Genomic DNA, 276,165 nt, shown 5'->3' with positions numbered 1-276,165 from the left:
ACTCATGGAAAGCTAACGACCCAGAATGAGCCAGAATGAGCCTGCTCCGTCATACCGCCGCCTCCCAGGAACACTCCAGCGGCCCACAGTGCTCATTTGCCCTGTTTTATGACACGAAGGTGCACGGCTAGAGTTCAGAATTTGGTGTGAAATACGTGAGTGAGGGAGAAGGAACTAGCTTTTTAAGTGTATGGAGCCGGAAGCTGGTCTGAGGAAAAGTCTTTCAGTTATCAGGTGTGTGAATCCGTATACAGATGATTTGGTTATCATCGATGCCTAGTAAAAATGGAAGTGCTTGCCTGTCAGGAATTTGCTTGATTATTAACGCAGTGCAAACAATTAGAAGTGCCTCACATATTTAAAAGGAGATTTTGAGGGTGTATCAGTTACCTAGTGCTGTGTAACAAATAACTCTTAAATTTAGCAGTTATAAACACAAACATTTATTATTTCACAGTGTCGGTGGGTCCAGAGTCTTCTGGCTCAGGGTCTCTCACAGGCTGCAGTCATGGTGTCCGACAGGGCTGTGATTGGCTTGGTAAGTGGGCTTGCCTCTTTTCCAAGCTCCTTCACGGGGTTGTTATCTGGATACAGTTCCTCATCAGTGGTCGTGGGCCTGAGTGCCTTAGTGCCTCCTGGCGTATCCAACTGTGGGAGTAAATTTCTAGTGCTCAGAGATTTTAAAGTAGCTTGTCCTTTTCTATCAAAAGCTATGAGCGACCCTCGGCCCTCACCGTGTGGCCTCAGAGCAGTGCATTATATTCCCAGGGAGCTGGTGGGAACTGGAGCACCTCAGTGCTTGCCTCAAGCCTGCTGAATTGGCGGCATCTACATTCTCGCATGATCCCCAGGGGATGCAAGCATGGATTTGTTTCAGAAGCACTGTGCTCTACTGCATGTCAGGGCTTTCTCTCTCGCCGTCTTGCTCAGAAGAAAAACCAAAGCTATTCAAAGAGCCAGTGAAGCCTGTGTGATCTGCCCCCACCCCCTTATGTCCCTCACACCGTCCCCTACAACACCTCCTTTTGCTTTCGGCACTCCAGCCACTCCTGCCTCCTTGCTGTTCCTAGAACTTCCTGGGTACACTTCTGCCTCAGGGCCTTTGCACTGGCTGTTCGCTCCCGAACACGTTCCCCCAGGTATCCACATGCGCACTCCTTCATCACTTTCACGACTTTAGTCAGTTGCTCAGTGAGACAAAACCTGGCCACACCATTGAAGACTGCAACACCTCACCCACCTGGGCCAACCATCCCTTGATCTTTCCCTAATTTAAGTTTCTCTAGAACTTACTGACTAGGATGTCAGCTTCCTACACTAGGATGCCCGGTTCCATAAGAACAAGTTTTGGTTTTACTTTACTTTTTAGAGTTCACTGCCACACCCCCAATTCTTAGAAGAGAGTCTGGGACTTGGTAATTATGAGTTCTCTTAATCTGCCAGTCTAGTAACTAGGAAATCAAGAAAAAGAAAGGTCAAGTTTATCAAGATACTGGCTTCTACTGGTCCCTGTCTCTCTCATTTCCTTTCTTGCTCAACTGATTCTTAGTTATAGACAATTTTTATGGTGGCAATCATAGAACCCAGATAATTTTGCTTATACCTCTGTTTCCTGACTTATCGATGGTAGGAGAATAAAGAATTTATTACATCTATAATGCTGCCTACTTTTCCTAACCAGCTTTTATTAGCTATATTTTTATTAGATATGTTAGTTTGGATCCTCCGTGGTAGAGTTTGTAACTTCAAGTACGACAGTGAAACCTGCGTTTCTGGATTTGTCAAATTCGGGCAGATCCCATTGACTCTCTCTGCTCTGACAGACAGGAAAATCGGCCCACTCTCATTTCTCTATTAGACTTTTTTTTTACATTATCACGGTTTACAATATTTACCTTCTGCTCCTTCTGTAGTTGAAATAATGGCATTTCAACTACAGATTGATTCTAAGAATAAAAAGTTCATTTAAAAATCCATTACAGTCTGTTAATTATTTAAATATTATTCACCTTTGAACCAACAGTGATTGGCTCTATAGAGAAGGAATATAATCCAATGTCATTAAATCTTTCAAGCTTAAAGAAAACTCACTTAAGCATCAATATCTAATGCATCTCATATTTTCTTTTTAATCTTCCTTTTCTTTAGGTTGTTCCCAGCTAACACTGTTTCTGGCATTTCAGGTCACTTTATTTCTTGGAGTCCTTGTTCATTTTCCTGGAAGCTGTTTTTTTGTTTTATTTTGAAATCTACTCAGAGCCCCAACATGTCTCTACTTGCCCTCCTACTTAATGGACAGTTTGGCTGATTGAGGTTCAAAGTCCCTGTTTTTCAGAACGTGAAGCAAGGCTCTTCCTTCACTGGCATGAGACCTCTGCCCTCCAAGAAAGGAAGTGGCACGAGAGTGACCTGGAAAGAAAGGAAATGGCAGCAAATAGAGGCTCCATGCTTAGAAGGACCCTGTTTAAGGCTCTGCTGTCACCATCTCAAAAGTCTTAATAATTTTTCATCATGAACTCCCACATTTTCATTTTTCATGGAGCCCTGCAAATTGTGAAGCTGCCCTGCCTAGCAGACATCCAAGCATCTAGCTATGTTGACAAGTCTGAAGTCACACTGATTCTTATTCGTTGGTAGGTAACCTGCTGTCTTTCTGGAAACTTTCAATATACATATAGATTATGTTTTTATCTGAATTGTATTCCAGATTTTCACCAAGGCCCACCTAGCTGTGGGTCTCATTACATTGCCCTGGTTTGACATTCAGTGGGCCTTTTTACTCTGAAATCATTCATTGCATTCTCTATTAGAAAAAAATTATTTAGTTTCAGAGAGAGGGGAAAGGAGGGAGGAGAGGGAGAGAAACATCAATGTGTGGTTGACTCTCGTGTGCCTCCTACTGGAGACCTGTCCCACAACCCAGGTATGTGCCCTGACTGGAAATTGAACTGGTGGCCCTTTGGTTCACAGGTCGGCACTCAGTCCACTGGGCCACAGCAGCCAGGGCTGATCTTTATACTTTTTAAGAACATACTACGGTTTTGTTTTTTCTTTTTTAAATTTTTATTGTCGACACTATTACAGATGTCCTCACTTCCCCTCTTTGCCCACCTCCACCCAGCCTCCACCTCCACACTGTCGTCTGTCTATGGGTTATGCATATATGTTCTGATTGTGGGTTTAGGAAAGTGGGTGAGCCGTGTTTACCAGCATTCTCTGGGTCAGGCGTGTGGGCAGCAGGCGGGCAGGTTGGGAAGCTTCTCAATGATTAAAGTAAGAGGGCTTTATTCTGGGAGAATAGCACCTTAGTGTGTATTTCTGTCCTTGTCCTTTACTCCTTCTTCTCTTCCTTCCTCTGCCTGGCATCTGTTGTGTAGGCCTGAGCTACCTTAAGCTCTGCTGCGTTTGTTTCTCTCTCAGCCTTCAGCACCCTCATTAGGAGCTTTCCGGAAGCACGCTGCCTATTTTCTTCTGAGAGCAGTTCTAGCTTCAGCTTGGATCAGTGGTTCTCAGGGCGTCCGGGGCCAGCAGCCTCAGCATCACCTGGGAACGTGATAGAAATGCAGATTCTCTGCCCCACCCCAGACCTACTGAAACTCCGGGGTGGGGCTCAGCAATGTGAGTTTTAACAAGCCCAAAACCAAGCCCAGTAGTTGAACAACCACTGGCCTAGGGCGAAGCCACTGCAGCCGGCAGCTCTGTTTCTGAAGGGCAGCAGGGAGGGCCCCCACCCATTCCACATGGTTCGAAAGCTCTTTAATGAGTTACCCTGGTGATTGCCCCATGGCTCACTCCTTTTCTTTAGATGTATGACTGGAGCTTGAAGCTTCTTGGAAGCTTTCTTGGGAAGACCCATGATGTCTTTTGGTTCAGTTTTCCACTCTTTTTTAATCAGGCAAATCCCGTCTGCTTAAAAAAAAATGAGTAATTTTGTCATCATAATACAAGGATATAAGTAATAACTCAAATAGTACGATATGACTTAAAACGAAAAAAGAAGTCTTCTGTTAACCTCACTACACCCTTGCTCGACCCTCCCCCAGGCCACCAGACCCATTCTGTTCTCTGCCGGCAACCACTCTGAAGTCTTCTAGCCACTTTTGTTATTTAACTCCTTATTTCTAAATAAAATGCTTCTGTGACTGCTTCTCAAGTTATCAGTTTTGGACATCACCTATTGACCTCCTGTTACGGTTATTGAGGATTGATTTCTTTCTCCCTATCTGCCCCCTGTCCTTCCCTTTCTATCTTCTATCACAGCTATAGCACAATTTTAAAAAAATAGCCTGAGTGTACATAGGGTTTGCTACAGAACCCCATAGAAATACTCTGATTTTTTCCTTTCTCTTACAACTTTAGCTTGTCCTAAAGTTAAAATCAACTTATTTTAATTTGCTTATTTTTCTAAGCACTATTTATTCATTTTTCTCCCCCCAGAGCTCCGATGGGTCTATCACACTTGTTACTTTTCCCACCAAATGTTAAAAAGACCATTTTCAAGCAATTTATCAGTTTCATTATTTCTTAATCCCTGGAGACCTTCCTGTTGTCCTCCTGTCCTTCTGTCCCCCTTTCCTATCTGACAAGTTGCTCTCCAGGCCTCTTCTCATCTATAAAGCCGAGGTTTTCCCCTTACCATTCTCCCATGTTGCCTGAATCTTGGCAGGAAGTACTTAAGCAGCTCAGCATCAAGTCATCCTTCCTTGAATTGTACTTGGAATTCCTGGCCTCTGTCCTAGTCCCTGTGATTAGGTCATTCTTCTTCTACATGCGAGACAACTTAGACCAAGTACCTGACCTTGTTCTTGCCAGTCTTCTTGCCCAGGGAAGGTCCCCCTACCCAGCGCTGGCTTCCAGTCTGTGACAGGGCCCTTATAGCTGTTCATGGACTTCCTTGATGCCAACGGGGGCCTCTCATTCTTGAGTTTATTGTCCCCTGGATCCCACATGATTGTGCTGCCTTCAGTATCTGAAGGAAAGACGTGCACTGTGAAGCCATGCGGAGCTGGGGTCGGTTCTTACCTGTTCCTTGTGCTAGCTGCATAACCGTATGCAAGTCTTATGTTCCACAGTAGAGAAGTCCAAGGATCATAATACTACTCTTATGGAGATCACTGCAGGCACTACATGAAAGAATGTACACGAAGTATCCACAATAATTCCTGCACGTAAATACTCACTTTATTCCTCATTCTCCATTACCTTGTCCCTGGTCCCACTGCCAGCAGCTTTTTTGACTCTGTCATCTTATTTATTGTTTCCTTTGGACAAACTGACCCTTGGTGCATCTGCCTTGGTCTCACTAGTACCGGTTGCTTCTGCCTCTCCCGAACTTGGCCCACTCAAGAAGCTAAGACTAGTTTCAAATAGGGAACCTTTCTAGTCTTCCCAATCCTGCTCCAGATAAGTGGGTCAAATCAATACTTAGTCCTACATGGCATCTTTTTTGGCAGAGAGTATTTTCCAGCTCAAAGACATCTTCTGATAAGAGAGATAAAAACTAAATGGCTGTTGAGCAATTTTGCTTTATCATCTGTCAATATTACACCATCTGCCCCAAGCTTCGTGCCTACACCTCCCTTGTCCTTTCTCTCCATCTAAATATAGATTAAAGAGTCCTTTTAGTTGTCCTTAACTTATTTTGGCAAGGCCTGGCTCATCCCAAGCTTTCATCTCCCTCACACCTTTTATATACGTCTGTGCTACAGTTGTGTTTGTTCTGGATCGCGTGTCCCTTTCCCCAAGCCCTCGGAAAATCTTGGCTGTTCGGGGCACCCTGTGCATCTCATGGTTAACCCTCTGCTCACTGTTCTTACTCCTGTAAATTATAAGTTTCCGAAAAGCAGGAATCATTTGTATGTTTCTTTTATTTTTCTCCATACCATTTAGCATTGTGTCTTATATGAAATAGACCTCAGTAAATCCTTTTTTAAAGATTTGCTGATTTTTTTTTTTTTTTAAGAGAGAGAGGAAGGAGGGAAGACCAGGGGCCTATGGGGAGAGAGTGAGGGGGGAGATTCATTGTTCCACTTATTTATGTATTTGTTAGTTGATTCTTTTTTTTTTTTTTTAAAGATTTTATTTATTTTTAGGCAGAGGGGAAGGGAGGGAGAAAGAGAGGCAGAGAAACATCAGTGTGTGGTTGCCTCTCATGCACCCCCTACTGGGGACCTGGCCTGCAACCCAGGCATGTGCTCTGATCTGGGAATCAAACCTGCGACTCTTTGGTTCACGAGCTGGTGCTCAATCCACTGAGCCGCACCAGCCAGGGCTGTTGGTTGATTCTTATATGTGCCCCGGCAAGGGATCAAACCCGCAATCTTGGCATATCGGGATGACGCTCTTACCAACTGAGCTACCTGGCCAGGGCAGTAAAATTTTGTTAACCCAACTCATTTTTGTTACTACATGCAAATGAATATTTTTAAGTGTGTTTGTTAAAAGCAACTTCAAAGCTGTTTTTTCTCAAACATATGGGGATACAAATTTCTTTCCCATAACTGGCCCTGAATATTAAGGGTAACTCTACATTAATTCCTATCATTAAGTACTTAAGCAAAAGAGGTGGGAATTCGAAACTCTATCTCCTATACTATGAAGGAAGACACTTGGTGGTATTTCACAGCTTTTTTTTTTTCTCTTGCACTTATAAAACAAAATGAAAACTTCAACCCCTCTTTGGTTTTAATGTTAATTTCTTAATTAGGACCTATAAAGGAATAAATCTGTGAGGCAATAAAATTAAGAGGCAGGACTCACAATTTAATTAAATCTACAGGCTTAATAGGATCTAAATTAGTTGCCCATAGGCAAAAAAGGTTTGTAAGTCAAATATCAGGAATTTAAAGACAATGAGCAATATTTGAACTTGTTACAGATATATCCAATGCTGTCACTCTCAGGTCACAAAAAACTACTTGTCATTTGGGTTCAATTTGAAAGAGATTCTTTGTGTTTTAAAAATATTTGTTTATTGATCACTAGGAGCGACCTCTGATTGCTATTAATCAGGAAGAATGATGAACTACCCCTGAAATAAGAATGAAAACAAAATCTATTAAGAACTTCTCCATACTTTTCTATTACAGCATTTATCAATTGTTTTCTTTACACCTGCATATTATTGAACACCCTGAACTGAGTGCTTAGTAAATGTTTGTGGTTGTTGATACACTATAAAAGACAGGTGGCAAATGCAAGGCCCACGGGCCAACACCGGCCCTCCACCTTGTTTTATCCGGCCCGGCACCTTGTTTCTACCCAGCGGCAGCGCCGAACTCTCGCTTAACTGTTAAGGAGTAGTTACATTTATACAGTCCTAAAATTACATTCGGCCCTTTGAAGGCAACTGTGAGGCTGATGTCCCCCCCCCCCCCCCCGCCCGTGAAAATGAGTTTGACACCCCTGGCCTAGAGGTTTGGCCGCTGTCACTCAGTCTCCTTTACAGACACACACACCGCAACCTCATTTGCGAAGCAACTGCTACCTTGATTATTTTGGTTTGCTTCTTATAACCTAAAAAGCCAAAAACCTAATGTCTATATCTCTACATATCCCACCTCTACTTGAGATGGGAGTGGAAGTTCCCTATGTTGCTTGAAAAGTAAAGTTTTAAATGTTTCATATAGAGGGAGGGTGAAAGACACAGGGTTTCTTTCCAAGTTTGTCTCTCCTTTAGGAGTGACCTGTCCCCAGTCAAGCCCAGTCTGGATTAGATGTTCCTGCCACATCTCTCTGTGTGTTTTTCTCCACCACCACTTAGCATATTGTGTGACAATTTTATGTTTACTTGTTTTTCTCTTTTACAGTAAGAGCTCACTGAGGAGAGGGAATGTGTCTTTTATTCCTGCAGTCTGAGCAACTACTAAACATGTATAGTAGACACTCAGCAAAGATAAATGGATGGATGGATGGATGACTACATTACGTCACTTTAAAATTAAATAATTAATGAATTTTTACTCTTAGCCGAGGTTATATTTTCATTGTTTTTAGGGAGAGACAAAGGGGGAGAGAAACGTCGAAGCGAGAGAGAAGCACTGACTGGTTGCCTCCGGGACGTACCTGGACCGGGGATTGAACCTACTGTGCCCTGACTGGGAACTGAACCCTCAACCTTTTGGTTATAGGATGATGCTCCAACCAACCGAGCCATGCCGGCCTAAAGCTGTTACTATACTTTTAAATTTAGCCAACGCCTCAGGCTAATCACGAGCATGCACGCACACATACACAGACATGCATCATTTTCTAGACTTAATCACCATTAATCGTATGTTGCACTCCACACCACGAATACCTTCCCAAACTGCATCTGGGTACCACAGAACTCAGAATGGGAAACCGTGATCGAGTGCTGTGCATAACTATTTTCAGTAACTGAGTTTACGGCTGAAACATGGAGACTTTGTAGTCAATGCACACAACGATGTTTCGATAGACCAAAATAATATACAAATGTAAAGCGTTTATGATTATGCCATACCTCAAGCTCTAGGTCCTTGAAAGATAATTTTTTTTGTTTAATTTTAAATACTTTATTTTTACAAACAGATTAAAATTTACAGAAAAATTGAGAAGACGGTACAGGGTTTCCTTATGCCTGTAACAAATTTCCCCTATTAGCACCCTACCTTTGTCTGATACATTTGTTAAAATGAATGGATTGCTATTGATACCCTATGATGAACTAAAGTCCATGGTTCACTCAGACTTCCTTAGTTTTAACCTAATGTCCGTTTTCTGTCTTAGGATCTCATCCAGGACACCAGATTACAATTGGTCGTCAGGTCTCCTTAGGTTCCTCTTGGCTGTGGCAGTTGCTCAGGCCTTCCTTATTTGACATGACCTTGAGAGTTTTAAGGAGTACTGGTCAGGTACTTTGTAGAATTCCCCTCTATTGGAAGTTGTCTGCTGTTTTTCTCAGTGGCCATCAACTTTTTTCTGCTTCCACACTGCCGGTGAGGAACACCCATGTGGCACACGCCCCTGAGCCACATCTCTCATTAGATAAGGGAGGGAGGGGTGCAGGCACAGTGCTGGGAGCATCTAGGAGACTCTCTCTTCGTGTATCAGACACATGCATGCACACAGAGTTCTGAAGAAAAAGGAAGGAGAGGGAATACTGAGGAAGAAACTAGCAGACATGGTCATGGAGATAGATAAAGATTGGTAGCAGCAGGAAACAGTTTTTCGGTTGGAGCAAACATTCCATTTCAGAGAATGAATGGGTTTAAGGACCAGTGGAATGGTAAAAAACAAACAGTGGCAGCAGCTTAGATCTGAGAGGAAAATTAAGAAAAATCTTCAGGTACTGGATTCCCTGCAAAGAAAGAAGGCAGAGGGAGTCCCATATTCACACTGGCATGGAACTGGGTGTATTTCTTTGAGAAATTTTCTCTCTGAAATGCCTTCCCTTTCTTTTTTTCCAGATAAGACTCTCCTAGTCTTTTCTCCTAACTCTCTAGGGGCTCTTCAGGCCTTTGTATTATTATTAAACAAAAAGACAATTACTCGTGATTATAGCTAACAGCTATATGGGCCATTGAGAATTGCGGCCAGCACCTTGTTGTCTCATTTAATGCACCCAACCCCTGCGAGTTATGATTATCATCCCCAGTGAAGTGGGAAAACTAAAACTCAACAGTTAGTTAGTTGTCACAGAGATAGATTATGGAATCCAAGTATCTGCTTTGAATGACTATGCATGAAGCTTGTCACCGGGATTTTGGTGTTATTCGGAGTCCTAGCCTTCATCCCTTTCTTCTCACGGTCAAATCTTTGTGTTTGCAATATCTTTAATCTTCCCTTACAGATCTGTATTCCTTACACTGTTTTTCTTCTTAAAGTACCTTTAAAAATAGCTGCATTTCCAAACTGAAGATTCAACTAAGTAGAACAGGCATAAATACACAGAAGTGATGCTAGTATTTTTCTTATTGGATTCTACCAGGTGGTGCATGATTTCAATCGTCCCATTACCGATGGTACTTGATCAGTTGATTAAGATGGCATCTGCCAGACTTCACTACAAAATGACTCTAATTCTGTTAGTAATTAATAAGAATTTTGTGGGTGATGCTTAGAAACTACATCAATATTCCAGTCCTTTTCAAACTTTTAATTTTTGTGTACTTATATCTGTATGGTTTCCTGTGCTATTCTATGGGTATATCATTATCATTTTTTTTTTTTTACTTTGAAGCTCAATATGTCCCAGATTTGGTCGGTGGGACGCAAGTTGGCCTATGACCTTTTGACATGCTTCATTGTTCTTTGAGCATGCCCTTATTTTCTGGTGTAACTAGAGGCTCCAGGCTCATCCTGTGCTTCCTTTTCTCCAATCCTGGAATCAACCATTTGGCCAAGAAGAAAAACTGAAGAGGAGAATGGTATTCAGAAGCCACGATCTGGGCTAGATGTACTTACTGTTTCGTTGGGTCACTACTCTCGGACCCTCTCAGTGGACAGACTATGTGTGTACTTACAGACCTATAACTATTCTATAACTAGAAATATTGACGCCTCCATTACTGATCCACCACCAAAAGGTTCATTCCCGTTATCCTTCCATATTTGTAAGGCTCTTCCTCCACAGTGAGAAATCTGACTGCTGTTTTCCTTAGTACAGTAGTCCCCCCTTATCTGTGGGGGATATGTTCCAAGACCCCTAGTGGATGCCTGAAACCATGGACAGGATGGAACCCTGTGTATGCTATGTTTTCCTCCCCCTATACATACATATCTATGACAAAGTTTATGACTTCCCTTTAGCATATCCAAGTTTCCAGATCACTAGTCTTGAGCTTTAGGGACGTTATTTAGGGAAGTAGGGGTGACTTGAACACAAGCACTATGGTATCAGGACAGTCTGTCTGACAACCAAGATGATACCAAGTGACTATGGGTGGGTTATATATAGTGTGAAGACGCTGGGCAAGGGATGCTTCATGACCTGGGTGGAATGGGGCAAATGGGTGAGATTTCATCACACTACTCAGAATGGTGCACAATTTAAAACTTATGAACTGTTTATTTCCGGAATTTTAAATTTAATATGTTCAGATCAAGGTTGACCACAGGTAACTGAAACCATAGCAAGTGAAACCACGGAACAAGGGTTGAGGGGGTGCTGCTGTATATTTACGTAATAGAGTAATTCTTTTGAATGTAACTAATCTCCTCTCAGCACTGCTGCCCCCTCCTCTGCCAGGCTGCACTACCCCCCCCCCCACCCCCCCCCCACCCCCCCCACCCCCCCCCACCCCCCCACCCCCCACCCCCCCCCCCCCCACCCCCGCACCATGCTGACATCCCAAGGCCAGGTGGCCCCCTCCAGGAAGGTGAGGGGAACACCCCACCCCAGGCGGCTTCCCTATTTGGATGCCTGCCTCACCAGTGTCCAACGTGGCAGCTTGGGATGCCTTCCCTTCCCTGACACACTGTTGTGCTGTTTCCTGCTAACACACATCTCCTACCATGTACTTTTAAAATTACATGATGATCTTTTTTGCTTGTTATAAAACCTCTGTGAAGTAGTTATGGAAGCTATTATTTTCCATATTTTTTTCTGAACAGATTGTCAATGATCCAGGCTCAAGACAAATGGAGTGACTTGCTCAAGGTCACACAGCTTATATAAAGCAAGCTCTTTCCACACACCACTCCACCATGCCTCTCATCAACAAATGCCAAAATTATACTTTTCTTTTTCTCCAGTAGAAATGTTTCAAACTCATTCACTTTGCAGTCAACTCTGATTTCCAGGTGTTTTTTTTTTTTTTTTCTTCTTTCCTATAACAGTGGTGTGGTATTGGATTGGATACAGAATTAAGGAAATGAAACTTTACCTTCATCTCAGATCTGAGGCTTTAAGCAACTTACTCACTCTCCTAAATTATAAAAAGGGTAGAGTAGGCTCTGGCTGGTGTAGCTCAGTGGACTGAGTGCCGGATGGCGAACCAAAGGGTTGCTGGTTTGATTCCCAGCCAGGGCACATGCCTGGACTGTGGGCCAGGTCCCTAGCACAGGGTGCATGAGAGGCAACCACACATTGATGTTCCCATCCCTGTCTTCTCCTTCCTCTCCCCTCTGTAAAAATAATTAATTAAGAAAAAAAAAGATCAGCGATCCTTTGCCTGGGTCTGGGTGAGATGGGAGATATAGGGTGTTTCCCAATGATAGAAATGCCTGTGAAAATCAGGTACAAATATCTGATTCAAAAATCCTTAACATTCCTTCCAATCTGTGTACTCATGCTTTCAAAGTAACCTCTCTCTGGTCAATATTTGTTACCTGTTTATATTTTTATAAATCCCATCCTTCATTCAAAAGTATTTATCAACGGCATAGTATATGCCAAGTCCCATATTATTCGATTTTTGCAGCATCCCTTTCTGAGATGTCGCCGTCATTTAGAATTTTATCCCTATCTTCTACACTTGGGACTCAAAACCATTAGCATCTAAGTCATATAATTTATAAACTCGCGGGGTTCCTCTCCAGTTGTTTCTCCACCAACCACATTTCAAGGCCGGTCCCTCTCCGCTCACACACATTAAAGAACTCCTTGGGAACAAGCTCCTTCACCTAACAAGCTCCATCCACACTTCGATTTCTGAGCTGGTCAGTGGGAATTCGGGTGGGCCGTTTTCAAAGTTTGTATGACCCTCACCCCCCCCCGCCCCCGCAGCACACTCCTGCACCCCAGCGGGGCATAACCAGCTCTGCGTGCTGTTAGCCCTCGGCTCGGTCCCACGGAGGTCTCGGGGCGGTTGCTGATTGACGTAAGACTCTCCCCCGTCGGGAGGTGGCCCTGGCCGGGGCTCTAACTTCCTCGGTTCCCCTCCTCCGAACACAGACGCAGCCTGTGCCGCTGTTCACTGCGCAGGAACTTCCCCGGCCTCGCTTCCATTCGGAAAGCGCCCAAGTCGGCTTCTCGCCCGCACCCACCGCCCCCCTGCGTCCACGCGCCCTGCGCTACCTTGGGTGTCCTCAGGGAGCCTCGGCCTCCCTCCGCCTCCCTCGGCCTCCCTCCGTCTCCCCCGCCCGCATGCCCTTCAGCCGGTCCCTCCGCCCGGCAGACGCGAGGCGAGCGGGGCGCGCGCGCAGGCGGCTGGACGACGTGCGCGAGACGCACGGCCCCGGCGCGGAGCGCCGGAAGGAGCCGGGCCGGGGCCTCGCGCGTCGGGTGCGCGCCGCTCCCCCCCCGCGCCGCTCCGGCCTGCGGCCGCGCGCGCGCGCGCACTTAAGCGCCGCCGCTGCCTCCTCGGCTGCTGCTCCGGCTGCTGCAGGAGGCGGCGCTGGCTGGCGGCTGCGCTCGCTCCAGTCGGCGAGCGGAGCAGCGAGCGAGCGTGTGTGTGTTTTTTAAAGATGGCCGGAGCGGTGGCGGCGGTGGCCGCGGGAGCAGCAGCGGGAGCCGCCGCGGCAGCCGTGTCGGTGGCGGCTCCGGGCCGGGCCTCGGCGCCCCCGCCACCCCCGCCAGTGTACTGTGTGTGCCGGCAGCCGTACGACGTGAACCGCTTCATGATCGAGTGCGATATCTGCAAGGACTGGTTCCACGGCAGGTAAATAAACCCCCTCTAGCCCCGCCGCCGTCGCCGCCGGCCCCCGGCTAACCGCCGTCGCCCGGCCGGCCGCCCGCATCCCCTTCCGCCCGGCCGCCGCGCCGCGCCGAGCGCCCAGCAGCCCGGGCACCGAGCCCCCGGCCCGGGCAGCGGGACGCGCGGGGCCCCGGGCTCGCCGGGCGCCGGGCGGGCTAAGGGGGGCTGGTGGGATCGCTCGGCCGGGCGAAGAGTCGCCACAACAAACGGGAACAAAGGGGGCCGGCCGAGAAGTTGGCAGGCGGAGACCGGGGCGAGGAGACGCGGCCGGGGCAGGCGCCGGCGCAGGTGGCGGGCGGAGCGCCGGCCGGGCCCGCCGCCCCTCGCGGCGCCCGCAGCCCGGCTGCCGCCCCGCCCGCCCGGGAGTCGCTGCCCGCCCGGCCGCCTTGCCCCGCCGGCCGCCGCGCCTTCCTTCCCGGCAGCGACCGGGTCGCCCAGCCCAGGGTCTTCTGAAATCACCCTAGTCCCCTCCCCCGGCAGATTCCCGTCGCGCCCCCTTCCCGGGGTCTTTATCAAACTTCCTCGGCCGGGGGCGTAGGGACGGGGGGCGTCGGCAGCGGCGGCCCGGCGGGGCTCCGCGGAGTAAACAGAGCAACAGATGAGGAACTATCGGGGACTTAAAAGATGCCAGTCGGAAGTTTGGGGCCGGGGGTCCTGTGCTGGGCGGCAGGTCGGCCCGGGGGTTGACCCCCACCCGGAGCGCCAGCACGCCCCGTCCTGGCGGGGGCAGAGCGGATGGAGTGGGCAGAGGGGCCCGAAGGGACAGCCTCTGGTCCCAAACCCTCCGCGTCGCCCCCGCGCCGCAGCTCAAACTTTACGAAGAGTGAAATTTCCCGTCGCCCAAGGGGCTGGCGACACTCAGACGGCGTAGGGCTGGCGCCCGGGGCCGGGTGCGGGCGAACTTTCACCGGCCGGTGGGTACTTTGGCTCGGGTGGCGGGGGCGGAGAGCGTCGCCCTGTGCCTCCGCCGCCGCCTGCGTTTCGGGTTTGACGTTTGTGAGAGCTCGGGCCGCCTCCGCCGCCAGGCCGCCGACTCGTGTGTTTTGTAATCAAAGTGTGAGGCTAATAAAGGGCGGCGCCACAGCCTCTTGACTCCGGCGTGGGAGGGATTCGCAGGCATTTAAACAAAGAAAGTAGTTGGGGTTGGGCTCCCAAAGTCCTTATTTGGGTGTTGTGGGAAAGCCTGCGGTCACCTTTAGATGAAGCAGGTTTCCCGAGCACCGTTTGGTGTTGAATCTTGGCGAGAGTACGCTCACGGGTAATAGCAGATATGGTGACTGTGATTGTAGGAAGTGTCCTTTGATTGACAGCAGGACATTTAAATACAGCCTCTGCTGCCCCCCTCCCCAATTTTACAGAAACACTACACGACCAGGCCAGATGTCTTAGTCTCCCTCTACTGGCCCTGGGAGAGAAAACCATTTAAATTACAGCGTTCTTTCGGTGTTTAGTGCTAGGTACAGTTAGTTTTACTTAAATTCCAAGTACCGTTAGTTTTCATCGGTTTTCAATTTGCACAGTTCTGACAGCAACAAGAGAGAAAAAAAAAATCAACATATTGTGACTGTAAAAAAAGAGTCCTTATTTTTATATCAGATAATCTTTAATCGTCTGATCTGTGGTTGGGGAATATTGCTACAACCTTGCCACATGTAATTAAACATAAATTATCCAGCCCTGGCCGGGTTGCTCAGTTGGTTGGAGCGTCGTCCCGTGCACCAAAGGGTTGCATTGGATTCCCTGTCAGAGCACATGCCTAGGTTGTGGGTTCATCCCTGGTTGGGAGGGATACTGGAGACAACCAATCGATGTTTTTCTCTCGTGTCTCTCTCGTGTGTCTGTCTGTCTCTCTCTCCCCCTCCCCCTCTTCCCCTTCCCCTTTTCCCCCCTTCTCCCCCTTACCCCTCAGTCCCTCTTCCTCTCGCTCAAAAAAAAAAAAAAATCAGTAAAAACATACCCTTGGATGAGAAAAAAAAAATCCCAATTTTTTTCATTGCTCCAAACTGATGTTTATCTATATTTCGATTATATGTAAAATTGAAATTTGAACATACCAGATCTTGCCAATTCTATTTCTACATCCCTCTGTTCCCGTAACATACCCTAGGCAACCAGAGTAGAGATTATCCAAAAGTTTAGGTTTCATATAAAATAAAGCCAGAATCCCTGGTGATTATGTAAATGCTTATATTTCAAAGAACTATTTTAGCTGCATAAGAAATCAGTTCAATTGAGCAATGTAGAGATTTGATAGGTTAATAAATCTTAGGTAGAATTTTGTTTATCTCCATTTGGGTCACTTAACACTGTAACCACAAAGAGCTACAGGTAGTTCATAGAGAATTTTGTGATGCATTTAGGTATGAATTTGAAAACAGGAGAATTTGAAGGGAAAATAAAGAGGGCATGTGCGAAGGAGGGAGAGTGAGGCCAAAACAAACATGCTCTGCTTTCTCACATAAATTTGTGCGACTTCCTATCTGTGGAAGTGACTGAAATATATTTTTCGAACCCAGGGTTTGTTTGTTTCTAGCACTCCTTGAGAATTTAATGCAGTGCAGGTGTCAGAAATTAGAAAATTTAGTGATACTGCTTTGCCATGCCAAAGCACTATCTTTGTGGAAAGTTTAATTCTTTTTGTTTTATTTTTTTAAAGATTTTATTTATTATTTTCAGGGGGGGAGAGAGGGAAGAAACGTCAGTGTATGATGGCCTCTCTGGCGCTCCCTATTGGGGACCTGGCCCGCAATCCAGGAATGTGCCCTTACTGGGAATCAAACCCATGATGCTTTGGTTCACCGGCCAGCCCTCAATCCACGGAGCCACACCAGCCAGGGCTAATCCTTAATGAAGTATTGGTAATTTGGGGTCTGTGTGTTTTTCCTGTGATCAATACTTACTTTAATGTTTGCTGTACCATGAAATGAGTGTGTTTTTTTTTAACACAGCAAAATGTTTCTTATGTATTAATTATTAAACAAATATCACTTGTTTATGTGAGAATTGGCCCCTAAAGTACTAAGATATAGCTTTCATTCCCTTGGTTTCCAGGGGTGGTCCATTTGCCCAGGAGGAAGAGAGAGGAGGTGGGTGGGCACAGAGGATTGCCTTTACCTGGATAATTTCTTGATAATTTTATGATTCAAGTAGAATTCTTTAAACTCAAGCAATCAGTGAGTTTTGATATAAATTCGGATTTACTCTGCCTGGAGTTCCTGACATCTGAAAACCTGAAAAGTTTTTGCCCTAATTTATTCTGACAGGGAAGGAGGGCCCTTCCTTGATGCTTTTCAGCGGGGTGGATGGAGCCAGACTCCTCCAGGTTTGAGGCTGTTGAACTTTGTATCCTTAGTATTCCAGAACCCCATCCTTCAGTCTGCCCAATGCTTTTTTATATGTGAAGGGGGAAAAGAACACTTGCTGTGTGCAGTGTGTAATTGATGCCCTGGCCTAGGGCTGTGAGCTGAGGAATTTACAGGATTTTCCTGGGAAGGTTCCTTTCCACTTAGAGATGAAGTTCTTCCTCTCTGAGTCCTAGGAAGTAAGACAACGGAGAGCTTTCCTGATAATGCCCCACCGCTAATGTCTAGGCAAGTTGTCTTTGCATAGTACACTAATATGCAAAACCGCATCATTGCCCTAATTAAATTGTATTTTAATGTCTTTTTCTCTTTATTTTACTGCAAACACCTTTGTTTGTTACACTTTTTAGGCACGTTCTTTTTGATTGACAAAAGGAATACACTAGCCCCAGCTGGTGTAGCTCAGTGGATTGGGCACAGGCCTGCGCACCAAAGGGTTGCCAGTCAGGTCCCCAGTGGGGGGCGCGAGAGGCAACCACACTTTGATGTTTCTCTCCCTGTCTTTCTCCTTCCCTTCCTCTCTAAAAATAAATAATAAAATCTTTTTAAAAAAAGTAAAACACTGTAGAAAAAATGGGAAATACAGAAAAATATTAGGCATATGAGAAAGTACCTGTATCTTCCAGAGATGAAACACAAACTGGATTTCATTTTATGCATTCCACTGTTACCTCACTTTTTTCATTAATATACACGTATACTTTTTTCCTGTATCTTTAAAGTTATTTGACAACATTTTCAGTGGCTGCATAATGTTTAATTTCTCAGGAGTACAAAACATTTTAAAACCATTCTCCTCTTGTTAGTTTTTCACCTTGTTTACTACTTTTTCTTGTATTTCCTACTGATGGATGGTTGGCATCATTTTAAACAAACCATTGTGAGTATCTCTAATTATTTCCTTAGAATAAATCAAGTGAGTTATTATATGTAAAACACTTAGAAGAAGATCCGGCATGTGTAAGTGCTCGATAAGAAATTTCCTTGAAGAAGAATTATTAGTCACAGGGCTCAGATATTTTTAGGCTTCTTTCTTGTGCCCTACAACCAGATTTCCCTCCAGAAAGGTTATCCCAATTTATACTCTCACCAGTAGTGCCCACTTCTAGTTCCCTGCATCCTCACCAGTCTAAGGTATTTATTATTAACCCTGTCCCCCCAAAACCCAGCCAAGCAACAATTTTGCCAATCTGCAGATGAGTATTTCCACCAAAAAGACATACCCAAGATTATTTATGGCAGTGCTGTTTTTATTACCTACAAATTATAATGATCAAAATGTCATTAACAGAAGATGGGATAAATTGTGGTATATTTATAAAATGGAATTCTCATCAGTGATTTGAAAAAAAGAATGCACTACGGATGGATGCGTGCAACAGTATGGGTGAATCTCACAGATCTGAAGTTGAATAAAAGAAGCCAGACAGTAAAGCGTGTACTGTCTGATTCCACTTAGGTGAAGTTTAAGTGTATCGGCATAATTGGGTGAGAGGAGCCAGGCTAGTGCTTACCTCTGGGGAGTAATTGACCGAGAGGAGGCTGGAGGGAGCCTCTGAGGCTCAGGGAATGTTCTGTGTCCTGATCTTGGGTGGTGGTTACATGACTACATACAGATGGAAAAATTCACCGAGCCGTGTGTGCACTGAAGGTTTTTTAAAACTTTATTTTAACGTTTGAAGTGTACTTTAATTATTTAAAAGTTAAACGGTTACAAATTTACCAATTTGGTAGCTGATATACAGTATTTTGTAATTTTATTTTGTTTCTTGTTCCTGACTTTTGTGGGATTGCTGGGAGTTGTTTTTGGTGCTAGGAGTATAGAGATGAACAAAACAAAGCCCTTGCTGTCTTGTAACTTAGTTGCTGTCTATGTAACTTACACAGTGGGGGCGCGTGTGTGCGTGTGTGTGTGTGTGTGTGTGTGTGTGTGTGTTGGGGAAGGAGATAGAGTAGGCTGGGGTTAGTATAAGGCTACTTTCATATAGTGTGATTATAGAGCGCCTTGAGAAGGAGACACTTAAACACAAGAATATTTGGGATTTTATGCAAATGGTATGCCTTGAGGAGTAAATAATTTGATTTAACCTTTAAAAGGTTCAGTTTGGCTGCTGCATGGAGAATGGACTGGAAGGAGGCCAAGGTTGACAGGTAGATCAGTAAGAAAGCTGTTGTAATTATCCAGGTGAGAGATGATGTTAAAAGTTTGAGTCAGCTTGGGTAATTTATAAATGTCATATATTAATTTTATTCCTGAAGCTTGAATAAATGAAGAGCTTAATTTATGAGGATTCTTATCTAAAAAAAATGCTGTTGGGTAGGACTTTCTCAGCTACTCTGGAGTCCTAGGACCTGAGTCAAACTTAGTAAATGCTTTCTACCAGGTGCTAATCATTGTTCTAATTGCATTAGGTGTGTTAACTCATCTGACTCTCATACTGGGTAAGTGTTACTGTAATCCCTGTTTTACCTGAGGGATCTGAGGGGGTTAGTGAGGTGGGTCACTTCTCAGGGTCACAAAGCTAGAAGAGGTCATAGAGCTAGCTTTCAAACTCAGGTGAGCCACCCTCTCAGATCTCAGGCGCTCAACCAGCAGGTGGTACGGGGTCTCTCTCCCTCCTTGTCTCTGTCGTGGGGGGGGGGTGTGGGTTGGTGCACAGGTGGAACAGATGCAGTGGGATTCCAGGGAGAGATCTATAAACATTTTTGGTTTTGTTCTTTATTAAAATTATTGTCTTTACCATAAATATTTTAATAATCATAATTGCTTTGGGAACAGTATTTATAAAATATTTATTTGAAAAGTTTTTAAATTTAACTCTGTTTTCATCCTTGTTGTTAGGGATTTCTTATTGGGGTATACTTTGATTGGCTAAAATTCGGGATGGGAATTATTTTTGAAATTTATTTTAGATACATTTCTCCATAATTGATGAAGTCTTTTAGTATTATAACATAGACTTACCAGGTGAACACATATCTCCCCATAAGAGAACAAAAAGCCCATTTGTTGAATTCTTCAATGTATTTTATTGTATTTTCTCATTAATATCTTCTTTTGATGTGACAGTCATAGGAGAATACATATGCTGAGTATTGGCTTCATGCATTTCACTTACAAGAGTGTTAAACATACATAACCAATTTCACTGTTGGAACAAAATGTGTTGTGATGTGGGATTCTTATCTCAGTCTGCTTAGAGGTACTGACATAGTTGTCTCACCAATCTTTTTTTTTTTAACCCTCAGTCTGGGGCAGATTTCTGCTTGGTATGCTCTCGTAGCCTGTGTTCTTAGATGTGAAATTGAGTTTACTGAGCATCTAAGGGGTAGAACGCCTTTATGTTGGATGACCCTTAGTGAGGGGCTCACGAAAAACAATAGAATAGGTGTGGAGGGATTTGAATATAAAGTGAGCTTTGTTAGGTTTGAGCAATTGAAACTCCACAATAATTTGCACAGCTTTTGAATTGATTTTTAGAGAAGGAGGAGGGGCAATGGAGGGGGTGGAAAGAGAGATTGAGATTGAGAGAAACATCAGTGTGAGAGAGAGAAAAACATCCCTCAGTTGCTTCCCACACGTGCTCTGACCTGGGGTCAAACCTGCGACCTATTTGTGCACATGACAATGCACCATCCAGCCGAGCCACCCAGCCAGGGCAAACTTTTTTATTTTTTAATTACAGTTGACATTCAATATTAGTTTCAGGTGTACAGCATAGTGGTTAGACATTTATATAACTTACAAAGTGATCCCCTCCAAAAATTTTTGCACAGCTTTTGAACAGTTGGCCAGTGCTGATCTTGCAGCTGCTGCCAAGTTTCTGATTCTTTTGGCAAGTTGTATTTTGTTACTTCGCGATTGTTTACTTACTTTTCCATTAATACTACTAGTATTCTTCTCCCATTAGTTATAGTTGAATCAGTGGTAACTTGTATGATTTTTGAATGTTTGTGTGAGCCCTTGTTCCTTTGATTGGAGAATGGCTTTTAGAAACCAAGGTCTGGTGCTAGGGAGGCTCATTGTTTTTGGGCCTCCTCAGTGGACAGAGCTAGGAAATATACTAGTCGCACACATGCACCCACATCTGTGTGTGTTTCTATTTTATTTGTCTGTGTACTTTAAAACCCGTAGGTTTTCATAATGACAACTGTGATTCTCATCCAATACTTCGGTGCTCATTTTTGCCTTCTTCCCTTCCTTCCTCGTAACTGCTGTACAGCGGTGAGAAACCCAGCTCTCGTTGTGTACCATGGACGGAGGTGTTCAGTCCTGGTGGGCATGTAAAGTAGTTCTAGCGTTGCCAGCCCTTACCTTGGCAGTGAACAAATTTGCTAACTAGATTACAGTGTTTGCTCGTAAATCTTTTTGTCTCTAGCCTTACAATACCTAGTCAAAGCATTATCTTCCAAAGTTAGGTTAGTTCTGTTCTCCCCCACTTCAGTGTGTTACATCATTTCCTTGTGTTACAGTAGGTTGATTTGCTCCAGTCCATGTTGTATTTTGGAGTCTTCCCATGGCGTGGTTGGTAGTAGTTGTTGGTTTGTGTTTTGAGTATTTGAAACATTACTGTCATTCTAAGAAGTCAGAGTTGTATGAAAAGGTATACTCAGAAACGGCATGCCCTCTTCTTCCCTCCTATGCCTTGCACCCCTTTCCCACCCACCTCCTGTAAGTAATCAGTCTCTGTAGTTTCTGGTTCATCCTTCCTGTGTGGTGTTTTTTGGTGTGCTTTCCCATAAATGAGCAGATGCATGTGTTTTTTTCCTTATATCTATTTTCTTTACACAAAGAGTAGCTTATAATAGATACTCTTCATTTTGCTTTTTCTCACTTAATAGTATATACTGGAAATCACTTCATGTTGGTTCATAGAGTTTTTCCTTAGTCTTTTTAACAGCTGTATAGTACTCCTTCGTGTGGCTGTACCTTGTTTTATTCATTTATTCTCTTGGGCACAGACATTTAGGTGGTTTGGAATATTTTGCAATTACAAACAACGTTATAGTGAATCATCTTGTACGTACGTATTTTCATATTGTTGGAGGTATATCTCCAGGTTAGAGTACTAGAGGTGGGATTACTTGGCCCAAAGATGAGTGTACATGTTGTTTTGTTAGGATTACCAGCTTTCCCTCTGAGTGGCTGGGCCGTTTGCATTCTCACCAGAAGCGTAGGAGAGCGCCTGTTTCACCACATTGTCAACATCAGGGCACGTTGTCCTCTTCATCGCTGCCAGCCTTACAGGTGGAAAATGGTGCCCATGTTCTAATGTGCATTTCTCCAGTTACTAACAAGGCAGAACAACATTGTATATGTTTGATGGTTATTTTCTGTCTCATTTTTCTTCTTTTTGAGAATCGCATATTTATATCTTTTTCTGATTCTACCAGGTTTTTGGTCCTTTGTTCTCAATTTTTAAGAGTTCTTTGTGTGTTAGGGATATTAGCCTTTCTTTAATCCTCAACTGGGATTAGAGGATATGTTTATTGATTTGAGAGAGACAGACAGACAGACAGACATTGGTTGCCTCCTGTACACTCCCCTACCTGGGGTTGAACCTGCGACCTGGGGTGTGTGCCCTGACCGCGGATGGAACCCACAACTTTTTGGTGCACGGGACAGCGCTCCAGCCAACTGAGCCGCACCTGCCAGGGGGCCCTAAAGCATCTTTCGACATGTTCTTCTTTTTCTCGTAAATTGGAATGTGACTCCAGAGAAGCTTGGTCAGATTCAGGTTTTCCTCCAAGAATACTCTAAGTGGGCGGTGTAGTCTTTCCTCAGGAAGCAGACAGTGTCTGGTCGTTTCCCTTCTGGGCATGCTTGCCGCCATGGAGCGATGCCAGCTCCATTCATTTATTCATTAGTGGTTGAGCATGATGATAATTTAATTATAAAATTCTTTATTTATAAGCTTTTATAAAGAACTGCCGTGGTGCCTCACCTGTCACACACTACGCTGTGGACATGTGGCCAGTCCTTTTCACGTGACTGCTTTCTGAAGGAATCTTGGGATATGTATAAACTATGTGCAGATGAGAGGATTTTTAGTCCTTGTACTTAATATAACTTTTCACAGGTCTGACTCATCTTCCTCTCTTACATTCTTCTTATTCCAGTACTTTCTTAAGGCTAGTTTTCTGTGTGCCTGGTTCTTTGAGGGGCTTTTCTTTTTTTGCTAGACTGTTCTGGATGTCATACGATCAACATTTCCTTAGATCCTGTGGTGACTGGAAGAGCAGAGGCCCTTGTGATTCGGGGACTTCTTTCCTCAACCATCCAGAGGCCGAGTCATCAGCGCTGGACTCGCTTCCCTAACTTTCCTGTTCCTGCCTCTGCCTCTGTGGGCTTCCAGCCCCTGGCAGGAGAGATCAGATCCCCTGATCAAACGACCGTGCTTTCTCAGTTTTCTCGTTTCTTAACCCCTCGTTGGAACTGAGCATCCTCTGGAAGCTCCAGCATCCTCACACAGCCCTTTCCGGCAGCCTCGCCAGGGCTGCCCTTCTTTTCGGGAGTGTTCCCAGGGAATCTCTCTGCTCACCTCCTGCCCCTCTCGGGGGGCTTGTTCTCAGCCCCCGCCTGGTCCCCGCTGGCTGCCTGGTTCATTCACCAGCTCCAGTCTCTGAGGGGTGCTTTCCTTTCTTGGATAGCACAGGGGAAGGCTGGTACAAACTTCTTAGGACTTTGAACTTCAGTGGTGTTTGGAGATGTGTGACTGTCCTTTCCTTTCTGTCCCCGCCTCTGTGGCTCTGCACCACGCCAGTGATTTTTATTTCACGTCCACGGTCATGTTTCAGGCCTTCCTCGCCCACCGCCGCAGCTCCTGCTGTAGCAGTGTAGCACTTGCAGTATTTTTTTGAAACAACTTTAAAAGGATTTTGGTTTTCTCAAATTTAGTTTTTTCCTAAACAGAAGTATCTGTTAAGTCACGTGTTTGTGATGCTCACTACATGTTTTAATATTTGAGAAAAGATATTTATTGAGTTAAAGAGTCTTTTATCATACAAAACGTGTGTGTGTAGGGCTGTCAGAGGGCGATAGTGGGCGATAAAAGGGCAATAACAGACTCGGGGGAAGCGCACAGGTTTCTTTGACGGAAGAAAGTGTCAAGGACCGAAGACCTTAACGGGAGGAGGGTGGATGGCTGTGCAAAGCACGAGGCCCAGCGGGGTTTGTCCCATTGGCAGGACAAGCTGCCCCGGCCTTCGGTTCTCGTAAACAGGCCCTGCTGCCTGTGGTAATCCTTCTGGGACCTGATCCTCTCAGGTCCAGCCGTTGTCATGGTGATGACGGTGCTGGGGTCCTCTGGATTCCTTGCTACTTTAGTGGTGACCTTGCCTGCCCGGCAGGTGTGAGTAACGGCTCACAACCTCAGCACATCCCTCAGTTTTTATGGCAAGATTGGGTGATTTGAAGATTGGCTTCTCAGATGTGCCATCTTCCCAGTGGGCTGCAAGCTTGCGTGGCAGCTCTTGCTCCAGGTGTGCACAGCTCTGCACTGTGGTCGGCCTTGAACTAGACCAGTACAGAGTAGCCAGGTGGTTTGCACACAAGTCAGCTGTGGGTTTCCTCATCAAGTTGGACAATTTTGTCTGTAATCTTTGTTTGGGAGTTAAGTATTAAATATTATTTACTAATGTTGCACCCACTGGAAAGAAGGGACCCTTAAATGAGTAAAGGAGCCAATCTGTTTTGTCAAAATTTAGTTTAGTCTTGAACTAAATAAAGTTTTTCCCTTTATAACTTTATTCTAGTCATTTCTTAAAAATTAATTTTAGAGAGGGAAGAAGTGAGGGGAGAGAAACATTGGTCTGTTGCCTCCCATACATACCCCAGCCGGGGATTGAACCTACAACATAGGCGTGTGCCCTGACTGGGAATCAAGCCTGCAACCTTTTGGTGTATGGAGCGATGCTCGAACCAACTGAGCCACCTGGCCAGGGTTAGTCGTTTTATTTGAAGTGTTAGTGCTACACATCTTGCATTCAGCCATTTACATGTGAGCCACAGTTGCTAAAGTTTGCTTACTAGTATGGAGAGGTCTGTTTTCAGGTTTAGGAAATTTCTGGAAGTGTTACTTCAGAAAGAAAAGGAAACTGCTAAGTCGTTGGAAATCATTTTTATGTGTATCAGATCTCATCCCCTTTCATCTATTCAAGGACATGCTTCCGCAGTTACCCCCACCCCTCCATACCAATTTTTTTACCTCATTAGTATGCAAATAGTATATAACCTTTTTTAAAACACACACACACACACACACACACACACACACAAACTCTCTTGATCTGATAGTCCCCCTTCAGGTGCAACCCTATTTCTTTGCTCTCTTTATAGCAAAATTTATTTTTAAAAGTGCCCGTAATTGCTAACTCCAGTTGTTTAGGGGTCCTCCCACCGCCTCTTTTTCTAACTGGGGCCCCGTTCTTTCTGAATGCACTGGGGTTGGGCTTTCATCATTACTCTCCATCGTCACCGGCTGGTCAGAGTTACCAGCGAGCTTCACCCTCTTCGGCTTCTAGGAAATCCCCATGCTGGCTTTCTCCACCGTCACTACTTCTCCTTCCGAGTCCTCATTGCCTGCTTGCCTCCCTGGTCTTTCAGCGCTGGAGTACCCCAGGGTTCAGACCTCAACAGGTCTCTTTTTCCAGCGTTTACCTATTTTTCCACAGCTTCCATCTGTATGTGGATGATTCCTAAATTTTTATCTCCTTTGTAGACCTGAGCTCTAGTGTTGGATGCGTAATTGTCAACCTTATGTCTCCACTTGCTAAGCTGTGAAACTAATATGGCCTGCTCTCCAGACCTGCTAATATTTCCTTTTCCTGTTTCCCACTGCCTTCTAGGTATCTCTTCTAGGCTTGATCTCTTCCACCTACTAGCTTCTTTTGTTCTCCTTGATCATTCTCAGACACCCCCTCTGTACTGCTTTCTCTACCCTCCCTCTACACCTTCCTGTGCCCACCCCCCACCCTGAGATACATACTTGTAATTTAGTGTAACACTTTCCTTTTAAGCAAGAGTCTCTGGAAATTCCCTGGTCATCACTGAGGTTTCTTCTTCCTTCATTTAAAAGTAGTTCCTGGAGTGCTGCTTTCTCTGTGGAAATTCTTTTAAGACAGCTAAAATATTTAAATCCCTTTTTGTCTAAAAGATTGCCCTCTTTCCACCTGCCCCACATTTTATTCTACAGAACTGTCCAGTCTTACAGGCAATTCCCAGTGGCTCGGCCACCACGGTTCAGCCGAGCCGAGGCTTCCTCGGTGGTGAGACAAATTTTGTCTTGAAAGCCCATCAATCTGATGTGTGTCTCTGGAACTGATACATAATACGTTGCTAGAAATTATTTTTCCCCTGGAGAATGGCTGAGGTCCAGCAATGCTTCTTCTCCTACACAAATCAGTTGTGGATTCCCTCATCAAGTTGGACAATTTTGTCTTTAGCCTTTGTTCAGGAGTAAAGTATTAAATATTAGTTATTAATATTACATAGTATTATTTACTTAATCTACCATAACTTTACTTATATAATAAATGTTTATGCTTGTTCACTGTCCTGGGGACGATGAGATATAATGGCGTGAAGGATGAGGGACACAGTGAATAGACAGTGAGCACCTGTGTGCAGAGAACGAACAAGTTAAGTGCGTGTGCACACAGGGTTGTGTCGACTGGACTTTTACAGGTGTAGCAGACTCTGTGCAAATCCCCTGGCTTTCTGTGTTTCCATTTCTATTTCCGTCTGTCTTTTATCTCCTGAAGACTTGCTGAAAGCACTTGGCCTGAGGGCTTTCGTAGGCTGCGGGAGCTCAGCAGCTTGCACTTACGGCAGGCTGGAAATTCTGGAAGTTACTGGCTCACCATTGTCTGTTGGGAGACAGTGGGTAAATACTAGCTTCCTCTTCCTCGGGTGGGATGGTGCTGAAGCCCTTTGTACACAGTCTTCCTGATGTTCCCAAAGGGGCCTGTGCCCCTTCACATACGCTTTGTGGCCCCTTCCCCTTCCCTGACTCACGTTTCCACTCCCAGTCAGTGCTTCCGGCCGCCTCCCCCACGAACACCTGCACTTGGATTTGTGTGTCAGGGCCTGCTTCTGGGAGAACTGGACCAGTGGGAAGTTATTGATGAGCAGAAAGGTCATAGCGAGAGACAATGGATTTGAAAGTAGAGTTTGGATTCCATTTATTAACAGCAGATAGCAGATTTTTTACACGATAGTCACATTTACGCATCGGTGCCAGTGTCTCGTAAGTGCGCTTCCATGTCCTTCTCTGTCTGCAGACGCACTGGGAACGAGGCTCTCAAAGCTGCTTCCTCACCTCGTACAGTAGTTTTCCAGTCCTGCTGCCTGTGAAAGGTGTTTTGCCTTGAAGTTTATATGTGATATGATTTTAATTTGAAACTGTTGCTGTTTTAACTTCTTCCCTCCTTTATTTCTTTTCAATGCTTCCCCCCCACCCCACAAACCACTAGAAATATTCCATAGTAAGTGACCTTTAGCATGGAAACAGTTGCGACATTTCCCAGATTAATTAGAATGTAAAAAACTAGCAACCACTTTGCCATCTTTGGGGACTGATATGGTCTACTTAAATAAGATTTGCCTGTAACGGAAGGTTCTACTTGTGAAATGTAGCTGAGTGTCCTTAGAAAAGTTACTCAGGAGATAAAATCCTTTATATGTCAACTATTTTTAGATGGGTTTTGGCAGACACATTATACTCTTCTTAATAGAACACCACACCGTTTAATTTTGATGCTGAAGTACCACGGACCTTAGCTCTCTGGGCCGCCTGGGTTACTGGCAAGCCTGACCAGTGGGGGTTTACGGACAGCGTTTCATCTTTTTCCTTGCTGTGCTTTCTGGCTGCCTCTGATCTCTACTTGGGCAGCCCCCACTGCAGTTTCTAATCTTTTGTGTTTTCTAAACTAGAGAAAAACTTAAGATTTCAATGGGGAATCAGACAACAAGTCTCCCTGAGTTGTCCACTCTGTCACCCTGACGCGTTGATGACAGCAGGGTGGGCCCAGCCAGGAACGAAGGCAAGCTGTGCAAAAGGGGTTTTGTAGTTACCACTCACGTGGGGCGGGCGGGCAGGTCAGAGTCTTTGAAGTCAGAGTGCTCGTGATGCTGGACCGGAGCTCTGAATTCTTGCCCGGGGATAGAAGCTTTGCCTGGTGAGTGAGGGTAGTCCTGGCTCGTAGGGAATTTCCCCAGCAGGCAATGATCAGGTGGTTGGCGTACAGGTGGGGTGTGTCTTGCTTCTTTTGGAGATTGTGTATTTTGACAGTGTCAGCTCTTTAATGTGAGAGTACTCGGTCTTTAGGTTTGAACCTAGACAGTGCCCTATAAATACTTCGTAAGTATTTTGTCATAAAGGAGATCTGAGACAAACATCGTTTATAGGTTTCTCTTGAGGTTAAAAGGATAGTTTAAAAAGTTTTAGCATGCTATCGATTATTGGCTTTTTTACTCATATGCGTTCCAACAACGTGTGCGGTAAATGCTTGGCAGTGCTGTCACTGACTTGGTGCCCTGTGTCGTTAGGGAGTGGTTTTACCATACCCTTGACTTACTGGTAATTTGTATCAATTACAAAATTGTAAAACATTCTTTTAGTTTTGTAAATTTACATTGTAACAATTGTAATTAAAAAAAACCATTAAATTTGTAATAAGCTTTTCACTGCTGGTGAGTCTGAAAATTAACTTCTGAAACATGTTTCCAAGGTGGACAGCTCCCCGGAGTGTTTCATGACAAGGGAAAGAGAAAGCTAAGGTCGATTTTAGTATTTATCACCTATGCTGGACCCCCCGCTTGAATATGCAAAGTGCACATCAACTTCGTGAATTCTCAGAGAAGTCCAGCTGGAAAATAAAGTCACTCGATCTCAGCCCAGCACCTCCGAGTCTCATTGGACTACGGACTCCGCAAATGATCTTAGCTCCTGTGGGGTAGTTTCAGGAAAGCTCTTTTAGAGAATGTCATAGGGCACTCCTCACTTATGTGGTTCTGACACGCACAGGTTTCAGTTACCACGTAAGGGGAACACTATTTCTCTGCCTGCCACACGCACTTCTGACACCAAACGTGCGGGTTTGCCCCGCCAAGCAGTCCTCCGGTTCTCTGTAGATGCCCACTGGGTGTCCTACAAGCTTAATTTTGTTTCCGGCACTTACTGCTTGGCGTTCGTGCAGACCCCACAGGTTAAGAGCTCAGTTCCACAGGACTGCCCCCTACTTCAGACACTAGTAGCAAATAGTGGGTTTCGAGGTTACCTACACTTTTGTCTGACTTGGCTACAAATTGGGGTTCCCGTGATTGCCCTTTAGTTTGATAATTTGCTATAATGGCTCACGGAACCCAAGGAAGCACTTTACTTACTGTTGCCAGTTTATTTTACAGGATATTATACAGGTTTCAAATGAACAGCCAGATAAAGAGGGAGGTACAAAGGTGAGGTTCAGAAGCGTCCCACGTGTAAGAGCTTCTGTCCCTTTGGAGAGGGGGATGTGCCAGCCTCCGGCCATGAGGATGTGTTACCAACCGCGAAGCACTCTGAACCCCTTCATTTAGTGTTTCTATGGAGGTTTTAATGCTAGGCATGATTGATCAGATCATTGGCTCTTGGTGATTAAATCAATCCCCAGCCCCACTCCCCACCTCATAGGTTAGGGGGCTGGGGCTGAAAGTTCTAACCCTGTAGGATCCCATTCAGAGTCACTCATCAACATACACTCAGGAGTGGTTGAAAGGGGCTGGCTGTGAATAACAGAGATGTGCCTTTCACCGTCACTCAGGAAATTAGGTTCAGGGGTTTTAGGCACTCTTTTGCCAGAAACTAGCGATGAAGGTCAAACATATATTCCTTACTACGTCACAATATTACAGGGTTTCATTAAATAACACTAGTCCCCCAATAACATGATTCAGATTTTCGTCACCGTGATATTTTAACTTCAAAAAGTGCAGGGTTGGCTGCTCGCTCTTCAGTATGCAGATCAGCAAATCAGTGTGTGAATGACAGGTGCACATCTGGTCTTCAGTTCCCACGCGGACAGGAAGTCGTGTCCTTATGCTGCCTCCTTCTCTCCCGGTGATGAACCCCGTGACAAGTGAACAGAGCTGGGTAATTGAGAGGGAAGTGACCGGTAAAAATGGAAGTGCAGCAAGGAAACAAAGAGTGGTGGTTCTGGAGGTTAGGTAGTCCCCCTTAGAGTGCTGCATTCGTTTCTCCACCGACAGAAAGGTTTCTAACACGAATACTTTCTCCTGGCTTAGCGGGCAGAGAGGTCTCTCCCCTGAGGTCCCAGCACTGAAGACTGTGTACAAGCAGAGAAAGGTTATTAGGGAACTAGACCTGCTTGAGTTGACTCCTGTCCTTTGTAGCTGGCTCATCACTCAGTGTCCTCAATGTAAAAGTTATGATTTGCTTTTATCTTGTATCCCCAGCGTATGAATATACCCTGAATATATTAAACTTTCTGTAGGTGTCTTAGACCCTAGAAAATATAGCTTTCCTTCCCATACTCACGATGGGAAGTAAGATTGTCAACTGGGTTGAAATGAGTCTGGTTCATCTTTTAAAAATGTAGTTATTTCTGTTTATAATCTATTTAATTTGTGTATTCTTTGAATAGATACCTTATTGGGAAAATCCAGTTATGATAGAGACACTTAGGAGCTACCTGGAAGGAAAATAGAATATGGGCGTAATATGTAAATCTGTAGTGAAGGGGGGGACGGGACACACGACCCTTTCTTTACAGCAGGGTTATACCCGTGACTGAACCTAAGTGGTCAAGAATACTGCATTGTTTTGCATTGACAGATGTATGGAGTTTCAAAATAATATTTTCAAACAATTATCAGTTATTTTCCCCTTCACATTCAATGTCTGCCCCCTTTTATTCACAAAATTCATATTTGAACAAGTTCCTGGACAGTAGCCCAAACTACTGCCTCCCCCCTGTGCTTAGCATTCCTGCTTTGTGTCAGTCAGTAAATAGTTTGTGAGCCCTACTCTGTAATCAGCTGTAGGCAGATCTGTGGGGAGTAGGAAATTCCGAATTACTAAGTATCACTGCCGTCTTTAAGGATCTGGAAGTCGAGTTAGAGAGCAAAGTTTCCGTAGAAGTTGCTGTGAATCAGGTACTGCGCCAGCCCCTGCGCTGGGGTTTGAGAGGAACCCTTCTTCAGATACCACTTCTCTGCCAAGCCGGCCGCAAAAAACCAAAAAAGATCATCTGGGGAACTTGTTAAAATAAAGGTTATCGGGCCCCACCTATTAACTTTTCCCTGTAGATCTAAGGTGGGATTCAAGATGTGTTTTTCTTTTCTTTTTTAAAATAAGCAATGCACAGTAAAAACGGTACACTAGAAAGGTATATGGGGAAAAGCAATCCTCCCTCTCCCATATTCTGCATCCATCCAGTTTTCTTTCCCGGGGCAGCCACTTTTTACCAATTTTTTACATACCATCCTAAACATATACTGTGCATTTACAAACATGTGTCTGTGGTTGGTTGCGGGGGGAGGGACATATTACACAAACTGTTCTGCATCTGGCTTTTGTTTCTTAACAGCATTATCTTGGAGATCTTTCTGTATCTCTTCCTGCAGAGCTGCCTCATTCTTTTGAAAGGCTGCCTCATAGCAGCTTGTAAAAGCTCTGCAGCAGATTCTAATGCACATCCAGGTTTGGGAGCCACAGAAGGACTGAGTTTTAAACTTTAGAAAGTTTTCTTGAAATGTTAATTCCTTAGGTCCTGCATTTCACAGCAAGGAAGTGGACTCATCAAGCATTTCATGGACTTCTCGATACAGGTTGCTTTAGCAAATTTTTGCATAATGTTTCTTCTTCCTTGTTACAGTTATTAGGTAGAATTTATGTCAAAAATACCTGAAGGCAGTAATGTACATACTGATATACATACTGATTACATACTTTTTAATTCCCTCCTTTATTAAGAACATTGCCAAGCAAACTTCTATGAAATTGCTCTGTTTATCTTTTATCATCCTGGCAAGCTTTTTCTCCTCCAACATGGTTTACAGAGTTCTTAAATTCTCACAGCACATTCACTTGGGATGGCCCTTCTCTGCTGTTTCACTGGTTATAAATAGAAGTTTAATCTGTCTCCATGAAATAGCACATTCACTGGGCGCTGTGTGCATCATAGCTTCCCTTGGTTTCGTGGACCTACCCTATACGTGGCTGCACAGGCGGAAGTACATTGCTGAAGAGGAGTAAGAAGAGTGTTAGCTTGAGCGGTGAATGGCCAGAACGACCACAGGATGGTGAAGAGCACGTAGGTTTAGCTTTTTCCATATTTCAGAAATTTCAAACACCTTTTCTTAGGACATTCTAATAGAAATTCGTACCTTCATGAGAGAATAGTTCATTTGTGCTTAATAATAAAGGTTTATTTAATCCATTTGTGCTTTACATTGCTGACTGTGGGTGATGCTCCGGTGTCGGATGGACGGCGACAAGCAGAACAAGCGTGTTTTCTGCACTCAAGAAACAAAGAATGTAATGTATCAGCATGTAAATTGTATCTATATCTGTATTTCACGTGTTCCTCTTGGAACAAAGTTCATTAGAAGCTTGTCAGCAGGATTTTCAGCTCTTTAAGGGGTGCATTTTGCACCAGTGAGCACACCTGTCGGGTCTCCCGCCCCTTTGTTTTATTCCCACGTTCCTTGTTCACTTCCTCGTGGTTGTGTCTCCCTCCGCCACCCTTACTGACATAAATGTGCGGAGTCAGCTGGTTGGAAATAACTTGGGAAGCCCTGGGACAGTTGGAAGCTTGTGAGCCAGCTGTTGGAGGCAGGAAAAGTATCTAATTTTCTAAGATTATTATGAATCAAAGGAATTTGGTTCAGAGTTTGTACTTTACTTAAAACCCTTGTTAAATATAGTTAAGCACATAATATGCCAATAAATTGCTTTAATGTGTCAAATATAAAATCTTCACAAATTGAACTATGCTATACTCGACTTATAAACACTTGATTTTATGAAAACAGTTATATGTCAGCAAGAAACTAATAGGAGTTGGGTTTTTCCTGAACCACAGACTTAATCATAAGTCACTAGTTTGATTTTCATTGGAGATATTTCCTGTACAAATTACAAGTTTTTACTTCAGCTGATACCTGGTGTAAAACATCTCAGGGCTAAAGCAGACTGCGCTTCCAAAGTGAAGATGCCTGCTGGCCTCCTGGTGCCTTTAGTAGGCATGTCAGCCTACCAAGCCAGCGCTGGTAGGGAAAACAAGGTTTTTCAACCAGTAAAACTGTTGTTTTACTGTTTCATTCTAAGCATTTTATGTGTACTAATTAATTTTCTTAATAATTCTTTGAGGGAAATACTGTTATTATCTCCATCTTTACAGATGAAGCAAAAAACAGGCAAAGTAAGTTACCCAAAGTCACACAGCTGCTGAGTGGAGTAGCCAGGATTCTAACTCAGGCAGCCTGACTCCAGAGAACTTCAACCATCAAAACTTAATTAAAAATTCAAAACAAATTTTCTCTTTTTCCTCCTTAAAGAATGACCATTAGAATATCTAATTAAGTGTTCTCTGAAGAAACATCAGTGAAGAAAAATACTGAATTAATCAGAAAGCCAAGTTTCCTGTTGAGGCTCAGATCTCTTATTATCTTACAGATGATAAGCCCAGAGCTCCATGAGCCGTAACTGGTACCTAATAGAAACACAGTGATATTAATGGCTGCCATTTATTGCTTAATATATTTACTGTGCCAAGCCTTGTGTTTTATATATTTACATTTACTGTCCTGGTTAATCCTAGGGGACTTGTGCTCAGAGAGATTAAGAAATTTGCTTAAAGTCAAAACTAGCAGAGCTAGAAATCAAACCAAGCCTTTCGAATGCCCAAAACTACGCACCTCACGGAAGCCAGCTGACACCTCTTCACCTGGTGGCCCGTCACTCTGCTGGGTAGGCCTTGCCCGACTCACAGCTGTCCCAAGACCTGGGCCTAGGCCGGAGTTCAGCGATGGGAGAGGAGATAGGACAACCAGCCCCTCAATGATATTAGTGTGGGGCATTAGGGGCCACACAAAGACTTTGTCTTCTCATTAGGATGACGTCGAGTAGCTTGGTGCTTTGGGTAAGAAGGCAAGCTTTTGATACATAAGTGAAAAGTTGTACTAGAGCAAAATTTGAAATGAATGAATCCCATTACCACAGCCTTCTACCATCTGAGGAAGAATGAAAAAAATATCTAATTTATATACTGAAAGATCTTTCCCTTCTTACCAACTGTTGCCATTAGTTTCTACTTCAAATTCTTACATAATTCAAGCTGAACGGAGTTTTTAAAAAGTTGCCGTAACTTTACCACGATGCATCTGTAGCAGATAAATGTTCAGCACAGTTAATCCACAGAGATTCCCTGGGGTCACTGGTGAGGGGCACTGTGTGCAGTCCCGAGAGGAGTCTTGAGCTCAGTTCAGGAAACGGTATATAAATTAGCTCAAGGTCAGACGTAAATGAGTGGAAACGTGTGTCAATAAAATGTTGGAGGACTTTCCGAGGGGTGATCCAGTGCAGCTTTACTGCGGAGGAGGACCCGGGGGTGGACAGGATTGGCTGGTGAAGAGTGGGGAGAGCGTTTGAAGCTAGAGGACTGACTGCCCAGCGGGGTCCACTGGCAGTAAGGTCTTCAAGAGTTCGACCGCCCTGCTCTGCTAGCACTGAGAGTAGAGAGTGTAAGTGGGAGCGCTCTCCGAGAGGAAAAAGAGAGTGTTTGGCTGATCCTAGGGGATTCTGGTTAGTCATTAATTCAATTGTGTTCTCATCAAGTGTCAAAAAATGCTGACTAAGCCACAATTTCCGAAGATAAAGACAATCGAAAGTGCTAAAGTCTTCACTGTCCCATTTACCAAATGGCATTGAGGCTGTTGATGGAAGCTATTCAGCAAAGGTCTGATTGGCACCCCTAGGGGGAACCCCCTCCTACACAGTGTTCTAATAAACATTAAACATTTTGCTGTTAGGAAAAAGTGGGACAATTTGTTTATGAAGGAGACTTTCATAAGAAATAAATGGAGTGGGAGAGACTAAAGAAAGATTGAAAATGATTCTTTCAGAGTTCTGCACTTATGTGTCCCACTGTATTTGTTCTTCTGTTAAAGGCCTAGTGATTCTAAAATTGTTTTAGTGGGGGGTCAGGGGTGGGGAAATTTACTCCACTCAGAGAGAGACATTGAAATGTACGTATCAGTTCCTTTTAGTGCCCTTCAAAGATCTGAAATAACCTTTTTGGTTTAGGAACATTTAATTTTTATGTTTAATTTGATCTTTTAAAGTGGTACTTTAATTTTTCAGAATTACTAATTTATCAGTTTTACTGTTTTTACTAACTTACCAAATGTACTGTTAACTTCTGAAATTTTTAATGAGTGTGAGCTGCACGTGTTTTGCCAGTTGGTCCGGGCTGGGCACAGCCGGCGGATTCTTAGCTAAGTTTTTCCCAGAGTGTCTTCAGTTGATTGAAATGTCCATATCTTCTCTTCCTTCCATAAGTCACCTTTACTTAACGTGTCTTAGATACTCATGGGTGAGTTTATGATACATGCTGGTTTAGGTTTTCTGGGACACATCTAACGATATTTTCTCACTGAATTCTTTCAGTGTGACCATCTCTTTTTGAGGATGAGGAATGTGGCCATAGTCAAGGTAGGACAAGACGGACCATGGTGTCTAGAAGAAGTGTCACGTTGGCCTCTGTGGCCTCGAGTGTCAGTTCTGGTCCGGGTTAAGCTCCGGGTCCCTGAATGTAGCCATGCCTCTCACACGTCTTCTCACTCATCTCCAGTGGACTTTTTCTTTGCTGCATCTTAGCCACCTGCCATTATGACACTTGTGCTTATCACAGTTTCAGGCTCCACTGCCTCTGAAATTTAAATTCTGAACATTCCGCCTTTGAGCGTAATCTCCGCTCCTTTCTGATCACGTGCTCCAGGCTCCCACTGAGTCAGTGCTTGGGACACGTCGAGACCCCTCAGACCGTCTCGCCATCTTCTCACTCCCTCTTCTGTCTTTGTGCCCCTTTGTCCAGCTTAGATTTCACGGTTTGTCATTATATTAACTCCCTTGTAAAGTATTCTCAACTCTCTTTCCAGTCCTTTGCCATGGATGGACCCTGTCTCCTCTGGGTCTGCACCACCTGGGTGACCTTTGCTGGAAAACAAAACAGTCGCCCAGCTGTGCAGAAATGGTTTCCCTTGGATTTCATTATCACCGACCTCAGGGGGACTCTCAGCGCTGCCTAGCTGAGCCACATTACTGTGTTTCTTGGTCTTTCCTTTCTTCAGATCAACCGTTTTATCCATTCTTTCCCCACACATTTCTGCCACTTTCCAAACTCAGCTGATTAGCTTACACCAAACTAAGCTGAGGAAACAGAAGTCTTCGGGACTGCAGTGCGATGCCCAGTTTATCTTTTTCTCTTTTGTCACTTCTGCTTTTGGTGTAGGATCTGAGAAACCATTTTCTGATTCAGGAATATGGGGGCTTACTCCGATGGCTTATTTGAGGAGTTTTATAGTTTTGGCTCTTACATTTAGATGTATGATCCATTTGAGTTAATTTTTGTATGTGGTGTGTTACAAGAGTCCGAATGCTTGGTGGGTATAATATTCTATAAAGTCCATCAGGTCATTTTTTAAAAAATTAAATTTATTGGGGCAACGTTGGTTCACAGAACGATACAGGTTTCAGGTGTACAGCTTAACAAAACACCCTCTGCACGCTGCATAGAGCGCCCATTCCCAGTGCAAAGCCCCCATTTATCTTCCCTTCGCCCCCCTCCATCTGCCTCACCCCCTTTCCCCTCTGGCTGTCGCCACGCTGCTGTCTATGTTATAGGCATAGATGGGGTTTTCATTTGGATTAATCTCTCACCTTCTTTCACCTGGCCCCCCAACTCCCCTCCCCTCTGACAGCTGTCAGTCTGTCCCACGTATCTGTGCCTCTGTTTTTGTTTTGTCTGTCAGTTTATTGTGTTCATTACATTCCACATATCAGTGAACTCATATGGTGTTCGTCTTTCTCTGACTGGCTTATTTCACTTAGCGTAATAATTTCCAGGTCCATCCATGCTGTCTCAAAGGGTAAGATTTCCTTCTTTTTTTACGGCCAAGTAACAGTCCATTGTGTAAATGTACCATAGCTTTTTTATCCACTCATCTACTGATGGACGCTTGGGCTGCCTCCATATCTTGGTTATTGTAAATAATGCTGCAGTTCACGTAGGGGTGGTTGTATTCTTTTGAATTAGTGTTTCGGGTTTCTTCTAATATATTCCCAGCAGTGGGATCGCTGGGTCAAAAGGCAATTGAGGAAAACTCATACTGTTTCCCCCAGTGGCTGCATGAGTCCGCATTCCACCAACAGTGCACTAGAGTTGCCTTTTCTCCACATCCTGGCCAGGACTTGTTTGTTGATTTATTGATGATAACCATTCTGACAGGTGTGAGGTGATATCTCGTTGTGATTTTAATTTGCTCTGTGTGATGGCTAGTGACATGGAGCATCTGTTTGTCCTTTTTGGAGAAGTGTCTACTCAGGTCCTTTGCCCATTTTTTAATTGGATTGTTTGTTCTCCTGCTGTTGAGTTGTGTGAGTTCTTTATATATTTTGGAAATTAACCCCTCATCAGATGTTTCGTTGGCAAATATGTTCTCCCCTTCAGTGTGTTCCCTTTCCATTTTGTTGATGGTTTCTTTTGCTATGCAAAAGCTTTTTAGTTTGATGTAGTTCCATTTATTTTTCCTTTGTTTTCCTTGCCCAAGGAGATATGTTGGGAAAAATATTGCTATAAAAAATGTCTGAAATTTTACTACCTATGTTTTATTCTAGGATTTTTATGACTTCATGACTTACATTTAAGTCTTTAATCCATTTTGAGTTTATTCCCGTGTGTGGTGTAAGTTGGTGGGCTGGTTTCACTTTTTTGCATCTCTCAGTCCAATTTTCTCAACATAAATCATGTTTTTTAATCCTGTAGTTGAAACTTGTATATTCCATAGAGTTTTGTTTGGTCCGTTTGTTCTGTTGGATACCAAGAGAGTTGTCAAATCTCCCAGTACAGGTGTTCCTGTTACATCCTCCTGATGAATTGAAACTTTTACCATTATCAGTGAACACATTTATTTCATTATATGTTTTGCTTTGGATTCTATGTGGCTTAGTATTAATATAGCTGTACTTTCTTTTGATTACAATTTTCATGGTATTTATTTGCCCATCCTTTTGCTTTTAATCTTTTAACCTTTTTGTACCCTCGTTTTATGCATCTCTTATAACTGGTAAATTATATTAAGTCAACTGGATAATGTCTTTTAACTGGAGCTTTCAGTATATCTGCATATAATGTAATTAAAGATATTTTAAATTTCTACCTGCCCTGACTGGTGCAGCTCAGTGGGCTGAGTGTCACCCCGCAGACCGAAGGGTCGAAGGGTGGCCAGTTTGATTCCCCGTCAGAGCACAGGCCTGAGTTGCGGGCCTGGTCCCCAGTTCTGGGTGTGCGAGGGGCAACTGATTGATGTTTCTTTGCACAAGGATGTTTCTCTCCCTCTCTCTCTCACTCCCTTTTGTTCTCTCTAAAAACAAATAAATCCTTCAAAAAATTCTACCTCCATTTTTTGGGGAGGTGTAAGTTTTTTCCTCTTCCCTTTCTTTTGAATTAACTTTTTTTCCTTTTTTTCTGCTACTAGTTTAGTAGTTACACTCTCTGTTTCTGTTCTTTTAGTTGTCTCCCAGGAAATTATAATAGGCATCCTTAACTTATTATTGAAATCCAATGTTAATCAGCCTTCCCTCTCCTGCCAGCACAGGTATCTTAGGACCCTGGGACTCTGTCCTCTTCTGACTCACGTGTTGCTGCTCTGTGTTTCAGTCCTGTACATACTGTCCCACATGACATTGTTTTGTTCATGTCGTTAGTGTTCGTGTCCATTTACCCACGTGTGTATTACTTTCCTCAGCGTTTTCTTTTCTTTTTTTCTTGCATTCCAGACCTCTTTGTTGTCATTTTCCTTCTGTAAGAAGTACATCTTTTGGTGTTTCCTTTACTGTGGGTTAGTACAAGTGAACTCTGTTTTGGGTTGTCTGTAAATACTTCCTCAATTCTGTGTTAGTTCCGCTTTGTTTCTTTTTCAAGTATAAGTTTTGGTTGAACTTTTGTTTTGTAACTTTTTGCAAGTATGAACACTTATAAAATTTTACCCTAGTAAATTACTTGGGTTGTAGCAAAACTGCTAGGGTCTTTTTTAAATAAATTACTCCTATTTTTCAGAGGTCACTGATAGAGTTATTTTAGCCCCTAGTTGGTTCCCTTGAGCTTTATTTTTATTTAAGTGTTACTGCCATATACTCCATGGGATGGAATATTCCAAGTACAGTGCCTCAAACTAATTGAACTGATTAATGAGGGCTCCGAGACCTAAAGCAGAACTGTTAGGACTCAATGACATTTTGCAGATTTACTAACTACCTCTAGCTGATGACTTTACTATACTTTAAAGTATAGTAAAGTATAGTAAATACCTCTAGCCACAGTTTAAAGTTAGTTTGTGTCTTAGTTGTTTCAGGATGCCATAACAAAATACCATTAAGACTAGGACACCTAAACAACTGAAATTTATTTTCTCACAGTTCTGGAGGCTGGATGTTCCAGATCAAGGCCTGCCAGCGTTGGTTTCTGGGGAGGGCTCTCTTCCTGGCTTGCGGACAGCTCCCTTCTTGCTGTGTACTCATGTGGCCTTTCCTCTGTGTGTGCATGCAGAGAGAGAGAGAGAGAGAGAGAGAGAGAGAGCAGACTCTGGTGTCTCCTCTTACAAGGACACTAATCCTGTGGGACCAGCCCCCCCCCCCATGACCTCCTTTAACCCTAATTACTTTCTTAGAGGTCTTAATCTCCAAATAAATGCAGCCACACTGGCGGTTTGCAGCTTCAGCGTGTGTATTTTGGGGGGACACAGCATTAACTTCATGACAGGTGGCATTTACGTGCTGGTTGAGGTTCCTATGGCTTATAATTGCATCACTCTTACGAGTGTGTCTCTACTGCTTCTAACAGTGACTCACCTCCCGTACGTTTGGATGTATTCTCCCTGACAGTTGTTTAGCAGGGGTGCAGGGAAGAGAATACAGTTTATCCTTGCGTACATTTCTGTACTCTGCAAAATCTGTTGGTGAGGTTGGTGTGCATTTCTCAGGTAAATGCCAACCGATCTAATGTAGTTAAGTAATGATTTTAAATTTATTTTCATATTGGCCTTATTTTTCTTTACCTTAGCTGTGTTGGAGTAGAAGAACATCATGCTGTCGACATTGACCTGTATCACTGTCCCAACTGTGCCGTCCTGCATGGTTCCTCCCTGAGTAAGTACTAGCCGATCAAAGAAAAACTGCAGTTCAGTACTTAATGTGTACGTGGTAATACTTTAAATGGTACTGTGATTAGTTATGTCATACCTACCCAGGGCTATAGGAAACATATTTCTGAAGATACTGAGAGTGTCATTTTTTTGTCTGAATTATTAACATTAAATATGTCAAAATATTAAGGGGAAGATACGATTATTCTTAATTCCCAGTGCAGAGTCCCCAAACTCAAGTACATATTTTCAAAGCTTTCAATTTGAGAAGTGTGGTAAAGTACAATTTTTCTGATTCTGGAAACTGATTTTAACTTTTTATTTTATGCATTTTTAAAAGATCTTTCAGTAATACTTTGTGATAGTGTACAGAGTAAAATTTTATTCCAATGCACACACACGCGTTGTATTTTTAGGAGAAAATTAGGGCATTGATATTCTAAAATAAAACATCTCTTTCCAAAATTCGGTTATCATGTTGAGTATGATCTGGAGTCCTGCCCCAGCGGTACTCTCTGCTTGAAGCCAGTCCCATCCAGAGGAAGACCAAGGAGGGTCCAGCCCAGGGCTCTCTGGTCTGTCCCTCCCGAGCTGGCGGAGCCCAGGCAGCGAGGCTCGCTCGTCCTCTGGAGGGAACCAGCAGCACATACAAGATGACATTTATTTTTAGATTCTTACCAATGCTTCAGAAGAGTAGCTTGAAATAATAATTATTGTTCACCTGTGAGAGTCAAGATTTTAAAAGCTTTGGAATATGTTATAACTACTTTTTTTTTCTTTAAAATTTAGACTGAAAACTAGAGTTTTTGTGTCTACTAAACTAAAGGGAAAAACTTTAGGCTTAATCATTTTAGAAGAGAAAGGAGCCTTTTCCTGAATATGCCTTGATAAACACTTGGGTCAGATATAAGTAACCCATACATGTAGCCTCTTTATTTTGAATGTAGCTTTTTTTGTGGTACTTCTTTCTTTTTTTTTAAATAGAAGTCTTGTTCTGAGGTCATGGGCAAGTAATTTTTTAAAAGAGACTTACCAGCAACTGACTGCTCATATGTTTTGTTAGCAATGTTAATTTACCAACTTTATAAGAGATTTAGATATTTAAACTATATGAATGCATTAAAATAGTTCATGTAAGATACAGAATATCTATTTTCCTGTTATAAAATTTGAGGTTAGCAATTGTTACATACATCACTGGTTAATTTCTTGTCATATTTTTATTTAAAGGTTTTTTATTTTGTGTAGCACTGAAGTAGTATATCTCTTGATGTAATTATTGACTGAGTATAATTCTTGAAGGAAGTAAATAATACTGGGTTGTTATCTGAAGAAGAAAAACAGAACTAAAATTGATAATTTTATTAGTTTAGAATTTAAGCATATAATCCCCAAATGAAATCATTTACATTTAATTTTCATGAAATATTAAGTGGGTTACTATGAGGCGGAATAATGTATATAAGACACTGCTACATGTGATGTACTCTATTTTTTCTTATATGATTTAATTTTTTAAAAAACTTGTCAATGTGGGGAGAAAAGGCATACAACTGTAATTGAATAACAATAAAAATTTTAAAAAACAAACAAACTTGTCAATGGTCACTAAATTGATTTCACAATCCATAATGGATCGCAGCCTGCACTTTGAATAATGATGCATCGGAGAGGAGACAGTATTACCTGGTCCTTCGTGTGCTTCTCGTCCTTGAATGACAGACGATCAGGCATTGACTATCTTCTGGGCAGAAGTCCACCTCTGAGCACCCACAGGGAAAACAGCTAAGCTCCAGTAATCTCTTTCATCTTGAGTTAAGGCTTGCCACCCGCACACCGTACCCTCTACCTCCAGCTTGGGCAATCCCCTTGGTCCCTTTCCCTCTGCTAGTAAGCCTGTCTTGCTTGCCGCCAGGGCTTTCTGCCCCTTTGGGAATTCCCCAGGAATCCTTATTGTTGTAGATACCATCTCAGTAGTAGAATGCACACTTACTGCAGTGCCTGTGGACTTGACCCCTATGGGAATTAAGAGCTCTGTTTGAGGACAGGTATCAGGACGCAGTTTACCACGTCAGCAGATATGCTCAGCGCTCTTCATGCATGTGCAGGTCACACTCCAAATTTGCCCTCTCTTCCCCGTGTACACTATTGAAGTGTTTCTTCATCGGCTTCCTTCCTTTAGAAATTAGGCTAGCTCTTCTAGTGGCTGATTGTTTTTGTGTCAAACATGTTGGCCCAGCAGGACAGTTGTAGCCCTCCCTCTGTTATCATCCTGCAGGTCAAAATGTTTAAAAGGAAACCTTAGTAATTGGCAGCTTATTGAGTGGCAGGCACTGTGCTAAGCAAGTACTTGACCTGTGTTTTCTCCTTTGATATTTATAGCAGCACAATATGAGAAAAATGGTCTAAGAGCTCTTTCATGTAGCTATTTGGCAGAGCTAGGGTTCAAACCCATAGCTGTTCAATCCCACTCTGCTCTAATTCTAATCTTTCAGCAAAAACGAATGTCATAGCATGATTACTTACCAAATGAGCAGCCTTTCCTTTTCTTTCCAATAATGATACTAACTGTTGACCCAGTGCTTTGAAATAGGCTGTTTATATAAGGGGGGGAGGAACCAAAAAAGCCCTGGAATTATCTTCCGGAGGGCAGGCCCCTTGTAGTACCAGCTTCCCCCACTAGGTGAGTGTTCTAGGAACCCATCTGTATCAGTGTACCAGCTGGTGTCGTTGTGAGAGGCTGCGTTCGGCTTCAGTGAATTTTTTTTTTTGGAAGACTCTTGGGTTTGCCCATTTCAAGATGGGTAATTTATGAGTGTACCTGCCCACACTACACTGAGTGTTCAGCAGTTTTTGATTTTCAGCAAAAACAGCATGACCCCCACCCCCCACCCTCCCTGTTCACCAGATCTCATCCCTAGTGACTTTCTTTTGTTTCCCTGGATGAAAACAAAAGGAAGCTTTTCCTCAAAAGGAAGCTTTTCTCCCATGTGGAAGAGGTGAAACAAAAAATGGCAGAAGCACTAAAAAGCATAGAAATTGATGAGTTCAAAAAGTGTTTAGAGCAGTGGGGGAAAAAAGTCTCAATAGGTGTATTGCATTAAATGGAGAGTACTTTGAAGGTGACTGAAGTTTAAACATGCAAGAATGAATACACAATTTTTTAATAAATAAATTCCAGATTTTTGAGGTCCCGCCTTGTACACTGGTAAGAATATGAGTTACCTACCACTTTTCTGAAGGCAGTTTTGTGATATGTAGCAAGTATCTTTAAAATTTAGTCTGTCTTCTAGCATTTCTAGGAATTTGTCCCTAGGAGTTAATGGTGGAAACAGATTTATATATATGAGTGTTAATCTCAACTTTGAAGAAAGATTCAGGATGAACTAAATGCTTAAGAATAAAAAAAATGATTATAATATGATGCATCTACATCCATACCTTAAAATAATTGTAAGCTGCCTTAAGTTGCCTTTGCATATGTGATAAGGAGAAAATGCTCATGATATAAGAAGAAGGGTAAGCAGAATAGACATCATGGTCCCAGCTGAAAATAAAGTGGAGGTCTGTCTCTCTATATGTATGTGTAAGGGAAAAAGGCTGGAGTTCAATACTCCTGAATTTTAGGAGTGACTTTAAATGAGGGAACACACACACACACACACAATGCCTTCATGGGATTTTCCACTAAGGTTGCTTTATGATTCTCTGTTTTTCAAAAATGGAATTTACTGTCAGCCATATTGAGGGTCTGACTGCTATAAACTACTTGGGAATCTTGTTTTAGACTCTGAGATATGAATTAAGTCTGATTTCCACCTCTGTTCATTACTTAGTGTGACTTCTCCTTATCCGTACGAGGAATCAGCATTATTATGTTATTATGATCTTTGTAAGGTGAAGGTTTGAAGACTTATGGAGTTGTGTCCTCCACCCAACATATTGTTAGGAGAATGTTCAAATGTACAGGAAAAGTTCATGTATTCATCTGATTTTTTGATGCATTCTAAGTAAAGTTGCAGACGTCAGTACATTACCCAGAATTGTGGAGGTTTGAGGCTTAAGAGTGCTTTCCAAACTTTAAAAATATATATGTATTAATAAAACTGAAACCTTACATTAGTGCTACACAGAAGATATGTAGGTGGTGACACCCTGGTGGAAAGAGGAATGTGGTCCAGAGCTCCTCCCTCGGCTTCTTCCCCATCGTCCTCTATATTAAGGGTCCCTCAGCCCAGCTGGAAAACCAGTGCTCATCTCCTTCACTTGCACATGGAGGAAACTGGAGCCAGGTGGGTTAAGTGGCCTGCCCAAGGTGGCAGAGTGAGTAGTGGCCGAACTAGGAGTCAGTCAAGTCTCCTGCTTGATTGCTGTGACCATTCAAGATTGCAGCCTCCTGGGGCTGTGCGTTAGAAGTCACGATAATGCTGTTCCGTGGTGCCACTCGTCTTTCTTAAATTGTGAGGCCGTCGCCTGCTCTTCTTTCTGTCACTGTAACCATGCTTATTAGGGGACTAAAGTTGACATGAAGAGAAAGGAACTGTCCTGTTGAAAATAGATTTCCGACATGGGATCAAAGGCCCTATTCTGAGAGAATGATTTGGATGATCCATAAAAATTATATGATGACCTAACGTTCTAGTGAAAATCATAATTTTAAATAATTGTGAAATTTTATAGTATGTGTAAATGTGGGTCTTATAAAAGGCTCCGTCTGCTAATTTGAATTCCTTGATTTAATTTTCAAATTACTGTGAAGTAAGAGTAGATAAAAAAAACACACCACAATTAATTGCCTATAGGAGCTGTGTTCTATAAAGTAAAATTTACTTCTTCGGCCTATAAATACATAAAAAATGTGAGTGTTTTTATTGTGCTGAATAATTGTTATTTCTGATTATATAACAGTTAGAAAGTACATAGCATCAGTGGGTACCAAAATGTTCCTTTTTTTATCTAAAAACGCAGTGAAGAAAAGGAGAAACTGGCACAGACACGACTACACAGAAGTCGATGACGGCTCCAAACCAGTGCAAGCTGGAACTAGAACTTTTGTGAAGGAATTACGTTCTCGAGTCTTCCCAAGGTATGGAAACCTGTTCTGGTCAAAGAAAATTTTAAGAACGTTAGCTGATAAACTGACATTGTCTAAATAAAGCAGTATTTTCAAATGTCAGGTTACAACCCATGACTATTCTCAATCAAGTTTTTACTTCTTAAAACAGAATGAAATAGAAAATACCGCAATGTACATTGCAAGTCAGAGGACTACCTGAGCATAGTCTCATGGAACTTTTGTTACATGTACGTGTGCTGGGCTGCCGTGTAAAAATACATTCTTAACTGTGCATCCCAGTTAAGCAAGTTTGAAATACAAAATTTCAGGCAGTTGGTCCAAGTGCTCGGTTCCTTATGATAGCAGCTGCTGCTTCTCTTTCACCTCACTTTTTCCCATTTTCAAACTCTGTTTTTCTTTTTTTCCATGTCTGCCTCTGCTCCAGGCCTACCAGCAGTACCCATACCCATTGCTTGGCCTCCCTGGGGGCAGCCTGATTGGGCTTTCTGATGTCGTATAGATAATAGAGAGTATTTGAGTCACCTGTGGCTCAAAGAGAGTCAAAAGCATTATACAGCAGGGGTGTCAAACTCATTTTCCCGGGCTCACGGTTGCCTTCAAAGGGCTGAATGTAATTTCAGCTCCTTAACAGTTAAGGAGTAGTTACATTTATACAGTCCTAAAATTATTGCAGCCTTTTGAAGGTAACTGTGAGGCTGATGTGGCCCCCGGTGAAAATGAGTTTGACACCCCTGTTATACAGCATTTAATCATGCTATGGATAATTTTCTACTCAGTGCCGGATGTCTGTTTAAAGTGATGATGCTTAATAAGCTTATACACGAGATCATATCCAGGCTTGTTAAAGAGAGGAAGCGCATTTTAAATTTAAATCATACACATGCAACCTATTATGGAACTATTTCAGATCCTATGAATCTTTGCTATTTCTTAACAGTCTCTAGGATTCCTATCTCCCTCCTCCTCCATTATTAAACAGAAACATATAGTATAAGTAGCTACTGTTGGCTCCCTCAGGTCTACAGAGAAAAAGAAAACATTGTGAATAGTGGTTTCCATATGATTTTTGTGATATTAAAGGCCCTATTCTCAAATAGTCTCTGTTACCGGTTTTGAAGTCATTGGAGAAATGTGTTTGTTTTCCTTGATTCGCTTGGAGCCAAGGGCTGGAGCTGTCAGTGTGGGGCTGTGTGCTGGCTTCAGAGAGGCTTGTGAGTCCCTTACAATTGTGTAAACAACTTAGTGTCAATGCGGGAATGTACTTTTTTTTTTTTTTTTCAGGGAGAGGAGCCATAGCTTTCATTTTTTTCAAAGAGGGTGTGACCCGCAGAGTAGTGTTAAAAATCCTGGCCCAGTGGTGCCGCCCGGGGCTTCTCTGCCACACAGGACACAAGTGAGAGCAGGTTGCAGAGAGGGTCACGAATGTCCAGACGGTGATTGCCATTAGGGAAGGGTCTTTGGTTTTATTTGTTTAACTCCATAAACCTCCACCTCATTTATTAACTAACTTACACATACTTGATGTGGTGGACACCGAAGTGTATGAAATAAAACGAACAGGCCATCTTCCTTCTCCCCTGTTTTAAGACTTAATGTCTTTTGAGACCCTTTTCTACATAAGTAATAACATTTAAAACATTTATATATATATATATAGAGAGAGAGAGAGAGAGAGATGTGTGGATATACACATGCATCTAAGTTTTAAAGGATAAAAGGGCTGTGTTATGCGTATGTCGTGTAACTTGATGCTCTATTATACTCCCAGGCGTTGGTCCCTGTGTATGCGAACATCTGTTCAGTCCTGCACTGCTGTGTGGTCTGCAGCGGTGCGAGCACAGTGATGCACTTAACCATCCCTCTGCGGTGTGTGTTTAGTTTGTCTCCAGTTCTGTTCTTCTTGAAAGTATTGAGTGGCTTCTTACGTTGTTAATTTTCTTACATCCAACTACTCATTACATCTAATTGTAAGCATCCTATTATTCTATTATCTCTTCCAGTGCAGTTTATGTGAACATTTACATATTGAAACACATCTTTTACTATAAACTGATTTGTTTCTCTTACTATAGTTAAAAGGCATTTTATACAATATATGTAATATATATTCAATGATATGTATTAGAGTAATTATGAAATTTACCTTCAAAGGGGCTTTATTAAAAAAAATTTGTTCTAAAAAGGAGAATTAGGTATGACAGGTTGAGAACCACTGTTATAGATAATAATGTAGTATATGAGATTAACCCATTACCAGAGATTTTTTAACTGAACTGAGCAGAGCTGACATCTTACTCTTCTGTTTCCCTTAGTGCCGATGAGATCATCGTGAAGATGCATGGCAGCCAGCTGACACAGAGGTATCTGGAGAAGCACGGATTTGAAGTCCCGATTATGGTCCCCAAGTTAGACGACCTAGGACTCAGGCTCCCTGCACCTACTTTCTCTGTTCTCGATGTGGAACGTCATGTAGGTACGAACTTTGGAAAACACGGCAAAAGTAAAAATGACGTTGCCCTAACAATATTAAAAGTCGAGTGAAAAGAGGTTAATTTAGTTCAGTTTCCTGCGTCAGGAAAGGTGAAACTGAATATCACCTGTATTGAAAACTACTTTTTTTCTCAGCAGACCTGCAATTGTGAGAAAAACAGAATGAAACATTTTGCCTATTCTTATATCCTCAGACTCACCCTGCTGCTTTTTTTTATTTTTTTTTTTTTGTCATCCTATTTTCTGGTGCTTGCTTAGGAAAAACTGTTACTGCGGGGTAGCTGCAGATCCTGGGGAAAGGCAGCGGGGAACCGGGTTGGGCCCAGGCCCTCGGAGATTCAGGTGCAAGATTTCTGGACCCTGCTTCAGTGACCTGCTGCCGAGAGAATGGCCGTGCAAAAGGAGACATATTTTTAAACCTCTTTTTGTTATTTATGGCTTGGCGATAGTGCCATTTAATGATGTCTGGACTGAATTTGTTATTTTGAGGCCCAGAAAGGCATAAAAACAAGGGGAGTGTTGTTCATCTATTGCAATACTGTTGACATTTTTAGTTATTTTATTTATTCTCTTCGTGGTATTTATAGAAAAAGCTGACTACATGTAGATGTCATTCCTTGTCAGCAATAGATAGAGATTATTTGAGGATTAGATCTCAAATCTACCTTGTTTCCAAACTGAGCACCCATTACCGTGTGTTTTCCCCTGAGCATGAACTCTGAGGATCTGTCCTTGTGTCCAGCCTTTGCTTTGACAGTTCTCACTGATAACTGTTCACAGAGGAAATTCATATAATTTTGAGTATTTGATACATTAGGGGGAGAGGCTGAGTTTTAACCTAAAACTGCCTCGATAGCACTGTAAAATAAATACAGTGTAATATAAGTATAGGGAAAAAATCTTCAAACTATTCGATGTTTAACTTTTTAGTACTGCGAAGCCCTTCCGTTAACAGAATTGTCTTGCCTCCTAAGTATAAAATAAAGTCTACTAGATAATATTTTTAACTTACATAAAATTACATTAAAATAAGAAAGTCATTTATTTGTTTTCTATTTCAGATTGGTTATTTCCGTATTTTGAATTCTGCCGTATCCTGTAGGGCATTGTAAAACTGGTTATGCCTCTTCCTGGGGTGACAGTGTAGCGGTGTGTAAGCAACACCTCATGGTCTTATAGGACATTTGTAAATTAATCCCAACAGACACGAATGTGAACTGATTTTTGCTTCCTAACCACCAATTTTTTTCTTGAAGCGGAATATTAGAAGAGAAGACACTAGCAGGCAAACAAATTGTCTGTCCTAGTTAACTTGTTCCCCAATGACTGATGGCGTTTTCAAAATGATAGCTTTAGAATCGTATGTGTTACGGAAGCGAAAGGGAAAAAGTCAGCCCCCTCACTTTATGCGTGAGGAAATGGAAACCCAGACCGGGTGGCAGTTTCCACAGAGCAGTGTAATGCATTTTTGTCATGAGCTGCATGCAAGAAATCATTGATATGTAAAAAGCTTGTAAACGCGTTAAGTTTTTACGGTCATTGTTAATTATGCAGCTTTGTCTTAATTGCTTTCTTTCCTTCAAAAACCATCCCCCTTTTCAAAAGTTCCATTTGGTCTAAAAAATTAAGGGCCTAGGAAAAACTTCGTCTAGGCTATGTATTTTTGTTTAGGGCATCAATTGATGTAACTTTTAAGCCCAATAATGAGACTGTAATTTTTCTCTGCAGGTGGTGACAAAGTGATAGATGTCATTGATGTGGCAAGGCAGGCAGACAGCAAAATGACACTTCACAATTATGTTAAATACTTCATGAATCCCAACAGACCAAAAGTGTTAAATGTGATCAGCCTTGAATTTTCAGATACAAAGTGAGTAGTTCTGGACATTTGGGGTTAGTCTTCTGAGTGTTAGCTATACGCAGTTAAATGATAAGTTTACTTCAGTAAGGAGAGGCATAATTGCGACCTCTTAAGTGGCCCAGTGATAGCAATGTTGTAAATTTTGTTGTGGCATGCTCAGAGGGTATTTAGAAATACAGTGAGTTTTAAACTTGAAGTATTGTTGTTAATCTTGAGTTCCATTTAATTTCTTGGTCTGGGTTGAGATGGAAGATGCCATTTTAAGAAGTTTTAATTTGCATGACGTGGGTGTGTGTGTGTATGTGTGTTTGTTTTTTTAAAGGATGTCTGAATTGGTGGAGGTCCCTGACATAGCCAGAAAACTGTCCTGGGTGGAAAATTATTGGCCAGATGACTCAGTCTTTCCCAAGCCATTTGTTCAGAAATACTGCTTAATGGGAGTGCAAGACAGCTACACAGATTTCCACATTGACTTTGGTGGAACTTCGGTTTGGTACCATGTCCTCTGGGTAAGATGGGGGTATTTCTTTGTTCTCCTATTGACAAAAACACATAGTCCTGTATTTGCAGGGGTGCATTCATGCAAATGACATTTGCAAAGAGGGAAGTTTTTGTACTTTTTAAGTAGGACCTATCATGTTACTGGTAAGCATTATGATTTTTTAACCCTGAGTAACAGAGGAGCTATTAGTTCTCAATCTATACTTAGATCCCGCCCCCCCCCCCCCCCCCCCCGCTTATTTTCTCCATGATTTTGTAAGTTGGTCTTGTAGCCTTTTGTCTCTTCCCCCTATTCAGTTATCTCTTAATCCCTGAATCAGTACCTGAGAAGGAGCAAAATTACAATAATAATCATTGCTTCTGACCTTAAAATTAGGCTAGGACAGCTAGTTGGATAGCTTATCAGTCAGGAAGGTCCATAAAAATACTAATTCTTCTTGACAGCTTGTATTCACCTTGCTTTGTCTAGAACTGTGCTATTGTAACAGTAGCCCCTAGCCACATGTGGCTAAATTTTAAATAATTAAAATTAAATATAATTTAAAATTCAGTTCATCATTTGCACTAACCACATTTCGACTGCTCAGTATCCACATGTGGCTTATGACTGCTGTATTGGATAGCACAGATACAAGACATTTCCATCATCACAGGGCCTTCTATTGGACATTGCTGTACCTAGAACCGAATCTCCGTCTGTGTTCAATGCCTGTTCGTCAGCAGTGCTCAATACTGTATATGGCACTGTGTCCTTGAGCTCCTGATTCTTTTCTGCATGAGAAAGCAAAGAGTTAGTTTATTTAAGGAGGTTGATTTGCAGGTCTTTAAAAAGAATCATTATAGTATAGCTCTTAGGAGAAAGGGCAACCTTTGCAGAGATGACTCTGTAACCTGGGGCCTGATAACATGTATTTACTTGAGACCTTGAAAATGAATCAGTAGGATGTTTGTGATTCCCCCTCCCCGCTCCTCTCTTGCAACTGTTTCTCCAATGCTACTTGATTGACGCCTTGTTGTATTTGGGAAGGGGATCCTTAGCTCCTATGAAGATAGATGCTTGTTAAGGGCAATAGTTATTGATTAGGTATCTGAAATATGTCTTTTTGAGCCTAAAAAATGTGATAATTATCGTACTTAGGTCATTTTATTGGGAAAATGTGTCAATATAGACCATCCTAAGAATGGCTTTTTCTTTTCAAAAACAGTGTGATTACTTTCTTTTAGGGTGAGAAGATTTTTTATTTGATAAAGCCGACGGATGAAAACTTGGCACTCTATGAATCTTGGAGTTCATCTGTGACCCAGAGCGAGGTGTTCTTTGGAGATAAGGTGGATAAGTGCTACAAATGTGTGGTAAAGCAGGGACACACCTTATTTGTTCCCACAGGTAAGGTTTAACGCGCCCCCGCTCCCCACTGTTGATCCTCAGTCCCGCAGCATCCGCTTTTAATTAGAAACTCCGGCTTTAACATGCTTGGAAAGTAGCTTTGCGCAGCCTGAGATCGCGGGCTTTTCACTTCTTTGTCCGTTAGAAGCTTTCCTTATAGTTAGGACTTGTTTTCTTTTGCTGTTTTATGTCATTTGCCTTCATTTTGATTTTTGTTCAGATAAAGTTTCACATACTATAATATTCACCCTTTTAAGGTGTACAGGTCTGTAGTTTTTAGTAGATTAACGAGGGTGTGCACCCTTACCACCATCTAACGCTGATTTCATTGCCTTAAAAAGAAGCCCCGTGTCAGCTGGCAGTCATGTCTCCATTCCCCCCTTTGAGCCCCTGGCAGCCGCTACTGTACTTCCAGGCCCTGTGACTTTGCCCACTCTGGACATTCCATGTGTGTGCATGTGTGTGTGTGTAATATGTGGCCTTTTTAATGTAGCCTGCAGCCAAAGTTAACATGTTTACCAGGCTCATCCTTACTGTAACACGTATCTGTACTTCATGACTTTTTATGGCCGATTAACATTTCGTTGTACAGATAGACCACATTTCATTGATCTGTTCATTAGTGGACGGGCATTTGGGTTGTGTCCACCTTTTGACTGTTCTTTGAACGTGTGTGTAAAAGTTCTTGTGTGGAAGCATTTCCTTTTCCTTGGTTGTATACCTGGTATGGAATTGTTGGACCGTGTGGTTGAATTGATGTTTAACTTTGAAGAACCGCCAAACTGTTCTCCAAAGGGCCGCGCCATTTCACAGCCCCGCCAGCCTGTACGGTGCTTTCTGTTTCTCCACGTCCTCACCAGCACTGTAATTACCTTTTTTATTTCTCCCATTCTAGTGGGTGTGAAGTAGTGGTATCTCACTGTGATTTTGCTTTGCATTTCCTTAGTGATTACAGCATTTTTCTTATGCTTATTGGCCATTTCAGTATCTCTTTGGAGAGATGTCTATTGAAATCCTTTGCCCATTTTTAAGTTGGGTTATTTGTCTTTTAATTGTTGAGTTGTAACCATTCTTTATATACTCTGTATACCATACCCTTATCAGATACATTTAAAATTTGCAAATATTTTCTCTCATCCTGTGGGTTGTCTTTACTTTCTTGATAATACCCTTTGCACAAAATTTTAAAATTTTGATGAAGTTCCTTCCCTTCAACTTTTACTTGCCGTGAAAGGCCAAGCCAGCAGCAAGAATCTGGGCTGTTGTCCTGTGACAGAGAGGAGTGTGTTTTGAGGGACCTGAGGAAGTACAGGTGTCAGGTGCGTCCCTCAGACGGGGTGGAACGCAGGGCTCTCCAGGCCGACGGGTGTGAGAGCTGTTCGTCTGGTTTGGGTGACCTTAAAGGCCGCAGAGTTCCCATAGGTGAACTTTTCTTTCTTGCTGCTTTCTTGCTGTGCCTCTAGTGCATGTAATAATAAAAAAATAGGTTTTTAATAAATGCCTGGAACCACCAGAATTTATGAATGTAGATAAATATCAGTATTTTTGTTGTGAATGGGCTAAGCTCCTTCCTTAAATCTTTTTCCCAGTGCTCCTTTTTATAACAAATAATTAGTTAAGCTCTCTGCAGTCTTGAATTCATGTTTACTGATGTTATAACCTCCTACACCAATACTTTAAAAAAATAGTATGATGACCTAACTAGCATATAAAGAAGATATTAAAAAGTAATTTATAATAAAACACTATTTGAAAATGTGTCTGCTCAGGCACAGCAGCCTTAGAAGACAAAATGAAATAGATGCATAAGCCAGAAAACCAATACAGGTATGTGACTGGCAACTAAAATTTTGTAGTGTTGGTGTAGATTAGTCATTCTCAAACTTCCTCGAGCATCCCAGTTTCCTGGAGGGCTTATTAAAAACACAGACTGCTGGTTCTCATCCCAGCAGTTACCATTCAGAGGGTCTGGGATGAGGCCTGAGAATTTGCATTTTAATACGTTCATGACCGATGCTGCTGCTGCTGCTGCTGCTGCTGCTGCTGCTGCTGCTGCTGGTCTGGAGACTTGGAGGACCACCGCTGTAGGCATTGCAGTTTTCCCCCAAGGTAGTTGGCCCCTGATAAAGTTCCAAACAAACTAAAGTACGGTTTCTTTCAATTTACAGAGTAGTTGTATTCCTGGAAAATTATGCCAAAACCATGCAAAAATTACTTTGCTTGAATATATAGTGAAGTTATAGTTCCTAGGCTCAGACAACTCTTGGCAGATTTTGTCCTCAGGGCAGACTGAATGAATGCCCTAGGGAAATTCCTAAGTCCTCAGTTGTGCAGGGCAATTTCTTACTGTGTGGCACTGCCCTGCATTTTGTACTCCTGGCTCCCGCTCATGAAATGGCAGTGGTGCCCCCTGACCATTGTGACAATTGAAGGAAGCCCCCCAAAGTTCCCAGTACAGGCAGTACGGCCTCCGTGAGAACCACTGACCTATAGGAGTTGTAGCCGACAGACTTCTCATCGGTGATTTCAGGGTCACGCTCGAGACTGTGTGCCCTTGGGCACACAAATGGGCACTGCTGGAAAGTCAGTCCTTTGATACTGTGATATAGCACAGTGAGGGATGAAAAGATGATAAAATATGAAGAAAGGGGGATCTTTTCAACAGCTAATTTTTACATGCAAATGTATTTGTTTATATTTATGCTTACATGAAGTCTATGTTTAGTCTGTGGACATTTCTTTCAAAAGCTAGGCATCATCTCACAAATGTTTTTTACTTTGAAAATATTTTTAAGGGAAAATAAGACATCATTTTGATTGCCAGCATTTGCATTTACAGAAACAAAACCCTCCATAATGAGCTGTGGGTGGTCCCCCTCCCCCTTGTTAGGGACGCGCATCTGGTTGAGTTCTGGGGGGTCCCCCTCTGCTTAGTCCCTGAAGGTGCTCATTTCAGAGACTAGGGGAGCGAAGTGCTCGGCCAATCTGTGTTCACCTCATGGAAATGTGCTTGCCTCATTCTAACCAGATTTGACTTGATTTGGAGTGAAATCTTTAAAGTTGGATTTTTTTTTTTAATTAAAAAACTAAAACAGCGACAATCACACCTTTGCAAAAACCTTCCCTGTCTTGTGCTGTCATTTTGAGCCCAATGCACTTATTTCCTCAAAGTCAGCATAGAACTGGCATATAATAAGCCTTCAATAAATAGTTGAGAGAATGAATGTTATAGACGTTAACTTTTCTACCACCGGAGTATGAAGTAAACTGATGTTGATATTTTTGGGTTTCTTATTTCACACGTAGATAGACATTTGTTTGGTTTAAATACTGAGAAATCACTGACTTATATACTTCTAACCATTTCAGGGTGGATTCATGCTGTGCTCACTTCTCAGGACTGTATGGCTTTTGGGGGGAACTTTCTGCATAACCTTAACATCGGCATGCAGCTCAGGTTAGTGTCCTCAGTGTCTAAAGGGTCTTTTGTCCTTTCTTGAATAGGACGTAGTTTCAAAGTTTCAAAAAGCTAGTCAACAACATATTTTGATTGAGATCTCATGGAGATAGGCCCTGAGAAATTTTAAGAATAGGAACTTTTAACAGAAGTAGTATTTTAAAATTTTGACAGGAGGACACCTTGATGCATTTCAAATCTGAAATTAAAAAAATAATACTTTTTGCAGTTTGAGACTAAATGTCTCCCTAGATTTCAGAACTTTATAAAAACACATGGGCTCCCCTTTGGTGGTTTTTACAGTGAGGGAAATGAACGCAATCCAGCCAGACTCAGGTGTGATGTGCGGTGCTGGGGAAAGCTGCCCTGGATTAGGATGGCGGTCAACCACCCCCTTTAATTTTACTGCGGGGAAAGGGTACACAGCTGTTTCCCTTTCTGTGTGAGGATCTGCCCTTTGGGTGACTCTGTGCCCCTGGTAGGCTGCTCCGTGGCACAGTGACTCCTGCTTGGTAGGACACGTCAGGACGGGGAGAACCAAAAGTACTTAGTAGGGAGCCATGCGCTGTAGTTGGGCTTTCCTGAGCGTGGTGAGTCTTGTAGCGTGGCTTGCCCATGGAGAACCTGAGATGCGATGCGTCTGTAGAGGTATCACAAGAAGCTTTAAGCCAGGCGAGCTCCCACACTGCTCAGTGTGAATCTTGTCTCTTTATACCTGAGCTATCCCCAGAGGAAAGGCGGCTCCTGGCGTGCAGGCTGCTGCGAGGACTCCCACAGAAGGCGAGCACTGTGGCAGCCCGTGGCTCCTGTGTCCTCCCCTTGACCAGTGCCGCGTGTGGTTTTGAGCTTGCATGCTTAGCAGAGACTAAAGAAGACCTGAGTGGGTGTTGCAGTGCTGTCCAGCACGTGGAGATAACTCGTAAACGTGTTGTCTTATTTTGTATAGCAGAACCCTTGTGAGATTCCGTCTGTTAAGACTAAGATAAAAATCCCAACCTGTGATGTTTTTGAAGGCCAGTGTAGTTCTTCAGCATACTGTCAGATTTGTTAAGGTCAGACCTGGATAAGATCACAACTTAGTCTCGTCCAAATGTCATCGTAAGAAATATACAGCACCTGATTGGTCTTACATGTTGCCTGCTTATTTTATTTTCCTTAAGTTGGTGGCTTTCATTTAACTTTGAAATGCTAATATTAATATTAAATTTCTTCAAATTATATTTTATAGGTGTTATGAGATGGAAAAAAGGCTAAAAACACCAGATCTTTTCAAATTCCCTTTCTTTGAAGCCATATGTTGGTTTGTAGCCAAAAACTTGCTGGAAACCTTGAAAGGTAATTAATAATCTGTCCATTTTATTGTGTGATAGGATACATGATGTTTGTAAATTCACTGAAAGCCACTGATAGGAAGAGAGACCCTTGCGTTGTGTGGCTGTTGCCTCTGTTTTATTTATTTGTTGATTGATTTGAGAGAGAGAGAGAGAGACCTTTACTTGTTGTTCCCCTTGTTCATGTGCTCATTGGTTAATTCTTGTGTGTGCTCTGCCTGGGGATCAAGCCCACAGCCTTGGTGTGTCAGGGTGACGCTCTTACCAGCTGAGCCACCCGTCTAGGGCTGTTTTGTTTTCTTTAAATGCATGATTTCCTCTGCTAAGAACCTTTTTAGCAAATTAGAGTCTCTGATCCATACTCTCAAAAAGCAGATACACAAAGAGCTGGATCAGAGCAACTCCCCAAAGAGTTGGGGAATGTTCGTTTCACCTGGCACTCCAGTAGCTCGCGTAGACTGTCAGGCACCTAAAAGTGCCTCAACTTGCAAAAGTGCAGCTTAAGCCAAGAGACTGTTATGTAACATGCATTCCCAAATATTTGCTCCTAGAGTCAAGGACATAGTTTTCACGTCCTGAGAGAATCAGGTGATGCCTGTGCCGTTACTGTTGTGCCCGTTACGCTGGCCAGCAAGAGGCGCCTGTTAGCACAGACCAGCCGAGTACCCGGCTCTGTGTCTGTGGGTGAGGAAAAATGTTTGGGCATTTGGGGGGAGTTGTTATCCCTTTATTTAAACTTGAAAGCTACCTTTTCTGTGTAGAATTTCAGGTTTTGTATTTTATCTTTGGGTTAATTACCTTTGAGCAGTTAAGTTGGAAACTGAGTATCACTTCTTTTATCCTTTTTTTGTTTGTTTTGGCTTCTCATGCATTCCTGCCTGCGAGAACACAGTTTATCTGGTTTTGTGTTGTCTAACTTGTCCAGTCCATTTGCAAATAGTGCTACTATTATAATTAACTTCCAGGAAAAACAGATAGAAACAGGTTAAACATAAAGTCTACTCCAAACATTTGTTTCTTTTTCCATGTAAAAGTTGCACAAGAAGCCCTGACCAGTGTGGCTCAGTTGGTTGGGTGTCGTCCCACAAAGCGAAATGTCACTGGTTTGCTTGCCGATCAGGGCACATGCTTGGGTTGTGGGATTGGTCCGCAGTCAGGGGCACTTAAACGATCAATGTTTCTCTCTCACATCGATGTATCTCTCCCTCTTTTTCTCACTTCCTTCCCGTCTCTCTAAAAATAAATGAATAAAATCTTTTTTAAAGTTATATTTTATTGATTATGCTATTACAGTTGTCCCAATGTTCCCCTTTTGCCCTCCGCTACCCAGCATTGTCCCACTCCCTCAATAAATGAAGAAAATCTTAAAAAGAAAAAAAAAAGTTGTACGAAAAGAAAAGGTAAAATGAAAAGAAACAATCAATAACTTACTTCCCAGAATACTCTGCACAGAATTAAATGATAAAACTTATGGTTTCTTTGCTCAAAAAAAGGGGGGTGCTCACTCTCTTTGGGAGGAAAGAATGATAACCCCACCCCACACCTGCACCACAGTGCAGCCGGAGATGTCTGGTCGGCACTGCGGGTGTCGGTGGTGCAGGTAGGAAACCGTGGATGAGGAAGAGCAGGGTCTCTCTGCACAAGAGCAGCGTCCACTCCAGAAATGTATCCTTACCCCTGTCCCTGACTCATTCAGTGTTTTCGGGAACTCTTCATGGCTGCAGGAATGTCACAGCAGACCTTAGAGTTGCCATCTATGGTTTCCAGTAAGATTCTGGACTTTAAAGTTCACAGTCTCCTATCCAACTGGAAGCCTAGAAAATAGGAACACTTTTAAATACTTACAGAAACACCTGTAAATGTTCTTGTTTCCTGGAAGTGAAACCCAATGACTGAACCCTCCAAATTAGAGACTGGCGATTCAGTACTCTGAGTTCAGAGCACTTTTACCGTCTTTCCTCAACAACACACACACACAGGCACCCCAGGGTGAGGCTTTCCCCCTGATGTCTAAGAGGGGCTCATCAATCAGCTTTTTAGAACAAATTAAGAATTTATCTGAAAGACAAAACCTTGCAGTTCTTGCAGTCACAGGCAGCAGATTGCTTAGTCTTATAGTGATTTAGTCTCTGTGTTAGGCCACTGAGACTTCAGAACCGTTGGGGTCTGATTGAAAACATAACCCTGTACATTAAAGTAAAAAATGAAAGATTACTGTAAAAGGATGTTTGCAGGTCAGTTTTAGAGTGTTTTTTATTTCATCAGCCAGATGAGTACAGGATACCTGGCAATACTAGTGTATCAACCCAATCCCACTGAGGATCGAGCTGAAGGACTGCCACGCCAGGGCCATCGTCCTAGGCATTCATCCTGGAATCGGGAGTGGTGGTCTTGTTACCCCACGTTAGGTTGCCCTTTCATCCCCGACCTTTTAACTTCTCCTGGTGGCCTGTTATTTGCCATCTCTCAGGCTGTTGCAGGCTTACTGGATAGATTAAATGAGGGCGGTTTGTATGAAATTCTTAACTGAATTTAGTGTCAGTAATAATAAAACAGTGAACCAGTCTGGGCTTTATGTAAGTAAAGTAGCCACAGGGCGAAAGCAGAATCTTTCACTTTTGCTTTAGCTGGCCTGAGTTGGAGACCACATCTAATATATTTTCAGTGAGCTTTAGATAATTAATTTGAAGAGAGACATTTGTGGGGGAGTGTGTGTGTTTACCTTTACGATAGTGAGATACTGGGTGCCCGTAGTCAGCTGTACAGATCACACGCACGTGCGCGTGTGCTCCTGTCCAGCCTAAGGGATTGGAAGGCTGTCTCAGGACACCTCTGCCCCAGGGGAGCAGAGCAGCCTTGCCAGTGCCCTAGTCGCGCCTCCCGTTTTTCCCACGGCCCCTCCTCCTCCCCTTTGAGAGGGGACGCCTGTCCAGACCGTCGCGGCAATCCTCTTCTGCTTTACCGCACGTCACAAACTGAAATAGTGCCGTTTTGTCCAGGTTTAGACGTCCTGTGAGGAGCTTCATCCTGCCGACATTTTGTGACCCGTCCTCACTCGGCATGGTGTTTGGGAGCTCTCTTTTAACTTGAGCTTCTAGGACAAGCACATTTAATGTAATTCGGGGGGGTATTTTCTTTCTTGCCTTTTCAGTCGTTTATTCACTTTTTTCCCTTTCTGTTATCTTGGAAGTGATGCAGTTTTGTATATGGTGGTTCTCAAATCTAAAGTTAATGCCTTTATCTTCCCAATGCTTAACTCCTTTCTGCGCCTCTTCCACACCCACAGAACTGAGAGAAGATGGTTTCCAGCCTCAAACTTACCTAGTACAGGGCGTGAAAGCACTGCACACTGCTTTAAAATTATGGATGAAAAAAGAAGTAAGTAGTTTGCTTCGGTGAAATAATTGTGTGGTTTTTTTTATATGGTAAGACCAGGAAAACAAGTCTTCAAGTGGCGTGAGGAGCTGCGGTAGAGGGAGTAGAAATTGCACTTTAAATACAACATGCACTTTACACAGTATATGCAAGTGTACTGGTTTATGTTTCTATGAGGGTAAAGTGCCTCGGTATTTCTTTAAGCTGGAAAAGGAACAAATTCAAGAATATCTAGGATATTCACTAAGAAATGAACATGTTGATGTAGAATAACTGAGCTCTCGTAGTGGCTAACGACTGTGCTTAGTCTACATCCACCAACTAAGTTCATCCTCACAGCACCTATATGAGGTCTGGGTGCTACTGTTATCCTCATTTCACATGCGGGGAAGCTGAGGTTCAAGGAATTTGAATACTTTCCCAAGATACCTGGCGGAGCCAGGACTCACACCTGGTCTCGCAATTGCAGCGCCTATGCCCTTATCCCTCTGCTAGACTTATGGAAAGATGAAAAAGAAGGAGGTCAGGGTTCAAGCAGAAGCTTTCCATTTCCACTAAAATGTGGCCCGATGGTTTGCATTTGAGTCCCACCTCCTCTAAGAGGTCACCCCAGATGTCCATTCGGAAGTAGTATTTCCTTCCCTTATGCTTCCGTCACACATTTCTGGTGCCCAGGGACTCGGATTGTATCAGTGCCTGTGTTGCTACCTACAAATCCTTGTATGTTAGGAATTAAGTGTTAGCATTATGAATTAAATGTTAGTCCTGATTAGTTACTTTACTAACTATAGTAGCACTGCTTTGAGGTCTAGAGTACTATTCAGTGTAAAGCAAAATTCACTGTGTGAGAAGTCCATCCTGAACTCAGTCTGAGGGGATTTTATAAGTTAATGGGGATCTGTCTCCTTAGAAGGTATCACATGAGCTACGTGACCTCTGAGACTTGGCTTATTAGTATTTAGCTGTGTCTATAAAATCTGGAGAACCCCAAAATTGGCTTAATAAATTAGTTTTTTACATATTAAGTGTAAGTAACTTTGGTTATTTTGTCTTTGTTAATCCACATACAGCTTGTATCAGAACATGCCTTTGAAATTCCAGACAATGTTAGACCTGGACATCTCATTAAAGAACTTTCTAAAGTAATTCGAGCAATAGAGGTAAGAGTAGAAACTATCATCTAAATTCTTGGTTACTATGTGCTTTGAGAAGCAAATAGATCTACCACCACACTACACACATCTGAAAGCCCTTATGCACTTAAAGAAAAAAAAGGCAGAATGACCGAAGTCTTAGAAACAATCTCAGGTTCCCAGGTTCTTAAAGTCCTAGAGAGAAATTTAGAGGGTTGTATCATAATGAAGTAATAAGGAAGTAAAGTTTTCAGGTTACTCTATTTTGCTCCAAAAATTAAAAATACAGAATAAACAAAACTTTGAGGTCAAGTTCGTTTCATCTATGCAGAGATGAGTATGTGCTTTTTAGTAATTAGAAAAAGAGAGGAAATGTACAGTGAGTAGAGCCAGGTGAAGCCGGGTTGGGAAAGAGGGAAGATATTAATGGGCTGGGGAAGATATGAACCTCTCAATTGTAAATATTAGAACAAGTGGGTTGGGCCTTTAGATACGAGCCCACAGAATTTTAAATTAGGTGTTTTAATTTATCAATTAGGAGCTATTTTAAATATTAAAGAAAGCAGGTTTTAATTAAAGTAATTATTCAAGAAGGTGGTTCTATTAGTGTCCAGCTTGAACTGAAAGGAAGTTAAGTGGAGGAATGGTGGCTAACTGGTAATTTAACAACTCAGATTAGGTCTGTTTTGGGTCACTGGAAAGTGGAATGCACCCAATAACTCCTAAAATGCTGGGTTTAACATCCTTTGATAGAATAGTATATGTTATTCTCAATATGTTCAGATATAGTAAAAAATTGTTTTTAATTTTAAAGAGTGATAGTAATTGCATATAGATTTTAAATCAAAAGTCACATATATAATCTTATATATCTAAATGTATACATACATAAATCTCATATTACATGATAACAACCCAGACTAAGAAGAAACTCAATGAGAAAGTTGTGGGTCTGTATGAAAAACTATAAATCTTTACTGTGGGAAGTAAAAATATTTGGATAAATGGGAGTGTCATTTCTGAAATATATCAACTTCAAATTAATATTATAAATTTAAATGGTGAAATGTTACCTGAAAGAATAAATGGACAAAAATAGTCAACATAGTATTTTGTTTTAATTGAAGGGTAGGCAGTACATGAGGCAGCAAATGGCCAGTAGAAAAATGTGCAAAGAAAACATACAAGTATTTCACTAAAGAAAAATAAAAATGGCTAATCCAATAAAAATAGTCTCAATATGTGAAAAAGTATTCAGCCACATTTTGCCAAATAATTTATGATTTCATATGATCATTTATCAAATTGGCAAAAATAAAATTCCATGTTCTCTTCCTCATGGTAGGAATAGATTAGTTTATGCTTTCTAAGTGGAATATACCTTGACTTAGCAGTTTTACTTTAATTAAATAAATAAAGAGTATTCCAATTAAACTTGGTAGATTAAACATGAATGCTTACCACTGTCACCTCTTGGGACCAAAATGATACAGTAAAAGAATTAAAGAAGACATCTTTGCCCTGGGTGGTATGGCTCAGTGGATTGAGTGCTGGCCTTTGAACCAAAGAGTCACCAGTTCGATTCCCAGTCAGGGCACATGCCTGGGTTGCGGGCCAGGTCCCCAGTAGGGGGCACTCAAGAGTCAATCACACATTGATGTTTCTCTCCCTCTCTTTCTCCCTCCCTTCCCCTCTCTCTAAAAATAAATAAATAAAGTTTTAATTAAAAAAAAAAGACATCTTCGAAGACAAAGAGTATAATAAAGATGAAGATTCCAACTGGATTTTGGAAGCTGGAAAAGAAATGTACAAGTGGTAACTGATTTAGCAGACCAGAGAGCTGAAACCTGTGTGGGCAGTGGGGGAAGACCAGGAGCAGGTCTTAATTTGTACAGAATCTTCAAAAAATTTACCAGAGTTTTTTTTGAAGGACCCTCTGAATATGAGAGTGGAGGTAGCACTGAAACAGGATTGATTAAAGGTCTATTTAAGAAATGAATTGATTTCCAAATCCCTGACCTAACACATGCAGAAGACTGAGGTTTAATTTTTTGAGAGGTTGAACTTGAGATCATGGACTTGGGAACACTCAGCCCAGTGAGGGAGGTGGGTATCATACTGAAAAGGATTAAGTAATAGTGTACATAGTGAATGCTGCTGCTTCTATTTGGCTTCTAGAACACCAGCAGTCTGTCCTGTACCTCCCAGGCCAAGAAGTAGATCCACTGATACAACTGGTGAACCCACCAGTTAACAAAGCCCCACTCACAGAGTTCCCAGTTAGCCTCTGCTCTTTTACACACAGTGAAATGTACAGACCGTAAGAACAATCTGAGAGTTGACAAAGGTGTACACCCGTATAACCAATATTCCAACTGGGATATAAATCATTTCTATTCCCTCAGAAGGCCACTCTTGCTTCCTTCTAGTCAGTCTTCCTGACCTCTGTTCTCTTCGGAGATTAGTTTTGCTTATTCTTGAATTTCAGATAAAGATAATCATACAGTTTGTACTATTTTGGTGTCTGGCTTCTTCCACTCACATTATGCTTTTGAGAATCATCCATGTTGCATGTGTCAGTTCTTTTCCATTGCCGAGTGGCACACCATTGAGTGAATATGCCACAATTTGTCTTCCGTTCTTTTGTTGATGGCTATTTGGGTTATATGCAGATTTGGCCATTATGAATAAAACTGTTATGAACATTCTTACATGTCTTTTGTGTTAAATACATGTTTTCATTTTTCTTGGATAAATACCTGAGAATAGAGTTGTTGAGCCATAGGGAAAGTGATTTAACTTTGTGAGAATTTGCCAGTTTTCCAAAGTGGTTACACCGTTTTACACTTCCATCAGTAATGTGTAGGCATTCTAGTTATTTTGTGTCCTCACCAAAATTTGGTGTCTTCAGTCTTTTTAGTTTTTGCTATTTTAGAGAGTATGAAATATTATTTCATTGTGGTGTTAATTTGCATTTTCCTAAAGATTAGTGATGGGCACATTTTCATGTCTGTGGCATTTGTATGTCTTCTCTTAAGAGGTATCTCTTTGTAGTTTTTCTTTAAAAAATTATGTTGTTTTATTGATTTGTAGGAGTTCACTATACTGTATATTCTGAACACAAGTTCTTCATCATTTGGCATGCATTCACCATATATACACATAAAAACTGATACTTACCCACAGCGTGTGGCGTATCTTTTCATTATGTTAATGGTATTTTTTCATGAACAGAAACTTTTAATTTTAAATTTAGTTTATCAGTTATTTTTCTTTTGTAGTTAGTGTTATTTTGTGTACTCTCTAAGAAATCTTTCTCTACCTCAAGTCCTAAAAAATACTTTATTTTTTTTCTAAAAGCTTTTCACATCTAGGTAAATGGCCACTCTTGAATTTTAGTGTATAGCATGAGATAAATCACATTGCCCCGTACATGTTTAGTTTTCTTAGCACCACTGGTTGAAAGCATTAGCTCTTTAATGCTTCCTTTTCAAAATGCATAGAGAGCTAAGAAGTTTTGAAGACAAAGATGAAAAATACAACAGAAAAAGATTATTCAAAGGAAACAATCCATAAATAAGTCTTTAGCCCCAAACTCAAATATAATTGCTAATCTCAGGAGAGAAACGAGTAAATACCGCCTCTACGAGAAAAGGACAGGAGGCTATCACAAAGGAACATTCGAAGAGGAAGGAAAAGAGGTTCTTGAATAAATTAATAGAAACAAAATTTAGTAGAATAGTTGGAAGATAAAGTTGGGAAAATCTCCTATAAATTTTTTTAAAAGACCTAAATAGGACAGAAAAATTAGAAGGTTGTTTTATAAAGTCATCACCAAAATAATAGGAGCTCCAGAGAGAACAGAGAAAACGAGAAGATTACCAGAGGAACCGTCAAAGTCGTAGAATTCAAGGCCACATCTTCCCAGACTGATAGCCCTGCATACTGCCTGGTGCAGTGGGTGAACAGGACCTAAGCCAAGGCACATCATGGTCAAATTTCAGAATACATGTAACAAAAAGCACATCTGAGAAAGTAGTATTACATTAGGGAAAGCAGTATGGGTCATATACAAAGAATTAGGAATCAGAGTAGTATTAAATTTCTCAAAAATAACACTGCAAACCAGAAGACAATGGAGCAAATCCCTTAACATTCTGGGGCTTGGGGGTGCCAACATACACATATGTATTCAGCCAGGCTATATAGATCAAATATGATGGTAAAACAAAAATGTCAAAGAGGTAAGATCTCAAAAAAATGGTACCTCCCATGTTGTCCTTTCTCAGGAAGCTAAGAGCATGTGCTGTTCCAAAAAAAAAAAAAAAAAAGAGAAAGGAGTAAACAAAAAAAGAAGGATCTCTGGAATTCGTTCTTCCAACAAGTGCTGAGTACCTGCCGCGTGCTTTGTGCCATCAAGGGTGTGCATAGAGCCACAAACTAAACACAGCCCTGCCCACGGAGCTTACTACTAAGAGGCTAGCCATAAATATTTTAGTATATCAGGAATTGACAAGTGCTGTGAAGAAGAATAGTGGGGAGAAAGGATAGGAAGGGACGGCCAGAGCTGGTGGTAGGGGTGCAGTGTGACGTGGTGGAAGGGGAGCAGGTCAGGAAGGGTCTCAGGTGACGCGTGCAGGCCCAGAGAGCGGCCAGGCCACGACGGGTCAGGAGAATGAAAGGCCTGTATTTGTTGTTTGTCTGAAATCCAGACGTAACTGGACATCTTATACTTTATCTGGCTATCCTATCCAGGAGAGATGTCTCCAAAGAAAAATATAAATTTGTGTCTGAATGTTTGCATTTTTCTAGTGGAGAGTTTGGGGATTAATTAGCGATAAGTAGATAGAAAACAAGCTGATGGAAAGTGCGGCAGTTTTAAATTCAGGAAAAAATCAAACAATGGAAGGGAAGGGAACTATAATAACGTGTTATATGGAGCTGGGTTGCAAATAATTTTTACTGAGTCCAATTTAAATACTGAATATTGAAGGAAGGGGAAGTATGTGCACATTTAGGAGAGGTATGCCAGAATCAAGACTCCACCGTGCACAGTAGGAATTCAGTAGTATAGCCAGAGGTTAAAAAAAAGAAATGCCAGTATATACATGTTATTTAGAAATTTGGAGGCAAATAACTGAAAGAAAACACATAACACCAAAAACAGCTACAGGAGTTGCAAGTGCTGGGCATAAACCCAAAAGAATTGAAAGCAGGGACTCAAATGGATATACGTATGTGTGTTCAGAACAGCATCATTCACAGCAGCCGAACGGGAGCAACCTGTGTCTGTCATGGAAGAGTGGGTAAACGAAACGTGGCATATACTTGTGATGGAATATTATTGAGCCTTGTAAAATAAGAAGTTCTGACACGTGCTACATCATGGGTGTACCTCAAAGATGTATGCTCAATGAAATAAGGCAGTCGCATGGGGGCAAATACTGTATGATTCCACTTATGCGAGGTTCCTAAGGTAGTTACATTCATAGAAGCAGAAAATAGAATGATGGTTGCCCGAGGCTTGGGGGAAGGTAGAATGGAGAATTACTGTCCAGTGAGTACAGAGCTTAAGTTTGGTGAAGTGTTCAAGTTCTGGAGATGGATGGTGGTGGTGACTGGACAACCATGTGACATGTACTTAAAGCCACTGAATTCTGTGCATAAAAATGGTTAAAATGGTAAATTATGTATCTTACCACATATGTAGTGCAAAATGATGTGTATGTTACTACAGTTTTTAAGAAGTGGGAAGTGGTTGCTGCTGGAGAATGGGACCTGGGATGGGGAAGGGTAGATTGCTAGTTTTTATGATATGCTTAGAGAAGTTTTAATTTTTCAGAACTACATAGATGTGTGCTTTGCTTTAAAAAGCAATCGTGGATTTATGCAACTTTGCCTGTGACAGAATGTACTTCACAGGAAAGAATTGGAAGCAGCCTAACTAACTACCAGTAACTTTAGGCCAACAAGTCACACTACAGGTGTGCGCTGGAGTACTGCACAGCCTTTAAAATGATCAAGGCAATACGTTCACATTATGTTATTACGGGGGGGAGGGGGTGGAAAGGAAGTAAAGGTGTCAGTAAAGCTGTTAATCTTATGATTTGGTCTTTTTTTATATAATTGAACATTTTTGTTTTCTAAAGTATTTTTATGGCTGATTACTTAGGCATTTATGTAGCCTTGTTATAAAAATACTCTTTAATTTTTAAAGGAGGAAAATGGCAAGCCAGTTAAATCTCAGGGAATTCCTACTGTGTGTCCAGTTTCACGATCCTCAAATGAAGCAACTTCCCCATACCATTCCCGACGGAAGATGAGGAAGCTTCGAGATCATACTGTCCGAACCCCTTCTAACTTAGACATCCTGGAGCTCCACACCAGGGAGGTCCTCAGGAGATTGGAGATGTGTCCGTGGGAAGAGGCAAGTACTATGTTTCATGGTTTGGGGGAGACTTGGTTATTCCTTCAAGTTCTTTAAAAAGAGAACAGCCTGACCGTTCCTGTTATCTAATCTTCCCTTCGCATTGTAGGGTGAGCAGAGCTCTTGCCCGAGACAGGGATCAGTGCTTCAGCTTTCGGGCATCAGTGTGGGAGTAGGGTGACCAGATCTCCCTCATTCGCTGACACATTGATCGAGCGTTCACCAAGGCCGTATGCTCTCACAGGCTCTAGGGAAGATCCCAGAGTGAGCAGCACTTAGTCCCTGCTCTCCTGCAGCTTCCATCCTAGCGCAGGTTGGAGGGATGAGAGACAGGGACATATGTTAAAACAATATAATTTCTGATAATAAGTGTAATGAAGGAAGCCAAAACAATAGAGCAGTGGAATTAAGGGGCTTGGGGCGGCTGGCTGCTTTAGCTCGGGTGGTCAGAGAGCCTCTCAGGTGGTAGCATCTGAACTGACACTTACAGAATGGGAAGAAGTCAGATGGATCCACAGATTTGGGGAATGGTATTGCCGGCAGAGGGAAGAGCAAGTGCAAAAAGCCTGTCCCTGACCCAGCAGCATCGACGTGGATGACTGTTAGAATGAACCCATTAAAGTTTGAGAAGTGCTGGCCTGATAGACAGGGGAGGGTGGGGGGACAGCCATCCAACCAATACACGGCCTCGTGAAACATGGTGATGAGTTCGCACGAGATCTGTATCGTCCGTAATGCTACATCTTAAGTAGAGGGTAGGCAGTAATTTAAAATGAACAAAATAAAGGTGTCTCTGAATTATAGTATTTTTTAAGCTGTATAGAAAAATTTAACCATGTTAAATATTTTAAATGGTATATAACTGTATTTATACTTTTTAAAGATTTTATTGTTCTAAACCTTCTTAACCTATAGCCATCTGGGAGAAGAGTTAGCACATTATGAAAGGTTCTATTTATTATTAAAGAAGAAAATTACCACAAAAGGAAGTATTCTTTACGTATTAAAGACCAGCTACCGTGTGCCTTTCTGTGACCTGGTGGCCTTTGTTCCTAGTGAGAGCAGTGTGGTGACCAGTAAGTTGCTGCCGGTGGCTGGTGGGAAGACTAGGGATTAGGTCAGAGACAGAGTAACTGGAAAGGACACAGCGCCAGCACCTTCTGAAAAAGTGCAATGTCTTTGAAGTCACTGTATGCGAGTTTTATATCCTATTTTCAGAATATGGTTACTGTTAATGGCTCTGTAGAGAGATGAACCACATTCCTGCTTCGGCTTGGTTTTAGCAGCACGCCACCGCCTGTCTCCCAGCCGGAGAGGCTGCCTGGCCCAGTTTGGGATGGAAGGCCAAGCGGGGAGGCGGTGGCACACTGTGTGCCTTTAGTCAGGCGGCTGTGTCTGAGGGCGGAGATTAAGTTCTGTTTTTACATCTTAAGGACATCTTGAGCTCTAAACTCAACGGCAAATTCAACAAACATCTCCAGCCATCTTCTACGGTACCGGAATGGAGAACAAAAGATAACGATCTACGACTGCTGCTGACAAATGGAAGGATAATTAAGTATGTGAACCAGATGAAAGTATCCAGCCGATCAGCTTTGGGGTGGGGGGGTCCCTCCGTTTACTGAATTTCAGTCCCGGTGGTTGCACAGCTGACTGAGATACGGGGAAAGCGGCTCATCCCTCCACTCTCGTAAATAAATGAAGGGGGCAGAGGGTGCTGATTGGCCATCCAGTTGCACTATTTTCTGACTGTATTTTCCCCTCTATATACAGAGATGAAAGACAGCCCTTCGCAGATCAAAGTCTCTATACAGTAGATAGTGAAAATGAAGAGGATAAGAGAAGGACAAAAAAGGCAAAAACGAAGATAGAAGCGAGTTCAGGAGTAGAGGCAGTGGAGAATGAAGAATCTCAAAAACCACTTAACAGTACGTTTGTTTTAATGGTCAATGTAAAGGCCTGTTTATTGCTAATGTGCTAATATGTGAAGTAACTTGCTAATTTTAAAGTTCGTACGGTTGTACTGACAGTTTTGTTTCTGATACTCTCTTGGGGACTCTGAGGTATTTCTGTGCAGTTGCTCTTTAGGGAATACTGACTGTGGGTGCCCAGAGAGCCGTAGAGCCTAGGGGAGGCTTTCTTAGTGATGAGGACGTGTGCACGTGAGTGGCACGCTCGTCTGGTGACCGTTTTTACGAGAGTCACATGAAAGCTCTCGCATTTGGTGGGCCTCTACTCCAGATAATAAAACAGTTGCAAGTGTAATGTGATTTCACAAATAATTTAAGCTTGTATTTATATGGTTCTCAGAACTAGGAGACCTATATAATTGGCTGACCCGAAGCTATTAGTAATCCGTGTATTGTTTTTCTTCATACCTGTTAACAAGAGGACCTCCACTTGGTTATTAATTGGTTATCATCAGTGTGTCAAAATACTAGTACCTCCTCCTCCTGGGGATCTTCAATTTCAGGAAGCAGTTAAATATTATGGTATTTGACAAGTAAATGTTCCAGATAACTAACATTATTTCGTCCATGCCGAATACCTTAATTCCAGCAAATTTCAGGGAAGTGTGGTATTTCCATAGTTGGTAACTCCGCATCTGTTCAAGTGCTGGGGGAAGGCGGCCGGTCAGCAGTTGCTTTGTGGTATTGCCCCCTGCAAGAGGGAGGCAGTGGTAAGGCCCGGTGTATAAGCTTGTTGAATTCACTCTCTACATGAATGCTTTTTAGGTTTAGGAGGGTTGTCTTTTTGTTATCTATTAGAAGAAATACTGCAAAAGGGAAATTGAAAAGCTTCTTGTAGCTTATTTTAGTGTTGAAGGCTTTATTTTCTGGAAGGAAGTATTTTTAAAACTTCCAAATAAGGAATTTATAATCATGTTCAGTAAATTCCAGAAATGTTTTTAGAATACACTTTGATCTGTATCTTGGTCAACTGAGGAGAAAGTCCTCGGGAAGGAAGAATGAAGGTGGAAGCAGAAAAGAGGATAGAGCAGGAGAGATGAAGGCATCATGAAGCTGGACAGACTTTGGACATCACCCTGCTCATGACCTGCTCTTTCTCTCCTCCTCCTCAGGGTTTTTTACAAGTGTGAAATCAGAACTCAGGAATCGATCATCGGAATATTCTGATATTTCTGACTCAGAAGACTCTGGACCTGATTGCACTGCACTGGTATGCCCGCAAGCCTGGCACCTGTGTGTCACTTGATGTGAAAATGAGCACCCTCTTTCCTTCACCTGTCTCTCCGACCTGTGTAGCACAGGGTCTCTCCCCGTAGTGATAATCACACATACACACACACGCATGCACATACATACCTTGTGACTACTGACATTTGATAAATGTAGCTTTGTCTGTTATGTTTCTCATATTTCTCATAGGTTTTATTTCATTTTACCTTAAAGAAAACCTGTATTTTGTGTTTTTTACTATGGAATTATGTTACTGTAGTTACTAGAGATTTTCACTTTTCATATGAAATACAGAAATAATGCCATGATACTTAAGATTCTGGCTTTCCTGTCCTGGCCAGGTGGCTCACTTGGTTGCAGCATTGTTCCGTACAGTGAAAGGCTGTAAGTTTGATTCCCGGTCAGGGCACATACCTAGGATGTGGGTTCGATCCCCAGTCAAGGCGTGTATGGGAGGCAGCCAATTGATGTTTCTCTCTCACATCAGTATTTCTCTCTCTCTCCCATCCTCTCTGTAAGATCAGTAAAACATATCCTTGGGTAAAGATTTAAAAAAAAAAAAAAGATTCTAACTTTCCCTGGAGAGAGGAAGTATTTTTTGTTAGTTTGTACGGACTTGGTTAGATTTCTTATATAGCTTTGCTTTCATTTAATTTACCTCAGAAAAATAATTTTACCACTGAAGAGTCTGAAAGTTCAGGGGATGAAAAGAAACAAAAAATATCGTCAAACTTTAAGGAGGAATCTAATGTGATGAGGAGCTTCCTTCAGAAGAGCCAGAAGACATCTAGAAGCGAAATTCCAGTGAAAAGGTAGGTCTGCTGACGGTAGTAGTCTGATGACATCGCGATGTACAGAATATGAAAACGCGTTTTCAGTTTTACGTGTTACCACAATGTCGTTAGACTAAATAGGCTCTCGTGTTTTTTCGGTTGTCCGCCCCGTAGGGAATGTCCTACCTCGACAAGCACAGAGGAGGAGGCTATTCAGGGCATGCTGTCTATGGCAGGGTTGCACTACTCCACATGTTTACAAAGGCGGGCACAAAGCACAGGCTGTGACCGAGACAGGAACTCTCTCCAGGACCCCAGCAGCTGCCACAGCAGTCAGCACGAGGGCAGGCAGCTGTACCGCTGTGATAAACCAGTGGAAAGTGGTAAGAAACCAACTCTCAGCCTCTAGCAAAGTGACCCATGACCCCCAATTTAATAGCTCTGTAATCCTAGTTGAGGTGTGAGATTATAAGTAAGAACTGCTTATTGCACATTTTTAGTTGGAAATGGTGCTCAACATATTGGCCCCAAAATGCTTAATATTGACAAATTATATAAGATGCAACTGTAAGAACTCAAAATGTAGATGAACTGGGATTGAGAGTCATGTTCACCAGCATAATTTTATCATTGCTATTGATGATAGTATTATTCCCTTTCATAAGTTGGTCAGAATGGACGGAATGTTTGGTGCTTTAAGTGGTCTGCTCAGCTTGAACAGTCACCCGTTTTTTCCATTATGGGAGGAAAAGCAGTTTGGAGCTTCCTGATGGAGGTTATTGTCCTTCCTGCTTGAAGAGGAAGTGTTAGGGAACAGAGAAGGCTCAGTGGCAACATCAGTGATGCCACAGAGTTTTCCTCTCTGTGCCCTTAGGGGAAAATTTTGTTTCCCTGAACAGCTGAGGAGGACTGGGAAAAGCTGCTGTGAGGTTCAGACCAAATGCCTGTACTGTGGTTGTGTTTGTTCTCACGCAGTGAAGTGTCACCTATGTACAGGAGTTGACAGCCGGTTCACTTAATTCTTGAAACATATTTTGCTGTGGGTAATAGAATTTTACAGGTAAAGGAAATAAGGCCTAGTGAAGTTAATTTAACTTCCCCATACTTACATAATTAGTATTCAATGGTGTTGGAATTTGACCCCAGGACTCTGCTTATTATGTAAGAGAAAACCGAGGTTTAGAGGGATTAAATAACTTGCCTAAAGGTGCCTTGGTAATGGGAGAACTCCAGTGCAAATCTAGGCTTCTGTGTCTTTCCACTGTACCATTCAGTCTCCCTATAATCTGTTTAGTCCCTTGAAAAGAAACCTTCTGTGAAAATACTGCAAAATTCAGACAAACATATGCCTTTATTCTCTATGGAAAAATATATCATTTTTACAGAGTGTGTATTGCATTTGGTTTTACATCTACAACAGATGGCTGTAGAATTTTACTCTAGATCTTCCAGCATCAGGCATAAAACCTGTCATATAAAGACAGCCTTTGAGAGAATTAAAAGAATTAATGTGTAGGATAGTGAGCTGGTGACTGTTTTGTTTCTGAGAGGGAAAGAAATGTGGTGAACATATATGAATAAATATTTAAAGAATTAACATATTCCGTTTTTAATAAAATGCCAACAGTTAGCTTTCAGTTTTAAACATTTGGCTGACTTTGTTCTTTAAGATCAAGTTTGTGTAAAGATAATTAAAACTTCTCTTTAGGATACCATGTCAAGACTGCAGATCAGGACTTGAGGACTTCTTCCTGGATTAAACAATTTGATACATCTTCCAGATTTAATCTTCAGGTATATTCAAGGTTTGAAACATTAAAAGGAGATTTAGAATTGTCATTAACTCTTTTTTTGGTTGTTTTTTTTTTTTTTTAACTGCAACTAGTTATCAACTACTAGGTCTGGGAAGGTAAAAAACTACAATTAAATGCACATTTGAACAACCGTCCATTTCCAGAGATTCTGATACAATGACTAATGCAAAGCGCACGGATAGACCGTGATCTGGAAAAGGAATAGTTTACTCAAGGAAGTAGCTGAAACATACCAACTGCCGCTCCTTTAGGTTATGTCCGGTTAGAATGAAAGGAAAGAGAAGTACCAGAGCATCTCTTTCGAGTCTCTGACAGCGTTGCTTGAACATTTTTAGGTGCTTAATTTCTTTGAGAATTTGAGGAAAGTTATAGATTCTTTTTCCAGAAAAATGATCCTCATAAATACTGACTTTTGTTGACATTTTCTTCTGATTTTTGCCCCATTCCCTCCCCGCCTCAGACCACTCGTTGACTCCAAATGGGAACCCCCGCTCGGAGAGAAGACACTTTGTGTCTTAGGGCCCCAGCATACTGATGCTCCTACCAAACAAAGTGAACCCGAACTAGCTTTTAAAAAAAAACAAAACTGGTACCAATAGCACCAAGCAAGGAAAGCAAGGGGCCCTTTTGCTGCAGACCTTGGAAAATGACAGCTAAAGAAAGAATCAAAATTCTCGTGTGGCAGAGTGGGGTCCCTAACCCTCCTAGACCCCAAGCATACTCTGAGCAGTAGAATTATGGGTGTTTTTTTATTTTCTTCCCTTGGCTTATCTATATTTTCTAAATACTCACCACTTGCTTTTACAATAAGAAAAAGAGCCAAGTTATTTTTTAAGACAGAGTTTTGTCAGTATAAGTTCTTTTAATAGAAGAATATGCTCCAGAGTCAAAGGTCAAGTAAGAAATCCCTTAACTGTTATAATTCAGTTATTCACAGTATGATTTTATAGTGCCTCACCGTAGTTGCGTGCAGTTTATAACTTCACTGTAGGAGTCAGTGGTAAAAGTAAGCTGTTACTTAAATCTAACCGTTGTTTTTATAGTTGTCTTTGAAAATAAAAAAGTAGAAGATACACTTAGGTTGCCGGTTCGATCCGCGTGCTGGAGGCAAGCGACTGGGTCGCTGTTTAGTGCACACGCTCTCTCTCTCATCAATAAACGTATCTTTGGGTGAGGATTACCAAAAAAAACCAGGATAGATGATTAGCCTTAGATGATCACCTTAGAGACAATCAAATATCTTTTGCTTGTAATCGAGAGATATCTTAGAGGCATGCCAAATCGTAACAGTTTCTTCATGCTCAAGCATATTTGTAAGACTAATTTAAAAGAAGTCTGTGTTTAATGCTGTTTTTAAAACTTTTTTGACCACCACAGAATCAGAGATATACAGAAAATAAGGTTAAAGAAAGAGATATATCACACACGTAATTAAATTTAGTTTTGTGAAACTTCACACCTGCAGTATGCGCGCTCTTTTCAAGTCTGCCTTTTCCTTTCTCTCTATAATTCTGGTCAGGACCCTCGCTGGTGATTTCAAGACCCACCAATCAGTAGCGTTGTTTATTTGTTTCCTGACAGTTCACTAATCTGAAGAGACTGAAGGAAAAATTGTTACAGAAAAACCAGATTTAGGGCTCAGGATCTAGGGGATTTGTTTGTTTGTTTTTTAGCAAACAATGTAAATACAGTAGAGATGAACCTTGCAGAAGTTATGCTCTGAAAAAGATAGTGTGAGCCCTGGCTGGGTGGTTCAGTTGGAGCATCATCCCACACACCAAAAAGTGTGGGTTCGATCCCCAGTCAGGGCACATAACTAGGTTTTGGGTTTGATCCCTGGCCAGGGCGTGTATGGGAGGCCAGCTGATCGACGTTGCTCTCTCACATTGATGTCTGTGTGTGCGGTGTGTCCCTTCCTCTCTAAATCAGTGAAAGCATGTCCTTGGGTGAGGATTAAAAAGTAAATTAAAAAGATAGTGCGTTACGTCATGAGAGATGTATGGGAGCTGTGACATGTTGAGGAAGCAGTAGGTCCACACCCCCTGTCTTGGCTTCCTTCCATAGCACATGCGCACCGAGTTTAGGATGGCTTGTTGAAATTATGTTCATGTTCTTCCCCGCCCACCCCCCCCACCCCCACCCCCGCTCCTTTCTCCTCTCTTTCCTCTCCCTTCACACCCCCTACTCCCACTCATATGTAAGGCTTGCTTCTTAAGTTATGATGCCGCTTCAAGACTTGAATCCTTCCGAGCTGTTAGGTTTGGGAATGAGATGGCCATCGTGAAGGGTAGTCTTCTGTGCTACTACATGTTTAAAAAACCAAAGTTCAGTAGTCTATTTCTTTTCTTTCTTGGCTTGGTCATGCATAGAGAGGTTGAATACTTCACTTATCTTAAAGGAACCCTAGTAATTCAGCCTTATTTTCATTCTTCAGGATCTAACTAGAGGCCAGAAATGCATCAAAAAGGAAGGTTCATCAGAAATCAGCCAGAAGGTACAAAGTAGGAATTCCGTGGACAGCAGTGGCTCTAGCCCTCAGAATGGAAAGTACGCGCAGAGTTCCAGCTTTGTTCCGGGGGCGTGCCAGATAAGTCATGGCAGTGGAAGCCCAGAAAGGCCAGCTGGTGAAACTTCCTTTTCAGTGCCCCTTCACCCCACCAAGAGACCTGCATCAAACCCACCACCTATCAGCAACCAGGCAACAAAAGGTAACTTGTACACACTTGTAGATGAAGTGTAATTCTGACTGGGTGTGACAGTGATCGTGGCAGTTCAGACCGAGGTAGCATCTGCACTGGAGCTGCTCACAGCCTGACGCACCACGGACACTGCAGTGATGATGGTGTGCACAGGTTTCTGTGAGAACGGCAGGCTACCGAGTCACCCACGGATCAGGAATGGCTTTCGGGAGGAGGAGGTAGATCCCGAGAAAGATGGTAAAGGGTTAGCCGTGCAGAGCTGGGCGAGGCGACGTGATAGTGTCGGAGGAAAGGGAATAGTAAGACCCATGGCACAAAGGGGAGAGACAGCACTTCAGTCTGGTTCACGCTGCTGAAGCCCAGAGTGCTGCGGAGTACGGTCAGAGCTTCGTCTGCTGAAGAGATGGCTGGGGGTCAGACGGAGAGGGCCGTGGAAGTCCTGCGAGGAGGTGGCCTTATCCCTCCTGTGAATAGACTGCAGGGTTTAAGCAGTGGAATTCCAGGGGTGTGACATGGCCCATTCAGAACACCTGAAAGACTTGCTTAACACACAGCCCTCCCTTTGAGTCTCCCAGGTCCTGGGGGCCAAGTAGAACTTTATCATTATTTACACAATTGTTGGTGTTTTATAGGTAAACGTCCAAAAAAAGGAATGGCCACAGCCAAACAACGTCTTGGGAAGATCCTTAAGTTGAACAGAAATGGCCACGCACGTTTTTTTGTGTGACGGAGCTGCTGTGGGGGCCATTCTTCCTTTTGGAGACCAGTCTCGGGGGTGCGGGAGCCTGGAGCTTCCGCCGCGCATGTCCAGTAGAGAACACTGCCTGAAGAACAAGACGAACCTGATGCTGCATTTTCACTGTGCCACACCCACTCAGCAATAACCATTTTGGACCTGGTGGGGGAGAGGAAGAAGGAGGGTAGAACCTTAAAAGGAGACCTTGAACTGAAAAGGGTCTCTTGTCAGGGCTTGAATTTCATTTTGTTCTTGGTAGTATGTTGATTTATTTTCAGTGGTAGGGTAAAGAATTATCAATAATTTATTTAACAGATTTTTTTTTTTAAAGTTAACAGCTTTTAAATTCTTTCTTTTTTAAAGCTATTTATTTGGAAGATTTCTGGAGAAATATCTCACTAATTTAGATTTAAGAATGTGAAGGTTTTTAAATTATTTTTGATAGTATGGGTGTTACATGTGGGGAAGAGCCACGGTAACAGTAACTAGTCTAGACTCTTAAATTTGATATTCAGGTTAAAGTCTTAAACAGGGATTTGATGCATTAATTATTTTAAATTAAGATGTATATGAAAATCATTTTATTTTATATATTTCATGTTTTTTATAAGCTACTAGCTTCGCTTTTGCTAACATCCAAGGTGCATACCGGTATCCAGGTTGATGATCTTACATATCCCACTTTCCCCCTCTGCACTCCGGACGTCCGTGACGACACAAGACTCTTCTCTTTGCAGGGAAACACTTGCACAGCCAATGTGTAAGAACTGCGTAAAACCCCACATTTCTCATTACGTTGGACGTTGCAGTTTTTTTTCTAAATATCAGAAAGGCTTCTTGCATTTTCATTTTTGATGATCTGGGTCCCAAAGAGAACAGCTTTAATATCTTTCTCCTGTTTGTGGGAAAAGTATTATAATTTTGGTTAAATTATCATATTTCTAGTTTTTCAAATGCATTTGTAACTACAGAGGGCCTTCTTCATAAAGCTGGTGTTGGGGGGCAGGACCAACACTTGCCACAAAGGTTATATTTTATGACACTTTTATTCTGTGTACCTAATTTGTTGGAAAATAAGATTTGACTTAGTCTATTCAACTCTGCATAATAAGCCGTAATACAATAGGAGTATATGATATTAATTGTGTAGAAGCAGGCAGTTGGAGTAGATCTTTTGGGGGTGTGTGTGTGTGTTTGTGTGTTTGTTTTGTTTATTTCTTAACCTTCTAAAGAATTATTTAAGACACGGATTTGGAGTAAAATGGGTGCTTCTTGCAGTTTCTTCCTTCTATCCTAACTTAGCCAGTGCATATTGAGTTCAGTGGTTGACCTTTAAAGCTATCATGTATCTCCTTTATGCACAACTTTTACTAAATGTCAGTTGGTAATAATAGCAAATATTTTTCCTTTTTCCCCCACATGGCTTAAAAATAAGTGATTTTGGGGGGCAGGGCAGAAGGTGGAGATATTGCCAATTCTGACAGTAGAGCATTATACAAGTTCCTACAAAGAAAATATAGGCAAATAAGATCAAATTTATTTTTATGGGGAATAAATATGGCCATATTATGGATATTCTTTTTTTTTATTCAGCAAGTAGCAGGACTTTCTCTTCTGCATTAAATATCATGTGTAGTGTTAAGGAAAAAAATAACTATAGCATCCATTTTTCACAATTGCATTCAAATGTGTACTTTCAAAGAGATATTTCTTATTCTGTCTTCATTCCAATATTTCATGGAATAAATATGAAATAGCCTTTTTGGTCCAAGTGGCCGGATCAAAGTCTGGGTCCTACCTGGATGTCAGGAAGACTCTTTACAGAAATACTAACTGTCCGCGAGCGGCCTGCTTACACTCGCACTGTGCCAAAACTAGTTACGGGGTGGGCACAGTTAGTGATTTGGTGACTGGATCTCACAATGGCAGAAATTTGGGTTTGACTGATTGTCCCACCTTCCCCACACAGTGTATTGCTGTGATGTTTCGGCTTTCTGTAGACACCATTTGCGTGTTTATACAACATGTTTTTGTTTTGGTTTAAGAAATAAGAGCTGTAATTTATTTTTCAGTCACATCTGAAAAATAAATTACATTTTTTGTTTTCTTTACGTTTTTCACAGGTATCAGTGTTTCTAATTACCTGATTTTTTTCTTCATCCATAAAAATTAAAATAAAACCATTTATTTTTATGAGTTAAAATTGTGGCCAGTATTCACCTGGTGTACTCAGGCCAGTAAATACTAATTTTAAGTAGACAGTATGCGGAACTTGTAAGTAAGGGTGCTGTAGATTCATTTTTGGAAATTTTAGCTCATTAACTGGCTAAGCTAAAAAAAAAGTTTTCAGTAAGGTAATAAATATAACCACTAAAACAAAAGAACACACGTATCTTTTTCTAAATTGGTAAAAATCCAGTCCCCACTGTGAGTCCTTTACACTATGTCACCCAGCATTAACGCAGACCTGCTCCTTACGGCGTCACCGATTGCCGGAGCAGTTGGGGGCTGAGGCAGCCTTACCCGAGACCCAGTGACTTTCCTAGTCTCATCAAGTTACTGGCTGTGGTGCATCCCTTTATCTCGTGGGAACGACTGAACCTTGAGGTTCCTGCCGCCAGTATCTGGACTCTACAACCTTCTGTCTTTCCCAGTCTCATTTATGAACAATACTACTGCACAGGTATAGATACTGCAGCTTAGGGAGGCGGCAGTGGTGGCGTTTAGCTAGTTATAAGCAAATAAAAATAGGTAAAACAAATCATGATTTAATGTATGCAATTTTAATTGTAATAGTAGATAATTTCCTGTATTGATTCAGATAAGTAACTTCTGTTAACCTCCTATCCACTGTACTGTAATTCATAATGTCACATAAGATAGTGCTCCAGTATTGATTAATGATGTAAACAGTACAAAGCTGGCATTTGTAATAGTTTAGTATCCTAGAAATACAGTGAACTTCATAAGCAGTAGTTAATTTTTAAAGTATACAAAACTGAAAATTCTGACTGAAGTCATCATATCAACTCAGAAAATAAGCCCATCTTTATTACTACTTAAATACTTACCTTGAATACTGTTCTGTTTTTTAATAATTCCAATTATTGCCTTTTTAATGAACTCTACTGTATTCTTATGACATGTGCAGGTATTTATCAAACACCTACTTTGTGCCCAGCACTGCTTAGTACTGTAGGGAAGTGTCAAGTTGAAGTGTGGTCTCTGCCCCTGCAGGTATCTTCTCCAGGAAGTAGGCAGTATTATTTTAACTTCTAAGTGAACTTAAGCAAAAGAGGGCCCATTCGTTTTTAGAAAGCATAACTTCATTAGTTTCAACTGAGATATACTATGCTATATAGAAGTGGAAGTAAACATTTTTTAATTCTTAAAATTTAAAGAACAATTTAAAGGTTAATAATTTAATGTTGGCAGTAGAGGTTCATGGCTGAGCCTGGAAGGGAACAGAAGACCTGGATTTTTGTCCAGGTTCTGCCATTTTATATCAGCTGTGTGACCTTGAGTAAGTCACTTACTCTTTCTGAGTCTTAGTTTTCTCATTTGTTAATTTGGATAAAAATGCAGTTAAGAAAAACATAGAAAAGCATTCCTTAATCTATTAACACTTCATACTTGTAGTTAATGTGTTGTTATTTAAGTTATAACTGATAACTAACAAATGCACATTTACCTGCATTTTTAAATTAAATCTGTTATTTCTCGTAAAATTTGTTTTATATCAAATATATGCCCAGAGTATGCTACCTAAAAAATCAGAAGAATCTCCAACAAGGTGCTGAATTATCATCAAAATTAGTGCTTGCAGTGGAAGAAAAGTGAAATAGTTCATGGATAAGAGTGATAATGTTTATCCTCGATTAAGTAGTGTTTATACTCAAGTGATCGTTAAGATGACTTAAGATAATTGAAAGATAGTTTTAGGTTTTTTCTCAAAGGAATTAGGATGGTACTGCTCCACAGAGTCTGCTTACTCTTCTGGCACTAGATAAAGGTAAAATAAGTCGTGGAATTAAAATGATTAAGCAACAACCCATGGGCCCAGGGGGTAAACAAGGCGGATCCAGAGATGGGAATCCAGGAAGACAGATCAGTGTGGCCGCCCACACTCGGCTTGCTGGGCAGAGAGAGAAACCACTGTGGTAGAGTAGGAAAGGAGACGTGATGGGACATCCTCAAAAGGAAAGATTCTTTTCACTCTTCTTAAGAGCTGCCTTCTGTAGTGACAAGACACTCCCCAAAGAGTTCATGAGTAACTGCGCGGCCAGTGTGCCGTTGCCGGAGTAACTCTTGCAGTGTATCAGCATTTTACGGTTTCACATTGAGGTGAATGCTCAATGATGTCAATCAGAAAATTTTTCAAAAATTCATTTTTCTCATGAAGTTTTAAGCTAATTGCTCCCTCCAAAAAGAGAAGCTAAAGATCACTAGTCGTTTTCAGATGCTCTAGACCTTCATCTAAAGCAACCTTGAGAAGGTTGAGCATCAGATCATTAGGAAAAATGTGTTGCCGGTAAATAAAGGAGACAAAACCCGGAGGGGGCAGGGATTCGCCTGGGGTCGCAGTAGACCCTGGACCTCTAGTACTGTGCTTCCTACCACAGCCCTGCTCTGTGACGCCGCGCAGCCCCCTCCCATCCCGTGGTGCATGCTGTTGCTGTGCTTACTAGAAGCCAGGTGGAAAGAAAGGAAAAGAAAGAAACTCACTACATTGCTGTTGGACTAAAGTAATTTTCCTACTGTAGCCTTACTAAAAACCCTGCCCTTATTTTATTTAGTTCCTCGGTCAGTGAACACCATGCCATAAAAGGCAAATATTTTATATCCCTTACATAAGCAAACTTTTAAAAATTAAAGTCACGAAGAAGCAAATGCCTATTTCCAAAGCAATTAGCTTATCGTGTTTGACTGTGGTTTTCTTCTTTAATACTGTTTTTCCTCTCCGATGGACAGGGGAAAATAGTACTCCTTTACCTGTGCAGAGCCTCCCTCTCACCCTCGGTGCCCTCTCTACTGTCCTAAAGCTTTGTCTTAACAAGTTCAACATCCAAGTTTTTGTTAAACCCCTTTTGAAACTGTGTTCAGTGATTCTTCGAACAAGCTGATCTGCTCTGCACTATTTCACTAATAAACCCTGGCTACCACGTAGCCCTTGACCTCCAAGTAGCTTACCTATGCAAGACCAGTGACATTCTGAACTCACTTTTCCTTATTTCAGAAAGCAGTCCTAAGTGGAACTTAATCATAAAGATAAACCTTACCTCCACTCAGTTTTAGTTTGGCCATTTCCTTTCCAAAATGTCAGCTATTTTCCCCTAATATTTTTCACCAAAACAATGATCATAAGTGCTGGAATATATAGTATTTTGCAGGAATAGAACAACCCAGACATACTCATATTTCTGTGGTAGATTTTGGTTGGTAACAGTTATCAGCATTAAGTAGAGTACGTAATGAGGAGTTAATACTTTGCCTAGAGTCATTTCTTCCCCCGAAGATTCATAAGTAACCTCTTATTTTTACAAAGCATGCATATAACTTCCACATTATAGTCAGGGACCTGAGGGGCCACTTGCTAAGTGAACCCCAAGGTTATTTTATCTTGCAAAAGAAACCTAAACCAAACTAAGGGCCTTACATTTATGGTTAGACTGAATCAAAATCTATAACCTCAGTTTTTCCAAAACAGCTTCTGACTGCAAACGCAAGTCACGCAGTTGTTAGGTAAGAAATAGCACTGATCAGGAAATGCATGTGCAACTTCGCAGGCTGTGTTTCCTTCCCAAAAGACTTTTCTACTTTTGCTATAAATTAAGCCATAACAGTTTCATGCTGTGGAAAGAGGGTGAAAGGTTCATTTGAAGAGATTATATAATAGGAATTTTCACATTTACTGTGAGATATCTAACTTTGCCAGTGCTTCAGCAGGTTTTTTTGGGGGGGTGGGGATGGGGGTAGAGGGAGGTGATACGGTGAGGTAGTACTGATTTTAGGGGTTTCCAATCTGTGAAATTTGAAAAGGGGACAGTTGTTGGCTATGGTATTTATTAGTTTTGTAGTAGTGTTTTGCTAGCCTGACTGACTTTCCTTAACTGATTTTTAATGCCCATGGTCCAAGGTGACTGTTACCCTCCCTTACTTGGGGTGTCTGCAGAGTAGTGTCTCGTCTGTTTGTATAGGCAGTCCGTGTGTGCACATGTGTGTCCTTTGAATACAGAAGCACACGGTGCGACTTCAGAGTGGGGTGTGGCTGGGAAGTGGGATGCTGAAGCTTTAAGAGCATTTTTTTCGATTCGTAACAGTATTTCCCATCTTTTGCCTGCAGGCAGGGAAAATGTACAGTATTTATTTTGCTTCTGTTTTAAATTTGTAAGTCTTTAAATAGCTTACATTGGTTATTAGAGGGGAGGACAAGTGACTTGTTTAAAGTTGTATTTGGTATTCTTACTTTCCAATTTCTGTATTTTAAAATATTGAAATTAAAATTGTATTACTTCTGTTTTGATTTTTTTTTTAGCTCTCGGTGTACTTTTGGCTCATTTTGTTTGAAAGTATAAATGTTGAAAATTGTATAAAATGTGTCTTTGAAAGAAAAAAATTTGAATTCTATATCCTATTCTGACTTTCTGTTCCCTTTTTCTGCTTCCTGAACATGGGAGGATTGCTGGGGTGTGTAAAAAGCTGTATCAGACTCAGGCTCCTTACTATCTGAAGATTTAAATGTGAAAAGTAATTGCTGGGGAAGCAATTGGTGAAGGAGAAGAAAGAAGACAAAAGGGTCATTGGCAAGACGAGGCATTGTTGTGGCCGTGGATGCGGGTGCCACTGGTGGACACATAAGAGCATTTGTCGTCCCCAGCGTGGGCACCCCACAGATACTTACTGAGCACCTGCCTGCAGCACACTAGGTGGTGTTGTAGCACTGGAGCCACAGGAGTGAACAAGACAAAGCCCCGGTCCCTCAGGAGTGTGGGGTATCTGAAACGTCTGGGAGAACAAAGTGTGCTGTGACGTGGCTGCCTGGGGAAAGTGGGAGTAGAAGTGCAAGTTCGGTGAGAGGAGTTCGTCTTGGACTTGGACATAGTGCTTTCGTGGGGTCTGAGAGCCAGGTATGGGACAAGCTGAGCGTAGTGAGGCCTTACCTTGGGCGCGTAAGTGATAGAGGGAGGAGCACTGGAGGCAGCACTTGGGGGCAGAAGAGGAGCCTGGGAGGGGGCAGGAAACAGGTGGAGGGTCTGCTCTGGACCAGAAACCCGAATGCAGCTTCATGGAAACCAAGGCAACAGAAGGACCAAGCGCCTCTGTTCTTCCTGTGTTAGTGTTCTTCCTATACACTAATATGTGCAAGAGAGTAGGTGGTCCAGAGTGCACCCACTGAACTGCACCGCAACAGCTGTTACAAGAGTGGTACCCTAATCACGTTCACACCTCTTTCTTCCTGGCCTGCTTCATTCCAGCTGATTGAAAACTAAACCCAAACAAATCTGTTATTTTGTAAAAACCCACGTGCCACCTGTGGCCCTGTGGCATGTTCACCCTTCGTCACCAAGCTCATCTGTTAGGAATTAATTACCAGGACCTACACTCCTTAGACCTTTAGCCTGACCTCCGTGTTTCCACCAGGCAGTGAGACTGAGATCATCACTGTGGAATGTGAGGTGTGTGTCGCACACCCCTAATTTTAGAGTTGGAAGGATTGGGTGCTATGCTGCAGACAGGCTTTTGAATAGAAACTTTCATTATCTTTATTTTCCATTAGAGTGCTGGATGTTGACATGGCGTATTTTCATTTCTTCCTCACAGCCTGACGAGGTAGGTAACGACGTATCCTGCAGGTGAAACTGAGGCCAGAGATGATCAATAAAATGTCCAGCTTCACACTAGTTAGCAAATAAGTAGAACTAAGATTTTAATAAGAAGTCTAAAGGCCGTGCTATTTTTCTGTGAATTTTCTCTAATTTTTAATTGTGTAATACTTTCAATTATTAAAAAGGAATAGATGGTCTTTTGGAATGGCTTATAGTCTGAAAATTTAGTTGTAGGCATCCATTTTGGATTGAAATTCTGTCACTCAACTGAAGTTTGAGTCTGTCCTTTTCCCAGGGGCTGGCACATAATGAAAGAATGCTGTTTATCTTCTAGGATCCTACCTTCTAATGAAGAACTAGCTATCAACGAGACATGTGATACTGTTAGAATACATGAACCCAGCATGAATTCCCGAAGTTGCAGAGCTAGGCCATGGCTCATGCACCCCTTCCACTGGACGTGGCCTGTAGGACAACGTAGCGACTCTGCCACTGCCCTTCCCACACTGCGTCCTGTCATGCCGTCACTTTCTGCCCCTTGGCTCTTTCTTGTAAATGAAGCAACCCAGATAGGAAGGAGAAAGAAGCCTCATTCTCATTCTCTCTCTTCCCCTTCTCCCTCCCTCTCTGATGATGGGATGGGATGGGGAGGGGTTGGAAGAGACCGGGGTAAAGATAGAAGCAGAACAATGAGAAAAGAACCCTATACAATTTTAGAATTACATTTTCTGTCAACTATTAAGATCTGTAGAAACTCATCAACATAGAGTTTTCAAGTTTCTTTACAATAAGAAAAGGAAGCTAGAATAGATTTTTGTTTAATGACCTAAATTATGTGATTATATAGCTCACTCGGAACCTAAAACCTGTTATTGTAGTTGCTTTGTAAACTTTATATAGGTGTGCTTGCTTTAATACAGAATATAGTAATGGTTAATCTCTAAAACTACAAAACAAATTAATTAGGTGGTACCTAATTATGAAAGGATATTTATACCTAAAGAAAAAAGTGCTTCCTGGTTTGCTTGATTCCACTGAGTAGTAGTTTCGGAGCTATAAAGCAGGACCCTTTACAGATGCTGCTGGCCCGTTTTAATTCCTGGGCAGTGTGATGTGCAGGGAGGGAATAGCTCAGGGGTTCGCCCAGGATACAGCCTTTAATAGTCTGCAGTGACCACCAGCAGTGATTCTCCCAGAGTCCGAGTTAATAGTCAGGAACAAGAATGGCAGTCACTTACAACATTGGAGGTGAGGGACAAAGGTAGACTTCGGCCAGTCTGTGGGGTTGGGAACGACTTTGATGACCCTCCAGAGACTGATCCCTTCTGAGGTCTTGCCAGCGGGAAGTGAGGGTGTGCCTATTCTCTTTGGTTTGGGGTAATTACTGGCATTAGTTTGCCAAGGCTGCTCTAACGAAGTACCACCAACTGAGTGGCTTAAACAGATTTTTTGAAAACTGAATTGGGCTGACATTGGTTCGCAAAACCACATAGGTTTCAAGTGTACAACTCAGCGAAACATCTGCACACTGCATCGTGCGCCAATTGTCCCAAGCAAAGTCTCTTTAACAGATTGGTATTTTCATCACTCTCTGGGCTGCAAGTTGGAAACTGAGGTGTTAGCAGGGTTGATTCTGTCTGAGGGCTAAAAAGGAAGCATTTCCTCTCTCCTTGACTTGTAGGTGGCCACCTTCTCATGTCTGTCATACTGCCTTCCCTCAGTATGTGTCCGAATTTACTCTTTTTATAAGGGCACCAGTCATACTGTATTCAGGCCCACCCTGATGACCTCATCTTAATTTAATTCTATCTCTTAAAAGATCCCGTACCCAAATATGATTATATTCTGAGGTATTCAGGGTTAGGACTTCAACATCTGAACTTTGAGGGGGACACAATTCAACCCATAACAACTGGATCAAGTCATACATAACACAATAACTCTCAGTCAAGTTTGTAAAGCCATGATTCAAATTTTTTTTTTCTCACTACCATATTGTTACAGAGCAAGAGGAGGGGATGGTTCCTTCACGATAAATTATTACAGAAAGGATTCCCCCTTTCTGTCTCTGGAGGTTCCTTCCCCCATGCCCACCTGCTAGGTTCGCAATGCCCGCCGCCAGAGGAAAGACGTCTCTCAATGCCAGAGACTGGTGAAAAGGAAAGGAATTGTTTATTTAAAAGTTACACAAACTTAGAATAATGACCTAATGTCTTCAATAAGATACTAAAGTCCTCTAGAATACCCACAGATGCACAGTCCTTCCCTCTCCCCGTGCCCAGTCCGGGGTACCATGTCTCAGGAAAAGAAGTAGAAGTTCGTGATTCAGGCTCCCGGCACCATCAGCTGTGTGGCTGCTGCAACCTCCAGTTAATCCAAAGCCGTGTGGCACCTTCTCATGGCCCACCAGCAAGAGTCCTCTCTCCCCTTTCTCTATGGCTGCAAAGTCTCTCCTGCTGCCTAAGCCGCATGGCAAGAAGAAGCACTCCAAAACCTCGTGGTCCTCTTTACTCTCCTTCAGAACCGCGTGGTCCTTTTCCCCACTTCAGAACCACATGGACCTCTATCTATCTACTTGCTCCAGAGCCTCGTGGTTCACCCATTTACTTTGGAGCCGAGTGGTCTCTTCTTTCTCCCCCAAAACCTTGTGGTCCTCCCTACTACTTTTGGAGCCGCGTGGTCTCTTCTTTACTTCAGAGCCGCATGGTCTCTTCTTCCTATGGCTGCCGGGCCTAGGTTTAAATCCCAGTGTCCATCTTCCTTTGCAGCCCCATTTCTGACTCCTCCTACAGTCAGCTACACCTGCCAGCATCCCTGTATTCTTCCAGCTTTACTGGGCTGCCATAGTAAGTCTGGGCAGGTGTGGCCCCATGGCATGGAGCCAATCATCTCCACGCTCTCACGCAGGCCCTGTAACCAGGGGGAGTTACTTCCCAGTCCCATCCTGGGTGGAATTTGGTCCCATCCCCATGGCTCAAAGCATGGCCACAGCTACTTAACACATCCATGAAACCAGTTAAAGGTTATAGATATGTTAAATGACTGTGCCAGGGGTTAGCTGCAAAGCTCTTGCTACCCAAAACAGCTCTGAATGGCCCTGTTCCATGTGTCCCATCCCCCTTGGCTCAGGCCTGTGGGGATGAGGACATTCTATATACATTTTTCTAATATTTCCTGGGCACCCCGAGTCCTGGACCCCATTACAAATCCCTTCTTGGGGCCCTCCTCTTGGGTGCACCCTGCTTCAATATTACCTGCTTAGAATCCCTGTACATAAGAAATGTGCTCCTTTACAGTCATTGGCCTGCTTATTATCCTTGAAATGATCCCTTTACCTTAGACCAGATGAAGTTGGGGGCAAGGCTTCTAGCCCTACTGTGTCCAGAGCAAATCCCCAGGGGTGAATACAGTTCCATGTGGGTGGTTGGAGTGTAGGTGACATTTGCAGACTTAACTTTCTCAAATGTTTGCTGATAGCAGGTACTGGCTAGGCTCTGGGGAGGTCAGTGGGAATAAGACAGGGTCTCTTCTGTCAGAGGAGTGGGTAAGAAAGCACATTGCTAGCATCTAGCACTGTGACAGCATTGCAGCCTGGTCTGGGGTCACGTGCTGTCCCCTGCCCTGCGTCTAGCCTCGTCAGCAGTGCAGACTTCCTCTTCCCTCTGTGGGGATTACTTCTGCCCATCAGTTGTCGGTGGGGGGGGGGTGCTCTGCCCACGAAGCTTCCCTGGTGGCCACGGATAAGAATAAGTCTACCAAGACATGATCTGCTTGGGGAGAAAAGGTGGCCCATCTCTTAAAGGAGAAGGGCTGTAAAACTTTGGGGAACAAACTCATTTCATGCATGGGTCCTTATCATTTAAATTGAGGGTATTAGCAAGGTAGGTTTCATAGGATTTTTTGCACTCTTTCTCAGGCCTGATTGACCCAGGGAACCCGCCCTTTCCAGCACATGGCTGCACCACCCTCCCCCATTGTTTCAGGCTTAAGTCAGGCAGGGGAAGTAAGGCAGCCTAGAGATTAGGAGACTTCTTGGAGACAGAATGAGGACTCAGGCTATGTCAAAGCCGAGGGGCAGGGGTCTATCACCCCCTTTTTCTATAGCCCCCCAAGTCCTTCCCTGAGGGCCCCTTCACAACTGTGCTTGTCTTAGGCTGTTCTTCCTTTGAGGAATCTCACCTGTCATTGGCTAACCAGTCATCCGCCCCAGGGCCAAGCAGGGTGAAGTGAAAGTGGGCAGACTCGGTGCCCCTATGAGGAAGATAAGCTTTGTCTCCTAAGTGGATTCTGGTCCCAAGTTCTTTTTACTCAGCCTTAGCCACGAGGGGTTACAGCTTCTGAAACCAGGTAGGGCAGTTCCCAATATCTCCCTCTTTTTTGTTTGTGAAATCAATTGTAGTTGTCAAGCCTGCGAAACCTACTATTGGCTGTTTCCAAATGCGATCTCCAGAAAATAACCTCCAAATACATCGTAAGGCACAGATAAGGATTAAGACAAGGAGGCACCCAGGGGCTGCCATGACCCAAACTCGTAAATTCAGTCCATTAAACCAGTTCTTAGGGTTCAGCCATTGTAGATTATCATGGAGGGTCTGGAAAACGTTCTGTTCAGCTAGGTGTTTGATGCCACTGAGCTGCTGGTGGAGCTCAAGCTGGAGCTGATCAATTTGTCCTTTGAGATTGGTAGAGAATGTGCCCTGCAGGCAATGATGAATATCTGCCCGGGAATGTTGACTGGAGTTCCATTTCAGGGGGTGAGACACAGCTTAGACAAGTCTGGATACGGGGAGTCCAATGGAGCGGAGGTGGGTCACGGCCGGGGAAGCCTTTTCTGTGATATGGCTTCACTCTCCTCACTGCCAGCTCCAAAGGTCTTTCTGGAGAGTAAACACAAGCATACCCTCTTCCCCAAGTTAATAGCTCAACTGGGCCTTTCCACTTTCCTTCCCCTAATGGGTCTTTGTATAAGACCAAAGGGCATGGGACTGCAGGCCTGTTTTGCACAACGTGTTTGTCTATGGGTGACTTTAAATTATCATCAGAATTCAAAAAAATTTATGTATATATTGCTAGCATGGTTAAATTCCTGGGGGATGTTTCCTGATTCCCTCTTTTTTGTTTATTTAATAATGTTTTAAAGGTCTGGTGAGCTCTTTCAACAATTGCTTGACCCATAGGGCTATAAGGGATACTTGTTTTATGCTGAATTCTCCACTTTTCTAAGAAAGCCTGAGTGGCTTGTGTAATATATCCTGGGCCATTATCAGTCTTGATTTCTTGTGGAAGACCTAGGTGGCTGAAGGCCTCCAGGCAATGAGGTCTAACATTCTTTGCTGATTCCCCAGTGAGGGGAGGAGCCTGTAGAGTACCTGAATGTCTGCTTGGAAAGACAGGTCCCCTGCTGTTTCTGCAAACTGCAATGAGTTCCAGCAGGAGTTAATAACCCTATTGTTCTCAGGACCTGGTAGTTCCTAGGTCTAAAATTTGGAGTGTTTCAAAGACTTAGATGCTTATTATTCCTCTTACTTCCTTTCCACTTCTACTTCCCATGCCACACACGAAGGTGGTATCTATCTTTTTCCTTTATTCCTGCTTACCCTCCTCCTTCACAATCCTACACTTTTCTTTCCTTCACTTTCTTAATTCCTTCCTTACAGACTATCTATGACTTACTTGAACTTTCTACAACATACATAACCCACATAACATTCCAACATATGCATAACAAGTCTTTTAAAACTTAAGCCTGATTAGATTGATATTATGAAATGAAGAGGGGGATAGTAACATCTGTTCAGCAAATTATTTGAGGTTGCAACCCGCTAGGGTTAATGCCAAAGTGGTGGACGCTTTTGGAAGTGCTTGACAATCTGGACATTCTCTGACAATCTGTTTTGCTTGGGCCCATGGAATATTAAATTCTTTATGTAGGGCCTGACTATTTTGGTGAAAAAATTGATGAGACACTACCACAGATTGAAAAGTATCTGCTAGGCTGACAAGGGCATCCGCCCGATAATTACCCTCTGCCATAGGTCCAGGCAAGCCCGAATGAGATTGGATATGGGTAGCAAACAAGGGGTGCTTTCTTTTATCTAAAAGGCTTTGCAGGGTTAGAAATAGACTTAGTAACTGAGGCTCAACAGACCCTTTTAATAGAGCCTGATCCATATGAAGGAATGTATATACAGTATAACCAGAGTCACAAACTAAGTTAAGAGGCTCCTTGAGCCAATGCTGGAGGGCAAGAATAGGCCCTGAAATTTCCACCCGTTGGGTGGAAGAGTGCCCTCCAGAAAGAAAATGTTTTCACTCGTTCCCTTCTTTTCAGGTGATAGCAGCTTTCCCTGTTTTTCCTGGACCATCAGTAAAGATGGTTCTAACTTTGGGAATAGGAGTGGCGCTGAATTTTTCCCCTATGCGGATATTAACAGTGTGGAGGTTTTGGAGAAGTTTATCAGAAGGTAAATGAATATTAATATCCCCTGCAAAATCAGCGACTGCACACTGAAATTCTAAAGATTGACTATAAAGTTGTTGTAGATATACTTGGGTGAGTGGAACATCTATAACAGCTGGGTCATGGCCAAAAAGGTGAATTACTCTTTCACGGCCTTTGATAATAAGTTGACATACTGCAGTAGTATAGGTGTTAATAGTACGCTGGGGTTGATGGGATAAAAAAAGCCATTCAATCAACTCAAGGTATTGGTTGACTAAATCTAATTCCTGTGTAGCCTGATCACTTAAGGATTTAGGAGAATTTAGTTAGGTCTGAATCCGTACAGTGGCTGCTAAGGAAAAGGCGGCAAGGTGATTTGTATTCCCCGCTGAGTGAGGAGGTCCCTGCCCCAGGTATTAAGTGGGGTGGGGAGAACATAGGGTCAAATTCGTCCAACTTGCCCATCCAGACCAAAACATTTAAGAGTCCACACACTTTTGCGGGGCTGAGAAACGCTCCCTATTCCAGTTATAGAAGTGCAAATAAAATAGAAATTCCTTTCTTGAAATTAAGCATGCTGGCAGCCTCCCAAAGCCCAGGGGCTGCTGTCCCTTACCTCAGAGGTGACCTGGCTGGAACTCCCCTTCCTGACGTCTGCGCCAGTTCTAAGTCTGCTGCTAGGCACCGCGTAACTGCACCCCAGGGAGCAGACCCAGTGGGTTGGGACTCCGCCTGGTGCTGGGGAAGGTTGCTCCCATGCACACAGGGAGGAGAGGATGTGAGGGGCACCAACCCCGCTTCTGCCACTGTCCCTCATCCTGGTGGAAAGATCCAGCCCCACCGCGCTGTGAATGAGCACACGCTGGTGCTTACCCTGCGCCGCTGTGATGCCCCCTGCAGCTGCGGCAACTCACGGGAAGGGCCCAGCTGGTGCCCAGAGTCCCCGCCACCACCACCCCATAGGCCCCTTCTTCTTTTGTCTAAGCTTTCCTGATTTTGAGAGATTCTCTGCCCTGCTTTTTCCCATATTTCCAAATCTAAAGATTCCTTATCTGGGAGACACCCAGCAGCCTTAAAAAGCTGCTGAATTAGCCTAAAACATTGCTCCTGTTCCTTAGAGAGCCTGTGCCCCATGGTTGAGGATTTTTAGAAACCTTTAAAGAAATTCCTTAACAAATAAACTTTTCTGCAACTCCTCCTGCCTCAAGCACGGCGATTACAAAACCAGTTCCAGTTTCCATTTCTCCCCATCTGCACCCTCAGATCCTGTTTCTTGCTATTGAGGAGAGTGTAGTGGGTCGAAATGTATTGCTGGTGGAAGACAGTCAGGGAGGGCTCCCGGATATTCCGGGTACCCTAACCCCGCTTATGGGTCTGGGTTTCACTTCCCAGTTGTCTAGACCAGCTGGGAGGGCTCAGAGCGCTGGGTGACCAACCCCTAAATTGCACTTCCCTGGATGAGCCAAAAGTTAAATTACGTGAGATGGGCTTCCCTGTGAGGCCCCTGCACATCTCAGGGATTCGACCCCAGACACCTCTGCCAGGCCCCGACTCACGTAGGGACACCTGAGACCTCCAGCCAGAAGGAGGAAGTGCCTCTTCTGAGCTCAGCAAGAAGCCAAAACGCTCATAAATACCTCTCGCTGCAAAAGCTGATAAAAGGGAAGGTCTTTGCTTTCTCCTCCCCAAGCCTAAATGTAGGCAGGGATCGTGCTGCAGGGGATGGGACTGAGAATGCGGCTGGCAGGAGATCTAGTGTTCTGTCCTGGTCTACGTTCCAGCTTCTCCTCTAACGGGTGTCTTCTCGCAGTGGGCGCCCTAGTGGCCTTCAAATACTTGACCCGTGTCCGCAAAATGTAGCAAATGCTTGGGAGAGAGAAAGCAAGACTCCTATTCACGGAAGAGGGTGCAGGGGAGAGAAATGAGAAGAAAACTGCTCAAGGGGCGGCAGGACAGAAACCTTTCCTCTTATCTGTAACATGCCTGGGGGCCTTACTGAGCTATGCCCCTGTCTCTGCGGGGATGAAATCGCTGATTTCCGTCCTCTTAGGTGTGCCGTCAGTGACAATGGCTGTAGCCTCTGGCTGAAGCAGGTCCCGAATCTTCAGGTCTCTGTTCGGGTGCCAGAAATGCCGGGGCTCCGCCTGTGAAGCTCCCCTGGCTACCATGGATGAGAATAAGTCTACTAGGACATGATCTGCTTGGGGAGAAAAGGTGGCTGATCTCTCAAAGGAGAAGGGCCATAAAACTTTGGGGAACAAACTCATTTCATGCATGGATCCTTATCATTTCAATTGAGGATATTCGCAAAGTAGGTTTCATAGGATTTTTTGCATTCTTTCTCAGGCCTGATTGCCCCAGGGAACCTGCCCTTTCCAGCACATGGCTGCACCACCCTTCCTCATTGTTTCAGGCTTAAATCAGGCAGGGGAAGTAAGGCAGCCTAGAGATTAGGAGACTTCTTGGAGACAGAATGAGGACTCAGGCTATGTCAAAGCCGAGGGGCAGGGGTCTATCACCCCCTTTTTCTGTAGCCCCCCAAGCCCCTTCGCGACCATCCCTGTCTTAGGCCATCCCTCCTTTGAAGAATCTCACCTGTCATTGGCTAACCAGTCATCCACCAGGGGTGAAAGGGGGCAGAGGTGGCACCCCTACCAGGAAGATAAGCATTGTCTCCTTAGTAGCTTATGGTCCCAACTTCTTTTTACTCAGCCTTAGCCAGGTGGACACTGCTTGGCCCTGGTGCTTTGGATCCCTTTGTCCTGTCTGTGTACCCACCTGCAAGCTTTGCTATGGAGCCACTTTGTGCAGGTGCAGCAGGTTCAGAGAGCCAGGAGGGCTTGGGGCTTTGCTTCTGCCCCTGCCTCTGCCCCGGAAGGACTTAGCTAATGCCCGATGGATGATGGTACAGAGGTCCAATAGCCCAGAGGAGGAACACATTCTGAGCAGTATTTATAGTCTACCCTCCTTATGTGCAGATTCTGTATGTACAAATGTGTATATGCACTAAAATTTACTCATAACCCAAATCATGTGTGTACTTTCCTGATTATTCAAGGACACACACATAATGAGGCGACACTCTGCCTCTTGTTTCAGCTCTCATTGGGTAAACAAGTGTTATTTTTATGGCCTATTTAAGTGCATGTTTTTCACATTTTTGTGCTTCTTGTTGGTAATTTCACTGTTTAAAATGACTCCCAGGCATTGTGCTGAAGGGCTGTCTGGTGTTCCTAAGAGCAAGCAGGCTGTGCTGTGCCCTATGGAGAAAATCGTATGTTAGGTAAGCTTTGTTCAAGCATGAGCTATAGTGATGTGGGTACAATGTTAATGAATCAACAAAATACATTGGTGTCTTTAAACAGAAACACACACATAACAAGGTTGTGTGTTAATCCATAGTCAAAAAATGTGACCAGGTGCTCACAGGAACTTAATCCTGTACCTCACTAGGAGCAATGATTTAGCATTCTCTAATTCAGTGTTCAGGGTGATTTTATAGAAGACAACTACCAATACCACGAATGATGAGAATCCACTGTGAGGCACAGATTCCAAGAAAGAAGTTGGAGCTTTGCAAAGCCCCAACGAGCATCTCATCCTTCAGCTTTTACTTCTAAGCTTTTTGGTTAGTTTATTGTTTGCCCCAACTGTTATCTATGACCCCAATCAGTCATGATGTTAAAACATTTAAATGGTAAGCCACCTATGGGGAGAAGCCATTAGGACTGGGCTAGTTCCAGCGAGGTGGGATACATCCAGCCTTTTCAGGACGTCTTCCAGGGGACAACTAGACAGGTCAAATAATGACTTATTTGGGACAGCGGCTTTGCAGGGGCGCCAGCTCTGTGCTGCTGTGTCTGGCACAGGTACCAGGAACGTGGGCTGCTAATTTTCAAGGCTTGGAGAGGAGGAGGTAGAACTGGAATACTTTGGAAGGCTACAAAGGTTCTTTCTTAGATTCAGAGGTTTTTCTTATTCTCTATTCTTTTCTTCATCCTCTTCCAACTGGGGACAGAACGTAGGACCCAGGCACGTGCCCTGACGGGGAATCGAACTGGTGACCTTTCATTTTACAGGAGGTTGCTTCAACCCACTGCGCTACAGGGGTCAGAGCGCAGCTGTTTCTCCTGACTAAGTGCTAAAGTGAACTCCTGCAGGACTGATTCCTTTGCAGAGATCTGAAAACATTAATTCTGACCATTTTTGCCAGTTTTTCGTTGCTTGTATGGAAGGGCAAACTTTCTGAGGTCTTTACTCCCAGCATTTTCACTGACATCTTTCCTTTCTTTTTTTTTAAAAAAATGTTATCTTATCGTACAATTAAAAATTAAAAATTTTAACAAAATATTAAATTTTCCACACAAGTTGAAAAAAGTTCAAATCAAAGAGAAAAACTGCCCCTCATCCCACCTCCTCATCTATCTCCATTTGTTCACGTTACTATTGAGTGTGCGGATGTTCATGCTTCATCCGCACACTCAACAGATTTTTATATTTCGGTAGTAACATTACAGAATTTCACGTTCGAGTTACTATAACACTGTGTTTTCACAACAATCTTTCCACGCCTCATCTTCTTTCTTCCACTTCCCTCGTACCCCCGGGCTACTCCCTGCAGCCAACGTTAATGCAAACGGCATGGCGAAGGTCTTCCTCAGTCTTCCCCAGCCTCACTCAAAAATATCCCGCCACATTCACACACAAACGGGACTCTCTTTCCGCTCCTGGTTTCACCACTTCCACACAGAGTTCTTTCCTCACTGAACACGTCATCCATGTCCTCGGTCAATAAACGGAGATTTAATACATGGCTGTTCAAGGGGGATAACCTTGTGGACAACGATCAACCCTGCACCCACTACCCAACCTCCCCCACCTAAACATTTGGGTTCAAAACTCTGGTACTGTTCCTTTTAGTTCTAGATGATTCTCTGATGAAGGGGCTGGGTCAAAGGTCACGCACGGAAAATGTTAATAGCCATTCTCCGGCTCCAAAAATCCGCTTCCGTCCGCACGGTTTCCCTATCCTCGGAATGGCCTCCCGCCATACAGTCTTTATTCGGCAAGAGTGTGGAGACTTTTCTACAACAGTGCACTCTGTCGCGCTCAGAAGGACGGCGTCGCCGCCCAAACCTGAGGCGACGGTCCCGCGTCAGCCCCTCCGGCATTTGGGAGTGATAGTTGTCTGTCGCGCCGGGGCTGGGGTCGCCGTCCCGTCGACGTAAGGCGTCGGGCCGCGCGGGCCGACGTCGGAGCCGGTTTCAGCCGGCTTCCCAGGGGGGCGTCGCAGCCTATTCGCCCACCGCGCGGGACGCAGAGGCTGCAGCCGGCGGAAGCGCGACTCCCGCACGCGCTGGTCTCCGGGGAGGCGGCCACGCGAGCTCCCGGGCGTCGCCCCTGCGCTTCGAGGTGAAGGGCTCCGTGCGGCGCCTTTCCTCTCAGCGTCCCGAGAGCCGCTCCGAGGGAGCCGAGCAGCGCCCGGGCGCCGTGAGGTCGCCCGCGACTTTCCGAGCGGCGGGATGATTTCTTGGTCCAGCTGGGCGGCCGCCTCGGCCGGGGGCGCGGAGGCCGGAAGGCGCCGAGCCCCGCTCAGCTGCGGGCCCCTGGGCGTGGCGAGCCAGCAGGGGTTCTCTTTTCCTCCCGGCCCCGGCAACTTTCGGTTTCATTTCCCTGTGCCGCCTCCACCCTTCGGCATCCGCCTGGCCGGCGGGCCGTCCGACGGGCAGGGCGACCCTATCGCGGCCGCCGCGGCCGCCGCCATGGCCCTGGCCGTCGCCATCGCCGAGGTGACCCAGGTGCTGTGCGCGGCCGGGGGCGCCTTGGAGGCGGAGGAGCTGCGGCGCCGCCTGCGAGACGGCTTAGGCGCCGAGAAGCTGGAGCGGCTGCTGCGGGAGGGCCGGCGCTTCGCGGTGGCGACGCGGGCGCGGGGCGCGGCCGCCGCGTCGGGCTCCGAGCGAGTGGTGCTGGCCGTTTCGACGCTGCGCCTGTGTCGCGGCCACCAGGGCCTCAAGCCCACCTGCCTGGGGCTCTGCGGGGAGCTGCACTTCTGCAAGTTCATGATCCTGGGGGCCTGCAAGTTCAAGACCGGGTAAGGCGCCGCGCGGCCCGACGGCGGGCCCCGGGGGTCGGGCGGGACGGGGACCCGGGCACCTCGCCTCCCGGCCCGCGTTGCGTCCTTCAGGTTTGGGGAGGCGATTTGGTGACCCTTCCCCCGTACTTCTCTCCTCAGCGAACACTTATTGGGCGCCCACTGAATACCTGGCGCTGTGCGAGGGAGGGAGCTGGTGGAGCCGAGCCCTCCGGGCTCCTGCCTGCTGAGCGACTGGGAGGCGGGGCCGGCCGCGGGGGGGGGCAGCGGCGGGGCGCGGGCGGGCCGGGGGGACGCCGAGGGAGGGCTGCTCTGAAGAAGAGGGACGCTTTTGGCCTCTCGGCTCCCCGACAGTGACGGGAGAGACCTGGCTTTTCCTGCTGACGCGAGTGAGGAATTGCAGATGAGCAAATCTGTTAGCGTGCAGTTTGTTAGTGATCCGCCCCCGTGGAGGGAAACGGAACTGGGCAGAGCGGGGGGGCGGGAGGCAAAGTCTCAGGGCAAAGCGGGGCGGCGAAAGTAAGGGCGGCTGAAGACCCCCCGGGAGAGCCCCGAGCGCCGGGAGAGCGAGCACGAGTCCTTTGTTCTGAGGACTTCCCGAGTTGGTGGGATGGGGGGGGAAAGAAAAGTTATATATTGATTAACGGGGGAAGGTGGGGCCAGCTTTCCCGAGGGATGTGATCGCCCAGACGTAGGTATGTGGGGGTCTGCTAACCAGAATCCTTATCTTGCTCCAGACTCCATTTGTTCATCTTGTTGTAAAACAAATACGACAGGAGGCAGTTAATTAAAATTGGGCCCCTTTCCAAAGTTATTTATGGGCTCTTTCTGTAAGCATCAGGGACTCCCTCGTGAAACAGATAGTGACCAGAGGCAGACAGTTAACCAAGGTTGTTTTATGGGCTGCTGCTTTGGGCGCCGGGGACCCTCTCCCGCATTCCAGGCCCTGGGATGAGAGCACAGTTTCAAGGCCGCCTTTCCCAGACAGCGGAAACACTACTTAGAATTTCAGGGACTTCCTTCTTTCTTGCTAACATGGTGTTTCTTGGGATGTGGGACACTCGGCATTATTATCAGACCAGGCTCAGGACTGCTGAGTTAGCGTGAGACACTTCTCCTTCCTCCTCCCTGCCTCGGTTTACTCTTCGTTCTGTGGAAGTGATAAAAGGTGCTGCCTGCAACCAGGATGCTAGACTCGGGCAGCCTCAGAGTTCTCCCTGTGCTGTCTCCAGCCTCCCAGCAACGCCCCGTTTCTAGAGCTTTGAGGGCCACGCCGCCGCCGGCGGCTCCCTCAGCCCCGCAGCCCATAGACTAGGGCTTCGGTGGTATTTGGAGTAAAATGCAAGCTCCACACCGTCGTCCCCGCGGTCCCTGGGGACCTGGCTCCCGCTGCTGTCCAGCCCCGTCCCTCCAGGGTGCCCTTTGGTTTCGGGAACACTCCCCGCCTTTGCACACCTGCTGCCTTTGTTGTGCCTGGAATGCCTTTCCTGGTTTGCCCTGTGAATCCTTGTGGCCTCAGCTGCAATGTCACTTCACTTTTTGAGCCCTTTTCTCCGTCTCCATCACACGGTCCTGTTTCCTTTTCTCAGCACCCACCCAACCTCCCCTGCCCCGCAGCAGAACAGAAACTGAAGGCGGAGGCTCTCCTTCTTGGCCCTGGCCGGTGGTCTACCACTCTGCATGCAGCAGGTGCTCAGTGAGGTGCATGGACTAGGTTTGGGCTAAAGAGTTTGGACCTTCCCCTGAAGGTGAGAGGAACCTGTGAAATGGCAGGAGCCATCAGGTCTGCATCTTGATGTGGATGCTCGTTTAAGGAGGATGTGACAGAGACCTGTTAGGAATTAGTCCAGCCATCTAAAAGAATTAATTCTTTTCTTCCCCCCTTTTTTTTTTTTTTTCCTTTTCCCTTTGGCTTAACACAGTAGACATTTCTTGCTCGCGTCAGGCCCAGTAGTGTGAGGTAGGGCTCTTGATCAGGGCAGTCATTCGGGAACACAGGCTGGCTGACCTAGCCTCTACCCTCCTCCATCTATGGCTCTTTAAGGCTGTCCTGGGTATCCAGCTCCAGGAAGCAGGTGGAGAGGATGAACAGTGGAGGGTTGGAGAGAGGTTCTTATGGGCCAGATCTAGAAGTGGTAGATATTCTCCCACCTGCATCCTCTGGACCACCTAGATGGGGAGGTGGGTCTGGGAAAGGCAGTCCGCCTGGAAGCAGCTACCCAGAAATATGTAGATTAGAATATTCCAAAGCCCAGATAAGGCCTTAAGAAGAAGGGAGGAATGTGTGAAAGATTTGGAGAGCTGGGAAGCTGGTGAGTGTAGGGACATGTGAGAGAGGTGCTGAGAGAGGACTCTTTCCTTTCTTACTGTGAGCTGAGAGGGCAGAGAGGATTTTGTTTTGAAGTGTGCCTACAGGACTGAATCTTGAGGGGACAGCCAGGGAGGGCCCTGACTGCCCGGTTTGGGAGTTGTTGGGTGGTATAGGCTGTGGCTCCAGAAGTGGGTCAGATCTGAGGTGGGGTCTGAGGGTGGAACCCTCAGGAAATTGGGCCTGCAGAGACTGGTGGAGAAGAGGCACCCCAGGGCAGAATGAGGAGCAGCAGCTGAAGGGGAAGGCGGACACAAAAATGGTGGGTGGATGGATCGAATTGTAGGGATGATTGGCAGATCTTGCTAATGCTAATGCCTATATTTGGTAAGATAAAGGTGGCAGCCCTCTGTTTAGGCTACTTCCCAAAATTTGGGGTTAAACTTTACTTGTTTTGGAAATCTGGACACCTGGTATTTACTGACCTAGATGATTCTGAGTTTTCTTTTTCTTTTTTATTGAATTTATTGGGGTGACAATGGTTAATAAAACCATGCAGGTTTCAAGTGTGCAACTCAGTAACACATCACCTGCATACTGCATCCTGCACTTACTGCCCAAAGTAAAGTCTCTTTCCACCCCCATTTATCTCCCCTTTGTCCTGTCCCACCTCCCCCACCCCCGTTTCCTCTGACAATCACCATACTGTTGTCTGTGTCTTATGTGGGGTTTGATTTTTTTTTTTTGCTTAATCCCTTCACCTTTTTCACCCAGCCCCCAACACCCGCCCTTTCTCTCTGAGAGCTAGCCGTTAGTCTATGTATCTATGCTTCTGTTTCTATTTTGTTAGATTATTTTGTTCATTAGACTCCACATTTGTATTCTTCACCTTTCTTTTTTCCTTGAGGTTCTCACAAGAGTTTCTTCTTCCTTCTCAGACTGTTTGAATTGTGTAGGGAGAGTGTATGTGATTGGTTTTATTTTCTATGCTTTTCCTGCAACTTTAATGGTCTTCCTGAACTGCAGGTCAGCTTTTTCAGAAATAGAACCTCACTGCTGCTTTTGCTCATTGGTGACATCTGGGAAGGTCCCCGACTTCCATCCTGTGCTTAGGGGCAGTGAGCTTTCGATCAAGCCCACAGACAAGCCTACGTTTTCCAGCCCTGCCTTTACTCCTTGCTAGCTGGGTTATCTTGGGCAAGTTACTTTATATCTGAGCCTCAGTTCCATCACCTGCAAAATGGGGGTAATAATACCATCTACCTGATAGAGTTTTCAAGGATTAAATTAATTCATAAAATGTTTGGGCAATCCCTGCTTCATTGTAAATGCTCAAGAAGTTTTAGTAGCTATCATTATAATGATTAGATAGATTTGGCTCTGGCAGTGTTATTAGCTTCTCTGCTTAGAATGTTCTTCCCTTCTCTCCTTGCCTGGATCATCCTCAACACTAACAATTTGGCTCAGGCCCTCTCTTATTTGCTTCCCCACTTCTGTCAGACCCAGGTGCCCCTCCTCTCCACACTGATATGTTCTGAACACAGCTGATCTTGCACTTCCTACTCCATTTTAGAGTCATTTTTATGTCTTTCACCTCCACTAGATGAGAGAAAGTGAGGAATCAGAATGACTCCAAAGTTTTCGACCTATACCGTAGAAGAGGGAAATTGCCTTTTACTGAGATGGCGGAGGTTTCGGGAAGTTGATCAGGGGTTCGATTTTCTTTTGAGATGCTTATGATAAGCATGATGTATGAGTTACAGCAGTGCTTGAGTCAAGCAAATGGTATTTGCCTGGCTTTCCTGGATTATGTTGCCCTGGGCAGTCAGTTCAGGTCTTTGGATCATTGGGGCGTGGTGCCAGTGCCTGGCTCACAGTGAATGTTTAATAAGGGCTTGATCGAAAACATGGAGTAGGGAGGAGAAAGGGCTGGGCCTCAGGGTGTGTGTGTGTGTGTGTGTGTGTGTGTGTGTGTGTGTGTGTGTGTAAGTACGTATAAACACAAGGCTGTGGTCTCCAACCTTTTTGCCACCAGGGACCTGTTTCATGGAATACACTTTTTCTCTGGTCCCCTGGGGTGGGGGATGGCTTTGGAGTGAATCAAACGCATTATGTTCAAGCTCACCTCCTGCTGTGTAGCCGGGTTCCTGGGTTCCTAAAAGGCCCAACAGGTACTGGTCTGCTACCCAGAGGTTGGGGACCCCTGCCATAAGGCATCTGGCACTGTGGAAGTATCCAGTGACTGGTACACTATGACTCATCTTTGGGAAACGGCCTTGTATTCTCATCAGATACCAGCTGAGAGGTGCTGTTCTGGGTTTTAGAATTCATACATTACTATCTCTTTCTTTGTAAATAAGCTTTATGTTTAATCGTTTCATAGACATGCTCATTTTTTTCCAGTGCTTTTTAAACAATGTAAGCACTGGAGAAGAATGTTCTTGTAAGATAATCGTGAAGACTGATTTTTACCATCTGTATAGTTTGATCATGCTGCCATAACAAGTTACCACAGAGTAGGGGGCTTAAACGACTAGAAGCTTATTTTCTCACAATTCTGGAGGCTAGAAGTTAGACATCATGCGTTGATTTCTTCTGAGGCCTCTCTTCTTGGCTTATACATGGCTACCTTCTCCCTATATCCTCACATTGTCTTCCTTTTGTGCGAGTCTGTGTCCTAATCCCTTCTTATAAGGATATTAGTCAGATTGGATTGGTCTCCCTCCCATAACCCCTCTTTTTAACTTTATAACCACTCTAAAGACTCTGTCTCCAAATACAATTACTTCTAAGGTGCTGCGGGTTAGGACTTCACCATAAGAATTTTGTGGAGACACAGTTCATTTGTGACACCAGCTCTGTGCTCCTCTACAGGAAGAGCTGTAGGAACAGTCACAGCTTGACAACTGACCACAACATGAGTGTGCTGAGAACTCACGGTGTCGACCACCTCAGCTACAGTGAGCTCTGCCAGCTTTTGTTTCAGAATGATCCCTGGCTTTTGCCGGAGGTAAGTGCCAGGACTGGGTGGGTGTGTGAGCAAGGAACTGAGAGAGGCCAGAAAGTTGGAAGATAGGAAATATGGCAGAAGAGAAGCCAAGGTCCACATCATGACCATTGGGATCTTCCTGGAGGGGACCTAGATTGAATTCCCAGCTCTGTGACCTTGGGTTAGACTTGCCCTTGAAGCCTCCTTTCCTTGTGAACAGTGGAGGGTTCACAATAGAAGTCAGTGCCCAGGTCTTTGGGGCACAGTTTGGGTGCTGGGGAAAGTGTCCTGGAGTAGATTGTACCTGCACTGGGTGCTGAAGGATGATTGAAGGATGAAGGTCTGAGAAGAGGGAGACAGAGCGAGGAGGAAATGTGGCATGGTCAGGAGACAGCATGTAGATCAGCACAACCTAGATTTAGGGTTGGAGGGGGGAGATAAAGAAATGGGTGGGCAGAGGCTCATCCATGCAGCCTTCTGTGTCACAGGGAAAAGGAGTGGGCAGGGGCAGGGGGAGGTTTGCGTTTGCAGAGTGGCATTCATGTGCTGGAGACATCCTCGTGTCAGTGGTGTGAAAAATGAATCAGAAGGTGACCAGTCTGGAGTGTGTAGCCTCCGTGTGCTTGGGTGTATAGGTTGGTTCAGAACACAGTGCCAGCAAATGGGAGCTGAGACCATAAACTTGGACCTGGCGTGGCATTTGCGCCAGGACTTCTGCTACCAGGCCAGTCCCCTTACCAGATGATCAGTTGGGGGCCACCATCATGAATTGAGCACCCACTGTGTTCCGGGCATTGTATTAGCCACTTCATGTATTTACCGTTTAATCCTCACAATAGCCCATCAACGTAGGTAGGATTATTCCCATTCTGTAGATTGAAAAACTGAATCTCAGAGCTTGTGAGTGGCTTGCCCAAGGAAGATTATAAGTGGCAGAATCAAGGTTAAGGTGCAGCCTTCTCTGCTCTTTCCCTTTGGGGCTTCCATCCATAGGGTGGGGTTCCTGCTAAATCTTTCTCAGTGTAATACCTGTGAATTCTGTGGGTGGGCCCTTAGTGGTCTCTGGCCTGGTTTGCATCTCCAGGAATTCAGAATGTACAGAAGGAGCAGTTGATTCAAGTTCAAGTCCCAGTTTTGCCAACAACCCAGTTCAACAGCCATCGTATGTGCCAGATGTGGTAGATTGCTCTGTGACCTAGGATAAGCCGGTTAACGTTGCTGAGTCTGTTTGCTCCCTTGAGAAATAAAGGGTTTTGTGTGGCCTTCTCTAAGATACTTAAAACCCTCAGAGCCTCTTTGACCCTGAATTGTAGAACAAAGAGTTGGGAGAAACTGGGGCCTCAGTAGGGGAGAGCTGGTGAATCTGGGGAAAGGGGTGTAGTAGGTAGAGTATAAAGGTTGTTAGGAGCTATTATGCAATTTACATTAAAATGTCTCCTGTGAAGGAGCAGCTCTGATCAGCTTGAAGTTCTTTGGATTTTCCCACTGGTGGGGCTTGTTCTAAGCAGTCTGCTGTCCACTCAGTTTCCATTTTAGCCAAGGGCATATGTTAACAGTCATCCCTCTAGAGTGAGGGATATTCTCATAGCTGTGAGGCTTGTGTGGATGACGGAATCACAGCAGTGGCTAGGTCTTGCAACCAGTAGACTGGTCAGTAGGGTGGTGGTGTCATGTGAGGTCTTCCTAAACTGCTATCTTTTTCCTTCTCTGTCAACAGATCTGCCTTCACTACAACAAAGGAGATGGACTCCACGGCTCTTGTGTCTTTCAGAAGCAATGTAGCAAACTCCATGTTTGCCAGTATTTTTTACAGGGTGAATGCAAATTTGGCACAGGCTGTAAGAGATCTCATAATCTCTCTAATTTTGAGAACCTGGAAAAACTGCAAAAGTTCGGCATGAGCTCAGAGCTGGTGCACAGGCTGCCTTCCATTTATAGAAATGCTCATGACATCAAGAATAGGAACTCTGCCCCGGGCCCACAGAGGACTTCTGGTAAGGGCCTGGCTCGGGCTCCTGGATTCCAGCTGGCCATTGAATGGAATGTGTGACTTTGGATAAGTCTGTGCTTTGGTAAAATGCTGTTAGTGATCCCTTTCTAGCTAGTGGGGGTTGTGAAGATGAGTTGAAGTGGCCATAAACAAGCAGGACAATCTAGGAAAATGCCAGTTGGTATTGACAGGGAATAATTCCTGCTGGGTCTGATCTGCACTGAGACGGGAGAGTGCGGCTCTGTGCAGTCATCCCTCTACCCCCTGTAGAGCTTGCCATTCAGTTTAGGACCCCAAAGTTAAGAATGTCCTGCTTCACAACTCTAGGGGTGTCCTTTGCATTGCATTCTATTTTGATTTTTAAATGAGTGAACAAAGCATAGTTTAATGTTGGCTCTCTTGATGTAAATAAATGGAATTTTTTAATCATCGTAATTTTGCTTTGTTCACTGCTCATCTCTGGCACCTGCGCGGTGCCTGGCTCACAGTAGGCACTTAGGCATTTGTTGAAAGAATGCACATGCTAGGGTAATAATTATTTTTTTAACAAGAATGTCAGGCTTAGTGACAGGCACATGAGGGAATTCTGAGCAGAGATGCTTCTGTAAGTATTTCTTGAGTACCTGTTGTGTGGGAAATGACGTAACGGAGGCTATGATACATTGGTGTCCCTTGCATTTCACAACATTGGCTATGGACAGGTCATTCTGGTTACCCGTTATTTCATTCAACAAATTTCAGTGCTTGCTGTGTGCTAGTCACTGTCCTGGGACCTGGTTAGGTCTTGGTGACTCGGAGACACAGCTCCCCTGAGGGATGCACAGTCAGACCCACTTGTTAAATGTAGTGATGTTCGATTTTTAATAGATTCCCTCTGTAAAATATTAGGTATCAGCACTCCTTGCAGAGAAACTAATTTTACGTGATTTTTATATATTAGCAATTATCCTTGATATATGTTTTTTTCTTTTTATATCCTTTGATTAATTTTGGTTAGTTTCTTTCAATACTGGGAAGCCTAGAAGTAGTCAGGTTTTGCTTTAAAAATCTCAAAGAGTTCAATTGGATTATGGCCTTATTAGCAAGGGTTGGGGACAGAGGAAGGTGACCTCCAGGACCACACAGGTGTAGGATTTGAGGCCCAACCTGTGGGTGTCTGATGGGCCCATGAAAAGAAAAGGGAAGACAAATAACAAAATGACAGGTGATGCTAAGCAGAGAGGGTTTGCTATATGCTTGCTTAAATTGTTATAGCTGGGGAGTATTAAATGTAACTATTAGGTAAAGGCTCACTGTAGTGCTACTAGTAAAGGTAAACTTGGAAATCACTAATATGCCCTTTTTATATTAAAAATATTATAATTAACCTAAAATTAATTGACATTTTATTTTGAGAAGTAAGCTTTCCATTTATTGCTTTTTCCTTGGTATTTGTACCTGATTCTAATAGCTCATTAAGAAGTATTTGCTATTAGAATTAAATGCAGTTTATAAAATACAGCCTTCCACTTGCCGTCTGGTGTCAACGCTGTTGCTGTCGTAGATACAGATGAAATCTTAAGCTTATCTCAATGTTTGTGATAGTGGTTTTCCCCAGGTTCCACCTCTGGAGGTTTTGATTGATTCAGTCTGGGGCAGAGCTGGGCATGTCTGTCTTTAAATGGGTCTTCTAATGAATTGAGTGCATAGCCAGAGTTGAGAAAAGAGCTCCCATGGCATCTTATATTTGGCCTTGGGCTCCCTGGCTCCTAAAAAGCAGAGGGCCCCACCTGTATGTGTGAGTGCTTTCATCCCAAGCATTAAAGGATTTTGTGGGTGGCTTGCCCACTTTTCTTGTGCAGATAGATGAATGAATCCTCTTTATAGGAGGAGGAATTTCTTTCTTTTGTACCTTGAACTACTTCAACCCAATAAATGAAGCTTCTATGGGAGCTGATACATCTTTGTGGTGTTTCTTTACAGAGAGAAGAGACAGTTCTGGTTCTGTGTCCTCAGCCATTGCTAACCAAGAAGAGAATGATCAGATCTGCTTGTTTCATATCTGGAAAAGTTGTGGCTTTCAAGGTAAGTCACAGGAAACTCCTTGATCCACATGTGGGTGAAATAACTGCTTCTCACTCCTGGAGCTCTGCTCTGAGGCCACCCATAAAGTTCTCTTCTCATCCGGAGGAGGTAGGCCTTCTTAATCATGAGTGGGTGTCGCATTTGGCCAAACCAGTTCTGAAGCAATTTTGTTGGGGAGTTAGGAATGGAAGGAATTATTTGAGTTTCTAAAAATCAAACTGTAGATGAATTTGGGGGGCTTTAACCGTTTTGTTTATGCAGCGAGTGAACCCTTAGTCAGCTTAGCATGAGGTTAACAGGTGTTTATGAGACACAGATTCCCAGTTTAGTGGGAACAAAGATAAGTGTCCTTTAAAAAGGGTGGTGGTAGACTTAAAGATGCCTTAGAAACTTGGAAGGCTCTTTCTGAGCAGGAGATATCCGTATTTACACTTAGGGGGCAAGTAATTGTTTAAGTTGGGGTTTTCTCTTTACAGTCCCTGTTTGATCAGAAGTAGCAATTCTTGTATCTGTGTGTGATTATATTTTTACTAAACCTTTGTTTTCTTCTTACTGCTGTCCTGAGCTTTGACTAAAGAATGATTCCTTCTCAAATTCTGTGACTCCTCTTAAAAAACAACCACCACAACTTCTTGTTTCTTTTTTGGTCTTTATAAACTACCCAAGCAACTCATAAATACTTTGACTTTGTAAAAGAGTCTGATAAAACAGTAAAGTCTGAAGTCTTCCTTCAGCCTTCCCCAAAGGTAAACACATGCTGTGTGCTCATGATACTTGTTTGTATATTTTTCAACAGATGGGGATGTGTGACACACATTATTTAACGGGCTTTCTTTACTTAACATTGTGTCTTAAGAGGTTTTTTAAGAGGTTTTTTAACATACACATGTTAATTGGTATGTGTAATTCCACCTCGTTTTTAAAAACAATTGTGTGGTATTCGATTAGAGTGATGTTCCGTTGAACATCTAAGTACACATGTGCATTTCCACAGATAGATTCCTGGAACCGGAATGCCAAGTCAAGGAATATGTGCTATATGTACATATATATGTATGTTTTAAAAGTCAACACTAAGGTCTAATTTACAGACACAATAAAATGCACCCATTTTATGTGGACACTCTTGCGTTTTGGTAAATATGTATGCCCTTGTAGCCGTCATTGTAATCTAGGTATGGAACCATTCCTTTATGCCCCTCTACAGTTAATCCTCACCCCCCAATTTACTGACCCCAGGAAATGCCTGATCTGCTTTTTGTTGCTGTAGATTAGACTTGCCTTTTCTAGAATTTCATTAAACAGAATCATACAGCATGTATTCTCCTGTACCATCTTCTGTCACTCAGCATTTTTTTTTTTTTGAGGTTTGGTCTCATGCTGGAATATTCATAGTTCATTCCTTTTTGTTGTTGAGTAGTATTTCATCGCATGGATTGACTGCAGTTTGTTTATCCTTTCAGATATTGATGAACATTTGGGTTGTTTCCCGTTTTTGGCTTTTGACAAATAAAGCTTTTATAAATTTTCATGTACAAGTTTTTGTGTGGATATATGTTTCTGCTTTCTTTGGTAAAGACCTGGAAGTGGAATTACTGGATCATGCGATAAATGTGTGTTTAACTTTATAAAACACTGCCAAACTGTCTTCCAAAGTGGATGTACTATTTTACTTCCCCACCAGCAATGTATGAGCATTCCAGTTATTCTGCATCTTTGCAAACACTTGGTATTGTCAGCCATTTAAATTCTAGCCATTCTAATAAATGAGTAGTAATAGCTCAGCATAGTTCTAATTTTCATTTCCCTGATGATTAATGATATTTAACATTTATTTTCATGTGCTTATTGGCCACTTGTGTGTCTTCTGTGAAGAATCTCTTTAAATCTTTTGCCTGTTTTTATATAATAGTTTTATTGAGATATTGAGTATAATTCACATACCATACAGTTCACCTATTTAATAGTTTTTAGTATAGTCAAAAATTATGCAACCATTATCACAGTCAGTATTAAAATATTTCATCACCTCTGAAGAAACCCAGTAACCATTAGCGGTTACTCCCTTCCTCCCCTCCAGCTCCTGGCAGCTATAGATTTACATTATATTTGTGTGAGTTTGCCTGGATGTTTCGTACAAATGGAATCATAGATTGTGTGGCGTTTTGTGACTTTTTGTGATTTATATGATTTTCCCCATTTTTGGGATGTTTGATCTCATTATTGACTTGCAGGACTTGAATATTTATACAAATTATTGTCAGATACAGGTACTGAGAATGTATTCTCCCAGTCTGTCCTTCCATGTTCATTTTCTTTATGGTGTCTTTTGAAAAATATAAACTTTAATATTGATAACCATTTAAATATTTTTTAATGGTTTGTGTTTTTTGTACCTTAAAATCTTTGCCTATTTCAAGCACACAAAAAGTAGTTCTCCTATTTTTTTTTAAGAAGTTGTATAGATTTAGCTTTTATATTTAGGTCTGTTACTCTTGATCTATTTTCTCTAATAATTATTGATTTTTCTGTTAGCTGCCTGTCTGTAATTTTTCCTTCTGTCATGGGTGACTTTTTTCTTTTTAAATTCTCACCTGAGGATGTATTTATTGATTTTGGAGAGAAGAAGGGGAGGGGAGAGCATCATCCATGTGAGAGAGAAATATAGATTGCTTGCCCCCTGCCCCATGCCTGTACCAAATATCAAACCTGCGACCTAGCTGTGTGCCCTGACCAGGGATCAGACCCATGACTGTTTGGTGTATGGGAAGACACGCCAACCAACTGAGCCACCTGGTCAGGGTGATGGGTGACTCTTGGTTTTCTGCTCATGTTGGTACTCAGAATCCCTGTGCCTATAGTGGGTGCTGCTTCTGATGCCAGGCTTAATGAGGAAGAGGCAGCACATCTTGCTTGGTGAGTGGGCTGCTAGGGTGTGTCCTAGGACTGAGGGCTTTGATGTCTCTCTCGCAGGCTTGTCTCTCTGCATCCCTTGTATCTATACTCATATGTTCCATGGGACAAATAAGGTTGCTGAGCACAGGCAAGACACCAAGGGAATGCCTGCTCTAGTGGGTCCCAGTTACTCTCATTGTGATTGCCTTGATGTTTTCCTTGTTCCTTGTCACATTGAACTTTGAGTTTGTGAAACCCCGAGCCCTTTCCACTTCTGCAGTAGCTGTCTTCTGCATACTTTGCAATATGCTTTTCTCTCTCATTATCCTCTATCAGTTTGATTCTCTAAAATCCAGTCTTTTTATGGGATGGTTTATTGCTTTCTGGTGCTTTTGGATTTATTTTCTTTGTGGCCTGTCATTTCAAGGACTCTAGGGAAAAAGGGAATGTAGATATGGTTACTTTGCTAAATTGATTTCATTTCTGTGGCTCACCTTCTAGAAAGCCTAGACTCGGGAATGCCACAATGAGGTGGGGAGTATTAGCAGAAGGGAAGGAAACTGAGGGGACAGGAGGACCAGGGCAGATGTGGCAGAGAAGGGGCTTTATGCCTTCATCATTGAGCAGGGACTCAGCTCTTGCCAGCCACTGTGGTTGTGGTGGCCTGCGTACACCCTCCTTTCCTGGCACCTTCTGGCTTGTGAGCAGCCGTAGCTCCACGTTCAGCTCAGATTAAGAACTGAAAGTCTTGAACCTGCTGTTTGACTATAATGCCTTCCCTTGGTCCATGTGTCCTTCTCAGTGAAGCATCAGCCTTGGAGGCAGTGGGTGGTACGCCTTCCCTGGAGGTGCCTTCTTAAGGGGAGAGCCTTTCTTCCAGACATCTAGGATTCACCTGTGTGGGGTGTATAGAGGTGGTGACTGAACACTTATCGAGGATCATTTTTGCCCCCCAGAAGAAAACAGGAAGAAACCCTGTAACCATTTATTTGGTTGTAACCTCTGGACCACAGTTAATGACCTCATCTATCCAGGCTGAGCCCTTCATTATCACTCATACACACCCTTAGGGGTTCAAGAGGCTCTAACTCTGGACAAAGCAGGATGTCCTGAGTCCCCAGTGTGGCTGTGTCCAGCCTTGCTGAACTTGGAGGAGATTCCTTCAGTTGGAGTCTCTCTTCTTGGTCTCTGTCCACTCAGCTAGGTGCGCTCTCCTGCCTGTTGGCCTGGCCCCAGGCCTGGCCTTTCCCACCTTCCTCCATGGTCCTTCCACCACCACCACAGAATCTCTGGGAAAGAGTAGTATTGAGACTTACTTGAAAGAATGCTTAAAATTTTAGAGAATTTAAATTATTTTCAACTAATTTAAATTCAAGTGTCAAATTAGCCAAGCTTCATTGTTATTTGAGAGATGAATTTAAAATGTTCAAATGACAGTCATTTAGAAATGTCTCCCTCACCATCTCTTTTCCCCAGTACCTAGGTCTTCTGTGGAAAGTCATTATTACCACTTCCTTTAATAATCCTTTCACAAAGATTTTAAATATGCACTAGTGTATATGTATAGCCTGTTTTCTTTGTACACAGGTGCACTACACACACCTGTGTAGTGAAGTCTTTTTATCACTTAACTATAGAAGTTTAATTTCTTGGAGTACATAATACATGCTTTGGTTCAAAATTCAAAAGATGCAAAAAAAAGCAACAGAAATCTTTCCTTATAACTCTGTTCTGGCCACCCCGTTATCCCCTGCAAGGAATAATATGTTCATAGATTTGTATTTAGTCAAAATATCGCCTTTTTTTCACCACAAAAGAGGCATTCTGCATCTTGTTAGGTGTCTTGCTACCTAATAGCATATAACTTGGTGGCAGGTCCATAGCAGAGTGCACAGGGCTTCCGTTGCTTTTCTTTTCTGTCTTTCTTTACTCTTACAACGTTCCTCTCTGTGGATGTACCAGAACCTCCGAGAACATACTGAAAGGTAGAGGGAAGGTGTGGGTGGCATTCTTGTTGAGTGTTCTGTATGAACCAAGACAAGGCATATTAAAGTGCAAGGAGCAAGCGGGGCCCTGGAGAACACAGGGAAGGTGAAGGGGGAGCAGTCAGCTAAAACCCATAGACCTGGGCCATTCAATATGTATACACCTGCAGGGACAGAGCAGTGTAGTGTATAAAGACCTTCAGGGGTGTGAGGGCATGTTGACGAGAGGTTGAGTTATGTTAGCAGCCGGAAAGACCCATGTGTGCTGGAACCATGCTGCTGACTCACTTGCAGTCAAATGTGTCCAGGGTTGGGATGAAAGAGATAAAGCTGGCTCTGTTTCTGGCGTGATTGCTACCTGTCCACCTGCCATATGAATAGCAGTAATGCATAGTCAGACTGCCACCTGCAGGGATGGAGCCTTTGACCTTCTCACAATCAACAACTTTACTATCATGAGATAAAATACATATATAATGTAACTTGCTAACATATATTGTTTGGAAAATCAGTGTAATGTCCTGTTTAAAAAGGGAGACATAAAAGTAAAATGTATATAATAAAATACATAATATTTCAATATCTAAATGCTTAGATATGACTGTACTAAAAAGGACTCCCCCACAAATTTCCATAACATTCCCAGGTCAGCACGCAGCACCACACTCATTGAGAATCATGGGACTAGGTCATGCTGTCTAATGCCAAAATGTCTTCTTTATATTTTTATTTCAGATAAGTGCTGTAAAGTTCATTTCCATTTGCCATATCGATGGCAATTCTTGGATGGAGGCAGGTGGAAGGATTTGGACAAAATGGAACTTATTGAAGAGGCATATAGCAATCCCAATAAAGAAAGGTAGGAAATACATCACTTGTGTCTGCTTTGTGCCTGGGCTTTTGTGTGTAGTGTGGGAAGTTTAGATACAGCGCAGTTTAGTGTTGGTGGCCTTCACACACTCACACACTTAGTAAGCAGCCTGGTCTGGAAATAGAAAGCTCTGAGCTGGGAATTGGAAGTTAATCTTTATACTGGAGGTTTGGTGCCTCTGTTCCCCCACTTTCCTTTCAGGGAGAAGCTGTGAGGGAAAGACATGATGGTAAGAAGTGAGTTCTGAATTATTTGCTGTTGGGACTGATCACGTATATATATTTTCACTGATTAGTTCAGAAAAGTGAGAGGCATTTGTGAAATTCTAGCCTTTGCCTGTGAAGTTGCCTTACTACAAGTTGAGTGACAAATGTGTTTGTCTGAAAGCATTTTTATTTCATTCTCATTCTTGAAAGATAGTTTTATTGGGTTATTTTCTTTCAGCTCTTTAAAGATTATTCCATTGTTTTCTGTCTTTCATTGCTTCGATTTAGAAGTTAGCTGTAGGTCTAAATGCAGGTATAATAGTTTAACTAGGACTGCCTTAACAGTTTACCACCAACTTGGTGAGTTAAAACAGTAGAAATTTATTCTATCACAGTTCTGGAGACTAGAAGTTAGAAATCCCACTGCCAACAGGGCTGCACTTACACAGTAAACACTCAGCATACACCAAGTATTTTTATTTTGGTGTATGGATTTCCCTTTCTTGCCAGCTCAGCAGTGTATTACATTTTTTTTTTTAATCAGCATTTTCTGTGTGGTGAAAGGAATGTCATGGTAATGAGTTTTCCATATTACCTTGATTTTATTATTTTTTGCATGGCAAAACGGATTTTAAAAAGCAATCCTTCCCGCCCTCCTTGGAAACATTTTTTAAGTGTATGTGTCATGTTATTGTTCACATCTCCCAGCTGTGCATCTGGAAGACCATGGCTAGTAGGTGAGAGGCCTATGCTCATTTGGCTGGTGTTATTTTAAGTGTCTCTCTTGCTTTTTTGCAGGGTCCTATGTGCTGATTTGGGCAGTAACTTTCACACTGAGTATCTGAATTTTAAGTCTATGAAGTTTGGCACTGCTCGGGCCCGCCGCCTCTCCACAGCCTCCTCAGTGACCAAACCTCCACACTTCATCCTCACCACCGAGTGGATTTGGTACTGGATTGATGACTTTGGGTTTTGGCAGCAGTACGGAAAGCAAGTGAGTGTGATGGAAAGAGAGCAAGTGTTTCTCCTCAGGATCCATATGGAGGAGCCCTTCCAAACGTGGGCACAGGATTGTTCTGGGGGATAGGTGAAAGAGCCAAAGATCTCCAGATGCCCTGAGTCATCTGCTTTGGAGGGAATTGTGGCAGAACTAGCTAATTTGGAGTTCATTTGTCTGAGGTTTCATCTTCGAATGATTCAGTATCTGTTGGCTCAGAATGACTAAAAGCTGTAGTGAGATCTCATGGTTCTTCATTGGTTTTGTTAAATGGGGGTAGGAAGATACTTCTCTTACTGTTGAGCAGGTTACTCTGGAGCGAGTGCCTTTGTGTGCAGGAGTGCTTGTACAATAAAGTTTAAGTTTGCAGAATAAAGTTTAAGGCTTTTCAAAACTGGCTTTCCACCTTACTTATAGCAGCAACTTTATAGAAGGTGGGCAAGAATAAGAAAATGGGTTTATTTCAGGTATTGATTTGGAATCTGGATCAAATAACTGCTGCTGTCAGTTATTTGAAAATGTTCATGAATGGATCAGATTAATGGGAGTCCCCTGGTCACCTGTAGAGGTACAAAGTATAGGGAGGTCACCGTTTCTACAGGAATAGTTTCTGCAAAGTGGAAATTGGGATATGTGGTCCAGTGGACATTTGTACTTTTTTGGGGTTGTGAGAGGCTATGTGCAAGCTTTAGTTTCTTATTCTCAGATTCACCTAGATGATCTCCTGAAACATTGTAATGTGAGCTTCATGAGGTCAGGCAGCTTCGTCTTTTGCCACTGATGTGCCCCCATGTCAAGCATGATGCCTGCACCTCACAGGTCTTCGGGAATCGGTGTTGGCTGGTTGAAGGGCAGAGATGTTGTTGCATTAGGCCTGTTGGTCAGTTGGAGATGGTCACTCTCAGTGGTGGCCTCATGACTTGAGCCTCATTCTTTGCCTCCATTTCTTCAAGTGCCAGCCTGTCCTCATTGGCTGTTACATCCGCCCTCTTCCCCACTTGTCTCGCCTTTTCAAGCATCCTGGGATTCCACTTACCTCTCCTCCATGTGGATTTGGTCAGGTAGTCTCTCTAGCATTACTCTCAGTTTGGCCAGTAGCAGGAGGAGAGAGGCCATGTCTAGCATTGAGGAGGGGAAGTAGGTGATGGGTTGGTCACTCTCCAGAAATCGAGTTTATCTGGTGACAGAGTGGAAAGACGTGTTGTGGATAAGAAACACTTAGCAAATGTGATCATCTTTCTTGTTTCATTTGGAGATTTGTCTCCCTCTGAGGGAAATGAGTTCTCTGGGAGTCTAGTGGGATGACGTGCGACCCTGGGGGTAAACCATGAGCAAGTACATTTCTCCAGGTGGCTACCCAAACCTAGGGTCACTTTGGGGAATAGGGGCTTTTCTTACCTTTCTCCTCCGAACAGCCCACACTGAGGATGTTCTCCTTTTCTGTGCCACTACTCCTTAATGCAGTATAGTCATAGAGTGTAGAACCTCATTAGAACAGTGAGAATCTCTGGGAATGACTAGGTGGGTATGATTGACCACCACGTGCTGGTGGGTACAGATGCACACTTGAAGACTTGGTGATGTTCAGCCACGTGGTCTGTTTGTACTATGAGTGGGACCTCATAAGATGACCTGTCCGTTCAAGCCCTTCTTTTCCCATGCACTTCTGTTGTCATCCCATATTTACATTTCTTTCTTAGTTTTCTGCTAATTGCCAGTTCAAGATAGTTTTCTCTTGACTCTCCAAAAAGCTAGGTTCTTTTTGCCTGAGCTCAGGATGTAACCCAAGTTTCAGGTCTAAATTGCCTCTACCATATTAATTTCCTGTAGCTTCCATGACAAAGTGCCACAAACTGGGTGTCTTAGAACAACAGTGATTTATTATCTTACATTTCTGGAGGCTGGAAATTGAAATTAAGGTGTCTACAGGGCCATATTCCCTCATTAACATATAAGGAATCCTTTCTTGCCTCTTTTCTAGCTTCTGGTGGTCTGCTGGCAAACTTTGGTGTTCCTTAACTTGTAGATGTATCACTGCAGTCCGCCTTTGTCATCATGTGGTGTTCTCCCTGTGGATCTTCATATGGCCATCCTCTTACAAGAACATCAGTCATGTTGGATTAGGGGTGCATCTTAACTAATCATTGGGTTGACCAAAAAGTCCATATGGTTTTTTCCCATAATATAAAAGACACATTTTTCATTTTTACCAATAACTTTATTGATTCAGATATTTTCATTAGGTTGGCTATCCCCCACATGGTATAACATTGATTGTTCTCAATTAATGTCTTGATTTAATCGCTGTCAATTTTAACTAGTCTGCCTGACTGTGGAGCATCATCCATCAAGAAATGTCCAACACGAAACTTCACAAACCACTTCTGACACGTTTGATCTGTCACGGTACCTTCTCCATACATTGTACAAATCTTTTTCTTGCTTTTCAGTTATGTTTTTACCTTTCTTGAAATAATAAAACATAGTATACTGAAAATCTTGCATATTTTCTTCCATTTTCAGTATTAAAATTCACCAATTTTGATACTTCTTTAAAAAATGCATGCTGATATGACAGCTGTCACAATGCTATCTAACAGAATTGTTTCAAATGAAGTTAAAGACAACTAAGCAGTACTAGTGCCATCTTACAGCAAAAAACAGATGAACTTTTTGGCCAGCTCAATACATCTGCAATGACCCTATTTCCAAATAAGGTAACATTTTTGAGGTACTAGGGATTAGGGGACACGATTAAACCCATAGCCTAATCTTGTGTATAAAAGAAATACTATTGTTGGCCCACTGAAGTCTCCTGCATTAAACTTGACATTCCTGAGGTGTTTGGCTCCAGGGTGTATTACCCTGACCTAAATCCTCTTTGGATTATTCTCTACAAGCTTCTCATGTCAGTCTGCCTTTTCCATTTTCCCCTTTCCTGTGATCTCCTCTGCTTTGATCCAGGAGCTCCACAATTACTTTGACCCTTTTGTACCTCAACAACCCATCCATCTGCTTGGAAAGAAAGACCCCAATTTATTCTTCCACTTGCCAGAATCTTCTGTTCCTATTACTGTTCATCTGGTCACTATTCAAGAGTGCCTTCAGGAGGTGGGTCCCAACCAGGCACAGCCCTCACTGAACCAGAGATGCTGACAAGGGGCGGAGGGCTTAGTTTGCCAAATCCCATGGCACTTTGCACAGAGTGCTGCCCACTTCCTCCTCACTCTCCTGGCATTCTTGCTTCTCCTGTGTGTCCTTCATGGGCTTCTTTTCTACTCCCCTTGGTGAATGTTGGGATTTCTGGGGTCCAGCCCACACCCCCCCTGTGTGTTTGCACTGGTGATTACATCGACTCTTCTTGACAGTGGTGCCCACATCGATCAAGCTGTGTATCTCTGTCTTCAGACCAGATTCCTCTTCAAAGATAGGCTTATCTATCCAGGCACCCACCTGATACTTTTGTAGGACCTTTGCTTTTTGTTCTGGGTGCTGTGCTGTGTGCCCTGCATGCCTTATTTTAATTATTTTCTAACCTTTTGCTGATGGTGTGATACCATTATGTAATGATGTGAGTATGATTTAAGTACTATTATTACTTTTGTTGTAGAGTTGAGATCAAGGTTCAGAGAGGTTAAAATAGCTTGTTAAGGTTATAGAGGAAATAGGTTTGGGGCCAGAATTCAAAATCAGTCCATTTTAAAATCTTAGATGTCCTGTAGGTAATTGGAATGAGGATAAGAGCTGACAGTGGTTAATTGAAAAAAAAATAGAAGAGCTCTCCAAGGGATCAGAAAAGGAAAACAAGGAGGACTGCCCTCTGATTAAAGGATGGCAGGAACAAGACTAGACGGAGAAGAGGCAGCACTGCTCAGGCTGCCCAGTGTAGCAGCATTTGAGAATTCATTGTTGATGTTTCACCTTCATTTGAATGCTGTGTCATCTATTATGAGTAACCAAATGCCCTCTCCTCCACTGCTCCCACGGTGGTTATCCTGGTTAGCAGCACCCATATTTACAATCTCCTATTTTCCCAGGCAGCTTTTAGGAAGTAGTTGTGTTGGCTTCTATTTTGTGCCTCCTTTTCCTGCCATATCCCTGCTCTTTTCATGCCTCCCCCATGATGCCAGTATCACCATGGGCATGTCTGCTACATGGCAAGGACGCACCAGTATATGTCTTCATCATTGTAGATTGTTGTCTTCATGAAGTATCTGGTTTTTCACCTTGCAGGGCATGGAGCACCCCACGACTACTGTTAGCAGCAGCGATGTGGAGAAGGCCTACCTGGCATACTGTGCTTCAGGGTCTGACACCCAGGCAGCCATTCTCAAGTTCGAGGCTGGAAAGCACAAATACGAGTTAGACTTCAGAGGTATTTACTGACACTCTGCCGTCACCCAGCAGGACCTGGCCGTCTGTTGGCTGTGCCTTTCCCCAGTTAACCCTGGAGGAGCTTTGTATGCACAAGGGCCTGGAAAGAAATGGAAGGGTGGTTTCTGCTTTTGAAATGCTTCCCATCTGAAAGGGAAGACAGACCTATAAACAAATAATGCCCGCTCAGCAGAATCAAAGAGAAGCTGCCTGAGGGGTATGTGGGGGCTAGGGGTAGGAGAAGAGGACCCCAAGGAAGGAACAGGAGCCCAAATAGTGGAGGGACAAGCAGGGTCTGCCTTTGTACACTGATGGTTGTCCTATTGGCCATGGCTGAGACCCTCTATGTTAGGATTAACCTTAGTCCCTGACAAGTATCATAGTGATTCTGCTGTGCAGCTTTGCCTTATACGTCCCGGTGTGGTAACATGAATATCTTTTCGAAGGGTGCCTTTGGCATACATGGGCTGTCAGGTTAAATGCTTGGTAGACATATATACATTAATAAAAAGTTACCAGGAAGCATATTTTTGTGTGCGCATGGTGACCTGAATCTGGGCCTTAATGACTTGTCCCTTTTGCCTTTACAGAAGCTGGCCACTCTTTGGCCAGGTCTTCTAGCGACCAATTTGTGGGGACTTTTTTTTTAAAGTTTTAGTTTTTCAGTAACTTCTGTTAAGACATTTCTAGGTGTATTTATCAGTCCAGCCTTGTTTGATTCATTTTTGCCTTTAAATTCACATTTAAACTCTGAATCTTCTGAATGATCAGCACTTTTAAAGGGAGGTATTAAAGTGGGCTTTCTTCTAAACACAGTTGACTGTTTTCTCTATTTTCGTGGACCTTTATTCTATGTGGAGGGCAGTAAAGTGTCTGTAGTGAATTACCCTAAAGCCGCTTTAACTGCTTGCTCTTAGCCAGTTGTTTCCTCGTGGTTTTGTAGCACTGGTGGTTTTGCTTAAGGTAGAGTGGCTGCTGCCTCGGTGGGCCCTTACAGGCACCCTAAAATGTCTACTGTTCTTCAGTGGGAGCTGCCTTCCAGCCTTGAGCATCTGTGAGCAAACACCAACCAATCTAGTCTGATAAACAAGGTCCCCAAAAGGGATAGTGAGAGAGATGCAGCATAATAAAAGTGAGGACTGCCCTGAATATCAAGTCTATATAATGATTACCCATCTGATTGCTAGTTTGAAATATTTGTGGGAATATCAAAACAAATCAAAATCGTAGATGGAACTTTGATCACTCTCAACCTAGGCTGCACCTCCAGGGGGCAGAACAGAAAGTCAGGTGGGGAGGGGAGGAGCACACGCATGCAGTTGACTACAGACTGCAGGAAAAGCATGTTCACCACAGACTGCCTCAGGCTTACCTGGGTAGACAGTGTGGTGGTGGTGGTGGTTGTCGTCGTCTTTGTCATTGTCATTGTTGGGTTAACAGTAGCCACAGAAGAAGCTTGGGGTTAGTTAACTTTTATCCTCACAGCTTCATTACAAGATACAACGAAAGCAAATTTTGGACCCAAATCTGCCACTCACATTTATTAACTAAATATTTATTAGGATATAAGTACATTTAAGAAACACACAATAGGCCAAAGGACTTGTTCTGTAGGATCAGGGAAGATTCAGCTATTTTTTAGGGACTTGTGTCACAGAAGAGTGACTCAAGACAAATAGCAAGATTCTAGAGGCTGAATTCAAACATTTGTTAGCTGGCTTCAGTCAGTCAGAAGCTGCATGGGCAGGGTTTACTTAGGGACTTAATCTCATGCATCCTCTTTAAGGGTATATTAGGGAAAAGGCCTCACTTTATCTTGCCCGTGGGAGGATAGGGGACGGGTCCCACATATTTAGCCAGTCCACGTGTTGAATAACTTAATTTCACTAGTGAAAAGTGCACTTAAGATTCAACACAATGTTGGTCAACAGGTTAGTAAAATTTGTATGTTAGCAGAGTATAGTGATGAGAGGTTGAGCACTGGATAACAGAAAGGGTTGTAGTAGCAGGGTCTGGAGTCTAGGCCCTCATTAGAACACGGGGTAATCCTCAGGAGTGCCTGATCTTAACCACCTGGGCAGCAGCATAGGGGACATATGCCTCAAATGCAGCAAGGTATGTTATAGGTAGAGACAAATTAATACTAAAATGCTTTTTAAATGAAAATATTGTACTCTAGGTGTATAAAGTCAGACTTGACAAGGGTTTTCTTGGTAGGTCGGGACATGTAATCTGACTTGTAGGGAGGTATCTGTAGTTTTTCAACTTAAAGGTGTCCCTTTAACCCTCAGGATGAATGTGAGGATCTTAGGGATGGATGTGGGTCAAGAAATTTGTTTATTAAAGATAGTACAGGTTTTACAAGGTTGAGAAATACTGCTACAGAGTCAGTTTATTCTAAGTAAGAAAGAAAAGCCATAAGAGTAAAATTATTATATTAATTCTAAATCCCACTGGCTCGAGATGTGATAATTCAGTCTCAGGCTGGGCTGAAGCTTTTTTATATCCAAACTGGGAAAAATTGCTAAGCAAAATAATAGTTTAAATGGGATTGGAAGGAACAATTTAAAAGTACTCATGTATAATTGATATGTCATTTACTAATCATTCATGTATTCATTAAACTCAGTCTCCTAAGGATTCCTATTTTCTTTATGAATATTTGAAATGGGTAAAACTGCCTTATTTTTAACAGAATGATTCTGGGCTTTGTACGTTTGCAATACCTTTCCAACCCATTTAATTTGTTTATAAAACACTGCCATCCTCTGTGTATTTTTTTTTTCAGATTTTATTCAGAAAAACCTAGCCTTTGGCACACCGAGGATGGTTTGTCGGAGACCCAAATACATATCTCCTCAGGATGTGAAGGTGAAGCAAACCAGGTAATTGGCATTTGGGGAACTAGTCACTTACTGTGTGTATCAGTTGGGGTGTGCTCTGCTGCGTACAGAAAACTTCAAGTGGCTAAAGCATTAAAGAGATTTGTTGGCTGTGAACTGAATGCTCCAGCACTCTCTGTGTCTGAGTTTTCTGGGCCTGGCCTTTGATCTTTTTCTATTACAAGTGTAATGCCACAAAAGATGATCTGGTGTATGTGCTGTTCCATATTGTGGAGGTGGGTCATCAGGTTAGAGTCCTACAAGGTCAATGCAAGTTCCTCTTTATGGGGGTTTTGAGCCATTATGCACTAATCCCAGAATGCAAGAGGTGCCAGTTTCCCTTGACTTTGCCAACAGAAAGGTTAAACTCCTAGATTTTTGCCATTCTCATAGGTGGGAAAGGGTATATCAGTGCATTTTAATTTGCTCTCTCTTGTAAGTAAGGCTTACTGTTTTTTCCTAATGTGTAAGGGCCATTTGCCCTTCTCTTTCTTTGGACTCTGTCTTTTTGTCTATTTTTCTATCAACCTATTGGTATTTTTCTTAAATAGAAGAGCCTTTTTATCTACTAGGGAGATCAACCCTTGTTCTTTAATATAAATTGAAAATATTTTCCCTTGGTTTATTTGTCTTTTGGCTTTGTTTATGAATTATTTTACCACACATAAATATTTATTTAATTTAATTTTTTTTAGTTAAATGTATCAGTCTCTTCTGTGTATTGCTTCTATATTTAGAATTTTGGTCAGCTATGACTACTCCTACTTCTGGAAGTCATTTTTGATTCTTTCCGTCTCTAGAGCCTACCTTAGACACAGTTTGGAAACGTGTCTGACCTTCTTTCTGAGACTGGATCTCTTCTAATCACTAACTTAGTCTGCAAGGGACCATAAGCAGATGCCACACTATCAGAACTAAAAGTGGTGTTTTTTTTTTTTTTTTTTTTTAATCAAATTCAGACTAAGATATGAGAGATTCAAAATCTGCTTGGGCTGTAACCTGAGAGTCATACAGGTTGATGCAGTGAAGTGTGTGGTTCTTCCTTCTAACCTGTGCGACAGGAGCTAGTTGTGGTAACTCCAGCAGGCAAGTCTGCTTGGGTGTCTGTGGCCATCTGGGACTCTTAGGCTTGGTCAGTTTCAGAAACAAGTTCTCTATTCACTGTACAACAGTTAACAGGGTCACGGTTGTTTAATGGAAAGTTCAAAATGGCATTTACACATCAGCTATTTGGTTTAGTTCCTTACTGTCCTTTCATCCTCCATAGAAATGTTTTATTCATGTGACTGGGTCTTATTATTTCCTGTCTGACCGTCTTTTGGATATTTTTTGTTATTTCACTTTTTTACCCTCCACTGGTTTGGAAGTTATACATCGTTACTATTTTTTTAATTCCACACTGGAAGTCAGTTTTTTTGCTCTCTGTTAACTAATATAAGGACTTTCATATAATTTATTCCATTTACCTTCCTCTTGACTTGTTATTCTTAATTAATTATTTTTGGAAATTATGAAAACAATTATATTTATAATAGCATCAAAAGAATAAAATACTTAGGAACAAATTTTAAAATAACTGAAAAACTTATTCTCTGAAAAGTACAGGAACTTAGGTTATTTTTAATTTAACGAGGCATTGTAATTTTATATTATGAACATTTCATTAAATTTACTCACATTCTTACCACTTTCTTTGTCCTATCAAATTTCCTTAGATGAAGGTCTGTTGGAAAACTTTTGTTTGTTTGAATATGTTTTTATTTTGTTCTCAATATTGAAAGATATTTTCACTGGGTATAGACATTTTGGTTGTATTTTGTCTTAGAACAATGACAGTGCCACTCTTACTGTCTGCTGGCTTTCATTGCTGCTTTGGAGAAATCAGCTGTGTAACTGGTCGTCTTTGCCTGAATTACTCTTTTTCCCCTTTGGTTACTTTTAAGATTTTCTGTTTGTCTTCGTGTTATGGATTCCCACTATTGGATGTCTGGGTATGTGTTTTTATTTATCCTGTTGGAGATTCTTTGGGCTTCTTGAACATGTGAGTTGGCACATCTTGTTCATTCTCTGTGGATTTGCCTCCATACTGTTCTCTGTTCTCTCTCTGGATTTCAGTTAGGTCCTGACCATATTTAGTCATTCTCACTCTGTTCTCCATGTCTCAGCTTCTTCCCTGTATTTTCTGTCTCCTTGCTGTGTGGGCCTATTCTGTAGAATTTCATTTCCCGTATCATTCAGCTCACTCATTCATTCTCAGGTGATATGATCTGCTAGTAAGCATGTCCATTGAACTCTTACTATCAAGGATTATATTTTTTATTTTTAAGGGTTCTGTTTGGTTCTTTTTCAGATCCTCCAGGTTTTTTTTTATAGTTTACTGTTCCTTTCATGATATTAGTTTTTCTTTTATTTCTTTAAACATAGAATAGTTGTTTTATACCATACCTGATAATTTCAGTAACTTAATTTTTTGTGAGCCTGTTTCTGGATGATTATTGCTCAGGGGGCTTTGCTTAGTTATTTTAAATTGTGTTGCTTTCCTCGGAATGTTATTTGTGGGAGTTCTTTGAGGCTGAGGATGAAGGTTCCATGCCAGCAGAAACAGAAGTTAGATCTAGTGTAGGAAGAACAGAGCATCCTGAAACTGAGTAGCAATGATTTAGAATTAGTTTTTCAGTCCTTGTTCCTAAACTCTTTGGGCCACATGTCTTTTAGAACTCAGGTTTTACTTATTTTTATTTTTAGAAAAATCATGTGCTGCTTGTATTGCATGACACACTGCAGTTAATATTTCTGCAGTAAAAAATATGCATAGCCACTTTAAGAAAGATATATAGAGACCACAAGTAGCCTCTCATCAGTTCCAGTCAAATTTCTGCTGCCAAATGAATTTTCACATCAGTTTTGTTTTTATATGCCAGTTATACCTCATTGAGGCTATTTGTAATAATAATTGAGAGCTCTTTAGTATAAGTTTCAGAGCTCTTTGAATTTCAGGATCATGGATAAAGGTCTGTGTGTGCTGCTTTAATTATATTCTCTCTCCCTTTTGGCAGGAGTTGGGATACAGGTGAGAAATGGATCCCTCGGGCCTGACTGTTTCAGTTTGGGCCACTTAGGCAAAGATGAAAGTGCTCTCACAAGGTGGATAGTGTGCTCATGTGCTCCCTCTCCTTCTCCCTGCTTTTACAAATGAGATGCTGAGACTCGAGACTGGTGGTATTGGCTAGTGGAGGCCACCTGTGGTAGTCTGCTTGTGTCTGAGAACTAAATGGCTTAGTGTTTTTGTTTACATTTTATAGCAATGTCAAGTTCCAAGGCCCAAAGAACATCCCAGACCATTGGGACCCCTCAGCTCTGCCAGACTCCGGCTTTAAGGTATGGGACTTGCATTTCTTAGGCTGGGGAGGAGAGTATTCTTTGAGATAGGTGAGTGTGAGCAACTATGTTGTTTCCTCCACCACAGAAGAAGCTGTGAGGCCAGGACTCGTGAGGGAGGGGGCAGAGGTATGTGTGGGCTTTTTTGTTTTTCAGGTCTTAAGGATTTTAAGGCTGGAGCCCACCCGGGGGATGGCTGTGGTCCTGTGAGGAGAGGATGTATTATGGATAGAGGATGATAAGCTGGAAATTTTCTAGAAAGGAAGATTTTGTAGAAAGCTCGATAGCTGGGCTCAGCCAATAAGTATTAGTTTTACTAAACGAGAAAGGAAAAGAAACCACGAGATAGTTTGAGTATGATGAGGGACATCTAGAGTGGAAACTTCTGTCAGAAGATACTAGATAATACAAGACAAGAGAAGGAACAGTCAGTTCAGCAGCTCATTCAGGTCCTGTCAGAATTTGGGAGCTGCGCTGAATTCAGTAGACTACTCAGGCCACAGTCCAGCGCTGCCCCACCCATGTGGGGCACTCGGACTGGCCTCTGACAGCTGGCCTCTTGCCAAGCATGTTGCAAACCAGCTTTTACAACATGACCGTCACTGCCCTGGGAAGACTCATCTTGTTGGGATCTGCCAAGCTTTCACAGACACCAGCAGTGCAGGCAAGATGTGTGAAGGGCTGGGGGAGTTGACAGTAACACTCAGATGTCAGGACGAGGCAACCATATTGAGCGGATCAGGGAAAGGCATCACTGGCTCCATATCTAAAGGATGTCTGGTGCTTGTCAGGCAGAGGTGGGAGAACATACAGGTACTACATGCAAAAAGCAGCCCAGGTCAGGACATGGGGTGTCTTGGATGTAGGGTGTACATGGAAATGGGGGACAGGACAGATGTCAGAGCTGTGATGTGGAGTGCCTTGGTCATTGGGCCAAGCAGCAGCTGTGACAGGTAAGGGAGCCCATGAGGATCTCTGGTTTGAAAGGAGCAGGGCTGGCTTCCATTCTTGAAAAAGAGGAGCTTGGCAGCTTCCATGAGATGGGAGCAGAGAAACCAGAATCAGGATTTGGGTTGCAGGAGACCCTTGGACATGTCAAGGCCTAATCATAGAGTATTTGGGGTGGGGGAAGGGGATGGTGTAGAGGGACTCCCCAGAGATCCTTAAATAGTCTGTCACTGGCTCAAGCCTCATGGCACTGGGAATAGGGAGGTTGATTACATGGCCCTCCTGGCCCATCAGAAGTGCTCTTTGCTAGAGCAAGAGGCTAAGGGAGAGGTGGGCTCTGTGAGGAGGACTCATTGGCCATGCTCCTAAGTTGCCATGTGCCCATCTGCCAGCCTGGCCTTTCTATCACCGTTTGCGGTGTGGGGCACTCAAACAGCACTGCTGCTCATGGCAGCATTTGTCCCCCGTCTGCCAAAACTGTGCCTTCCATGTTTATTGACACCAGCTTGGTCTTGTAGGCTATGTGTGGGGTCAGAAGAGCAGGGGCATCCTGGGGGTACCTACGATGGTGCTGATGTAAGCATTGCACGCCTGGCCTTTAGGCAGGTTTCACAGTGAACACACATTGTGCTCCTCCTGCACCTGGAGAGACTGCCCCTTGGGCCAAAGGGGAGAGTGGTAACCACCATCTGGGCTCGCTCCGGCAGTTCTAGCATTTTAGGAGCGACCTTAGGAAGAGGTTGATCTATATTCCAACTTTGATGATAACGTAAATACCTTTGCCCCTTGCAGCTGGTCACCCTCAGTTCTTCCTCAGAAGAATATCAGAAGGTCTATAATCTCTTTAACCGTACGCTGCCCTACTGTGTTCAGAAGATCGAGCGTGTCCAGAACCTGGCTCTCTGGGAAGTCTACCAGTGGTACGTCAGAGGCTTGCTCTTGGACATGCTGGTGACTCTGTCCCCTCACACCTATACATAGTAGGCTGGCTACTTAGTAAACATGCTCTGGGTTTCAGGAACAGTCCCAGATAGCAGCCTTTGCTTACCCAGTGCTGCCAGAGTCGGGAGCTGTGTCCCTGCTTTCTTACCCATCTCATCATCTTTATAACAGTGCTGCCTGTTCCCTCAGAGAGAGGAGGGGAATGAGGCTTCTACAGTGATAAAGTCAGTACTTGTCTTTGTAATTCTCTCTCCCTAAAGATTGACGGGATTGTCCAGTATAAGCCACCCACACCCCGGGCAACATAAAGCTATTGTCCTGACAGCCAGAGAGCAGGGGCCTCATTTTTGTCCCTAAAAATCAGAATGTTCTTGGGCACTTGTCCGTGTGGAGGAGATTGGCAGCAGGTCACCATGGCAGGCCTGGAGTTCTGCTGGCCTGTCCCCACAAAAGCTTGGAGCAGTCTCCTCTGTACTCTGGGCCCAGTGATGAAATCAGGGTAACTTACAGGGGAGGGGAGACGGATGGGCCCCCACTGAACAGCATCCTCAAGCTCCCCTGGCTAAGCTGCTTCAGGAAGCAAGGTGGTAGGGATGAAGCATGCCTGTTTTCCCAAGGCTGGTCTGCGTTGGGAGTGCAAGTCGTTGCTGGAGGCCTACAGCTATGGAGGGAAAGGCTTCCTTTAGCTTTTCATCCAGTCCCTGTGCTCCACCTTTTCCCTCCCTGACCCATGGCCTCGAATTTCATGGACCTGGATCCATGCCTCCTGGTCTCAGGACACTTCTAATAAAATGTGTGTTCTTGGATCAGGTAGCCTGTATTTGGTGCTAAGTATTCTCTGCCTCTAGCGCATATTTTTCTCCTCTGATTCTAGGCAGAAAGGGCAGATGCAAAAGAAAAATGGAGGGAAGACGGTGGATGAGAGACAGCTGTTCCATGGCACTGATGACGATTTCGTCGATGCCATCTGCCAGCAGAATTTTGACTGGCGGATCTGTGGTCTTCATGGCACTAACTATGGCAAAGGTAAGGGTGAGGGCAGTCTCCACCAGCAGAACCTGGCTCACTGTGCAGTCCAGGGCTCAGGAAACTGTTTTAAAGCCAACTGATGGTTGGGGGTGGGAAGACAGTGTGAGCTGATGTGCTGGTTCATACTAAGTGAGCAATGGTCCTGGCCATCTGTGGGGTTACCCAGCTGTCGGCATCTTTCCTCTTGCCGTGTCTGCAACTGGAGCCTGACCCAAGGTTCGAGCATGGGCGGTCCTTTAGGCTGCGGTTTTGCTTCCCCAAGCGATGGCCCTGCACCCCTGTGGAGTGGAGGCCTTGGGAGATGGTAGGCATGAGTTGGGAGAGGGGAGAGGGTGTCTACCTAACTCTGTGCCTGTGCTATTTTATTAGAATAGAAATTTGAATGCTTCAGGTGCACTCATGTAAATATGCCATTGTAGCTATATGGTGAGTTTTCTGAGTGTTTCCCTGTCTCTTGGTTATTTTTTAAACTTTATTTGGAAATAATTTCAAACTTAACAGGGAAGTTGCACAAACAATGTTTTAAAAACTGCATAAATTCCTGTGTGTGTTTATCTAGATTCATCTGTTTTAATGTTTTGCTGTGTTGGCTTTATCCTCCTCCATTTTTTTCTGAACCATTTGTAATTAGGTGGCATATATCATGGTCCTTCACCCTTTAACACTTCCTTAAAAAAAGGACAGTATCTCTGTCATCACAACATGGTTACTAAATGGAGAAAATTTCATAATGTGATACTGTGATCACCAGTCCCCATTACAGTTGTATCAGTTGTCCATCAGTTAGCCTTAATCTGACGTGATGGCTCTGGGGTCAGGGTGGATGAGAGCCAGCGGACGGCTGTGGATCCAAATATGTGGGTGGCAGCTTCCAACTCAGGGTCCCATTAGACAAGGTTCATAATTCTCTACATTGGGCTGCTGGTGTCTACAGAGTGGTTCCATGCAGGGCAGCTTGGCCAGTCACTTTCCACACCAGCCCTGTGAGGTTAGGCATGACAGCTCCATTTTATAGCTGAGGAAACAGATTTGAGGAGTTGAGTATTGTTATGCCCAGAGAGCCTTACAATTTGAGTGACAGATTCAGAACATGAAAGGAGCTTTCTGTCTTAGTTTGGTGTCCCCTCTGATGTCCTTAACAAGGGAAAGCTAGAGAAAGAGGGAGGATGGAGGGAGGGCAGGGGAGAGGTTCAGTGACAGAGGAGCAGAGGCCATTGGCATTGCCTGGTTGACAGGACGCTGGAGCCTCTCCTCCCTGGCTGTAGCTGTCCTCTCGGTATCCAGCTAAACCTGTGCATGTCCTTGTAGGGAGCTACTTTGCCCGAGATGCCGCATATTCCCACCACTACAGCAAATCCAACACGAAGTTCTCCATGATGTTCCTGGCTCGGGTGCTGGTGGGCGAGTTCACCCGAGGCAGTACCTCCTTTCTCCGCCCCCCAGCCAAGGAGGGCCAGGGCAACGTCTTCTATGACAGCTGTGTGAACAGCATGTCCGACCCTTCTATCTTTGTGATCTTTGAGAAGCACCAGATTTACCCAGAGTACATCATCCAGTACACCTCCAAGCCTGTGGCCCGGGCTGCCACCCAGCCTGCCACCCAGCCTACAGCCGGGGCCTCCAGCCTTTTTTCCTTGGCGTCCCTCTTTGGTATCCGTCAGTGAGCACAAGGATTTCCGGCTTGTCGTCCTTGAAATTGTTTTGTTTTGTTTTTCTTAACAAAAACACTTTTAATGAACTGTTTAATGTTGACTTCTTGATGAAGTTACAGTCTTAACCTTTTGCTGACAGTAGTTTTCGGTTTTAAGATACTTTTGAGCTCAAAAATGGGCTGACCAGTAGTGATTGTAGGTGATCCTGTTACTGCTTTTTACTAGGGTGGTGTTTTATTTTTTACTCTCTTTGTTGACTTTGTTACTGATTGGCACCAGGTACAGAGTTTTCAGATACTATTTTATGGATTGGTTTTAATTTTTAATTTCTGTCTCCAATGACCTGATATTTTCAGTGTCTTGGTGGCATCTTGTTCTATTTTTCGTCAGAATGCCACAGTAGCCTAGGGTTCATTCAGGAAAACCTGTCTTGGGGGCTAAGGAGATACAGTCAGTGTGTCTGTTGCGCTGGTTGTAATCTCAGCTCCTCTGCTGCTGCTCCTGGGCTTCTGGCATTGGAATTGCTCCATATATTACGTTTTCAGACGAGTGGCTACTGTGGAGTGTCATTGAGCCCCTGACGGTTACCCTTGGTCATGGGCCCAGCCCGTGAATGTTCCTCCCAGAATCTCCAAAGTGCACTGGACATCATCCGAATATGGGTTTTATGTCTTCTTGGGATTTGAATACCTGTGCTGCAATTGTCACGGTAGAGTTTGGAAATAAAATGTTTATCTCAAGTGGGTGATGACTGAAGCCTATTCATCATCTGTGTATTGAGTTCTTGCTGGGTACAGCCACTTTTCTGGGTGTTGGAATATAACAGAGACCCTGTTACTGGTGTTGAGGGTGCTGCATTAGATTTTTGATGAAGCTGGAAGTTAAGGGCCCTCACTTGTTGGAGCCCCTTCCACAGCCCTAGGAGGGGATCCAACTATATGGTCACATGGTCATACATTTCAGTTAAATTTGCAAGAGTTACATCTTGGTATTTTTTCTTTCCCCCACTCATATTAGTTCCAAGCCCCACAAAGCTCAGAATCACCATGGAGCAGACTGTGTTGTGGACTTGGAGGAGGTGGGTGTGTCCTGTGCATGTCCTCCACACAGCAGGTTATGGAGTCTCTACTTGGCACTGGTTGGCTCTGGGCCAGGGGCAGAGGGGCTGGCAGGGTGTCCCCACATTATGAGGCCATCTGCCCCTTTCTGGGTCCTATACCCATTGTTCTCTGGGTTCAGTCCTCAGCAATAGGCTTCTGTCCTCGCCTGCACCCTCCTTCCCCCGACCTTCCTAATGCAGTGTGTTCACTCTCCACACCATGCCTCCAATTCAGTTGGTTTGTCCTGTAGTTCTCAGATCCAAGCTCTTTTTCCATCTTTGGAACAGGGAAAGAGTGATTGGGAACTTTATACAAGTCAGCTAGCTAATCAAGCCAGGAGAGAACTGAGTTAAATGACCAGAAAAGTGAAGAAGCTACGACAATACTGCCTTAGCTAGTTGTATACGGTATCATTTTCAGAGCCCCCTCAAATATTTCCCCACTTCTTGACACATCCTGAAAGTTCATGTAGTGCTTTCTGATTGGGTTGCTCGTCCTCCTACCATGTAGGTCAGGGGCCTGAGGGGTGTCAGAACCATTAAACAGGAGCTTGCCTGCCAAGTCTTAAATGTAGACGTACTGATCCCATGCTTTTAATCTGGCTGCTGCGAGCTGAGGAGTGGGAAGCAGGAATGGCCCATTTGGAAGTGCATGTGGGACGGATGGCAAGAGGCACCTGGGATGGGAGTGACCAAATGCTCCAAACAAGTAAGTATGAAGTCTGCAGACACAATGGATTTGCTGACCTTTGAGAAAAGTCAGGAAGAGCCACTGCTTGGACTGGAAATTAGAGGAATGGGGTCCATGTGGCCAGGCAGTAGGGTGGGTATGAGGGTGAGGGAAGCTGTTCCTTTGGGCACAGGTAGGGGTGGGCATTGTGAGAGTGCAAAATGACCTTGACTCTCAGAATGTTAATGCAAAGAGGTAGAGTGGGCTCCAGGGCAAGTGTGTATGTGTGAGGTAGCCAAGAAACTGTCATGAGGGCCCAGCTAGGATACAGGTTCATGAAGGGTTTTGTGGAGGACCCAGTCAGTACTGTTTCCTGCCTCGTAGGTGGTGGTGGTGTGTGTGAACAGTGGGATTTAAACAGCACTAGGGGGGCATGGGTTGAAAAAGTGTAAAGGCTAGGAGTCCAGCGATTCTAGCACATTAGGAACCCTCACTGCTGTGTTTGACAGTGGTGACCACCTGGATGGAGAAGGTGAGAGAAGACAATGGAGCTGATGGGCTGGGGGTGCCAGATGCTCAGCTGGGCCCTTCTGTAGGATGAGGTTCTGTGCTGGCCATGGGGAGTCAGGATTGGGGAGAGACAGGCAGATGGGTCACCAGGAATGGGAATGGAGGACTTCTTCCAGTGAGTCTGAATCCTGGGCCAGGCATCTCAAAGGGGCACAGATGAGCAGGTGGTGGCAGCAAGCATGTGAGAGGGCTATGTGATGATGGGCTGGCAGGGCTTCCTAGCATGTGTGCAGCAGCCAGGGCTGGGGCCATGCTGGGAAACGGCTACTTTCCTCTCTCGGGGGTGCTCCAGGGGAGCCCTTTGGTTGAAGCATGGGGTGCTCTGGGCTGGAGGGGGAAGGACGTCACAGCAGAGGCAGCATTGCCAGCCACGGTTCTGTAGCAGCCTGGCCTGCTAGCTCACCTGAAACAGCGTGAACTTTCTAAAGGTGGGTTGGCGTCTGGTTATCACATCCATGTTCACAGATTCCTGTCTGTTTTCTGTATGGCGTTAAGCCCCTTAACACTGCTCAGAAGTCAAATAGAGGAAGGGTCTTGGATCCAGGTCAGCCTCCTTGCTTTACAGATGACGAAACTGAGGCATAGGGAGGTGGGAAGATTAGCAGCTATGACCACATGGCTGCTGGTGGTAGACTTGGGATTCAGTTTGCAAGTTCTTCGTTGAATTTGAACTTCTCGGCCATATAAGTACTTCCACTAAAATTCACTGTGTTTATGATTCTTTGATCAAAATTAAGAAATGATGCTATTAAAAAGTACACTTCAAGCTGTATCACTTTTCTGTGCATTGAAACATAAAGTTGATATTACCCTACCTAGAAAATACTAAAGCATAATAAAACTTTTGAACCACTTTTGAAGTTGAGCTTCCGATGAATGTCACTAAGTCAAACATCACAAAGCACCAGAAGCTGAAAAGGCCACCCATGAGCTGGTACCGCCAGGACAGCTCACTAGAGTGAGTGTCCCTGTGTCCCTTGCACTGTAGATTTTTTCCATCCTGAGGCCAGGACTACCTTCAAAACCCCAAGTTCTCAAGTTGTTCTGTCATAACTACAGTTTTGCTTATCACCAGTTCCTTACTGAGAGGTGGGTCAGTCGCTCAAACACCGTAGACAAAGTCAAAACTAAGTGTAACAAACATTTATTAAGCATTTAGGAAATGTTACGTAAATGACCTTTTTTAATGCTGGTGTGCCCAGGCACGCTTTCAATTAGGTGATGTTCCCTACCCCCTGCCCCAATCTGAATTTCCACGAGGGTTTTCTTTGAATTAAAAGATATCCTTCTAACGGATTGTGTCAGCGGGAGACAATCTTGATGTAGACGCCATTTTTTGGACTTAGGGCAGATTTGGATTCTAGCTGCAGTGGAACCTAAAATAGAGGGGATGAAAATACTTGTCATGGTTAACCACATCTACAGGAAAACTTCCTCGGAACTGGGCCTGACACAGGGTTTTGGAAATTGGGCTGAGGGCTGAGGGATAGCTGGGCCAGGAGTGAGCAAAACAACCTCCACAGCAGGACCCTGTGGAGCCCACAGAGCTGCCTCTCCAGCACAGGGCCTTGGGGCCCCAGCAGCCCTGGGGCGCTTCCCCCCTTCCTGTGTTAATAAATCCTCCAGGTGAGGAGGGTACTTAGTTTTCCATTTATTCTCCCAAGAACCCCGCGTAAGAGGTGGTAGCGGCTCCCTTTGCAAATTGAGAAATGAAGGTTCAGAGAGGGTAAGTGACTTGTTCAAGGTCACATGGCTGGAAAGTGGTGAGTAAAGCCTCAAACTCTTCATCTCTCCATCCCCCTCCCACTGCCCAGCCAGACTGCGCAGCCCCCTCTCTGAGGGGCTGTGGGGAGTGGCCTCATGCTGCTCCCTGCTCCCACATGCTGTGGTCTGGCCTCCCTGTTACTCAGCTTTCCTTATGTCTAACTTATAAGGCAAATCAGTGGTGGACTGGGGCCTTGGAAGAAAAGCCAAGAAGAAATACTCAAGGAGCATGGTATCCCCTTGAGTCGTGTGTAAAATAATGGCTAATGTGAACCTTTTTGAGGAAAATAATCACCAGGCCTTTGAGGATTATAGTTCAGTTGGGAGGCCAGTTTTACAACCAGGAAACCAGATGGTCTAGACCTGTGCTATCCCATACAGTACCCTGTAGCATTATGTGGCCGTTGAGTGCTTGAAAAGTAACTAGTGCGAAAGGGGCTGAATTTTTTATTTGATTTTATCATTAAAAATAAAATAGCCATGTGTGGCTAGGAGCTTCTGTATTAGTGCAGGTCTAGACAAACTTGAAACACCATTGGACTTCAAAAAAAAGAGAGGTCAGTTGGGGCTAGCAAATGGGGAGGGCTTCCTGGACGAAGTGACACCTGAGGGGACTAGGAATAGGAGAAACCAACTGAGCAGAACTCAGGGGCCACTTTGGGATTTGAGGCAATGCCAAGGGATTTGGCGGATGGGGCTAGACTGGGGGTGGGAAGTGGAAGAGATGACGTTTCCAGGTAGGGCAGCAGCCGGAGCAGGTGGAACCCTCTCAGAGTGGGAAGTTGGGGTGGGCGAGGTGTTATAAAAGGGGCTCAGATGAGCTGCCCTGGGACCCAGCAGGCTCTGGACTTGTGGCTGGTTCTTGAGCTGGGGAGTGCCAGGCGTAAGCAGCGGTTTGGGACATCGGTCCACTTGCCGTACTGTATGTCAAGATCAAAGGTAATGGAGACACATACGGGTAGTCAGGGCCTGCTTTCCTTCTCTGGTCTCTCACCTCTCTAGGTTTGGCTCTGTGCTCCCAGTTTGTCCCTCCTCTCTCCAGTCTTGACTATCAGAAGAACTTGGTAGACATTTTCACATCTGGTACCTCAATTTTTTGTACTTCAACTGAATTCATTATTCCACCTGGACCCACAGCTTGCCCCAGTCTCCCTGATTGTTTGGGGTGCGGGCAGTGCCACTCTCTGGATCTTGATGTCATCACCTGTCACTGTGTCCTTCTTATCTGTCCCTTACGCCCTCTGGCCCAGGCCTACAGCTGTGCAGAGGAGGTCCAGGCACAGAGGAGAGTGATGTTCCAGTTGTGTAGGGAACAGCTAACGCTGTGCAGAGAGGCTGCTGCATGTGGAGTGGAGGGAGAGCTTAGGAGTGAGCAAGGTCTGGTTTGAACTCCATTTTCTTCTCTCTGGCTAGTCATTCATTTGCTCATTAACGTTTGTGGAATGAATGAATGAGCACCTGCCACGTGCCTGGCATTAAGTTGGGTGCTGAGGCATCCAACAATGAATATGACAGACTTCTGGTCCCTGTCCTCGCGAAGACTGCAGTCCAACTGTGTGACCTCAGGCATGTTACTTATCTCTCTGAACCTTATTTTAGATCCTCATCTGAAAAACGGAATAATAAAATGTACTTTGCAGGATTACTGGGTTTTCTTTGCCAAAAAGGGAAGAGCTAGAGCATCCTGAATCCCAACCCTGCTGTACAGATGGTGATGATAATAATAATGATAATAATAGTAACAATAAGCCAACTTCAGTGCAGAGAACTGAGTGAGCACCCCTGAGCCCGGAGCAGCCAGGCTCACCTACAGGGGGCTCACCTGAGTCTCAGGGCAAGCTTCAAACCGGAACTTGCCCAGGAGGTGGAGCAGTGTCAGCTTGACCTCCAGCAGTCCCAGCCGCACCCCGAGGCAGCTCCGGGGACCAGCTCCAAATGGCAGGTAGGTGAAGGGTTGCCGGCACCTCCAGGCCTCAGCCGTGAACCTGTGGGACAGTGCAGTCAGGGTTGGCCCAGGACACCCACCTGTGTTCCGGGGCCTTGTCAGCCACTGTGTCTGGCTCAGGGTCCCCTAGATCAGAGGTGACACTCCTACTAACTGGGTCTAACCTTCACCGAAGTCAACAGAGTCCCGTTTTCTCTTGGACCTGTCCCTCAGCTCTGGCGCTGGTAGCCTGCTAATCCTTCCTCCCTTCCTGCAAAGACACTGCTGAGTTAAAAGCATCACCTGGGAAGTCAGGGTTGCCCTCCTGCCTTCCTACAACTCACTGTGCTGCAAATAGGCCTGTGGGCTCACTGTGATCCGGAAAGGTAACCGTCTTAAAGAAACCACAGCCCTTACCTGGACTCTTGGCTCCAACTTCTCCATCAGCCAGAGGGGGACGCCGGCCATCACCCATGTCCTAAGAAGAGTCTCAGGCACCAGTCCTCCTCAGCGGCCTGGAAGCCAGTCCTGCCTTGCTTGCCCACATTTGCCTTTCTGGTTCAACCAGTGAAACTGAACCACTCGGGCCTCTGGTATTTGAACCACGGGAAGTCCTTCCTTGGAGAAACTGCCACCAAGTGGCACCATGTGCCACACATGCTCTGTGACAGTAAAGCTAGGTGACAACCAATATTTTGTAAGAGCCAGATCACTTCTTACTACCTCTGCACCCTTTTGGACCCAAAGAGCCCTGGATCCACCTTTTTTCAACCTAATATTAATGCAATCTTTATTTTCAAAGGTGAAGCAGTAAGCCCTGCAGCCACTGTTTATAATGCTTGATCTTTACCGTATTTCCAGGAGCTGCTGTGCAGCAGGATGTGGTATTTATCTAGGCCCCACTGTGCACAGTGGCCCTGTGCCTGCCTGGTAGAGTTGTAGAGCTGGGGCGGGGGGGGGGCGGTGTTCCCCAGGAAGGTGGAAGCACTGAAGGTGGAAACTCCCCTGCTGCCTGGCCAGCCCTCCCCTTGCCAGATGGCACAGGAAGGGATATAAATGCACCCTTTTGAGGAAGAGTGTGGATGCCAGCGCAGACACTTTAAATCTGAGAGCCTAGAATTCAGGTCTAGGTGATGGACCGAACCCATGCAGAGGACAGGAGGGGGATCCAGGTCTACCACGTTAGCATAGCTGCTCTCAGGAATTCCGGGGAAATTTAGCTGATGCTGTTGTTTTGGAGCAGGCTCCAATTTTTACAAAGGAAGTGATGCTTTGTGGCTTTCCCGTGCGCACCTGTCATATGACCCTATGTCCTGTTACTTGGTTTGAACAAACAGAGGCAGCCTGTTTTGAAATTGCCTTGTTCCTTGCATGCAGTGCAGCTGAAACGCTGACTCTGGATTCCCCTGGGGGAAATGATATAATTATTTCCTTTGAAAACTATGCCTTACACACATATGATTGCTTTGCCTTTTGGCTGTTAGGGGGTATGACTTGACTAGATCTTTACCAAATCTCTGTCTTCCTGCAGCCACCTCTAATTCTCAGACACCCCAGTCCCTCAGGGGCCCATCTGAAAGGGTGGTGCTCACCTCTGGGGATCAAAGGACTCGGGGCACGGCCAGTACTTGGGGTCATGGTGCAGGGCACCCACGGCCATCTCTACCACGGTGCCCGCCGGGATGCGCTGCCCTAGCACCTCGCAGTCCTGTGCCGCCTCGCGTGTGAACCTGTGGGGACACACGGGTCACTCCCCCTTGATGCAAAGTAGAGGGGAGAGCTGGGGTGGGGGGTGCTGGGGCAAAGGGGGTCTGGTGTGGGATGATATTGGGGAGCAGGTGAAGAGGAGGCCCTATCCTCTTCTGGGGGTGACCAAGCCCCACCCCATTGCCCCCCATTAACCCTCTACTGCCCAGGGCCCTGAAGTCTCTAGGCTTTTTAGACTCACTTGGCCCTTGGTGAAAATGAATTTGACTGGTCCCTTCACCCAGCCTGAGGAGCCCATTTTATGCCTGGTGTTTGGGGCACACAGGTGCCTTTGAAGGACTCATATCTGGTGGGGGGCCAGCCACACTCTCCCCCGACCCCCTGACCAGAGTCAAGCATTTTAATTACCCTCACCTGCCCCATCGCTTTACCTGAAGGAAATTTGGGTTTGAAAATCTGTTCCCCATTCATTGTCTATGTCACTTTGGAAAACTTCTACTAGAGAGGAAAACTTTTGGTCAGATTGTTTATTTCATCGAGGGGCCATGGCGTAATCCCATTTATGTTTTATTTTTTTATCTACGTTTGTATACGAACATACAATTTCTGGAAGAATACCTGAACTACTGCCACTGTCTCCCCTAGGGGATGGGACTGGGGTGAAAGGCGACAGGGGGCCAGGGGTCCCAACATTTTCTTTTTAAAAATTTATTGATATTTAGAGAGACAGGAAGACAGACAGAGAGAGAAACATCAATTTGTTGTTCCACTTACTTATGCATTCACTGGTTGCTTCTTGTATGTGTCCTGACTAGGGATTGAACCTGCAACCTTGGCACATCGGAATGATGCTCTAACGAACTGGGCTACCCAGCCAGGGCAGGACGCCAACATTTTATTTGAATCCTTCTGTATTGGTTAGGGTTTTGTTTTCTGATTTGCATAAGTATATTATTTTGGTAATACAATTATTTTTAAAATTAAAAATAACCTATACTGGCTTTTACTTCAAGTGGTAGGACTGCGCTTCCCTAACTATCTTTGAGGAGATAAAATTATTCTACTAATTACAGTTATAAAAGAAATGAAGAGCAGCCCACAGCTCCTTGCAGCATTCATCACTCTGTTAAGAGCATTTAATGTAAGAGTCGGGAGCATGAAAGGCCAGGGCTGTGGGGCCCCACTCAATCCTTAGTCACTAATGTGATTAATATGTGCCTGCAGCTGGAAGCAAACGCCAGTGTCCAAGCCAGAGTAGGAAGGTGGGCAGCTCTGATGTGTACAACCTCGGTTTTAACAGGACCAAACAAGGCTACACATCGACATTCCTTCTTTTTCATCGTTACGGGAAATAGCTTGAACCAGGGTGCAAGACCCGCTAAAAACCAGAGAGCGGGCCTTCCCCTGCATATGGTTGGCCCTCCGTCTGGCTAGGTTTGGCTGCATACAAGGCCAGAAAAATCTCCGAATTATACTGCATAGATCTTGTACTCACATTCATAACCATTCAATAAAAATTATGTTTTTCATAAGGGCCATTCTGAGGTTTTTGGGTTTATTTTTTTAATAGATGAGGGTGTCCGTCAAGTTGGGTCAATGCTAGGGAAAAGCTGACAGGCTTTTTCTAAGATTAAAGGAATAATAAAGAATTGAATAGAATAAACTAAAATAATAGAAGACTAGAATAATAAAATCATCAGTCTCCTTACATTCACCCCAAATCATATGGCTGGGCTGAAGCAAACTGGCCTCTTGTCTGGGCAAGAATGAGGATGGTTTGCTGGTCTCGTTTCTCTTGTTGGACAACAGAAATCAGCAGAGCTGATGTGATTAAAATTACCGATGGAGAAGCTGCAGAGGAAGACGAGGCCTGGGAGACTGTGGTTGCCCAAGGGGCAGGGCTGGGGGCTGTCCCCTCCACTCGAAGCTCAGTGCTTGCTGCTCTTTGACTCCTACTTTATACGGCAGGCTGCTCAGAGGGGCAGGACCAGCCCACTGCTTCTCACCGCTCTCCCGGGCGGGTGGAGCAGGCACGTGTGCCCACTGAATACTCAGGGAACAGCAGCACAGAGTGGTGCAGAACTTACCCAAGGTCACACAGCAAACTCAGGGCTGGGCCAAGACGGTCTTACCCTCTGTCTAGGCCAGAGATTTTCAACCGGGGTGCCACAAGAATTTTTAAAACATGCAATACCTGGCTGTTTAGTCAGGGGCACTGACCTCTTTTCCCTTAGACTGTCAAATTAAAAAAAAAAAAAAATGACAGCAGCCAACACAACAGTAGCCATCTGGTGTGAATGAATCAAAATTATACCTATTTTTTTTTTTGGTCAGATCAGCAAAAACTATAATTTTTGGTGTGCCGCAGAATTTTAGTAATTAGTTTATGTGTGCCCCGAGAGGAAGAAGGTTGAAAATCGCTGGTCTAGAGCCATCCCGTCGTCATAGAACACCGGCACTGTATGCGACTGTAGGAGGGAATTTTAACAAACTCATCCAGAGACTCTGGTTTCGGTCAGGCCCTCCGGTGCTTCCCCAGCACCAAGGCTTCTCCCGCTCCCTTTTGCACGGCGCTGCTTAACAAACCGTGCGCCGGAGAACTGGAGAGTTGGCCGCATTTTGCGTTCAAGAGCCTGTTCGCTTTGTCACTCAGCACGTCATCTATTCAAGGTCTCACGGGATGAATCCATGATTGAGTTTAGATCCAGGAAATGATGTGTCTTTGATGAGTTTATACACTTTCCTCCCACTGGAGAATTCGACTGTTTGGCTCAGCCAGGTTCCGTCCGGACCAGGAGCCTCAGCACCCAGACAGGCGGACCTGGGTTACCGGCTGTCTCCGGGGCCCTGTTCAGGCTCCTTTCCCTTTGATGGTCTTTACTCTGTTGTATCCCTGAATGTCTCATTTTGAGTTTTCTCTTAATGTGTATGGCAGCTGCCCACAATACCCTTGGAATCACTGGGTATTGACTTTGGGTATAAATCATTTAAAAATAGGGATTGGATACAGTTTGCTCTGTGGTGCCCCCCAAATCAAGGAAGGCCCGTAAAGTCACTCCTAACCCTGGCGTCAGGAGAGCAAGGTGGGCCCTGCCTATACTGCGGCCCCCAGACCAGGTGACAGAAACCTTGCGCGCTTGGGGACTGTGTGATTTGACTCACACTCCTGGAATATTTGCTCTGGGTCTGAACATATGGGACAGTCTCTACAATCACACTCTCTAGTGAGGTTTTTGAAATATAATTTTAAGATACCTTCAAATCATCCACATTTTCTCTTTTAAAATGGCAAAAGGTTTATGTGGTCATAGAAATTTGTAGAAATGTGGATGGAATTTATGATATAGAATTTAGTGCTTTGTGTGGCTTCTGTTTCTAGAGCCTGAAGTCTGGCCACTGTTTCATTCTCTGAGTCTGGGGACCTGGGGTTAGACCCTGGGCTCCATGACAAGCCTTGTTTAGGTGACTTTCAAAGAAGCGGGTGGCCTCATTCCTGCTCTCAAGGCTCCTACAGGTTAGTGTGGCTGTTTACACTGGAGACATTTTGCAGAGTGGTTGAACCGTGTCCAAGAATATAACATGAAGTATAGTTAGCGGCGAAAGTGCTGGGGAGGGGAGGCAGCGAGGAACGGTGTGGTGTGACCGAGTCAAATCTCCCTGGAGTGGTGAGTCTTGGCCTGGGGGCTCCAGGGGCGGGACAGGTGTGTTTTGGGGGGAGCAGGGAGGCATATCCCAGGCCTTGGATGACCCCTCTGGAATGTCAACTCCAAGGGCATGGGTTTTATCTGTTTTGTACCTGGCTGATTCCCCAGTGCTTGGCACAGAGCAGATGCTCAATAAATAGTTGCTGAATGGAGGAACGAATAAATGGACTGGGGGACAGCCAAAGTCATTGAAACTGGGAGGTCAAAGAGACTGGTGTGGGCTGGGGAGGAAGGTCACCTTAACAAACGTTGCTGTGGTTATTGTGTGGAAGGCATTACTCCTGGTGCCCCTGGGGGGAAAGACTCAGACTTGCCTCCAGGAGCGTGAGTCCAGCATTGGTGATAACACAGCTGGTGACAGACTGGGGGCAGGGAGGGGAGGGGCTCACCTACCTGAAAGCAGGTGGGTACATCCTCAAGGTCTCTGCGATCACCATGTCCAGGTAGGGCAGGCCTTCCTGGAGGCTGCAGAACTCAGGGGCCACCTGATGGATCGTGACAAAGGGAAAGTGTCAACTTAGAGCAAGCCACACAGCCTTCTGTCTTTTCCATGAACTTTATAGAGACCTGACCTTAGCAAACCCTTAAGTGGAAACCTCACAGAATCAAAAGTTGACAGCTCCCAAAACGCAGTTGGTGAGCACGGCACATATTCTGGGGAGCGGAATACTCCCTCGCATTTGTTTCGTGGTGCTGTGCATAACCGAGGACAAGCAGGCCCAGCAGGGAGCTGCGGGTCTTTGAGAGTCAGTCGTACAGAGATGTTTGGGTATAAACATCATTGGCCTTCATATAACGAGAGCTGACGCGGCAGGCTACGCACTGTACAGACACTGCCCTGTTCAATCGTCCCAGCAAGTCTATCAGTCTCGTAGGTACTCATTGGTCCCTTGTAAAGTTAAAAGACAAATAATGAAATAGCAACAAGAAAAGAAAAGAACAGAAAAAAAGTTTGCAACATCTATAAAGAAAGGGTTAATAGTAGCAAACCCCGAAGAGCTAAGAAGAGAAACTCATTAAGAAAACAGGCGAAGGATATGAAGAGGCAAAACACAGAAAAAGAAATATAAGTTGTAACGATGACTACAAATGAAAACAATGAGAGTCCCTTTGGCACCCGTCGGATTAGGAAAAGTTGGGAAATACCGATGAGATGCTGGGGGTGAAGGCGGACAGATAACAGTGCCCCGTGTGGGGGGACCTGGACATCCATCCCCTGGACAACTTCCACTGGAGCGGCACTGTCCCTCTCTGGCCCTCACCCTGTGACATACATTGAACAAAATGGCACTTTTTGAGGATCTGCTGCTCCGGGTGTGTTCTGGCACAGAGGTCTAAAGATTTTGAGGGGCCACAGCCCACTGTGGGTTTGTGGGGTGGGCCCGTTTGAAAGGAAATGTGTTAAGATAAGCGAAGGGAAATTTGTACTAGAAAATCAAAGTCTTAATTTCTTCTTTCCCTGAGCAAGCTTTCCCTGTGCTTCCAAACTTTTGGCTCAGTTCATACAGGCAGACAGACATCCCCTTGCTCCAGGAGTTCTGCTGTGGCCTAACCTTAGGTGCAGCAGACGGCTTTTAATACATATGGATGCTTGGACCCTGCCCTCCCAGGGATTTGATTGTTGGTCTGCAGTGGGGCCTGGGCCCCATCTCTGTTCTTGAAGACCTTCCACTCCCGGGGTCTAATGTACAGCCAGTAGGGCGAGACCACTGGGTTAGTCTCTCCATCTGTCTGCGACCTGCCCGTGTGATCCTCTTTGCAGGGTGGCGTGGAGGGAGGCTCGGGCCTCCATGTGTTAGTGGGACCCAGGCAAGGCAACGGCATGTATGCCCCTGTCCCGTTTACAGGCCAGTCCACCCACTGGGACCTTGTTTTACCTGCCTGTGTAGTTCTTTCAGGAAAATTGGGGACACAAGGGTTCTGAGCCAATCCTGCCAGCAGAGGGCAGCAAATGTATGGCAAATGGGGACTCCCCAGGAGGCTCGGGGCCCCTACTCAGAATCACAACTTGGACCCAAAAGAACCTTAGGAATCGTGAATCCAGATTCTTCATTATAGAGGCAAGAAATAGGAGACCCAGATAGGAAAGCTTGTGAACCCCAAGTCACACTGATAGATCTTGGAGTAGAAACCCAAGCGTTACTCATTCAGGTCTCCCTCAGTGAGCACCTACTGCGTGCCAGGTGCTGGGCTAGGCACTGGGGATCCAAAATAATTAGGTCTCTGCTCCACAGGGAAATGGACTAATAAGCAAATCATTATACTGCATGCAGGCTTAGGAACGGGAGCCATAGCTCTATTTGGGAGCTCATTTATTAGCTTACTCATTCAACTCATACAGAGTTGGTACATTCTATTGGCCAGGTGCGGTGCTAGGGCGTGGGGGGTGTCACTTTGAGACCCACTGACCCGCCCTGTGGAGCTCACCGTCTATCTCAGAATGCAGGCCAGTGGTGAGGGTTATAGAGTGGAGACCGCGGGAGCTGTGGAAGAACAGACAAGGGACATGCATCCCGGCACTTGGGGATCGCGAGGCTGCTAGGAGGAAGTGACGTGTGGACAGAGATCTTTTCTATGAATAAGAATAGGCCAGTGAAAAGCAGGTGGGCTTGTTTGGATGCTGGTTCAAATAAACCAGCCTAAAAAAAAATGAGTCCATTGCAGGACCTTGACCCCTGAGCAGATATTTGATGTGCTTAGGAAACTATGGCTTTAGCGTGATGGTGGTGTGGTGGTTGTGTTTCAGAAAAGAGCCCTTTTCTTCTAGAGGTACATACCGAAATGTTTCCACATGACATGCTATGATGTCTGGGTTTTTTTTTTTTTTTAAATGGAAGTGGGTCAGTGTGGGAACTTACGTGAAACTTAGAGTGGCCATTAGTTGACACTGGTTGAAGCCGGGTGATGGGTATACACCAGGGGTTGTGCAATTATTCTCCCAGTTTGTATGTGTGGAAGTTTGACTTCCTAACAAGTGAAAATACTAAATAGAAATGCCTATAACCATGCAGGTGGAACGGCCCATCCAGATACTCTGAGACGTGTTCAAGAATTAAAAAGGATTGTGTGGGCCTGGCCAAGTGTGAGAGGGGCCAGATCTTAGATGAAAAACAGCAGCTTTCCAGGCACAGAAGGCAGAGAGGCGTCCCACGCGGGGGCAACCATCTGGGCCGCGTCCGGGGCAGCCAACGCCATGGGGAGGGGTTGTCTAGAAGAGCAGTGGAAGACGTAGTTATGCTATATGGGTGCTACATATTTTTCTTTGCCTTGAAGAAAAAGACTAAGAGATTTAAAAAAATTGGGGGGTGGAGGAGAATTCATTTGAAGTGAAGAGGAGAAGGAAGAGATGCTTAGTCAAGAAAGTACTTTCCCTTGGAGGAGCGGGCTGACCTGTGCAGCCCAAATGTTAACATAGAAGCAGCTTCCTGGCAGGTGGGAGGCTGGGCCCTGGGCTGTGCTATCCTGTCCTGTTACCCTGGGCATGCTAGGGCCCTCTGTCTGTGCTGGTGAGCACCCAGGGGGGTCTGTTTCTCCTGGAGGGTCAGGAGAACTTGAGGGGGTGGGTCTGAGCAGAATATTCTCATGTCAAGCCAGGTAGCACTCTAAGTGTCTTTCAGAAGATAATGTTCAAAAGTGATCCCCGAGGTTCTCCCTGACACCTGTGGCACAGGCCAAATAACTCCAAATTAGAATCGGGAGGACTCGACATCGGCCTGCCCTGCCTCACATGCAACAAGGAAGCCTCTGCAGCCTGTCTCCCTGACCTTGGCCAGGCCTCGCAGCAGTCACCAGGTTCAGCCAGAGGTTCTATCCTGGATCCATCATCCATCAGCCATGGCCTTGGGCCAGTTGCCAAGGCAACATCAACAGGCCACCTGGTGTGTAAGTTGGGGTCAGAACAGTTCCCCACCTGCCCCTCAGGGCCGGTGACGGTGAAAGGTCTCTGGAGACTATAACGTACCCAGCAGGCCGATAATACCTGTGTCTGAGCATATTCAGTAGAAGGGAGCACGGTTCATCATGAGGTCCTCTCTGTGTGTTAAACCTCTCTGTGAGGATGTGTCAGAGGAAAGCAATTCTAAAATCCAGCCAAATTGGCTTCAGCTTATGTCATAAAATAAGTAACGGTGCCCTTAGGAGGTTGAAAATAAATAGTGAATATTAAATATTTACTAATATTTAACATGGGGAAATATTGGTTAAATACTTAATAAGTGTTGGGAAAAATAAAAATGACAAAATAAACAGAATCTTTTCCTTGTGATTTACATTCTTAATCCAGAGTTCCTTCATTTTCAAGGAGACTTTTTCATCTCTTTTTGATTTTCAATGGGCAGAAACTTCTAATTTTATTTCTAAGCTTCTTCATCTCCCTGTCTTTCAGTCATGTAGTTTAGGATCTGTAAAGCAATATTTAAGTGCAAGAAATAGACCTGTGAAGGGAACTTCATGGAAAATCTATGGATAAAGGCTTTAAATAAGAAAGAATATTGCCTTTTCCTATTAATATCGCTTCGCTACATTTAGATTTTTGTGTACCATTTTCTCTACAAGCTAGAAACGTGCACACACGCACACGCGCACACACACACCTGAGTCACTCACACCTACACACCCCCCCATAGGATGTGGAGTATACATGAGAAAAAGAAAATAAAAATGTCACTGCTTTCAAAGAGACTTTTCCTGGAGATTCAGGGACCTAATAGAAAAATTAACACTTTCCTATTTTGCTAAAGGCAATAAAAGTGGGGGCGGCTTCAACTCTGTTCCCCTGAAATAGTAGCAACAGCGGTACAAACAGCATTGAGAAGTGCTCGCCCACGTGTTGCCGGACGCGGTGGTGTATAAAGTGGGCTGAATTATCGCAGCCCCCGCCCTCCAGAAGGCAGGGGACTTGAAGAGACTGCACTCCAGCACGGGGACAGCCCCAGATGAAGAATCAAGATTTCCATTCCCTCTGATTCCCCAGGGGACATAAGACTGTAAGAATGGAACCACTCTGTGGAAAATGTGGTGACTTTGGCTTTGCCCTTTTGCCTACCGACCCAGAAGCAAAGTCCCTCCCCTTGTGACCTGTCTCCAAGGGGAGCCCCGAGTCCCCAGGGTGAGGCCTGGGCGAGTGCCTGGGTTCCTCACTAACTGATTCTCTAAGGCGGGGCTCCGAGGTCCTTCCAGCTCTGACTTTTCGGCTTTGAGATTCCACAGATGTGTCTGAGGGAGCTATTTCAGGCTCGGAGGGCTGGGGGGTGGGAGATAGGGTTTACGAGAGGGTTGATGGGGGAGGTGGGGGGCGGTCTTTCTTTCAACATCACTGGCTTGCCTAGCCAATGTCCAAAAAGTCCTATGTGGTAGTTTAAAGAACTTGGCAGATTTAGATGTAGACATGCATCCATACCTAAGAGAAAGCAACTCGGAAAGTGTATATAGCATCTACTTATACCCAGTTTGAAAGGGAAGAGACGGGACCCACATCCCATAAACAGGAGGCTTATTCCAAGTGCTCTGTACTTTGAGGTCCAGGCCATTGAGGGATTCAGTGAGGAGATGGGATGAAAGAACAGAAACCAGCTTGTGTGTGCACACGCCCGCACACGCCCGCACATGCACACACGCCCGTGTCAGCCCTCACCACCCACAGCCCTGGGTTGAGCTTCATCAGTAGCGCCGAGCCCGCAGGAACTCCTGTCTCCAGAGATCTGTGATAAGAACAGCACTTTGCCTCCTGCCCTTCTCTACTGCCCGCTGAAGGGCTTCCACATCCTTCACACCCCTCGGTCCTCACAACTGCGCTGTGAGGTAGGCGGGGCAGTTTTTGTTGCCTATTTTATCGATGGAGAAAACAGACATTCAGAGAGGCCCGTGGCTTGTCCAAGGTCACACAGCGAGTCTCTAACACAAACAAAAGCACAGCGCAGTGCCTGTTCCCAGAGCAAGCACACCTGTGTGACCAGGGTCCTGATGAAGACACGGAAGATTTCCAGCGCTCGGGAGCACCCCAGCCAGAGCGACCGTTCTCCCGACTTCCCACGTGGAAGGAAACTTTGGCCTTTAAATGACTTTACGTGGATGGAATGCCCAGCGTGTAGGCATTGGCCTCTGTCTTCTCCTGCCAGCATTGTTTCCCTGAGACCCCCCCGTGGTCCGGCGTGGGGCCGCACTGGGTGCGTTCTCATTGCCGCGTGGCAGCTCCAGTCCAGGCCTTTCCACTGCGATGGACGCCTGAGTTGTGCCCAGCTTGGGGGTCATTCTGAGTAAGCCGAACATTCTTGTGTGTGGCTTTGGTGCACCTATGCGCACATTTCTGTTGGGTACGCCCATCCCTAGGACTGGCATTGCTGGGTTCCAAGGGCTGTGAGCGTTGGGCTGCAGTAGACGTTTTGAACGGTTTTGCAAAGTGGTTGCACATACTGCCTAACATTTTCATGACAAATCAGTTGAATAGCAGCTTGTTAACTCCCCAGCCCCCTTTATTTTCTATCACGGTGGCTCCCACTCCTCCTCTCTCTGCCCGGCCCCCTCCAGTGTGCTGAAACCTAACCACCATCTCTATCCCAGGGAAGGGTCGAGAGAAAAATAGTGCATTACTTTGGGAGCTGAGTCATTTATTCCTACAGTGTGTACGGTTGTGTGTATGTGTGGAGGGGGGTGGGAGTGGCAAATAAGGCACATCTAACTACCCAGTTTTAAAGGATTGTCCTAATTATTGGACACAAACATTCATAAGCCTAAAACACATTCAAAAAGCAACTAGAGTTCAGTCTTTGAATTAGCTGCTGTTTTTTAATATTTAGGATTCTGTTCTCTCCATTGCCATCGATCATTCACAGTTGATTGTATATGATGTTTAAAGAAACAAGCCCTTAAGTAAATGCTAGTTCAGTCGCCCAGCCTGCGTTCTCTGCATTTCATCTGCAGAGAGATTCTTTCTGTCCGCTCTCTCAGGTACTCACTGAGCACCTGGCATGCCCTTAGCAGAGTTGGGGGGTTGGGAGCGGGAAGAAGAGGTAAGATACAGCCCTTTACCATACAACCTATTATGTATTTGGGAAGTCATTTACTCGTTCATTCAAAGATTTATTATTATGGTAGGTAATAGGGAGCCAGGGAAGGTTTTTGATGAGTGGAAGTGACACTGAAAATGGTATTTTGTGACCTGACAACGACATGTGGGCTGGGTGGTTGGAAGAACTGGGCGACAAGATAGCACAGACTGTTGCAATAGCCCACACTGGCGTGCTCTGACCACAGCGTCTGCCGTCAGGAGGGGGAAGGGGTTGAAAGACAGAAGCGATGTGAGCGCTGATTCCATCTTGCCTGTTCCCTGCTGATGCCAGGGCCTCACCCTGGAATACTTGACATTAAGGTCTGGATTGGGGTGCGGGAGTCTAGGATGTAGATTCATTGTAATAAGGGAAGGCTTGTCAGGGGAAGGGGGTCTTTGGGGATAAGGGGAGATAGAAGTGGTCCCCAGGTTTCACTCCTGGATGGCTGACCAAAAGACCAAAATGGGATGGGTGGGTGGGGCCTGCCTCCTCCAGGCGGAGCAGCTCTGGCAGGGTTGTGTCGCCCGAGGGGCCCTGGGGGATGGAGGAGTGCTCTCAGGTGGGGGTGGGAGAGAAAGACGTGGTGCTGAGCACTGACCTGTGAGGACTGTCCAGGGAAAGGGGTCAGAGGGACTGGAAAGGAAGGGACCCTGGACAGTGTCGCTGATCTTCTGGACATGTCCAGGGAGATTAAAGACTAGGAAAGGTCAGCTGGGGTACAGAGGCGAGGCCAATGCCAGAGTCAGTGGGGTGGAAGGAGGGGCAGGGAGAGAGGGGATGGAGTAGGGGGTACTGACACTCCCCTCCTAGGGGGCAGGCCGAAAGTAGTCCGGGGAACAGAGCAAACCAAGGGGAGAAGTGAGGGCATTGTCACGTGTCTGAGCAGCAGGCGGGTGACAAAGGGAAAGGACAGTTTCCCCTGTAGTTACTCCTGGCAGAATCAGGCCCAATGGAAAGTCCCAGAGAGAAAGGTTTTGACTCAGAGTAGGGAACGGTTTTCAGATGACTAGAACTTTACAGGGAACTAGGCAGGTTCCATGCCCACTGGAGATTTCCAAAAGCTGTTGTGGAGCGAGGGCTTGGTAGGAGATTTATGAATCCCTCACCAATAGGAGGTGGGCGTGGGTGACTCCATGGTGCCTTCCACATCTGGGATGGAAGGCCGCATCACAACCATCCCCTAGCCTCCCCGGGACAGCCTGCGACATGAACAGATCTGGGGTCACTCTGCCATGCCGAACAAATGTCACAAGTGTCACAGGCACGGGGAGAGTGATCAACTTGCTCTGTTTACCCGCTCTCCCCTACCCCCTTCCCCAGCATTCCTAGCCTCAGGCCTGTGTGCCTGGCGTTGATAACTCAGTCTAAGTAGGATCCCAGGTCACTTACTATTTGGGAAATGGTACACAAAGATAAGAGCTTTAAGCACTGGAATTTATTTTGTATCCACTCAGCCTAAAAGCCACTGCATGTTAAATTTAGAAGGCTCAGGCCAGAGCCCTCCCCACCCTCCGTTTTCCTGCTGCTCCTCAGCGCCCATGCTCGGAACAGCCGTGCTGACCGGGAATCTGAAACGTGTCTGCAAAGCCCAGGAGCTGTTAGCGGCTGCCTGCCTGGATGTTTATAAAAATGTATCATCTGAGGGCCTGGGAGGAAGGGACCATTTCCTCGGAGAGCTGGCTCTGCGAACCATTCATTGCAGCAGCAGCCACGGTGGCAGCAGTAGCCATTGCTCCCCAAATATTTACCCAAACGCCCCTGGGGCAGGGAGGTGCCTCCCCCTCACACTGTGGAGAGCCGGGGTGCCCCCCCAGGGAGGTAACCGCATTTCAGCAGACCACCTTACAATTTATTTACAAAGGTCTCCCTCACGCCTGGGAATCTATAATTGAACAGCTCTCTTTTCTATGTAGGTTAAATCCCCTTGCAACCAACTCCAAGAACCTGCAGAAACCCTTTTGTTGGCTGGGAATGCTGTTGTAGTGAATATTGTCGGAAATAAATGAGCCATTGTCTGGGCAGAGAATTTTCTGGTTAGATAGAGATCTCCACTGTGATACGATTTATTGTAGCAGGGTTTAGGGTTGGTTTTTTTTTTTTTTTTTTTTCCCAAGCTCATTTTAAATTCCCTATTGCCTGGTCAGTCCATTTTTATATCTCAGGGCATAAGTGGGGAGGGCAAGCTAAAAAGACAAGAAAAGAAAAGAAAAACACTCCTTTGCTCAAGAAGGCTGTCTAATGGCCTGCAGTGGAGACGGCTGCCAGATTTTAGCGAATGCCCGGAAGTGAGGTACACCGGATGTAGGGGAGGGTCAGCCAGAGCTCTCGGCCGCCAGGTGACTGGGAGGGCAGAGGCCGGACGGTAGGTAGGAAGGGAAGGAACAGAGACTCAGAAGTTCCATGAGGTCGACATTCCCACATTCAGACCAGGAACCACAGCCCAGAGAGGTCGAGTGACTTGTCCTCACTTTACCACACAGAAATTCCCACCTGTTACTCTTTTTAGGAAAATAATTCCATAAACCAGCTAAGTTTTGAAATATACCCAACCCTAGCTAAGATTAAGTTGAATTAAAAAATTAATCAAAAGTCCAAAGAGCAATTTACTATTTTTCCTTTATATATGTATTTATCTCTCCTCACCTGAGGATGTATTTATTGATTTTTAGAGAGAGAGGACAGAGTGGGCAGAGAGAGAGAGAGACATCGATGAGAGAGAAACATGGATCAGTTGCCTCCCCTGCGCGCCCTGACTGGGGACCAAACCTGCAATCTCGTTATGTGCCCTGACTGGGGATTGAATCCGCGGCCTTTTGTTGTACTACAACCAACTGAGCCACTGGGCCGGCGTCTATTTTTTTTCCTTTATAATGAACTCCTGAGATTTTGAATTTCACTGTCAAAACAGAAGAGCAGAGAGGTAGCATTCGTCCAATCTAGACAGAAGATGGGGTGAGTTAGTAAACCTCACCCAGGTTACGTTACCGCACCTGTAAAATGCGGAGCAATCACAGCTCAGAGGGGTACGGTGAGGATTCCCCGTAAGGTGCCATGTATGTAGGGGTTTTCTTAAGGAGCTCTGTTTGCACTTCTGCCCTGAGACAGGAGCTGGGGAGCCTTAGCATCAAATGTGTTTCTGAGAGTGATGGTTAGAGACCCTATAAGCCCACCGAGCACGGGGTCACCCCAGGAGAGAGAAACAATCATTCTGATGAGAATTTAGAACTCCGTTGGGGCCGCCTTGGGGGAGATACCAGTGACAAGTCCCCACTCCTGTCATTGGAGGACAGTGGAAGATTCTAGGACATAAAACCTGTGGCTGAGCTTTGGGTGGGCCTTGGAGACAGCCTCCACTCTGGCCCCCTCCTGGGTCAAGAATTAGGTCAAGGCCATGTGGCTATAGGCAGACCCAGGTCGGACTGAAGGCAGGTGTACGGGGGGCCCAAGAGCCTGCCTGGGGCCAGACTCTGAGCTGGGGAAGTGGGGAAGGGCTGGTGGACTGGACGCCAGGTTTCTCAAATCCTGTGTCCCCAGGACAGGCTTGTCCTGAGTCACTTGTCTATTAAACTTAAGCCCTCAAGAGGGAATGACGAACCCCCTCCTGGGTAGCCTATGGGGGGATCCGGCCCCCGGGCCCTTCTCAGCAAGCACCCCTCAAAGCCTATCAGTCTATTTCCTTTGGACCCTCCGCCAGAGGCGCCTTTAGGTGGCTTGTCTACCTTCGCATGCCTGTGTGTGGAAACTGCTGCGTTTGCACAGAACTGATAACATCCCTTTACCAAGAACTCAGCATTATGCCTCCCTCTTGTCTTGTCTGATCCTCACAAGACCACATTTTGCACAGGAGGAGTCGGATGTGTCTGGAGCCCAGGCAGGCTGCCCACTGCCACATGGCCAGGCACTGGAGAGCTGAGCCCCACATGGGCCTGTCTCTAGGGCCACTGCTCACCTTCTCCCACCTGACACAGTGTCAACCCTGTTCCTTTCTCTGTAGCTGGTGGCTCTTGGTGAAAGGGATCCCTTAGTGAGAATGGCCTCTGCAACGACAAGCTCAGGACAAGAGGCCCAGAGCAGTGGCTAGTGGGAGCTTCCCCGCGGACGTGGGCCTGTGTGCACACAGAAGCATGTCTCCCTTCCCCGTGGAGCTGGCGGAAGGCATTTGGATAAATAAGAATGAGACTCTCAGGGAGGAAAGTTTCTGTTTTTTGTTTTTAAATTAAATTTGGAGGTGGGAGGGGACTTACTCAATTTCAGTCAACATGCATCTCAGAGCCTTGATGGCCAATTTCTGCTCATAGCAGCTGAGACCCTGCCTTGGTGGCCCAGCCTCTGCCTGCCTGGCACAGGCTGGGCTGCAGGCGCCGGGGGTGAGGGTGGGTGGGCTGCCCAGACAGCAGGGTGGCCACCAGTTGGCCTGCAGGGGATCCCCTCTCTGGAGTGCACTGGCAGACCTTCCCCCTCCTACCCAATGTGGTGCACTGTGCTCCCTGAGGTGGACGTGGAGGGGAGATAAGGGCTGCCCTCCTTCCCACATGTGTCCCCAAAGCCTGCAGGCAGGGGACAGAGGATGACAGGGAGGCTTTCTTGAAGCAAGGCCCACACACTCCATCTTTAGTGGCGTGGGGGTGCTGAGGGCTCCCAGCCAAAGCCTCTCTACTCCTGTCCCCCATCCACTGGGCAAGCTGGGCCCTCAATCCCCCAAGACATTGTGCAGAGGCTTCAGTTAGGGGGGACCCCTTCAGGGGCAGCAGCCATCATCTGGGCAGAGCTGCGTGTGCCCGGGGAGGGGGCTTCACCCCAGTCCTCACCCTGGGCCCCACTCTTGTTAACTTGTTTTTATTAAACCTCTGCTATTGGGCTGCCCGTTAACGTGGGACAAAGCCACAATGGGTGACTTCAGCCACAGGGGGACAAGTCACCACTCCCCAACCCCATGAGAAAGGATCCTCAGTGTACGCCCTTATTTGACTTGTTTGGGGGCTCTCGATAACATATCCTACTGAACAAGAATCCCCTCTGCCCTGCAGGTGCACTTAGCAACCTCGGGGCTTCCCTTGATGTTTGCAAACCGCCTCTTCGGTACTCTGATGATCGTTCTGCTGGGCCGCGGGCCACCCTGTGCGTGGCGGAACCGGCATTGTCCTAGGGGTGGGGTGGACGCGGGCAGCGCACGGCCCTGGAGGCGGACGAGCCCAGCGGACCACTCTCCCCCCACGCAGTGGAGGAACTGTGGGCGCCCTGAGAACCAGAGGCGGCATCGTGGGGGCCACGGAACCTGCCCAGGGTGGGGGTTGCAGGGATCAAAAAGACTTCTTTCCAGAGAAGGTGAGGCTTACGCCGAAGCAATTTTCAGAAGGCATTTGTGTTCTTTCGCACAGAAACAATAAAAGCACTTAAACAAGGTTTTGGAACAAAATTGAAACCAGTTCCGTCACAGCCGCACCATTATTGCTGTTTTATTGGCGTGCGCGCTCTCCGCGGTTTACGCCTCTCTGCCTCACGCCGACCACGCCGCAGCCCATATATCGTGGCAGTGGCACGTGTTAATTACGGCAATTTGTTTTGGCCGCGGATCTTAAGGAATCGTTTGTTTCTTTTGTCTCCCGTGTCTCCTGCTCCCTGTAACGAACAACCTCATTCCGTTTCCCCTGTACTCTCGTGAGGCTTCTCATAGGGATCCAACCATAAGGTGGGGGCAGACGGGCTCCCTGCAGGTGCCAGAGCAACAGGGTCACCCAAGGAGGCCCTCAGGGGCGGGACCAGCCGGCTGGAGGTATTTTTGCAGGATCATAGGTCTGGACAGCCAGGGGTCAAGTCCACATCCATGGGCAGTAGTGGTGGCAGGGAGGGAAGCTTGGGCACCTGGGGACAGAGAAGCAGCCCTGAGCTGGGTGAGGCCAACTGCAGGGCCCTGTTTCCTACCCATCACAGGGTGACAGCAGATGGGCCCCCAGCAGCTCCTGGGGTGACAACCTCCCAGCCTTGCAGGGTCCAGAATAAGAGACCACGGGGGTCAAGCTCAGAGGTGGTGGAGTGACTTCCCAGCAGCCCTGCGGAGGTTGGGCACCCCGGGAGAATGGGTGGGTCATGTGGCGCCTTGGAGGAAACAGGTCAGAGCCCAGCTGCCCCTCTAGCTCCGAGCCCTCCCACCAGCAGGCACAGGCTGTCATTCTGCTGGATGGAGCCGGTGTGGCCTGCCCCTAGAGGTGGCATCCGTGCGTGCGTGTAGGAAAGAAGAGTGTCGTGCTGGGACAAGGCACCCCCGCCACAACCTGGACCCAGCTGCTGCCCTTGCAGAGGGCCTCTGCATCTCCCCTGAGCCAAGGCCCCCCCAGTGAAGGGCAAAGAAGCGGGGTACAGGAGATGTGGGTGCACTGTGGGGACCAGGGAGAGAAAGCTTGGGCTGGGGGCAGGGGCAGAGAGCGGAACCAATGACATCTCTGGAAGAAGGGAAAGTTCCGCAGCCCCATGGACATTTGTTGACCTAGTTTTGTGGGGCAGGCACAGGGTGAGTTTCACTTTATCGCTTCGTTGAATGTTTATTTTATAGATGAGAAGGCAGAGGCTCGGAGGGGTTTTTTTTGGCAGCTCACTGGGCAGAGGGAGGGTGGAGACTGGCAGAAATACGCAGTGTGGATGGCGGGAGTGAAAGCCCGTGCCTGCGCAATTCCAGTGGCCACGACCACGCCAGGCAGAGGCGAACAGGAAAGGAAGCCTTCCTTGCCCTCATTTGAGTGGGTACTCTGATGGCTGAGCGACACTCAGAGGCAGATGCTTCCTACAGGACATAAACCCAGTCGGGAGCACGGAAGTGGGTCCTGCCTGCGACCCTTGCTGGGATCAACCGACAACCTCCGAGTCCTCGAGTCCTCAGATCCAGGTTATTTGAGCATTTTGTTGGTCCCTAGCAGAAGGTAGTGTCCTGAGCAAACGGGACGGCAAAAGAGTGTTTTGTTGGAAGGAAAGGAAGTTAGAGAAAGTTCTGAACTGAAAGGGAGAGAGACCCGGAGGAGCCATGCGGTGGCATCTCAGGAGTGGCCAAGAAGGAACCCCATTTGCGAGAGAAGCAGAATGCACAGGCTGAGACCCTGGGTGGTGCCAAGGCTCGATGGCAGGGCTAGGAGAGACACATGGAAGTGACGTGTGTCTCCCTAAGATTTCTGAGATGACCTGTTGAATGGGAATAATAGGAAGATTTGCAACAACCACAGCAGAATAAGAATGAGTGTCTCTGGAGTGCCGCTAGCTGCCAGGCTCTGGGCTTCCATACGTTATCCCAGTTCACCTGCCCCGGCTTCACAGAGCAGATGCGGTTACTATCCCCTTCTAACGGATTAGGAAACTGAGGCTCAGGGCCCCATGGGTGGGAGAGGGGTTCAGGTTGGCTTTGAGCTGGGGAGACTGAGCCACAGCCTGTGCTCTCGGCCGGCAGCCTGGCTCCATCTAGGGCGGGGTAAAGGTAAAATCGGCGAAGGGGCTGCAGGACCTGCAAAATGCCGTCGGTGAGTCCTGCCATGAGCGTCCTTGCTTCGCACCACCCCGAAGTGGTGGGTTGTGGCTCCTCTGTGCTGACCCCCGGGGAGTTGGCAGAGAACCACTTTCAGTGCCGGGGGCTCAGGCAGGAACCAACTGGTGAGTTTGTTCCATGGGATGGAAGGAGGGAGCCCAGTGCCATTCTTTTTGTAAATTGAGTGACCACTGAGCTGATGAAAATATTGGAAGGAGCCACTGAATTTAGTAGAGAGAGCAGGGGAAGAAGCATGGCATTCCGGGAAATTGCTCTAGAAGCCACGTATTTCTCTGGAAATTGTCTCTCACAACCAGAGAAGAAACGATCTGTGGAGCGGCTGCCCGTGGAGAGGATCTGGAGGGTGGAAACTGAGTGATTGTGAGATGCCTGGAAGTCTTACGGGGGGTCCAACCTTCTGATGTCTCTGGGCCACACTGGAAGGAGGAGAGTTGTCTTGGGCCACACAGTAAATACACAAACACTAATGAGAACTGATGAGCAAAAAACCCCCAAAAAACGGTTTTAGGTAAATTTACGATTTTGTGTTGGGCCGCATTCATGGCCATGTTGGGGTGCATTCGGCCCATGGGCCGTGGCCAGCACGCCCCTTTGCTTTGAAAGCATTTTACAAGTGTATTTGAGAAAAATCTACAAAACAGGAAGCTGGCTCTTGGATTGATGTCTTTTTCCCGCCGGTGTACTTGTTTGCAGGCGTCTCAGCTCAGTAGCCCCCTGTCCTGATAACACAGCAGGAGAGTTAGAGCAGGAACACTTGAGTTCTGGATTTGCTGGGTGACCCTGAGAAAGATACCTAGCCTCACTGAGCCTATCTTTTCACTGTACGAGGGAATATTTGTAATAGGTACTCTACCAACTTGATAGATTAGGGAGAATAATGGTAATGAATACTAGTTTCTGTTATTACGTTTTTCTTATGTCCCTGACAGTGCCCATCCAGGAGAGGAAATGGGGAAGGGTGCCCGGTATGGACTTACCGAGGTGCCAGTGTACTGAGACAAGGCCCTGGGCGGGGGGAGGTGAGACGCTGAAGATCAGAGAGTAATTACCAAGACGGCTTAACCTCAAAGTGGCCATAAGTCAAGTGGATGCCCTAAGTAATGATATACTCAGTTTAGATCGGAAATTATGGAAATCTTGGAAATTATAGAAAAATATGAACTGGTAAAATGGTATAGAAGTAAAACAATTATGTAAAATAAAATTAAAAAATATGGATCCCAGAATGTGTATTATAATTAGGAGACCGGGAGAATGGACAGTAGGAAGTGTGGCCAAGTGAAGGCAAAAGCCTGGCTGGGGAATTGGGAGACTGAAGTTTCATCCCCAGTTTGGCTCCAGATTAGTGAAAGGGGTTTGGAAAGTCTCCTAACTGATCTGATGTGCTTCCTTACTTGTAAAGCGGATTTAAAAAAACCTCCTCTTTCACTTTCCTGAGATGTAATGAAGGATTGGGTCAAAAAAGTTAGAAAATCAGGGCTCTACCATCCCCGGTGCTGCCTGCCTCAGTTTCCCCCTTCTCACTGGTGCCTCCACAATCTGATTCCTTTGACTCCGCCTAAAGGTACCGAGGGCCCCCGCAGCTGGTGCCCTTCCCTGAACAACAGCCCCTCTCCCTGCCAGCAAAGAGCCAGCAGGCTTACAGTGTTTATTACGGAAAAACAGAATTGCCAGATTTATCAAACAGTAGTGCCGTCATTCAGCCAAATGTGAACTTCGGCCATGCAGTGAATCACTTTTTAGTATAAGTATGTCCCAAATATTGCATGAGATGCACTTACACTAAAAAAATAATTCACCATTTATCAGAAATTCAAATTTACCCAGACAACTGTATTTTACATGGCAGCCCTAGGTAAGTAATAAATAAACGGCAGACTGGAGGGAAAGTTTCTGAAACTTAAGATTTTTAAGTGCCCCAAACTACAAAACTTTGTGCTTTAATATGATCATAAATTAACAGCTGTATTATAGTATGCAAATTTATGTTAAGTTATTCACTATCTGTCATCACGCTCCAATAAAAATTGTATATATGACATTTAGAAAAAAAATGACATCTTCTGATAAGAGTTTTGCTCTGCATTTTGGTGGCGCTGATTACCTCTGGCTCACCCGAATGCCGCAGCCAAGATGCGCAGAGCCAGGGTCTTTGTGAGTGACCTACTGAATTACTTATGGTCTGTCTAGAATTCTCGAGAACAATCCCAGTGAGTGGTCCGGGGTTGCTTTCCTCCATTTTAATGCCTTTCAGGAGAAACACAGCTTGGCGGTGAAATAACGGGAGAAGACACCCCTGCCTTTCATTCAGAAGTTGGCAGTTTCCCACCAACAAAAACTGCGTAGCGAGGGTTAGCTTGACTGGATAAGCGAGACGGGGATCATTTGATTTTTATTCTCTGTGCCTTTCCGTTTCTTGGTGATTGTACACAAAGGGAAAAAAAAACCCACTTTCTACTGTTTCTTTGCTATATAGCATAGCTGTAGAAATGTCCGCCAGTTGGCTAATTTAATATTCAGAGCATAATAGAGATAGATGGTTTATCTTCAGGCTGATGTGCTTAATTTTTTAACTGATGACTGTCATTCTCCTAGCGGCTCCTGGTGCACCACCAGTTTTGTGTTTGTTTTTAGCGTTTATGATTTTTTTTTTAATTGTGGAATCCTGTTTGTGGCAGAAATGCCAGTGTCTGCTCGGGGAGGGAGGGGTAAAATCTTGTTAAGGGCATGTTACATCCCCAAAGTGGTCCTGAGAGCAGAGGCGTTGAGGAGGACAGGGGGCCAGATGGCCGTAAGGAATCTTTGAAGAATGCCAGGCCAGGGGAAGACAGGCCGTGTGCAGCAGAAATTGCAGGGAAGAAGGCAGGTGAGGCCAATGCAAGGACAAAAGGACTCTTTGTTCATCCAGAAGAGAAAATACAGACGTGGAGGGAGGAGCCAAAGTGGTGTGCTGGGGTGCACTGTGCCTGCATCCCCACCACAGATGCAGGGCCGGGGCCAGGGGCACACTGTCTACACTCGGTCTTCCCGGAGTGGGGGACAGGCTGTTAGAGCACGGGCCTGGGGGTCCAGTAACCACACCCCGCTAGCCTCAGAATGTCCTTTGCCTCAGATTCCTCACCTGCAAAATAAAGGCATTAGACGGCATGCTTTCTAACTTTCTTCTAACTTTAGCTTTTATGCATTCATTCATTCAGCTGACATGGAACACCTACTATGTGCCCGATGCGATGACAAAGAGAAACATACAATCATGGTGTGAACAGCCGAGCTTGTCTAGGGGTCACCGGGCAGAAGCGTGTCACCCCGCCTAAGGGGAGGGGAAAGGGGGTGGATAGAATAGGAAACTCCTTCTAAGGTTGCTGACTTGACTTTCTCAAAATGACTAAGGAAGGCAAAGTCCAAGAGGAAAAATCTGTTGCTTTCTTGGTCACTAGTTGTCCCAGCTAAGGAGGAAGAGGCCTCTGATGACATGGACAACTAGGAGGATCTGATTTCTGGAAGTTTCTGTCCAAGGTGGAGCACCTGTTGGAATGGCTTAAACCCGAGGCTCACTTCTCACTCCACTCTCAAATCCATGTGGAAAGGAATGAACCAATCAGGAAAAGCCCGTCTTGCATCTTCACAGGCTTTGAAGTTTGATGTGGGAAATGAGATGGGGAGGCATGGGGGATGTTTTCATCCCTTATTTTAGCTGTAGAAAAGAAAGGCAAGTACGTGGACATTTCCCAGGCCACTGTTCAGATGCCAGCAGTGGACAGGGTTTGTCCCTCTACATTCTGGCCTGCCTCACCGGAAAGCTCACGCAGCCTGAGAAGGATCTTGTCAGGACACCCACAGACCTTGTTAAGTGAGCAAAATTTTGAGGGACAGGGAGAACAATGCTACTAGGTACAGCGAGAGATGACAGGTTTAACATATAAATTATTCCCCAGGGAAGAAACTGTCTGCCTGAAACCCGAGAGACAGATGAATAGAGAAATTCCCGATATGTTGCATTTTATAGAGAAAAATTTTTTTACATGGAAATAGTGATAGAATTTGATTTTAAGACACCCAAGGGCAGACAAGGGAATATAAATTTGTCAAATGTTGAGGCAAAAGGAACAGTGTATTTCTGGCTTCAATTTCTTTCTTTCTTTCCGTTGCTATGGACTTTGATGTTGTTTGATCTGTTTGTGGGCTGTTGAAGTAAATTAATTTAGTTTTCTATGGTAAACACACATCTCGACCTACTAGTATTTCTTAGTTTCTCATAGCTGGTGATATAAGTAAAAATGCCATTTATCCCAACAATGTTCTTAGGTACCTAGTGGCATAGGACAGGGAGAGGACACTTGAGACTGGAGTTAAAAATGACTCTGGGAACTTCCCAACACCTTGACAGAGCCCTGGCTCTCACGGTGCTAACACGTGTCATGAGTGTGTCTAAATGTGTGCTAACCCACTTTGGACACTGGCCGTGCTCATGGACCTATGACCACGGACCTCGCGGTCATTCCCAAGGTAACGCCAAGGAACGCTGAGACTTGTGGACCTGTGTTCAAATGTAGATTCTGCTCCCGACTGAGCCAGTCACTTAATCACTGAGTTTCAATTGCCTGACCTTTCAAATGGGGGGAAATGCCAACGTGCTCGTTAGAATTCGCTCAGCACCAGACACAATGAATAGTAATTCTTCTTCTTAGTATTTCCCTCATAATCATTACCGATATTCGTTGATATTGAATACTCGATTACACAGAATCACTCCTTGAGAAAAACAAGTAGGAAACAGGTGTTTCTGTCACAGAACTTAATGTAGCCGACACAGGCAGCAGAGAGTTAAAACTGGCCCCTGGCCACGGGCTGAGAACTGAGAAGATGGGCAATACCCCTTGAAATTGCAGAAGGGACAGGCAGTGAATTGTTCCAGAAACAAAGCCACTGAATGTGTGTGTGTGTGTGTTTTGGAAGTTGAGACTTTTCCAGTAGATGCTTCTAGGAGATTTCTAATCTGCATAATATTCTTGGTTAGTAGGACCTGTTTCTTTATAGAGTTAGGTCCTATTTATTTAACGCATAAAAATTATGATGACTAATTATGGTGCCCCATAAATGTTTATGGTTACGATGATGGTGGTGGTGACCGCTATCATTAGCATCTTTCAGGTCTATAAATCACTAATTTGCAGCCAGGCTGGGGAACCATTAAATGAGCTTTTCAGAAAAAGGAGAGAGGATGAGGGAGGGAGGGAGGAAAAGAGGAAGGGAAAGCAGAGAGACAGAGAGACCCCCAGAGTTCTGAGATAACATGCGGCCTGGGAGGGGACTGGGCTAGGCATCTGTCATCCTGTCTACGAGATGGAGAAATAGCCCCTCCGGCTCCTGGACATGGGGCACAGAGCAGATGACCTCTTGGATTCAGCATGGTCTGTGTCTGAGGACCGTAATTCTAAGGGCAGTGCCCTGGAGGGCCTTGCCCGGCCTTCGGCTCCTGGCTCTTTATGGGCTGGATCCGAACCGCAGCACTGTCGCAGAAAACCCACTGCTTCCTGGTGACTCGGGGAGTGACTTCTCTACAAAGCAAAAAGCGGCTCCAGGGATCATGCTGCCTGTTTATAGAGTTCACTGCCTTGCCCAGTGCGGTCGGCACATACACCTCCTGGGAGTATGGCCCGGTTCTTCCCCTGCCCGCACCTTACAATCACCTGGGGCTTTTAAAGAAGTGCGGTGTAGGGCCTCACTGCTGGTCTGCTAGATCCAAATCTCCGGCGGTGGATCCCAGGCATCTGCTGTTTGTACATGTTCAGCATAAGGCTGCTCTTGGGCCTTGATTTGCATGCGGGTCCCTGGACTGGGTGGCCATGGGGATAGGAGAAGGAGCTGTTAGAAGGGCTCTAGTTGCCCAAAGTCAGAGTCTGCCTAGAAATCGACTGGGGTCTATTCTACAACCTCGGCCCTCTTCAGCTGGAGACTTGGGAACTGCGGGAGGGCAGGCCACCCTGCCGTGCAGACCTGACAGGGGTTGGCGGGGGAGCAGTGGTGTAGCAGAGGTATCAGGAATCAGGCCTGAAGAGTGTCCTGTTGGGAGGGAGGGCAAGTGGCCCCTTGGCAGTGTCAGGATGCAAAGCTGCTCCCTGGCTCCCACTGTGTCCCAAGGACTTTCCTGAACTGAGATGCAAATGGCTCTCAGCAGCAGCTAAGGAACAGCTGGCCCCAGGCAGGGGAGTATCAGACCCGAGTCCAGAGGAGACCCAGGGAGAGAGCAGCAGTGACGAGCAGAGGGAGTGCCAGGCTGGCCACTAGGCTGCAGGACAAATGGCTCAGAGCCCTGTTTCCTGTTCTCTTCCATAGAACACAATGCAAGTGAACAACCACAAGGAAATGCAATGCGTGAAAAATTCCTGGGGTGTGGAGCCCAAAGAGAAAGCCTGGGCTGGCTGGAGAACCTCTCTGGTGAATGAGACAAGATCAGCTTCACAGAAAAAGTGCTGAGACGCGAGTCTGTGGAGGTAGAAAGTGGCCCTGGGGCAAGACGTCTCTGTCTCAGGAATGTTCCAGGGATGGAGGGCATCAGGCATGAAGCTGCCCGCAAGCTCTTGATCTTGCCCTGTGTGGGCTACGAAGAAAGAGAGTCCATGAACTTGGAGAATGGACCGTGCAAATGTCATACAGTGAGGGGAAAACCCACCATACATCTAGGAACACGTTATCCTTCAGGCCGAGAGCTGGGACCAGTCAAAGGTGGTGCCAGCAAATGGATCTGAGGGGGGTGTGTGCCCCCATCTGCCTGGACAGTTGGCACTTCCTCAATGCCGTAAAAGTGCTGTGCCAGTGTGGCTTCAGGCCCGCACGGCAGCAGGCAGCCTGGAAGCCCCCTTTATGGAAGTGCTGAACTGGCAGTGACCTGCCTGGCAGGCAGGACACTACAGCATGGAGGGACAGCTTCAGTGTCCGTGAGTCACTGAATGTTGAGATGACGTTGAAAAGAACAGCGACTAAGTGGTTGGGAGATGTGCGCTCCAGTCCAGGACAGACCCCTCCCTGGTGAATAACCTTTGGCACATTATCTTCTCAAAGGCTCCATGGTGGTTGGTCTTTTGTGTTAACTTGCTTAGGCCATCGTACCCCGTTATTAATCAGATGCGAACCTCGGTGTTGTGGTGACGGTCCTCTGTAGCTGTGGTTGACATCTACAACGGGTTGACTTGAAATGATGGAGAACACCTTTGGTGATGTGGATGAACCTCATCCAATCAGCGGAAGGCTTCAAGAGCAAAGTCTAAGATGTCTTGAAGAAGAGGACAGTCTTCCTCAAGACGGCAGCATCGAATCCTGCCTGAGCCACCAGCCTGCTGGCCTGCCCTGCAGATTCTGGACCTGCCAGCCCCACCATCAAATGAGTCAGTTCCTTAAAACCCCTCTCTCTCCTGTGGGTCCTGCTTGTCTTGGAGCTCCCTGACTGTGCAGCCTCTCTTCCCTCACTGATTAACTGGGGACAGTGACAGCTCCTGCTTCATAAAGTTCCAGTGAGCATCCAGCGAACACTTACATGGAAAGCACTTAGCTTTGGGCCTGGCATGCAGACTCCCAGGGGTCATTATCACTGCCAGCAGAGAAGTCTAGTCCATCCCTTCCATTCACAGATAAGGAAACTGAGGCACAGAGAGGGGGTGACCGTAGCACGTGTGCCCAGAATTGTACGTGGATTCACTCACCTAATCCTCATGATGATATTATGGGCTATATATTCACGTCCCCATTTTACAGATAGGAACACTGAGGAGCAAAGACAATGCCAATCATCCTTGTCACACTGACAGTGAGTGGCGGCTCAGTGCCTCCATGTCGCTATTGGAAGGGCTGGGACCGGCACGCAGGTCTCGAGCCCCCTCTTTTTGGGCACAGTGCTCCTTGGTCAGAGAGGTAGAGGTTTTGTCCAAGTGTGATCAGGACCCGCTCCCTCGGTGACAGCTTCATGACTCCGCTACCAGCCGGGTAGTGAGTGCCTGGCTCCATGGAGGGGTGAGAACCACCCCCCAAGGATGGGGACCCCAAACATAGTGGGTGACGAGGCCAGCATACCTCACTGTGCCACTTCATGAAAAAGTTCCTTCTTGTTCCAGAGTCACCCCTCGACCAAGACCTCCCTTCTCAGCCACTTGCACTAGTTTCTCTTGGAGTTGAACTTCTCCCATTTAGCTAAGGAGGTGAGGAGTTTATCCTCTTCCTTCTAGCCTTAAATTGCTAATTAAAATGTCTTTGAGACTAAGCCCGTTGCCAAAGGAGCCTGGGTGGCTTTCTAAAGCTCCTTGTTCCTAACCAGAGGGAAGTTGATCCTCTTCTTATCTTTTAATAAGGATTTCTTTTTGCGGGGTATCCGTTTTATGCTTCCTACTGCTCTGGCCCCAGCCTGGTCCCAGCAGGGGGAGGCCAGTGGAGTTTAATTACATTCCTTCTATAGGGAACATTCAAGGAATGAGGCTTTGAAAAACAACTTATCCTACCAAAAAGGGGGGGGATCAAATTAAGCGATTGAGAAACAGGCATTGCCTCTTGTGTCCTGGAGACCCAATCTCAATATTTAAATTTTAAAGACAGAATTCTAAGTGCTTAACTTTATAAACCGCACACATTGCAATTCACAGGGGAGTCCACTCTCCTTTCTGATCTGGAATATTCATATGCCTGGCCTCACAGCCTCATGTGGTTGATATTTTCACATGTACTGTATTCAGCTATAACACACACACACACCCAACACAAATCGTAACCTTGCCCCACAGTCCTGGGGCAAAATAGATTTACCAGGAAACTCAGAGTAAGTTGAATGTCTGGACCACAAGCAAACATTTTAGAAACGTCCCTTATTCTTTACTGACTTTCCAATTTTCCTCCTCCGTCTGTCTCTGAGATGCCCAGTGACGGGCTGTTAGTGAGGGTGGAAGTAGCTGCTCCGCTCCCCTGCCCCCTGCCTCAGGCAGAAGCTATTAATCGGCTGACTGTTAGTAGATAAGTCCCGCAAACAGAGGAGTAGACAAGGGTGAGTAGGTGGGCAATGAGCGAGGACATACTTCAACTGATGTAGGAAGACCTTTATCAAGGATAATGGAGGGACCATTAGGTAGTGAGTTCCCTGTTCCTGGGGGCATTCAAGCAGAGTGGCATGATCTTGCAGATACCTGTCCTCGATGGGAGACTGGTCTCCAAGGTCCCTTCAGAGCCCAAGGGCCCTGGTTCCTTCCTTTCCTTGGTGTGACCCGTCTGGGCATGAACTTGTGTGTGTGTGTGAAGTGGCCCACGGGAGTCCTATGGGAGCACAATTGTAGGATTGTAGGGACTGCTGAGTGAAGGGCCTGCACTTGCCTTTGTGACCCTGGCAGTGGCCTTCTCTGACTCCCGTCTGCCTGGATGCAGTAACCACGTGTTTTCTCCCAGGCGGTTCCCCGTTCCTCCCCACCTGCAGTGTGCTTTCAGGTAATCTCTTCATTCATCGGCACCTATTCCTTACAAGCTCCTATGTGTGGGCACCGTGGAGGCCCTGCGAAATACTGGGCGCTGAGCAGACGAGAGGCCCTGTGGGACTTGAGTGTATCACCCCTCCTTAAATCCCCACTCGAGAATATGTTTATTGATTTTAGAGAAGAAGTGGGGGAGAGAGAGAAGCACTGATTGGCTGCCTCCAATATGCACCCCAACTGGGGACTGAACCCACAACCTATTTATGTGACCTGACCAGGGATCGAACCTGCAACCTTTTGGCTCATGGGACAATGCTCCAAGCCACTGCACCACCCAACCAGGGCAGGAGTAGTGGCATTTTAATGATGGGTAATGGGTTAAAACAAAGGAAAAAAAATCCTAATCGTGAAATGTAAAGCCCAGTGATGGGTTGATAGCAAAAGTTCTGATGGAGTAGGAGTATTTATTTATTTATTTATTGGGGGGGAGAGCAGGGTAGGAGTCTTTAAATTGGCCCCAGCCGGTACCATTCTACTCCACTGGTGGAAAAGTGGTTTTGATGACTAGAGTTCCATGACATTTTTTGTTAAGTGTATGTGTTTATTCTTTATTCTAAAAGCTAATTGTTGGAACTAAAACCCATACTTTTGATGTTTTAAGAGCCTATCATGTGAGCAATAGTTAAATAAACGGGCCATTCACTTGAGACTCCAGCTCCCTGCCAAGCGGACCCGCAGAACGCCGGCTTCACCTGCGGAGCTCACTTTCCCAAGTTTATTTTTAATTCTTGCTTTTCTGGATTGCTGTGAACCGACCCCACCAGCTTATTTGCTTAGCAAAGCTCGGCCTCTCTAGAGGCCTGGATATTGAGTATAAAATACTCTGAGTTACCACATGAAGGGCACCAGATATATGCTGATTGGTGTGGCCCGTTCCCGGGGGGACCATCTCTTTGCAGGTCACCTCTCCCTCTGCCGTGACAGAACTGCTCTGCGGGGACTCAAGATGGAGGGGGACACGGAGCATTACTTGCTAAAAATTGCAAGTGCTGAAGTGCTACACTTGATTAAGCCTGGCGGCCCAGAAAAACACCTGCAAGTTCTTCCTACTCTTCAACCTGCCTCCTACCTGATCAGCCGCCCCACTGCACGCACGCAGGGTGTCAGTGTGCAAATTCACAGGCTCTGGGACAGCCAGGGGCCCCAAGGGGACCGAGGGTCAGGAGGTGGCACAGGGGAAGCCTCTGTGTCTCTCTGGACCTTGGGAACAGAGCCAGAACAAGAATCAAGAAGACTAAATAGTGCTGCAAATGTTGAAGAGAGGCGACATAAGAGAAATCCAACAAATGGGGCTGAAAGAGAAGACAGAAGCAAGAGAAGAAGAGGCAGGGATCTGCTGTGATCTCTGAGCTCCCGGGTGGCACAAGGCCTGGGGATGTGGCTGCCACGGCCAAGGCTTCGGGGAGCTGTTCAGAGTCAAGGTGGGTCAGTTTCCCCAGCGCTCACATGGGCGTGGGATTTGAGTGTCTGCTGGCAGTGTGGAAGAGTGGACCTCTGGGTGGTGGCAGAGGAAGCTCTTGGCACTGAGCAGCACATGTTCACTGCACAGGTGGCCCCAGAGAGGCAGTCGTCCCCAAGGAGAGAATGGACAGGTGACCTGGATCACAAAGACCATTGTGTATATAATAATCACAAAGGCAGTCGAAAACTGGGGCTCTGCCACCTGGTCCAGGTTGACTGACCCTGCTTTGGGGACTCTTGAGTTGTCTCATGATGGGGCCAGAAGTACCTCATACCCTGTCTTCCTTCTTCCCTCCCGGGGTGATGCTTTGGTAGCAGGTCCACCCATCATCACACCCAAGCCAAAGTTCCAGGTACACACACACAGAGGCCCCTCCTGTAGGGTCAGGTCTTCTCTGCTCTATTAGTTGTTGGGGAGCCAGGGGAGGGTGAGAGAGTCTACTTCTCTGGGGGGCAGACACTCCAGAGTAAAGGACAGGAAGTGCACAAGTTGGACACATTCCAAGGTCCTGCACTGCAGCTCCCGCTCATGCAGTGAGAATAGTAAAGATTTTGCGCCCAGGCAAACAGCATCCGGGAAGTTGTCTTTGACCGCCGTACTTTGGCATGGCCTCTCATTGGCACCTGAAGCTTCTGTCTACACTAAGTGCTCATCAGGGGAGCTTCTGGCCCAGATGGGGCCCCTGCCTGAAAGACCCGGTCTGACGCGTGCCTGTGGGCTGTGATGCGGCCCCTGTACACACCTGCGCACTGAGAGAAGGCTCTGGTTGCCACCTTCAACTGCCTTGAAAGTGACCTTCAATCAACCTTAAAGCTCTCCCTAGCTTCTTACCCTGGAGAAAATTGTTTAAGGAAGCCAGGTAATTTTAGGGTTATGGGCAATACACCTCTACAGATGTCCAGGATTGCCTTGGCTGGGTGGCCCACTTGGTTGAAGTGTTGTCCCATACACTGTGGGTTCAAAAGGCTGTGGGTTCGATTCCCTGTCAGGACACACACCTACGTTGCAGGTTTGATCCCTGGTCGGGGCATGTGTGGGAGGCAACAGACTGATGTTTCTCTCACACTGATGTCTCTCTCTCCCTTCTTCCCCCTTTGCCTCTTTTGTCTCTCTCTCTTTCTCTCTCTAAAATCTGTGGACATATCCTCGGGTGAGGGTTAAAAAATAAAATAAAGACACCCAGGCCTGGGTGATTCCCTCATCACTTTCTCTTTCACTCAATAACATGAGAGTGGCATCATTACTTTCAGAATAATTTTGGAACTGATTTAATTTATTGACAAAAGGTAAATCATGGCAGAACATCAGTACTCTAACTATCATTAGAAATACATACTTACTACGTACGTCACAACTGAGAGAGGCGGAGTAGGTTTAGAACCTGGCTGACCAAGGTGTGGGCCGTGGACCAGCAGCACCTATATCACCTGGGAGCTTGCTGGAAATGCAGAATCTCAGACCCCGCCCCAGGCCCGCTGAGTGAGCACCTGCATTTTCACACGCTCCCCAGGTCGAACGTTGAGATGCTCTACCTGCTGGCTGGCACTGCAGTCTATGGCCGCACGTCTCACCCTGCTGGTGTCCCACTTCTTGGCTTTGTGTTTTAGTTTGACTTTAGGGCCGTGAGTTGTTCTTTGTTCCCACCTCTTTCCTTGGGCCTCACTAACTTGCTCTCTGCCATGCTGTTAAGATCCTGTAGGAAAGGGATGCATCTCGTCCTACAGGGCACTGCTGCCCTGTGTGGCTGGGGGACACCTGAACTTACTCCTACTGAAATGTGGGACCCGAGCAAGACCCGAGCAGACCTAGGCAGGAACCCTTCCCAGTGGGGGAAAACCCACTTCCGGTTCTTTCCTTGAGTCCTAAAGTCCACTGTGCTCCGCTCCCTGTGTGAACGTGACCTGGAAACTTCGACCTGGGTGGGATCCAAACTGGGAGGCATGTTTCCCCCATAGTGAGGATAAATTTGTGTGAAGCTATCACATTATTTTCTCAGCGAATCCTTCCCCTGTGACAAAGAATGTGTATTTATGAAACAGCTAGTTGGAGGCAAATGTAGGCGAATTTTCTTTTTTTCAATGTAGCCAAAGAATATGCTTTTTTCCTTTGAGATCCTCCGCCTGCTTCAAAGAACAAATCCTCAACCTTGCTCACATCATCAGCGCGAGCTAATCAGCCGAGATACTCAGCGTGGAATGTTCTTTTATCCTTAAGAGAAAAAGAATACGTTGTATTTTAATTAGATATTTATAATGGTTACAAAGCACCTCTTCAAGAGAAGTTTTAAGAATTTGGCCTTTCTTCTAAGGCGTAGCTATGTTCAAATTATCCTAAAGAGAGGCTATTTATCAATCTAGTCCAATTTGTGATAAATTTACAACTGGGTTCTGCCCAGATTTATAACAACAATTAAGCAGCAGGAAAATGGGTCATAAATTTTGGCTGGCACAGTCCGGCACCAAAAAGAGAAGAGAGTGGTTTAGCCAGATCAGAAGTCGATAATTTCAACATAAAGTGCGAAAGCTATAGCAAAAACAATTTATATGGAAAGAAGTTGTTTTTTTTCTCGCATCCTTTTCAAAATTAGATATTGGAGAACACAATGAGGCATCTACATTACAAAGGTCCTATTAAATCATTGGTGCACTTCCTTAGTTTTACCAGTGGTGCAAGAGGCACAAATCTTTCCATTCTCGACTCTTGAATTTAATGAACGCACCTCCCCTTCAATATGACTGAGAAAACACGGGGAAAAGAGAGAGCTCTCCGAGAGATCGGGTAACTTGAGAAAGAAGGTTTTAAGCTGCATTTTGAGGTGGAATGAGAAGGGGGAAAGCCGGTCAAAAGTCCAAAGTCAGATGATTTGGAAGAAAACACATGTGTCTTAATGAAGCAGCCTAGGGAGACATGAATTATAAAGTAGATGATAACCGTATTATAAACTGAAACAGAAATCTATCCCCTGAAAGGCAATCAAGGCCACTTGGGTAAAACAGGTGGCGAGAGACGGGGTAACGCCGGACAGAAGGTATATGTGTAAAACGTGTGTAAGATAATCCTCCATGGTGAAGGAAGACCTTTGAGTATCGTTGTATGTGCCGGAAGTTCAGTTCTGGTAAAAGCAGAGCTCCTGAATTACTGACTTGTACCACTGACAGTTTCCCGTCTTGACTGGGAAGGGTTGCAATAGAGGCTGTCAGCCCGGGCTTCATTCTAACCAATAGGGAAGGCGTGACCGGCTATGTGGACATCGCCTTTACAAGAAGAACCTAAGTTCAGAGGAGGGTACGGGTGATTGCATAACAAGAAATTTGAAAGTGGAAGCTTCTAATCCGGGAACCACGGAGTCCATGTACATGGGTGGGCACACTGTTTTCTCGCCACTCAGCAGCCATTCACCTCACATCAATAACAGAGGTTTGGGGATCCTCTGGAAATCCGAGGGGTTCAAGTGAGGCCCCACCTAGACATCCACTTCAGCGATTGGGCCAGTGACTCAAGTGTAAGCCAATCAAAGCGTCGTAATCTCCTCAGCCACGGTGATTGGTTGAGGGGTGAGCCCAGGACCCAATCTCCATCAGTGAGGTGTTCCCTGAGATTTCCAGGAGAAACTGTTGCTGTTTCAGGCTGGACCTAACCTGCTCTCCTCTATCCCTTAGCCTCGGCCAATGAAGAGATTAGAGGGATGAATAGAAAATTCGTCAGAGCCGGGAGTCCTTAGCCCAAGAGAGGATTCTTCCCTTGTCCTGAGCCAAGGAAGGGGTCTCGGGTAGAACCACTCACAGAGCTCGGGGGCAGTTGCCTGAACCTGGTGGTCCATTCCCCAGGTGGTCACAGGCTGATGGAGCGGAATTGCTCATTTGCCCTCTCTGCCCATTTGAGCACAGGAAAAGTAACTGGAGCAAGATGTCAGGGCAGAGAGAGGGGATGGCAGAGGGAGCAGCCACTGTTGGTGTGGCCCAGATGTGTGTTGCCTGTGGCCCAGGTGGACACTTTGCAAGCCATCTTTGCTGCTCAAGAGGGCTGACTGCCACCAAGAGACTCCACCACTGAGAAGCTGTGGGGCAGGAGCTGGCGATGGGCACTGGAGCCCCTCCCCCACCAGGGCATGGTGCAGTGGGGAGGTCCCAGGAGTCCCCTGAGTAACTCTGTCCGTGCCAGAGGCCACTGCAGGAAGGCACTGCGAGAAGCCCAGTGAAGCAGGATTTGGGGATCTGTCTGAAGGCCTCAAGCCTGGGAGAAGAAGGGGGCCCAGAAGGAGCTAGGGGAGAAGAGGAGGGAAGGTGGGAGAACAGGCAACATTCCCTCCCCAGAGCAGCTTCCTCAGGCCACAGGTCAGCTTGAGCTAAGGGGATGGAAGGGCACTTACTTGGAGAATGGAGTTTTAAACAGGACCAGAGTGGCCTGGACCATTTTGTGCCTAAAAGCGACCAAAAACTTTTGAGATCTGTCTCAGGCATCATTGAGGAAAGAGAGAGGAGATTCATCACAGCACATGGAAGAGAAACAATAGGAAAAAACTCAAAGTGGTTCCATGCCTGCACTTCTTTTGGTTCAGGCTGTCCCACATACTGAGATCTCAGGGAGATCCTGTCTGAGAATGGAATGTGAGGAGAGCTGAGAGATGGGGAGCTAGAGCAACCTGGGTCCCAGTGACAGAGTGTGGAACCCAGCACCGAGCCATACCTGAAGGCAGCCCTACTCTAGAGTTTTCTGACATGGGGGCCAATAAACTCCCTGAGCCAATGTGGTTTGAGTTTTCAACACTGTCAACAGAAAAAATCCTAATGGATACAGGGCACATGTATACTTTTTTTTTCTGAAAGAGGGACATAGATTTCATGAGATTCTCATGAGGTGTGGCTGTAAAAGGATGTGACTCGGGGACAAGAAACTGTAGAGCTCAAATCTAGAGATGTCACTGACAAGCACAAGGGAAAGAGGCCACCGAATGAGGAGTGGGGCTCCATAGGGACAGCATGGAAGAGCTGGGTCGGGACATCCTGGGGTGTAGCGTCTGGAGCCCAAGCCTGACATTAACTGGTACTCGAGAAATATTTGTTGAATGAGAACCAGCAGGAAATTATAACACGTCATTCTTTACACGCACATTTTCAGGAAAATATCTAATGTGCGAACATATCATCTGCACTTCCACATCCTGGCAGATGGTCCATATTAACAAAACTCTGATCATAGGATGAAGGAGAAGAAGGAGGAGAAGGAGAAAAAGAGGAGGAGGAAGGAGAAAAAGGAGAAGAAAAGAAAAAAGAGAACCTACAAATATTTATCGAGTGCATACCACGGGCAAGGCTGTGTCCTATTAACACTATTGTGACTACCAAATCAACTTTTTAAAAAAGACACACCACATCGCTATCTTTCAGAGACAGCCCCAACTGTTACCTAGAGAAAGAAAATGACCTGGGGGGCCTGCATGGCAGGGGCAGGCTCTGGGCTCTGTTTCTTCTTAGAATTGGCACCTGGACCCTGAGAGCCTAAGGCTGTCTACTCAGAGTGAAAGTAGGAACCACCTACATCAAAATCACCTGGGACATTAACGCTAAAATGCAGAGTCCTAGGCCCTGGCCTAGACTTATGGAATCAGAATCTCTGAGGGTGGGGGCCCTGAAACCGGCATTTTAAACAGTCTTCCCAGATGGCTTTATGTTTGCTAAAGTGTGAAAACTTTACCTACCAAAATGTTTCTTGGCCTGTGGGCTCTCAGTGCCTGGAAGTGGTCCTGTGGGGAAAAAAGCCCTAGGCTGAGGGCTTTGAAGGAGGCCAGGGCTTGATATGACAGTGTCATCCTCTTTAGGTCATGGCCAGTTAAGGCCACGTCAGAGGTGAGGGGTTGGGTTGGTGAGGGCCTTTGGCCGGAAGCCTATGGAACACTCCTGTGTCCTCCCGGGAGAGGACCAACCGGATAGATATGATGCTGCGGGGGGACACACTCTACATGGCACCACGCGTGCCGGACTCCGTTATTGCTGCCGTCTAGTGCCCTGGAGGGTCTTCTCTGGGAGGGAGGTATTGCTTTAACAGATATGACTTCTCATTTTTATTTGTTCTTTTCTATTTTTCGTCTTTTTGATTTTTGTTTTTCAACTGGTGAGTAAGGTCCCTGGAGGTGTGTGGTGTAGCCGGGATGGCCACGACTTGCACCTGTGTGACCCACTGTCACGTCTGCCAACTGCTGGGCACGCACAAGGGGCTTAAAAGGCTTTAGTCTGACCTGCCTTTGGTTTATTTAGGCCAACCTTTTTTGAGTTTTTAAATTTGATTTCAGAGAGAGAGGAAGGAGGAGAGAGAGAAAGAGAGAGAGATCGATTTGCTGTTCCACTTATTTATGCACTCATTGGTTGATTCTTGTATGTGCCCTAACCAGGGATTGAACTGGCAACCTTGGTGTATCGGGCAATGCTCCAACCGAGTTCCCTGGCCATGGCTGTGAGACCAGTCTTTATTGCCTTCCTGGGATCGCAGCCAGAACTTCCTCTGAAAGGTGCTCTCCCAAGTTCTCAGTCATATAACTTGAGTATGATAGACTCTGGGGGTATGATTGATTGGCTTAAGCCCATCCATGCCCCTATTCCCTTGGTCACAACAGTTGTTTTGAGAATGGGCAGTGACCTACGCATCCCCATCAGCATGAACCTCACATTTCTTCCTGAGAACTTGGGGCTACAGACACTCTTCGCTCCATTGATTATGAGCAAGGAAGCCTGTAGTCCAGATGCTCTTGGCAGGCTGCTTAGGGCACAACTGAGGATGGGGCTGGTACTAAGGAAGCACAACCATGAGCTGGAGACCTGGGACCTCAGCACCTCACAGGCCTGGAAAAAGACTTGCCTGAAGCCACATCTATTCCTGAGCTGCTCAATTATCTGTCCTAATAAGCACCCCCCCACCTTTAAATACATTTTTTTTTGGTTTTGTTACCTGCCAGCAAATACATCCTAATAGGTGTGCCCTTCAGCTGCTGTTATTTCTCTTGAAGTGTGTTCCCCCATCACCTTTGGTCCCTCCTCCTCCCCCTCAATTAAGAAAACCCACACAACTATCAGTGAAGTAGGTGGTGGGAGTGGGTAGTAGGATGATTTGGATTCATGGCTTGTTGAGACTCCATGCCCAAAGAATATCGATTAATGGATCAATGTCAACCTGGAGGGAAGCCTTGTCCTGTTCAACATTTTAATCAATGACTTGGATGAAATAGGAGACATGCTTAGCAGGTCTCAGATGACACAAAGCTGGAGCAATTGCTAGCATGACAGATGGCAGAATCAAGATTCAAAATTATTTTGACTGACTCGAGCGGTAATAAGGATAAATATAAACGCTTGCATCTAGGCTCAGGAAAACCAAGCCGTGGAGTGGGGAGGCCCGCCTTGGCAGTTGTCACAACATTGTGGAAGTTTAGGTTGACCATAAGTTCACGATGAGCCAAGAAGCTGAGGCAATTAGGAACACAGCTAGTGCTCTGGGGGAGAAAGGCTACCCTAGCATCTACTTCCCCGGTGGGAGAAAGGAGTGGGATTTTCTGGGAAGCAGTTTTCGGCTCCATATAGGAAAAGAATTCTAATAGTTCCAATAAGAGATTGAGCCACCCCTCCAAAATTGTGACTGTAGTAATTATGTCAGAATGTCATACAAAGGATTCTATTATGGTGCTCTTCCTTTTAAAGCACAGATTTAAAAAAATGATTTTCTTTAACAACTCATAAGTCAAAGCAATACACACATAAGCATCCAGACAAAAATGACGTGGCAAAGTAGCTTAACTCGCACCAGTGGCTCCGTTTCCCCTGACTCCACTTACAGCCCTCCTCTCTGTGTTCCCCATCTTCCTCATGCCCCTCCTACCTTCCCACTTGGCTGCATCTTTGGACTCACGCCTGCCTCCCTGAGCACTGGGAAACCATGCCTTCTGCCCCACTGCTGACCTTTGACCTTGACCCACGAGGACTGTGCAGCTTCCCTCTGCCAGGCCTGGTTTCAGGGACTGCCCCAACCCTGATGGCACATGTGCAATTTTTTTTTCTTTCTTTTTCTGTTGTTCTGGACCCTCCATTTTACTTGCTAACCCAGAGAGATGGAGAAGGTAGGCAGCAGCCCTATTGCATCTTATAAACTTAGAACGTGGTTTTAGCAAGGCAGTTACAAAAATAAGTTTCACTTCTACAAACACAAAATCAATTGTCGTGTGGATTTCACATGGGCCCCTGGACCCAGCTTGTACTCACATATTTCTCGTTGAAATGGTCCACCTCTCTCAGCAGCTTCTCTTGGCAGTCAGGGTGCGTGGCCAACAGGTAGGTGGCAAAGGAGAGGGTGCTGGTGACGATCTCGTAGCCAGCGATGAGAAAGAGGAATGACTGGCCCACGACCTCATCCACAGTCAGAGGCTTGGATGGGAGCCTGGGCTGGTGTTTCTGGGAAGGATTCGCTGAGCATTCGTTGGAGAAGACTTCTCTGACGATGTCAAAGCTCTCTACACCCACGGAGGTGGCGGAATGCCGGGCATCCAGGACCAGTTGCAGGAAGTCTCTCCGCCTCTAAGGGACAAAAGAAGAAGATGCACATTTTGGCCCAGGGTCACATAAGTGGGGTTTCTTGGAGCTCAAAAGAAGACGTACACATGCAGCTTTTACAGGATAGAACAAGGATGCTCCTTGTGGGGTCATCTGAGATGGCGAGAACCTGCAACCCCCCTGTGCGGGTTCACAGGCTGGTGCAGCAAAGAGCAGACTGCGATGCCATCGAAAAGGATGAGTAGGTTGGAGCATTGTTCCACGAACAGGAAGGTCAGGGGTTCGGTTCCTAGTCAGGGCACATGCCTAGGTTGTGGGTTTGGTCTCTGGACAGGGTGTGTATGAGAGACAACGGATCAATGTTTCTCTCTCACATCGATATTTCTCTCCCTCTCTCTCCCTCCCTTCCCTTCTCTCTAAAATCAATGAGCATGTCCTCCGGTGAGGATTAAAAACAGTGAATGTACAAGGCACGTAATTACATAAATTCGTCCATGCATAGAAAATCTTTAGCAACATTCATACTCAACAGTTCACAGTAAGCTAGAAGAGATGGAAAAAACCAGGGGTCTTTTATTTTTTACTTTATCCATGTTTGTACTGTTGGTTGGTTGGTTTGGTTGGTTGGTTTTCCAACAGTAAAACAATTAAAACATCGTAGAGATTTAAGTCAAAGCACATGTTCTGTTGCTCACTAATGGACAATCCAGGGCCTCCGTGGGCGTCCATGTTTTTCTCGCGCAGTAGAAAGTGAACAGACCCTTGACTGGGGAGGTGCAGGTGAGGAGGAACTTGCTTTGGTGAAGTTCTTCTTCAAAGTCTCTAGTCTGCATTTTACATCCCTTAGCCTAGCCTCCTCATATCAGGTCCCTTTTTTTTCTCACTAATCCCCTACCCCATTTAAGTGGATAGAGCTGTCTTACCATTTTTCCTTCTCTTCCTTATCAGCAATTTGCATGTTCTTTATATTTTCACTATCACTAATTGTAACCATAGTAGCGTTTACACATTGCTTTGGCCTTGACTGAGCGTATCCCTGGCACATCCTTTCTTTGAAAAGCTCTTTAATGTGATGACTGACAAACAATATGTTACTCTTTTCTGAAGTTTATAGATTAAACAGCAAAAGGAGAGTATCAGAAGCACCAACAAAATATAATTTCAAAGCGCGTTACATGTGGTGGCATTTTCTCAGTTTATTGGCTTCTGGATTTTTATTGCGTGAATGGTCTCTGCCACACAATTAGCACTTCATTCCATCCTTTAAAATCGTTGTTATTTCACCTGTGGTTGTGTTTGCCTTCTGTAAGAACAGAGGTGTCTCCAGGGTCGGACCCTGCGCCCCGCCCCACCCCAGGCCTGGTATTGTACTGAGCACACGTTAGGGATGCAATGAAAAATTCCACAGACAAAAATGCAGCGCAGTAAATGAAACCCAAGGAAGGTCATGTTGGGTGTGCTTACAACCACATGCCATTTGGGGCAGGCATTTTGGGTCGTGGGCAGGAACCTTCACAGCTCCTCCCCTTCCCAGGTTGGTGACCTTGGCAGGTGACCTTGGAGATAGCGGCAGGACTCACAGCTAAGTCTGGGCATCCAGAACATTGGGACTAAGGATGCAGGGCCTCAGCGTCCTGCCAGCCTGCTCAAGTTGGAATAGCCATGAGAATGACTACCACTGGGCTGCCTCTTTCTATCTTGGCCCTGATCATTCTGTTTTCCAAATGGCGATCTCAAGGGATGGCTAACCCCACCTTCCTTCCTGCTGCTTGGTCACCATTTGGCAGACTGTGGTGGCCCCACTGCTAGCTCCGGTCCCATGGGGCAAAGGCAGGGCATAATGGCTTGGGTGGCAGGTGATACCCCCTGATATGCCGACCTGGGGCCCCAGAACAACCACAGGCGTCTCGGCTGGTGTGTCTGAAACTCCTTGGTGTGGGATACAGTTGTGTCCCCAGAGTCTGGCTCATGGCTTTGCTGGAGTGGGGTGAGGGCAAAGACAGCAGGGAGGGCACAGGCACACCCACACTGTTGGATTTTCCCAGGGGCAGAGTGCAGCTAGCATCCTTTCCTCTCCTCCTGGCCGGGCAGGCTGCTACAGGGCCATCGAGCCTTACACAAATCTGTCTGAACCTCCAGCTACAGAGGCCAGAAAGGGCTGCTCTCTAGGGCCGGCGCCTGGAGAGGAGCATTAGCGCAGATGGCTTTCTTTTATTTGCACTGCATCACGGAGGCTGTTTGAACACTGCCCATTTAGGACCGAAACACTGCTGGTTTATGGTTGTATCCAAGAAAAATACGCAGCCTGATAGATGTAGGTGTCTAATCCACCCATCGGCTAGAGCTTAGAAAAATATTTACCTTTTAACATCTGTGCCGCATTTTGCACTGCGCAAACACACATCTGCTTGATGGAATGTCTACAGAGTTTAGAGGGTTTAAAGCAAGTTTTCTTAGTAACCGTATAGCTCTGTCTCGACACAGGCAGTCCTGGATTTGTGGTTGGGAGGTTTTTTTCTCAGATCAACTCATTGTTTGAAACAAATAGCTCTCGAGTTTATAAAAGGAAAAGCTTGAGGCAATCGCAGTAATTGGATCTTTAATAACCCCTCACCTCTTAGTAAGCCATTCGGTGCAATGGTCTTAGAATTTCAGGCTGACTCCACAGCCAGTGGGTTTCAGGAGGAGGCGGGGTAGGGTGTGTGTGTGTGTGTGTGTGTGTGTGTGTGACCCCATGCTCATTGGGAAGCCCTTTATAAGCAGCAGTGAGGTTGGAAAACCAGCTTCCCTCACACAGGCTCAGGCTCCCCTGGAGAACCTGAATCCAGATGAGCGCTGTCTTTTCAGGCTGCAGAGCCTGGCCAAGGATACCAATTCACTCATTCTTCCCATCCCTCAGGGGCATCGAGTTGAGTTGACGGTGGTGTGAGCCCTGGGGCTGTGAGCTTGTATACGCCTTCCCCACCTCCTGGCCCTGGACACATTAGCTGCCCAGTGCCCCCAGGGGACAGACTTGGGCAGGGCAAGATGCTGCTACCTGAGCCTGCTTCGTGCAGTCAGCCTCCCCTCATTCTCGGCCAAGGCCGCCACCGTTGGACCTCACGTCTGTTCCTTGTCGGTCCCTCTGAGCCACCCAGCCTTTGAGGAAACCCTTTCAAAGCTACTCTGTGCCCAAGTCAATTCAGGATAAGGCATTTTGGCTGTGTTCTTTCTTTTAAACAACTTTCTTGGAGGCAGCAGGACCCTTAAAGCGTAGCATTGCACATGTACCCACATATCCACTATCGAAATGAGTTTCCTTAACACTATACATTCCTACTGCTCTTCTCAGCCAAGTTCCATCAACAAATTCCTACTGTGTGCCAAGAACAGAAATGTCTTCAGAGCAGGACCCTGCGCCCCAGCCCAGCCTGCTATTGTGCTGAGCACACATTAGGGATGCAATGAGTAATCCACAGATAAAAATGCAGCGCAGTAAATGCGTCCTGAGGAAGGCTGTGTTGGATTTGCTTACAACTCCCTGCTGTCTGGAGCAGGAACCTTGGATCCCAGAGCAAGTCTAGAAGGAGGAGAGAAACCCCTAGGCCTCAGATGAGGCAGGAAGGGGCCCCCAGCTTCAGATTTTGTAGGGACATACTCTGAGCTGAAAGGGAATGTGAGGTGGGTGACGGCTGCCTAAACTCCTCTCTGATGTTGATGCTGCTCGTGTGGCAAAGCTCTATTCTCGCTGCGTTTCAGTGTAAGGAACACGCCTGATGAAAAGCACACATGAGCACAGTGACCTAGAGAATTCTTTCCAGGGTGGGTACAACCTGTGTGGGGGTGAAGGAGGTCGTGGCCGTGGCTCCGCAGGGCAGCTTTAGTTCTGCTGACCTCACAGTGTGGGCAGGTTGATCTGGGCTTCTCCACGCCCTGCTTCCCACCTGCCCTCGCTCTCTCTTTCTTGCTTGCCCCTCATCAACCTTTCTCCTTTCCTTCTCCTGCCGCTGGAAAGCTCTAGACCAAGACAGGACAGCGTGGCGTGGTGGGCAGAATTGGGAGGGAAGAGAGAGAAAAGAGACAACCATGCCAAATTAGGTTCCATTCCATTTTGAAGCCATGTGCCATTAAAACACCTTACCTCTTCTGCCGCTTGCCGGTCCCGCAAGGCAATCACATTCCTAATGAGTTTGCTAAAAAAGCCGTTCAGTTCATCTCGGTTCTTATTGGGCAAAATCCGGGCCAGTGGGACCATTATGGATGGAAATGATACTTGAAAGAGAAAAACAAAAATGGCATTGAAAAGGGGGCAGTAATAAACCAAGGCCATTAGATGCCTGTTGCCAGGAAGCAAACCCTGGCCTTGAATCAGAGTCATGTGAAGGCCTGTCTTCCTCTCTGCGTTGCTGCTCTTTGGAGCAGGGTTCTTTCTCATTCCACTTCTGGACCCCTCGCCGTTCCTTGCACATTGTAAGCACTCCATACACATTCATACAGCTGAATCCTCCTTCCTCTGGCCCTTGAGAAGTCAATCTCATGCTTATAAATTAATTTCCCAGGTGCAAGATATGAGAACCCGGGCTCTTTGTATTTCACCAGGAAAGAATAGATGGCAGGCCCTGTTTCGAGTCTTAGCAAGTGGTGGAAGCCGATCTGCTTTCTTAACTTTCTGGTCATTTGCATTTCCCTCCCCCCACCTCCCACTGGATAATTGTCCCCAGAGCTACCACCTGATCGTCCCTAAGAGCTGCTGCTACAGCTGCTGACAAGGATGCCGGCCCCATCCCCTGTGGCAGCCTCCCTTGCTAGGCTGTGTACAGCCTGGCCCGTTGCTGCCATGCGCTCGGGACAGGGCTACCTGAGTCAGGGACACTTGTCATCTCCTGGCTCAGTTCAGCTTCCCAGCATTCACGGCGGGCCTGTTGGGCGCAGACATTGTGCGGAAGCCCGCTGGGGAGGGCAGTCTGAACCCACAAGTTCTCAGAGTGCTCTGCCCGTTTTCAAGAGCTGGAGCCTGAGCCAGCCTGTCCTGGCAGGCAGGGAGGCAGGCTCAGATGGCAGAGAGCGGGGCGGCAGCCACGTGGGATGGTGGAGCCACCGCCCTGGGGTTGGTGGCAAGAGGGGCCAACTCAGCCAGAGCAGCTGCCTGGGCCGGAGGGGTCATGGGCAAAGGAGGCACTGCTTGACCCCCTTTGCAACTCCTGCTAGGTTTCAGTGATGAATAGGTGGAGGGGACAGGAGCTTCTACAGACACTGACTCGGAAACAGAAATGAAACTGACCAAGGAATAAATAGAATTTACTGGCCCAACAAACGGTTAGAAATTATGGCAATAATGAATAACAGTAAAAATGACACTTCAGCCCTGGCTGGTGTGACTCAGTGGATTGAGCACTGGGTTGCGAACCAAAGGGTCGCCTGTTTGATTCCCAGTCAGGGCACATGCCTGGGTTGTGGGCCAGGTCCCCAGTAGGGGGCGTGTGAGAGGCAACCACACGTTGATGTTTCTCTCCCTCTCTCCTTCCCTTCCCCTCTCTCTAAGAATAAATAAAATCTTAAAAAAAAAACAAAAAAACCCCCAAACCCCCTGACACTTCAATGCTTCCATAAAAGCAAGAAGGTACTGGAATGGGCCAGAGGGTAAAAACTCACTGTGAAAATCAAAGTAAATTGACTGGTCTCCACAGCCCGAGGTAACCTGCTAGTCCACCCATCAAATATGCTGTCGGGTTTACTGTGCATTGGGCCTCAGGCAGAGAAGTCTTCTGCAGAGGACTTTGCTGGTGGGGAGAAGTATGGCCCGGAAAGGCTGTGAGCTCCAGCCTGGGCTGTGTCTTCCTAGGCCTCGGTTTTCCCATCTGTGTAATGGGGATAAGAAAACCTTCCTCACAGGGTAAATACAAGCACTAACTGAGGCAATGCATGCAAAACTCTCAGCAGCGGGCTCAGCTGCGGTTCTCCCTGCGGCGGGGCGGGGAGAGGCCAGGGCTGCCTGTATTGGTGAGAAGTGGCCCAGGCTGGTGACTGGAAGACTGGGTGCCTCTGGGAAGGCAAGGCTTCTGCAGGACAGACTTCGAGAGATGCCCTCCTCACCCCGAGCGCCCTTCCCTAGTGGCAGAGGCTGGGTCCTGAGAGCTACCCACATGTCCCAGGGGCTGCCCACCTGGGAGTAGCCCAGTGCCACCACCCGTGGCAGGAGCTGTACGTACACATTAGAGCCAGGAGAGGTCTGGGGAGGGAGAAGGCAAAGAAACGCCTGCAGTGCTTCACGAAGGGGTCCTCGGGAGACTTTTGTGAGTCCACCTGGGTGCCGAAGGCGACGCTGGCCACCACGTCTGTGCTGTAGCAGCTGTAACACCTATGGGAGAGGAAGTCATTTGGATTTCGAAAGGACGCTGCCATCGGCCCACCCACCACATCCCTGAACAGGCAAGGACCCCTCCTCCATTGCCCGCCTGCTCAGAGTGTGGGGGTGGGGAAAAGTGGCGGGGGTCAGCCCCTCTGAGCAGTGACAGCGGGACACCAGAGGGGACATAGAACATCACTGGGAGCTGATTTGAACAGAGAAATGGGGGGCGGGGGGGAGCAGCTGTACCAACCAGACACAGTCCAACACCAAAATGAATTTTCCTCCCTGCGACGGAGGGAAGATAGTGGACCCAAAGCCTGGGCCTGTCGCCCCAAAGCTGTTCAGAACCAGAAGCTAATGCTCAATCGATACACGGCGAATTGGGATGGATGATTTAACAACCTGGTCCTCCAGGTGTGTTAGCTTTGTCCCCTGCTCCCTCCTCAGAGGTTCACCGTTTCCGTAAGAGCAGCAAGCAAAACACCAGGGCCCTTCACCCTCAAATAAACACAGGAAACGTTGGGGCCAGCTTCACGAGTGTATCATATTATTACCGGAAACTCACGCTGCATTTCAGAAATTCACAGACGGAAAAGTGTGTGCCAGGAGCACGAGAAAAGCGAACCCCTTGGGTTCTAGGAAACCTGCCCCCCAATGGCCATTTTTAACTACAATGAAGGCTTTTTTTTTTTTTTGGTCTCCTAGGGAGTAGTCAGGTTATTTCTAGAAGGGCTAACAACTGGGTATTTGTGTCCTTTTATAATTAAAGGACTATGTTTGTGATTTGATGTAGGTGCACACTTAGTTCCTCTTCCTCATACATTCATTCTAGAACCAGCAACTTTCTCAAGAGGAATAAATGACATTTCCAGATGACTTCTTTTATTTCGACCGCTTTTATTGAAAACAGTCTTACAATTGATTACACATCTCCCTGTTTCTGCAAAAACAATCTGACGACAGAATGTGATTGCATCTGATCCTAATGGTGGGAGATTTAAGGGTTTTAAATATGCTTTTATCGCTGCTGTGCCCAGCTATTTTATCTTTGGCTGATGCGTGGACCTCATGACCGGAGAGAATGTGTACAAGAGAGACTTTTCTAAACGATATGGTACAATTTAAATGCTGGCGGTGATCATGTTATTGTTTTATTAGCAATGGTAATAAGAACAAGTCAGCTTCTGGCTTATCCGCCACCCCCACCTCACCCCGTAATCTGCCCTAACTGAGCACAGGACACCTGGGAGGGAAGCCAGATCATCTGTCATTCACGTCTGGTGTCTACTGCTAAGTCATGGCTTCTGGGCAGAGGAGCACCCCAATTTTTCTGGAAGTAGAAATGCATAGACTTTTCTGAGAACCCTGTCCTTTCTGCCCACTCCTGGGTCAGCAGAGGCCCGGAAGCGAGTCCACCCACAAACCACCGCCCGCCCAAGGCTTCCCTCAACACCCTGCGTCTCCCGGGCTGTGCTCACATTTGCTTACCATTTTATATGAGTTTCATTTCTACTTATTAGTCAGTCCACCTATGCTTTTATGAGCGTCTAGCATTTCCATAGTTTGCTGGTCCCAAGGTAATTGTCCAACAATTATGTGCAGTTACAAGAAGCAGCAATTCAAAAACGCGATTTCTCATCTGTAATGTAGTCCTTACCTCTGGATGTCGAAAGCGTCCCCGGATTCTGCATAGCGTTTTAAACGAGCCAGGAGAAGTTCGCAGGCTTGGCTGATTAGGGGCGTCACCTGATAGCAGATAACAAAGGTGTAATTAGGACACCGTGCAGGGGGCCTACCTAAATTAGCTGCCGATAAAGAAGTTATGTGTGGCGCTTTCTGCAACATGGGCATTGTTTTGAAGGTAACTTCCATGCATTGAAAATTCAAGAGGAAGGGCTAAAATTCACAAATATCATGAAATACAATAGCTGTAAACATCTATTTTAGCTTAAGCAATCTGGGTTTTTTTTGTGTGTGGAAGCAAAAAGAAGAAAGGATTTAGAGTAAATACTGTGAAATAATTATGAAAATGATCATGAAGTGCTTAGAGAGAAATGACAATCTGTACTTGGTTTCATGACATTTGCTTAGCATTAGAGAGTAAATAGACCACAATCCATATGTACCGTCTCTGGAATTAGCCCAAATCTGTGTTTACTTGGTTTCAATTATACTTGAGATCTTCCACTAAAATATAGAATCTTAGTAGCCAAAGGAGCCACAAGTTTCCCTTTTCAATCCTTCTTATTCAATACAAAAGCCATTCGTAGAGCATTTCTGGTGGATGGTTATTCATTTCTGCTTAAATTGCTTAAACCCTCAAATACAGTGGAAGCCTTGACTTCAAGAGGCCTTCTATGCCCACACAGGACAGTTGCTGAATTTCTTTGTTTAATAGTAAAATATTTTTATTATGGAAAGCTTCTAACAGAGAGGGGGGGGAGACAGAGAGAGAGAGAGAGAGAGAGAGAGAGAAGATGGTGACATGAATATTCATGTAACTAATAATCCAGTTTCAACAAATTTAGATCGCACTTTTGGCTGCCCGCCACTCTGACCTCAGCAGGCCGGCTTGAGTGGGTGGAGTTCCTTGCAGAGCCTGATGGGCACCCACGTGGCCTTTCATTCTCCCCTGTTTGAAAAGCCAAGGTGGAAACGCTGAAAGGAATCATTGTATCCAGTGTGCGTTCTAGAATACCATCATCGGGAAAGCACAGGCTGTGATACATTGTTCTGAGCATTTTTTTGGGAAAACATATTTTGAAATGTTTATGTTTAGATTTTACCTTTTTGACACAAAAATATAAGTTCCTCCAGGTATGGGAGATTTTTTGCCCATTTTTGTGTATTCAGCACCTAGAGCAGTGCCTGGCACATAGTGATTGTTTGTTGAATGAATGAATAAGTGAATCAATGAATAAATGGATTTTAATGATTACATAAGACCCACGCCTTGCTGAAAAAGCCTTGAGACATTGGGAAAAGTTCTAAAAATGTTATCTATTTATTAGAAGGCATGTTGTCATATTGAGGCAAAATCTGACTTTCTCTTTCCCTCTCCCTCTCCCTCTCTTCCCCTCCCTCCGTCTCTCTCAGCATCACTCTTGAGAGGCAGCTCTGTAAATGGAACACAGCAACCCCCCAAATTGTAAATAGACCATTTCCTTGCACGTCAATCACAAGGTCACGTTAAGTTGACTTTGTTAGAAGATACATAACACAGGTAAATATTGAAGTTCAGGTCAATGAAAACCACCGGGTCTTTTTCCGTGAATCATCACCATGGGCAATGGATTCTTTTGACCCTTTAGGGTCCATTCATTTGAAAGGCTTTACTTTTACTTTACATACATTGTTATAAAATGTTGTCCTGCCATGCGTTCTGAGTGGAACTATCTCAGTTCCACTCTCTCTCTCTCTTTTTTTAGACTCCAGAGAGAGGGGAAGGGAGGGAGAAAGAGAGGGAAAGAAACACGGGCGTGAGAGAGAAACATCGATCAGCTGTCTCCTGCATGAGCCCTGGACTGAACCCACAACCCAGTCATGTGCCCGACCGGGAATTGAACCCTCAAACTTTTGGTCTGTAGGACGAAGCCCAACCAGGTGAGCTGCACCGGCCAGGGCACTGAGTGGAAGGATCTCTTAACTTCCCTAAAACATTGAGGTGATTGGAGAAGTCTGGCAGAGTAGGACAGGGGGGGGGGTGTTGGTCACAGTTCGAGGGACATGTGGCTTTGTTGGCCCCCTCCCCCCCACAGCTCCCTCCAAGCCAGCCCCACGTGCTCTGGGGCGCAAGGAAAGAACAGTGTCACCAGGGGCCCAGCAGTTGCTGTGTGAGCCTTCTCTGAGGGAGCTGGTCCTGAGAAGCAAGAGGGCATTCCTGCTGTGTGGGAGTGAGTGAGCTGCAGTCTGAGCTCGGGGCTGCCAGGGCAGAGACGGTGGCTGGGCAGCACCTGTGGGCAGCTGAGCCAAACACACCTGCACACCCAGGGAGACGTAGTGGAGCCTCTGAGGCCCTCCCCTGTTGCCGAGACTTGGAGGGAGTATCTGGAGAAGGAAATCCTGGAAGAAAGGGTTTTCTGCTCAGGAAGCCACACGGGCTTAGAGCACTGGGTTGCTTGTGCTAAGGGTGGGCGGGCTGAGGGGTGAACTCACTCATTCCAACCTTATCTCCTGCACCATGGCTACTTGAACTTCGGTAAGTGTGCCTTCTAAGGCTTCGTCAGGATCAGCCACGGAGCCTAAGGCCCTCCACTAGCAGGCTGCTCTAGGTGGCCATTACCATTTACCAATCTAGAATTGGTCATTACCATTGTCTCTGGCTCTTGGGCCAGCTGGGCATGAAGCTAAGTACGTTTTCAGCCAGGCAGCATCTTATTGGTACATGAGCGGGGGGAAGACTTTGTCGAGTGATTTGCTGAAACAGAAATGCACTTTCCCTTATCTATCCGTCCTGCAGTCCACTCAAAAAAATAAAAATAAAAATAAAAATAAGGACGACTGTTCTGATTTATGCTCAGTAATTCTGACGGACTCCTCATGACTACTGAATTCTTTTCTAAATTCTCACAACCTGTTGATTTAATATTCCATCAGCACGGAAGTGTGTGATGGGTCACCGTTCTCCAGAAACCCCAGACCACTTCAAGGTTTGGAAGCCTCCGTGCCAGGTAAGCCGCGTTTCCATGACTGGCTTCCCTGGCTACGGTCCTTCCATTATTTTAGTAAACTTAGGGGTCCAAGGGAACTCTTCTCCAGTAAAATTCCATAGACAAAAATATCTTTCAGATTTAGTTTAGAGGAAGAGTAGCATGGTAAAAAGAAAACTACTGTTTAAAGGAAGTCTTTTTAGATGTCAAGCTTGAAGCTTTCTCAATGTACCAAAACGGGATGCAACATAAAATTTGATTCACATACAGCTCTTCAGGAGCATGCTGTGTGTGGAAAGAGGGGTTCACCCATACTGCATCTAATCATGTGTCTGGACAGCGCAAGGGGGGGCGGCTCAGCTGCCCACCAGCAGTTCCTCCACGTGCTTGCGACTAGGATTCTTTGTTGCTGGCTGGCGTGATTGTAATTTTCTACCACCCTCTGCCTGTGTCTGTCGAGCTGAATGGGTAATGACATTTTCAGTTGGGTTCATGTGATGTAAGATGGGGCATGTAATAGAAAAAATGCTTTAAAAAGCAATGCAGGGAACGTATATAATACAGAGAGCAGGATCTGTAGGCCAGCCAATGGCCCTCACCTCAGGTGCTCCTCCGCGCATCCTTCACAAGCAGTTGCAGAGTATTTACCTTTCCACGGGTTGCATGCAAACCTGGGCTTGCAATCACCGCCCGCAAGCCCGCAGTTTCCCCCTTGTCCGCAGACCAGCAAAGCGCAGAGGAACACAATGCTACCATCACACACATCTCAACAAGACTCTCATTTGCTTGTTGACTGTCCAGCTTTGGAGAGTAACGAGTGATTTCTATTTTTGTTTTTTTCAGATTTTTCACAATGCGCCTACATTGCACATACGATCAGATAAATATTAATGCTATCAGGCTTTTAAAGAATGACTTCTTCTTGGGGTGGGGGTACAGTTCAACAGCCAACCTTGTGGAGAAAGCTGCTTATTTTGCTTCTGTTACCTCTCACGCTGGTGATCTTCGTTACAGACGATGCCAAGTGTTCGACCGGTCAGCTATTTGGTAAAATTAGGGGAAAGTACCTTCCCCAGCCTGGGAAAAAACTTCCCCAAGTCCTTGCTAACCTGGAGTTTATACCATCTAATTAAAATGGCCCAGGTAAAAACAAAATGGATGGAATTTTTCCTGACTGTGTCTCAGGAATTCTGAGTCCAGGTGAAGGCAGAGGACAACAGTTAATTCAAGAAGCTGGAGAGGGTTTTCTGAGTGGGCAAGAGACACAATTTATGGGATGATGATGCAGAAGACTTGCCAAACTCTCCTGCTCAAAGGCTTTCTTCTCTCCTTTTAGGCACCCCCCCCTCCCCCCGCCCCGGCTTTCATCATTGGAGTTTCTTCCTCGAGGCTAAGACTTTGACCTTGTTAAATACACTTGGCCGGGGAGAGCAAACACTCAAAGCTACCACTGAGTCTTGGGTTTCCTCTCCTTCACACTTCTTAGCTGTGTTTGACCTAACTTCACCCAATCTATTTCTTCATCTGCAAAATGGGAATAATAATGGCTCCCTTGAAGAGTTGTGACAAACTTTAAAAACAAAATATGCAAAAGGCTTAGCACTAGAAGGCAGTGAGAGTTCCAAGCTCGGTGGCTGTCCCCTGGGGGACGCCCATGCTTCCAGACTGCTTTGGTGGCTGGGCGTCATTCTCTCTTCCCTTATTCCCGACTGACGACATCTGCTGGGTCCACGCGTTCTTGCCTCGCCAGTTATCATCACTTCCTTTCCTGCATCTGTCTCTTTGTCTTTATTTCCCCAGTGACCACTCCAGTTCAGGCTTTGTCACCTGTCACCTGGAATATGGTTGTTATCCTGCTTCTGTAGAACGGCGACAATTATCTTGTGCACATTTGTAGTCTTTGTACCTCGTATAGTGCCTGGCATGTAGATGTACGAAAACTTTCTTTCAAAAGAGCTTCCTGGCCTCTGTGCTTCCTGTGTTTTCACTTTCTAATCCATCCTGGGTGTAGTCACCAGACTGGCCTTCTAAAAATGCTTGTAAACTGAGCACTGTTTTGCTGAAACCCTCTGGAGAGTCCCCATTGACTGAAGGACATAGAAAGCCCACTAAGAACTGAATCCTGCCAATAGCCATGTGAGTCAACTCAGAGGCCCTTCTTCCAACAGTCGAGCCTTCCTATGAGACCACAGCTGGCAGCCTGGGTGCACAGAGAGACCTGAGACGGGCACCCAGCTCAGCCATGCCCGCATCCCCGACCCACAGAAACTCTGAGCTAGTAAAGTTTGGTTGCTTGAAGCTACTGAGTTTGGGGGTACTTTGTTACACAGCAGCAGAGAACTGATTCTCTCTCAATGTCACTACCTTGTGGCAACTCTTAATACGTTGCCAGCACGTATTGTTGAAGTTCTCGGTGTTTGTTCTCTCAGGGATGCGCACAATGCAACACATTCAGTTGATTCTCTAGAAATATCCATGCGATGACTGATTGCCTGAGTGTCCCCTGAGGGCCTTGAATAAAAAGTATCTAAGAAATGTGAACACACTGTGGTGCCCTTCGCATGAACGCAGAGCAGATTCCCGGGAGCGGGCCTTGAGTGAAGACCGAAACCCGTGTGGTTCCACCTCTTCCTCTGGGCATGTATGACTCTCTGAACTTGGGTCGTCACCCGCAAATGTGGGGCTATTTGCAATGAGCTATAAAGTCCCTTTTTGTGGATATTCTGGGATTCCAAGGAGGTCACTAAACACCAGGCGGAGACAGTTGCTTGGGGACCAGGCATAGAACCAGCGACTTCCTAGTTCAGGGCAGTCACGGTCAGATTGCTGGGCCCGGCTACCTGCTCCAGCACGTGACGTCCCCAAAAAGCCCTTTGGTGTCTGTTTGATTTCAGAATGACATGAAGACCTAAACGGCAGACTCTGGTTATTTTTATGCTCAAATAATTTAGCAAAAGTGAGAGAACACCAGGTCCTCTGAGTCCTGGCTTATTGCCGTTGCCTCCAACATTAGGATGCACACTCCTTTTGTCCCTTAGTTAACACATGTCTAGGTTATAATTTCACTCAATCCAGTTCTGAAGCCATGAACTTGAAAAACAAACACCATCAAGCCTTTAGAGCCCCGGGAAGGCTGGAGAATGGACACAGGGCAGCTGCCAGGGAAGAAACGCTTCGTGAGTGGGGAGGAAAAGGGACGGTGTCTTCTGTGTGACTATAATTCTAAGCTGAAATAACCCTACACATTAATGGTGTGGGGGCTGGGTGGCTAGTTTGTCACACATGAAAAAAAGATTCAGAAAAGAGCCTGAGTGGAGGCCACCACCCTGAGATCAAAACTTGGCCTCTGGGAGCCATCCCCTTGGGGTCACAGAAAAGTGAAGATGTCAGAGGTATGACATGTGTCTCTTCTCATCTGCTCAAGTGTTTTCCCCACAGGTTGTGGGGACGTCTGGCATCTTGGAGGCTAAATGGCTGAATTGGAACCCTTTTCCTCAGACCCCCACTTTCGAGTATCCAGTAGCTCTTCTCCCTCCAATGAGGTTGGCCCAAGCCCTCCCCCACCACCGGCACAGAATGATGAATTCAACCTACTTTTCCAGTTCATTCTCACTAAGTCCTTCCATGGACCCTGTGTTCCAGCCAATTTATTTTCCCTATTGCCCAAACACACCCTGTACTTTTTTGGTCCATATGCCTTTGTTCCTGCAGCTCATTCCACCTGCGACACACCTTCTCCCTCTGTCAAAACTCAGTAAAATCTCCAGGGCTCAGGTCCAGTGCTACCCACCCTGACCCCCAAAGGGGTTTCTGAGGCTTGAAAGAGGGTGTGAGTTGTGGCTGTCTTCCACTACTTGGACGTAAGGTGGAAATATATGCATCTTGTTGTCCTTCTAGATTATAAACCCCTTCAAAACAGGAACAAATAAATACTGGTTGAATTTTATGAATTTAATGCTTCATTCTACTTGGCACTCAGACCCGTGGGCAATGCTGTTTTGGAACTGATATCAGAGGGCGATTTTCTACATAAATAAAGTTCAGCTCATAGGGATGGGATATGCTATCAAACCATATTGTTGATTTAAAAAAAACATAGAAAAGTTAATACCCCAAAGTGCTCTAAACTGGTGACTAACGAATGTAAAATTAATACCAGTTAACAAAACCCACAACCACCTTCTGCCGCCCAGATATTAAAAACATCCGTGTCTTATTTTTATGCAAAATTTCCTGCTGATATATATCAATTTCTAGCCATATAGGTGAATAATCAAGTGTCATTTCTAATAAGTCAGTGGCTCCTGTCAAGAGTTTGACCAATTAGAGCTCACCCCATGAGGAGGTGGCTGCTGGCGTTGCCAGGCAACAGCCAAGCTGGGAGGTACATTGAGATGCTCTTAGATTTAACCAGCAGCAAGTCAGAGTGACATTATACTTCTGGCAAAGGAGAGTCAAATTATAACCCAGGATGGGGTACCCATGATGAGGAGTGTGTTTTCTTTTAAATGCAAATGGAAAAGGAACATTTTAACCAGAATTTAAACAGTCCATCATTATATCGATTTTAATTAGGAGATTAGGTGTCAGTGAATATAACTGTGTCGCAGGATAATGGTCTCTGGCTGCTAGATGAATACCCAGACATTCTGGAAAATGGGCAACTGGTCAGGCAGGGACAATGTATTTTCGGATTCCAAAGTATTTATCACCACAGCCACACTTGGTTATAATGACTTTCATTTTTATTGCTTGGAAGGACGAAGAAAAAAAAGCAAATATTACAAATAGACTGCTGGAGGCTGATACAGCCAGGAGAAAGCAGCTTGTTCGAACATAATTGGAAGACTGGGTTCTGTTTAGAAGCCCTTGTGCGTGATCGTCTGAAAGTTTACAGTGAAAATTTAAAGGCCAAACGAAACTGTGATGATGACTGTAATTCTGCAAAGACTTTTGCACTGAAATGGTTGTAGCTGTGCATTTACTCATAAGCTGGCTCTATCAACTTTATTTTTTAAAGATTGCAGTCATACTGGGGTAATACGTCTTCTCCAACGCAAGAAAAGCCTAAAGGGAATAATAACCACATCTGCCTCTGCCTTTAAGACTCATACATTATTGACCGTGCCTTCCTGACAGGAAACATCTGGATGGAAGTGAAAAATTAGGCATCAAGCTGGATTCTCAGTGACTGTGAGAGATACCAGCCTTCCCTGTTGGTCTGACTTTTCTTTAACTGAGTCGCCAAGGACAGATGTAGGGTTGGCTCATTTCCTCTTGAGTAACACAGACACACATAGCCTTAGGCTCTCGTTTATGAAGTTGCCAGTTCTTGTGTATATCTGCTCAGTGGTCACCACCAGCTTAGTTATGGGGGTGAATGAGAAAACGTCCATCACTTCTTTTGGGCTTTGAGAACTGAGAATATGGCGGAGCTTGGTGGTGTCTGCTCAAGAAGCAGTTGAAAATGGAGTTGCCCATGAAATCTACCCCCAAAGACATAGTGCCCAGTTGCTTCATTTCTCTCAACAGTCCTCTGTGACGTCGACTCCCTGTGTTTTCACTTCTTGCAGACTTACTTGAGCCCAGCATAAACAAAGGTACACAGACTTCCCTACTGCAAGTCTCTTCAAGCCCTTTATACGTTAAGGTATTTGGTGAATCCCTAAGAAAGAGGTTTGCAATATTTTACTGAATTGTATGACCGTGGGGCCTCTTCAGTCCTCAGTGATTTCAAGTCCTTTCCCTTGGGAGTAACCCCTAGCTTGAGGTTCACCGTCATGTAAGTACAGTCTAAACACTTTTCTCCTCGATACATTATTTTATTCTTGCTTACACTGAAGGGTTAGCTGCCATGTGCACAACCTTAGAGCAGTCTTAGCAACTTATTCCAATTGATCTAATATTTTTCAACTCAGAAGAGCTTAGAAGAATAGACAAATGCATAGATTTCCCAGTGTCCTCCCTCTTTAAGGTGAGTTATAAAATTTAAAAATATTAGTGTGAACTTGGGTCCCCAGGGACTCCTATGACTTATATATTTCCCCTCAAAGAAGAATTAAATTATTTTTTTTTCTCCCCGAAGTTAAATCTATTTACTTCCTGAGCCATAAGAAAGTTTTACACAATCCCAGGGTTACTCACGAGTAGTCTTTGGTAAAGAATCTAGGAAAAGACTCTAAAAATCTAAGTAAATCCACCAGTTGCCCCTTAAAAAAAATGAATCCTTTAGGGGACAGGGTGAAAACTCTAGCAGGTTAATCTGGCAAAATTTTTGCTAATACAATGATCAGTCGTCCCCCCCAGCACTGCTTAGCACCCCTTAACTTGTTTGTCAATGACTCGTCTGTCACTGGGCTGTGACTTCGGTGTTCTCTTCTTCCGGAATTAGGCACGCATCCATCGAATGGCCACCGGCTCTCTCTTTCTCTAAATATTATTCCTGCTACAACTTAAGCCAAAAGCCAATTTTATTTTAAATAAAAATATGGATTCATGATACAGTGCTGATTCTAAAGTAACTTTCAAGCATTGTTGATCGAGGCAGCCTGATACCCACACAAGTAAAGCCGGTGCCTTTGGAATATTAATGACTGTTACTGGCACAGGCACAGGAAAGGGCCCAGGCTGCAGCGGCCCTACAGGACAAAGGCCTCCGACGTCCAAGGGAAAACAAACCTTGCTTTCAAGTAGAAGCTCTGAAGTTTGATAACAAGAGTCCGACAGCTAGTTACGAATTCAGAAAGGACTGGAGATACTGATAATTCAAAGTTATTTCTGGGAAAACTGACTCAGGAACCAGCAACCAAGGGAAGTGCAGGCTCCTGTTGGTTCTCTGAGCTTCTCCCGTTGTCCGTGCCTCCTCCACCCCACACCCCCAGGCCTCTTTCTCCTCTTCACGTCTTTGTAACCTGCTGTTTCTATTTTCATATGTATACTGGTGACTCTCTAAAGAGGGTGCCAACAGCTGGTTGTATCCTTGTATTTAATTTTTCCTTGATAAAATTATTTCCGTTTTATCTTAGTTTTAACACATAGCCCTCTATAGAAAGCTTCCTTGTTCTTTGATTCTTTTTTTAAAATCCTCACCCAAGGATATGTTTACTGATTTTAGAGAGAAAGGAAGTGGCGGTTGGTGGGGGGAAGAGGAGAGGGAGAGAAAGAGGCATCCGTGTGAGACAGAAACATCAATTAGTTGCTTCCCATACATGCCCCAAATGGGGATGCAACCTGCAACCTAGGTATGTGCCCTGACCAGGATCGTCAAACCTGCAACTTTTTTGTGCATAGGGGTGACGCTCCAACCAACTGAGCCACCTTGACCAGGGTGGTTCTTTGAGTCTTCATCTACCCATTCGTTCATTCACTCAGCAAATCATTATTGAGTGCTCACATGTGCCTAGTGCTGTGCAGTTAACGATAAAGAAAAAAGAGTGTTAGCTGGTGATAGTGCTACAGAGAAAAATAAAGCAGGGAACGGGTTCGGGGTTCTGCGGCCCAGACCCCAAGAACCGGGGGAAACCACGGGTCTGAGATGGTCAGACAAGGGATCCAGAGGAAGACGTAACACCAATGCTTTCCACTCTGGCTCTTACCCGAGCCTTCCCAGTCATCCTTAGAGATGCTCGTTCTGCAGGTCCTAGGGAAGCTAGAATTACATATTTCTTTTTAAAGGTTTTATTTTTAGACAGAGGGGAAGGGAGGGAGATAGGGAGAGAGAGAAACATCAATGTGTGGTTGCCTCTCGGGTGCCCCTTACTGGGGATCTGGCCCACAACCCAGGCATGTACCCTAGACTGGGAATCGATTGGGAATCGATCCGGTGACCCTTTGGTTTGCAGGCCAGTGCTCAATCCATTGAGCCACACCAGCCAGGGCTAGAATTACGTATTTTTAACAAGTGTCCTAGGTGATTCTGGTGCTGCCGTTGGCCACAAGCCCTTGGTTTGAGAACCTGTGATCTAAGGTCAGAGGCCAACGGAAGGTTTAAGTCCAAGGAAGCACCCAGAAACTGGGGTGGGGGGGTCACCTACGCTGGGCAAGCAGACAGTCAGGGACCCTAACGTCTGGTAGCCTGCTCTTCCCTCTTCCTTCCCACCACCCATCTTCCATGGCATGGAAACCAGCCCCTTCTCATAGCCTCCCTGTCTGCACCCTGGCATAGAGTCTGTGCTCAGAGCTCCAAACCTCGCTCTTCATGTGCGAAGGCAAGTTGCTTTGGGAATTAGGAAAACTCTCTACCCTGCTAACAAAGCTTGGCTTCTAAGACCATTGTCTCAGTATGGATATGGATCAAGAAAGCCGGATGTCAGGGAAGGGGGGCTGCAATGGGTACAGGGAGCCAACTATATGGGGACAGAAGATGATTTGACTTTGGGTGGTGGGCACACAGTGCAATATACAGATCATGTCTCAGAAATCTACACCTGACCCTATATGATCTTCTTACCCAATGCTACCCCAATAAATTTAATGAAAAAAATTAAAAGAAAGCCTAATGTATAGTCCCCAATTGAGGAATGACTTCCTTGTTCTGCACGGCGCCTACCGCTTCCTTCTGAAGCAACGAGCACCACTGGTTCGGTGGGGGAGGGAAAATCACAGGGGACACGATTTATGGAGCATGAAACACTTGCAGGGTTTAACGCTGGGAAAATATTATTCTTGTCACGTACATTTTAGTCCTCATGCTTCCTTTATTTAAGCAGCATTTAACACTCTTTTCTTCCTTGAAATACTTCCCCGTCCCCCATTCTCCTGGAATCCTATTTCAGGCTGTTCTTCCTGAGTCTGCTTTGTAAGTTTTTCCTCTGCCTCTCACTTCAGTATGGTTCTCTTCGGCACCCTTTTCTCTTCTTAGGCTCCAGGTGGCCTCACCGGTGTCTGCGTTTTTGAGGACTGTTGCTCCTTCTCTTATCTCCTGAGCTCCAGATCTGCAGACAACTTCTTCCTCATGCATCTACCTCATATAGATGGTCCCCTGCAACCTTCCACTCACCAGCTCTGAGTTCCCCAGAGGTGGGGGCGGGTGGTGAATCTCCCTGCCCCTGGCATGGCATCCTTTCCAACGGAAACCCAAGAAACTAAATTGAACTCTATTTAGTAGAAAGATGACTTTCCATGGAGTTTCAAGGTCACTGGTAGTATCTGTTAAACAACGGTCTAGAACTGAAGCAAAACCCAGGGAATCGATGAAATTTCTTCCCCTCCTCCCTTCTATTCTTGGACACCCCCTCCCCTAGTGCTGTGAAGCACTTCGAGGAATTCTATTTCCTGCAACGAATTCAGACACTAAGAATTCAATTTCGGAACCAGACAAAGGGAATGCTTTGGAACCCCAAAGCAAGCACTAGATTTCTTTGGGAAACAGCATTGTGTCAGTTTCTGGAATACACCCTGTAAGGTGCTAAAGAAATATAGGCTGTGGTAAGCTTCATTTTCCCCCCAAAGAAACACAGCTCAAGGCTGTCAAGAAAACTTTTTTCCTTTCTTATTTTTTTTATCATTTTTTTTTTTTTTAAAACAAATGAGGTTCCTTCTGCATTTAAAGTGCTGCCATACCAGTGCTTACTCAGGAGTAAAGAAATAGGACAGACCATGTTTGGGCTACTGGAGCCGCTCCCCTTCTTTTGGTTAACTCAACATTTTAGGGCCTAGTTGTAATGAAGGTGTCCTTCCTTCAACTTTCCACTCGTCCAAACAGTGCTTTACAGCTTTTTAAAGAAGCAAGCCCTCCCTTCCAACAAATTCTCCCATGAAACCTCAGTGGATGACGTGGCTGTCAGTGGAGCCGAGCTCCTTGCCACAGCTGAATGAAGCAGGATGCTCCCCTCCTGTACTTTCTTACAGAGAACTTCTAGTAATGGTGGCCCCCAGCCCAGGGTTTACATAGAATCACCCGGGAAGCTGTCAAAATCCTCCACCCCAGGCTGTACTCCAAACCAAACCAATTTCATCAGAACCTCTAGATGTGGGGTGCAGGTAGCAATGGTTTTTCCACACTTCCCAGGTGACTCTAATGTGTACCTGCAGGTCAGGAGGACTGCCTCCGAGCTACACTTCCCACCTGTCTCTGGCTCTCCATGCCCTCCCTCATCAGACCCGGGCCTGGGAAGAGGACTCTGAGCATGTGCAGACAGGCCCTACCAGATTGGGGGAGGCTGCAATCTCCCCATTCTGGGTGAAGTGTTGGCAAGCTCCAGGGATCAGACTGGCGGAGCTACGCTTCTCAAACAGCTGTACTGGTAAGAAAGGAGAAATTTGTATTCCCTATGTCTGAAACCTGTTTCCATACCTCATTTGGTTCCAAACTTGGGCAGAAAATAGAGGAGTGTTGCTTCTGACGGTCCCCACCGCAGGTTTCCACAGAGGCCCCATTTGCTCCACTTCCCTTCCCCCGCCCTCCAGGCAACCCTTGGGACAGTCTAGGGAGCTTCAGAACCACGTAGAGGCCAGAGAAGCAGTCAGAGGGGTGAAGAGTATTCTGGAACTAGATTCTAACCTTGGCTCTGCCACTTATAGCTGTGTGACATAGGGCCTGTAATTTAATCTCTGTGCCTCAGTTTCCTCATCTGTAAAATAGGTGATAAAATAGTATTTACCTCACAGGGGTGTGTGTTAATACAAACAGGAGGCCCTTTGAGTGGTGCCTGGTGTGCAGTAAGAGCTGAGACTGCTGGGTGGTGCTGTGAGCTAGGCTGGCCTCCTGGCCTCCTGGCCTCCGATACCAAGGGCTGTGGCGGAAATACAAACTAAAGCTCATCGAACATGGGCAGGACCACTGGTTTCTGAGTGAGTTTAACTGGTTGGGGTGAATTATGATGTATGGGACCCTTTCCTCTTCCTCTTCAGAAGATTTGTAGGAATTAAACTGAACCACATGGGTGAGCGTCTTGAGTTTAAGCTCAGAGTAGCTTCATTTATTGAGCTGAACACAGGCCACTCCAAGCCCAGGCATTTTGGAGCCACTACATGTGGTGGATGCCTCTGGAAGGTCACCTGCCCTGGAGTTGCCCATGAACCTGGGCCTCACACCGAGGTAGTCCCTCTTCCACTTCACATTGGAAGGGCTCAAGGGCTCACTCCCCAGGTGTTGAAGAAACCAAAGCCAGATCAGCAATGGAGGGGTCATCAGTAAGGATCAGGTGTGACAGATCTTAGCCAGGAGAAAGGACAAATAGTTAGGGAAGGGCGGGTCACTGGTTGGGGGATGGAGGGAGCCCAGGGTCTGAAAGAGCTGGCAGTATGTTGGGGGTGCTCCTCTGACTTGGCTGGGAAGGATAACCAGGGCATGCCTGCACCCCCAGAGGTCTTCCAGGAGCACCTCTTTACTCCTTCCCAATGATGCGTGGCCATCTCTTTCCTGCTTCACCTAAGGTTTGACTCAGAGCTCACCTTAGTTTCAGGCTGTTTTCTGTTCCTCACTATGTAAGGAATGCTTCGCTGTTTGGAAGCATCTGCACCCCTGCGAGGCTGTTAGAAATACAGAGTCTCAGGCCCCACCCCAGACATTCTGAATCAGAATCTACATTTTAACAAAGACCACCAGGTGATCGATTCTATATGAAATTGGAAGGAGCGCTGCTCCAGTTTTCTCCTGGGTCCCCCCTGGGGCAGTCTCAGGACAAACAGGGGTAGGGGGGAGCTATAAATGCCTGCTGAGTCAATCTATTCATGGCAGCTGGGAATGTGGGAAGTTGGAGAGACAGAAGACACCCTGATATTGTGTATGTTTTGCAGAATGGGGAGGTCCGAACGCCCCAGTGTGTGGGGTGTTTGACTGTGCCGTGTGGGTGAGTGATGCCGTGTTAACCAGCTCTCCATCACAATGTGGAGAGAAGAAACCTGTTCCGTGAGGAAGGGAGTCTGCATTTCCTGTGTCTTACCTCATTCAGCTTTTCAGGACTGAAAGCAGAAGTTAGGACACTTCTGACCTCTTCCCATCTTTTGTCGCGTAAGAACAGGATGCTGTCAGATACTGGTTTGGATTCCAAACCCGATGCCTAGTGAAAAGCAACAAGCAGAGGGTTAGGACACAAGGGAGCCCGAGCCATCTCAGTGGCAATACAGGTCCATGCTAATCACTCTAGTTAAAGGTCCAGTGATCAACAAATGAGGAAGTTCCTTTTGCAAAGATGCAGAAGAAGAATATAGAGACTTAGGGTTAATGATCGAAAAATTCATGGCCGAAGGCCTGGGCAGCAGATGGATTAGGTCTGATGGCCCAGCTCTGCCCCTTGACAATGTGGTCGTCCCTGTATTCAGCGGTTCTGTGGGCTCTGCCGTCTCCCTGCAGAGCGAGTGTTCCCTGAGGACCCAACGGCAGGCTTCTTGGGAAGTGCCAGTCTCTCCGGGGATGGAGTTTCATGTCTGAGCCCGGTGGCAAGGGGTTTTGTGTGGTTGGATTGGTCAGGGTGGGCAGGAGTTGGCCGACTCATGTGTCTGGGTCCTTGGCGTGTGTGTTGGGTTGGAGAGGAGGTAGGGGGATATAATCTGGGGAGTGTGGATGGAGACGGGAGGGGGAAAAGGGGAGCCCTTCAGAAGCATGTCTCAACAGAGCTGCTTCCAAAAAAACTGTCGCGATGTTTCTGTGTTGTCTTTCATTCATTTGTTTTTCTCATTCAGCCAACATTTGTGGACTATCTAACATATGCAAGGAGTTGGCTCTCCTGTGTTGAGTAACGAAGACATTGCTTTGGTCCTTGGGAAGTTGATAGTCCAGTGGGGAAGCAGACAGTAAGCCCATAAACTAACCAACAGATATCATTACTGTCCATGGGAACGTACGTGTTATGAAGGGAGAAGATACGGCAAGGCAAGAGAATGACAGGGGACTAAATGGGCAGGAAGGTTTCTCGGAGGAAGAGATAGTTGGGCCGAGCCTGCAAGCATGCAAACGTTGAGGCCTCCTCAACCCCTCTTTCCAGGCTATTCTGTTTCTTTGTACAACCAGCTACTCCCGTCCAGTGGTCAAAACTGGGGCCCCTACAGCTGATCACAGTGCCCCCAGCTACGAGGCTGCAGAGTGTGTGTGTGTGTTGGGGGAGGGTGGGGGTGACTGAGGGCCAAGCACTCTGCAGGATGGCGTGTGATGTATGGTTTCACTATTTCTTTTCACTGTTTTAATTATAGTTGAAACATGAAGCCAGCCATCATAATTCAAAAGCCTTGTAAAAACTCCTATTTAGAGGAAAATTATAATTTTCTGATAAAATATGAGCACTCAAAATAAGCTATAAAACATAACTGCAGAGTATCTAGGGGGGATTTAATTATATATTAGAGCCAAGTGGCTGGGCTGTTTTTCTGCAGAGGAATAATACCTCTCCACAGTGAGAATGGAATTCTTTCGGCGTGCCTTGGCCACCATACAGAATTGTGGGTCTGTGGAGTTTTGGGAGCATGACCCACTTGTTTAGGTTCCAGAGTTAAAGGAGAAACGCTCACGTTGTGTGTATTTACACACTGGCAAACACCCGGTCCTGGGCAGCGCCACGTGCAATAAAGCACCGCACTCCAGGGAGAGCTGGGTGGTGGCTGGTGGGGGTCTGATGAAACAGAATACATTACAGATAAGAGTCAAGATTGACTGGTTTTGTATCCATCCTTCAGATGTAGGATTGGGTCCAAGACATTTTTTATCTTGCTCCCAGAGGACAGACGCGGCCCCCCAGTCTCTCCCTCACCACCCCACCGAGACAGCACTCTGTCCTGGGCCTACAGCTGCCATTGGAATTCTCCATTTTTTAGGGGAAACTTTCAGGGGCACTGGTGAGAGAAATGTTTTCATTTCTAGATGTCATTCATACTGCAAGAGGGAGAGCGGCAAATTGGTCATTTCAGAAGAGCGGACATGAATTAATGTCACATAAAATAGTTGGCAGGTTTTGGAACTTCGGCTGGAAAGAGAAGACTTGGATGATCGGAGAGCGGTACTTAGTATGTGCTCAGAAATATGTATCGAACGCATGTTAGATAGGAGGGGGATTTAGGTTGTTTTTGTGGTGTGAAGGGTAGAATTGGGCTCTGTAGAGGAAACTAGGGGGAATGCTCTGCACACCTAAAGAACTTCCCAATAGCTGAAAGGCAGAATTGCTTAAAGATAAAATCACCTGCCCTGAGAGGTGAGCCCTGCATTGCTGGGGACTGTACCCCCTTCTTGGAAATTCTGCCCGGGGGGCTTGAGTGTCCAAGAGGTTGGTCTACATGACCTTTAAAACCGCTTCCAACCCCGAGACTTCCTCTCCAGAATATCCCTCCAGGTATTTTTTAAATTAGTTTGCCCGCATCCATACACATATTAATTGTGCCAAATGCACATAATGTAAAATGTGCTCTCTTCACCATTTTTAAGGGTGCTGTTCAATAGTGTTAAGTTCATCCACATTGCTGTGCATCCATCGCCACACGTCCATCCACAGAACCTTCCCTCTCACAAACCCACGCTGTGTGTCTAAGAAGCATTGACTCCCGTTCCTTGCACGCGGCCCTGACCACGCGCAATGAGTGATTCGGTTCACAGAGTGATGCCTTGAAAGATACGGAGCGCTCCCCTCCAAAGAAATGAGCAACCGGACTGGGGAGTTTGCGGGGGTAGGATGGTGAGTGGTAGGGCAGAAAGGGAACTAGGCTTTCTAGCCACTCGTCTGTCAGCCTCGCCCTGCGTCCCGAGTCTCAGCAAAGGCGTCCCGGTCACTTTCTGGCCAGGAGTGTCCAGACAGCAGGCCCTGGCGGGTGTAATCAGTGAGAAGTCAGGGCCGTGGGTGGCAGGCAGCGTTTTTAAAAAGAAAGGGAAACAAGAAGTAGAACCTAGTAGAGAGATAGAGGAGTGTTTTATAAAAAAGGCTGTTTTGTTGCTGTAAAACTTTTATTCAAGATAGGTATGTGTGAGGGTATGAGAGAGAGACAGATTCTGTGTCGTGATGTAAGATGTGTTTCTTAGTGTAGGCCATAGTCAAAAAAAAAAAAAAAATTGAAAAACCTATTCTAACCCAAAAGCCAAAACCTGGGAGTTGGCCTCTCCCTCCACTAAAATCCTGTCCATCACAGTGTTACCAAGTTGAGAATATCTATTAAGCACCTACTATGTGCCAGGTGCAGTGTTAGTAAAGAATGGGATTCTTGCCCTCACGGGATTCATGGGGTGGCTTATTACCAACATTCGGTGATCTTACAACTAAGAGCATCCTGTTCATGTCATTTCATTAATTTCGGGATGATTCTCCAGCAAATAGGACTCCTTGTCCTGGTAAATGGTGATGGTTTGGTAGCGGCCTCACAGCCCCCCTGCTGAGCTTCCCTTGGACAGCTGTTTGTCCTTCCAGTCAGGATCTCTCAAAGCAGTGTCTAACTTGCTAGACCAGCTAAGCATAAACTTTAAACTTTGAAAAATGACACAATCCTGAGGAGCAAGTTATTAAAGAAAACCAACACGTCAGCCTTCTGTGGCCCCATGAAGAGAGTGACCATTAATCGGGCGCTTGTCAGGGGCCAGGCCAGTGATCCTCACCCGCCTTGGAGGCCCCTGGAGCAGCACCGGCCCTTCCCAGAGTGCTCCGGGCGCCTGAGTGTGCGTGCCGTTATGACAAGGCATGAAGAGGCATGACAGAGTAGAAAGTCATGGCCCAAAAGAGTTTTCTTATGTCCTGGAACCTGCAAGAACGTCAGCTCTAGACCTGCAGAATGTCTGTGGCGCCTTGGCACGGAAGTTAGCCCTTCTCAGGTAGCCACACAGGATGCAGGTAACCGGTAAACGCAGTGAGGTGCCTTCAGAGACTGCAGGACTTTGAGGCCCTGGCACGAGTATTGCCATCTTGTACAAGGTTAACGTATGTCAAGTAGGCTGCAAAAATATTAATAGCAGAAGGTATGCCGTGACCTCACAGAGGCCAGGTCCGCCATGGCACACAAGCTCGCAGCGATGAGGAGGCTCCCTGGCACTGCCTGGCTCTGTCCTCACCTGGGTGTGAAGCACCTTGCACTGTCCCTCCTTAGAGTCTAACCAACGTGAACTCTAGAATTCTGTCACGTGGAGAACCCTACATTCTACACCTGAGAACACAGTGCTGTTTTCAACATATGACTATAGCTGCACACACATTTCTACCAGGGCTCATATTTGGTGCTTTGAAAGAGTGAGTGTTCCGAACCCACTGGACAGGTTTCACCCATTCGCTCTTGCCTGTAGGAAATGGTCAGAGAGGTCTCACAGTCTTCACTGTCTCTGCTTCAGACTGTGACCTCCGAGTAAGGTTGTGTGACGTGTCCACAGCTGAGGGGGGCTGGCTGGAGGGACACCTGGGGGTTAAATTCAGCGTGGGCTCCACCTGCAACTCCTTAGCTGGTGGGAGGAAGGCCCTTCTAATTTGGACAAAGGCATGATATGGGCCCCGGTGGCCTTGTCTGACAGAATTGCCAGTGTTTCCTCCAAGGAGGGGAAACCAGAGGCTTGGATCTGTGTCTCCATTAGCCCAGTGCCAGACAGTGAGGGCCTTCCTGACTGGGAAGAGGGTGAGAGGGTTTGCTAAATCCTATTTTCTAAGGAAAATCTTCCACAGCTCTCAGCAGAGCTTTTCACAGAAGCCATGTTAAGGAAGGACGAGGTTTCTCTGATATAGCACTTGTCACACTTGGCTGGGAGAAGAATTCTCCTGATGGGCCCTAAGAAGGACTCCTTGCATCCAAAGCTCAGAAGCGCTCTCTGGGATGCAGATGGGACTCCATAGTTACCTGTCGGCACTGACTGCCACCCGAACTGGGACCCCAGCAGACCTTGTGATTAGCTAGTCTGACACTTGTGTTTCACACGAGAGGTAATTGTGTCTCAGAGGACTTCAAGGACTGGCTCAAGTCGCAGAGCTAATAAAAGGTAGCAAAGGTGGAATCTAATTTCATTTCTTTAAATTTGAGCCAAGTGCCTTTCACTGTACTGCGGGGCTGTGGCTTAGAAGGGGTGGAAATGGAAAAGAAGGAGGTTTTACAAAAAGAAGGCTAGGGCACAGAAGGAGAGGGGCTGTTAGGACTTCCGTGGAATATTCAGGAATACAGCCATTGAGAGAGCAGAACTGGCTTATTTACTGTTCTCTCCCCAAAATTCTAGATAGTAATCTCCTGGTTTATACATTTATTTCTACTTCTGCCACCACAGAAGTTCGGGAAAGAAAGCCTATGAGTAAGATTTTCCTTATTTCTTGTGTAAAAAGATAAAGATGGCTTCCTGCTGAACCAAGGGTCTGGTAAAACCGAAAAATAGGAACTCTTTTTCAGCAAGATTTGAAATTTAAAAATGTTCCACAAGGCATTGACAGAACATCTGAGCATTCAAATCAATACCACTTAGCACAGTTCCTACATTCCTAAGGCTTCACAGGCACTCAGCACCTTTAAAAAGATGTTAGAGTTCACACTTACCCACCATGTTGAAAATGCGGGGCTAAGTGTTTTATAGAGGAACACGACTCCCTGAATCTGGAGTTTTTGCAGGACCAGCCATGACCAGACTTGGCAAAAGGGGATTAAAGGGGAGGCCTGCAGGGGACAGGCATCTCGTCCTGGCTGTCACGTGGGACTTCAGTGGGAGGGTTTCCTGTGCAGAGCAAGGAAGCAAGGAGACCTGCCTCCAAAAAGCAGGGGGTCGGGCAAGTGAGGTCGCACACGTGTGTTTCTGGTCCTGTGCCGTCTGGGTTTTAAGTAAGAAGGTCTGCCTTGCTCAGAGCTGTGGACCTACCACGCGAGTCGACCCTTCTCAAGATGGTAATGGAAAAAATACAATAAAAACTAAACTACTTTAAAAAAATAAATAAAGTAAAAGATACGCAGAGCGAAAAATAGTATTCAAGCTTTGACTGAGGTGACGAGAGCATTCCTAAGGCACTCACCACGTAAATCTCACTGCTCAGTTTGAAAACCTGAATGGTTTAATTGACTCAATGTTTCCTTTAAGGGAAAGGAGATCAGAAACTCTAAGACCCGCAGAGCTGTCGGGTGGAGTGCGCCAGTTGCAGGTGTGGGGGGTGGTTTTGTGGCAAGCCTGCCAGGACCCCTTCCTCCGTGGTAGATGCCAGCAGGCAGGTCCCTGCGGCTCCAGCACAGGTGGCCGATCCACCGGGAGCTCTGCTCGGTTTTCCTGGCCACTGAGCCATAGTGGGCCTGCCTGCTCTGCTGGGATGAGGTGCGGCCACAGATGCAGTAGGGGTCTGGTGACTAACGTGCCTCCAAACTTGGGTAATCCTTGCTCAGGCCGAGGGCTTTGTGGTTTCACAGGGGCTCAGCCTGTCATTCTGACATCTGTGTGGTGGGAGGGCAAGAGCGGCCTTGGGAGAGGCGGCCCGGGGCGGCCAGGCCCCTGGATTCCTGTGGTTCTGGATAAAACCACTCACAAAGCCAGTGCATGCTTTAGGTGTGTCTCTTGTGAGTGGAGAGTGTGACCAGACCTGGGCCTGGAGCCGTGACCCTGTGTTGTCCGTGAGGCTCTCAGAGCTCGTACCCACGCCCACACATGGAGCTCCCAGCACCTGCTGCCTCCGCTCTACACACAGGCAGCAGAACCTGGAAATGGATATGCCTGCAGCCCGACCCACCCTCCGGGTTGTCATTTTGGGCCAGAACCCAGAGCATCCCCTCCCTGTCCTCTTCCAGCTAGGCCACCCTAACACAGGCCACTGACCTCCTTACCTTGGTGACCCTTCCCACAGCCTCCCCAGCTTGGGACCTTGAGGAGAGGCCAGGAATGGGAAGCCCTCCATCACGTCCCTGTGGACCATGACCATTTCTGCTGAGTCATCCCCCACCCCCACCCTGCTCCAATTTCTGCAGATCCTAAAGAAAGAGTCTGCTCTGTGGCTTTGTTGAATGCCCGGTAGCAAAGAGGAGCTAATTAAAAAAATATCTAAATAAAAATAACCAAGTCTCGAGGCACTGGGACAAGAGGTTCTATAAATGCTAGAAGATTGATTTGGGTTTAACAGTCCCATGGCCACTGAGCAAGGTCAGGAAGTGCTGAGAGCGCTGATAGAGGCCCGCAGAGTCCATCTGGAAACTGGGCAAAGCAGTCATTCCGCGGAACGAGGGGCCTCCAAGCTTGTGAGTGGGGAAGCGTCGTAAGAACTGCCACCCTAGGTCTGACCCACAGTCTGTCCAGCCTAGTGTTTAAAACTCCTAGTGGAGTTTTAAAAAACAACAACTTCATTCAACAACTTCTGAATTCAAGTATATATTTGCTCCATAGCCACACACATCAGGGAGTTCCCTGTGGGGTCACACCCCGGGCAGCCAGGCTGGTGGGGGCTCACGTGCGACAAGGCCGGATTGGTGAGCAGACATGAGCTCTCACAGGTGGAAAATGAAACCGTGTGTTATTTAAGTTCCTTTTCACTTAATGTATCAAACTAACATGCTGAGGTATTTTCTGTATCGCGGGGGACCATTTGGTAGACGCCTGCATGGAGGAAGCCTTTAATGTTTACTGAACGGATGTATAATAAAGCCGCATCGCCGAACACTTCAGTAAACATGGTTTATTAGGGGGAAGGCGCCGTGGTGTCGTGAGGAGAAATCACGCCTCACTAATCTCCTTGAGTTCTTTGAGCAGATAAATGAGCATATGGAGAAGAGGGAACCACAGACCCCAATTTAATTTGACTTTCAAAAACCTGCGAGAAAATCCCACTCTAAAGATGGTTAAAAAAGAAATTGAGTCACGGAGGGTTGTTTTATCATCAAGATGGAATTGGATTAAAGACCGTAAACAAAGCTAAAGATAAGTGGATACATTCCCAGATGGAAAAGTGTAAGTGCTGGGGTTCCCCAGACGTCTAATCTGTGATGGGTCTGTTTCTGTGTTTCTGAGTGATCTGGACGAGAAAGCGTGTATTGACTCTCCGGGTTCAGCAATGTCTGCTTCTTCTAGGGACAGTGTCAAGCTGATGAAGATTCAGTTCAGCTTGAACAAGAGTATACAGGATGCTGAGTAGTCGTTATGTGTTTGGGACATGGGGTACAAAAACGTAGGACAAGCCTTAAAGAGCTAATGACCCAGTTAGGGTGAAAGCCATACCTTCATTTACTGTAAGTGGTACGTTGAGTCAGTGGTGAACGTGAGTGATGTTGCTGATAACTGGTATGAGAGTTCAGAGAAGGGGAAAAGTAAATGTGGACTGAGGTAGGGAAGGCTTCGCGGAGGAGGCAGAATTGGCGGAGAGCCTGGAAGGACAGCTAGGGTTTGGCTGGGGACCGAGGACGTGGCGGTCTCCTGTGAATAGCAGCTAGTGCACGTCCAGTGCGTGGAAGGCAGGAGTTATATGTGTGACCTCGTTTAGCCTTCGACAGCCCAGGACGGTAGATCACTTCCCCATCTTCCCAATAAAGAAGGAGGGGCTTATAGGAGTTAAGTAATTTGCCTAAGCTCACATTGCTAGTAAATGTAAGCCCCACTGTTATGCTGCCTCCAGTTCTACAGAGAGTGTCAGCATGAGCAAAGGCACTGAGGCAGGGCTTTCCAGGGAGGTGAATGGAGAGAATGGAGAGGCCAGTCCAGTGGGAATGACAGCTTGTAGTGGGGAGCAGGGAGAGGTGAGATGGGAGGATATGAGAAGCCTCTAAAGTACAGAGGCCCTTAAATCTCATCAGGGAAACTCGATCTTTCTCCTGAGGGCACTATGTTGAGTGGAAGAAGGAAATTGGAGCCATATCCTGAGTTTGGGGCCTAGAGACCTTAGTCTGGGGCTGGGCAAAGTAGTCTGAGGACGGACAAAGGGTTTAGAGGAGAAATGGACTGAAGCTAGGGCACATTTATCAGTGCCCTCTGCTTACACGTGCGTGTTGAGTGAGTGTCCATCCCTAATTTATCAGTTAGAGGGCAGCCCTCTTCCTAGTCAGCTCTCAGGGTCTTGTGCCCTGGTGACATCTGGGTGTCAGGTAAAACAATAGGGATACATGTGGCGGCCACGTCCCATCAAGAACTGTGGCAGGCTCTCAGTGCGCCTTCTCTGCCCGCTGGGACACCGGGCCCTTTGATGCACTGGCTTCCCCCATTTCTTTAATCAATACCGTGAGCGTCAATCTACAACTGCATGCAACCATAGGACTCCGACTCTCCGTCTCCGCCCAGTGCCATAGAAGACCTTCAGGGGACTTTGAACAGGGGAATAACAACATAGTGCTTGGGGAGGAGTCTCTTGAGGCAGCAGAGTAAACTTCTGCAGTCCCTTCACCACCCTTCCTGGTCACCTTCTTCCAGGGACCATGTGTGAAAGGGGCATGAGGCTCGCGGGCTGGAAGAGCGAGCAGCCAGCTACTCCGTGAAACCTTGACCAACCAGAAACATCGCCTGCAGCAGCCACTACAGCAGTGGCAGTAAAACAAGCCCTGGGTATGGGCTGGGAGATGGCATGTGCATCCCTGCTCTTCCTCCTCTTAGTCATGTGACCAGGCCGTCACTTCATCAGGTCTTAGTTTGCTTGTCTGTATGACAGAGATGATAATTGGACCAATCTCATAAGTTCTCATGAAGTTTAAAAGCCACTCTGAGTGGCTCCATCAGTATAGAACACGGGGGATGGGGGAGGCTATGCAAATTTCTTTAAGATTCAACCCCCAGGGATCTCCCAGCCTGTCTCCATCCTGGATGGCACAGTGTTTTCCACAGCAGAAGCACGTACCCTACAACATTGTACCGGTCCCTCTGCTTGTCTGCCTCTGTCACTAGTGAGCTCCTTGAGGACAAGGCCGAGCCCTTTACCTCGTTTGTAATCATCACCTATCCAGTGCCTGGCACATGGCCAATGTGCAAAAGTTTGCCAAATAACCAACGAAAGAGTGACTACCTTACCTACTATCCCTGTAAGAATGGAAGATGAATTTAATTTGACACACACACACAAAGGTCGGCACATAGTGATTCTCTGAATTCTCACAAGCAAATGTTCATTAATTCATTTTAGACTCTTTTTAAGAATCAACATGAATGTGCCCTGGCTGGGTGGCTCAGTGGATTGAGCACCAGGCCTACAAACCAAAGGCTCACTGGTTCGATTCCCAGTCAGGGCACATGCCTGGGTTGTGGGCCAGGCCCCCAGTAGGGGGTGCACAAGAGGCAACCACACATTGATGTTTTTCTCCCTCTTTTTCTCCCTTCCTTCCCCTCTCTCTAAAAATAAATGAATAAAATCTTAAAAAAAAAAAAAAAGAATCAGCATAAATGCTATTGGTCTTCTCTGCTAGAATTCCTGTCTCCCCGCTTTTGGAAAATATAGACAACACTGGCCTCTGCCACTTTCTGTCACCTCGTCCATTCTTTGGGATTTCTCAGCAAAGAGATAAAAAGTAGAAAACATAGTTTCTACAAAGATGGAGCATGTGCATCCTTTAGTGGGTCGGAGACTTGAACCACCATAAAGGGGCCCCCTGACAGGCTCCCCCTGCTACTTGGGAACAAATTGCCCTCGGAATGTTGCTTATCCTTCCTTTCCAGCCTTAAGATTTTTGTACTCTCTGGGAGAGATGTCAGCACAAGAGGCTCGACATTCTGCTTTTTCTCTGATATTTATTAACGTTGCTGGATCTTCTGCAGTCACTTGACCTGTGCCCTCTGGATTCCTCTAGCTTTGAACGCAGCTTTAAAACACCCTCCTGGTTTTAGGATTTTTAAGAACCGCAACCTCTCCTTGAGTGTTAGCTGCCCTGCAGCCTTTCTGAAATGTAAATGCCATTCCTTTGTACTTGTACATCTCTCTTGAAAACCTGAGCGGTTTTGAGTCGAACTGATCTACACCCAGTAAGAGGCCCAGCCGTGTCCCTATTAGTTGTGACGTGCAGTCCCCGCATCTCAGAATCATTCCCCATCTGTCCACACGCAGAAAGGAAACCACGTACCATTCTGTTGGTAAAGTTACTGAAGTTCTCGACCAACACCTGCTTGATCATGTCAGGCTCTGAGATAACGATAAACATTCGACGGCCGAGATAGTACCTAGGAGGAATAAAAGAATTACTTTAAAATGTGTTGTGTTTGCCTCTCCATTTCATCCTTGCCACAAAGAGTTCATGGAGGCTTAGAATGAGGGATGAAAGATAAATAGGAAGTAGAGATGCAGAGAAGATGCCGAAATGCATGTGCTGATCACGCAGAACGGTGTTGCTGAGTGATACAACGTTAAATTTCATGCCACGGACACTTACACGCTCCCACGTTGTACCAGTCCCTGCAGGTTCTGGGATGGATAAAGCAGACTCCCCGCCCCCATCGAGCTCATAGCCTGATAGAAAATGTAAACACCGTAATAAGGAATTCATAAGATCCGGCAGTGAGACCAAGAAGGAAAATAGCAGAGGTCAGTGATGTCCATATCGGCCCAAAATGGGAAGACAGTCATTCTGGGGGCGGGGGGGATGATGAATGACTTTTATATATTGATTCTCGGAAAAACTCTGAAGTGAATTAATAAATATTTGTGAGAATTCAGGAAAGATTAAACTGCTGGTGAAGGGCTGGACATCTGGCCGCCACCCCTGTATGGGGAAGAACCCACAGATACTTCGGCATGAATGAAGAAATGGGGGGAAGCGTCGGCCAGTCAGCTGGAGCTGGTGAACTCTAACTGGAGGCGGTCGGTGCGTTCAGTTAGATACAACAAGCACATACAACAAGTGTGATAGATACAACAAGTCCATGCCTTGTTGTATTTATTTACTGAAGTATGGAGGAGAGGAAAGCAACAGCCTTCAAGGGTCTCGTCACCTGGTGAGAGTGACAATTAGGCAGTCCTCACACAGTGGGATGTCTGGCGAACTCGGGAACCTTAAAGGCACACCCAACTCCGAGCTGGGAGGAGAGATGAAAGGCTTCCCAGAGGGGGTGATCCTCACACTGAGTTCTGAATGATAAGCAGGGTTAGTCCAGGAAGGTGGGTGGCAGAAGCAGGTGAGGGGTCCCCCACAGAGGAAACAGCTGTGCAGCTGTCCAGGGACAAGCCCGAGTGCTCGGCTACCAGCTGTGCAGAGCTAACTGGAGTCACCACTCGTGGGCCCACTGCGTAACGCCCCGCTTGCAGCCTGTGAAATTACGCTCTCAGGGTATAATTTGATTGCTGGCGTATGCAGCTCGGAACAGGAGGAGCGGAGGTTAAAGGATAAAGTCGCAAGATGTGAAAGCAGCAAAATTTAGTCTGAATTCTTAGTTACTCTGAACTTCTCATGAGCTAAACAAGGTTTTAATTTTGTAACTCTCCTCTTTCTCACTGACTAGGGGGAAAATGAAAACAAAATTTGTCTGGCAGGCATTGGGCACCCAAAATATTCACCTGAGTCATCCTACTTTCCAAAGTGCTTGGGGAAATCTTGGGACACAGGAGTTCAGCAGTTGTGGTAGAAGAAAGGATACTGACCAGTTTTTATTGGTTTTAACCAAGGAGACCAAAAATAACACAATAAGGCCACAAGCCAATTCTTTTATAAAATTGATGAGTGCTGTGGCATGGTTTGAAAATCTAGTGAAAGGTGTGGACATTCTCCTGAGAAAAATGGACATTAATGGCATTTTATGTAGTCTGAGGGGTTCTTGGACCCCTGAAGCCCACTCAAGAGCAGAGCTCCTTAACTGTAAAATATGCTCAAAAGTCGCCTCTCTGGGTTTGAAGAGATAATGGCTTCAGAATTCTCCAGCCTCACAAAAGACATAGACTTGCAGATTCCAGAAGCTGCATGAACGCCCCCCTCCCACAGGAGGAACCCAAAGAAATCCATGCTGACATACGCCATAATTAAACTTTTGAAAACCCCAAACAGAAAACATCTTGAAAGCAGCCAGCGAGAAATGACGTGTTATCTGTGGGGAACACCAATTCAAAGGACGGCACAACATCAGAAACCATGGAGACCAAAAGGAAGTGAGAAGGAATGCTGAAAGATGAGCTGTCAATCACAAGTCCTATATCTGGGGAAAATATACTTCAGGAAAGAAGAGGAAATAACATTGTCAGATGACAGAAAACAGAGAGAATTTGTCACTAGCAGGTCTGCCCTTAAAGAATACCAGCAAATTACATACTGCGATGTAAAAAATAATTATACACCACAACCAAGCGGTATTTGTTCCAGGTATACATGGCTGGCTCAGTATTTAAAAAAAAATCAATATGCTCTCTACATAAACTGAATAAAAAAGAAGGGTTATGTGATCATTCAGTTGATGTAGAAAAAGCATTTGGCAAAATCCAACACTCATTCATGTTTCAAAATTCTCAGGGAATAGAAGGTAACTTCCTCAACTTCATAAAAATGTATCTATAAGACACTACAGAAACCAGCTAATGTCTCATTTAATGGGGAAAGACAGCGCTGTCTCCTGAGATGGGGAAGAAGGCAAGGATATTTAACATAGCACTGGAAATTCTAGCAAGCGCAGTAAGGGAAGAAAAATAAATAAAAAGCATAGAGATTTGAAAGAAATTAATGAAATTGCCCCTGCTCTCAGATGACATGATTGTCCACATAAAAAATCCTAAGAAATAAAAAATAATCCCGAACTAGTAAGTGAGTTGAGCGAAGTTGCAGGACCCAAGACCAGCACACACACGAACACGAAATGAACACGGCATCTCTGTGTGCTGACAATGAACATGTGGAAACCAAAGTTAAACACAATGCCATTGACAATGCATATTAAAAAATGAAAGAAGACCTCAATAAATGAAGAGATATATTATGTCCATGGATTGGCAGACTCCATGCTGATCACAGTAAGAGTCTTTGTAGGCATAGACAAGCTTATTTTAAAATTCATATGGAAAGGCAAAGGAATTAGAATAACTAAATCAATTTTGGAAAAGAAGAATGAAGTAGGGGGAATTAGTCTACCGGATTTCAAGACTTGGCTACAGTAGTCAAGACTGGGTGGCATTGGCAGAGAAACAGACCCCTAGATGATTGGAACAGAGTAGAGAACCCAGAAATAGACCGACACAAATATCCTCAATTGACTTTTGACAGAGATACAAAAGCAAAGCAATGGAGGAAGAAAAGCCTCTTTCACAAGCGGTGCTGGAGCAATTGGACATACCTTGGCCAAAAAATGACCTCACGCCTTACACAAAAATCACCTCAAAATGTACCACAGACTTAATATGTAAAATGTAAAACTTTTAGGAAAAAATAGGAGAAAATCTTCTGGATCTAGCACTAGGCAAATAGTTCTGAGACTCAGCACCAAAAATGCAACCTGTTACAGGCAGAAATTAATAAATTGCTCTTTATCCAATTTTGTTGTTGTTGTTTTGCACCCTGAAAGACCCCGCTAAGAGGTAAAGGCAATCTACACACTGGGAGAAATATCTGCAAATGTATCTGACAAAGAGCTTGTATCTAGAGTACACGGTCTATAAAACGTGGGCAAAAGACACGAACAGGTACTACGCCAAAGAGGAGACACAGATGGCAAGTAAGCACATGAAAAGATGTTCAATATCGTTTGCCATTTGGAAAATGCAAATTAAAACCACAACAAGCTGTTACAACACATCAGAATGGCTAGAATAAAATGATAACATCAAATGCTGGTGAGCATGTGAAGAAACTGTATCATTCGTGTGTTGGTGGTGTGCATGTAAACTGGTACAGCCTCTTTGGAAAATAGTTTGGCAGTTTCTTGTAAAACTAAATGTGCACTTACTGCATATGACCCAGCAACAGCACTCCTGGGCATTTATCCCGGAGAAATGAAAACTTATGTTCACACGAAAACATGTATGTGAATGTTCATAGCAGCTTTATTTGTCATAGACAAAAACTGAAAACATCTCAAATGTTGTTCAGCGGGCAATGGTTAAACAAATAGCGGTATATCCATACAATGGAATACTATGCTGCCCTGAAAAGACCCCAAACGATTGCTACTTGCAGTGATTTGGGTGGATCTCAAGGGAGTTATGTGTATGAAAAAAGCCAATCTAGAAAGATTTCATGTTTTTTTAATTGTAAAAGTTTATTGTTCAATCTTTTATAATCTCTATCCCTCCTTTTGAGCAAAAGGTTTCATATTATACGATCCCATTTGCATAACAATTTTGAAATAACAAAGTGATAGAGATGGAGAAGATACTAGTAGTGGCCGGAGGTTAGGGAATGGGTGGTGACGGGTTGGTGTGGCTCTGAAGGGTGGCCCTAGAGAGCCTTGTGGTGAGGGGACACTTCTGTATCTTGGCTGTGGTGGTGGTTACACAAACCTACACATGTGATATAATTGCATAAAATGCTGTGCGTGCCCGCGCGCACGCACACACACACACACACACACACGAGGGCATGGAAACCTAGTAAAATCTGAATAAGCATTGTGGATTGGACCCATGTAGCTTTCATCACGTCCTCTAGTTACGTGAGAGGTGACCATTCGGGGACACTGGGTGAAGGGTACCTAGGACCACATTGTACCTTTTGTTTTGCAACTTTCTGTGAATCTATAATTGTCTCAAAATAAAAAGTGTTTTTAGAAAAATCACTTGGGAGCTTAATAAATATGGAGTCATAGCTCTGCTCTTCCCCAAGTCAGGCCTAGCAGGCCTGGGCAGGGCCCAGGAATCTGAATTTAACAGGCTCTCCGGATTCTGATGCAGGAAGACTGCTCCCACTCTGAGAACACTGCCTGAAGGTGGTGGTATGTCAAACTATCTGTCCAGCATCCAGAAAATAAGGGTGCCTGTCCCCACCCGATCCCCCTGACCAGAGCCTTTGGGGAGGGGCCCAGTTTCTTCTAATTTTAACAAGTTCCCCAGGGGATCCTGATGTGATAACAATAACCCGGTTGGGGACCCCAAACCCTAAATTAAAAACCCTGCTCTATACCCCACCACCTTAAAGTTTACACCATTCCTATTACCTTAAGTTCTTAGTTCAATATACAAGGAAAACATTCGCACTGGGATGCAAACATATTTTGGTAATATATTTGTATTGATTTAGTTATTACCAAAATAATTTTACACGTAATCTGGATTTTCAAAAAAAAAAAAAAAACAACCCCAAAATAATACTCCTATATTCAAATGAAAGTTGTCCTCCCAACTGGGCACCTCGGGAGTCTTTGTGTATTTTTCTAGTAATATTGCTAATGCTAAAAACCACTTTGTCACAATTCCTTTAGAATTGCTTCAGAGCTGGTTTATGAACCTCGTGAGAACACTGGCCCTGTTTTACATGTAAATTGTGTAATCCAGTGAATTTATATTTACACAAACGCTCATCAGTAGTTTGAGGAGGTCCTGGAAAGATCTTGAAAAGAAAAACATGTAAATGAAGCTCGTTTTCCAGGCCTTTCTTTTCAGGTCCTGGGCTGGCTCCACAGGCTTTGTCTGCCCAGCCTTCCTCCTCCACGAGGTAGCCCTGCCCCGCTCCCCTGCCACAGTTCTGGAGTCTCTCTCAGTGATAGCACTCTGTCCCTCTGGCCTGGGGATGGCCTCCCCAACCAGGCATGGCCAATCATAGTATCGCATATACTTGGCAACAGTAACTGGTCCACGGGTGGACATGTGACCCGGTCAGAATCCTTCCTTGGGATGTATGCACGGAGGCTGGGGGCAAGGCTCTGTCTTCCTGGGGAGATGAGTCTAGGGCTGTTGGTGGCTATCTTTCTAGCCCATGGCAAGACCTCTCTGCAGAATCTGCTGACAGAGACCAGCAGAGATTTAAAAGAAGCAGAGAGTGTTGAGGAAGTACACAGGAAGTTTGGTTCAAGGCTTTTTGCTTCCTGCTGTCTTCCTTGGATCCTCTAAGCTTAAGTTAATTTGTACTTAAGTCCATTTGAGTTGGGTTTCTGTAGTTGTAATCCTGAAGGCCTAATACAGTGCCCCCTTTCCTTTTGGGATGTCGCTGTGCCTCTCCAGACAGACTTCTCTAAGGGGGTCTGGCCTCAGTGTGTGCATGGGTATGACTGTCTGGCGGTGTCTTACTGCTTCCTGAGATGGGGGCTGGGGAGTGTATTGCAAAACACCAGGCCTGGAGCCCAGGAGGCTGGGTCCCCGGTCACCCAGCTCTGCCACTCGCTCAGAAACTGTCATACGCAAACTCCGTAAACACCCTTCACTTTAGCCTCCTTGTCCCTAGAGTATGGGAGCAAAACTGGGAGCCTCTGCAGCTTGCTGCTGTGGCTTTAAATCCTCTAATTCCTAGGAATTAGAAATTAAGTCATTGTCTTTGGATATTAAGTCTGCTCTCTGTGGAGTGTGAAGGAACCTCCTGTCTCCATGAAATCAGTCCGTGGAAAAGGGTGGAGGACGCTTCCCGCAGCCTTCGAGGTGGCCGCCGTAGTGAGCGTGTACTGCGTGCTCACTACCTGCCAGGCCTCGTTCTGAGCACAGTGCTTGAATCACCTCATTTAATCCTCATGAAACAAAGTGCACGGGGTCGTTATTATACCCACTTTTCAGAACAGGACACTGAGACTTAGAGTTTGAGTAAGTTGCCCGAGATGCGGACGATCCCAGTCTGGCAGCTGCCAAAGCCTGGGCCCCTGCCGTTGACCGTGCGGTCCTCTCACCTGCAGGTCCCTCCTCCCCGGCCTGCCTCCGAGGAACAGCCCCAGGGCTGCGTCCACGTGCAGGAGGGATGAACCAGGCTCCAGCTCTGTACACCGCCTTTTAAAGGTGGGTATTCAAAGCAGCTTCCTGCCCGAGGGACCAGAACCACCCCACCAGCTCATCGAGCAAGGTAAGTTCTTGCTTCCGCTAATACGAATGTGTCTGCAGTCACCTTTGGGGGCAAAAAATTCTCACTAATTATTCATTTATATTTATGTATGCACATAAGAATTTGCTTATACAACCCCAAAGCACCCAGTTGAAAAGAAAAGTGAGACAAATCAGTAAAATGTTATGCAAAAATAACATTTGTTTGACTTGTTTAATTAGTGGTTTTTTAAAAAAGAAATGACCAGCCAGTTCAATGAAAATAGTTCACAATTGCCCTCTGGGAACTGAGGCAGGGTGGATGGCTGGTGTGAATAGGGGGGCGGGCTGCCTGGCCCTGTTGCAGAAGGCCCGCCCCGTCTGGGGTGACCGAGCTCTAGAGACATCTCTAGAGCTCGGGAGGTACCTGCACACCCACACGATAGGGTGTCGGGATGCACAGCTGAATGGAAAAGCACATTGTGAAATGGTCCATACAGTTCTGCAAATGAATGGTAGTGTCTCTGATCATTAGTTCACTCAGCAACCATTTACTGAGCACATTCTCTGTGTCAGGGGCTGTGCTGGGGCCTGGAAAAAGCGTGGAGGAAGATGTATTAGATGGCTCCTGGGGCCCGTATCTGGAGCCGGAAGTTACGGGGGACGTTACTCTTCGCCTAGTGTATCTCCTCCGCGTTCCCGTGCTTTACAGTGAGCGCACGTGACGTTTGCCATAAGAAAAAGAAAAAAGGGATAAAAAGTATTTGTCGCTGGACTGTCCCCACTGTGTCTGTCAGATGTCAGGGTGGAGGTTGGCAGGGATGCGGCTGCGGACACTTGGGTTCAAGACCCTGTCCTGTGATTTATCAGCTGCATCACCTCGAGCAAACCACAGCTTCCCAAGCCACTTTCTTTGGGAAAAGAGGCCGCTATGTGGGTCAGATGAGAAACATGAGACTGGTTGATGCACAGTCACATTTCAGGTGTGATAGCCTCCCCATCGCAGCAAAGGGCCCCGCACCCTCTGGTATGTGGGCCACACTGGCTAGTGCCACTCTCCAGGGGGTGGAGAAGCTGGGTGAGGAGCACCCCCAGAGGCCAGGTGACATGCCAGCACCCGCCCCATGTCGGCAGGACTCCAAGCCTGCGTCTGGAGACCCCATTTCCAGGTAGAGACTGAGGGGTTGACAAGGGCCTCCAGCAGCTGAGACAGCTGCAAGACACCAGGCATCTGATAAATCCTCGCCTGGGGGACAGTTTTCTCTCCCAGTAGGTGGAAGATGCTGAAAGGGTAACTTTTGTCCTGGCCTGAAGTCTAACCTCCGGCTTAGAGTCTTGATGGGCAAGTGTCAGAAAGCTCAGTGGGGAAAGGTGGCCGTCACCTCCTGGAGAGCGCAATTGTGAGTGTCTGAGTCCCTCAACTTCCCCAAAGTTGAGCGAAAAGCTACGTAGAAGTCCGGTGCTGGGAACACGTGGGCCCTTGACTTTCAGAGGGGCTGCCCCTGGGCTGGGCGGCCCGCATCCTGCTGTGGACAGAGCATGGTCCCAGGAGTCCTGGGGATCTGGTCCTCCTTGGCTCACTGGGGCTTCATGCCACCCAATCTGTCATTAGGTCAGGGGTAGCTTGAGAGAGCTGCGTAGCAGAACAGACTTGAGCTGCTAGGGACACTCCTGGAGGAGCCAGTGACAGAGTCAGAGGCCCTTGGAGCCTGGGAGCTGCTTTCTCCTGACTCCCAGGTGTCACTCCCAGCAGGGTGTGGATTACCTGCACAGGGAAGTCTCCGGATGCTCGTGCCTGGGGCTGACCCTGAACTCACAGCCCCTCCAGAGCCTGATGGACCGAATCAGCCCTTTCTCAGCCCTTTTCCTCTCTGGGGGGCCTGGGGTGCGACTGGCATTGTTCTCCTGCCCTCGCCATACTGGTGGATCTCTTGTCCCTCGGTTCTTGGCTGGATTTCAGACCCCCTGCTCAGGGATGTATGTCTCTACCGTTCTGGCTTAATTTCCTGATCTGCTGCCAGTCTGTATATGGGCCCCAACTCAGTGTGCCCACCTGGGACTTTGGAAAACGCGAATCTCACTGTACTGCTCATTTATTTGAAACCCTTCAGTGGTTTGCCACCACCAAGCCCTTTGGGAGTTGCAGCACGGCAGGCAGCATCCTTCACAGCCTGGCCCCTGCCTTGCTCTGCGACCTCTTCCCTCCCGAATTCCCCATCGCCAATCACCCTGGCTTACTGAAACCCTCCACCACTGCTCACCTCCATGCCTTTGCACATACTGTTCCCCTGGCTTCCTGGAACAGCAGTCTTTCTTCTTCTCTTGCCTCATTGGCTCCTAGAAGTTCTGCGCTCATTGCAGTGGCTGGTTTTCATGGCGGCCTTTCCACTTGACCGTGAGTGCTTGCAGCACAGGGCCTCTGTCTCATTTGTCTTTGGTGTCTGACATTTACTGCCGTGTCTGGCGTGCAGTAGGAGCTCCCTAGTGTTAATGGAGCATGCTGTAGTACAGTTCCAGTCCCGATGCTGCTGGGGCCAGGCCTGTCTCTCACTGGGACCACCGCAGTGCCTCCCAGCAGGGCTCTTGGACAAACCCAACTTGGTAAAACAGGAGCTGACCGTGTCGTCCCACTCCAGGGAAACCTCTCCACTGACGCCACGCGAGCAAACCTCTCAGCCTATAGCAAGGGGCCCCGCCGGAGCTCACAACTTCTCTTCCTGCCTCACTCCTCTTCCACCAAGGTTCCCAAACTTTCTCAATTCACGGCACCCTTAATGACTCAGTAATCTGTCATAGCCTCCTAAGGCCAAAAGAAGTCCCTAACACTCCTATTTTTTCTAAGCAGTTAAGTCCAAACAACTTAATAAGTATTCATGTTCTAACAACTTAGTGGACATTTGAAAAAAGAATACACATAAATTGAAAGTAATTCCCATGGTGACCAACAGATGTCGCTGTGCCCCCCCATGAATATTTAAAGTGTCCCAGGAAGCCCTGCGAATTCACTGTGGTACCCTGGGGTGCCTCGGCACATAGTTTGGGAACCACAGACATCCATGGCTCTAAAAAGCTATTTGTGGCTCCCCCAATTGGCAGTCGTTTTCCAACTTTGCACATGGTTTTCCCTCCAGTCTTCAACTGGTCAGTTTCGAGAAGGCTTTCTGACAGGTCACCCGTCCCTTCTCCTGTGGAGCATTCTTAGACCCCTTCCTCCTTGTGGTTTCCATAGCACGTTTCCACTCCTCTGTCGATTCGCACCTCACTCTTTCTTCTTTATTGACCGGCTCCTTACTCCTCTGTGAATTGTTTGAGGACAGAGCCCTGTCTCATGTTTGTGTGTCTCTTCTACATTAGATGCTGGATTTCTTCAGGAAGAGAGACATGAATGATACTTTTTTCAGAAGGGAGGGGTGGTTTCTCCCACTGCCGTCTGCTCAGTGCTGCACCCAGAGCGAAGCTAAGATGCCTCTTGGGTGGGGCCAGCGGTGAGGTCTTCCAGACTTGGCGGAAGTTGTCCTCTCTGTCTTTGTGCCATTGCAAGACATGGACATGGGGCCCTGAGAGGAGCATGGGGAAGGTCCTGGGAGGGCACACCCCTCCCAGGATGACCCGAGAACTGATGGTAGAGAGGGCACTGCATTTGGGGTTGGCACTTAGGGGCTCGGTGCCAGTCCTGTGAGTCTCAGGGTCACAGGCGGACTCCTGGTAGATTTCCCAGGTATGAGGAGGAAAAGCAGGTCTCACCACCCTTCCTTAGGGACCTTCTGGGCTACAGTTGGGAATGTGGTTGGTCGTGGGTTTCTAAGTGGTGAGAGTAGGGGGTTAAGGAGGACTCGGGTCTGATTTCACACAAACCAGCCTGGTGGAGCGTCTTCATCTGTAAAACCCAGTGGCCCTCCTAGTCCTGGTGAGTTACGACTATGTCAAGCTAAGTAAAGCTTTTTCTAGAACAGAACTCGGGCTAAAGGGGGGAATTGGGCGGCCAGGGGGAAAATGATCAGAAACAAACCCATAACGAAAAACCTCTCTACTCTATTGGATATACGCGCCCATTTAATTTATTCAGTTAATAAAACGTATTCCCCAGAGGGGGACAGGCAGAGAGGTAAGCTACAAACCAATCTGCCTGTGTGAACGTGGGTATGTATGTATCTCTCATAACAGTAAAAAGAGAGTAATTAAGAGATGTATTGAAGTGTACAGAAATCCTGAAGGACACCGAAGATTCCAATTCCGGTTACTGTCCTTGGTGCAAATTTAAGTCAATAGGGAATAGATAAATAGAATATAAAGAAAAAAACGAATTCGGAACAGATGTTAGGCAAGCAATTTTTTTCACAGTAAGAAGCATAAACATGAAGAACAGCCTATAAGGCAAAGTTGTTGATGCAAACAGCATCACGCCACTAAATAAACAGTTAGATGGCACCACAGGGGCAACCTGAGCGTTGGTGCCCACACAGTTATGCCCAGGCATGTAGATTCTCAGGCCCTGGAAGGAACTGTGTATGTGTGTGTGTGTGGGGGGGTTGGGTAGAAGGAGGCACGGGGTCCTATTACATAGAATACATGTAAGACATATATTTGTGTGATAGTATATGGTGAAATCTCTTTTCCCCAAATGATATGTGGACTCAGAATATGAATTTTACAGGCTTGACAAAAGCTAGAACCTGTTCTGAAAAGACAGGGCAGCCAGGGGAGGAGCTCCCGGCCAAGGGAAAAAGGCGCTGTCCTGGGCCAGGTATTAGCAAGCCCTGATGGGCGACTTTAAAGAAAGGAGAATTTAATGGCAAAAGAATTTTGGATCCAGTTGGGGTGACACAGCAAGCAGAAGAGAAAGCATGAAAGCACAAATCATAGTATTTTAGAGACAGAAGGAAGCTTCAAGAGGATGATTCTAGCCCAGGCCCCTCATTTCACAGATAGGTCTGAAGAGGGGAGGTGATGGTGTGGGTGCCATCACTCTAGAACTGCCCCTTTGCCAGGAGGAGGTGGGAAAGGCCAGGGAAACTCCTCCCCAGATTTCCTGAGGACCCAGGTGCAGGACTAGTGAAGGTCACCTTGCAGGTTCCAGAAATCATCACTCCCCCGGGTACCGCCTGGGAGCGGAGGAGCCAGGATTAGAACCACTGCTCCTTGGGCGGACTGTGCTGACAGAGAGTGCTGAGAGTTCTTTTCTCACATCAGATCGGTGAGGTAGGCAGGAGTGCAAGTGGTGTTTTAAAGGCAAGGATGATGGTTCTAGTCCCTTGGCTGCGAAAGCTGAGCTGAGACGGAACCCAGATCTGGCTCCTAATCCAGTGCTCTTTCTGGCACCCCTGCCCAATGCCCAAGGGGAGAGGGCAGCCCCTAGGGAATGAGCTATGGGAGAGCAGTAGCTCAGTCAGAGCCCCATGTGTGACCCAAGTGAGTGGAGCCCGGCAAGCCCGTCATTGGAGCAGACCCTCCCTTCTCCTGTGGATCCCAAGATGGCCTGACATGGTAGCAAATCCACTGTGCTTTTATGGGCTGGCTGCTGAACTGACGGGGCACCGATGGGGAAAGACTACAGACCCCTCACCCAAAGCTTTCATTTGAGGCTGACAGACTCCTCTCCCCCCAATTCCTTTCCTTATGTCCCAGGGAAATAATGCTATTTACCAAGATCAGCAAAAACAAGACCTTCCTTTCTGAGGTTTTCTTGGGGACGCATCTATCCTGCATGATTCTTCATGAATCAACATTCAACAGATGTTTCCTGAGCTTTTGTATGTCGGACACTGGGAAAGTCAGAGCGAAGAAGAGACAGAGGCCCCGTCCTCACAGTTTGCATTCTGGCAGGAGGGCGGGACAATCGACAATCAATGATGCGACCTATTGTCAGGGCCCATGTCCTAAGGAGTGTTAGGAGTGTCCAGGGAACCATAAGGGACAGTGGAACAGAAAAGCTTTGGATGAATAAGGAGAACCCACCTCTTACTAAACTGTCATTCTCCAATCGAAGTCCCTCATGCCAGTGTATAAACTGAGGATGATGGATCAGCCTGGCCAGACTCGCAAGGCTGTTGGATTAGTCACATTACATATTAAAGGGACCAGACCCACAGAGAGGACTGGAAAACTCTTTGGGATTAATAACATTGACTACGTAAGTGGCCCCAGGGAACAAAGACAGATGTCTCTTACAGTCATAAAAGCAAGATATGTAGCCCAATGAATTTGTACACAGGTCCATAAAGGGCCTTGAAAAAGATGTCCCCTGCAGCACTGTTTGCTGGAAGCCACTGGGTGTCACCTTCTGGGAGACTGGATGGGTAGGAGGGGTGGGGGTGCACTGCGCAGGGGCAGGCAGTGGTTGGATGTGATAGACTCGGTGGGGACAGGGACACGGCGGGTCTTCATGGTGCTCAATGAGCCCCCCAAGGAACAAAGTGAGATATGGCGCTACTGTCGGCCTGCGCCGAAGACAATGCAGCAAAACGAGAATATGCGGTTTGCAAGAACGTGGACCGAGGAATACACATGACATGCGATGGGGCTGTTGTTTGTTGGGGATAGGAAGCAGAACGAGAGAAAGTTGGGGTAAAAGGAATAAAGAGACAAGTGAGACATGGCCGTGCGTCCCCAGTGCTCCCTGGTGCCACAGATGCACGTGCACACACATGCACACACGCACACACACACTGGAAATGGAGGAAATTAGTGATTATTGGTTGTGACATTGGGCATTCACAGTGGTGAGGTAAACTACCACTGTCGGTGGTTTTTTTAAACGTGGAATTCTCTGAGGACACAATGTTGCTATGTTTTGGATCAGTTGCTATGTCTCTCAAAGCCCCAAGAGACATTCTGGAAAACAAAAAAAAAGTTCTGCAGTCAAACACTAAAGTGCGCACTGGACGGTCTCTCAAGCTCACTATTGCATGAAAGGGTTCGAGTTATTATGTGAAGAGACCTGCGTTCCTTTGATCAGTGCCGTGTTTCTAGCATTTGGCCAAGGGGAACCCCCCCCTTTATTTTCCATGTAATGATGATTGTCATTGGAAATGGCCCAAAGGACACACTATGGGAAATACTGCATTAGGTGGCCGAAGGCTGAGAGGTTGGAGGTTCTGGGTTCCAAGCCCAGCCTGGGCCTCATATCTCTCCTCTCCTCCTAACGCGCGGGTCGTCTTAGAGTGCCTGGTTCCTAAGCCACCTTGGACCCAATGTCTAGTGCATTTGACTGTGGCAAAGATGGGACCGTCTTTTCCTCTGGCATGTTCAATCTCCTCATTATGGCGGGAACGACCATTCAGTCTCCAGAATTCAGAGCCAGAGTCAGTGACTAATGGTGACTCATCCCTCATTCCTTATAATCTATGAGTTGTCCCATTCTGCTGTTGCAGGACATTTCCTGCATAAAATGTTCTTTTTCTTTTCCTTATTTTTTTTTAATTAAAGAAAATCTCTATTGAATTTATTGGGGTGACATTGGATAATAAAATTACATAGATTTCAGGGGTACGATTCTATAATACATCATCTGTGTATTGTGTTGTGTGCTTGTCACCCAAAGTCTGGTCCCCTTCCATCACCAGCTATCCGGTCTCTACGCTTTTCCGCCTCCCCCACCCCCCTTTCCCTGTGGTAACCCGCCGCACTATTGTCTGAGCCTATGAATTCGCTCATTTAATCCCTTCACCTTCTTCACCCAGCACCTCCACACCCCCTCCCCTCTAACACTGTCAGTCTGTTCTCTGTGTCTGTGAGTCTGCCTCCTTACATTCTGACGATTCAGAGCACTGTATCGCTCCCCTGGGCTATGAGAATGGTTGATTGTTTGCGTATAAATTTCCATCCCCCTGCCCCTTTCCTTGGTGCTCCATGCATCTGCACAACTGTCTTCAAGCTCCCGGCTTCCCTACCACCGCTCCTCATGCTGTCTCCTCCCCTGCCGCTGCCAGGGCTGTCCTCCCTATCGGCGTCCCAGACGTCACACCTTCCTAGCACACCCTCAGCCTCCACTCTCCCCTTTTCTATTTCAACCAAAATCTTTAAACTTTCTCCCACGCAGGCCACCTGCCATCTCTCTTTTGTTTGGGCGGCTATGGAGCTAGTTAGCCTCTCTCAGTGAGCGCACGCTTGGTGCAGAGACTGCGGGGACAAAAGGGAGTTTAATAGGTCTCCTCCAGCAAATGAGCACAAAGCTGGGGCACAGGCCTGCGCTCCAGCTGAAAGACTGTGCTAAAGAAACACAGAGAAAGAAAACTAATAAGTTGCAAATGGCAAGGACGTGATCTTGACAAATTACTTGAGGTAGGACGCCCAGAGATGAAAAGCTGGTGCCAAGGAGAAGTGCAGGCCCAGAGAATAAGAAAGTAGAAGTCAATGAGTCCCAGACAGAGAAGACTAAATTTATATGAGACAAAGAGGCCACAGTGACCTAGTGGGGAAAAAGGAGATCGGAGACGGCTGAAAGCAGAATAGAAAAGCAAACAACATAAATTGTAAAGGCTTGGCAGAGAGTAAGATAAGGGAAGAAGGGGCCCTGGGTGGGGGCTATTGGGAATTATTAAAACAAGCTGAATTGATGGTGCCGTGCAAGTGTTTGTTGATGCCGGGGCTCGCCTGGTGCAGAATGTGCTCATTGGCCTACAGTAAACAAGAAGTTGGGGCAAGTTGCATTACAGTGCATTCCAATCAGAAATGTGTGCTTCACATTGGCCAGTTGGGTTCCAGAGCACAAGAGGTTTAAAATTTCTCCTAGAGTTCACTATCAAGGCTTGAAGTCAGGAAGTAGTGGCCACTCAGTCGTGGTCAAAGGGAACAGTACAGCATGGCTAGAAAATGTTCTCCAAATGTACCATGGCACAGTCTCTATAGAAAAATAGTATGGCCGGTCTTCAGAAATGAAAATATAACTACTATCATAGATTCAGCAATTCCACTTCCGGATAGCCCACTTCTCGTAGACCCAGAAGAGTTGAACGTGAACTCTGTAAGAGATTGGTACACCCACGTTTGCAGTAGTATTGCTTGCAGTAGCCAGAAGGTGAGAGGAGTAGGTGAACAAAATGTGGCACACACGGACAATCGAATATCATTCACCCTTGCAAAGGAAGGAAATGCCAACACAGGGTACAACATGGAGGAATTCTGAGGACACTATGCCAAGTGAAATGAGCCAGTGACAAAAGGACACATGCTGTGATGCAGTCGGACTCACAGAGACGGAAAGGAGGAGGGCGGCTGCCAGGGGCTGGGGAAAGGAGGCCTGGGGAGTGAGTGTTTAGTGGCTACTGAGTTTCAGGCCTTCCAGATGGAGAGTTCTGGAGATGGGTGGGGGTGGCAGTTGCACAAAATGCGAATGTACTTAATGCCGCTGAACTGTGTGCTTTAACAACAAGTGCTGGCAAGGACGTGGAGAAAGGGGAGCCCTCGTGCACTGCTGGTGGGAACGCAGACTGGTGCAGCCACTGTGGAAGGCAGTATGGAGTTTCCTCAAAAAATTAAAAATGGAGCTGCCTTATGACCCAGCGATTCCTCTACTGGGACTATATTTGAAGAAACCCAAAACACTAATGTGAAAGAATATTTGTACCCCTACGTTCACTGCAAACTACAATAGCCAGGATTTGGAAGCAGTTCAAGTGCCCATCCATAGACAAGTGGATAAAAAGAGCTGTGATACATTTGTATAATGGAATCCTACTCCATGGTAAATATATATATATATATACATATATATATATATATAGAGAGAGAGAGAGAGAGAGAGAGAAGAAGAAGGAAATCTTACCCTTCATGACAGCATGGATGGACCTGGAGAGCCTTTTGCAAAGTGGAAATAAGCTGGTCAGAGAAAGACAAGTACCATATGATTTCACTCATATGTGGAATGTAATGAACAAAATGAACTATCAAGCAAAAGAGAGACAGACCCATAGACAGAGGGCAGGCTGACCACTGTTGGTGAGGGGTTGTGGGGTCTGGGTGGGGAATTGAGTAAAAAAGAAAAAAAGAGAGGAAAAAACCTCCTGGATACAGACAACAGTGTGGGATTGCTTAGGGGAGGGGGCGTAGGGGGAGGTGGAAGAGGGTTTAGGAAAGTAAATGGTGGTGGACGGAGACCTGACTTGGGGTGGAGAGCACACAGTACAGCTACAGATGACGTGCTGTGGAGTCATGTGCCTGAAACCTGCATAATTTTGTTAACCAGTGTCACCCCGATTAATTCAGTAAAAAGGAAAAAATGGTAGGATGGTAAATTTGTTGTGAGTATTTGTTGCATGTGTATGCAGTGTATATTTTACCATAATTTTTAAAAAGTGTCCTCTAGCCAAATGTCCTTCATGCCATCCTGAACACCTGGATGTGACAGGGAAGCAGGGGACCTGTCAGTCCCAGGGCCATGGTCTGCAGAGTCACTCTTGCTGGCCATGCTGTAGAAGCGTGAAGACCCATTCTACCTACTCAGATAAAATCTTCATAGGTGTCCATTTGGGTTCTCATTAAGTGGTGTTCATTAACAAGTATGGATGAAGGAGGGTGGGGCTTGGGATGCTAGGTGTCCAATCAGGGCTGGAGATAAAAGCATCATAGTGGGCTCCCAGGCAAGGAGGACAGAGAGCTGAGGCTTCTTGCCTTTGGGATGTTCTGGGGGACCAAACCCTAGCAGAGAAGTCTAAGACTTTGGGGAAACAGTTAAGAATCTTTAGGCTGGAGTCTTTGGAAAGATCCAGGGGCAATGTCAGTTATAAGGCACATCCTGTGGTCTGGCAGTGAACCACAGAATGAACTTGGAGACCAGCGGACAACCTTCAAAGGAAAGTAGAAGGTCCATTCAAAAGTTGCCTCTCTAGTGGTATATATATATATATATATATATATATATATATATATATATATACACCAGGCACAGCATTAGCAATGGAGAAGCTGGCGCAGGAGGTCTCCTGGGGAGGACCTGGATTTCCTTCCTGGGGGGGTCCTGATGTAGAAGGCAGTGATCTCAATCAATATCCCTGATGCCCACCTCCCCCGTAGCCTGGGTAGTGTCAGGCAGTGCTGGTGGGATGCGGTGACAGGCCATCCACCAGCTGTAGGCTCAGGGCAAAGGCTAGTAAGTTCCTCTTTCAGCAGAGGCCGAACTAGCATCATGTGCTAACAGTGTCTTCGTAGTGGTTAATATGGAGGAGCCTGGAGAACATGTCAGAGAGTAAACAGGCCAGTCAACTAAGAGCCTTACCCAGAGTGGAAAACTTCATAGAGTAGGTTGCAAAATTCTTGCAATTTGGGGGCAACAAGGGGGAGAAGTTGTTAGGAACATGGTCTTGAGATGCGAAGAACAATCAAGGAACTTATTTTCGTAGTTATGTTTATAACTACTGAAGTATGTGTTTCATGCCCAGACGTGTTGGCATCAGAAACTTAGCGGTACCTGGCTGGGAATTACTTGACATGCACAGCTATTGCAATGTTACACATAAGACCAGAAATCATTGGAATGTGTAGGAAACAACCCAAACTCTAAAAGATATGAGTCCTGAGGAAGAAAGGAAAGTATGGTCATTGAAAGATAAACTTGGGTTATTCCAAATTACAAAGAATTTCAAATGGATGTGTGATGCTCTGTGAGTCTTGTTTTCGGAAAATGTACACTATATATCTAGAGCTAATTTGGTTTGGACACTTACACACCTTTGCCTTTGGTGCAATGTGAGCAAGAAGATTTAAAACTTTTTTTTTTCATTATTCAAGAGTTCCAAGAACTTGTTCAGAACAAGTTTCTCTGCTCACAAAATAAACATCAAAGAAGAACTTTATGCTCCATGCGAATTGGGAGTTAGTTGCTTCTCTGGATTTGGTAATGATATTTTTTTAAAAATTGTGAAATGAAAGATGGGTTGTCATTCTGTGTTTGGAGAAAATAAGAATGTTATTTGCCTTCTCGATGAATTAGGCTTAAGAGCCATAGAATGGGCTACATGTGTCCCGTTTTTGAGATGGTCTGTGCAGACAGTTCTTGCCTGGAGAGAGATGCTCAGTGCCCCCGCACGTCATCTGGACCTGCTTGCAGACGGGAGAACACCTTGGCCAGTGCCACGGTGATTCAGGGCTGTGTTATGTGACTCTATTTTGCATTTGGGTTGAACTACTTGGATTTGTTGCAGGTACAATTCAATTAAATGTGGAATTTATTATTAGAAGTAGGGCTCTTATGCGATTTTAATTTGAGACATTTCATTGGGAACACATCTGTGCAGGTCTGTCATTCGGGGGCAGAGAAGTCATTGCTGCCATATTTGATCATCACCGATGGGAATGAGCTCCCCGCCACCTTGAGCCTCATATATGGGTGGGTTTTGGAAACACACACCAAGGGATGCAGAGCTGCAAGTCTGTGGCTGTCTTCCCAGCCTCCAAGGTGGCACACTCTTCCCAGCTGGGTGCTCACCCCCCACCTGTAGCCCCAGCCTGTTCCCAGAAGTAGAACGCCCCACAGCATCCTCCATCCGTTAGGGCCCCGATGGACCTTTTGTCCCCAGCTGAGAACAGGGTCTGGGCCTGTTTTCTTGGGCTTCACAGCAAGCTCTCAGGCTTAGGAGTGAGTGTCTGCAGGGGAGTTGTCCCCTGGGCCCATCTCTCTGAGGCCCTGCTGATGCTCCTGCCAGACTCGCTTCTCAGGACCCAGAACACCTTGCCCCTGGGTCCTATTGTGCACAAGCAGGCCTTTTTGATTCCCGCTTTACTGAACATTTGACTGATGCCCAGCAGGCACCTCTGTGGGCAGCTTTCTTCTGGACTGTCCACAGTGAGCAGTGTTTACTGGAATGGGGAGTGTCAGTGTCTTCCCCTTTAAATGCTGTGCTTTGCTCATCAGCTGGAACCAGCTCTGTCAGCACCCACAGGCTCGTCAGTGTTGCCCCGGTGAATGGGGCTACTTCCAGGTCATGTCCTCCTACTGCCCGCCCCCCCGCCCTGCCCCAGCCACCTAGCTGAGGGAGGATATACATGCGAATTACTTAGATGTTTATACTCCCAGCAAAAATCGCAGAGAGATGTTTTAAATTGTCAACTAATCTATTTTGCTAAGCTTTTTAGCTTGAAAGTCTGGGATAAGGCTGGGAAAGGGATTTAATAACGCTTGAACTTGTGATTTTGAAGAAGAAGGCGGAAGCAGGCAGGCAGGTGCAGGAGGCCGCCTCTGGAGGAGCAGCGTTGAGGCTTAGGTTTGACTCCAGCTGCCAGCAGTGGACTCTCTCTGATTTGGTCAGAGGTTTATCAGAATCTTCAACCACAATGGGGCTCATAAAAATGTTCCAGTGAAGACTGTTGGGGATGAGTCATCATTCTGGGTCCTCTTGTGTTAAACTGGAAAGGACATCGGATGGCATCTGGCCTTTGGCTTTTCAAATTGCTCATTTTGACTCACTAGTGGTTATGAAACCAATTTAATGGGGCGTGACTGGCTTGTCTTTGTTTTGTTTTGTTTTGTTTTGTTTTTCATGAAAGAATAGAACAGAATAGATCAGACTGGATCTTATATAATATATGATATTATTTTGTAAAACTTGTATTTCAGGTCTCGGTGTATGTACTGGATCACGATGCAAACTCTATTGTTTACTGAGGCTCAGAAGTAAACAAAGTGTCAAAGTCGCTGATCTGGTCCAAATGCCCTCATTTGACATCTGAGAAAACTGAGGCTTTGAGGGGAGCGGTGACTGGCCGAAATCCATGAAGCTGAGTGGCAGATAGAGAATTGGAGCTGGAACTTGAACCCCAGGCTTTTATTGTGAGTTGGCATGCTCTGTTTGGTGTTTTCTACCCAAACAAGAGGAATTAACATAGGCTCTTGATTTTGGCCATTAGTAGTCATTAAAATGTGCAGCAACCATCACTGACAGTTGTCATAAAGTGGGGGTGGGGGAAAGGAAGTGGTGTGACATGAAGGAAAGGGAAGAGGTCAGAAATTCAGAAAAACAGGGATGAACTTCAAAAGGGTCTGGGAAGAAAGGGTGTCCTGAACTATAAGTACAAACGGACGCTTTGCAGTGAACTACCACTTGGTGTAAGAGCCTGTGACAGGGACAGGCCAGGTGAAGAGGGCACGGAAGGCTCTTTCAGGGAAAGTGGGACTCTAATCAAATCCTTCTGTCCCTTTTTGGTCTAAGTTGCCAGTTCATCTGGGCACAGTTTTTCCTTTGATAATTCTACCTAATGGGCTATGCATTTGGATCAGTGGTAATCGCCATGTTTGTTCTGGCAGACAACTTTCTTCCTATTCTTATTTCTTTGTTTTTGTTTTATTTTGTTTTCCTCCTATTCTTAAAGGCCTTAAAAAAATTCAGCCCATTATGCCGGGGTATTGTCTTTTATAAAATAACATGCCCCCACCCCCTGTAAAGGGAAGCAACAGTTGAATAAATGCTCATTTTAAAACACACCCTTACAGGCCAACAGTGAGAATATCGATATTTCATTATTGCTTCTCAATAATTATAACATGTAACATCAGGTCTCATATTATTATGGTTCCAGAGCCACATTACTTTAACTGGTGCTTCTAAGCTTTGCTTTCAACAATTTCATGAAAGACTCAACTTGTGCGAGGTTCGGGGACCCAAATATTGCCCCCAGTCGGGCCTCGTGGAAATGTTGGGATGATTTAGGATTTCTGTGCAGAACTCCATAGTTTCAAGGATACTGTGTGCTCTCAATGATCACATTTTGTTTTCATTTTCATCAATTCCTCTTGAGACTGAGATGCATTTTTTAGGTCAGATACCTAGTAACGAGTCTCATTCTGAGGCACACACTCCAAATCTGCAACAGGAACTTCAAGTTCAAGTCCTGAGCATCAGTGTCTGAGAGGCTCTTCTACCACTGTGGCTTTGCTCCCGCCTGAGAGTTCTGCTGTTCTTAAAACATCTGGGACTCTATTGAACTCAGTCCAGTTTAAAAATGAGAACCGTCTCCCCACTTCCGTTGCCTGGTGTGAGCCTGAATATGTGTATTTTCTTACACAAATCAGCAGTAGTCCACACTACTCTGTCCTCAGCTACATTTTCAAGTCCAGTGTGTTCAGCTGTGTTCTGTCTCCTAAGTCAAACAGCGATCACGTGACATTGGGACACAACAGACTGAGTCCTTCAGAGCCCTTTAATTCCCAGAGTTCTTGATCTATGGAAAACCTCCCACACATTGATGATGTAGCCATCTGATGACATTGAAGTAGACCATCTCTATGCACCTCTTCAGCCTCATCTAAATAGTATGTAAGGATGATGGTGAAGGGCACTTACACGAGAAATTTTTACACCCTAGTCTCTTCCTGTGCACACGCTTTCCTAATGAGTGGCACGGTCGAGTCCACTGAAACGACCTTCTCGTTTTCATTGCTGATGCCACGTGCTTTTCCATGTGTATCCCAAAGTCGTCAACTTCCTCACCGCCTGGAGACAAGGTGCTATTTGTTCATGCGTGCTAGCTCCTTAAATAAAAAAATGGTACCATAAACCTCCAGGTGGGAGGCATATAGGACACCTCTACCTCCTGTGGGTGTGAACTTTGCATCTAAGCACTGGGTCCTTTGTACTGAAGGCTGATTTGTTTGCCAAATTGGTTTTTTTCAGTGCAGGGACCCCAGGCCCCCTGGGAAATAGATTGCTGCAGATTCTGATACTTGCGAAGATGTTCTCAGAACATTCCACTGCTGTTCGGTACAAGAAGGGGCTACATGTGTGATACCCAGAGAAGGGTATTCAGTGAGGCACTGGCATGGGAATGCACAGAGGAATGGAGAAGTCGGAAGTACATGTGGGAACTAATAAATGATAAAAGTGGTATTTCAAGTCAGTTGGAAAAGGATGCATTTCCAGATGGAGCATCACCATCTGGAAAAAATAAGGGTTGATCCCTACTCCCACCCTTGCCCTCAAATAAATTCCTGATGTATCAAATATCAAAATTTTTTTTGATGAAATAAAAAACAGAAAAATGGAAGTTCAAAAAAAAAAATCCCTGGTGGAGAAAGCCTTTCTGAGTAAGATACAGAATGCAGACACCATTAAAACGGATTCAATTCAACAACACAAAAACAAACGTTTTCTGATTGGAAAAAAAATGAAATAAAAATAAGAGAGAAATGATAAAAAGGAGAAACTATTTGCAACATATATTAAATATAAAGGTTGATTTTCTTTAATATATAAAGAGCTTCCGCAGATAAATTAGGGAAAAGTCAATACCCAATGGGAAGTAGCAAAGGATTTTTCAGAAAACAAAATACAGTGGATTTTAAACAAATGAAAACACGCTCAAACTGCCTCATAGTTAGAGAAATGCAGATTAAAACTACCATCAAGATTAAAGACTTAAGTGTAAGACTCAAAACCATTAAAAATCCTAGAAGGAAACACAGGCAGTAAAAATCTCAGACATGTCTCATAGCAAAGTTGATTTCTGATTTATCTCCTTGGGCGTGGGAAACAGAAGATGAAATAAACAAATGGGACTACATCAAACTAAAAGTGTTTGCACAGCAAAGGAAACCATCAGCAAGATGAAAAGACAGCCCACTGAATGGGAGAACATACTTGCCAATGATACTTGTGATAAGGGGTTAATATCCAAAATTTAAAAAGAATTTATATAACTCAACACCCAAAAAATCCAATTAAAAAATGGGCAAAGGACCTGAACCGACACTTCTCTTGAGAGGATTTACAGATGGCCAGATACATATGAAGAGATGTTCAATGTCATGAATCATCAGATAAATGCAAATTAAAACCACAATAAGATATCACCTCACACGTATCAGAATAGCTGTCATCAGTAAATCAACAAACAAGTGTTGGTGAGAATGTGCAGAAAAGGGAACCCGTGTTCACTGTTGGTGGGAATGCAGATTGGAGAAGCTGCTTGGAAAACCGCGTGGAGTTACCTCAAAAAATTAAACCTGGAACTGCCTTATGACCCAGGGATCCCACTTCTGAGAATATATCTGAAGAAACTTGAAAGACTGTGTACACCCCTGTGTTCATTGCAATGTTGTTTTTTTTTTTTTTTTTTATAATCACCAAGATTTGGAAGCAGCCCAACTGCCCATCAGTAAAAGAGTAAATAAGAAAGCTGTGGTACATTTACACAGTGGAATACTACTTGGCCATAAAAAGAAGCAAATTGTGTCCTCTGTGACAGCAGGGATGGACCTGGAGAGCATTAAGCTAAGTGAAATCAGCCAGTCAGAGAAAGCCAAGTGCCATGTGGTTTCACCCACATGTGGAATCTAATGAACGAAATAAACGAACAAACCAAATGGAAACAGATCATAGAATCAGAGAACAGACTGACAGCTGTCAGAAGGGAGGGGTGTTGGGTTGCTGGGTGAAGATGGTGAAGAGATTAAACAAACAAATAAACCTCAGACACAGACAACACTGTGGTGATTACGAGAGGGAAAGGGGGAAGGGTGAGGTAGCAGAGGGTAAAGGGGGATAAAGGTGATGGAAGGAGACTTGACGTGGGGTGGTGAACACACAGTACAATATACAGATGATGTGTTACAGAAATGTACACTTGAAGCCTATATAATTTATGAATCAACATCACCCCAATAAATTCAATAAAAAGAAAATAAGTAAAAATTACATTTATTGTTAATAAAACAAAGAAAAGCTCCCATCAAAAGGTAAAGATTTATCGCTGTGACCAGAGAGAACCAAGTGCTGTCACACACTTACTTATGGGACTGTCAATTAACCCATAAGGGCTCAATTTACTAATGCTTATCAAACTAAAAATGTAGATAATGTTTGACCTAATAATTTTATTTCTAGGAATTTATCCTACAGACTATTGACACAAGACAGCAATGACATATGTGCAAGAATATTCATTACATTATTGTTTATAAAAGTAAAAGGTGCTCACCAATTGAGAACTTGTTTTTCATTTATTTTTTAAAAAATTTAAAAAGATTTTACTTATTTATTTTTAGAGAGAGAGGAAGGGAAGGAGACAGAGAGGGAGAGAAACATCAATGTGTGGTTGCCTCTCGAGTGCCGCCCCCCCCCACCACTGTGTACCTGGCCCACAACCTGGGCATGTGTCCTGACTGGGAATTGAACTGGCGACCCTTGATTTGCAGGTCTGAGCTCAATCCACTGAGCTACACCAGCCAGGGAGAACTTGTTTTTTTAAATTAGGGTACATCCATACTGTTCTTTAAAAAACAGAGTAGTATTTAACAAGAATGAATGTGTTAAAGTGGGACAATTTCCCAAATTTCATGACCGAACAAAAGCAAGGCAAAGGACATTCTCTATCCTGTATTATCCATTTGGGTGTCAAGAAATTGAGAACAGAAGTTGCTTCTGAGGAGGAGTGTACGGGTCCAAGATGGGAGTCAGTTTTTCTTTTTCTGTGTATTTGTTTGTACTGTATGAATTATGTACAATGTACCTGTTTACTTACTTACAACTTAATGTTCTTGTGAGAATATGAGATTATTTAACAATCTGGCTTGATGAAGGGTTGTGGGAATCAGGTGCCATTAATTTAATGGAGGGGCCTGGGTGATGGGCACCAGGAAGCATAAAAGTCCAATTCAACCAAAGGGAGATACACTTATACTAGAAATCAAGGCTGAAGTGATGTGGGGGTGATAAGAATTGGGGGTGAGGCTAGATAAAAGAATAACTTTAGAGCTGTCACTGAAAAAACAATGAGATAGGGAGAGAAGGGGCTTTGAATGGAGCCTTTAGAAGCCACAAATGAGCTGAACTTAGGGTCTGTGCAAGTATTTATAAGTAATTAATAGTAGTAGCATAATAAAGGCTTGTCATCCATTGGATTACAAAGTCAATTACAAATTGGAGCGGACATAATCTCTATCCTGTTTATATTCAATCACAAATGTATGATGATTATATTGATATTGGTCTTTTAGGGCTTGGGAAAGAATATAAATCCCATTTAGGGCTCGTTCTCAGACGAAAGGAGATAACCAGTAATCATTAATTCACTGAAGGTCACTTGAAGCGCTAAAGCCTCATTTTCTTCATGTTATATTTCCAAGGGTACCACTGTGCAATGCAAAAGAGTTCTAATCAAGTATTATGAGTCAAAACTGTATAGGTGTTCCTGCCAATCTACCCATTTTATATTCAAGTTCAAAAAAGGCAGAGATAATAAAGGCAGAAGGTAGTTTCATTTGCACACAGCTTGGCAAAGCAGGCTGCATAATTAGACATTTGGTGAAGACATTTTTTTTGTGGCCGTGGTGATGATGATGGTGGTGGTGTAATAAACACGAATGTGCTCAAGCCCTCTTGACATTAAGCTTCTCCTGCAATATCTTCCTCATAGCAGTGAGTAGGAGGGAAAATGGACAAGGAGCCAATTTCCAGTTTGGGGACCCAAACTGTGATGGAGTTGTTATGATGAAAACCAAACAATAAGCATAATAAGCAAATAGTCAGCATATTTGACCTTCAGGTCCACATTTCTCCTAATACAGTTATGTCCTGTCATCTAAACACGTGATACACTTCTCTATGGAAGAAACAGTGTGGGGTTTCACTTGTCAAGTGGCGAATGATCTATTATTTCATTTTTTAAGAGGATCAATCTGAGATTGATAATACTTTCTAGTGAAAAATATTGTCTAAAAATTAACATAAGTTAAACCAAATCATTTCCTAAAGGAAGGGTCTTTCATTGCCCAAAGTCCATCCTTGACATTCCCAATCAGTGAAACCATTTTGGTAAAATGTAAGCAGTAACAAAATAATTTTTAGGGCTAGAAAGGACCTTAAATATAGACTAAGTCAACACTTGTGTTTTATATTATTTTCTTAAATCATTTTTAGTTTTGAATTATAGCTGACATGCAATATTATATTAGTTTCAAGTGTACATCTTAGTGATTAGAGATGATATAACTTACTAAGTGATCATCCAGGTAAATCTCGTACCCATCTGACACCTTACGTAGTTATTAGAATATTATTGACTATATTCCCTATGCTGTACTTTGTATCCCCATTCCGTAACATTCTGTAACAGCCAGTTGTACTTCTTGATCCCTTCACCTGTTTCATCCATCCTCCCAACTCTCCTCCCATCTGGCAACCATCAAAATGCTCTCTATATCTATGGGTCTCTTTCTGTTCTGCTTGTTTATTTATCTTGTTTTTTAGATTCAGTTGTTGATATCTATGTGTTTATTGCCATTTTATTGTTCACATTCTTCTTTTTCCCCCCTTCTTTTTAACATTTCATGTAATACTGGTTTGGTGGTGATGAACTCTTTTAGCTTTTTCTTGTCTGGGAAACTCTTTATATGTCTTTCGATTCTAATTGATAGCTTTACTGGGTAGAGTTGTAGGTCCTTGCTTTTCATCAATTTGAATATTTCTTGCCACTCCCTTCTGGCCTACAAAGTTTCTGTTGAGAAATCAGCTGAAAGTCTACGTGAACTCCCTTGTAGGTAACTAACTGCTTTTGTTTTGATGCTTTTAAGATTCTCTCTTTGTATTTAACTTTTGGCACTTTAATTATGATGTGTCTTGGTGTGGGCCTCTTTGGGTTCATCTTGTTTGGGACTCTCTGCACATCCTGGACTTGTGTGTCTATATCCTTCACCAGGTTAGGGGAGTTTTCTGCCATTATTTTTTCAAACAGGTTTTCAGTTTCTTGCTCTCTCTCTTCTCCTTCCGGAACCCCCATGATGTGAATACTTGAAGTTGTCCCAGAGGCTCCTTACACTATCTTCATTTTTGTGGATTCTTTTTTCTTTTTTGCTGTTCTCATTGGGTATTTTTACTTTCTTATTTTCCAGATTGCTGATTTGATTCTCAGTTTAATTTACCTTACTGTTGATTCCCTGTAAATTATTCTTCACTTCAGTTAGTGTGTCCTTCATTTATGACTGGTTCATGTTTATGGTTTCTAAGTCCTTTTCATGCTGTAGAACTTCTCACTAAGTTCCTTGAGCATCCTTATAACCATTGCTTTGAACTCTGTATCTGGTAGTTTGCTTGCCTTCATTTCATTTAGTTCTTTTTCTGGAGATTTTTCCTGTTTTTTTCTTTGGAAACCTGTTTCTTTGTCTTCACATTTTGGATGCTTCCCCATGTTTTTTTCTACACATTAGGTAGGGCTGCTACATCTCCCGGACTTGGTAGAGTGGCCTTGAGTAGTAGGTGTCCTGTAGGGCCCAGTGGTGCAGCCTCCCCAGTCACCCAGGCAGGATGCTCCAGGCGCACCTCTGCGAGGGCTGTGAGCACTGTCCTGATGTAGTTGAACCTTGATTGCTGTTAGCATCACTGGGAAGGATTGACCCCCAGGCTGATGGGCTGTGAGGACCAACTACGACTACAGTGGAGGAGCTGCTGTGCAGGAGTCGACCCTACAGAGCAGGACTTGCTTTAGTGGGGCTGTGGTGCTCACCAAGTCCACCCCTTGAGTGTGCTGCTCGTGGAGGTGGCAGTGTTGTAATCCAGTGTGGTCTGACGCTGTCCACCGGATATACTGGTTCTGGTTCTGGGGCCTCCTGGGAGGTGCAAAGTCAGCCACTACCTGTGCCCTGCCTGGGGCCACTGGCATGAGCTACAAAGAGATCTCCAGATGGCTGCTACTTGTGCTGGGCTTGGAGGTGTCTAGGGGAGACCAAACTGTGAACCAAGGCCAGCTGCCGCTAGCGCTGGGCCTGGGGCCACTTAGCAAGAGGTACAGGGTATGCAGAGGTCAGATGCTATTTGTTTCAGAGATTTTTAAGAAAGTCCAAAGCATGAGGCAAGAGAGGCCATTTGTATGTAAAAGCCACTGGAGGGAGCTTGAGTGGGCCTGCAAATTGGGTGGAGTGGAGTCTCAGGGAGTCACCAGGGGCGGGGTGAACAGTGTGAACCAGGTTGATGGTGACTCAGATATGGCACCCACCTGCCAGCTCTGTGAGGATGGGGGTCTCTGAAAAGGAATAAAGGCCTCAGCCAGCACTTCCATCTGGTAGAAAGGTGCACCTCCCCCACCCCCCAGCTTTTGCCTTGATGCCAGACAATTCAATTCCTCCCTGTATGTCTCTGGTGCCTTGCTACCTGCTGCCCCAGAACTGGAGCTCAGACGGACTGAGTCTGAGTAAGTCTGTGTGCAGAGGAACTGCCTGGGACTCCAGAAGCCCTCTGCCCCCCTCAGCCTCAATCCCTGTGGGTTTTTACAGCCAGAAGTTATGGGGACTTCTTTTCCTGACTCTGGAACCCTGGGCTGGGAGGCCTGGTGTAGGGTTGGGACCCCTCGCTCCTCATGGGGGACCTCTGCAGCCAAGATCTTCCTCCCAAGCTTTATCCACCACACATGGGTGTGGGGCCAGCCAGTTCCATGTGTTCGCCCCTCCTGCCAATCTCTATGTGGCTGTTCTTTAAATCCCTAGTTGTAAGATTTCTATTTAGCTAGATGTGAGGTGGTTCTGAATGACGGTTGTTTTGTAGTTTAGCTGCAGTTTTGATGTGGTTGTGGGAAGATTCAAGTACTGCATTTACCTATGCCACCATCTTGACCGGAAGTAGTCAGCCCTGGTGTTTTAAAAGGTGAGCTTACTGAGTGCTCACCTTTTAGATTACAGAGCTCAAACAGGATTCTACCCCTCCACCATGCTGCTGCTAGACCCAGGAGCAGCCACATTTCAGAGGAAGTCAGCATTTTATGGCTCATCTTTTTTTTCTAAAGCAGAAAAAGGTCATAGCTTTGTATGAAGACATTATGCTACCACCTTTCTTTTTTCTTCTTTCCTTTTCACCAAAGCTGGGAACAAAGAGTGGAGATAATACTGCAATTTCTATTTCTACAACCTCATTTGAAACCATTCTCTTTGATTTAAGTTTTCTTGAAAAGGATAAATTGTGTTAACTTAGTTCAAGTTGGGAAAAAGTTGATTGGACATTCTGTTGTCAAGGAAACCAATTGACTTTCCCTCTCTCTCTCTCTCGCTCTCTCTCTCTCTCGTATGCTCACACACACACCACACACCACCCTCTAGTTATTACAGTGCCCTTTAAACTCTTCATCTGATATTTTAAAATTACTTTAAAATACCCAAGAGCTCTACTCTGAAAATCTGTACAAGAAGTACTCCAGGAAGTGGTTCATAGAATTCAAACTCAAGAAGGCCTTTTTCTAATTCTGGAGAAGCTACTGTCATTCTGAGTCAGTGCTATCTCTCAGAAATATATGAGACAGTCCACAAGGTCAGTGTCAAGTCAACTGCAGAATGAGAGTATTGGAAAGGGAAAGATGGAACAAGAACTGTTACAGAGTCATAGAACGCCATAAGAGAAAGAGAATGGTAAACAGTTCAATCCCTTGAGCCTTTATTAAGTATCTATCATGATGAAAGTAAGAAGCTATAACACCAAAAAAGGAGAGAAAAGGAAAGAAAGAAAGGAAGAAAGAAAGAAAGGAAGAAAGAAAGAAAAGAGAAAAGAGCAACCTGAAAGCGATCTTAGAGCATGAGGTAGAGTTGCCTCTTATTGAAAGATATGCACCACCTCCCATTCTTTCAGCAGAGGAATACCCCTCTCCACTCCATCAATGTCATGCTTGGCCATATGACCTCCTGCCCTGACTTTGGTTTGGCCATATAACTTGGTTTGGCCAACACAATGTTAGCAGACATGATACAACAGACACTTAAAATGTTCTTGTGCTGTTGGCTTTGTTCTCTTGGACCTTGGCCTTCTCCACAAGTAGAGCCTGCCCTGGCCTGCCAGCTGTTCCCAGGAGGCTGAGAGACATGTGGAACAGACCTGGCCCAGCTGGGCCTCCTCCCCAGCTGCCCTGCAGATGCACCAGGAAGCTCAGCTCAGCTTCCCAGCCAAGGCTGGCTCTGATCAGTCAATTCCAGCCAACCCTTTGACATTTGATAAAAAATAATAATTTGTTGTTTAAGTCACTTAGTGTTAGAGTAGCTTGTTATACAGCAATAACAATCTTATACAGAGAGCATCTATTCAATAGTCTAACATCTTAATTTGTTACCTTTGTGGGGCCATATAGCAAATTAAAGAGTGGTTAAGGAGAAATTGGCCAAACTGTGGGACTTCTGGGTAGGGCTGTTTTCACACAGGGCACAAGTCAATCCCTTTCAAAAATCATTGCTGGGAGAACAAGATTAAGTATCCTAGGACTGAGGGGCTCACAAGCCCCTGGACCCCATCAGAATGTACATTGGGGACACGACGGAACTTCACTGCACTGGAAAAGTTATCATCGACCTGAAGGTCTGGGAAAGAGCTGCTAAAATCAGCCAGTGGCTGAGGATAAGCTGTGTGAGAACAGACTGAACTGCTGAGGCCTCCAGTGGGGAAAGACACATGTTGAGAATAAATTGCCTCAAGTCTGTGAAATCTTGAATAGGGGAAATGCTCTGAATGTGAGTTTGTTCACCAGATTCTGGACTTACTTTCTTTCTTCTTTCTTTCTTTCTTTCTTTCTTTCTTTCTTTCTTTCTTTCTTTCTTTCTTTCTTTCTTTCTTTCTTTCTTTCTTTCTTTCAGGTGGGTGGTTATACTCTGAAGCATAAATGGGAAAATTCAGGAAAAATCAAGGAAAAGCTATATTATTTTACCTGGCTGAGAACTAGGGTGACCTTATGCCCTAGCATATCCAGGACAGCCTTAGTGTCCACTGTTGTCCTGGGGTGATAATTAACAGCACCCCCTTTCACTTTCAAAAGTGTACTGGATTGGATGGTGGGGGAGATGGCCACACAGCTGATGGTATATTTTACCCATAGAGTTGAATACAACAGGTGTGAGTAGGGTTCAGATAAGCTCATGGGGAAAGACATGCCATGGGTTATCAAGGCAAATTAGACCCAGGCATGGAGGGCCACCGCGTCCCATTGCAGCTCACCCTCGTGCACCCTTTGTTGTGAGAGACGGTGCAAGCACCCAGGGCCTGACCCAGCCAGTCAGGGTCTTAAAGGCTGGGAAGTGGTGTTGTTTCAGTCTACCTGATGCTCCCTTGTCCCACTCTGGGGTCTTCTCCAGGGGCCTCATCTGCTGGGCACTCCCTTTATGGATCCGCAAAAGACAGAAACACATGCACCTTCCATCTGTCGTCACTTCCAAACACTGTGACATGCAAGAATCAGAATACATGGCGGAAGAATGGAGTTCCCCTCTTACCCGCACAGACGTCCGTACAGCCTTCTGAGCTCCATTTGGCTTTCCCAGAAACCCTGCAGAAAGTCCAGCACTCGAGTGAGAATACGATTCCACCAAATGTCAAGTGTTCAAACTTACTCAGAGAAAAAGTCTGGAACAGCGAGAGCGCAATTACACCAACAATAAAGAAAGAATTGAAGTGATATTGCTTTCAAGTACTTTGGAGTATTAGAATAAACTGACACCTTTAAAAAATCTATATGTAGAGCCAAGGAAAAGTCTCCATCAGCTCTGCTTTAATGGGCAGAAAAGATCATTTATACTTAAACTATTTGGGTGTAATTGCTGCTAAAATATTTGAAAACTGTTTGCTTTCTCAACTATGTTAACATTCCCCTCTGCAATTTGGTTTATATTATTATTATTTTTGGCAAAGCCTCTTTTCACTGCTACTATATGTGTAAACATCTGCGGGGTCTATCCAAATGACCCCAAATTCTGAATTATCGTGATCCAAGTTAAATTTTAACTAAAATCAACATCTTCAGAACCTAAGAACCTTAGAGCAACTTTACAGAGGACAAAACACCGGGCACATTTTGTAGTGGGAAAGGAGTACCTGGATATACACGGGGCAGGGCAGGGGGGTGGAGGCTCAGAAAATGCTAGACTCATTGTGTTCTAGGGATGGAGTTGTGCAGATACACACAGAGGGATTGTGTGGGGGAGGGGTTAGAAACTGCTCAACCCATTGCATTGTGGGACTGCAGCGTACTTGAAAACACGCACGGGTCGGGAGGGAGGTGGGGGAGCGGAAAATGCTAGGCGAGTGTGGTGGGAATGAGAATACGGGCAGATATATGAGGGGGGGAAGTGAGAGTTGAGAGTTGGGGAGGTCGAAGAGCAGGGTGCCCTTGACAGAAATACATTCCATTCTCACTAAATCAACTTTCATGGCCTAAGCTTGCGTAGATCAAGGGAAGCACATACGAACACAAAAATAGTCATTGAAATTACTATATACTATACGGAACTTGGCAGGGTGAGTACAAGCAAGGAAGATGAGCTAAAAACGAGCAAACGTGGACTTTTTCTGGAGGCAGGAGTGCTGTGCTCTCCTCACATCGACAGTTAGCTTGTTTCCCTCTGACTGTTGATACCAAAGTAATTACTCAACTCAATGCAACTGATTGTCCCCCGCCCCAGAAATTCGTGAAATGTAGTTATTCCTATCTGATCTGCTGTTCTATTTTGACACCTAGAAATTTCTTCCCACTCACTTTAGGATCCTCACAGGAAGCCCAGATGAGAGAGCTGTGGGCCTAAAGTTGTGCACTGGCCACCCCCGAGGCAGAGATGAGGAGGAGAGAAACAACGATGAAGAGTGGAAGAGGCTGTAGGACAGAGAAAGGGACAGAAAGGGACAGAGAAGATGCTGAGAAGGAGGAAGGACAGAGACAGCTACTGTGATTTTTCTAGCTGCCTTTCCAGGGCAAGGGGGCGAGGGAGAGGAATCCTAAAGAGACCTGAGAGGGATAGTAGCAGGACTGGCCTGAATTCCACCCTTCCTGCCTTTGTTTGGCTTTGCGGCTGTCACATGCTGGATCTGTCGGCTCCTGATGCCGGGTCTGGTGTCAGCACCCCATGACTTAGCAGAACAAACCATGTGGCTTCTGAGGAAACCCGATGTGAGGGGAAAATAACCTCAGAAGACAGAGTCCTGGGCCTCTATCTACAAATGTGGACATTTCCATTTGCTCGTCAGTTGCTCGGTGCATCTCGCTGAACCAGCTTCCCTTCCAACCTTTTGTTTCCGACAACTCATGGCCTTGCCCCTGTTACCCTGGCTCCAAAGTTAGAGACACGTTGGACTCACTTTGCCTTGGATACTCTACACCTAATTAGTCCCACAAGGTACTAATTTTGCCCCCAACAGTCCTCTCTTTTCACTGTCATTACCACCCTGGGCCAAGTCTTCACCTCACACTTAGGCTTCCACAGACATGACCCAAGTCCTTTCCCTTACAGGGCAGTTGTCCACTCTGCTGTCCCTCTCCTACTCACAAATGATGGCACCCAAATGGTCCCGCACTTGCCCTTCTAGACTGTCAGAATCTAGCCTCCCACCCTTCCCTTCCTCTCTCACAGTCGCACCCCTCAGGGCTCCCCAGTCTTTGGCTTCCAGGCTGTTCATCAAGCTGTGTGTGCCCTTGTCTTCCTACAGGTGCATCATACCCATTGTCACCCCCCCCATCTAGCTTATGTGTGCCTGTCTTTGTGTCAGTTGCTCCTCCTTCTCCAGGAAGTCCTCCGGTCCTGAAGGCTCTCCCTTCTCCTCTAAAGGACAGCCCCCCTCCCCAATCTAGCACTAGGCTAGATCCAATCTGGTGTTGCCCACGAGTATTTGGTATGTGCCCTTGAGGCCATAAGTAACTTCTACTTCTCCCCCAATCCGGGGCCTGGCACCTTTAGACACTCACTCAGTGGGTTTGGGGGTAAATGAATGGATGGCAGGACTCCATACATATTAATGAGCGATAAGCGATGGATCGTTGCCATCCCATAGCGCCTTCACATACAGGCCACTCCAAGTGCGGGCGGCCTGGAGAGTAGCGGGGCTTCATGGGTAAAGCTGCCCTGGGCTCAGCACATCTTAGGCTGGAAGGCAAGGAAGACAGCCCTTACCTGGCGGAAAAATGTCAGGTTTCCAATGAAAGGAGAAGGCTTAGGATGTCTGATGCCCAACTTCTCCAGTCTTGAAAACGCGGAGGTGGAGTACCTGTGGGGAAAAGCACATTTGAAAAACAGAGAAACTGACGTTTGCATTCATGCTTTTGGCTGTACATGGTGTCAGAATTATTGAGTCCTCTGGAAGTATGGGGAGAAAAAGAAGTTTCCAGTCGATAACATCTAAGGACTGAAGTGGTAGGAGGCTTGTAGTGTAGGACTCAGTGAATTCCTCTTGACTGAGTGACAGGCTAGGGATCAAGGAATCCTAAAATGTTACGGTTAGAAACCCCTGAGAGATGACGGAGTCCAAGTGCCTCTTCCTCACCTAAAATGCCCATCAAATAATTGCTTCTTAAAACACACACTCCCCTGCCCTGGCCTGTGTGGCTCAGTTGGTTTGGGTATTGTCCCGCAAAGTGAAAAGTCGCCAGTTCGATTCCCAGTCAGGGCACATGGCTGGGTTGCAGGTTGAGTCCCCAGTCAGGGCACGTGCAAGAAGCAACGGATCAATGTTTCTCACTCACAGATGGAGCTGTTTCTCTCCCTGTCTTTCTCTCTCCACTCCCTCCTCTCTGGAATCAACAAAAGAAAATAAAAACAACAACAACAAACAAAAGCAAAACAAAACAAAAACACACCGCTCCCTAGTCCAGCCCCTTTGCCTTTAAATCCACCATCAACAATGGTCTCAGAAGCCAAGGGGTAAAAAGTAACCATCACAAAAATAAGTTCCCTGTGCAAATTTGTCTTTTTCTTGGTCACAATGGACGTCTGCACATAATTTGTCCCTCAGCGCATTCCTTGACCTAATAGAGAAACATAAAAACGGGGACGGAGGGGACACATCGTGGGGACCAGACCTCCTCACCCACCACTAACAACCTCTTTATGTCTTTGTTTTCATGGCCTGAAACCATATGGGAAGCATACTTTCTTAACCAAATATCAGGAAATGGGGCCCGACAGATTTCCGTGCCACTTTCCAGGAGAGAGCGGCAGTCTCAATGCAGGGTGGCTGTCAAAACATTGGAATTACTGGGATATTTCAGCAGTTTATGGGAACGCAGGGATAACACAGTGAGGCGGGACTGGCTTCGAAAAACCTGGACATATGGCTGGAATCCCTGATCAGCCAGCTAATTAGGTCAAAAGTTCAGCTAGTTCAGAAAAATTAATGAGTCAAACTGGGTATTTAGCATCATGCCAAGATCAGCCAGATCTTACTGGTAATTTAGGGACAAGGAAAAATATAGAGAGGATCGCTACAGCTGGACTTCCCAGCAGTACTGGAAAGTAAAAAATTAAAACAACAACAACAACAACCACACTGCTATAAGAATCACTCTGTTTGCTGGAGCCTCTGACCTGCCCACCTGCAGCCGCATAAAGAGCCCTTAAAATCCAAATTTTTCATTGAATGCTCATACTCAGGGAAAGGCTGACCCGGGGGAAGTGTGGGTTTGTGTTATTCTGAGCAATGGGTCTGCTTCTAGAGTGGCCGCTACGGAGAACCGAGCCAGGGCAGGAAAGGAAGGAGAGTTCTGCTCCCAGCTCTCCCCACCGAAGCTTCCACTGTATGGAGTGAATCCCCGAGACATCACGCTTATGTCCATGTTCAGGTGTAGTTACAGACCACGCTCAGGGCCACATGTGAATCACGTGGGTGAGTCACGACCACCTCCCTCCTCGTTAGCGTGTGTAGTGCAGGGTGCCACAGTTATTTTTCCAAGCCAACTACGATATTTTCAATTTCTCCCCTCACACCTGCGAGGAAAGGCCAAAGGAGACATACCAGTCTGCTTAATACTTCCCTCAGCATCTCCAATCTGGCTTCTATGTTCATTTCTTCGTCAGCTTTTGTGAATTATTTTCTAAATGTAATCTCTCATGGGTAGAAAGAAATATGTCATCTTGGGCCACGTAATTACATCTTAATTTTGTAATTAGATGTCTTGATTGTCTAATTAAAGGACAAGAAGCCTGTGCCTAATTACACATGCTAATTATTATGCAAGTCCATGCCCTAATTATGTAACTCCACTTATGAAAATGTTGCTTGTGTGTCCCTGCACAAAATTCAGACATTTTCAGAAATATGGCATCAGCAGAGAATGTTCTAGACATAGCCATCAAGTTCACGTTGCAGCCTGGACTCAAGTACACACTTTGAGTGTCTTCGGCTAGGACTTGCCAAATGTCGCCACCCATAACGAGAGTCCTTGCACCCAAATCAGCAGGGAGGGGTCACTGCCACCAGACTTCTGAGCAAAATTGCCAGGTGAGTTTCATTTGTCTCCCTCCAGCTTCCTTCTCTGCACCCTTGTTTCACATTCCCTGGTGCCAGGGTCTCCTCTGTCCCTCTCAGTAGGGTCTTAACCCAGAACCTACGGACCCCAGGAGTTAAAAGTTGAACTGTGCCACTCCAAAAAAGAGAAGTTGAAGTCCTCACTCCCAGTGCCTCAGCATGTGACCTGATTTGGAGGTGGAGTGTTTGCAAATTTAATGAGTTAAAATGAGGTCATACCAAAGTAGAGTGGACCCCTCATCCATTTTGACTGGTGTCCTCATAAGACGACGGCCACGTGAATGGAGACACAGGGAGAATGCCATGTGATGACAGGGGCAGAGACTGGAACTGTGCAGCTGCAAGCCGGGCAACGCCGAGGACCGGCAGCAAACCACGAGAAGCTCGGCAGAGGCCGACAAGGAGTCTCCCCTGCAGGTTTCAGAGGGAGCGTGGCCTGTGCCCATCTGGATTTCAGACTTCTAGAACTTTCAGAACTGAGAGATCACAAAGCCTGGCGTTTGAAGCCCAGTTTGTGGTACAGTGTTATGGAAGCCCTAGAAAACGGGTAGACACGAATGAGTTTAAAGAGTCAATGAGAAAGAATTTTAAAAAAATCTCCTCCTGGTACTTTCACAGTTATCATTGTGAGAGAAATTTGCTCTTGTACGTCAAATGTGCCATTAATTCCTGTGCTGTGGAAGAAGTGCAGGTGGCTGAGGACGCTGCCGTGGAAAGCAGGTAATACACAGCCACACTGTGATCTTTAGAACAGCTTCCCCGTGATGGAGTGAATGCAAATGTATCCCACAGTCATGCGGATGGACTTGTACCATTGCTTACATGAAGGGTACTTACACTGGACGATGACAGCGGAAAGTCTGCGCTGTAGCTTCAGATAGCGCCACCTTTGGGTTTTGACAACTAACACAGTCATTTGCCAGACGCAAATCCTGTAATGCCAGGGTGCACCCTATACTGTCCATTCTCAACATCCATCACACGTCATACGTCATTGTCAAAATAAGATTCAATTTTTAAAGCCTAGAAGTTTCCCGATATGTAGTTTTCCCCAAGACAAAGTCCTTTCTTTTTTTTTAAAATCCGAACCCAAGGATATATTTATTAGAGAGAGGAAGGGAGGGAGGGAGAGAAGAGCGGAGAGGAGAGAGAAGGAGAGACGAGAAAGAAACATTGATTTGTTGCCTCCCATACACACCCTGACCAGTACTTAAACCTGCAACCTTCTGGTATACAGGACGACGCTTCAGCCAACTGAACCACCCAGCTAGGGCAAGACAAAGCCCTTTCTTGATGTATTTGACAAGAGTGGCCAGCCCAGCCCTGGGTGGTGTAGCTCAGTGGATTGAGTGCAGGCCTGTGAACCAAAGGGTTGCCAGTTCAATTCCCAGTCAGGGCACGTGCCTGGGTTGCAGGCCAGGTCCCCAGTAGGTGGTACACAAGATACAACCACACATTGATGTTTCTCTCCCTCTCTTTCTCCTTCCCTTCCCCTCTCTCTAAAAATAAATAAATAAAATCTTTAAGAAAAAAAGAGTGGTCCTCTCATTGTTCAGCCAAAGAAGCCACTTGTAATAAATTGGGGGATATTTTGATGAATCACATATTAAAGAGATGGTCAAGCTGATTGAGGTTTGGAGCAAAAGAAGAACACAATCAAAAGAGGACCTGCCCTCCAAGGCTGGCCTCTCTGCATATCTTGAGCAGTCAGAGAGGAATTGGTTTTCCTCTCGTGTGCTTCCGGAAACAGCCAGCTCCTCGATTCATTCATCACCCTCCCCATCCCTATCAGAGAATTCCTACTTGGTGAACTGCTTTTGGAAATTTTAGAGGCTGTGGATGTTTTTGACATGGTGAGAGATTTCTTTGGCAAATAACACTTCTCCTGGGATGAAAAACCATGATGCTCCAGGAATAGGTGAAGCCCCGAAGTGCCGGGTATCCCAGCTGTCCAGCTCCTCGGGGAAGGAATTTGTTTTCACATGGTTCCCCTACACTCGCAGCACGCACAGCCATCGGAGGCTTTGTTAGCAACCTCACAAAACATTGGGGCCACGTCAGAAAGTTTTTATGGCAGTATGACGTTCCTCTTACGGACATATAATTTCATATTCAGGGTGTCTTCAGTGTTCTTGCATACTTGTTATGCTACTACAATACACTTCCCATGAGTCACCGGTTTTAAAGGCTGATGCACATGGCAAAGTGCTTTCCAGGACGTGTGTCCCAGCCAGTGTCACTGTGAGTGCACCCATTGCACCAAACACCCTCCTAATATTTTTCCCTAATTTTGGAGACACATCAATGCACCTGCATGTCTGCATTTCTTTCATTACTAGAGAGAGAATTTTTTTGCCATCCCTTTTTCTCCAATTTCAAAAATATTTCCCAACTTTGGAATTATTCCTTCTTTCCCCCCTCATTTCCACTATAGTTCATGTAGGTGTCGGGCAGAGTTATGCCACGCCCATTGGTTAATGAACTAGTTGGAATATGAGCAGTGCTCAGCAGGTGACTGCAAGCTGACTCCAAGCACATAGCTGGGCAGGGAGAGGAATTAAGCAGATGGATTCTGAACAGCTTTCATTTTGAAAATAACTACCTATAGCCTTACTAGCTGACTTCAAATTCTATTTCCTTCTTCCTTGCCCTATTCTTCCCCCACAGCTACAGCTAGAGAAACTGTCAATACAGAAATCACTTCAATGGCGCATCAAGGCAAGGGGCTCCTCAGATACAGAGTCCCTATGTGAGGTCCCCTCAGTTGCCGTTTTAGCGCCTCATCTCGCTGTCTTAGCGTCCTCATGCTGGAGTTCCGGGTGCTCTCCTGTGGCCCACCCCCTCAAGCCTCCGCTCTCACTTGCCATCAGGGCTGGGCATCGTCTGGCATACTTCTGGTGGATTAGTACTGCGCATGTGCGGGAGCATCAATTGTTTTTCATGCCAGTCTTGTAATTGGTGATCCTTCTAAACTTTCTTATTGGTTTACACGAGGAATCTTTTTGATTTCTTACGCTGACAATTATATGTTATGCAAGTAATATTTGTTTGTTCTCTTTCTAATCCTTTATCTCATTTTTTCTTTTCTTTTTCCATTGGCTGAGACATCTAGCACAATATTTAAAAGAGGCAATAAAAGAGAGCATCATTTTTGTATTCTTGACTCTGGAAATATGCCGAATGCTTCAAAATTAAGTGTGAGATCTTACTGTAGATTTTTGGTAGATATTCCTGGTTGGGCTGAGGACATTTCCTTCTATTCCTAGTTCGCTCCGAAAAGTTTGCCTTGATTAGGCTTGCCATAGTTTTGCCTATTTTATTAATCTTTTCAAAGCATCACCTTTGCTTTTGTTGATCTTTTCTAATTTTTGCTACTTCATTAATTTATGATTATATTTCTATTATCATTTTCCTTCTATTTTCTTTGGGTTTACTCTTTGCTTCTTTTTTTTCTTGTAACTTCTTAACAATTTAGCTTACTTATATTCAGTATAATGTTATTTTTAATGAATGCATTTAAGGCTACAATCTCCCTCCTGTAGCTGCATTGCATGTATTTTGAAATGTAGTACTTTCAGTGTCTGTTCTATTCTAATAGGAAACTTCTGAATATGTGTTAAACTAAAGAATTGATTCCATAACATCTTAAAATGGGGACACATATTTTTGTATCATGATGAATTCATTGATTTAAATATATTTGGTATGTTTTGATCCATTGCAATTATTATTTTATTTATCAAATTATCCTGTCTTTGGGTGGTTGAGTGCATATAAGTTTGTTCCTTTTGACAGAACAGCTTCCTTACTTTCTTAAATGACAAGCTGTTCCAGGTTTCTCTTGCACATTTCTTGCCCCAAACCTGGACCGGCAATTTTCCCAAGGCGTCCTGGTTCCTTTGAGTGGAAAGTGGTGGCTAGGGTCCATAAAAGGAGGAAGACTTTTCTCTGTATTTCTTGGTGATACTTCATGATGCCACATTTTATTCTTCAACTGTGTGAGTGCCTGTTCAAAAACTTAGATTTTGAAACTTGTTAATTGACTCCTTTGTAAGTGCTTTACGTAAAAGATCAATATGGTGAATCCTACCAAAAAGTAAAGGAATTCTTTTAAGTAAATGAATCTTTCCCAACTGTATTAGTTTCCTATGGTTGTTGTAATAAATAAACACAAACTTAATGTCTTAAAGCAACGCAATGTATTATCTTCTGGTTCTGGAGGCCAGAAGTTCAAAAGCAGACTCACTAGCCCTTCGCTGAGGTATTGGGTAGGGATGGCTGCTTCTGGAGCATCCAGGGAATTATTGACTCTTTATTCCCGTGGCTTCTGGCCATGTCACTCCAGTCTCTGCTTCTGGTTATCACATCATCTTCTGTGACCACCTTCTCCTGAGTGCCTCTTCTAAGGACCCTTGTGATGACATGCAGGGCCCACCCAGGCAATCCAGGACACCTTCCCTAGCTCAGGATCCTCAATCCCATCCTCACAGTCCCTTTTGCCATAGAAAGTGGCATTCTACGGGTTCCAGGGATTAGGACCTGGACATCTTTGGGGGCCACGATCTAGCCACCACGCCAACTGGTATTGTGTGTGGCTCCTGGTTTTATTTGGAGTTCTGCTATGTGTCTGTAAAGGCGAAGGGTCTGGGGTGGACACTGTGAGATTGTCAGAGCTTCCAGTTTAGGGAGAACTGAGTGGCACAGCTGCTGGAGGGTGGGAAGGAGGCAGGCCTGGAGCTCGAACAACTCCCCACCCGCTGCGGGCACCACCGGACCAGGCTTTAGATGGTGGCCCCACCATCTAAATGGGCCACAGGTAACTATTTTAAAGAAAATTCTACAATTAGAAAATAATGATGTCACCCAGCTGATGGCTGTTACAATGCAGAGAGTGAACACACTTCTCCATTTTTACCCAGCTTTTCAGGGCAGCAGAGCCGGTTGAGTCAATAAATCTCAGTTGGTTTCACGACATTACTCTTCTCAATTCAGTCATTTACATAGCATCTCTACAGCCTTTGCCGTTATCTGCAAATCGCTTGTGCTGTTTTACTTCCAATTTCCATTGAATAAACATAAGTGCATTTATTTTAAAAGGAAACTTTATATCTTGACCACAAATGAAAACCACTACCACTTCCATCAATAAAAACTAAGGGTAAAAATAAACACTTGACAATGGAAAATTTTTAAAAGTCCATGACCCCCCTAAATTGATCGCACCTGCTACAGATGGTCGCTAGGCCAAGGATGGTCCAAACAGGCCATATTTTAACATGCACTCTGTCTAGGTCTCCCTGACTCGGCCGACAGTTTAACACCATGGCCAGAGAAGAAGGAAGGAACCTCATTCCCTTTCAGCATACATGTGGAGAAGCAGATCAAATGAATCTATTGTCTTGTGTTTCCTTTTCTCAGAACTAAAGAGAGCTGGCCTGTAGCTGACATTGGATTTATTCCAAACTGCAACAGTGCTTTGCCCACATGAAGGGGAGACGTCCTGATAGTGAACTCCTTTATCACTCTTAGGGCTCATGTTAATCAACATGCAACAGATGAAGAGACTCACTGGGACAGCACATACTCACTGCCCATCGCCTAGGTGCCAGGCATGGTGCTGGGCGCCAGGGATGCTGCAGAGACGTGGCACAAGCCTAGTGGACCAGACAGACATTCAACAGCTAATGCCAAGCAATCAATTCAGCATTTACTTTACGATCCTTGCAGCCAAGAAGCATCACATGTCAGAGGACGTGCCCATTGAAATGCACACTTTGTATTTTGATCACTTAAAGAGCACTTCTGTCTAACTATTGGACAGTATTTGTAGAGCCTAGAAAGAATGGCAAGTGGTCCTCTTGCTAATTATTTCCTCCCAAGGTCAGTTTTCAAAAAACAGGGCCCTCCAAAGGGGGATCAGTCTCCAGAAAACCATTAAAATGAAGACAGAGGTGTGGAAGCTGGCGTGATACACAAGGCAGTGTGGCCCACGGCAGATGGAGGGTGCTGGCGGTCCAGGAGGCACTGGAGTGGGAGTGGGGTATTCACGTGGGAGGAAGCACTGTACCTGCCTTAAGCCGAGTGTGCTTTCCAATGCTGTCCCACCCCCAGAAAACCAAGTGAAACCTTCTAGGACTACAGGCAGCAGAAGGCGTGGCATCGGAGTCCATGGTTAAGAAGGCTGGGGACTCTGAGTGAGGCCCAGAGCCAGGCCCCACCTCAGCCCTTGCTCCCCAGTTCTGTGTCATGCAGTCACACGGCCGGTCACAGAAGGAGGCTGGGAGCGGGCCTGGCCCTTTTGTGCCAGTGGGAATTAGCGGAGAAGAGGGAGGAAGGTAGAGCAAAGAGTAGTTTCACAAGATGAATGCACAGGCAACTCCTCTTCCTATTTTAAAACTAAAAGCAATTGAATTATGTCACAAACCTAGTTAAGTGACTGAGATTTATGAAACACTCCTGGATTGTTGTTGACTGAATTTAACTAGGCTAAGCTTCCCTACCCGCCACTTGAAAAACCAGTGACGTATATAAATGCAGCCTGCCCCCAAAACCTCTCTTCTAGGACACAGCGGGGTGGAGGGGAAGTTGGAGGTGAAGAGTAGTGGCTCAGTGCCACTTAAAAATATATGCATAATAAACATTTTTAAATAAAATGCATTCAAATGTAAATATATTATAATATATTTTAATTTATAAATTTAAATACAAATGTATTTCAATGTAATTTCATATGTTTATTGATTTAAAAGTGAAAGTGGCCTCTTGGATCTGGACCTCGAATTCCTCCTGCATCAGGGGATTTAAGCCCAGACAGGACATGGTGTCCTCCAGCGCCCCTGCCTCAGCCTGTTTGTCCCAGGAGCTGGGGATTTGGATTTGGAGAGAGAAAAAGCAAGCCAAAGAATTTCTTGCTAATGCCTCTCAAGTAAGGATTTTGCTTCTGTGGACTCATCTCTTTCCCATTCCCCCCAACACTGAACTCTGCAGCCCTGCCCACCAGAGTGCCGCTGTTATCAGAGAGCCACCTGCAGCTTCTGGGTTCTAGAGACACGAGTCACCCAAGATGCATTTCTGCAGAGGCGGGGAAATAACTCAGCCACCCCACATCAGCAGGAGCATCGCCAGGAGACAGCTGAAAGGGCTCACGCTCCCTGAGATGGGCAAGGTCCAGGGCAGAGCCAGAGTTCATCGCTGTCTCTCCGCCTGCCAATTAGTAGACGGGCCTCCCTGATAATTGTGCTCTCAGGATAATGGCTTGTTTAAGTAATTGATGGTGTTTGTCCTCACTGGGGAATCTTAGCACATCAAAAGATGTTGAGAAAGCCAAAATTCACCTAGGGTCTGAATTAATCACTTTGTCAAGCACAACAAAGGCCGGCTTGCTTTGCTAATAATCCCAAATGAGGTAGCAACCCTCAGTTAAATAAGGAAACTGTGGTGCCTTTAATTAATGTTTCAAAGAGCTTGGGCTTGCTTTTTCACCTGCTTTATCTTTACGAGAAAGTGGGGGAATGCCTGCAGAGCAGGTATGTTCCAAACTTCTCAAGTGCAGGGAGGAGAGACCCTGCTTCACTGAAGCTCGTAGGAAAGGACCTGGGGGCTTCAGCTGACCACAGGGTTGGTCGGTGTGCATGGCTGTGCCTGGGTCAGAGGAAGTTAGGCCCACAGTATGTCCCCCAAAGACCACTCTGCAGCCTCAGCGCTTCCCTTGCTCCAGGCAAGGCCACTGGGGAGCCACTGGCCACCTCCCTCTGCCCCCAGTATAACCTCTTCAGTCTTTCTGGGCTGCACCCCAGAGCCCTGGCCACCCTCCTGCCAGCCCTCTGGCTGACTCTGATCTTGAATCATGTCTCACAAGGCTCTGCCCTAGGCAGCTCAAGCGTCCAGCATTCCAACAGGCCCTCATTCCCCCTGCCTCCCCCTTCCCAACCCCTATGCCACCCAGAGCCCCAGGCCAATTGGCCTTGCCTGGCACCCAATCCCTCTCTAGGGCCCTACCAAGGTCATGGGGGCCAAGTCAGAGCCATGGGACCTTGTGGGTCCAAAATGGGAGGTTTGTCTGGTCCCAGCTGCACAGCCACCTTTGAAAGGACTTTGACACCCCTGAGGCCTCGTGGAAGCCAGTGAGCAGGAGTCTGATGGGGTCTGGAACCCACTCAGGTTAGCTCAGTGACACAGACCATGGGTACCCTCCAAAAGGTGAGTGAGACATATCCGGCCCCCAGAGAGGGTATCCTATGGAAAACAAATGGGGAAATGGGGGTTTCCCTTGGGCTTGGGGAGGCCCTGACAACAGGCTTCCACATAACGATTTTACCCTGTAATTCCCATGGCTTCTAAACTGGTCACCAATAAGAAACCTCAGTGCTATATTTTCCATCAATCCTCATCTGCAGTCCATCCCCAAGGACTATCAATTCTGCTTTCAAACATCTCAAGTGGGTTCTTTCCTTCCCTCAAATTGGCACCGCCCTATGTCAGGCCACCATTGTCTTGCCCGTGGGTGTGGACCTACAATAGCATCCTGAATGGGCCTCCAGCCTCCAGGCTCTCCCCTCATCCATCAATCTGCCATCCACGCTGCTGCCAGAAGAATCTTGCTAATGTGCACATCTGTCCATGCCGTGGCCACTTCAGTATTCTTCATCGGCTCCCTGTTGCTTTTAGACCAAACAGGAAACTCCTTCTTTGGGGCCATAGGGCCTTTGCTGATCTGGCCCCAGCCTGACTCCAAGGGGTCTCTGTACTCTGCCTTAGACTCCAGCGATCTGGCAGGCCTCAGACATGCCAGGCGTGCCAGCCTGTTTCACCCTTCCAGGCTTTTTAAGCGGTGCTGTTCTCTGGACCAGGACTAAGGTGAGGTCAGTGAGGCATCAAAGATGCAAGATTTAAGGACGCACTCTCTCTCAGGGATGTGCAAGTGCAGATCCTGCTCTTGTTTGACCCTGAGTGGAAGTGCCCCCTTAAATCTCACACCCCAGATGCCTGCTCACCTCACCCTGGTCCCAGTCCACCCTCTTTCTCCACCTGGTGAGTCCTCATTAGTCTTCAGATTTCTCCAGGGGCCCACCCAGACCATCCTAGGCCCAGGGAGATGTTTCCTTGGTCACCAGCTCCCTAATGCAGAGGGACTGCAAACAAAGAACAGGAGAATTTGGTGACTTGTTTGTAGGAATATAATCCTGCCTAAGTTCATTATGTACTGGACCCGGTTCTGTTTCCATGATGTGGGCTTAGTCATCAGTAGTTAATCCTTTTGTTTTTATGAAGTCCTTAAAGAACCCTTAAGATGTTGTTGTGAGAGGGATATCTGCCTTGGGTGAACCCCAATGACAGTTTGAGCCCTGAGAGGGCACAGTGCCTGGCACTGAGTGGGCCCTACACTGTCTGCGATTATCACGCCTCTGTGTCCTTTGTAATAATATCAGTTACTGAGTGTTTTCTGGGGGGCCAGGAGCTGCTCTAAGCGCTTCGCACATGGTAACTCATTTACTGCACTGCGGGTTACGATCACCTTCATTTCACAGATGGGGAAACAGAGGCTCAGAGAGATGAAGTAACTCGCCCAAGGTCACACAGCAAATAAGTAGCAGGGCTGACATGGTTCTGGAGTCTGTGCTCTTCACTAGTGCCTGTCCTGTGTCTCATCTGACCTTTGCAGAGCAGCAGATGGCCCAGAACCAAACCTTCCTGCAAGGCAGGCAGTGCAGAAAGCCCTGCTCCGCTCACTTCTGTGGGCTGAAAAGGCAGATGCCCTTCACAGGACTCCGTTATCCCCTGGGATCCAATCAATTGGTCAGGTTAGCCAATGAGTCCATTTGAAACAAGGACAGGCAAATTTAAAGTGAAGACCTGACCCATGTGGAGAATAGAGGGGCTGTTTCTTTGAGTTGCTGTATATCTTAGTGGCAAGGTGGGTACTCAGGGGCATTGGGTACTTGTACTGGGTGCACAGAATGATTCTGAGTTCCTCTCTATCTAACCTACCAGGCATTCAAAAAATATTTGTCAGTTGGATTTGGTTATATCTTCATAAACCCAGCCAATATCTCCATCTTTCTATTGCACTGTGACTGCCCAATAGCCTGGAACAGGCCTGGGAAACCCAATTCTGTCTCCCAGCCTGGCAGATGACTTAAAGAACTTAGGCAGCCAAAACAACAAAAGATTATTGTGAGTGTTTTAAAAACATTTGTAATGCCATTGCATCTTTCTGGTTGCTGTAATCCTCAGATCTCTGTGTGGACCTGATTCTTGCCAAGTTCCCTCATCAGCCTCTGATCGTCTCTTAGCTCCAGCGATCAACTGTAGGTCCAACTGGAGATGCTATAAAACAAGGTCAAAAGGCAGTGGCTCCAGTCTCAGATCACTGAGAGTCTTAGGGCCCTTTGCTCATTGATACAGTAGGTTCTGGCTCTCACCACCCGGGGCTCTGGACTTATAAACCCTGGTATGATTGCTGTTCCTCATCCTAGTCCTGGCTCATCCTGGCCACTCCTCTCTCGTCACCTGCATTAGTTATTTATCGTTGCATGACAAATTACTCTAAAACCAAGTGGCTTAGAACAACAAGCATTTATTATACGATTGCACACAGTTGCCAGGGGTCAGGAATCTGGGAACAGATTAGCTGGGTCGTTTGGCTCAGGGTTACCCATGTGGTTACAGTCAGTGATCTAAGACTTCCCAGAGCCTGAAGATTCGCTTCCGTGCCCACTTATGTAAGAGTTGGCAGACCTCGTGATGTGCACCTCTCTGTAGGGCTACTCAGCAGGCCAGGTGGCTTCCCCTCTAAGCAAGCAATCCAAGGGAGAGAGTCCACGACTAGGTTATACAAGTCTCAATCATTTATAACCTAACCTTGGAAGTGATATACTGTCACCTCTGCTGTATTCTCCTGGTCACCGGACTGACCCTGGTCCAGTGGGGGAGGGGACTCTGCAAGGTGTGAATACCAGGGGACAGGGGTCATTTAGGGGACGTCTTGGAGGCCGGCTACCACAACAGCTATGCCCCAGTGTGAACCAATTTAATTAAAGCACGTTGCTCCTGCAGAGTTTCACCTTGGCTTTTCCAAGCTGTTTTCTAAGCCTTGCAAAGTCTGTACACTGCTTCCTCTTAAGATGAGGTATTGAAACAAGACGTAGTTGTGCCATTTTTCATTCCGTAAAGACGTATTCAGTTCCTGCTCGGTGCCAGGCACCGTGCCAGATGCCGCCATCCGTCATTGGGAGAACAGATAGGATCTACTTGTCTTTACTGGAAAAGTAAAATCTGGGAAACTTCAAACTTGGGTGCAAAGTGGATTTACAGCCTTCGGGAAACCATGTGGCTAATACTAACTAACATCTTAGGCACTTGTTTTGGGTCAGGCATTGTACCAACACATTAAGGATATCATGGCTCCTAATCTCCATCGACCTCCGTGTCACGTCTGTTATCTAGATGGGGAAACTGAGACTCGGGGACCCGCCTGATTGAAGGGGCTGAGCCTCTAGCCAGGCCTCTGATGGGTCCATCCTGACTCAGCAAGGCCTGTGAAGGGAAGGAGATTGCGGTTATGTCCTAGGGCTGCCAAAGCAATCTGGGGGCTTTCAGCAGCAGAAATTGATCCTCACAGTTCTAGAGGCCAGAAGTCTAAAAACGGGGTGTGGGCAGGGCCCTGATCTCTCTCTCTCTCTCTCTCTCTCTCTCTGTGTCTCTCTCTGTCTCTTTCTCTCAGGCTCTGGGGCAATCCTTCTTTGCTCTTCCTGGCTTCTGGTGGTTGCTGGCAGGCCTTGGTGTTCCTGGCTTGCAGCTGCATCCCTCTAGCCTCTGCCTCCATCTCCACGTGGTGTTCTCCCTGCGTCTCTGTCTTCAAAGCGTCCAACCTTCCCTCTTCTTAGAAGGACATCAGTCATGGATTACAGACCATGGTAATCCAGTACGAGCTCATCTTAACTTGGTTATATCCAGGAAGACCCTATTCCCAAATAAGGCACATTCTGAGTTGCTGAGCGGACATGAATCGGGGCAGGGAGGGGCAGGAAACGCTACTCAACCCAGTAAAAATGCCATCAGAGCTGTCAGCAGCCCTGAAGAGAATAATCTGGGTGGGAGTGTTGGTGGGGAGGGGTCTCCCTAACTGCCTAAGAGGAGGTGAGATAGAAAGAAAATAACCCTAAGGAAAGGAGACACAATTTCAAAAACCATTTCTTTTCCTGGCTCGCTCTAAATGCTGTCCTTTGTTTTTTCCTTTTGTCTGTTGGGTTTCGTGGGGGATTTTTTTTTTTTTTTGGCTATTTATTGTTAGGCTAACTAAGCTATCTTCTAGTTGTTTTAGTCAGCACACCCTTTTTATAGGGAAAAGGGAAATGAAATTTTGTGGCTGATTTCGCATTACTAGAGCACCTTCCTGTTCATATCCACCGATGAGGAGAGGGTGCACATTCGTGTGGTGGGGAACACGGAAGGGAGATAAAAGTCACCCTTTATATTTGAAAGCTCAAGTTAAATTCACTCTGTGTAACAGGCTGTGTGATACTGGGTTTCACCCTTTCTTCTTCCAGCCAGCCCCAAGGGGCAGCTTCTGCAAGGGCAAGACATAATCCTAAAACAGATTTTCTCTTTAATAACCCAGTAGGGCTTTAGCACCCATGAGAATATTTAAAAGAATTCTGGGACTATTTATCTTTTCATCCACAGCCATTTCTTGGCACAGCAGCATCCATAAATTTACTGTGGAGTGTAGAACAATTTGTCTTAAACAATATAGCTCACAGTCTGCATGGGAGCCCCCTGGTTGTTGTATTTCAGGATAAGGGGAACACACCACACTTTTTGCATGTAGGCTTTTTCCAGAATCCAAAGGATCCTTCTGGTCTCCTGGGCCTCAGAAATGCCTCCCCTTGATTCTGCTTTTCCAGATGGGAGTTGGTGCCCATCATGTGGGAGCTTCTCCCTCCCCCGCCCCCCAGCCCCTGCAGGATTAGCACTTCTCAGAGAATGCTAGCCTCATCATAGCTCAGCCCCTGACCCCAGTGCTTACTCAGCTGGAAGTCCTGGGGGCATCCTCAGGCTCAGCCCAGGTCTGAGCTGAGCTACCACACTGAGCCTGTCCCCTTGCATTTAGTGTTCTAGGTGCAGGTTCCTGAGACCCAACAAGACCCACCCAGTCTGCGTCTCAGCTGGTGATTTCTCCAGCAATGTCTGTACTTTTGTTAGAGAGCATTGATTTTTCCATTTACCACAAAAATCCAAACGTCCCCTGGCTTCAAGTTTTGTTTGTTGTTCATTTTTACTATTTTTGTTTCTTCTTCTCTTCTCACTCCTGGCCTCCTTCTGCTTTGCCCAAGATCCAAACCTAGATGTGTGATCCTGGAGTATGTGGTAAATTGAATCATCACCCCCAACTCTTCATGTCCTCCCTGTATTTACATCCTACATTACCACCCTTTGTTCTCTGAGCTTGAAGTACCTCCCACTGCGGTGGGTGGAGTCTTCTTTCTCACCCCCACTGCACCCCCATTAATGTTAGGCTTGGGCCCATGACTTGCCTTAATCAAAGGAAGAAGGACAGAAGTGGCATCAAGACACTTTCAGGCTGAGGCTTCAAGAGACATTGCTTATTTCTCTTGTATTTCTTGCATTCCTGTGATCGGTCTGAAGCAAAACTTTCCGGAAGTATCCTCCTTAGTCTGGGCTTCTTACAAGTACCTGTGGAACAGATCTGGACCCCACCCACAACCTGGAACAGACTCACAGTACTCACAGACTGTGAGAAAAATGAATGTTGTTGTTCGCCAGTGAGTTTGGGATAGTTTGTTACACAGCATTATGACATCAAGAGCTGACTAATACAGGTCAACTCACTTTGCTTCTCTGGACCTTCATTTTCTTATTTTCAATATGAGACCATTGGATAATAATTTAGGTGCTCAACAACTTTTTCTACCCCTACATACCTGAGGGCTCTGCATTATACCCAACAGTAACACTAGAGTCAAATATGGCAAAGCACTGCCCTGGCAGGGTGGTTCAGTTGGTGGGAGAGTCCTTCCATACAGGTTTGATCCATGGTGAGGGCACATACCTAGGTTGTGTGTTCGGTTCCCTGTCTGGGCACATATGGGAGGCAACTGATCAATGCTTCTCTTGCATGAATGTTTCTCTCTCCCTCTCCCTTCCTCCATCTCTAAAATCAATAAGCAAATCCTCAGGTGAGGATTTAAAAAATATATCACAAAGCACTGAAGAAAGAGAAGGATTGGGAAGTGAATTCCATTTAGGAACTAGGGACTGACTGATGACCCCAGAGAGAGTCGTCTCCATGGAGAATGGAGGAAAACCCCCACTGCATGGCTGAAGGGCAAATGGGAGGTGAGAAAGGGAGCATGTGTGGGGTTCTCTTTCAAGCCATTTGGCTGGGAGGGAAGGAGAGGTGGAGTGGTAGCTTGGGTGGAACACACAGACAAAGAAGAGGCGGTTAGTTGGTAAGTTGGTTGGCTGGCTTCCTTGTATGTTTTTAATCTGTGGACTTTTTAATATTTTATTAATTTTTTTAGAGAGAGAGGGGAGGGAGAAAGAGAGGGAGAGAAACATTGATCGGTTGCCTCTTGCACACCCCAACAACCCAGGCATGTGCCCTGACTGGGAATCGAACCAACAACCTTTTGGTCTACAGACCAGCACTCCATCCACTGAGCCACAGCCACACCAGCCAGGGCTTCCTTGTATCTTTAGATGGGAGAGGACTGAATCTGCAAGGGAACCTGAACAGTGTCATAGTTAAGGGATAGCGAAGGCAAGGGCTTGGGCAGGAGCAGACAGGAAACAAAAGGTCTGGTCTATGAGAGAGAGCAAACAAAGACTTTCCAGGACTGAGTTACTGATTTGATATGCATGGTTTATATTTCAAGCTGTCGAACCCACGGGCAAGGCAAGTGGCAACCAGTAAAGCATAGAGTTGAGCTTTTACTGTTCAATGAATACATGTACAGTTTGTCATAAGAAAATTTGACAAATTTCCGGAAAGCAAATTGAGTTTGAAGCTTGATTTATGTAGTACTTCCCAAGAAACAGGTTTTCTTTTACTTTGAAACACCTACAACGAAGAGATAAACAGTTGCACCGATAGACTGATAATAACATAAGTTGATGTAAAATTTACTGTTTGCAAAGTGCTCATTCTCCCTTTCAAGGAGACGGGAAAGGATAGCTCTCTCCACTTTACCATTGGAAACCGAAGCTGACATCTCAGACCTGCTTCTTGAAAGAAAAATCCCCACTCTACCCCTCAACTGCCTTCCTCCCCAATCACTTCCAGACCTGCTGCATTCTGGCTTCTGTTGCCATTACACCATTGGTGACCATCTCCAAAGTCACCTAAGGCTTCTTAGTTTCTAATTCCAATAGGTATCTTTTAAACCTTATCATACATGTTCAAGGTCAAAAGCTGCCTAGTGGTGTAAGCCCAAGATCATTTGAATGAGACCACTAGTTTGAGATACAGCTCTCTTTACATTCGCTTCAATGCACTCCTGGAGAGCATGTGCGAATTCTGAATGGTGGTTTAAAAATTAAATTAAAACCACAACTTAGCTACCTGGCATCTCTGCAGTGATTGTCGAGTATAAGCCCGAGGTTATTGGATGATAACAATGACTAACGTCTGTCGAGCACTAACTGTGCCCAGCATTGCTACAAGTCTGCCCTCTGTTTTAATTCATTTAACCATCCCAACACGCTGCAAAGTATGTACTGCTCTAATCCCTACTTTACAGATGGGGGAACCTGAGACATGGAGACCTTGCAAACTCGCTTAAGGTGGCCACGCCAGTCATCATCTTAATCTGCTGAAGTCCCAGCTCTGGACCACTCACAAAGTGGAGAAAGGCAGCTGAGAGTGAAGCGTGGCTAAGGGTGGTGTCAATGAAGTGACACACCACTCAAGCGCTCGAGAGTGCAGAATGGGGCCAACAGTCACCTCTGCACTATGGTTTTGTTTAGCAACCCTCCCTTAACGAATCGTGCAGTGATGAACTTCGACCCACAACCCTGTCTAACCAGAACTATAAAGACAAAATCTTCTATTAAGATCCAGAGTTCAAGTCAATGAAACTTTGTTATATAACAAATGGGGTGCTATGCAACCAGGGATGAATGGAAATTCTCTATGATAACATTCATAGCAGCCAATAACAACTAACACGTGTGTGGGGTCTATATATGCCAAGCACGGGCCCTACAAAATCCTATGTGCAATCGCTTTTTAAAAAAATATATTTATTGATTATGCTATTACAGTTGTCCCATTCCCCCCCCTCACTCCACTCCATTCTGCCCACCCCCTCCCTCCCACATTCCCCCCCTATAGTTCATGTCCATGGGTCATACTTATAAGTTCTTTGGCTTCTACATTTCCTACACTATTCTTACCCTCCCCCTGTCTATTTTCCACCTATCATCTATGCTACTTATTCTCTGTACCTTTCCCCCCACTCTCCCCCTCCCACTCCCCTATTGACAACCCTCCATGTGATCTCCATCTCTATGGTTCTGTTCCTGTTCTAGTTGTTTGCCTAGTTTGCTCTTGTTTTTGTTTTAGGTGTGGTCATTAATAACTGTGAGTTTGCTGTCATTTTTACTGTTCATATTTTTTATCTTCTTTTTCTTTGGTAACTCCCTTTAACATTTCATATAATAAGGGCTTGGTGATGATGAACTCCTTTAACTTGACCTTATCCGAGAAGCACTTTATCTGCCCTTCCATTCTAAATGATAGCTTTGCTGGATACAGTAATCTTGGATGTAGGCCCTTGCCTTTCATGACTTGGAATAGTTCTTGCCAGTCCCTTCTTGCCTGTAAGGTCTCTTTGGAGACATCAGCTGACAGTCTTATGGGAAGTCCTTTGTAGGTAACTGTCTCCTTTTCTCTTGCTGCTTCTAAGATTCTCTCCTTCTGTTTCATCTTGGCTAATGTAATTATGATGTGCCTTGGTGTGTTCCTCCTTGGGTCCAGCTTCTTTGGGACTCTCTGAGCTTCCTGGACTTCCTGGAAGTCTATTTCCTTTGCCAGATTAGGGAAGTTCTCCTTCATTATTTGTTCAAATAAGTTTTCAATTTTTTGTTCTTCCTCTTCTCCTTGTGGCACCCCTATAATTCGGATGTTGGAACGTTTCAAGATGTCCTGGAGGTTCCTAAGCCTCTCCTCATTTTTCCGAATTCTTGTTTCTTCATTCTTTTCTGGTTGGATGTATCTTTCTTCCTTCTGGTCCACACCGTTGATTTGAGTCCCAGTTTCCTTCACATCACTATTGGTTCCCTGTACATTTTCCTTTGTTTCTCTTAGCATAGGCTTCATTTTTTCATCTGGTTTTCGAATAGATTCACCCAATTCTGTGAGCGTCTTGATAACCAGTGTTTTGAACTGTGCATCCGATAGGTTGGCTATCTCTTCCTTGCTTAGTTGTATTTTTTTCTGGAGCTTTGAAGTGTTCTGTCATTTGGGCCTTTTTTTTTTTTTTTTTTTGTCTTGGCGCTTCTGTTACTTTAAGGGGCGGAGCCTTAGGTGTTCACTGGGGTGAGGTAAAGCTGGTCGCTGAACTGTGATGCTGTACGTGGGGGAGGGGCCGAGAGGGAGCAATGGCGCCCGCCCCACTCTCCACCGGACTCCAATCTTTCACTCCAATCTTTCACTCCGCTACCCACAATCAAACTGGGCCCCTCTGGTGCTGGTTCCCGAGTGGGTTGGCTTGTGCACGCTCTAGGCCCCTGTGGGTCTCTCCAACGACCTCTCCTGTGAGGCTGGGAGTCTCTCCTGCTGCCGCCCCAACCCCCAGGGGCGCTTTCAATCAGAGGTTTGAGGCTTTATTTCCCCGAGCTGGAGCCCTGGGTTGCTTGGTCTGCTTCACTCCCTGCCGTTTGTCCGGTTTATCTGTGCGCGAATGTGGGGTCGCAGGGTCTGCTAGTGGTCAGACTGCCCGCCCCGTTCTTCCCACACTCCGCCAGTCTCCGTCCAGCCACGGCCATGGGGGTCCTCTCCGCCCCGGCTGCCCATCTCCACCCCTCCTACTGGTCTGGATGAATGTTTATTTTTTATTTCCTTGGTGTCGGACTTCCTTGCTCTTCGATTTTCTGTCAGTTCTGGTTGTGCGAGGAGGCGCAGTGTGTCTACCTACGCCGCCATCTTGGTTCTCCTCGTGCAATCGCTTTTAATGCAGTTTGGTCCAGCAAATAATTGAGTGCTTGTTACCTGATGGAAATGTATTGGGTGCCCCAGGCACAATTGTGGGTGCTTAAGGCTAAAGCTGAGTAAGACCCCCTCCTGCCCTTGGGGAGCTCTCCTTCTCATGGGGGAGCCAGGGAAGTGGTAAGAGAGGGAAAGGGTACCAGGTGTGGGGGACCAGGAACACAGAGGATGCAGCAGCTCTCACTTGAATAGGGGGGGAGGGCACCCCAGTAGAGGGAAGGTGACTGGTGGTAAAAAGGTGGTGTGTGGAAGGAACTGAGCACCAGAGATCAGGGCTGCAGGTGAGACCTGCATGATCAGGGAGATGAACACACCCAAGTGGATGGGACCAGGCCAGGGTGACACTCTTGAGGCAGGGTGTGTGTGTATTTTTCAGGGGAAGGGAATGGAAGGGTTTTACGCAGCAGACTGGCAAGCTGCAGGTGTCATTCTAGCTGTAGAGCTGCTGGACAAATTTGAGGAGCCTAAAACAGGAGGCAGGAAAACCAGCTGGGAGGCTCTTTCTAGCCAAGGGCACTCTTGAATCCTGAACTATAGTAGAGGAGAGCAGACAGAGAGGCAGGGATGATTCAGGGACCACTGAGGACACAGCCTGCCAAGACCGGGGGTCGGTTGCCTGTCTGGGGTGAGGGATAGCTGGCTTGGCTGCCACATGCTGAGCGGCAGGGACTGTCAGTCCCTCCTTATCAATGAGGAAACTAGTAGGGACAGAGTGGCTTGCCCAAGGCCAAGGCCATCCAGTATAAAAAGTGTATGTAGCCCTGGCTGGTGTGAGTGCACAGGGGATTGAGTGCTGGCCTGTGAAGCAAAAGGTCGCCAGATCGATTCCCAGTCAGGGCACATACCCGGGTTGCAGGCCAGGTCCCCAGTTCAGGGAGTGTGAGAGGCAACTGATGGATGTATCTCTCACACATCGGTGTTTCTCTTGGTCTCTTTCTCCCTTCCCTTACCCTCTCTCTAAAACAATTTTTTTTTTAAGTGTATCTGCCCTACACTGTAAAGGCCTATCCAATCCCACAATGCCACGTTTCTCCTGAGACCTTCCCCATTACCTCCTGCAATCGTCCCTTTTGTCCTGAGATGACACGGCCAGCTTTGGTCACTCTCTTTGTACAGGTAGAGTTCAAACCCATCAACGTATAACCGTATAACTGACGGCTTCAGGATGCTCACAAGTTGAGGTCCCCAGAAGCCTATTGATCTGCGTAGGTAGGAAGAGGCACCTGAGATATTTTCAACATTTCAAAGAGCCTAATGTAAATTGTGCATTTGTTGACACGAAGACTGTGCAGGTTAACTAAAATGTCAAGCTTCTTTGCTTTGGAGTGGAATTATAACTTGGGACACTAACGCTGGCTATTGCATTGATCAGCTGTTCTCATTGGCAGAGCTTCCGTCGGCTTGTCTTTGAATAATTACAATGGGAAAAGAAGTCAATCATTGCTTAAAGATATGTTGTTTGGATGACAGAACATGGGGCCTGTGGGGAAATGATAGGAACGGTGGACAGTGGTGAAGAGCTAGATGGCATTGCCTTAAACTGTGGGGACTGGTGTCCAACAGACAGTGCAGGAGGAAGTGCTTGCGCTTTGCAGCCTCTCTGCTGGGGTTGGCTAAGTCCCATCCCCCCACACTGTGGTCAGAACACTGTGCTCAGACCCCAGTGCTCTGCACTTTCCCATACAGCACATCTCCCAAAGGGCTGTGTGCCGCACACTGCCCCATCCCCTCCTTTGGCATCAGAGCTTTGCCCCTCAATTCCTAATGTGACAATCCCTTTATCTGAATTCATGGGAATGTTACCCACTGCACCTCAAGGAGGTATTACCAGCACACCACCTAGGAAACCTTCAGCATTCAGTGAGTGTGTGAACAAAGAAGGAATTTATTTACTCTTTCAATGAGCCATGTGCAAGGTGTCCTGGCGGTGCTGAGAACTAGGTGCCACCACGGTGCAAGTCAGAGGGAAACCGATTCCACCCTTTCCCGTGCATGTGCACATGTGTGTGCACATGTAACAGCGATCATTTGGAAGCAGGGCTGCTAACTCGGTTTCCTGAGGCATGATTATGATCACTAACATTTATCGACCAGCTACTATGCACAGGCATTCATGGGGTTAAGATTCAGCCCCTGCCCTCAGGGGCTTAGAGTCAGGCTAGGAAGAGAGGACACATGTGTCCCCAATAAAATATTATAGCAAGTGCCAAGATAGCCATAGAGACTGAAAGAGCTACTGGAGTTCAAAGAGGGCAGGGTCATTGAGGGCTGGTGGAGTTATGACCTTCCAGAAGAGCAACATTGGACAAGGCTTGGAAGGATGGATAGCATTGAGTTCAGTAGAGGGGGCGGGCATTCAGGCAGCAGGGACTGTGGTGTGCAGAGTGTGCGGAGAAGCAGGAGTGTGTTGTGTGCACATGGGAGGGATCGGAGGGAGGATTTTAGGCACCTTTCAGCTCCCAGTGTGGAGGCAGTGGCTGGTTTGGGTGCAGAGCGCTGGCCCTCCTGGGGGTGTCTGGGAGTAGTGCTTGGAAAACAGGAATTTGGTAAAGCCACTAGTTATAGAGGTTGGCCTTGCTTTCTGACCATTTTCTGACACCATTTTTCCAGGTACCTTTGAGAGTTTAAAAAAAAAAAAAAAAGCTACTCTTTCTGGGACCATGTTCCTGAATGGCTGCATGCCGACACGGCACCTAACAAGCACACCTTTGGGAGGACACGTGCTGGTTCAGGATGGCCCTGCAGTGTGGCTCAGGACCAGCCTCTGTGAGGAAGCTAGGGACAAGCGAGTCGAGGGCTCTGGAGATCTCCCCACTCCGCTGACACCCTCTCCTGCCCCACCCCCCAGGAAGTTGTGCAATGTCAGTATTTCTGGCAAACCAGGACTGAATCGGCTCTTAAAAACTGAAGTTCCCATTTTTTAATTGGATTGTTTGTCTTCCTGGAGTGGAGTCGTGTGAGTTCTTTATGTATTTTGGAGATCAAACCCTTGTCTGAGGTATCATTGGCTAATATATTTTCCAAAAAGCTATGGTACATTTACACAATGGAATACCATGCAGCAGAAGGAAAGAAGGAGCTCCTACCCTTCACGACAGCATGGATGGAACTGGAGAGCATTATGCTCAGTGAAATAAGCCAGGCGGTGAGGGACAAATACCATATGATCTCACCTATAAGTGGAACCTAATCAACACAACAAACAAACAAGCAAAATATAACTGCAGACATTGAAATTAACAAACTGACAGTGACCAGAGGAGAGGGGGGAGGGGGAGGAGATAAAAGGGGAAGAAGGGGAAGGAAGGGTCATCAAGGAACATGTATAAAGGACTCATGAACAAAACCAAAGGAGGGGAGGACGGAGGGTAGGAGGTGGGGGTGGTTCAGGAAGTGGTGATGGGGAAAATGGAGACAACTGTACTTGAACAACAATAAAAAAAATTGAAGTTCCAGTCCCCAATAGTGTGAACCCTGTTCCCTGTCCCTTCTCCTCCCAAAGCCTCATCTCCATGTTCAGATGCACTGGATTGTCATAGTCAGAAACCAGTTTCTGTAATGCTTCTGAAGTTCCCGAAGGCCGGGCACTTTCCCTCCATGGCAAGTGACAGCCTGGGTGAGGTTGGTTGTTACGGTATTCAGGGGTGGAGAGAAGGGTTTTCCAACAGCGCTGTTTCTGGAAGAGCCGCTGCCTGCCCGGGGAAAGCTGCACCAAGCATTTACGCAAGCAGCTCAGTGAGGCACTGACATAAATCTGATGATTTACTTTGTTTGTAGAATGAATGAGATTCTTCTTTCATCTCTGCCCAATGAGTACATCCACCAGAAGCCTGAATTCCTTACCAGATTAGAAAAAGTATGACCATAAGTATTAGGACTATTGCTATTGTTTTCTTTAAAACACACAAATGAGCAGCCCTGGCCGGGTGGCCCAGTTGAGTGGAGCGTCATCCCATGCACCAAAAAGGTTACGGGTTCGATCCCAGGTCAAGGTGCATAGGGGAGGCAACCAATTGATGTTTCTCATATCAATGTTTCTCTCTCTCTCTCTCTCCCTCTCCTTTCCTCTCTCTCTCAAATCAATAAACATATCCTCAGGTGAGGATTAAAAAATGTTTTGAAACAAATAAACAAAACAAGAACAACCATACGCCTAAGTGTGGTCCTTCAACAAAATCCCCAGGCTCCCAGAACCTCTGAGTAAACAATGACATCTTATTGTTTGATAACCCCATTTTGTTTTGGATTGAAAATAGTACTCCATCCTAATCACCTCTTTGCCCCAATGGGGGCTGTTTTTAAAAATGACTCCATTCTCCACAAAGATGGTGATTTGCTGCCCAGAGGGCTGTCAAAAGGCTGTATCTAGACGCTGAGGCCCATTCCCAAAGAAAAGGGCTAAGAGCGTGTTTTCCGAGAGCGGCGTCCCTGCAGTCCAGGTTCAGCCTATCAGGGACATGCCTCTGCAGGTCATAAAATGCATTTAGCTGTATAAGTTCTGGTGCTTATACTAGAATAATCAGTCACGTTACTTTATAGTCACACCTCGTACTCTTGTTCTGGAAAATCAATAAAGTGAGGGGAAGGCTAAGGATATTGTGTATGACTATTTAAAAGGGAGAAAACAAAAAAAAATAATATTCTGTGAAAATGGTCCTCGAGGAAGCACAGACCTAGTTTTCATAAGCAGGCTCCATTTTATCTCCAAGCTCATCACTGAGTTATTAAACCAAAGTGCCCATCACAGACAAGACAAAAGTACAAAAAATAAAAAAGGGAGGTAGCATGCATCCTTCGCCAGCGGTCCTGGGGCATTGGGAATTATCCATGGTCTTTAACGTGTATTTCTAAAATGTGCTCATTAATCACAGTCTGAATGTTGTGTTCCACCAAATGTTACAAACCCCGATGTTGCCTTCGCTCTGTGATGCTTCTAAACCTGAGACTGTCTCCCTCCATTCTCTTCCAAGTCAATTCTTCCCTGCATTTCAAGACCCAACCCAAGGCCCTCCTACTTTCCAAAGTTGCCTTTGATTGGCATGCAAGAGACTGGGGCAGAGAGACAAGAAGAAAGGATGGTACCCAAAGCTACAACGAGGTCCCTAAAAGCTGCTTTGTGGGCGTATTTCCAGGCTCCTGGGACACTCTCTCAGTGCCAAAGGAAATGCCGTGAAGGATGAGTAGGGTGTCAGGCAGAAGGCAGACAGTCGCTAGTGGATCACGTGTGTTTTATCTGACTTGCTTTCAGCGGCAGCGCCTTGGTTCAGCGCAAATCTGCCCACGTGAGAGCACCAACAGATGAAACAGTCTGCAGCCTAGGTCACGAAGGCCCTCGGTGGACACCTATGCCAGCCTCCCACACCACGTGGGAAGCGCTTTGGCAGCGCTCCTGATGGACGCAGAGGGGCACTCACACTTCCCAAGGCCATAGCCAGACAGCTGTGGCTATTCATTCACCTTGATGTTGAACTGAAGCCAGCCCCCCACATGGCCCCTGCTTTGCCCTCTAGATTCTGTATCCTCTGCATCCTGAACCACATCATCAACATCATCAGCCTGGAGCCTGCGAGCTTGCAAAGGGATAATTTTCCTGGTTGGTTCCCCTCTTCAGCAGCCCCTCCATTTCCACCAAGCTACGCAGCTGCCTGGCTGCTGACCTGTCTGACCAATCTTTTCAAGGGACTGTCCCAGACGGTCTTGATTGCCCCTCCACAGTGGCCATGTGTGGCATTCCTTAATTAAATAAGCTTAGGAAGCACCCGAGGTAAGTAAGGTGAAACAGAGATTTCTTTACTAGAGAAACTTTCAGGGCCAAGGCCATGGTCAAGGGGCTTTTTCCCTATGTTTTCTTTTAGGAGTCTTACAGTTTCAGGCCTTACATTTAAGTCTTTAATCCATTTCAAGTTAATTTGTGCAGAAGGCAAAAGATAAGGATTCAATTTCATTCTTTCGCCTGTGCATACTCACTTTTCTCAGCATTATTTATTGAAGAGAGTATCCCTTCCCCTTTGTGTATTCTTGGCTTTTTTTGTCAAAAATTAATTGACTGTGTATCCATGGTTTTATTTCTAAGGGCTTTATTCTGTTCCATTGATCTATACGATTTCAATGTCAGACTCTCTCGACTACTATAGCTTTGCCCTGGAATTTGAAATCAGGGGGTGCCTCCAGTCGTGTTCTCTCTCAGGATTGCTTCAGCTGTTCAGGGTCTTTTCTGGTTCTATGCAAATTTCGGGACTTTTTTATTTCTGTGGAAATACCATTGGACTTTGGATAGGAATTGCACTGAATCTGTAACTGTTTTCGGGTAGTATGGACATTTGAACGATGTTAGTTCTGATTCATGTACACAGGATCTCTTTCCATTCATTTGTGTCTTCTTCATCAATGTCTTTCATTTCTAGTGTACGGATCCTTTACCTCCTTGAAGTATTTTATTCTTTTTGATGCAATTGTAAATGTGATTGTTTTCTTTGTTTCTTTTCCAGAGAGTCCGTTGTACGTATATAGAAATGCAACTGATTTTTATAGGTTGATTTTGTATCCCGCCATCGTACTAGATTTGTTAATTAGTTCTAACCGTTTTTTGGTGGGGTCTTTAGGATCATACATGGGTATACATGATCATGTAATCTGCAAACAGAGACAGTTTTACTTTCGCCTTTCTGCCTTGGAGCCGTATTATTTCTTTTTCTCGCCTAGTTGCTCTGACTAGGACTTCCAGCGTTATGTTAGATAGAAGTGGTGAGAGTGGGCATCCTTGTCTTGTTCCCGATCTTAGCGGAAAAGCTTTCAGCTTTTCACTGTTGAGCATGAGGTGAGCTGTGGGCTCATCATATAGGACCTTTAATTATGTTGAGATACATTCATTCCTTCTACACCTAATCGGTTGAGAGTTTTTAACCATGAAAGGGAGTTAAATTTTTGTCAGATGCTTTGTCTGCACCTATTGAGGTCATCCTGTGATGTTTACACTTTACTCTGTTAATGGGGATCACATTTATTGATTTGTGTAAGGTGAGCCATCTTTGCAGCCCAGGGAGCAAAGGTTTCTTGTAAGTACGCTCTGGGACTGCCTGTGGGTCTAGAATTATTAGCATCTAGTTCTCCCACATGTGAAGCAAGCTCTCTGAGAAAGAAACTTTCAGGTACAGCGATAGACTTTTCCATCATAGTCTGAAGTCTTAGTACCTCCCAATCACATTTTACTTCAACCTGGTCTCAGAACGAGGCTTGATCAGAACCCTATCTCACCCTGATTCCTGCTTTAATGTCTATTTGATTGGCCCCTCTGGGTTTCAGGATCCTGACCCTTAGATGCCACTTGGCACTAGAAGCCCTTCCACCTTCCCGACACGGCTCCTCCCGGCCTCCACCACGTGCACATATTTACTTGTGTTAACTGTTCAGCTACTTAATGGAATAGCTTCCGTTTACCTTTCTCATTGTATCATCAGCCAAGATGCTCCACCATTACTCCAAACTCCCCTGTACGTTTGACCCTCCCAGTAGAAATAGTGAGAATACCGTCCCAAACATCCATGCCCGAAGCATAACCCTCCACGTCCCACGCTGTCCTCTGAGCCATGAGAGAGAAGCGATTTCCTACTCTTTTTGGTCAAGTTTCTTTCCCTTTTTTGGTCAGCAGCTCATACCCATTAAAGGAATATGGAAGTTGCAAAAAGACTAAGAGAAGAAATAAAAATTACTCATAATCCCACTGCTGAAAAAAGAATATTATTAATATTTGGGTTTTTTCCTTATATTCTGTCCTAAAGGATAAAGAAATCTTTCTAACAGGAATCCAGCTGCCGGTTCCTAGGCGTGCTTGAGGGTTTAAATGCACCAGAAGTTAACGTTGCCTCTAGCAATATTCAATTTGTACAACTTATTTCTTATAGAACAAATCTCTTCCAGGAGTAAGAATTTCAAGTAATTTTATACAGAAATTTTGAAATGTTTTCTCATGCGTGTTAATCACATTTGCTGTGCTTCTTGTACTTCTAGCTAATATATTCTACACCGCAGCTCTGATCTCCTTACACCCCAACCCACACTGCTCAGTCACCTAACTGCCAACTTGGATGATTGTCACTGAAAAAATCGCGTCAATGCCATTTTGGGAAAACCATCAAAGTATACTTAACAATTAAGATGTGTTTATTGATTACATACATGCCCCGGTGGCTGCTCCACCATCGTGAGCAGGGCCGCAGAGGCGGTCCACCTGCAGTAATTAGAAAAGTAGTCGCCAAGTAGGTCCAAAATGAAAACACAGTAGGCTTTCCGGAAAGGGGCTGGCTCGCGTGGTCCAAGGATTTGTGCTGAGCTGTGAAGGCTAAGAGAAGAACCAGCAAGACAAATACCAGCAGAGATTGGAGGCTGGAATGAGCCTTTGGCCAGTGTTTATTAGGTGCCAAGCACGTGCCAGGCACTGCGAGAGGAAGAGAGGGGGGAGAGAGACGAGAACTGCAGCACTGAGTGGGGCTTGTACGCGCCTTGGCGTACAACCGCAGGAAACGCTCCCTGTGGCAATGTGCTGAGCTTAGCCTTGGAGAGAAGAGCGGAGGACGGCACTCCAAGCGTGGGCCTGGCCAGGGCAAAGGCACCTGCAGCAACGTGACCCTGCAGAGAACTGTGAACAGCACAGGATTCTGGGGAGTCGGGTTGGGGGGGCAGGGAGATATGGCCACTGAAGGACACAGGAGCCAAACCCTACATCCTGGATGCCGGGCTGATCAACATGTGCTTCTTAACTGACCCCCATGAAACCAAATGCTAGAAGACATCGGGCCATGGACAGACGTTTCTGGAATTGTAATGAGATAGGAGATCTCACCCCTACCCTGAAGGAGCTCACCAGCTGGTTGAAGAGGCATGAACCACCTGGTGTCCCTCCCAATTTTATCTCCTCAGAGTTGAGGTGTTTCATTGCGATCTTACCTGGCCCGATGGCAGCTCTGACTCTTAAAGGAGAGATGAAGGAGTGTAAATGTTTGGGACATGCCACCCTCCACACTTTCTCCTCACGGCTTTCGCGGAGCACCCTCCTCTCTCCCACACGTCCCCTCTTGAGAAAAAGAGGGGGGAGGCCCCACTTCAGTGAAGCCGGTGTCTGTTGCTCAGTGGCTACTTAGTGCTGCCTGGAGGAGCAGAGTCCACAGCCCAAGGGCGCTTTCCTTGAGCGGAATCAAGGGACAGTCCCAAGGGCACCAGAGCCATGGCCCCTCTCTCCCACTGCTCCTCTCCTCCTGGAATATTCTCTCGAGACCTTGAGCTTACCCTAGAACCTCCACAACCCCCCTGCCATGGGCATCTGATCCAGACTTCCTGTTTCCTGACCTTGTCCCAGGGCCGCGCTCCACGCCTGGCACACATTAACAGATCAATAAATATTTTTGTGATAACAGGTGGAAGTCAGCTGTCACTTCCTATTTACCACCTCTGCTTCATGCTTTTATCTAATCTCTGTGTCTTTGACCCGGGTTATTAATGTGGCCCCGAGAACACATTACAAATGCACAGCTGCCTTGCCGAACGGGCGGTGTTATTGTCCGTGACTCTCTGATCTACGCTGATTATAAACACCCAGTTACAGCAGCTTATCAGCCAGGACACATGGCCCTTTCCATGACCAGAGCCGCACTAATGTATGCGATTCATTCACTCATTGACCGAACATTTATCAAGGCCAGACTGTCTGGCAGGCACTGAGCTGGGAGTAAGAACACAGAAATGAAAAAGACACAAGGAAGACAGAAACAAACATGTAGAACAGCATAAACAGAAACATGGATGCTGCCAGACCACCTGGAGGACGCAGGTGGGACACGCTTTGGGAACCACAGTCCCCGCATAACTACTGATGAGAAATTAATATTAATAAGAGATTAAAAATATACCTAAAGCACCAGGGGCTTATTTTCCTCTGCATTTAGGTGACATGGGTGATAGTTCATTAGAGCGGCTGGCGTCTGCTAAGTAAGCACCCTGCCACCTGTCAGGCCCTGTGCTGTGTTGCAGTGCTGAGCAGGGAAAGCCAGTGAGATGGGTTAATGGGGTGGGGTGGGGGGAAGGGCTACCATTTGCACATGGCCCATCTCAAGGCAAGATGAGCTACACCGCGGTAGGAAAGTTCAAAAGATAATTAAACCAGTTAAAAAGCAACACAGCTTTTAACTGGGACCGCAGCCGCCTTTTAGAGCCATGTTCCGAGCAGTAATTTCATCATCACAGAACGTCAGACGTGAATTTCATTTTCAGCTATGCAAATTCTGAAAGAATAATACCTCACATTTGCATAATGCTTGATGCTTTTCAAAGTGCTTTCCCAGTTATTAATCCAGAGGAGCCTTTCCTACCACCGGAAACATCAATTGAAATTCTGTTCAAACTCGAGTTCCTTATTATTTTTCCCACTTTCCCCTCAACCACCAGAGCCGCCTCAATCCAGGTGCTTATGGTTGAGGAACTCTAATAAGTTTAATTGACAAGGCGAATATGCGTGGAAGTTGCCTATGGTGGGGCCTTCGATTGAGCCAGACATCAGGAAACCTGTTGAATTTACAATAGCACAGGGAGCTACTCCCAGTTCAGATCTGAGATCCTTTCAGGGTCTGAGACTTCGTGAGTCCTGTATGCACTGTATTTGCAGGAGTCCATTCCCTTTTATCAGGTAGTATTAGAAAACAATGAAATTAGTTCCCCCGCTTTGTCGTTAAACCTGCAGAAATCCCACTCAATGACTTCCCGCAAAGCAGCTCCCGATGGTACAGAGCAACCCTGTCCTTTCTGTGTTTAATGTAACATGAACCAGAAGGCCGATTCTGGTGTAAATCCAACGTGCAGACAGAATCGGAGACGCACAAGGTGGGAAGACGGGGCGGCATGCAGGGACATACTTCTCCCTGAACCTTTCCAGTTTGGTTCTTTTTCCATCTCTCTCCAACTTAATTACGTGTAGCGCGCTCAGTCACTGAATCACCAGCCTTCCCTGACACCTCAATCTCATGCATTTTAGCAAAAGATTAACCTGACTGTTTGCTTTTCATTCTGAAGCTGTGTTAATACTCAACTCCCTCTAGATTAGAAAAAAAAGAAAAACACACTCCCACATCCCCCACCTGGCTCTAGCAAGGCTCGGGGGCTGCAGTTTCTGACAACATCACAGTCCCTGGGACGTGCTGGCTGCGACTTACCATTTCAGGAGGGCCACGAGGACCACAGACAGGGCCACCGTCAGCATGGGGCCGTTCACTTCCACTTTGAGAAACCCCAAGACTTCCATTGTTCCTCAGGGACCCTTGAGGGGTGTCCTCCAGAAGAGAGAGGCCGGCTGATCACCCTGCCGTCACAGACCCCAGGATATGCAGGTGGCAGAAGGAAGAGGCGACCAAGAAAACATCACATCAAGTGGGTCCCCAAAATGTGCTCTTTCTCAGAGCGTCTGCTTGTAAAGAGGAAGGAAGAGGAGGGAAAACAAAGGGTTTCTGTGTAAGGCAGTGAATCAGCAACTATTTTCTTGATGACTGCACTGGCAATAAACATTTATGTTAACTTCCCTGGGAAGCAGCGGTGCCGCGGGCCCCATGTTGGCCGAGAAACAAAATGGTTCAACCATGGATTTCGACTCTGACAAGTGGTCCTTAGAGAAGTATATGAATTTATAACAAAATGAAGGTGGGGGAAAGAGATTCTGTACATCCCAGAAAAACTTAAGGTGGACCTCAGCCTGAAGGAAAATGCTGGCTGCCCTGAGGACATCTGTCCCCCAAAGCTCATTGGTTCCCGGGGCGTCATGACCTCTCTGGGGTCAGAGGTGACTGGTGGCTGGCTGTTGGTAGCTGGCTGTTGGATCAGACCCAGTATCTTGCCTTAGATTAGAGCTCTCATCCTGAGCTGAAGTATTTCTTAAGGGTCTAAAAGCATGGCCATGGACTTCTGTATGGATCCTCTGTTCTAGCTGAGCTTATCTGGCTAAAGGAGACTGAATCCTGTTTTGCTTGTTAGTCATTGTGTGACACCCATAGTAATGGGGCGAGTGTACCCAAGTACGGTGGGCCAGGTGGGGGAAGCGGCCAGGAAAAGGCAGGGATGTCGACAAAGGCCAGGCAGCACAGAGCCACGGTGAGAAGTTGGGCTTCATTTCATGGGCCACTTAGGGTTTTAACAGGGTCACCTCTATGTGTGTTAGAGTCTTTCTGGCTACATGTGCAGAATTCATTGGAACGGAGAGAGAGGGAAAGCAGGGAGGCCGTGGAGAAGACTGCTGTGTCCATCCTGAGATGCTGCCGCTCAGCCCGCGGCAGAGGTGGACGTGGGCAGGAGACGACTTTGAACTATATTTGGGGGCAGACTCTGCAGCATTTCCTGGTGGACGGGACGGGAAGGGGAAGGTGGGAACATGGCTGACTCCCAGGTTCCTGACTTGATGTACGGGTGTCTAGGGTACGATTTACTGAGATGGGGAAGATGCGGTCTCGTTGAAAAAATCAAGGAGTTCAGTCTGGGTTTTGTTAAGTTTGAGACACTGGGGAGACATCTGAGTGGAGCTGTCCAGTCAGAGAGTAATCTCGGCTGAAACTACAAGTGACAATGTGAGTAATGACAATGGCGTTTATGAAGTCCTTACTGTGTGTTGGTTACTATTCTAACAGCGTTTCATATGGGTTGACTCACTTAATCCTCGTAAACAACCTGCCAGGTAAAGTTTAATCCCATTTTATAGACGAGGCATGGTAGGTAGGACTCCAAAGCCCATTCACTTAACAAAAGTTTATGTCCAAACACAGATGCCATCAATATACAAACGGTATTTAATTCCAGAGCAATAGATGAGCTACAACCACAAATAAGAGCGTGACCCACCCAGGTACCAAGCACTTCCCTTTTCTATGGCCATGGCCCTGTCTCCCTGGTTTGCATCCCTACTTGGGTGTCTCCCAGCAGTTGCACTTCATCTGGACCCCAGTGCCCTACGCTCCAGCTCAGCCCTTTCAGATGTCCCCTCCCCTCTCCCTGTGCTAGGTCTCCTTTGCCCCATCCAATCAGCATGTACTGGGATGTCAACAGGTCCATGTATTCCCCCCTCACAAAATGGAGCTGCACCTCTA

At 45.7% G+C, this 276,165-nt stretch overlaps 3 protein-coding genes across 4 annotated transcripts; 2 read left to right on the top strand and 1 right to left on the bottom strand.

Moving 5' to 3' along the window:
• Positions 1-13,275: 13,275 nt before the first annotated feature.
• On the top strand, positions 13,276-83,280 carry KDM7A (lysine demethylase 7A). The gene is made up of 20 exons (XM_053926152.1): positions 13,276-13,565; positions 40,304-40,389; positions 45,354-45,471; positions 47,775-47,935; positions 49,681-49,822; positions 50,136-50,322; positions 51,539-51,701; positions 55,071-55,158; positions 56,387-56,493; positions 59,776-59,867; positions 60,935-61,024; positions 67,215-67,424; positions 68,858-68,982; positions 69,198-69,352; positions 70,507-70,604; positions 71,288-71,436; positions 71,572-71,780; positions 73,106-73,191; positions 75,646-75,919; positions 76,543-83,280. The coding sequence occupies exons 1-20, from the start codon at positions 13,372-13,374 to the stop codon at positions 76,635-76,637; spliced, it is 2,829 nt and encodes a 942-aa protein (XP_053782127.1). The 5' UTR covers positions 13,276-13,371; the 3' UTR covers positions 76,638-83,280.
• A 13,098-nt stretch (positions 83,281-96,378) lies between these two features.
• On the top strand, positions 96,379-129,255 carry PARP12 (poly(ADP-ribose) polymerase family member 12). Its single transcript, XM_053927048.2, has 12 exons — positions 96,379-97,005; positions 102,188-102,323; positions 104,020-104,296; positions 106,255-106,356; positions 111,972-112,095; positions 113,112-113,307; positions 117,544-117,685; positions 120,473-120,569; positions 123,869-123,944; positions 125,685-125,812; positions 126,709-126,860; positions 128,172-129,255. The coding sequence occupies exons 1-12, from the start codon at positions 96,437-96,439 to the stop codon at positions 128,525-128,527; spliced, it is 2,355 nt and encodes a 784-aa protein (XP_053783023.1). The 5' UTR covers positions 96,379-96,436; the 3' UTR covers positions 128,528-129,255.
• A 2,740-nt stretch (positions 129,256-131,995) lies between these two features.
• TBXAS1 (thromboxane A synthase 1) lies at positions 131,996-274,498 on the bottom strand. 2 transcript variants are annotated; one of them, XM_024555130.3, is made up of 13 exons: positions 274,252-274,498; positions 242,475-242,568; positions 239,811-239,863; positions 207,873-207,969; positions 196,889-197,005; positions 182,012-182,100; positions 180,215-180,363; positions 178,147-178,277; positions 173,739-174,050; positions 140,347-140,438; positions 136,135-136,272; positions 134,441-134,603; positions 131,996-132,230 (listed from the first exon to the last, which is right to left on the bottom strand). In XM_024555130.3, exons 1-13 carry the CDS (start codon positions 274,338-274,340, stop codon positions 132,156-132,158), a joined length of 1,599 nt encoding a protein of 532 aa, XP_024410898.2. In that variant the 5' UTR covers positions 274,341-274,498; the 3' UTR covers positions 131,996-132,155. The 2 variants fall into 2 exon arrangements, with proteins under 2 accessions (XP_024410898.2, XP_045047123.2); XM_045191188.2 differs by lacking the exon at positions 136,135-136,272.
• Positions 274,499-276,165: the final 1,667 nt, after the last annotated feature.

Source organism: Desmodus rotundus, chromosome 6, assembly GCF_022682495.2.
Source record: "Desmodus rotundus isolate HL8 chromosome 6, HLdesRot8A.1, whole genome shotgun sequence".
NCBI classification, from domain to species: Eukaryota; Metazoa; Chordata; class Mammalia; order Chiroptera; family Phyllostomidae; genus Desmodus; species Desmodus rotundus.
Note: the sequence above shows the minus strand (reverse complement) of the source record. Positions and strands in the feature narration are given on the sequence as shown.

What these genes read in the sequence shown, in the direction of transcription:
- PARP12 (XM_053927048.2), top strand. Translation starts at nt 96,437, where the DNA reads ATGATTTCTTGGTCCAGCTGGGCGGCCGCCTCGGCCGGGGGCGCGGAG. An exon ending in TGCCAGACTCCGGCTTTAAG is followed by an intron (nt 123,945 to 125,684) that starts GTATGGGACTTG and finishes TGCCCCTTGCAG; the next exon opens with CTGGTCACCCTCAGTTCTTC. An exon ending in CTCTGGGAAGTCTACCAGTG is followed by an intron (nt 125,813 to 126,708) that starts GTACGTCAGAGG and finishes CTCTGATTCTAG; the next exon opens with GCAGAAAGGGCAGATGCAAA.
- TBXAS1 (XM_024555130.3), bottom strand. Translation starts at nt 274,340, where the DNA reads ATGGAAGTCTTGGGGTTTCTCAAAGTGGAAGTGAACGGCCCCATGCTG. An exon ending in GTCCTGAAAAGCTGAATGAG is followed by an intron (nt 182,101 to 196,888) that starts GTAAGACACAGG and finishes ATCTGCTATCAG; the next exon opens with GTGACGCCCCTAATCAGCCA. An exon ending in ACCATTTCAACGAGAAATAT is followed by an intron (nt 140,439 to 173,738) that starts GTGAGTACAAGC and finishes ACGATCCATCAG; the next exon opens with GTGGCCCCTGAGTTCTGCAG.
- KDM7A (XM_053926152.1), top strand. Translation starts at nt 13,372, where the DNA reads ATGGCCGGAGCGGTGGCGGCGGTGGCCGCGGGAGCAGCAGCGGGAGCC. An exon ending in CTTGAATTTTCAGATACAAA is followed by an intron (nt 49,823 to 50,135) that starts GTGAGTAGTTCT and finishes GTTTTTTTAAAG; the next exon opens with GATGTCTGAATTGGTGGAGG. An exon ending in CTTGCTGGAAACCTTGAAAG is followed by an intron (nt 56,494 to 59,775) that starts GTAATTAATAAT and finishes CCACACCCACAG; the next exon opens with AACTGAGAGAAGATGGTTTC.